The sequence below is a fragment of the Hypanus sabinus genome, chromosome 5 (assembly GCF_030144855.1).
Source record: "Hypanus sabinus isolate sHypSab1 chromosome 5, sHypSab1.hap1, whole genome shotgun sequence".
Lineage (NCBI taxonomy): Eukaryota > Metazoa > Chordata > Chondrichthyes > Myliobatiformes > Dasyatidae > Hypanus > Hypanus sabinus.
In genome coordinates this window covers 62,529,033-62,816,417 of record NC_082710.1, presented here as the reverse complement: position 1 = coordinate 62,816,417, position 287,385 = coordinate 62,529,033, and the positions used below count along the sequence as shown (strand labels likewise).

Sequence of the window (287,385 nt, the reverse complement as noted above, 5' to 3'; positions counted from 1 at the left end):
CACAACAAATACCGTTATGAAATACACTTTAAAGAGTTTACTAAAATTAAAAAGAGTAGTAAGCAATACAATATATATACACAAGGAAAAAAACAAAAGGCGCCACTTATCAAAGTTCAGTCTGTTTAGTGCACTCGTTGGAGCTCAATCAACGAACCAATCGACCCATCCGGCCGTCGCACCTGGGACCACCCCGGTGGTCTTACGAGCAGTCCAGCACACGTCCACCTTCTTCCGTGTCTTCCTCGGCCTCTCCCAAAAAACCCGCGAAAACCCCTCCCCCAAGTTCCCAGCATCACAAGACACAATGACATTCCCCACTGATTAACAAATGAATACAATTACCATATCAGCCATTCTAAAGTGAAACAATGGCTAGAGAAACACTTATCCGACAAAGAAACATTCCTACTTGTAACAAACCAAAGAGGCCATTTTGAGTAACATACCCAGGACATTGTACACTCGTTACACGCTTGGGCGATCACAGATTTCCACATTGAACGATCCCACGCAGTGTCAATGATATCTCGCACACTTGGATCTGTTAGTTCTTTCACACTCTCCATATATGATCTTCTTTCCCTTCCCCTTCCGCGTTTCCCAGGCATTCGGCCTCATAAAATAAGACATTCTATTTCTCCCTTTCTGATGACATGGCCCAGGAAAAAGTTTCTTCTCATTTAATGTTCTCATTAAAGATCTCTTTGTAGGAGCACATTGGGGTATTGCCTCATTAGTTACCTTATCTCTGTATGAGATTTTCAGCATTCTTCTAAGAAACCACATTTCTGTTGCTTCTAGAGTTTCTTTGGAGTTCTGGTGTTATAGTCCACGTTCTGGAAGCATACAGCAAGATTGACCAGAGACTTTCAGTAGCCTAAGCCTTGATGTCATAGAAATGTGTCTGTTGGTAAAAGTGGGTTTCATTTTTTGGAAGTTGGTTTTGGCAATGGCAATTCTTCTTTTTATTTCTACTTTACTTCTAGCATCTTGTGTTATAAAGCTACCAAGGGAATTAAAGCTGGTCTTTTGATCAATCGCTTGGTTACCGATGCACAATTGGCACTTGAGAATATCCTGCAGTTTTGATATTAACATACATTTGGATTTCTAACAGTTGATGGTTAGACCAAAATCTGCACTTGTTTGTACTACTTTGTCTACGAGAATGTGTAGGTCTTCTGTAGCACTTCCTATTACGGTGGTATCGTCTGCATATCTTATATTGTTGATGTTAACACCTCCAATTTTTATCCCATCTAGGTCTATTTCTCTGAGAATCATTTCACTATAGATATTAAATAATTCCAATGAGGCAACGCATCCCTGTCTAACACCACTTTGAATTTTAGTCCAATTGCTTATATTATCATCAAATTTTACCATCGTCGTTTGGTTCCAACATCAATTTTGAAGTAGTTGTTTGTCCCTTCCAACAAAGTTTAGTTTAGCGAGAATTTGAAATAATTTTTCATGTTGCATTTTTTCGTATACTTTAGTGAACCCAATGAAAGATTAAAAAAAACATCATTTTGATATTCAATTGCCCTTTCTGAAAGAACTTGTAGTATGAAAATTGCTTTCCTAGTTCCTCTATCCTCAATAAACCCATATTGCAGTATAGAAGTTTCTGGCCCTAACATGTTATTAATTTGACTCAGAACAATTCTCAACAAAGTCTTTATTATACCGAGTGCAAGACAGACAGACAAGACAATTGTGGAGTATTGCAAAGGAAGAATGGCTGAATCAAAAATGCAATGAAATAGAAGGCCATATTAACAACAGCAAAGAAATGCACAAGAAAATTAAGGAAATTACTGGAAGAAACACCCCATAGAATTTCCCAAATGGTAAACAGAGAAGAATTATGCTCAGATTGCCAGAGGCCTTGAATCTAGTTTGGGGTGTAAAACATTTCAGCCAGTATCTGTATGGAGAGTTTACCCTCGTTACTGTTCAGCAACCAGTCGTGTCCATGTTCAGTCCACAGAAGGGGTTCCACCAACAGCAGCAGCACAAATGCAGAGATGGGCTCTGTTTCTTGGAGGGCACAATTACAGGACTGAATTCAAAGAGGATGACTAATCATGGAAATGCTGATGGATTGACCCAATTACAGAAAATTTACAGAAGAGAACACTCAGGTCTATAAGGCCACTCTCAATGGCTGAACGTGCAACTGAAACAAGGAAGTTTAATGTTTCACTCCTAGACAAACAGTCCTAGTGAGGGATTACAGTGGTGATCAGAAATAGGTGCTTGGAAAGATTAAGGACAGATCTGCACCACTCTCCTACACAGTAGAGACTGCATCTGATATCATCCAGAGATGACACATAGATCAATTGAAGAGAATAGAGTCAATTTTTAAAGAAGAAAGGGGGTCACAGCTTTAGAACCACTTCCTGCAGTCCCAGAGTCAACTCCTATGATCATCACGAAGAGGTCTCAGAACCTGAGGTTGTTGCACAACCACAAGTCTCACTTGCCAGGCAGAGTGAGCCCCCTTGTCAGGAAAGATGCTCTCCCACAAGAATGAAAATCCCTCACTGTGAACAAATCTTCAGGCCTGAATGGGACAATCTAAAAATTTTGTGGATGTCTGTATATGGTAGTTGTATTATATAGCATACTGGGTATATAGTTGAGATTCATTCTCTATTGAGTTGGAGTTTATAGCCAAGCAGGGCTATAAACTGTGTATTTAATATTTCGGTAATGTTTGAGTGATCTTGTACATACTATTGTTGGATTAAGCATTCATGTTCATTTAAATAATTAATTATGGTTAATATGTAAAAATATATTAATTTCACTCGTCCTCACACTACCACGTAATACGTACAAACCTCGCTTAAAGTAAACTCGAAATTACATCCATACGTCGGACTCTCTTGTCTTCCTTTGAACTAGTTAAATGTTTTGCAGTTACAAAACATGGCAGTGAGGTTCCACGCTTGCCGATGATACAGGAATAAGTGGAATGGCATGCGGTGATGAGGACATTCTGAGTCAGCAAGGAATAAATAGGATAGATTGCAGAAGAAATTGCATGCAGATTTGTAGCACCAAATTTAAAAAATGAGTGGGGCCTATCCGGACTTCCAGTGCTCTGCAGATCATTTGGGTTACTAGAAAGTTGTCAAGGGACAATAAAAACAAGTTAGATTTAAGCAGAGCAACCACTTAGGGAGCAGCCAATGTGATAGTGGGCCAGGGTTAGAGTAGGGAGCTGAGGCTTTGGTTCAGATGCTTTGCCAAGGAGAGGTGGAGGCCGAGAGAAGTTTTTGGTAAGCTTCTTTCTTTATTTCTTACTTATTGCACAGCTAGAGCAGTAGAAATGACAGAACGGGACAGTCGAGTGATCCTCTAATGGGATGTGGTAGGACAAGGAGACTTCCAGTCTTCCTGACAACTACATCTGCAAGAACTGCATCAAGCTGAAGCTTTTTACAGACAGCATTAGGAAACTGGAGTTGGAGCTGGATGACCTTTGGCTTATTCAGGCTGAGCATTGACTGACAGGAGACACAGGGATGTAGTTACACCTAAGGTGAAGACATATTGAACAGGGGAACCATCAGGAGAAGGAATGGGAACAATGCAGGTTACCCCGTGGCCATTCCCTTCAATAGCAAGTATATTGTTTTGGATTCTATAGCGGGGGATGACCTGCAGAGGAAAGCCATCAGCACTGTCAGTTCCCCAGCACTGAATCTGGCGGTGTGACTCAGAGGGGATGGGGCAGAATCGGCAAACTGTCATGTTTGGGGGTGGGTGTTAATTGTTTAGGTGAACAGACAAAAGGTTCTGTGGACAAGAATGAGATTCCTGAATGTAATGTTTCCTCCCATGTGCCCGGATCAGGGACTTCTCAGATCAAGTCCATAGCGTTCTAAAGGAGGAGGGTGAGCTGTCACAGGTCATTGTCCATGTCAGTACCAAAGACATAGGTAGGAAGGGTGATGAGTTCCTGCAAAGCAAGTTCAGGGACTTAGGTGCTCAGTTAAAGGACAGGACCTCCAAGGTTGTGATCTCAGGATTGCTAACTGTGCCATGTAATAGTGAGGCCAGAGATATGAAGAGAATACAGTTTAGCTTGTGTCTAATGAGATGGAGGAAGAGTGAGTGTTTTAGATTTTGTGGATCATTGGGTTCTCTTCCAGGGAGGGCGGGACCAGTACAAATGGGACAGATTGTACTTAATCTGGAGGGGGAGTCAGTATCTTTGCCAGACAGTTTAAAGTGTTCCTCCAGGGAGTTTAAACGAGAGTTACAGAGGGATGGGAACCAGCATACCAGCACAGCTAATGTAGTGGGTGTGGGGAAAGTAGACGTTAAACAGACGTTCAAAGACAGGAATGAAAGGTTGAGCATGGCGTTGCATCTATTTCAATGTAATGAGTTTAGTCGGTGTAGTGCCCTAGTTCACATCTTTACTGTCATGCTGTAGGTATTTCTTTTAGCAGCTCTGTTCTGCTTTCAGCCTGTTTGGCTTACTGTTGAAGATAAGGGATGATGTGGAATGTGTGCCATCCAGTTAGCGGGAGGTTTTCTTGCTGAGGGCCAATGAGGTTGGGCTTGAGGATTTTTTTGTTCACGAGGAGATAGAGAGAGAAGACTTTGGGGAGAACCGGTCGTAGCGTATGATCCGGTGGGAGATGGATTGTGAGTGATGTTTGGAAGATGCTGTGTGCTTTCACATTGACCGAGGGCCCAGAGCGTCAGTGACAGAGAAGTTCAAGATGAGCTCCAACTTGTGCACTTCTGACTGTTTAATTAGAATGGGACCTTTCCTTTTTGTTATTATTTACTGACCCTTCAGATTCATAAATATTAATTGTATGCAGTGTACTGTCAGTTATTTTGTGGCATTAATTTGTAACAGGGTGGTGAATTACGCAGCATCCACACAAACAGGGGGTTTCTGGGGGGGGTCTCACACCTGAATCTCACACGTATTGGGGGGGGGGGGTGAAGATTGTGTTCCCTAGACTTACACAGTCAAGGAAAGCAAGAGAGTTTCACAGGTAAGAAAATGAGCTTAGAGCATGGATCAGCATGTGAAGTTAAAATGTTGTAGCTATTAATGAAACTGGGTTGCAACAGGGGAGAACTGGCAGCTGGATGGGATAAAGTTTGTCAAATATATTTAGGGTAGTTTCCTTAATCAATATATAGAGTTATAGAGTTACTAACTAGAGAGAGTGTGATACTATATCTCCTATTAGGAAATGAGACAGAGCAGGTGACAGAAGAGTATGAAGGGGAACACTTTGGTTTCAAGATAATTATGGCGAAGGATAGGACTGGTCCTTAGGTCGAGATTCTAAATCAGAAAAATGCATGATAACACGTAAGAGAGAAATCAGAAGGGCTAAGTGAAGGCATGATGTTGCTCTGGCAGACAAGGTGAAGAAGTCCACTTCTAATTTTTTCTAAATTTAAACATAACATAGTTTGAGAGAACCAATTAAATACAGTGGGAGGATTAATTTCCTTCCAATTCAACAATATAGATCTTCTAGCCATCAGAGTTAGAAATGCGATCATTCGGCAGGCGGAAGAAGATAAATGCAGTGAGTCCATCATTGGTAAACCAAAAATTGCGGTAATAGGATGAGGTTGTAAATCGATATTCAATACTGCAGAGATAATATCAAAAATATCTTTCCAATATTTTTTCAAAAGTGGACATGACCAAAACATATGAGTTAAAGACGCAGTTTCAAATTGACATCTATCACAAATAGGATTTATATAAGTATAAAAATGAGCTAATTTATCCTCGGACATATGGGCCCTATGTACGACCTTAAATTGTATTAATGAATGTTTGGCACATATCGAAGATGTATTAACTAATTGAAGAATTCTATCCCAATTCTCAATAGGAATAATGAGATTAAGCTCTCTTTCCCAATCATTTTTGGTCTTATAAAGGGGCTCTGAACGTATCTTCATAATTATATTATAAAGTTTTGATATAAACCCTTTTTGAAAAGGGTTTAATTCAAACAAACTCTCCAAAATATCTGAAGGCACAAAATTTGGAAACGTAGGAAGTACAGTACTTAAAAAATGCCTAATCTGTAAATATCTAAAAAAATGAAATCTAGGCAAATTATATTTATTAGATAATTGCTCAAAAGACATAAAACAATTGTCCAAAAATAAATCAGAAAATCTTATTAATCCCTTACTTCTCCAAGCCGAATAAGCTTGATCTATAATGGAAGGGTGGAAAAAGCAATTAGATACAATAGGAATATTTAAAATGAATTGAGTCAACCTGAAAATTTCCAAAAATTAGAAGTGGTGTATTCGATACTCCTATTAAATTTGAAAAGATATGGAGACCATTTATTCAATATTTTCATATGATGTAATATGACCCTGTTCCAAGTTCATTTGATTTTCCAGCTTTAATCTTATTTATGTTGAGAGGATTGGAGTTGACGACATTGATGATTATGTATTCTTGTGAGATATTATAAACAGCCCTTTTTTTTCTTTTTCTAGTTCTTTTTTTCTTCTTTTTTTGCTTCTTTTTTCTTCTTTATTAGTTATTAGATTAGTAGGTTAGTTAATTTTGCATAACATTTTTTTTTCTTTTTTCTGTTTTTTATATCATATATTATGAAATATCTAGATTTACCATGTTCATACATATACTGTATGGTTCATGTTTTGGTTAACTCATTTATACTGTAACCATTGCTTATGTATTTTTTCATGTGTAATGGGAATTTGTATGTTTGTAATCCCTTTATTAATATATCATTTGTATTTTGTTCATATTGTTAATAATAATAAAAAGATTGAGAAAGCTGAAGGAGAAGTCCAAGGGCTTCTACAGATTTATTGGTCATCTATGTACGGAGATGAAAGAGATGAGGGAGAGCTGAGAGGGAGTTTTTGTATCTGTATTTACTCAGAAGAAGTGCAGAGAGTTTATAGACGTGAAACAGAACAGTAGTGAGGTGATGGACCATATCTGGATTGCAAAAGAGAAGATGCTTGCTGTCTTGAGGCAAATTGGGGTTGTTAAGTTCCCATGGATAGACAATGTGTACCCTCAGAGCTTGTGGGACACTCTGGAAATTGCAGGGTCCCTGGCCGAGGTATTGAAAATATCATTAGGCATAGATGAGGTGCTGGAGGACTGAAGGATAGCTATTTATGGACCTTAGCAAAACCCTTTGACAAAGTCCCATATGGGAGGCTGGACCAGATGGTTCAGTCACTTGGCATTCAGGATGAGGTAGTAAATTGGATTCAACATTGGCTTAATGGCAGAAGCCAGAGAGTGGTAGTGGTTGGTTCTCTCTCTGACTGGCAGTCTGTGATTAGCAATGTGCTGCAGGGGTTGGTGCTGGGCCCATTGTTGTTTGTCATCTGAAATAATGACTTGGATGCTAATGTGTTAAACTCAATCAGCAAGTTTACAGTTGACACTAAGATTGAGGGATTGGGCTGTAGACCATTCATCAAGGCAGCGAGAAAGGCTCTCAAAGTTTACCGTGGGATCTGGACCAGTTGGAAAAATAGACTGAAAAATGGCCGATGGAATTTAATGCAGACCAAGTGTGAGGTGTTGCACTTTGGGAGAACAAACAGGCTAGGACTTGTAGAGTAAACGGTAGGGCACTGAAGAGTGCAGGAAAACAGAAGGATCTGGGAATACAGATCTATAATTTCTTTAAAGTGGCATTACAAACAGGCTTGTAAAGAAAGCTTTTGGCACATCGGCTTTTGGAGCCAGAAGGCTGCGAGTGAACAGCTGATTTTCAGAGCCAAGACTGCGCGGGCACGTGATGTCAGGTAGTAGCGCATGAAAGGTTTAAAAAGGCAAGGAATCTTCAATGGTTTTTGATTCGGAGCAAGAAGGCTGTGAGTAAGCAGCTGCGTTTTGGAGCGAAGTAGTCTTTTTTACTACTTGGATGGGTGGAGGTTAGGAACAGGAAGGGGCTAATATCTTCACTTTGTGTTTTTGATAGGCCACCCAATAGTAACAGGGATATCGAGGAGTAGGTAGGGAAACAGATCTTGGAAAGGTATAATAATAACAGAGTTGTGTTGATGGGAGATCTTAATTTCCCAAATATTGACTGGCTGCTCCATAGAGCAAATGGTTTAGATGGGGAGGTGTTTGTTAGGTGTGTTCAGAAGGTTTCTTGACACAATATGTAGATCAGCCTACAAGAGGAGAGGCTGTACTTGATCTAGTCTTTGGAAATTAACCTGGTCAAGTGTCAGATCTCTCGGTGGGAGAGCATTTTGGAGATAGTGATTATAATTCTACCTCCTTTACAATAGCATTGGAGAGAGATAGGCACAGACAAATTAGAAAAGCGTTAAATTTGAGTAAGGGAATTATGAGGCTATCAGGCAGGAAATTGGAAACAGATGTTTTCTGGAAAAGTACGGAAGAAATGTGGCAAACGTTCAGGGGATATTTGTATGGAGTTCTGCATAGGTACATTCCAATGAGACATATAATTTATGGTAGGGTACAAGAACCTTGGTGTACGAAGACTGTAATAAATTTAGTCAAGAAGAAAAGAAAAACTTACAAAAGGTTCAGAGAGATAGGTAATGTTAGAGATCTAGAAGATTATAAGGCTAATAGGAAGGAGCTTAAGAAGGAAATTAGAGAGCCAGAAGGGGCCATGAGACGGCCTTGGTGGGCAGGATTAAGTAAAACTCCAAGGCATTCTACGTATGTGAAGAGCAAGAGGATAAGACGTGAAAGAATAGGACCCATCAAGTGTGAAAGTGGAAAAGTACGTATGGAACGGGAGGAAATAGCACTTAATGAAAACTTTAATTCAGTATTCACTATGGAAAAGGATCTTGGTGATTGCAGTGATGACTTGCAGCAGACTGAAAAGCTTGAGCATGTAGATGTAAGAAAGAGGATGTGCTGGAGCTTTTGGAAAACGTGAAGTTAGATAAGTCGCAGGGATCAGATAAGACGTACCCCAGGCTTCTGTGGGAGGCGAGGGAGGAGTTTGCTGAGCCTCTGGCGATTATCTTTGCATCATCAATGGGGACTCGAGAGGTTCTGGAGGACTGGAGGGTTGCAATTGATAGTTGCAAAGAGATAGGCCAGGAAATTATAGAGAAGATCCTGAGAGGCCAGGATTTATGAACATCTGAATAGGTAAAATATGATTAAGAATAGTCAGCATGGTATTGTCAAGGGCAGGTCGTGCCTGATGAGCCTGATTGAATTTTTTTCAGGATGTGACTAAACACATTGATAAAGGAAGAGTAGTAGATGTAGTGTATATGGATTTCAGCAAGGCATTTGATAAGGTACCCCATGCAAGGCTTATTGAGAAAGTAAAGAGGCATGGGATCCAAGGGGACATTGCTTTGTGGATCCAGAACTGGCTTGCACACAGAAGGCAAAGAGTGGTTGTACATGGAACATATTCTGCATGGAGGTCGATCACCAGTGGAGTGCCTCAGGGATCTGTTCTGGGACCCTTACTCTTCATGATTTTTATGAATGACCTGGATGAGGAAGTGGAGGGATGGGTTAGTAAGTTTGCTGATGACACAAAGGTTGGGGGTGTTGTGGATAGTGTGGAGGGCTGTCAGAGGTTACAGTAGTATATTGATAGGATGCAAAACTGTGCTGAGAAGTGGCAGATGGAGTTCAACCCAGATAAGTGTGAAGTGGTTCATTTTAGTAGGTTAAATATGATGGCAGAATATAGTATTAATGGTATGACTCTTGGCAGTGTGGAGGATCAGAGGGATCTTGGGGTCCATGTCCATAGGACACTCAAAGCTGCTATGCAGGTTGACTCTGTGGTGAAGAAGGTGTATGGTGTATTGGCCTTCATCAATCATGGAATTGAATTATGGAGCCGAGAGGTAATGTTGCAGCTATATAGGACCTTGGTCAGACCCCACTTGAAGTACTGTGATCAGTTCTGGTCGCCTCACTACAGGAAGGATGTGGAAGCTATAGAAAAGGTGCAGAGGAGAATGACAAGGATGTTGCTTGGATTGGGGAGCATGCCTCTTGAAAATAGGTTGAAATTGGAGAGATGGAGGATGAAATTTGACCTGATGGAGGTGTATAAGATGATGAGAGGCATTGATCGTGTGGATAGTCAGAGGCTTTTTCCCAGGGCTGAAGTGATTGCCACAAAAGGACACAGGTTTAAGGTGCAGGGGAGTAGGTACAGAAGAGCTGTCAGGGTAAGTTTTTTACTCAAAGTGGTGAGTGTGTGGAATGGGCTGCCAGCAATGGTGGTGGAGGCGAATACGATAAGGTCTTTTAAGTGACTTTTCAATAGGTACATGGAGCTTAGTAAAATAGAGGACTATAGGTAAGCCTAGAAATTTCTAATATAGGGACATATTTGGCACAATTTTGTGGGCCAAGGAGCCTGTATTGTGCTTTAGGTTTTCTATGTTTCTAGATATGGTGTTGAATGGAAGGGAAATGTGAAATTCTTTATTTCAGTAGAATAAATAACAAACATGGTCTATGTGGTGAGAGTCTCGATCATAACACAGCAGGAGCATGAAACTTCAAAGCAAAAGATTTTTTAATTTTGAGAGGCTTAGATAAAGTAGATTGGTCAATGTCTGCTCCCCATGGTAGGGGTGTCAAACTCCACAGGGCACAGGTTGAAGGTGAGCAGGAGGGGAGGATCTGAAGGGTAAATTTTTCACACAAAGAGTAGCTGCAATGAGCTGCCAGAGAGGGTAGTGGCGGCAGGAGTGGTAACAACATTTAAAAGGATCTTGAAAGGTACTTGGATAAGCAGGATATAGCAGGGTATAGAATTAACACAGCCAAGTGAGTTTAGTGTAGATATGCATAAAGGTTGATATAGAAGCAGTGGGTCAAAGGACCTGTTTCTATGCAGTACAACTCTGCCTGTTGTCCATTCTATAAATAATTGGAATTTTCTGTGGCAAGTCTTGGCCAATGAGGTGAAGGATGACAGCAATAAAGATAGCTAATAGTGTGGGTGCAATGATGCATCCCTGTTTAACCCGTGTTGCAATGATGCATTCAGATTCAGCTCCACTATGCTGAGCCCTGTGGCTAACATGCCTCAGTATTCATCAGTACTTTTCAGGACAGCCATGTTTTGATCGTATACACCAGAGTGCTTGGTGTTATACTGTATCAAATGCCTTTGTCATGTGTATGAAAACAAAGTACAAGGGTTGTCTTTGTTCACAGCTTATTTCCTGGAATTGGCGTGTTGTGAAATCTGTGGTACCTCTAGCTGGGCAGAAACAACACTGATTCAGGGAGTACTTTTTCAGACAGAGGAAGAAGCCGGTTGACAAGGATATGTACAAGCACTTAGCCTGTTGTTGAAGGAGGGAGATGCCTCTGTAATTGCCATGAGCTGCCTCATCTCCCTTCTTGAGTATGGTCACTATTAGAGCATCCCTGTCGTCTGAGGGCAGTTGCTCCTTTTGCTCAGACCATCAGGGGCAAGATGCAGGAGTGCGGTTCACCTTCATTAGGGATCTCTGCTGGGATCCTGTCAGAACCAGTGGCGTTGTTGCATTTCAGTCTCCCATTAGCATTTCGGTCCTCTTTCACACTGGCAGGTTCCCCCGTATCTTCTCCACAGGTCTCTGGTGGACTTGGTTAGTAACCCTTGGTTCAGCAGTGCAGCCACAGTTCCTGAAAGTGCCCTCTCCATCGATCATTGATATCCTGCCGATCCTTTAGCAATTTCTTCCAGTCCTTTCTGCAGGGGGTTTAATCTGCAGTAACTTTGATGGCAGTCTGATTTGGTGGCACTGAAGAAGCCTCTCATATTACCAGAATCTGCCAGGCTCTGGATTTCCAGTCCATGAAGAGTTCTTTAGCTCTTTCACTGAGTTGGATGTTTGCCTCAGCCCGGGAGTAAGCCTCTCTTTTGGCCTTGCTGCCAATGTCATTGTGCCAGGTACAAAAGGCTTTCCTTTTCTTGGAGACAGAACAAACCAATCTCAGTGTCATTATTATCAGACCAATCCTGATGTATTCTGGACTTGTACCCAAAGATGTTTTTGAAGATTTAAACAGACCCCAGTAGTCTCCAATACCCTCTGGATATTCCTGTTGAAAGTTTTATCCAAACGAGGATGGAAGGAGCTGTTAGGTGGCAGAGTTAGTCGCCCAGTTCAAGGCCAAGAACAAGGTCAGTACCACCACTGTCATGGAGCATCAGTCTGCCTATGACATCTCCATCACAGCACCCTGTGAGGAGGTCCTCCAATGTATCTGAATGCCATTTCCAAGGCAAACAGGGGTCCTGGTCTGAGCTCTGAACAGGCTCAGAACGCCGGTTTTACTGAATTCTGTGGTAGGCCCATGTAGCGTAACATATCTGGTGGAAACGTACGTAATTCACACCACTGACACTGAGTTTTGGGGTTCAGTTTATGTGGCTGGTCTGACATTATGCAGTAATTATGTAAAGGGTCTTAGTGCTTGAGTGTTCAGTAAAATGTGTTATGTTTTGTCTGAAACATAAATCACCTCAATTTGTTCTTTTTCAAAAGTCTACACTCTTCCTTTTCGCTCCTGATGAAGGGTCTCGGCCTGAAACTTTGAATATTTGTTTTCCTTCTGTGGATGCTGCCTGACCTGCCGGGTTCTCCAGAGTTTTATGTGCGTGTTGTAACGTAAATTATTCGCAATGAAGGCGGCGCACCAAAGGAGGAAATGAATCTTTGCAAACAGGTAAACAGCAGCATCTATTTCTTGCAAATGGATCTTCTTGGAATTCACAGTTCAGTGAATTTCTAGCAAACAATTCAGTCTCGGAGAGGAGTGCTGTTGGCAGAAGCAGTCGGACAACTTGAATCCGGGGCGGTGACGGTGGGGGTGGGGGGTGGATCGGTGGTCTCACTAATGAGAGGGATTTGCACTGGTATTTGCTCTGGTGGTGACTGTACTTTTCAGTGGCTGAGACGGGCGGCAGCGTTTTGGATCCGGGGACAGTTACCGACCCGGGGTAAGTGGCCGACGGTCAGAGATGGGGTGAATCGTGCAACTCCTCCTGTTCCCTCCGGAGACAGTGAGAGCGAATCCGGAGCTGGCCGGTGAACCGAGGGGTCGAATACCCTGTCCCATCCTCGTCTCTGTCAGTGGAGCCCCGCCGCTTCTGAGGTGCCCGCGACCAGCGGTTCTCCGGCTCAGCCTTAGCGACCCCCGTCTCTCAGAGCACAAAACGGCACCAGTCTGTTCTCCCAGCCCAATACCCTGGGCACTTCCTGTCGCTTTCCCTCTTCCTAACTCTACTTTCTGCACAAATCCCAACCAATTGTTTCAACTGCCAGTGATCCTTCACTTTCGTTCGTCCGGAAGGAAGGGTGCCTGTGAATGGGAGAAGCACTGAAGAGGAACTGGCAGACTGGACAAGAGGCATCGGGACTTTTGCTGAATGTTGTGTATCTGATGCGATGCCGGGGTCTTACTGGTTTATATAAAGTTATATTTACAGTAGGTAAGCCCCAAGTTACTGGAGGAAGTGTGTTAGTGTGGATAGTACAGGCTGGAAGGACCGAGCCAATTGAGTACCCCTGGGATCGCTTCTTTCCCCTCAGTTGATTACTACAGTATTCAGATTAATGACCTGGAGGATGGAACAGAATGTGAAGTTCCAAGCTTGCCAATGACCTGGAAATAAATGGAGACGCCATTTGGTGAAGAGGAATTTGTGGATCTGCAAAAGGTTAGATTGAGTGGCTGGGAGAAAAGAGGTGGCATGGATAAATGTGGGAAGTGTGAACAATCAAACTGTTGATTATCATCAAAATGCAGAGGAATTTCAGATGAGTGAAGTTGAGAGCCGGGGTGTTTCAGTACATTAATCACACGGAATCCAGGCGTGAACTCTGGAAAGTCATTAAGGGCAACAAGAGGCAATATTGAGCCAAGTTGGAAGCCCAGGCTAACCAGAGGGTGCCAGTAGACTATGGCAAGGTCTAAATGAGATCACTGGGCGCAAAGAAAAGGCTGGAAATATCAATAACTTTAGCACTTCTCTTCCTGATGAACTTAACATAGTCTACGCAAGATTCGAAGAGAAGCGGAGCATCCCGCCCCCTCTGGATGAATGGGACCTGGTAGCATCAAGATTCATCATCACCGAGGAAGACATTAGAACAGCCTTCCTGAAGATAAATCCAAGGAAGGCGACGGGCCCAGATGGTGTCCCGGGACGGGTTCTCCGAGCCTGTGCAAGCCAGCTAGCTGGAGTGTTTGTTGACATCTTCAATTGCTCCCTGCTACAGTCTAAGATCCCCACGTGTTTTAAGAAGGCAACGATAATCCCGGTGCCGAAGAAAAGCAAGGTGGAATGCCTAAATTACTATCGACCTGTGGCTCTAACATCAATTGCTATGAAGTGCTTTGAACGATTGGTTATGGCACACATCAACGATAGCCTACCGGTCAACCTCGACACTTTGCAATTCACCTACCACAGGAACAGGTCAACAGCAGATGCCATCTCTCTGGCACTACATTCCTCCTTAGAACACCTGGAGAATAAAGACGCATATGTAAGGCTCCTTTTCACTGACTACAGCTCTGCCTTTAATACCATCATTCCAAATAAACTGATTCCTAAGCTCCGGAACCTGGGTATTAGCACTGGGATCTGCAGATGGATCTTCAACTTCCTCACAGACAGGACCCGGGCTGTAAAAATAGGGAACAAGCTCTCCTCTACAATCACTCTGAGCACCGGCACCCCACAAGGCTGTGTACTCAGCCCCCTGCTGTACTCACTGTAAACCCATGATTGTGTAGCCAAGTTTCCATCGAACTCAATATATAAGTTTGCTGATGACACCACGATTGTAGGCCGTATCTTGGGTAATGATGAGTCGGAGTACAGAGAAGAAATTAAGAACCTGGTGGCATGGTGTAAAGACAGTAACCTATCCCTCAACGTCAGCAAGACGAAGGAATTGGTTGATGACTTCAGAAAGAGTAGCGAATCGCACGCCCCATCTACATTGGTGGTGCACAGGTGGAACAGGTCAAAAGCTTCAGATTTCTCGGTGTTAATATCACAAATGACCTGACTTGGTCTAACCAAGCAAAGTCCACTGCCAAGAAGGCCCACCAGTACCTTTACTTCCTGAGAAAGCTGAAGAAATTTGGCCTGTCCCCTAAAACCCTTACTAATTTTTATAGATGCACCGTAGAAAGCATTCTTCTAGGGTGCATCACAACCTGGTATGGAAGTTGTCCTGTCCAAGACCAGAAGAAACTGCAGAAGATCATGAACACAGCCCAGCACATCACATAAACCGATCTTCCATCCTTGGACTCACTTTACACCACACACTGTCGGAGCAGTGCTGCCAGGATAATCAAGGACACGACCCACCCAGCCAACACACTTTTTGCCCCTCTTCCTTCCGGGAGAAGGTTCAGGAGCTTGAAGATTCGTACGGCCAGATTTGGGAACAGCTTCTTTCCAACTGTGATAAGACTGCTGAAAAGATCCTAACCCGGATCTGGGCCGTACCTTCCAAATATCTGGACCTGACTTGCACTACCTTACTTTCCCTTTTCTATTTTCTAATTATGATTTATAATTTAAATTTTTATTATATTTACTTTGATTCATACTCCAGGGAGCACGAAGCGCAGAATCAAATATCACTGTGATGATTGTATGTTCTAGTATCAATTGTATGGTAACAATAAAGTTAAGTAAAATCTAACAGGAAAGTCCAAAAGGTAGCTCAGAAGGCTAATTATATTTTTGGCCGATGTCGTAAAGGGATTGTGGTTCAAGAAGCAGGCTGTTTATTTTTCATAGTTGTACTGGATGAGGCCATGCATGTAAACAGTTTTAGTCGCCTTACTTAAAAAGCATTCAGTAGCAATACAAGTATTCCAAAGCAGGTTCAACAGGCGAATTTCTGGGAGGAGAAGATGTATACAGCTGCCCTTGCTTTTTCTAGATCTCCTTGATAAGCCTCTTGCAGTTCTGCCGAGGGTGACATTGAAGAGGGTGAGTCATTTGAAGATGACCAGAGTCTTGGTCATTATTATTAAGAATGTGGAAGATTCTGCATCACCTTCTTTATTGTCATCTCCTAAGACATTAATATTCAGCAGATCACAAGCAAGGAGAGAGCACCTCTGACACTGTAGCATTCCCTCAGAGGTGTGAACCTTCAACCCACAGGCTCTTATTTAGAAATATGAATGCACAAACTAATACGATGACTGCTAATCATTAAACAAAAAACTCAGTGTTGATCCAATAGAAGTTATTTATTGGTTTGACATTAAATCAATACTCTTCATTACAATTGGCTCTTTGAGAGAAAAGATTAAAAGTTCATATCCTCTGGTCAGATTTGACATAGTTATTTGGACATGGAAAAAGACAAGGAAAATTCAAACTATTCAATAACTGAAAGGGAAGAATTCCTTAGTGTGTGGAGGAGGGCAGGGCAGGGACAAGCTGAATTGCTCTTAATAGCGCTGCTATGATCTAGAGAGGCCAAATGCCTGGGCTCCTCACTTATTCAATGTGTACAGTTTAAAACCAAGATTCAGAAGTAATGTTGAGGAACTTCCTCCTTGAGCAGAGAAGTTGGTATCTTTTATATAACTACAAAATGTTCTACCTTTCTACCAAGATGGCTTCTTCAGATTCTTTGCACCAAAACAATCTGTTCAAGAAACAGGGTGGATTTCAAATTCCCCCACTGCTTCACATTCCAGGCTCAAGCATATTTCTGGCCTTCGCGGAGAGCAGACGTGGCTCCAAAGGTGAAAGTGCTGACCTGTAGTACAGACAATGTGGCGAATATAATAAATCTTCAAACGATTTCCAGGTAAACTAGAAGTATAAATCCGAGCAAGTAAGCAAATACTGATGAAGCAAATGTGACTATACTTAAAATTACAACCAAACTGATCCACCTGTTGACACCAGTATGGTTTCATCCAGCATCTTGTGTACGTTGATTCGGTTACAGTGAATTACTCTACAACTCACTCAAAATTTCTTTCTTTGTAAAGTTTTGACATGTACCACATGTCAATTTTAAACATAGCTTGTGAATTGTCCTCACTGCAGAGGATATGCAGAGGAATGTACTTTTCCTTATTTTGGGAGTGATAAACCTTTACAATTGATTTCATTTGCCCTGTCTTTCGTCCACTTGCAGGAGGCAGCTTCCTTCCTCTCAACTTTGGACTTGGAAGCTGCTGGCACTACAATACTAAGAAAAAAATCTCAGCTTTTCCCAGTTAGCATTAACTCGCACTTAGTGTGTCTTCACTGTTCGAATGTGGGTGTAACTGGCAAGGTCTTCCTTTTGTTTCTCTCCACAATTACTCACTGGAACACGCTGGGAATTATTTTCATGAGGTATAGCAACCTCTTTGGTGAAGGTTCTCCACAGAAGTTTCCAGATATTAGCCACTAATGAAGGAATGACAATATATTCCCACCTCCGGTGGTCTGGGACCTGGGGTGGAGGGGGGGAGGGGAAGAATTGATGGCATTTTCTTCAGCCACAGCCTTTGTAATTTTAGTTGATGTTGGGTTTGGGAGTTGCTGACAAAACAGGGAAATGATAGGCTGGATACAGAGAGTTAGGGAAGCAGCTTTGCACTGAATGATGTTCTAATGCTGTTCAAACTATAGTAAGAGTACGTAATCACTTTCTTGACCTGTGATTTAGGGAATCAAGAGGTGAGTTGACATAATATCAGTCAGACCAGCAGCAGTATTTGAGTGGCTGGTCTGAATGAAGTGTTCCCCATTATTTTATTTAATGGCGGGGCGGGCTTGATGGGCCGGATGGCCTACTCCTGCTCCTATATCTTATGCTCTCTCTTGGTAATGTTCTTTAGCCATCATTGTTACTCAAGTGGCATTAACTTTACTTAGTGTTTATTAGCTGACACCTAGCTTTTATCCAGCTCTTGCTGCATGCTGGGATAAAATGTTTCCTTTTCTGCATTGTTGTGAATGAATTTAACTATAGTGAAAACATCAATTCATATCTCCACTTATGACCATATGGAGCAAGGGATGGATGGGAAAACAAGCATCTAAAATTACTATTCTGAATTAACTAGTACATTTTAAGGTTTGATATTAATTAATCTATGGAAAAAGAAGTAGTTTCAGGTGGAAGATGTTATTATTTAATGAGAAAGTCATCTGTAGAAGATGTACTTCCAGGAAAGATCCCTACATTTGCGGATAAATGTGGAATAACCACAGATTCCTTAACGGTGCTTCCTTTCATCTTGCATTTCACCCCTTTTGTCAGTTACTGTCTTCAGTCTTCCATCTGCTACAGACTTTCCGCTTTATTCACAATTTGTTTCATCCCAAAAGACACTCCATCTCCAGTTATTCCCAGTTTTGTTCAACGGTCATCTTATGAGTTGTTAATTGGGAGGGATGTCAGATATAGATTTTTTACACAGAGGGCTGGGTGTGTGGAATGCACTGCAATGAGTCGTGATAGAGGCTGAAACATTAGGAACATTTAAGAGACACTTAACTAGGCACATGGATGACAGAAAAATGTAGAAATTAAATTGATTTTTCAGTATGTTAAAAGGGCCTGTACTGTTCTATGTTCTATGTGTGACAAATCTCATGGTATTCTTGAGGATACAAAGAGAACTGACCAGACACACACATTACTGTTACAAGGGCAGGTCAGAGTCCGGGTTCTCTGTCATAGGGCATTTGCTTTGTATTTCCCCAAAGCCTTGCCACCGTCTAGAAGGCAGGTCTGATGTCTGATGGGAAATTCTCCAATTCTTTGGATGGGAGAAGATCCAATAATATTTACGAAACCTGATTTTATTTCAGAGGAGACACCTTTTTGTACTGGGTTTACCATCTCTACGGTGGCTGTAGTACATGCTGTCTATTTAATCTCAGTAACTGGTCGTGTCAACTGAGAAAATGAATGCCATACTCTTACTCCTCAGTACTACTTCCAAAAGTATCTGAAAGCTTATTAAAGCTAAACATTATAACAATATTATGGGAAATCTTCAACCTCTGTCATCCTCTCCAGAGCAATTAAGGAAGGGGCAGCGAATGTTGGTTTGGTTATCAGGACTGAAGGAATGTGAGAAAGCTGGTGCTTGGACACAGAGCCGGAAACTGGAGTACGATGATAACTGGGTGCATGTTTAGACTTTGATGCTTGTTTGTCCTGGGACGCTGAGAAAGTTCCCAGGCACTGAACAAAATACAGGAAAAGGATTAAACATGACTTAGGTTCAGGACGTTTGAAACTTGGGGATGGGTTAAAATAAAGAATATAAAGTAATTAATTTGCTCTTAAGAGCAGATAGATCATGCAGATCTAAACAGCTGGAATGGGGAATGTCAATGCAAAAGATTGAAGTTAAACTATCACTGCAGATTGATCATGGTGGTTATAAATTGTTAAAAGGTAATTTCCTTTCTGAAGTCAGAGCTGTCTTTTTGTCAAGTGATTAACATCTGCAGTGGATTGTAGGTAGTGCTACAAACAAGAACTGCAGTCATTCTAAAGTCAGTTCATTTAAAGGGGGATCCTTGTCCCATCTATGAGAAAGGAAAGAACACAGTCTTTCTCTTCTTCATTGCAGTCGATCAATCCAAGTCAGAGCAAGATCAAATCGACAGTAGAAAAAACGCTGCACATCTTTGTTATGTTACTAGTGTTGACAATGTACAGAATTGGGGTAAACCTATAAATCTAACAGAGCCTTGCATAGGTGACACCATCAATAATATATGTGCAACAGACAATTGCAACAGTCCCAAACCAGAGCCTTGTATAGGGGACACCATCAATAAAATGTGCGCAACATTTGCTCTGGGTGCAGGCCACGGTATTCAGCTAAACAGTGGACATCTTGTTATCCCTGTCAATGCTCATGATAGAGTCCAATGAAATCAGGGTATGGGCTTTCACTTTCTACAGTGATGATGGTAGGAAGTGCTGGGAAATTGGCAAATTTATATCTGGGGAGGAGTGTGGGGAATGTCAGGTGGTGTCATTGGATCAAGCCAATGGATCCAGTGGGCAGGCTTTAATATATTGCAATGCTCGGAACAATAAAGCAGATAAGAATCAGTATCGGGTGGAAGCCTTCAGTAATGATGGTGGGAAAACCTTCACAGAAGGGAAACTGGTGAAACAGCTGGTTGAATATTCAGCAGGTTGCCATGGCAGTATCATCAGTTTTCCTGCCTCAGACATTTCACATATCCAAAACTATCCTGACCTTGTAACGTACCACACTCAAAAGTGAGGTGATGCTTCAAATTTTGACATTATATTGTTCTCACACATAACAAAGTGCAACCAACAGAACAATTTAGGAATTTACCTTAGTACTTATTCTGGTGGCCGTCTTACCTGGACAAACCCTTGGGTCTTTTTCCCTGATGGAAGTGCCTACTCAGAACTGGCATTTGTTAAACCTCCAGAGGAAAGAAATCCTATTGTTTCTTGTTTGTTTGAATCTGGGGATAAAACCGATATGATCTCATTTTGTGTTTTGTAAATTGATGATATTATTGAGAAAACTGTCCAGAAAAAGAAATGTGATATTCCAGAAGCAGGCAAATGTGCAATTAGCAGATGCTTTTGTTGTTGTTGCTGCTAGCAGCTGGAATACATTGTGTTTGGGATGCTTGGGTCCCAGGTACTTTTTTTTTACACAACTTTACACAGATCATAGCTACTTTTCTTGAGCTCTACTGATCACTGGCAATGTAAGCTCGATGTCGCGCTGTAAGTGCTGCTCACACGGAATTATTGATCCAGGGTTTCTGGTTTGGGAAGACCCAGAATTGTATATTAATCATATGAAATAACCTTCTGGCAGGTTAACTAAATCAAAGGAATATTGTAATACTTGTTAGCTTTGAAATGAAAATGCAGATATAACCACAAAAGCACTTTTATTCAATGCAAACAATCACTGCACAACAGGTCTGCTCACAACAGGTTGTCAGATTCCACCTGCTGATACCAGAGAACACATGGGAAATTTCCACATTCTGTATTAATGCCAGAGGTAGAGAACATAAATACGTTTGGTTTCACACCAGTTCTGTAAAATGTTGCTTATCTATCATATAAATAAGTTTGGTTTTGCCCCAGTTTTTAAATAAATGAATATCTTCAGCACTCTGTAGGTAAAAAATGGTTTTATCTATGCATATTGTTCTAGTTATTGTAATGACTTGCAAGGGATTTCAATCTGGCTGGCTTGAAGAAATCTCTGCCCAACTACCTCAGCACATCACCTGCAGCACCAGAGGACCCAATGCACTTGATCACTTCTACACTACCATCAAAAATGTCTACTGTCCTAACCCTTGACCACATTCTGGGAAATCTGAGCATCTGGTTGTCCTCATCCTACCTGAATATATGTAGAGAATAAAGAGCCAAAATATTCACAATATTCACAATAGATTGGTGTCGTCCAGGAATGGTGACCAATGAAATCACACGAGCTGCAGGTATGACTCCACAAAGCCATCTGAAATACAAACTGGCAATTCCAGACCAACAGAGTAACAGAAGGATGCTTAACAGCTATAGCAGAGCTTGAATGCCATCACCACCAACAAAGAAAAACCAAGCAACATAAATCTCATCAAGGTTTCACTCCGCAATGAGCTCAATGCCTTTTGTGCTCGCTTTGACTGGCAGAAATTAGAGGCACCTTTATGAGCCCCCATGGCCCCATTGACCCTATGATTACAGTCTCTGAAGCCAAAGTGAGAGCATCTTTCAGAAGGGTGAATCAATTTTAAGCACCTGGTCCAGACAGCCTACCTCGCTGAGTGTTAAAGACCTGTGCAGAGGAACTGGCTGGCATGTTTACTGACATCGTCAACCTCTTGCTTTGGCAGTCTGAGGTATCCACCTGCTTAAAGCAGGCTTCAATCACACCGGTACCCAAAAAGAACATGGGAACCTGCCTCAGTGACTAACACCCAGTATGACTTACATCCACTGTGATGAAGTGCTTCAAGAGATTGGTCAATAAGGATATCAACTCCTACCTGATGAGTGACTTGGATCCACTCCAATTTGCCTACCATCACAACAGGTCAACAGCAGATGCCAATTCATTGGGTTTTAACTCAATTCTGGAACATCTGAACAATGAGGAGGCGTACATCAGGATGCTCTTCATTGCCTCCAATTCAGCATTCAACATTATTAACCTCTCAGAACTAATCACTAAGATCCTAGACCTCGATATCTCCCTGTGCAACTGGATCCTTGATTTCCTCACTTGTAGAGTCAGTATGGATTAGCAACAACATCTCCTCTACAATCACCATCAACACAGGGTGTGTGTTTAACCCCCTTCTCTACTCACTTTATACCTTTGATTGTGTAGCTAAGTACAACTCTCATGCCATAGTTAAGTTTACTGATGCTACCACTGTTGTTGGTCAAATCAAAGGTGGATATGAATCAGCAAATACATAAGAGGGAGATCAGAAATCTTCTTAGACACCCTTCTCTGGGCTTCTACCCGCTCTGGGATATTTTCATCTCTAGCTGCCGATGAGGCAACAGCAATCTCCACTTCAGCACTCCTCTCTCCTGTTTGAATCTCACACCAGCTGAACACACTGCTCTCCATTCTCTCCACACCAATCCCAAAACTCACCATCCAACCTGCAGACAAAGGTGAGGGGGTTACTGTGCTGTCTAGTGGACCGACCTTTACCTTGCTGAGGCCAGGCTGCTACTCTCAGCCTCTTCCTTTTACTTACCCATTCAGCAGGGCTCCATTAGGGAACTTCAGACGATTGTCTCCAACACCATCACTAATGCCATAAACTCTTGAGGTCTTCCAACCACTGCTACCCATCTCATAGTTCACTTACCTCACGCTGCTCATTTTTACCTTTTCCCTAAGATACAGAAACATGACTGTCTGGGTAAGCCCATTGTTTCACCCTGCCAACCTACGGAAGGCTGCTGGACTAGACAACATCCCTGGTAGAGTGCTCAGAGGATGAGCAGACCGGCTAGCAGTTGTTCTCAGAGACATCTTCAACATCTCCCTGAGCAGCACCACCATTCCAACGTGCTTCAAGGCCGCCACCATCGTCCCCGTGCCAAAGAAGTCTTCAGTGTCCTGCCTAAATGACTACCATCCCGTTGCACTTACATCCCTCATCATGAAGTGTTTTGAGAGGCTCGTCATGAGGCATATCAAGACCCTGCTGCCCCCTCACTGGACCCCCTGCAGTTTGCGTACCATCCCAACCATTCAACAGATGACGCCATTGCCAACACCCTCCACCTGGCCCTAACCCACCTGGACAAAAAAGACACATACATTCGGATGCTGTTCACAGACTTTAGTTCAGCATTCAACACACTCATCCCTCAGGAACTGATTGGAAAGCTGAGCCTACTGGGCCTGAACACCTCCCTCTCCAACGGGATAATAGACTTCCTGACTGGGAGATCTCAGTCAGTCTGGATCAGGAGCAGCATCTCCAACACCATCACACTGAGCACGGGGGCTCCCCAGGGTTGCGTGCTCAGTCCATTGCTGTTCACTCTGCTGACCCACGACTGTGCTGCAACACACAGCTCGAACGATATCATCAAGTTCGCCAATGACACCACTGTGGTGGGTCTCATCAGCAAGAATGACAAGTCAGTTTACAGAGAGGAGGTGCAGCGGCTAACGGACTGGTGCAGAGCCAACAACCTGTCTCTTAATGTGAACAAAACAAAGAGATGGTTGTTGACTTCAGCAGGGCACGGAGCGACCACTCCCCGCTGAACATCGACAGCTCCTCGGTAGAAATCGTAAAGAGCACCAAATTTCTTGGTGTTCACCTGACAGAGAATCTCACCTGATCCCTCAACACCAGCTCCATAGCAAAGAAAGCCCAGCAGTGTCTCTACTCTTTGCGAAGGCTGAGGAAAGTCCATCTCCCACCCCCCCCCCCCCATACTCATCACAATCTACAGGGGTTGTATTGAGAGCATCCTGAGCAACTGCATCACTGCCTGGTTCGGAAATTGCACCATCTCAGATCGCAAGACCCCTGCAACGGATAGTGAGGTCAGCTGAGAAGATCATCGGGGTCTCTCTTCCTGCCATCACGGACATTTACACTACATGCTGCATCCGCAAAGGAAACAACATTATGAAGGACCCCATGTACCCCTCATATAATCTCTTCTCCCTCCTGCCGTCTGGGAAAAGGCTCCTAAGCATTCGGGCTTTTACAATCAGACTATATAACAGATTCTTCCCCCAAGCTATCAGACTCCTCAATACCCAAAGCCTGGACTGACACCTTGCCCTACTGTCCTGTTTATTATTTATTGTAATGCCGGTACTGTTTTTGTGCACTTTATGCAGTCCAGTGTAGGTCTGTAGTCTAGTATAGCTTTCTCTGTGTTTTTTTTTATTACGTAGTTCAGTCTAGTTTTTTGTACTGTGTCATGTAAACAATGGTCCTGAAAAACGCTGTCTCATTTTTACTATGTACTGTACCAGCAGTTATGGTCGAAATGACAATAAAAGTTGACTTGACTTGACTTGCTCTTCCTCCACAGCACTTGTGTCATCATAACTAGACTGAGTTTGTCTACCTTGTTTCAATATCTTCCCACCTACATCCATGACACTTCGTACACTCTTGATCACTTCAATCATTTTAGTTTCAATTTATTTTACTTAGCAATACAATGCGGAACAGGGCTTTCTGGCCCACACAGCAACCCACCTAGCCTAATCACAGGACAATTTACAATAACCAAGTTGTGTATTAGTATTTCAGCAATATTTGAGTAATATTACAAATATATTATTTGATTAAGCAGTCTTTTATGCTTATATAATGCATTACGGATTATATGTAAAAGTACATAATTGGCATACAGTATGTCATTACGCTGCCACATCATACATGTGTGCCTCATTTAAAGTAAAAACAAAGTTCAACTCACATTCCAGGCCCTTTTGTTTTCCTTTCAATTAATTTTTATGTTTGGAGTAACAAAATATAACCACCTAACCATGTGGCCAAGTGGTTAAGACTTTGGGCTGGTGATCTGAAGGTCATTAGTTCAAGCCTCACACAAGGCATTGTGTGTATCGCAAGGCACTTAACCACACACTGCATGTGTATAGCCCACTGGCGGTGGATGATGCAGAATGGACAAGACAGAACATAACAGTGGCGATTAAGTAGTTTTAAATAAACTCACAATGTCTACCTACCTGTTGAAGCCCAACAAGCTATTCAATGTTTTTTTAAACGTGGAGCAAGAAACGGTTGAGCAAAAAAAAATCACAGCATGTGTTCTTTGGATGGGGGAGAAGACATTTTGAGTTTTAAAAAGGGTGAAAATGGACATATTCATGGGTTCATGAGCAGTGGGTGATAATAATCATAAATTTTAAAAGATGAAAATGACTGGCCAGATCAGAAAGACTGACACATTTAATTGCTTAATGGATAACTGGCTCATGAATACTGAGCAAACTGAGAGGTATTTTGAAGCTAATGGAATAGTCAACTGAGTGCCAGTTTTGCTGAGTGCATTGGGTTTAAAGGCATACAGCTTGCTTAGAAGTTTAACTGCACCAACCAAACCTGCCAAAATGAGCCTTGCTGAAATCTTTAAAGTACTGCAGGAACATAGTTGATTGCAGAAAGCTTTAAGTGGAATCAAACGGAGAACAGGAGTCCATTTCATCATACGTGGCTGAAATGAAGAGATTGAGCATTGAAATTTAATGATGGGCTTAATGATGCACTCATTTTGTTTAGTTTTAGTTTAGTTTGTGGAATCTTACAAGAAAGCATTCAAAAATGATTCCTAACTGAAGCACAACTCACATTTAAAAGAGCAGCTGAAACCACTGTATCAATGGAAACAGCAGACACAAACACAATTGAATTGCAGTTAGGAATGCAAGCGAGTGTGAACAAAATTGCAATGTCTAAATAGAAACTGGTCTGGCTGAACAAATTGTGTAACCTTCGAGGCAGGAGCTCACATACACCAGAGCAATGCAGGCTTGAGGGTGAAACTTACAGAAAATGCAACAAAGTAGGACACAAAGAGCATGTCAGGCAGCCAGAAATAAATGGTTTGCATAGGGGAGAGAAAACACGGTGATAAGAGTGATATAGCCTTGAAATTTACAACATGAAAGTTATCAACAGACAAGCAATATGGCTTACACCAAAAGTGAACTCAAATTAATTTAAATGGAATTGGACACTGGTTCAGATGTTGCAGTCATTCCACAAAATGAGTTTGAATAGCATTTCAAAGATTATGAACTGAAGCAAGCAGATATTCAGCTAAGAATCTATAATGGAGAAGAGATAACTCCTGTGGAAATCACACTCGTAATAGTGAAATAAAATAACCAAAAAGTCATATTTAGCTTGTATGTGGTAAAAACAGGAGGACCAGCATTGTGGGAATGTGAGTGGCTGAAACAACAACTTGGTTGGAGATCCATCCACCATTTGCATTCCACATCCCCAGCAATAGAGTCCACTGAATACAAATTAAGAAAGGTACTGGATGATGTCAAAAGGACATTGGACCATTCTGCTTACAGGGATCATGAAAGTGATGAAAGCAGTGGTTCAACTATAACAATTTTTGTAGGCAACATATCTGAGAAAGTTTCTGATATTTTAATCAGGTAGTTACTTGTGAAATGTGGCTTGGTTTTCAGAATTCAAGGAGTTTTGGGAATGTTGCAAGCATTCAGCTTTTGTGATTATAAAGAACCAGAATCCACTATGCAAGCATTAAGGTTATTGCATAAACTTCAAGTGGGAGACAAAAAGCTGCTTGTAAAAGTAGATCCAAAGAACAAAGCCCAGCTGGATGAACGGAAGGTCAAAAAGAAAGGAGTCAACAGAGATACAGAAACAGAGGATTTATCAGATGATGACAAAACCACGAGAAATCAGATCATAAAGGGAGCAATAGAAAGATTAATAGTCCAGTGAACTAAATGCACCTTCCCAAGATCAAGATATACATCCTAGAAAGAAGAAAAAGGAAAAGAAAGAGATTATATAAATACTGTGGAAATGGAAGAGAATAAATGAGATCTAATTTCTCAAGAAATTAGCAAATTCAGAAATACTGGCAAGAAAATAAAAGGAAAAGCAGGCAAGAAAAAGACAGATGAGATATTGAAAAGGAGAGAAGAGATAGAAAGAATGTAAGCGATAAAAAGAGAAAGAAAAAGAGTGGGATAAAGAGAGAGAATGAAACCGGGGCTGGGAGAGAAGCAAAGATCAAAGTAGATCAAAGAGAATAGCTGAGAAAAGTAGAAGAAAGAAGTCAGAGCTGTCAGAACCACTTCATGCAGTCTAAGAGTCAACTCCTGTATCCACCATGGAGGAAGACCCAGAAACTGAGATGGTTTTCACAGTCACAAGTCTCACCTGCCAAGCAGAGTGATCTCTCTTGAGAGGAAAGACAGAATCCCAAAAGAGTAAGAAATCCCCTAAAGCAATTAATTCTTCAGACCTGAATGGAACAATTTAAAATTTACTATGCTATATATCTATATAGTAGTTTTATTATACAGTATACATATACAGTACATGTTGAGAAAATGAGATCAAGACATAGTCAGACAGAATAGAATTATAGCAATTTTAACATTCAAAAATTCATGGGGATTTTCCATTCATTTAAATGACATAAATACTGAACAATGAGAGCCAGTTGATCCATTTAACTCAGCCATGTGTGTCCCTCTGATCCCCCTTTGTTGAGAGTCAAAGACACATTCTCTATTGAACTGGAATTGATGGCTAAGCAAGGAGGAGTGTTGCATATTTAATGTTTCACTGATGTTTGAGTAAGCATTCTTTGTTGTTTATATAATGCATTGCAGGTTATATATAAAAGTACGTAAATGGCATACATCATTACGACACCGTGTCATATGTGCGCACCTCGCTTAAAGTAAAAACAAAGTTTCCAACATTCCCAGCTCTCTTGTTTTCCCTCCAATTAGTTTTTATGTTTTGGAGTTACAAAACATAACACAAAAAACGTACAAACCAGCATGTCTTTGGAATGTGGGAAAAAACTACAGCACCTGCAGGAAGCCCACACACTTAGAGGGAGGATATACAGATCGTGTTGGAATTGAACTATGAACTCCAACATTATGCTACCGTAAGCTCCCTGGCTTTGATCGCCTCATTTTCACTATGGATGTCCAGTCCCTATACACTACTGCCCCCATCAGGAAGGCCTTAAAGCTCTCCACTTCTTCTTTGGCAACAGGCTCATTCATTTTTTTTCCATCACCACTCTCCTCCCTCTGGTGCAGGGGTCAGCAACCTTTACCACTGAAAGAGCCACTTGGACCCGTTTCCCACAGAAAAGAAAACACTGGGAGCCGCAAAACCCGCTTGACATTTAAAATGAAATAACACTGCATACAACGTTTTGTTTTGCCTTTATGCTATGTATAAACAAACTATAATGTGTTGCATTTATGAAATTGATGAACTCCTGCAGAGAAAATGAAATTACATTTCTGTATGCAACAAAAACATTTTGAACTCCGAAAAAAAGACGTTGGGTTGAAGGTTACTTTTAAGTAAAATACTCAACGTCTATTTGAGTCCTTCTTGTATTTATGAAAAACGCCAAACTTAAATTTGCCGCCAGCAGCAAACCAAAAATAACGTCAGCCAGCTGTCAACCTGAAAAATAAAAGGACTATTTCACTGAACAATGAAAACATATGAATATACGTAAAATAATAGGCAATTAAAATATTTATCATACTTGTTCAGGTTGACTCACACCTGACAATGCAGTCGTATTTAGTAGGGATGGATCGATGCTTAGGGGAGTGACCGGGAAGGATAATGTGTTTTTTACCTCTCTGAACTCACAGAAGCGTTTCCCAAACGATGTTTGCATTGCGATGATTGCAGAATGTAAATACTCCGAATTTATCATGTCGTGACCTTGTTTGAACTCTCTCAAATTGGGGAAGTGAGACAATGTGCCTTTCTGTAAATCTCTGGCAAGCAACGTCAACTTGCGCTCGAATGCCAAAACATCCTCCAACATGTGCAGGGCTGTACGTCCTTACCCCGTTGAAGAGCTGTGTTCAGCGTGTTCAGGTGCGCTGTCATGTCTACCATGAAGTGTAGCTTTTCCAGCCACTCTGGCTGTTCCAGCTCAGGAAAGTTGAGCCCTTTGCTGCCCAGGAAAGTTTTCACTTCTTCCAGACACGCGACAAAGCGTTTCAGCACCTCCCCTCTGGACAACCATCAGACTTTGTTGTGCAGCAGGAGATCAGAATATGCAATTTCCAGCTCGTCCAGTAACAAACGGAATTGACGGTGATTTAAACTTTTTGCCATTATTTTATTGACAATCTGAATGACAACATCCATTACTTCTGTGCATTCCGGAGGAAATGTTTGAGCGCACAGTGCCTCTTGGTGCAAGATGCAGTGAAAAGTCAGCAGCTTTCTGTCCAGCGACTTCTGCAGTAAAGCCACAATTCCCTTGTGCGTTCCCGTCATATTCGGTGCCCCCATCAGTAGCTACTGACACCAGATGGGTGGTCTTTATTCCTTTGGCTCTTAAACAATTCAAGACAGCCTCACAGATGTCCTCCCCCCGTGTTTGGTCTTTTAGAGGTATCAACTCAATCAGTTCTTCCTGTGGCCCGGCAGAGTTTACATACCGGCAGAACAACGCTATTTGTTCAATATCACCTTTGTCTTTAGACTCGTCACAGGCAATCGAGTAGGCCACAGCTGAATTGATGTCTTTAATTTGCTGTCTTGTGATGTCTTCTGCCATTTTTATGGTTCTGTCTTTGACAGTCTTTGCAGAGAGGGGCATATCCCTGATTTTCTGCACAATTTCACTCTTGTTTTTAAAGTCCGTGAATAGATGTTCTGAAATCTTAATGAAAGATTCTTTTATATATTCACCATCTGTAAACTGCTTCCCGTGCCTGACTATTTCCTGAGCGGCAATATAACTGGCGTATGTCGTTGATTTTCCAGACTTCATCCATTTCTGGAAATGATTTTTGCTCAGATCAACCTTCCGCATCAGTTCCGAAACGGCTTTTTTTCTCTCATCTCCATCCGGATATTTTTGAGCAAAGGCTGCGTGTTTATTCTGGAAATGCCTTGCGACATTTGACTTTTTGTTGTTTGCTAGTTTCTCATTGCATATTAAGCATACCGGTAAACCAGTCTCGTCAACAGTGAAAGCAAATGAATCTGTCCACGTATCATTAAACGTTCTGTTTTCTTCAGTCACTTTTCTTTTTTTAGAATTCTCCATAGTTGGCTTACCTTGGATCGAAAAATTAAAGAAATCACGCACTGGCGGGTGTCAGGTATTGGCAGTGGTGACGTATATTAATAGCGATAAAAACACGTTGTAGCGGTGTGCTCACGCAGTCAGTAAACTGCAGTCGAATAACTTTATTCGAACTAAACAGCCTTGCTTTTAAGCCTCCCTCAACCCAGCCCCCATGGACGCAGATGCTGCAAAAGACGCGTACTCACAAACCCCCGTAGGCTATCTCCCTTAGCCGGAATGCTGGCTAATTGTGAGGAAATGTGTCGCCACACTTAGATTGTACAAGATCATCATAATCTTCAAATTTAGAATTACATTTCAAAAGCTAACAAACTAACATAAAATACATTTTAATTAAATACTGACCAATTATTTCCCAAAGCCACAGGGAGCCGCAGCACAGAGGTGAAAGAGCCACAAATGGCTCGGGAGCCGCAGGTTGCCGACCCCCGCTCTGGTGGAACTAGTTCTCACCTCAACAATTCCTCTTACAGCTCCTCCCACTTTCTCCAATTCCAACGTGAAGCCACGGTGTCTGCAGAGGCCCCAGCTAAGCCTGCCTTTTCATCAGCTACATGGAACAGTCAAGATTCCAAGCCTACTCCCCAACCTTTTCTGTACTACAGTTTTGCTTGATTCCTTAAATATACTTGGTCTATTTTGGACACCTCTCCCCTTTCTCAATCTCTCTGTCTCCATCTCTGGAGACAGACTGTCTACTGATATTTTTCTTTCATAGGTAGCTTGGCTATAGCTCTTCCCATCCTGTCACATGTAAAAACCCTATCCCTTTTCTCAGTTCATCCATCTCTTCCACATCTGTTCTGAGGCTGAAGCTTTCCATCCCAGAACATTAGAAGTACCTTCCTTTTTCAAAGAACGTGGTTTACCTTCCACTACCATTGATGCTCCCCTCACCCACATCTCCTTGACTACCCACACATCTGCTCTCACACCATCCTCCCGCTGTTACACGAGGAGAGGGATCTTCTTATCCTAACCTATTACCCCCAGAGCCTCTTTATCCAGCATATCAGAGTACCAAATAAATTCATTATTCAAGTACATATGTCGTCACATACTACCCTGAGACTAATTTTCTACAGGCAATCACAGGAAATACAATAGAATCAATGAAAAATTACACCCAACAAAGACAGGGGAATCAGAGATACAGAGGTATCTTTAAATTCTTTAAATTCCTTTAAATTTCTTGGCGTTATCATTTCAGAGGATCCATTCTGGGCCCAGCACATAACCACCATTACAGAGCAGGCACAACAGTGCCTCTATTTCTTACAAGTTTGTGAAGGTTCAGCAGGTCATTTAAAACATTGACAAACTTTTATATATGTGTAGTGGAGGGTATACTGACTAGCTGTGTCACAGCCAAGTACAGAAACACCAATATCCTTGAACAGAAATGCCTCCAAAAGGTAGTGGATACAGCCTGATCCATCATGGGTGTAGTGTTCTCGCTTGGGTGTAACGGAATGACGAGCTAAACACCGAGATAAACCTTTATCAATAACGACAGGATCACAGTAAGATTAACCGTTTACTGTTCACTCTTCCACATTGACATATGGTGAAAACTGTTGATAAAACAATACAAGATTTGTACAGCATTTGTTTCCTTCTTGATATTACAATTACATCGTAAATACTTGCAAAAGTAAAACTACAACAACTACATTCCATTAAAGTGCAGCATACAGTCAGAATCTACCTACGCCATTGACTGCTTTAAATACACTTCAACGCAAACTATCCGCAACTCTTTAACTAACAAAAACATAAACATTATCGGCCGTCATTACTTTTAACAGGATCGGCGTTAACATTTTAATTCAACATATCAATTATCTCATAACTCACAGCATTGCTTTCACAATGTTTCTGGTGCGTAGAGAGAAAACTTTGCTGGCGCTTGCTCACACATGTCTCTTCCCCCACCTTTCCGTTTTTCCAAACCGGTATTTTCCCACAGGACGCGGCGAAACCGGATGTGACGTCACTGCTTGCCGCGATATCTCACAGACAACTTAAACAATCCTAACTTTAACTAGAATGCTAACAATTGAATTACTAAGTGAAAATATTATAAACTAAATAACTGCCATAAAGGCAGCACAATGGGTAAAGCCCTCCCCAGTGTAAACAGACAAACCAATGAGCAAAATACAACAAACTGCAAATACAAAAACAAAAAAATCCAATACATAAGCAATAAATATTGACATCAGTTGTAGGGACTTTAAAAGGGAGGCCAATATGCACTGAGTCACATAAAATCATTTTAAGTATAATAGAAATATAGAAACGTAGAAAACCTACAGCACAATACAGGCCCTTCGGCCCACAAAGCTGTGCCAAACAGGTCCTTACCTTAGAACTACCTAGGCTTACCCATAGCCCTCTATTTTTCTAAGCTCCATGTATCCATCTGGGAGTCTCTTAAAAGACCATATCGTTTCCACCTCCACCACTGCCGCTGGCAGCCCATTCCTTGCACTCACCACTCTCTGTGTAAAAAACTTACCCCGACATCTGCTCTGTACCTACTTCCAAGCATCTTAAAAATAAGCCCTCTCGTGCTAGCCATTTCAGCCCTGGGAAAAAGCCTCTGACTATCCACACGTTCAATGCCTCTCATTATCTTGTACACCTCTATCAGGTCACCTCTCATCCTCCATTGCTCCAAGGAGAAAAGTCAAGTTCACTCAACCTATTCTCATTCGGCATGCTCCCCAATCCAGGCAACATCCTTGTAAATGTCATCTGCATCCTTTCTAGTTTCCACGTTCTTCCTGAGGTGACTATAATTGAGCACAGTACTCCAAGTGGGGTCTGACCAGGGTACTATATAGCTGCACATTATCTCTCGGCTCTTAATCTCAATCCCACGATTGATGAAGACCAATGCACCGTATGCCTTCTTAACCACACAGTCAACCTGCATAGCAGCTTTGAGTGTCCTATGGACTCGGACCCCAAGATCCCACTGATCCTCCACACTGCCAAGAATCTTACCATTAATACTATATTCTGCCATCATACTTGACCTGCCAAAATTAACCACCTCTGAGTTGAATTCCATCTGCCACTCCTCAGCCCAGTTTTGCATCCTATTAATGTCCCGTTGTAACCTCTGACAGCCCTCCACACTTTCCACAACACCCCCAACATTTGTGTCATCAGTATATTTACTAACCTATCCCTCCAGTTCCTCATCCAGGTCATTTATAAAAATCACAAAGAGAAGGGGTCCTAGAACAGATCCCTGAGGCACACCACTGGTCACCGGCCTCCATGCAGAATATGACCCATCTACAACCACTCTTTGCCTTCCGTGGGCAAGCCAGTTCTGGATCCACAAAGCAATGTCCCCTTGTTGGATCCAAAGCCTCCTTACTTTCTCAATAAGCCTTGCATGGTGTACTTTAACAAATGCCTTGCTATAATCCATATACACTACATCTACTGCTCTATCTTCATCAACGTGATTAGTCACATCCTCAAAAATTCAGTCAGGTTCATAAGGCACAACCTGCCTTTGACAAAGCCATGCTGACTATTTCTAATCATATTATGCCTCTCCAAATCCTGCCTCTCAGGATCTTCTCCATCAACTTACCAACCACTGAAGTAATACTCACTGGTCTATAATTTCCTGGGCTATCGCTACTCCCTTTCTTGAATAAGGGAACAACATCTGCAACCCTCCAATCCTCCAGAAACTCTCCCGTCCTCATTGATGATGCAAAGATCATTGCCAGAAGCTCAGCAATCTCCCTTAATTCCATAGGCTGGGGTACATCCTGTCCGGTCCTGGTGACTTATCCAACTTGATGCTTTCCAAATGCTCCAGCACATAGTCTTCCTACATGTTCAAGCTTTTCAGTATGCTGCAAGTCATCCCTACAATCGCCAAGATCCTTTTCCGTAGTGAATACTAAAGCAAAGTATTCATTAAGTACCTCCGGTTCCATACACACTTTTCCACTGCCGCACTTCATTGGTCCTATTCTCTCACGTCTTATCCTCTTGCCCTTCACACACTTGTAGAATGCCTTGGGGTTTTCCTTAATCCTGTCCGCCAAGGCCTTCTCATGGCCCCTTCTGGCTCCTAATTACATTCTTAAGGTCCTTCCTGGAAGCCTTATAACCTTCTAGTTCTCTTTCATTACCTAGTTTTTTGAACCTTTCACAAGCTCTTCTTTTCTTCTTGATCAGATTTACAACAGCCTTTGTACACCATGGTTCTTGTACCCTACCATCCTTTCCCTGTCTCATTGGAACATATCTAAGCAGAACCCCACGCAAATATCCCCTGAACATTTGCCACATTTCTTCCGCACATTTCCCTGAGAACATGTTTCCAATTTATCCTTCCAAGTTCCTGCCTGATAGCTTCATATTTCCCCTTACTCAGATTAAACGATTCCCTAACTTTTCTGTTCCTATCCCTCTCCAATGCTATGGTAAAGGAGATAGAATTGTGATCACTATCTCCAAAATGGTCTCCCACTGAGAGATCGGACACCTGACCAGGTTCATTTCCCAACACCAGATCAAGTCCAGCCTCTCCTCTTGTAGGCTTATCTACATATTGTGTCGAGAAAGCTTCCTGAACACACCTAACAAACTCCAGCCCTTCTAAAACCCTCACTCGAAGGAAATGCCAATCAGTGACTTCGCCTCCCGCTTACGGACATGTGATTTAGTTGCTTATTGTCCGCCTTTAATCCCTCCCTTTTCCGATTTAAACTTTGAAATTTTAACTTTATTCAGTCGAATTTGTAACACAATAGTTATAATTATGGCTACTTCAAAGAGCACCAGACGAAATCCCGACCCCTCTAATGGAAAATCTAAAAAAGCTGACGACTTTTCAGAAGAACACCTTTGGGTCAAGAGATTGGAATCTCAAATCACCGGTATCTGCACTGAAATAACTAAAAGAGAAATTTGAAGAAAAAATAACTCAACTAAAAGAGAAATTTGAAGAAAAACTTGACTCTTTGAGCCTCGATCTTAAAGAAGTTAGTCGAAATGCAGCTGACCTTTTCTCTCGTTTGGATAAGGCTCAACAATAAATCATGGATTTGGAAGCTCGATTGTGGCAGAATAATATTCGAATTGTTGGATTAAAAGAGAAGTCAGAATCTGCCAACATACTGGATTATTTAGCTAAATTTATTTCCGGAGATTTGTTTGCAAACCCCGGAGCATGAATCGGCTCACAGAACCGGTGCTTTAAAATCTTTGGATGAAGGTAAAAACAGGCATATTGTTGTGCATTTTCTCTGCCTTAGAGACAAGGACAGCATTATTAAGCTTGCAAGAAAACAAAGATTGTTTCAATTACAAGATTCAGAAGTTCATTTTTTTCACGATTTTCCACATGAAATTGTTCCGAAAGGTGCTGCATTTCCTTTTTCTATGAAATTAGCTTTTCAAAAAAAGCTCTTTCCAATATTACAATACCCAGCCAAATTAAGGCTTTTTGTTAAAAATTCTGGAGCTCGTATTTCTGATGATCCAGCCAAAGCACTATGTTTTATTAACTCTTTGTCTGACGAGTCTGATGGCAAATCTGAAGTCTGAAGTTTGAATGATTTATAATAATTTGACTGTCTTGTGGTGTAAAGTAGTGAAATTGGAAGATTTGATTGTTATAGAAAGTTTTTACCTTAAACTGTATTCTTAGCTTCAAAAAAGACTGGTTTGGATGGTTTTAACCTTCGATGATATAGCGGGAGAACTGTTGAAAGACTAGATAATTCTGAACCATCTAGTCTTCTTTTCTGCAGTATTTAAATGAACCAACTTTTTTTTTTGCTCTGTATGCTTTTTTAAAGTTTTTTTGTTAAGTAATTGCTTGGATTTCTTTACGTTTTAAAGAAAGACTGGATAATTTAAAGATGGCGATTGTTTTTCCTTTGTGCAAATATTTCAATGTCAACGAATCTGAAGCTTGAAGTTTGAATGACTTATAATGGCTTAAGTGCCTCGTGGTGTAAGGACTGATAAGACTTGAAGATCTGGTGGTCACATAAAGTTTTTACCTTAAAATTCATTTTTATTTTTGAAAAAGACTGGTTTGGACGGTTTTAACTTCAGAAGATATAGTGGGAGAACTGTTGATAGGCTGTAGTTAAGTTTGAACTATCTAGAACTTTTTTCTTTCTGCAGCATTTAGATGAATTAATTGTTTTCTTTTATTCTGTATGCTTTATTGAAGATCTAAGTAATTACTTGGTTTTTCTTATGTTTTAAAGATAGATTGGACAATTTAAAGATGGCAATTGTTTTTCTTTTGTGCAAATATTTCAAGAATTGTTTTGGATGTGTTTTTCTTCCCTTATCCAATATTATGAAGGTTACTTTCAAATTGAAGGTTATTTTGTTTTATAAGAAAAACACTATACTTTCAAGTTAACTATATTGAGATATATATCGACTGTATTGAGACTTAAGTCTGGGAGAGGGAGACAGAGATTACTTTTTTATTCAAGTAGGCGGAGCTATATCAGCATCTATGCTTTTCTTGGGGCTTGCATCATTAGATATCAACTTTTTTCTGGGCTTTGTAGTTTGGGTGGGTTTTTTTTTTACCCCCATTATGGAATCCCGGAGCATACGTTAATTATTTTTATTGTTGTTCATCTCTGCCATTTTCAATCACCTTATCCTGACATGCGTCTAACTACTCTTTTTAGATACAAAGTTTCATGATGATATCTAAACAGCTAAATGTTTTAACTTGGAATGTTCACAGTTGGAATCATCCTATTAAGCATAAGAAAACATTTAAAGTTATAAATCGATTCCAGACTGATATAATCTTTGCTCAAGAGACACATATCAGGTTACGTGATAAAAATCGATTCTTTAAATTTTGGAAGGGCCCTCAGTTTCACGCAAACTCCCAGAGTAAAACTAGAGGTGTCTCTATTTTTATTGATTCCAATATTCCTTTTAATCAGGAGGATATTATAGACAATATTAATGGTAGATTTTTAATTGTTAAAGGAACAGTTTGTAATAAGAAAATGGTTTTGGTTAATATTTATGGACCAAATGTTGATGAACCCTCATTTTTTAAAGCCATTTTTGCTATATTACCTGATCTAAATGAATATATGTTATTAATGGGTGGTGATTTTAATACTTGTTTAAATCCTTTAATAGATAAGTCATCATCCAAACATTAACTCCCTAATCGTTCTGCATTACTTATTAATTCCTTTTTAACTGATTATGGTTTAATTGAGGTCTGGAGGCACATACATCTTTGTGATAGAGAATATTCTTTTTTCTCACATGTTCATAATAAATATTCAAGAATTGACTATTTAATAATCGACCCTCGACTTTTACATAATGTTCAGAAATGTGAGTATGATGCGATTGCTATCTCTGATCATGCTCCTTTAATCTTAATATTTGAATTGAAAGGTTTTTTTACCAGACCATTTTGGTTCTTTCCAGAACATTTATTACAAAGTTCAGAATTCGTTGAGTTTATTGAAACTCAGATAAAAGAGTTTTTTCTCTTTAACAATATAGGAAACATCTCCAAGTTAGTAATTTGGGATACTTTAAAAGCTTATTTATGAGGCCAAATTATATTGTATATAGCTAAATTGAAGAAACAAACAAGAATGGAATTAGATAAAATTTCTAAACAAATTAAAGAATTAGATAACATTAATGCAATCTCTCCAAATCTTGCTTCATTTAAAAGAAGAGTAGAATTACAATCACAGTATAACTTATTACTAACATATCCTATTGAAGGATATTTGCTTAAATTGAAAAGTCAACTTTATATTTTTGGGGATAAAAATAATAAGCTTAGCTTCCCAAATAACAGCAGCTGGAGCTGAAAGACAAATTTTAAAGATTCATAAAAATAATGGAGATATAGTAAGTAACTGAGGATATTAATAATACTTTTCAAGATTTTTATTCTGATCTTTATAGATCTCAATTTCCTGTCAGATTCCTCCAAAATGGAGGCTTTTTTCCACAAATTAATTAAATTTCCACAAATCTCTGATGAAGATCAAAAGATGCTTGATGCTCCAATTACCGAGCATGAAATTCAGAAAGCTATTTTATCAATGCAATCAGGTAAAGCTCCTGGATTTGACGGTTATTCGGTGGGATTTTTGAAAATTTTTTAAAAATTACTATCTCCGTATCTTTTGGAGATATTCCATGAATCCTTTGAGAAGGGTAATTTACCTTCTTTTTATGAAGCATCTATCTCCTTAATTCTTAAAAAAGATAAAGATCCTGTTGAATGCTCATCATATAGACCTATTTAGCAAATGTGGATGCAAAAATTCTTTCTAAAATAATGGCTAATCGCTTGGAAAATATTTTAACTAAAATCATCTCTATAGATCAAACGGGCTTTATTATAGGCCATTATTCTTTCTCTAATGTTCGGAGATTGATGAACATTATTTATTCACCATTATCTAAGCAACCTCAATGTGTTAACTCTCTTGATGCAGAAAAGGCATTTGACAGAGTCAAGTGGCCATATTTGTTTAAAGTATTAGAAAAATTTGGTTTTGGTAATAATTTTAACAGACGGATTCAAACGATTTATAAGAACCCTATTGCCACAGTCATTACTAATAATTATAGGTCTTTTTTTTCACTTTCTCGTGGTACGAGACAGGGATGTCCATTAAGCCCTTTATTATTTTTTAATGTTGTATTGGAGCCTTTTGCTATAACATTGCGTGAAGCTAAAAATGTTCATGGTATTTCTATAAATGGAACCATACATAAGATTTCTCTTTATGCTGATGATCTTTTGATTTTTATTTCGAATCTTGAAGAATCAATTCCTAATCTTTTGGAAACACTTAAAGATTTTGGTAAATTTTCAGGCTATAAACTTAATTTGAATAAAAAATGAATTGCTTCCATTAAATGCTCCTGTTAGTATATATAATGATATTCCTTTTAGAATTGTTGATACATTTAGACGTTTAGGTATTATAATTACTAAAAAATATAAAGATCTTTACAAAGCTAATATAGTTCCTTTAATAGACTCCATGAAACTATTATTTTCTAGATGGAATCCACTTACTCTTACTTTAATAGGTTGTATTCATGCTGTGAAAATGATAACCTTCCCTAGATTTTTATATATTTTCCAAAATATACCTAACTTTCTAACTAAAAAATGTTTTGATCAAATTGACTCTCTTATTTCTTCCTTTATTTGGAACAAGAGTCCAAGAATTATCAAGTATCATTTACAAAAATCCAAAAAAAGATGATGGACTCACACTTCCTAATTTAAGACTGTATTATTGGGCTGTGAATATTAGACAATTATGTTTTTGGTTATATTGGCTCGATAAGAGCCAAAAACCATTATGGGTTGATTTGGAATTAAAAGCTGTTAAACAATTTCATTTAACTTCAATATTAGGAGCTCCATTACCTTTACAGCTCTCTAAAATTCCAAATTTAAATCTTTACCCAGTTATTAAACAATCTCTACGGATTTGGGTGCAGTTTCATAATTTTTAAAATTTTAAACAATTTAAATTGTCTAGTCTTTTATATCGAAACTTTTCATTTAAACCTTCAATTACAAACCCCATTTTTCTCCTATGGAGAAATAAAGGGATCCATTCTTTTACAGATTTATTTTGTGATGATCGATTGATGACTTTTCAAGAGTTAATTAACAAGTACTCTCTCGCTCACACACATCTTTTGTAATATTTTCAGGTTAGACATTTTTACAGTATTTACCTAAGTTTCCATATTTACAAGAATCTGATTTGTTGGATACCATTTTGAAGTTGAATCCTTCAGTGAGCGGTTCCATTAGTAGAATTTATAATTTATTTTTGTTACAAAAAGAGAACCTATCACTAATGATTAAACAAGATTGGGAGAGAGAACTTAATATGACCTTTGTTAATGAAGATTGGGTTTGAATTTTGAAAAATGTACATTCTTCCTCTATACGTGCTAACCACTGTTTAATTCAATTTAAAATTGTTCATTGTTAGTATTTAACAAAGGAGAGACTATGTAAAATATTTCCTAGTATAGATAACTACTGCGATAGATGTAAAACTGAAGTAGCCACTTTGTCACATATGTTCTGGTCATGTTCTTCATTAGAATTGTTTTGGAAATCTTTATTTTCTACAATTTCAAAAGTTCTGAAAATTAATTTACAACCTAATAGACTGACTGTTCTATTTGGAATAGTTCCGCATCATATTCAGGGTATTTCATCTTCAGATCAACATGTAATTGCATTTGTTACATTGCTGGCAAGAAGGGCTATTCTATTAAAATGGTAAGATATCTCCTGCCCTAAATTAATTGAATGGTTTTCTCAAATAATATTATGTCTCAGTTTGGAAAAAATTAGACGTAGAACTTTTGAACCCCGATTTGACTTTGAGAGAAGATGGGGTTCTTTTGCTAAATATTACCATTTAATTTGAATTATTCTATATGGTTTCCTTCCAATTTTATTTTTTAAAAAAAACATGAATTGGCAGTTGATGACTCTTTTTCTTTATATTTTTAGATAATGGTTAAACATATTGCTTCCAGGGGTTGATTCCTAATTTTTTTTTCTTTTTTTTTGTAGTTAGTGGGGTTTTTTTAGTTAGATGGGATTCTTTTTTCCCCCTTCTTTTTCCTATATAAAAAAATTTCATTTTTACATATTATGATCAGCTTTTTTTTCTTCAGCTCTATTAATTGTATACATATTAATTTGTTGAAGTTTTGTATTGTTCTATAGCTGTAGAAGATTATGTACCAATAAAAAGATTTTTAAAATGAAAATGGAAATGCCAATCAGTATTTGAACATCTGGTTCAACCTAATCAATATCACAACCACATACATTTTGCATGCATCCGTACTCATATCTCTTCCTTGAGGTAAAAGAGTGTAGGATCTCCTGTTCTGTCGATATCACTGGACAACAAATTTTTTCTAAAGTGTTGCTTCCTCAGAATTTGTTTTTGTTTATGATGGACCACTTGAAGCTGAACATAAATACAATTTCAGAATACTTGTATCACATAGGAGTTTGGAGAAACAAGAAATTTACTTTTATTGAATATGTGGTTAATTGCATAATAGTACTGAAGCTTTGCAATAGTTCAACTAAGCTAAAAATGTTTTGTTGATGATTTTCATTTGTACTCTGTGTCTTGAGGCTTCTCGCTTGTGTCCAACAATAATCAACCAGCATTACTGGATTCCAGTTGCCCTGATACAGTTTCTGATTGACCGCAATGTCCTTGTGAAACCTTTCACCATGCTCGTCACTGACGGCACCAAGATTTGCAAGGAAGAAGTCACACAGGGAATGCAGGAAATGATTCTTTACTGACATGTTGCACTTTATGGTTTTGTATACTTGAAGTATGTTGTCAACCAGCTGCACATAGTTTGATGCTCCGTAGTTGCCGAGAAAATTTTCAACAACATCCTTGAATGCCTTCCATGTGATTTTCTCTGGTCCCACTAGAAATTATTCAAATTGCTTGTCATTGATGATCTGTTTGATTTATGGACCAACAAAAATGCCTTCCTTAATCTTGGCATCAGTTATTTTGACTTGAATTATGAAATGGAATAACTGATATAGGCAATTTCAATAAAATGGTGCCTGATAGGGAAAGTTCATGGTGATTTTCATGATCAGCAGCGCAAAATCCGTAAGATACACCCACATAACATAAAAATTTTTACTCCTCATGTATATGAAGGTTGTAAGTAATAAAGTCAATTCAATTCAAATATTATTCAGGAAGCAAAATCTTTGTTGTCCAGTTCACTGAAAGAATATGTTCAAATCCTTTAGCCAAAACAGAGCTTGCTGCTCTCATTAATTTTTTCCTAACATAAATGTACAAAAGCAAATGGCAGAGACATAACAAAATAGAAATTGTTAATGAATTGAAATCTTTATCTTTTAGTGAGCAATTTCTGAAACTCATACGTATTCTACCCCTAAGACAAAAACAAATGAGTTTGACTGTAACCCATCAAGAACAAACTCTGATTTTCATTGTGGAAAAAAAATCTTAATACGGAAGAGGGTGGTTCCCATAATGAGGTGGTTACGTCATTGACTGTTCTATTATTATAAATCACTATGATTGCACATTTAGACAGAGATGTAAAGATTTTTACTCCTCATATATGTGAAGGATGTAAGAAATAAAGGCAATTCAAGCCATTTCCCAAATAACAAATCGATTTTGTTCATTTTAAGTATATAGGGGTCACATATAAGTAGAAATTCTCAAAATAGATGCCATTCGCTGGAACTGTATTGTGCATTGCGAAATTTAGGTTCTTTCTTCCCCCCCACCCGAATTGATTGCCTTCTCCATGGTTACCACAACTCTCGTAGCGTCTACTGCAGGCAATCGCTTTCCCTTCTCTGCAGGTTGACTGACGGTTTATACAAGGAGGTAGTTTTCACGAGTACACGGACAGTAAAGTAGAAGCTGTTGTTATATGGCTGGGTGCCCGGTCATACCTCACGTACCGGTGGTTCCCAGGCAGTCGAACGGCGACCGGAACACAGCGTCGTCCCGGCAACATCCGGTCGCGCCTGCGCAGTCGCCTCCCCGCCCGTCCCAGCTCGGCGGGTGACTCGATCTCCCGGCGGTCGAGGCCACTGTGGGCGGTTTTGGACCCGGAGACGGACTCTGTGGGGCGGGTGGTCCCGGGTGAGTGACCCTGGGTCAGAGACGGAGTGGGTCTTACAACTCCTCCTGCTCCCGCCGGAGAAAGTGAGGGATGGCAGGTGGTGGTGGGGGGGGGCGAATGTTGCCCTCCACCTCGAGGGACTGGCGGCACAGTGCAGTGGTTTTCGGGTTGAGCCTTGGCGACCCCCGCCCCTCTGAGCACACAACCCCAGTCTCCTCCCGTCTCCACACTTACGTAAAACCGGACGTGGATGCCAGAGACAGTCTTGAGCTCCTGATTGCATTTCAACTCCGCTGTCCACTGCTGCGGTGAGGACAGATACAAATCAGGAGAACACCACCTCCGATTGTGCCTAGATTGTATGAACATTGATTTTTTTCCAATTTCAGATAACCCGCACTCCTTGTGTTCACTTAGTCCTACCAGTGCGCCGAGACTTTCTCCATTTGTTCATCTTTCCCATCATCTTTTCTTCCCCACCCCCACTCCCCTTTCTGCTACCTCATCTGGTTCTATCTGCCCAACTCCCACGTCTGTCCACTACTAAGGCATGTCCTTCTGTATAGTATCTACAGCACCCCTCCCCCCCCCCCCTTCCTGGTTCTGCTTGTCATCTTCCAGCACTTTTTCCTCTACCTTCCATCTCCTCACCCTCCTAGCTCCATGTGCCCAACCTGTTTTCATTTATCACCCAATAGTATCTGTATCAAAATTAGGGAGACAGGCTGATAACATTCAGGCAGCAGAGTCAATACAGTTAGATCCAGATGTGGGCAGATAAATGGCAGATGAAATTGAGTGTAAATAAATGTGAGATATTACAGATAGGAAGTAGAAACATTAGATATAAATATGCACAGGAGGGGTCTTGAATTAGAAAGTGCACTGTATGAGAAGGATTTGGGCGTATTGGTAGACTCATTAACAACATCTATACGATGCACAGAAGCGATTAGGAAGGCTAATAGAATGTTGCACTATATAATGCACTCAGTGGAGTTCAAGTCTAGAGATGTTCTCCTTAAGCTGTATAACACGCTTGTGAGGCCACACCCTTGAGTACTGTGTACAATTGTGGTCTCATATTTTGTGAGGGATGTGAAGGCACTGGAGAGGGTTCAGAGAAGGGCAACTAGACTCATTCCAGATCTGCAGGGTATGAGCTATGAAGAAGGACTGAAGAATTAAATAGTTTTAGTCTGAGGAAACATGATAGAAGTGTTCAAAATCATTAAGGGTGTAAGTAAGTCGGATGCCAGATGCTGCTTCAAAGTTAATCCATCATCAAGGACATGGAGCCATAGGTGGAGACTAGTTAAGAGGAGATTTCAGACTAATATTGGGAAGCATTTCCTTATACAGCAAGTTGTGGACTCATGGAACAAACTACCTAGTTGTGTAGTTGAGAGCAATACCTTTGAGTCTTTCAAACCTAAACTTGCTAGTTATTTCAACACACTATGTGAATAGGAATTTGGCAAGCTTTGTTGGGCTGAATGGCCTGTTCTTGTCAAAACATTTCTAATGTTCTAATGTATCAACTCTCGCCAGTTCCACCTATCACCTGCTAGCCTCTGTCTCACCTCCTCCCTCATACTTGTGTATACTAGCTACACAGGGTTGTGCATTCCTAGACAGTACGGAAGCCATGCATGAACTGTGTTTTTAACATCAATAAAGGCTTTTATTTCAACCTAAGTGGGGTACCTGAAAAATTGTCCCTTCTAATTCAATTCACACAAACAGAAAAAGTCTGGCAACATTAACTTTCATTATGCGATGAAAGTTCATAGATATAGGAGTACTGTTTTGGTGAGAGTAGAAAATTGGTTATCTTAAAGCAGCGAGTGGCCATAAATGGGTTGTTTTTCCTTTGGCAAGGTGTAATGCGTGGCATGCTAGCAGGTTTATGCTGGAGACTTGCATTTTATATCAAGGTACCAAAGGTATGATTACTAAATTGGCTTATGACACAAACTTGGTTAGAAAATAAATTGTGGAGGTTAGGGGCTAGAGAGGAATTATAGTGGGTGTTATGATTGGCAGGTGTTTAACAAATAATGTATAATGTGGAGAAAGTGGAATATTCTCTTTGGCAGAAAAAATAAAAAGTACATTGTCAGTGAGGTGAGAGATAGTCGTTTGAGGAGAGGTTAGACAGGCCAGCTTGTATCCGCTGGAGTTTAAAAGAATGAGGAGCATCGTGATGGAAACATAAGTTTCAAAGTGGTCTTCACAGATTGAATGTGCAGCAGAGATTTCCTCATGGGAGATTGTAGAACAAGGGTCTTAAAAGTGCTTGTCTACTTAAGATAGAGGTAAAGCAAAATATTTCAGAGTGAGAGTGTAACTCTTCCTCAAAAGGTTGTGTAAATGAAGTCCCAATGTTTTAATGGCAGAAGTAGATTCTTGATAAACAATGATAGAAAGATACTGGAGTTGAGGTTTTGATCAGCTCAGGTAGAAATTTATTCAATGGAGGAGCAGGCAGTATGGATCATCTGGTCTGATGCTGTTACTCATTTGTCTATTCATACCACATGCTGACTTTCTTGCATTTTCCAAACTTTTTCAACACTAGGAGGCCCTTACAGAAGAGCAGAACTTGGAGATGGATAGCTCTCTTTAGCATGTGCCAGTACATTTCCACCACTTCCAAATACCTCGCTAAAACGTTGATATTCTGCTGAAGGTATGTCCTCTTCCAATATGGTGAGTTATTTGAAAGGTGGTTAAAGGTCTTGGTGCTATTATTAAAAATATGGAAGAGCTTGCAATAATCGTATTATTGCCTTTTTTATGGCATTAATATGCAACAGGCATTCAAGCAGGAAGAGAACAAGTCTTACACTGTAGAACTCCCTGTGTAGTGTAAAGATTTAAAATCTTAAAGATAGCTTTATTTGTCAAACATACATAAAACACCTGATTTGCGTCAGTGACTGTCACAGTCCAAGGATGTGATGGGGGCAGGCAGCAGATGTCATGCTTTCCAAAGCCAACATAGCGTATACAAAACCAACGAACCCTAACCCTAATCTGTATGTCTTTAGAACATGGGAGGAAACCTTTGTGGTTACAGGAAGAATGTATAAACTCCTTGCAGACGGGTGGGAATCGAACTGCAATCACTGATCAATGGCATTTTAAAGCATTGTGCTAGCCAGTATGCTACTATGCTGCTGACTGAACTTTTGTAGCAGTCAAATTTAAGCCTATAGCTTCTGATTGAGGAATACTGTAAGTGTATTATCATCTGAGCTGTGGTTGTTAATTTTCAAATACAAACCGAACTAATCTAATTAAAGCTATTTATTGCATTTGGCAATTAAAGTCAGTAGATTTCAGCATGATCACAGCTTCAGTCTTAATTATTGGTAAATGGAAAATAAAGAGAAAAGATACGAAGTAAAGTCCTTTGGCCAGATTGGAGAAGATTAGTTTTGGATAAAGACTGTTGTGCTCAATATTGAGGGAGAATGCAGAGCACACACCAGGATGCCAGCATGCAGGATACCCTTCTGAACCTTATTGATAACAGTTTGTAGAGTATGTGAACTCCTCCCATGAGGGAGCGGCTAACTGAGTGACTTAGAAATAACAATAACTACCACCACATCTCCCCTTGGGGAAAAAAGAAATTATGAAAGAATTTGAAATTATGATCACTGAAATTGAGCGATTCAGTTCACTTTACCCATAGCACGTAACCTATGCTCCCTACATAAGCTTAAAAAATTGCCAACGTTATAACTGTCTTTCTTCGTTTTTCTCCTTTTTTTTTCCACCAATTCCTTTTTGTTTAGAAATATTTTCAACATTAGAATTCTTTTTTAAAAAAAAACACTAAACTGACTACCCGAACACTCCGGAAAAGTGAGAGGGTTACTTTGCCTCTTTAGTCACTTGCCCTAAGATGTTAGGCTATGGAGTATATATCCGTGGTGGGACAGGTAAAAGGCCATATCTGATACAGGTTCTTGGAAGTGTTGGAGCAGATTGAGATTCTTGAACAGGTGTGTCCACCTCAGGTGAGTTGTCCTCGTTATAATAATCAGGCCACTCGATTTCTTTCTCTACCTTCGTGGACTTTGAAGGTGCATAAATGCATGCTTGTTCTGCTTGATTTCACCTTGTGATGTTCTGATTACAAACAATTGTGGTGCATGCTGCCAGACTATTGTTCCTTTGGTGGATTAGTCTGAAACCCAAACAATTTCAAACCCAAACTCCTGGGTGGTGACAAAGATTTTGTTTTGAGTCTGAAATCATGCATGCTTTTTGTTTTCTCACACTTTGTTGTCTCAAAATTTCTCACTGTGTCTAGGTCAAGGGTCGGTAACCCACGGCTCCGGAGCCGCATGCGGCTCTTTGATCTCTGTGCTGCGGCTCCCCGTAGTTTGCTAGTTTTTGAAATGTAATTCGAAATTTGAAGATTATGGTGATCTTGTACAATCTAAAAACGTAGTGGCGACCCATTTCCTGGCACATCCGAACCGGCTCACAATTAGCCACCGTTCCGGCTAAGGGAGATAGCCTACGGGGGTTTGTGAGTACGTGTCTTTTGGAGCATCCGCGCCCACGTGGACGGGTTGAGGGAGGCTTTAAAGCAAGGCTGTTTAGTTCGAATAAAGTTACCTTTGACTGCAGTGTCTTTATTTTAGCGCTGCGTGTAGCGCTATACCGCTACAATGTGTTTTTGATCGCTATTAATATACATCACCACTGCCAATGCCTGACACCCGCCAGTGCGCGCTTTCTTTTTAATTCTTTGATCCAAGGTAGGCTACCTATGGAGTAACCTTCAACCCAACGTCTTTTTTTCGGAGTTCAAAATGTTTTTGTTGCATGCAGAAATGTAATTTCGTTTTCTCTGCAGGAGTTCATCAATTTCATAAATGCAACATATTATAGTTTGTTTATACATAGCATAAAGGCAAAAAAAAACCGTTGTATGCAGTGTTATTTCATTTTAAATGTCAAACGGGTTTTGTGGCTCCCAGTGTTTTCTTTTCTGTGGGAAATGGGTCCATATTGGCTCTTTCAGTGGTAAATGTTGCCGACCCCTGGTCTAGGTCCAGTAAGTGAGGTTGAAGAAGGGAAGGAAGGACAGGTAGGCTTGTTGTCAGTCTCCAGCCCATTGACAGCTCTGATGGACTGTAGCCATTTGTAAGAGGTGTGGAGTGATAAGCTAGCAGTGCTTTGTAGGGCTTTTTTTCCTTTCAGTGACTCTGAACACTGTTCTTTCTGCTTTTTTGTTTCCTGTGGGTACAGTGGACTGCTTGTCTGGTGTTTGAACTCATTGTCCCTAACAAAGGCTTTGAATTCTGAGCATCTGAATTGTGGACTGCTATCTGACACAAGTGTCTCTGGTATTCCATGGCAAATGAATACAGCTTTCAGGTGCTGTTTGAGAATTCAGAGGACCACTTGGACAGCTCGAAGTTCCTTGAGTAATAATCCAGTGAGAGTATATTTGTCTCTTTGCAACTTGTAAATGTCTATGTCTGCAACCTGTCATAGGAAGTCTGGGAATTATGTGGGACAGAGAGGTTTAGCATGATTTTCTGTATGCTTCACATTGCTTTACACAATCTCCCACATGTTTGCTCAGACCAGGCCACCACATGGATTTTTCAAACCCTGGGTGGATTTGACTCATTTTGGCAAGCATAGACGCAGGAATAATGTTTGGAGCCCTTTAGCAGCAAACCATCAAGAATGGTGTGTGTCTCTCTTTTAAGCCAGTAAGGCCTGAGTTTGGGAACTCCCTTTAGAACAGTTGGCCATCCATCCATCCACGGTATTGCATAATCTTGCTGTAGATCTGGTCCTTTCTCAACCTAGTGTGAACTCCATCCAGTTTCCTGATGCAGGAAAGCTTTCACCTACCTGAGCTGAGTAGATGTTGGTTTCTTCCAACATTTCTTGCATGGCATCCTTGACAGTGTCCAGTGGTGGGAAATATTTGCCTGGGAGATGTTCAATGTCATAAGCTTCATTCTGAATCTTTGCAAATGTGGAGTTAAGTCTTTGAAGTGTTTCGAGCTGAGGAGTCTGATAAGTGACTTGATGTCTGTTTCAAGTAGTGCCTATCAAGTAGCAGCTGAAGCCCACATGAGAGTCTGTCTTCCTCTCGACTTGGGCATTACACTGTTCAGAAGGAGTCAGTGTTTTTGATGCATGTGCGACCGGTTTCCATACACCCCTGCAATTTTGCATGTGCGCTCCCCTAGGCCAAAGGAAGAGGCATCTGCTAAGACCTTGGTTGCTTTGTTCAGATCAAAGAACAACAATGTTGGTGGAAAGATAAGTTCCGCTTTAAGTGATGAGACTTCTCCTCTGGTGCAACCCAGGTCCAAATGTCTTCTCTGGGAGAGGATATCACATAGTGGCTTTGTTTTCTTTGCCAAGTCTGGAATGAACTTTCCCAGCTGGTTTACCATGCCAAGGAAACTGCAGATCTCTGATACATTTGTAGATTGTTCCATGTTCTGAACTCCTGCCAGTTTATCTGAATGTGGTTGAAAGAAGATTATAGCTGGGAGCTTAATGCCCAAGGATGCACATTGTATCAAAAAGACAGACAGGAAGGCAGAGGGGGTGGTGTTGCTATGTGGTAAAAGATGAAATCAAATTATTAGAAAGAGGTGACATAGGGTTGGAAGGTGTTTAATCATTGTGGATAGAGCTAAGGAACTGCAAGGGTAAAAAGACCCTGATCAGAGTTGTTTACAGACCCCAAGCAGTAGTAAAAAAGTGGTCTACAAATTACAACAGGAGATAGAAAATGCTTGCCAAAAGAGCAATGTTACAATAGTCATGGGGGATTTCAATATGCTGGTAGATTGGGAAAATCAGGTTGGTACTGGGTTCCAAGAAGACGAATTTCTAGAATGCCCACGAAATGGCTTTTTAGAGCAGCTCATGGTTCAGCCTAGTTGGGGATCAGCTATTCTGGATTTAGTGTTGTGCAATGAACTGGAATTGATTAGAGAGCTTGTAGTGAAAGAACCCTTAGGGGTCATGTGATCAGAATATTATCAAATCCACCCTAAATTTTAAGAAGTTAGAGTCAGGTGTATCAGTATTACAGTGGAGTAATGGGAATTATAGAAGCATGAGAGAGGAGTTGGCCAGAATTAATTGGAAAACAGCATTGACAGAGATGATAGCAAAGCAGCAATGGCTGGAATTTTTGGAAGGCACAGGATATATACATCCCAAAGTGGAGGAAGTGGTCTAAAGGCAAGATGACACAACCGTGGCTAATAAGGGAAGTCAAAGCCAACATAAAACCCAGAAGCGCATATAGTAAAACAAAAATTAGTGCGAAATTAGAGAATTGGGAAGCTTTCAAATAACAATAGAAGGCATCTAAAAAGTAATTACAAAGGTAAAGATGGAATGCAAAAGTAAGCTAGCATTCTTACTTTAGAATAGAGGGGCGTCCTGTTCGAATGAAGATGTGGAATTACTTTAGCCAGAGAGTGGTGAATCTGGGCAACTGCGGAGGCCAAGTCTGTATGTATTTAAGGCAGAGGTTGATAAATTCTTGATTGATCAGGGCATGAAGGAACATGGAGAGAAGGCAGGAGATTGGGGCTGAGAGGAAAATTGGATCAGCCATGGTGATAATGACCACCGATATTGCATTGGTGCCATTTCACTTATTTTGTTGGACAGAGCTCTTTGACATAGAATGGAGACTTGCCACATCTTCTGCAGTTGGACATTTTACCTGCTCTGTTTCGCTGCCTGTTTTGTTTGAGCTGAGCTCTACTGTCCCCTCTCTCTGTAGTCTTTCTGTCTGCACATTTCATTTTCCTGTGAAATATTTTGTTGAATTTGTCTTGCACAATTTTGTACTCCTTTTCCTGAGCATCTGTCAGTCCTAATCCATCCATGATGTCATCTGCTTTGTCACCATGGAGTAAATCAGTGTACTGACTTGATGCCCTTCTGAAATCAAATGTTTCGGGACTTTATTAGGTAAGTAAATATAGATAATGGAGGTGTTTGCTCCATTTTCCTGTTTGTTTGTTTGTTTATTTATTTGGACAACAAAATTTGTCTTTTCACTCCGAGAGTTTGACTGACTTCTCTGCTATATTTGTGTCTCTGTGCACATACCCAGGCTAGTGGCCCACAGATCATTACACTGTGTCCACTTTTGGTTGTAGCCTGAAGATGTTGCTTAGCAACACTGGCCAGTTCTCGGCTCAGTTAGCAAACTAGCATAGGCAGATTAGGTTGATGTCTGAGGATATTTTTCACAGATATATACAGTGTACTACAAAAACACATTTACTGTAAAGTCTTTCTTGTGGGGGATCTCACTTGGTCAGTAGCAAGAATTCATCAACGATCAACCACTTCTGACACCATATTGTGTTCGATATTGTGGGATTGTGTAGAGCAAACACAAAGAGGCCAGCAGACTACAGTTCAGCATTCAGCACCATAATTCTCTCCTGACTTGACAAGAAGCTCAGAGACCTCAGCCTTGTGTAACAGGATCCTGGCCTTCCTGGCAGATCACCAGCAGGTGGTAAGACTGGGCTCCCTCACCTCTGACCCTCTGACCCTCAACACAGGTGCCCCTCAGGGCTGTGTACTTAGCCCCTTCCTTTAACTCTCTGTATACCCATGACTGTTGCCACCCACAGCTCCAATCTGCTAATTAAATTTGCTGACAACGCTATGTTGTTTAGCCTAATCTCAAATAATAATGAGACAACCTACAGAGATGAAGTCATCACCCTGACACAGTGGTGTCAAGAAAACAACCTCTCCCTTGACGTTGCAAAAACAAAGGAGCTGGTTATGGACTACAGGAGGAGTGGAAGCAGGCTAGCCCCTATAGACATCAGTGGATCTGGGGCTTGGGGTTGAACAGCTTGAAGTTCCTCGGCATAAACATCACCAAGGATCTCACATGGTTTGTACATACCAGCTTTGTGGTGAAAAAGGCACAACAGTGCCTCTTTCATCTCAGACAGTTGAAGAAGTTTGGTATGGCCCCCTAAATTCTAAGTACCTTCTATAGGGGCATGATTGATAGCATCTTGACTGGCTGCATCACTACCTGGTATGGGAACTGTACCTCTCAATCACAGGACTCTGCAGAGAGTGGTGCAGACAGCTTAGCACACCTATAGATGTGAACTTCCCAATATTCAGGACATTTATGGAGAGGGGTGTGTAAAAAGGGCCTGGAGGATCATTGGAAACCCAAGTCACCGCAACCACAAACTACTACCATCCAGGAAATGGTACCTCAACATAAAAGCTGGGACTCTGGGACAGCTTCTTCCACAAGGCCATCAGATTGCTTAATTCATGCTGACGCTACTGTATTTTTATGTTATATTGACTATCCTGTCGTACATAATATTTATTATAAATTACTATAATTGCACATTTGAATGGAGACATAACAAAGATTTTTACACATGTATATGAAGGATGTAAGTAATAAAGTCAATTCATTGCAGGATATTCCTTTGAATTTAATTGATAACATTGCTTATACAGTATGTCAACTCTTCCCATGTGGGAGTGACTAACTGAGTGTCATAGGAACTACTCTATTAACTACCATAACAAGGACAAGTAAAATTCAAAATTAAAGTATTTGACTATCCAGAAGGAAAGAATTTATTGGGATATGAGCAGAGAGCAGGGAAGTGGGACAAGCAGGATTGTTTTACAGGTTTCTGATGAGGGGTTTCAACCTCAAGTATCAACTTGAGGTTTATTCATTTCCGTAGATGCTGCCTGACCTGCCAAGCTCCTCCAAAGTTTTTTGTGTGTTACGAGGGGTGATTGGTAAGTTTGTGGCCTAAGGTAGAGGGAGATGAGTTATTAACTTCAAACTTATTGCAGAACCATTCAGAGCTGAACTGCACGTGCATGTAACAAGAGCAGTATAATTCACCTCCTTCTACCTTAGGCCACAAACTTATCAATCACCCCTGCTTCGAACCGCTTTCTGGAGGTCCAAGACGCCGACTTCTACAAAGAAGGGATCCGTATGCTCCACAACCGCTGGACTAAGTGTGTAGATGTAGGAGGGGACTATGCTGAAAAATAAATGTGCTAGTTTTTCTAAAATTGACAACGCCTACCTTAGTCCATGAACTTATCAATCACCCCTCGTATTACATTGAGTTGGTGTGCCAAATGGCCTTTTGGAATTCTATGTCTGTTGCATTAGTCATATGTGTTTCATTGATTCTCTTTGTTTTAAAAACAAAATGCAAAAGATATTGAACGGATGTAGGTATTAAGTGCTTTTGGGACCTGTTTATCTCAGGATCTCTTGCTTCAGTTGACTAATTGTCAAATAAATTTGCATTCCCAAAATCACATTTTTACAGATACCTTCAAATTAGAGATTTTCTACGTTTCCAATTAGCTACTTTTCCTATAGGTCCTGATAAAAATTTACTGGACGATCTTTTAAATTTAAAACCTTTTGTTAATGGTTCTATTACCGGTATCTATAACTTGTTGATTGATTCTAGACAAGACTTCTTAGATAAAATAAAAAAAGCTTGGGAGGATGACCTAAATTGTCAGATTTCTGATGATAGATGGAATAAAATTCTTAAACGGGTTAATGAATCATCTTTCTGTGCTCGTCATTCTCTTCTACAATTTAAAGTGGTTCATAGAGCTTACATTTCTAAACAGAAGTTCTCTAGTTTTTCCCCGAATGTTTCTCCACATTGTAATAAATGCAACTCTGCTGATGCCTCTTTAATTCACATGTTTTGGTTTTGCCCTACAATTGAAAAGTTTTAGCGGAAAGTATTTCATACCTTCTCTCAACTTTTTAGGGTCCAATTTGACCCAAATCCCCTTACTGCCTTGTTTGGTATTATTGCAAATGAAGATATAACTTTAAATACTCCTAACCTACAGGTTTTAGTTTTTACCTCTCTTTTAGCAAGAAGAGCAATCTTGCTTAAATGGAAGGAGTCTACCCCTCCTACACATCTTCAATGGCTACGTGATATTATGTCGTATTTAAATTTAGAAAAGATCTGCTGCTCAGTCTTAAATTCAAAACAATCTTTTTATGATATTTAGGGACCTTTCCTAAATTACTTTTCCAATTTATAAAGTTTAACAGTGCACAGACTTTTATGTATATTTTTATCTTCTCTTCTTAAGTGAATATGTTTTTTTTCTAATTATCCATTGTCATCCATCAGCTTTTTTCTTTGGTAGTTGGTAGGGGTTGACTTTTTTTATATATAAAAAAATTTCTTTTATGATGTATGACCTATCTTTAAATTTTTGATTATAGAGTGGTATACCTTTATGTGTTATGCAATAACATTTTGATCAATTTTATTACAATATATGAATGTACACAAGTTATGTTGAGATGTATCTATGTGTTGCACTCTGTAAATCTTTTTTCTTATGAATTAAAAATATTGTAAAAAGAAAGAAAGAAAGAACGGATCAGGTGGCGTCTGTGTAGAGAGAAATGATGGTTAGTTGTTCAGCTCAAAGATCTTAAAAGATGGTGCTGGCAATGTACGGGGATCATAAGACATAGGAGCAGAATTAGGCCATTCAGCCCATCGAGTCTGCTCCACCATTCTATCATGGTTGATCCCGGATCCCACTCAACCCCATACACCTGCCTTCTCACCATATCCTTTGATTCCCTGACTCATCAGGGAATCATCAACTTCCACCTTAAGTATACGTACAGACTTGTCCTCCACCACAGTCTGTGCCAGAGCATTCCAAAGATTCTCTACTCTGGCTTAAAAAAAATTCCCCTTACTCTGTTCTAAAAGGTTATCCCTCAATTTTGAGGTTGTGTTGTCTAGTTCTGGATACCTCCACCAGAGAAAATATCCTCTCCACATCCACCTTATCTAGTTCTTTCAACATCCGGTAGATTTCAATGAGATCCCCATGCATTCCTTTAAATTCCAATAAGTACAGGCCCAAAGCTGCCAAACTCTCCTCATATGTTAACCCCTTCATTCCTGGAATAATCCTCGTGAACCACCTCTGGATTCTGTCCAATGCCCACACATCCCTTCTGAGTTATGGGGCCCAAAACTGTCGACAATACTCCAGTGTAGCCTGACTAGTCTCTCATAAAGATTCAGCATTATCTCCTTGTTTTTATAGTCTATTCCCCTTGAAAGAAATACCAGCGACCATCCTGTTGTACATAATCTTTATTATAAATTGCACATTTAGTCAGAGATGTAACAAAGATTTTTACTCATATATATGAAGGATGTAAGTAATAAAGTCAATTCAATTCACTCATTGGTTTCCTTCACTCACCTCAACACTGAACTGACTACATAACCTGTAGACTCACTTTCAGGAACTCTGCTTTTGTTGTGTATGGTTTTTCATGTATTCTGTTGTATTTCTTTGTTTTCCTGTGGGTGGCTGCAAGAAAATAAATCTCATGGTGGTATATGGTATACATACTTTGATAATAAATTTACTTTGAATTTTTTGTCGAAACTGGTGGAATGACAAAAGCATGCTGTGAATTGTAGAGGGAGGAAGGAGTGGAGGGAACTGGTCGGATAAGACTGGTTTTCTGAAATTACTGACTTCAGTATTCTGTCCTGAGGTGTGTAATTTGTCTAGACAGAAGATAAGGTGGTGTTTCTGAAGCTAACTTTGGGCAACAGTCTGGAGCAACAAACAAATCTGCTGAAGGAGTTCTGCACCTTGGGCAGTGTCTGTGGATAGAATTTAATCCAAAAAGGCGCTAGGAGTGAAACTTCTCTAGTCAAAGAGTTGACTGGGTACGTTAATGTAGGTAAGATTTCTTGTGTAGAGTCTCCTTATACTTGTGTATCTCGCACTTGGTCATATATCTATGAATAAAATTCCATTCAGAGGCTATTTGGTCTATCAGTTGAGACATGGTGTGCAGGCCCTTCTCCCATCCTTTAGCGCACCTGATATTCCACCCTGGGTAGCCTCCAACCGATAGCAAGAATGTCAATTTCTCTCACATGATAAATGCCCTCCCTCCCACCTTCACCGTTCCCTGTTCCTGTTTCCCTTTCTCACATCTGCCCATCACTTCCCTCTGGTGCTCCTCCCGCTTACTTTTTACTTAACACCTACCATCTTGTACATCTTCCTCCACTCCCCACCACCTTCTTACTCTGACTTCCTGATGAAGGGTCTTGGCCTGAAACGTCAACTGTTTATTCATTTCCATAGATGCTGCCTGACCTGCTGAGTTTCTCCAGCATCTTGGAATTCCAGGATCTGCAGATTTTCTTGTGTTTTTGAGTTTGAATATTCAGACTTTGGGCTATGAGAAACATGGAGTAACTTTGAATAATCTGTGCAGATGTACCTTGTCTGTTTAACTGATGGACTGTAAAACTAAGAGATTCACTCATGTTTAGTAGAGATGATAGGGGAAGAAGTTGGAAAAACATACTTATCTGGAAATAAGAATGAATTTGTAGTCTTAAAATACAATGTATGGAAAACAGGAGGCATCTGGAGAGTATGTGAAAGAATGTATCCTTGGATCAGTAATTGCAAGGAAAAGACAGTCAGCCTGAGACAGAGTTGAGAAAACAGCTTGTCATGAAGCAGGCCAGTTTGCAAGTGTGTGGGTAATAACCCAGTTAGTAACAGAAAGTAAATGTAACAGTGCATGTTAACTAATTGGTATATGCAAATATTAATTAAGTCATTTAATGGAACTCTTGAGTGTGATTATTTGTCTGGAAGCGTCAGGATTACAGATGTCAGAAGGCTATTGTGATACACTCGTGACGGCGAATTTCTTCAGTGATTCCTTCACTTGTTGAGAAATGACAGATTTTGAAATGACTCATTGTTCTTGATTTCGACATTGGTTCCATTTAATGGTTGGGGGAGAATCTGAATGTTTAATACAGGACCAATCTTTTCGTCTGTTTCATTAAAGGCATCAGTGTCATTTGGAACTCTGCCTTTGCATGTGCACATATGTAGAAACCATCTTGCCCTGGTCTCAGGATAATTTTGCTTCAGGATTGCAGCTGAAGGTCAAGATGAAGGGCCTTGACCTGAAATGTCAAATGTTCATTTGTCTTGAGAAACGATTTATTTATTTATTTATTTATTGGGATACACCTTAGAATAGCCCTTTATGGCCCTTCAAGCCACACTGCCCGGCAACCCCAGACTTAACCACAGGACAATTCACAATGACCAATTAACCTACTAACTGGTATGTCTTTGGAATGTGGGAGGAAACTGGAGCTCCTGGAGAAAACCCATGCATTCCACAGTGTGGACTACAGATGATGCCAGAATTGAACACCGAATTCGGACACCCTAAGCTATAATACTATCTTGCTAACTGCTGTGCTACTTCCAGCATCTTGTGTGCTGCAGAAACCATATGTCCTATCAGCTAACTCCTTTCTAAGAGGAAACCTGTTGGAGATGAGGTGCAATATTACGATAAGGAAGATTGAGAAAAAGATTGGTATAATTACTTGCTGCCCATAGGTTGTACAAGATAAGGCCTATGGTAGATCTCCTGCTTAGAATTAATGTGTGTTCTTGCCTGAGCAGACAGAATGGTGGTGAATTTCTGAGAACATTCAAACTTGGGAAAAATTCTGTACAATCTCTTGATTGATGAAGGTTTTGCCAGGTGGAAAAAACATGTACAATGTATAGTGCAGATCCATTTTCTTCTAAGATGTGCCACAAGGTATGAATATCATGTTCATTTTATCTCTTGATGGATTGAATTTTCATTGTGACTCAGGGAGGATTGACAACCCTGATGTTCCAGCTGGTGAATTTTATGCTGTAGAAAATGACTGTACAGTTTATTTTAATGCAAGGTGACTGTTGCACTTGATCTACTACATGACCTTGACAGAGAAAACTCTTGGTGCAGTGGCAGGGAAGTGCAAGATAACTGGAGATTGTAGTAGCTATATTCAAGCTATGTTATTACTGTGCCACCTAGTCTGTATCATTCTGCCATCGAAGTAGTTCTCTGTTATTCATGTTTGCTGCACACACATCTGCAATCCTTTCCTGTTCCTCTTCTATTATCACACTGCATTTGGAGTAAACAAGTTCTTTATGCTTCCTGGAATTGCTAGTGGGTCCACAGTATCACTATATGTCATTGATTTTGATTGTCCCCTTGTAGAATGCCCAGTATTCCTGCACCCATTCAGTAAAAATGATAGTTCCAGTATTGGGAGGCAATAAATCTTACAAGTTTCAGTTACTTAAAACTGCAGACACCTTCCTCTGACTTTCAAATACCCTACAATAAATATTTCTCAACTTTCACATTCAATCAAGTCCCTGGCTCCTGTGGACTTTTTCCTTTTTCTTTTTGGAGCAAAGCACAAGACCTCAATATGTACAATTCACTCCTGACTGTTAGCATCTGAAAGCACTGTATTCCTGGGGGGTGGGGGTGGGGAAGGCTGTCTTCCTTGCTCCTCAAACTCATTGACCACTAACTCCTCTTTGGATATCTTCCGCACGTATGAATTTTTCATTTGGAGTCTCTACATGGATGAGGATTCCTATGTAGTAGATCTCAAATATAAATATTTACATTTAATGGCTTGTTTCAGTAATAATTCACTAGTCTATGGATATTACATGCTATATACTAAATGTATGTAGAAAAGGTTTTAGATATGGAAAACAACCTTTCTCAATTAGGTTTGCTCATAATTTCTGTTGTATTTTTCCTTTTATCACCCTTTTGCATAGAACAGTACAGTGCAGGAACAGGCCCTTGGCTAACAATACTGTGCAAAATCAATTTAATGAATATTTAAATGGAAAACTAAACTCCTCTCTTCTGCCTACACAATGTTGACATCCTTCCATTTTCCTTATATTCATGTGCCTAACTAAACACTCCCAAAAATCTGAGCACCTAAAACTCTCTGTGCGAAGAGGAAAAACAGAACTTGCCTCTCACATCTCCTTTAAAATGACCTCCTCTCACCTTAAATGCATGCCTTCTGGTATTAGATATTTCAAACCTGGCAAAAAAAATAGTCTGCCTACTCTATGCCACTCATAATCTTATAAACCTGTCAGATCTTCAGATCTCTCCTCAGCTTCTGCTGCTATAGAGAAAACAACCCAATTTTCTTCCTCGTTTCATAGGTAGTATGTCTTGTCCATTGTCATTTATTATCCTTTCCACTTTCCACCTTCTCAGATCTTGATGAGATCAGAACTTTGGCCTGAACATCTTGCATATTCAATTCACCTGATGAGAGGCTAATGAACTGATGTGACTGCCACAGAAAGTGGACCATGTCAGAAAACTAAACTAAATCTACTGTTCAAAAATAGTTATCAACAGGAATCTTAGTATAGCTTGCCTTTGTTTTTGTTGCGATAAATCACTCCTTCCTTTTCTGTGTTTCCTGTGGATGGTTTTGGGGGATTTTTTCTGGCCTTGGTTGAAAACAACCACAGCAATTGTATCCCCCTCCAACTATGCTAGTTCTGAACTGTTACACAAACAACACAGTGCCTTTGGTGTTTCCAGGCATCGTTTTAAAAATGAACGTTTTGCTTATCAATTAAATGAGCTTTGTTGTAAGCTTTGCTCTTGTAAATGTCATAAGTGTTGATTTTTCTCATCATTTGACCTTTATTTCAAAATACTCTTTTCAGCTGGTTACAGTATTAAGACAAAATAAGGCTTCCATTTACAAGGCATGGATTTGGAGGGGAAAGGTGGATCATCAGTCTCTCCAGAAGGGGAAGGAGAGGCAAAGGCAAACCAGAAAAGACACTTGGCTCCCTATATGCTGGCCAAGATTGAGCGGAACCGGCAGCGAGCACTGCTTCTGAGGCAAGCCAGACTGGCAAGCAGGCCTTACACTCCTGTTGGCACAAGTGAGTACACCATTGGTTTGCAAGCCTTATTGTGCAGAAATGCTGATGTTTCAGTATCTGTCTCAGTGTAAGCTCTTTTTAGCAGACTGGAGCACTGGTTCCCACAGTCCCTGAAGCTTACCTAGTACTACTTTTTGAGGTCCTTTCACTTAGTAGGGGCTTGTTTCTAATCTCAAAACTTACTAGGTTAACTGGAAAATGGATTATATCACTATATAACACCCAAAAATAAGTGAACTAAAATGTATTGGTGTGTTACCTGGAAAAGGAAAATCCAGCAGACCGTAGTCCAAATGATGTTAGATTTACAAAGCTTTCTGTATCTTTTCCCAGATATTGCCATCTTATTTGCAATATCTTGGCTAGACAAGATGGTCCTGAGTCTGTTCCATGTTTATAATCAGAATTGAGACAAAAACAGAGAGATTTCCTGCCATTTGGGAATTGCAGTATGCTCGTTATGTGTTGCTAAGTTACTTATCTGCATTTGCACCATTTTTTTACAGTTCCTGATCTTTACAGTTACTGTATAGATTTGCTAAGTATGCCTACAGAAAACGTATCTCAGTTGTGTGTGATGACATGTATGATAATAAAATTGAAGTTTGAGTGATCTGCATGTGTGAGCAGATATTGTCCAATACAGTGTTCAATATTATGATTTGTCCTATAGGTTGTTATATTTGTCTTTCTCATTTACAGGTAGCAACATTCTAAAGCCCGAATCCAAAATAGTAGATACAGGAGGAGGATTCTTTTTGGAAGAGGAGCAGGAAGAGATACAGGAAGTAAATAAAGTTGTACATCAACCAGGTATATTTAGCTCTAATGTTCTAAAATGCTATTAGAGATTATTTAAATGAAATGTTACATTACCTCATGAAGTACTGAGGTTTGCACAGTATTATCTCTATATTGGAGCAAGTATTCCATTTTATACCTCAGGATTTAGGATATCCTAAACCCATTTCCTTGGCTGATGTGGCCAGTGGCTAGTGTGACTGTACCAAGGATGGGGCAAGAGGTGTCTGTTGAAGCATGTGAGAGAGTTGTTTGAGAAGCAATACACTCTTTCTGTTGTGCTGGTGTACTCCCAATAAAACAAACCTGAATTCTCCACGCAATCCTAAATATTTCTTTGCCATTGTGAGAAGTCACTGGCCAGGAACCCCTGTGTTGGTGGGGATATTGTAAATTGAAGTCAAGTCCTCATGTTTGCACCCAAAAGACACATATTCTCAGTACCTTTTTATTGCCCAGGTACAGGCTACCATTTCAGAATACCATCGTGTCTCGCTCAAAATGTGAATCTGTCTCACAGGACCTGTTATGGAATTTGATTACTTATTCTGTGAAGAATGTGGCAAAGAGTTCATGGATTCATTTCTCAGCAGTCACTTTGATCTTCCTGTCTGTGACAACTGCAGGTATTATTGGTTTATCACTGGGGTGTGGGAATGCTATGTTTTTGTGGGAGGAAGTATTCATATATAACATGAAAATTGAGTATTTTGATGCACGGAAACTGTAGAGGACTGACTGCAGGAACAAATAGAAGAATATAATGGCTTCTGTAGATTTGAAGGGGTGTGTTACCCCACAGAGTAAATTTAATATAATCAGAAATACTCTGGCTATTAACTAATTTATTATTTATATTCCAAAGATGGGAAGTTTATATATTTTTTTGGCTGTGAACTTCACTGGCAAGACTACTATTTATTGCCAATCTGCAATAGCCTGAGAAAAGCTGAACCATGGATAGTAGCTTACTATTGAATTTCTTACTAGGTCAATTAAAAGCCAATCACTTGGACATGAGGAAGTAACAGTTTAAAAACAAGGGACAGAAAGGCACTCTATTAAACACTACATGTACTCAGATAAATGGGTAGACTTATTCATGGTCCAAGTATAAATAAATAGGTATTAAAAGATAGACATATAATTGCAAATTAACCAATGTCTGAAGAGTAAAAAGGAAGAGTAGGACCTCTAATAATAAAGGGTGGGATAAATATGGTAGAGATAGAAGATCTTGGCCCAGCAAATCAAGAAGGGGAGTCAGTTTTGGTGGAGTTAAGAAACAGAGTGGTAGAAACGTTGGTAGGTGCAGATCAAAAAGTTGAAGCACTTTTGTTGAGTTCTATCAAAAATAAACCTGTAAACAAAGGCTATTACAGATATAGAGAAAGCAAAAGCTAAGGTGGGTCCCTTACAGACAGAAGGAAAAATAAGATTGAGGAATAAGATTTTTATTTAATTTTCCGCTGTTTCCTTCCTTCAAGAGAAAAATTGCAAAAAGTCAGCTGCAAGTAGTAAACAATAACATTCTAGATCATTGAGCAACTGCAGGAATTTGTATTAGTTTAAAAAAGGTTTTGGAAAAATTAATGTTGATATTAACCTATAAATTAGTAATATTTGGGCAGGGTCAACATGAAATCATGAAATGACAGTATTAATCAAAGGTCTTTTACAGATTTTTTACATTATAACTAGCAGAACAGATAAAAGGGGATCAGTGCACGTGGTGTATTTGAACTTGCAGAAGGTCTTTGATAAAGTGTCACGCATAGTTATCAAACAAAATTAAAGTACATGGAATTAGGATCAATATAGTCATACAGCACGAAAACAGACCCTTCAGCCCATCTAGTCCAGGCCAAACTATTTAATCTGCCTTGTCCCATCAACCTGCACCTGGTACATAGCCTTCCATACCCCTCCCATTAATGTGCTGTACTGTTGCTGCAGAAAGCTAATTTTCATGGCATTTATAACCTGTCTACACTCCATGTAATATACGGGGAAAGATTATTGATTGATTAATATATGAATAAACACTCCTTTTCTGGTTGGGTGGTTTATGACTTCTGGTGCTAGACCCCCAGCAGTTCACAGTATCTTTCACAAATTCAGATTGAGGGGGCCAAGTATATTCTAACACAATTGCTGTTGATAAAATTGTTTGGTCATATGGCCATGGCAGAGGCTTCGAGGAGATTTCAGATAGTGAATAGGTGAGATCATGGAATATAATGAAAAAAAATTGTTACATATCCACTTTGGTAGAAAGATTTTAAAAAATGGTAAGATGCTGTTCAGTGTCTCTATATATGGATCACGGAAAGTTAACAATCAGGAACAGAGCAAATAGGAAAACAATTGTGATGTTGGTCTTTATTGCAAGATTTGAACACAAAAGCAATAGTGCTAGACTACAATTTTATTGGGAACGTGTGCCTGAAAGTTAGAAGAATGAGAAATGATCTCATTAAAACAGACAATTCTTATGGAGCTTATCAGTGGTAGATTGAGGATGTTTCAACTGGCTGAGATGCATGGAATCAGGGTCTAAGTTCCAAAAAAAGTGTTTGGGAGAAAAGCCCGATTCATGATTTTATTGAACAGGCATTTTATTCCTATATTCGGATCCTAAATTGGCCTCTGAAAGATTTGGCAGCCAGTAGGTGGATCTCCATCCTGATTTAGTGACTGTAAAAGCCGTGAAGGATTTTAATAATTTAACTCTCTTTGACATTGAGATACTTAAAAAATTAAGTAAAATGAACCTTTTAGAATGAAAAGGTTGGTAAAATGTTATATGAATTAGTATTTTACAGAAATAACAAAATGCAATGCCTTTTTTAAAAAATATATTCACCCCTTCCCTCCCCCCAGAAGTTTTCATGTTTTATTGTTTTACAACATTGAATCACAGTGGATTTAATTTGGCTTTTTGACACAGATCAACAGAAAGTGACCATTCCATGTCAATGTGAAAACAGGTTTCTACAAAGTGATCTAAATTAATTACAAGTGAGACACAAAATAATTGATTGCTTAAGTATTCATCCCACTTTAATATGACACACCAAGTCATCCCTGGTGCAGCCAATTGATTTTAGAAGTCAGATAATTTGTTAAATGGACATCACCTTGTGTGCAGTCAAGGTGTTTCACCTGTATCTGGAAGGTCCAACTGCTGGTGAGTCAGTATCCCGGCAAAAACTATACCATGAAGACAAAAGATCACTTTAAGCAACTCTGCAAAAAGGTTGTTGAAAAGCACAACTTAGGAGATGGATACAACAAAAGTTCCAAGTCACTGAATATTCCTTCGGAGTATAGTTAAGTCAATCATCAAGAAGTGGAAAGAATATGGCACAGCTGTAAATCTGCCTGGAGCAGGCCATCCTCAAAAACTGAGTGACTGAGCAAGAAGGGGACTAGTAAGGGAGGCCACCAAGAGACCCGTGACATCTCTGGAGGAATTACAAGTTTCAGTGGCTGAAATGGGAGAGACTGTGTATACAACAACTGTGGCCAGGGCTCTTCACCAGTCACAGCTTTATGGGACAGTGGCAAAGAGAAAGCCATTAATGGAGGGAAAAAAACATAAAGTTTTGGCAGCAAACACAAGGAAATCTGCAGATGCTGGAAATTCAAACAACTCGCACAAAATGCTGGTGGAACACAGCAGGCCAGACAGCATCTATAGGAAGAAGCACTGTTGACGTTTCGGGCTGAGACCCTTCGTCAGGACTCACTGAAAGGAAAGATACTAAGAGATTTGAAAGTAGTTGGGGGGGGGGGGGGGATATGCAAAATGATAGAAGAAGACCAGAGGGGGTGGGATGAAGCCAAGAGTTGGATAGGTGATTGGCTAAAGTGATACAGAGCTGGAGAAGGGAAAGGATCATAGATCGGGAGGCCTCGGGAAGGGGAGGAGCACCAGAGAGAAATGGAGAACAAGCAGGGTGATGGGCAGAGAGTGAAAGAAAACAAACAACTAAATATGTCAGGGATGGGGTAAGAAGGGGAGGAGGGGCATTAACGGAAGTTAGAGAAGTCAGTGTTAATGCCATCAGGTTGGAGGCTACCCAGCAGGTATATAAGGTGTTCCTCCAAACTGAATGTGGCTTCATCTTGACTGTAGAGGAGGCCATGGATAGACATATCAGAATGGGAATGGGACGTGGAATTAAAATGTATGGCCACTGGGAGATCCTGCTTTCTCTGGCAGACCGAGCGTAGGTGTTCAGCGAAATGGTCTCCCAGACTGCGTAGGCTCTCGCCAGTATATAAAAGGCCACACCAGGAGCACCAGAGAGAAATGGAGAACAAGCAGGGTGATGGGCAGAGAGTGAAAAAAAAACAAACAACTAAATATGTCAGGGATGGGGTAAGAAGGGGAGGAGGGGCATTAATGGAAGTTAGAGAAGTCAATGTTCATGCCATCAGGTTGGAGGCTACCCAGCAGGTATATAAGGTGTTCCTCCAAACTGAATGTGGCTTCACCTTGACAGTAGAGGATGCCATGGATAGACATATCAGAATGGGAATGGGACGTGGAATTAAAATGTGTTGCCACTGGGAGATCCTGCTTTTTCTGGCAGGCCGAGCGTAGGCGTTCAGTGAAACGGTCTCCTAGTCTGCGTCGGGTCTCACCAATATATAAAAAGCCACACCGGGAGCACCAGACGTAGTATACCACACCAGCCGACTCACAGGTGAAGTGTCGCCCCACCTGGAAGGATTGTCTGGGGCCCTGGGAATTGTCTGGGTGAGGGAGCAAGTGTAAGGGCAGGTGTAACACTTGTTCCGCTTACAAGGATAAGTGCCAGGAGGGAGATCGGTGGGAAGGGATGGGGGAGGGACACGAGTGGACAAGGGACTCCAGCACCATCACCACGTGTTCCAATGACCATGGACAGCTTCAAAGCGATTGCGCAACCACTGACTGCGACTCCAGCTTTGAACGCCAGGCTGGGTCTTCACATGCTGCGATTGTGTCTCCTGTCTCTCCCCCTTCCCCCACCACCGTTCTGCAATCCCCTCTCCCTCAGATCCCATTGTCAGCTCCTGGGCCCTCAGAGGCTCCATTTCCTCTCACCCCAACCCTTCTCTCTCCACCGACACTACCAGCCTCCCTCCCCCCTCTGATCCTATCTCTCATCCGTGCTGGGTCTTTACCATTCCCTTTGACCTTCAACTCTCTGAGGCAGAGCGCTGTCCTCAGTAAGGGCCTCAGCTTTGTTCCCCTTAGCCCACACCTCAGCGAGTTCAGCGTACGCCATGACACTGAATTCTTCTTCTGCCGGCTCTGTCTCCGAGCATACTTCTTTGGCAAGGACTCTCCCACCCCCACTGATGACCCTTTCTCCCTTCTTCAACACTCCTCTTCATGGACACCCTACTCTGGTCTTCTGCCTGCTCTGGATCTTTTTATTGCTAATTGCCAACGGGACATCAACCGTCTCGACTTCACCACACCCTGTTCCAATTCCAACCTCACACCTTCCGAACTCTCTGCTCTCTGCTCCCTCCGCACCAATCCCAACCTCACTATAAAACCTGCTGATAAGGGGGGGAGCTGTTGTTGTCTGGAGTACTAACCTCTACCTGGCCAAGGCACAGCGACAACTCTGATACCTCCTCTTGTTTACCCCTTGATCATGACCCCACTAAGGAGCACCAGGCCACTGTCTCCTATACCATCACCAACCTTATCAGCTCTGGGGATCTCCCATCCACTGCCACCAACCTCAGTTCCCAGACCCTGCACTTCCTGTTTCTACCTCCTACCCAAGATCCACAAACCTGCCTGTCCAGGTAGACCTATTGTCTCAGCTTGCTCCTGCCCCACCAAACTCATTTCTGCACACCTTGACACTGTCTTATCCCTTGTTCAATCTCTTCCCACCTATCTTCATGTCACTTCTCACACTTTGAATTTTTTCAAAGATTTTAAGTTCTCTGGCCCCCACTGCCTTATTTTCACCATGGACGTCCAGTCCCTATATACCTCCTTCCCCCACCCAGTCTCAAAGCTCTTCACTTCTTTTTGGATTTCAGACCTAACCAATTCCCTTCTACCACCACTCTCCTCTGTCTAGCAGAATTAGTTCTTACTCTCAATAATCTCTCCTTTGGCTCCTCCCACTTCCTCTAAACCAAGGGTGTAGCCATGGGTATGGGTATGGGTTCCAGTTATGCCTGCCTTTTTGTTGGCTTTGTGGAACAGTCCATGTTCCAAGTCTATACGGGTATCCATCCCCCTCTTTTCCCTCGCTACATTGATGACTGCATTGGCGCTGCCTCCTGCACGCATGCTGAGCTCGTCAACTTTATTAACTTTGCCTCCAATTTTCACCCTGCCCTCAAATTTACCTGGTCCATTCCCGACACCTCCCTCCCCTTTCTTGATCTTTCTGTCTCCATCTCTGGAGATGGCCTATCTACTGATATCTACTGTAAGCCTACAGACTCTCACAGCTACCTGGACTATTCCTCTTCCCACCCTTGCAAAAATGCTATCCCCTTCTCACAATTCCTCCGTCTCCGCCGCATCTGTTCTCAGGATGAGGTTTTTCATTCCAGGATGAAGGAGATGTCTTCCTTTTTTTCTCAGGATGAGGCTTTTCATTCCAGGACGAAGGAGATGTCTTCCTTTTTTAAACAAAGGGGCTTCCCTTCTTCCACCATCAACTCTGCTCTCAAATGCATCTCTCCCATTTCCCGCAAATCTGCCCACCACCCCACTTGGGATAGGGTTCCCCTTGTCCTCACCTACCACCCCACCAGCCTCCAGGTCCAACATATAATTCTCTGTAACTTCCGTCACCTCCAACAGGATCCCACCACCAAGCACATCTTTCCCTCCCACCTTTTTCTGCTTTCTGCAGGGATCGCTCCCTATGCAACTCCCTTGTCCACTTATCCCCTCCCCCCCCATCCCTGTAAGTGGAACAAGTGCTACACCTGCCCTTACACTTTTTTCCTCACCACCATTCAGGGCCCCAGACAGTCCTTCCAGGTGAGGCGACACGTCACCTGTGAGTCGGCTGGTGTGGTCTACTGCATCCGGTGCTCCTGGTGTGGCCTTTTATATACTGGCGAGAGCCTACGCAGACTAGGAGACCGTTTCGCTGAACACCTACGCTCGGTCCGCCAGGGAAAGCAGGATCTCCCAGTGGCCATACATTTTAATTCCACGTCCCATTCCCATTCTGATATGTCTATCCATGGCCTCCTCTACAGTCAAGATGAAGCCACATTCAGTTTGGAGGAACACCTTATATACCTGCTGGGTAGCCTCCAACCTGATGGCATTAACATTGACTTCTCTAACTTCCGTTAATGCCCCTCCTCCCTTCTTACCCCATCCCTGACATATTTAGTTTGTTTTTTTTTCACTCTCTGCTCATCACCCTGCTTGTTCTCCATTTCTCTCTGGTGCTCCTCCCCTTCCCGAGGCCTCCCGATCTATGATCCTTTCCCTTCTCCAGCTCTGTATCACTTTAGCCAATCACCTATCCAATTCTTGGCTTCATCCCACCCCCTCTGGTCTTCTTCTATCATTTTGCATATCCCCCCCCCCCACCAACTACTTTCAAATCTCTTAGTATCTTTCCTTTCAGTGAGTCCTGACGAAGGGTCTCAGCCCGAAACGTCGACAGTGCTTCTCCCTATAGATGCTGCCTGGCCTGCTGTGTTCCACCAGCATTTTGTGTGTGTTGTATGAAATTTTGGCTAAAGTTTGTCAGAAGGCATGGAGACTCTGAATTCAGTTGGAAGAAGATTGTATGGTCTGATTAAACCAAAGTTGATTGTTTGGCCATCAGATTAAATGCTATGTTTGGGGTAAGCCATACACTGCACATCAACAAAAACACAGCACCCCTACTGTGAAGCATGTTGGTGGTTGCATCATGCTGTGGTGATGCTTCACCACAGGCCCTGGTAGACTTGTGAAGGTAGAGGGTAAAATGAATGCAGCAAAATATGGGGCAATCCTGGAGGAAAACCTGATGCAGTCATTCATACTCATTTATTCTTGGGGCTTTGGTTTGATCTGTTGCAAAAGGGTAAACTTTAGATACTTCCACCACCAACCAAAACCACCATTAACAACTTTTCTGATTTAATCACAGAGATAATGAAGAGAAACACAAACTAATTACCCGAACAGATGCAAAGCAGGAATTTCTGCTTAAGGACTGTGACTTTGACCAGAGAGCTCCTCCCCTCAGATATATTTTAAGGAAAAACCCACACAATACTCAATGGGGTGAAATGAAACTTTATCTGAGGCTCCAGGTCAGTATATTATATATTGTTTACTCTGCAAAGAAACACAATGCACAAAACCCATTTTCTGGATATGGTGGAGGGGCCCCAAGCTGCTAATTTCCAAAGAGAACAAATTTATGCTTGTCATATAAAAAATTCTAATTTGAGCTGAAGCTGTGCTTGATCATAGCTATCGTATTAAAATCAGTTCAGGTAAATGGATGTTTACCTTGTCTTATTCATGTAAGATTTGCTAATTTAATTAAATATTTCTGAGATTCACAGCAGTGCTCAGTCAAGACAGACTAGAGAACTCATCTAGTGAGACCTTATGGATGGAACTGAGGAATAAGCAATGTAGGACCACGTTAATGGGACTATATTATAAACTACCCAATAGTCTGCGGGATTTAGAGGAACAAATCTGTAAAGAGATCGCAGACGGTTGCAAGAAACATAAGGTTGTGATAGTAGGTGATTTTAACCTTCCACATGTTGGCTGGGACTCCCATACTGTAAAAGGATTAGATGAGATAGTTTGTCAAATATTTTCAGGTAAGTTTCCTTAATTATTACACAGAAGTCCCAAAAAGAGAGAGTGTGCAAAGCTTGATCTCCTATTAGGGAATGAGACAGGGCAGATGACAGAAGTTTGTGTAAGGGAATATTTTGCATCTAGTGATCATGCTATTAGTTTCAAGGTAATAATGGAAAAGGATTTGACTGGTCCTCTGGTTGAGATTCTAGATTGCCAAAAGATGGTATCAGAAAGGATTGGGCATGTGTGATTGGGACAAGCAGCTTTCTAGCAAAGATGTACTTGATAAGTGGGAGGCCTTCAAAAGTGAATTTTTGAGAGTACAAAGCTTGTATGTGCCTGTCAGAATAAAAGCCAAGGATAACAAGTTTAGGGAACCTTGGTTTGAGAGGTATTGAGGCCCTGATTAAGAAAGAAAAATGAGGTGCATAGCAGGTATAGGCAGGTAAGAACAAATGAGGTACCTGAGTATAATAAATGCAAGATAATACAAGAGTTAAGTCTGGAGGGCTAAAAGAAGGCACGAGGTTGCTATACCAGGAATAGGTGAAAGAGAGTCCCAAGAGCTTCTATAGATGTGTTGGAACAAAAGGATTGCAAGGGTCAAAATTGGTCTATGCGTGGAGCCTAAACAGATGGGGGGGAGATCTTAAATGGATTTTTGTATACGTATTTATGTAGATGGACGTGGTCTATAGAAGTGACGCAAAGCAGCAGTGCGGTCATAGACCCTAGACGGATTAGAGGAGGAGGTATTTGCTGTCTTGAGGCAAATCAGGGGAGACAAATCTCCAGGTCCTGAAAAAGTGTTCCCTTGAACCCTGTAAGAGGCAAATGCAGAAATTGTTGGGGCCCTAGAAGAGATATTTAAATCATCCTTAGTGACAGGTGAGGTCCCAGAGGATTGGAAGATAGCTAAATGTTCTGTGTTTAAGAAAGGTCATAAGAATAAACCAGGAAATTATCGGCCAATGAGCCTGACATCAAAGGTGGGCAAGTTATTGGAAGATATTCTGAGAGACCAGTTATTTAGACAGACAGCAATTGATTAGGGATAGTCAGCCAGCGTGACTTTGTGCATGGTAGGTCATGTCTAATCAGTTTTATGGAGTTTTTCCAAGGATATTACCAGGAAAGTTGATGAAGGCAAGGCAGTGGACGTCTACTGGGACTTTAGACAAGGTCCTGCATGGGGGGCTGGTCAAGAAGGTTTAGTTACTTGGCATTCAAGATGAGATACTAAGTTGGATTAGACATTGGCTTTGTAGAAGCCAGAGAGTGGTAGCAATGGTTGCCTCTCCGACTGGAGTCCTGTGATTAGTGGAGAGTCGCAGGGATCGGTACTTGGTCTGTTGTTGTTTGTCATCTGTATCAACGAACTGGATGTTGATGTAGTCCACTGAGGTTGGGAGCACCAAACTTAGATGACCCCCATCAAATTCGCAGGTGAAATGTTCAAGGACTGTTTAGGGCCATAAATGGAGGTGAATGGGCAGGTGTAGCATTTCTGTCATTTGCAGGGATATATGCCAGAGAAGGGAGGAGGGAGGAGGGATGAATGGACAAGAGAATCACTGAGGGAGTGATCCCTGTGGAAAGTGGTATACTTTCCACAAGGACTGTTAATAAATTACCTTAGATGTGTCATTACAACTACACCCATGTAAATGAATAGAATTCGGCACCTTTTGCTATAGAAACCTTATCCATACCCCTCTCCTCAAACTATTCATTCTTTAAAATGCTGCCACAACTTTAATATCCTAATATCTTCATTAAACAAGCAGGAGAGCAATTGCTCATCATTCTGCTTCTGTTTCCAGGTAATAAGACGGTCCCTAGAAGTGTGGGGTAGTGAAGAAGCTTTGCAACAGGCCAAAGAAACACGGCAAGAGAACAGAGAGAAGATGAAGCAAAAGAAGTTTGATAAAAAAGTGAAAGGTGAGTGAGCTTAGATTAACCTCCATATCCCACAGTAGTAATGAAATCTGTACCTAGGCACCAGGTCATCAGAAGCTTGTGAATATAGTGTGGAATGCTGCATGCTAGTTAACTGCAATTTTATCTAAGAAAAGGAATTCTAGCAAATAAATCAAGTTAATAAAATCAAGTTTCCCATCACTACTTTGTTACAGTTTTAATATGGATGATATTAGAACAAATAATGCCCTCAACATTTAAAACTTGCTTTGCTCTTCATTTTGGAAATAATAGCAGAAATTCCATAATAGTTGGCAATTCATGATTTATTTACAGTTCATAAAGCATCAGCAGTTTGCATCTTTCCTACAGTTATGAGGCTTTTAAGCCTGTGTAATTAGGTCTTACCTGTCTGTAGAGCTTCGCCGAGCTGTGAGGAGTAGTCTGTGGAAAAAGGAATCAGCTGCACACCAACACGAATATGGCCCTGAAGCTTATGTTGAAGAGGAGGATGTGTACAAGAAGACCTGTACAACTTGTGGCCACCTTCTAATATATGAAAAAATGTAACCTGATCTAATAACTCGTGTATAAAATATACAGCTTTGTCACTTCAATTATTTTGTTTTTTTTTATTTTCAATAAATCATGAATTTGTGTGGAGTTGACACTTGTTTAATTTTTTTTTAGCATTATAATTGTCTATTGCAGTATTTCAAATTATTTTGTCACATCCACAGATTTTGAAACATTGAACTGGTCCTGTTATTAAATTAGTAGAAAACCACATGATGGGTTAACAAATCCCACCATAACACTTATAATGCATATGAATACACTTTAGTTGTGAAATTAGATGGCATCAGTAAGTGATCATGAAGCTATCAATTTATTCATATGGCTGATAATTGAATGAATTGGTGACACTCTTCACTGTTCCAGAATTGCAGATAAACTTTGTAAGTCTATTGTAACTCTAGAAAGGCCTCGTCAACCAGGAAGCAAGTGATCTAAGAAGTTGAGAGCAAATAGCAAATATTGTTGGTGACTGTGTCTAGTTCAATCCCTGCAGAAGAGGCAAGCATTCAGATGGAGTTTTTGATTGGGTTGGGTAATAATTGGAAATACAAGTGGCTGTTTTGAAACAGCTGTTAGCAATGTTGACAAATACTAGAGTAGAATTTGTGCTAGAGCAGTACCAGTGTTCAGGTAATATTATATCAAGGAAAGAAGACAGGTCTTGGCTAGAAAAGAAAGACAAATATTACTGACACACAAACATGTTCTTGAGTCAATACACCTGAATGACCAAGCAAGGTGACAGCAACACAACAGGAAGTTATTCAATCAATTGTGTTTACAGAGCAATGCCAATCTCATCTTTTACTATGGCCCTGCATAACATTCTCTGTCACATGCCCAACAATTACACTGCAAAGGCACTGATCGATTCCATTCCTAGTTCTCACTACTGCCACAAAAGGCGAATTTCAGGGAAAAGAGACTGCCCCTTGTATGTATTGCCTCTTTTGCCCCAAGTTTAAAATGTGTCCCTGATCATAACTGATCTCCTCTACCATCTAGGAAGCAGAATGGTAAATGTTATAGGGGAGAGGAGCACTACCTAACTCAATATAAGGTGAATTGATTGTGTGCGCTTGGGGGTGTAGACATCTTAATGTTTAAAAAATGCAATAGATATTAACTATTTCAAGACTACACCAAATAACTGCCTACCAGTAGTGTAAAGGACAAATGTGAGTGGTAGAAAAAGATGGAATTGCAAAGGAACAGGTTAGAAGAAACAAAACTACAATTAAGTTTGAGGGGAACATAATTTATGGGTTTGAAAATGTTCTGTCACCCCCCCACAACATTATATCCATTGCAGAACTGAAAGAGTAGGACTATGGTAATAAAATTGCAGGATAGTTAATTCAATATGTATATTAATTTCCATATATTACCATACAAAAATATGAAGTTAATTATATTACTAAGCCTTCTTTACTTCCTGCAAATTGGCTGTTACCATCGAGTCTTTTTGATAGCCAATAACTAGATTGTTTGGGGCAGTGCACGGGGTCTTATCCTGGAGAAGATTTACTAATTTAAAAAAGATGCCAAGAGTATAAACAGCTGGCCAATCAAATTAATTTCAGTTCATTTATACAACTTTGCAATTTAACCCTCTGATCAGCATCTGGGTAATCTGAAGAAGCAAAGAAACATTAAAAACCTAAATAAAAATGCCAGCAGTACAGGTGGTCAGAGAAACCCTCAAAGCTTATGTCATTCAATAAGCATGGACAGTGTTTCTCTCATGTCTATGATTCCACTCGGTCCTCTCATCTCCTGATTCTTTCTATCTAAGTCTGGAAGTTACATTTATTTTGACTGACCATCGAAGCCTTCAGCAAGAGGAGTCTTTCCCTTTCTGAATCTGTCCCTCCATGTCTCCTCTGAATCTCACATTTCAATGAGGTTTCCAGTCCAACAAGTTTACACTTATCCTACTCAAATTTCTCATCAATGATCAACTCTGTCTCCCTAAGAAACATGCAAATCTACACTGCACAGACTTCAAGGCAGGTATAATCTTTCTTGGATGAGACCAAAACTGCAAATGAAATAAAAAGCAGCAAATCCTGGAAGTACTCAGTATGTCAGACAGCATCTGAGAGATGTAGAATATTTAAGGTTAATGAACTGGTACTGATAATAAACTGCATTATGATTTATCAGATAATATTCACCACTTTGACTCCAACTGTTGTAAGTTCTTCTGCAACTTCCTCACATTTTCCACATTATTGTTCACTCATGTTAGTTGTCCTTATCACACATCTTCATACAGCCCTTTAGGGTTATATGTTTGCACTCTTTCTGCAGTGGCTGAAGTGTCCTATGCTTTTCAAAAACAATGTACAGGTGCATTGCCAACGCCTTATAGCAAGATTTCTTTTGCACCAATCTCTTTCCAATATAAAAAATAACATTCTACTTGCCTTCTTCATTGCTCACTCTATGTGCCATGACCTATTTTTCATACACTGGTGCACTAATATTCACCAGTTTCTTGACATTTACAGGATTTTTGATCCTTCCTGTTAAAATGAGCAACCTAACCTTTTCCCACATTATTACAAACTCCCTTCTCTACTTCCCTTTGCAATTCTGCTCAGGTAATCCCTTGGACTCATGATCACACCAGTTCTAAGATGGTTGGGGAGTCCTCTGCAGGATCCACAATCTCTGTCACAGGTTAATGTTTGGAAGGTTGTGTACAGATCTTATCAAGTCTCCTTTTGTAAATATTGCATGTGTTCAGTGCCTACTCAGATGCAATTTTCCTGGAAATCTCAGTCTAATGAACTCAGGGTAGAATGCTCACTTCAGGAACCTTGTATATGATCCATCCACCAGCACAGGTCGAGCATGTTCACAGCCTCAATGCTGGGAATATTGGCCTGCAAGAAGTTGCTGCCAATGATTTGGAGGGTTCGATAAGACAGCTTTGGCAGCTCCATTGATCAGTTTTGGTGTTAAAACATTTTTACTCAGTTAGCTGAATGCCTTATTGGTTTCTGGAGTGAGAAGCAGTTGCTGACAAGTGGTTCTTGACATATGGAAAATGATCTGCACTTTCCAGGGTCTCTCAGTGAGGGCAGACCTTTGCCTTCTGGCTGTCCTGTCTAGCACCAGTCTCTTAAATTCTTCCGTGAAGGCAAGAAAAACTTGCAATGCAAAAATCTCCAGATAATTACCACCTTGAATGAGCAGCAATGGCAAATAATTGTAATGTATTTTGTAAACTGTACAGACTGCTAAGGGAGAGAAAGAATGTCTTGAGTGGTAGTAGGTTCAGTCAAATTGTGCTAATCTAAGCCAATGGATCTATATTCAATAGCATTACCAACACTGACAAACTAATCATCAATATTCTGGATTTCACCATTGATCCTCAACCATAATACTGTAGCTTCAAGAGCAGCTGGGTGTTCTGTAGTGAACTCATCTCTTGCATCTGAAACAGTCTTCATCTATAAGACAAAAACATACATACCCCATAGGAATTGCCCCCATTTGCTTAGGTGAGCACAACTTGACTGGACCCATCACCACTCTAAAACATTTTCTGTTATTGGTACACATTGCCTCTCAAAGTCCAACCCTATGCCCCCAACATAAGAGGTGGAAATAGGCAAGGCCAGCTGACAGGGCTCTGATGAAGCTGTGTAGGCCAGCCCCTATACAATGGATTACAGAAACATTGATGAACTCCAACCATACCAGCAACTTTGGATTATAAAGAATGGAGGTCATCAATGGCCAATGCTCCACCGGGAAGAAGAGCCCAAGAAGGAGACTGCACACATTGACCATTGAAACATGGAGGAACCGTCTGGAACTCCCAACAGCCCCAGTGATCCTGTAATTTTAGTCCCTGAGGCTGGCATGCGAGCAGCCTTGAGGCTTTACCTACAAAAAGCAACTGGGCCAGATGCTGTACCTGGCCAAGTACTAAAGACCTCTGCTGATCAACTGGCTAGAGTGTTCACTGAGATCTTTAACTTCTCACTTCGGCAGTCTGCTTCGAGCAGGCTTGAATTATACTGGTGCCGAAGAAGAACGTAATACTCTCCCCTCCATGACTATTGTCCAGTAGCACTTCCATCCACAATGATGAAGTGTTTTGAGAGGTTGCTGACGAAACATATAAACTCCTGCCTGAGAAGCAACTTGGATCTGCTCCAATTTGCCTACTATCACAAAAGGTCCACAGCATTTGCTCTTCACTCAACTCTGGAACATCTGGACAGCAAAAGTACATACATCAGGATACTCTTTATTGACTACACCTCAGCATTCAATACCATCATCCCCTCAAAGCTATCGATAAGCTTCAAGAACCATGGCATCAATACCTCCTTCTGCAGTTGGATCCTTGATTTCCACATTTGCAAACCCCAGTCACTTTGGATTGGCAATACCTCCTTTACAATCTCCATCAGAACAGATGCAAATGTCTGTGTACTTTGTCCCTGTTCTACTCAATTTATTCTATGACTGTGTAGCTAAGTACAACTCCAATATCATATTCAAGTTTGCCAACACCACTGCCATAGACCAAATCAAAATATAGGAGAGAGATTGAAAATCTGTCTCAGTGGTGCCATAACAACCTCTTACTCAATGTCTGCAAGACCAAAGAGCTGACTATAGACGTCAGGAGGAGGAAACTGGAGGCCATGAACCAGTCCTCACCAGGGGATCAGAAGTGGAGAGGGTCAGCAACTTTAAATTCCTCAGTGTTTATTGTTTCAGAGGACCTGTCCTGTGCCCAGCACACTGGTGCAATCACACAGAAAGCATGCAACCTCCTTACTTTCTTAGGAGTTTGTAAAGATTTAGCATTACATCTAAAACTTAAACAAACTTATACAGATGTGTAGTGCAGAGTATATTGACTGGCTGGATCACAGCCAGGTATGGAAACACCAATGCCCTCGAATGGAAAATCCTACAAGAAGTAGTGGATAAGGCCCACTATTGCAAACGTCTACATGAAATGTTGTCACAGGAAAGCAGCATCCATCAAGGACCCCCACCACTCAGGACATGTTCTCTTCCTGCTGCTGCCATCAGGAAGATGGTACAGGAGGCTCAGGACTCATATCACCAGGTTCATGGATAGTTATTTCCCCTCAACCATTAGGCTCTTCAACCAAAGGGGATAACTCCATTCCATTTCACTTACCCATCATTGAAATGATCCCACAACTCACAGACTCTCACTTTCGAGGACTCTTCATCTCATGTTCTTATTTATTGCTTATTTATTTGGACTTACAGTTTGTCATCTTTTGCATGCTGAACACCCAAATTGATGCAGTCTTTCACTGTTTCTATTATGGATTTTATTGAGTATGCCTGCCAGAGAATGAATCTCAGGGCTGTATATGTTGACGTATGTGTACCTTTGATAATAAATTTACTCTGAATACTGACTGCAGTCTGTAATTTACAAAATACTAGGGGCAATTGATAAGTTTGTGGCCTAAGGAGTCAATTTTAGAAAACCAAGCACATTTGTTTTTCAACATACTCCCCTCCTACATTTACACACTTAGTCCAGCGGTCGTGGAGCATACAGATCTTGGACCTCCAGAAAGCGTCCACAGCAGGGTTGATTGTTAAGTTTGTGACCTAAGGTAGAAGGAGATGAGTTATACAGCTCTTGTACATGCACATTCAGTTCTTTGAATGATTATGCATAAAGTTTGAATAACATCTGTTTCTACCTTACCACAAACTTATCAATCATCCCTGATGAGTTATTAACTTCAAACTTTATGCATAATCACTCAGAGTTTAACTGCACGTGCATGCTTCTACCTTAGGCCACAAACTTAACAATCACCCCTGCTGTGGATACTTTCTGGAGGTCCAAGATCTGAATACTCCATGACCGCTGGACTAAGTGTATAAATGTAGGAGGGGACTATGTTGAAAAGTAAATGTGCTAGGTTTTCTAAAACTGACTCCCTCTACCTTAGGCCACAAGCTTATCAATCGCCCCTCGTACATTCTAATTATGTCATAGCATCATTCAAACCAAGGAGAATCTAGAGCATGGATGGCAGCGTTCACCAGGGAATTCAAGGAGGTGGCTCACCATCATTGTAACAACAATTAAGGTAGGTAATAAACGCTGACTTGCAGGTGACATCAAGACCACAAAATAAGAGCTCCGAGTTTTACAGCATGGAAAAAGGCTCATGTCCATGCTGACTCAAATGTATATTCAAGCTAATCCCATTTCACAGCACTTGGACCATGCACTTCTAAATTTGTCATAGGAAGCAACTTGGTTATATAGAAGTTACATAACTAAAGATGAGAAAACCCTAACTCATCCAATAGCATAAACAATAAAGTTCATTACACACTGCTGTAGGTGCTGGTTACCCAAGACTTCTAGATATAAGATAATGAAACAATAGTGGACAAGCTTGGAGTAGCTTACAAGTAGCTGCAACAGTGTACTAGATTATATCCCGAGGATCAGTCAAGTACTGAATCCTGATTTAGACCCTCCTCCCTACTCCACCCATGAAACAGCACGTTCTCATACAGTAACTGGACAAAATTTAAGCAAATGAATTATTTGGACAGGAATTTTATTCTACACAATCATTTCCTGCAAACTTCTGACATGTTAACATACCAATTGATACAATTCATTACAATTTGCTCAATCTATTCCTTAAGACATCTGGATCAGTAGTGCCAGCTGTACTGGGAACCAATGCAACAGCATTTTTTTGATGGATGATGCTAAGTTTTGTATTCTTTAATCCTTTACAGTAAAAAGTAAATCTTGTTTTTGGGGGCCTAGCTATATCCTGGCTAGCATATTCAATTGACCACACTTTTAAGACTCAACTCATAGTCCTCACTACAGACTAAAACATGCCTTGCTTTACATCCAGAATTGTACATGAACCAGCATTATATTTATTTAGGATTTCCACCTGAGTAGAAGGTAGAGATAGTACCTTCCACAGCATTTTCAAGATACCCCAGTGCTTCACAATGATGCACTTTCCATGTGGTAACGCAGGGAACAGCAGCTAATTTGTCCACAGCAAATTACCAAAATAGAGATGTGATACTGACTAGGTTACCTATTTGAACTTTTTTAAAATCTCTTGATCTTTGTTAATCATTATTCATGGCTAACAAGTCATCAGTGAACTGTTAAGGGAAGCAGATTTTATGTTTGCACTTTCTAACAAAGGAGTCACTCTGATGTGTGAAGATAATTAAAGGCCTCATTTGATTTTGTAATTTGATACAATTAGATACACTTAAGTTCATTCAGAAATAAAGTTAACTTTGTGAGCTAGAACACAGAGTACAAGCCAGCAACAACCATAGCTGCATTTGTTCCAGAGGCTATTGATGGGGAATTGATAAAGGCTTAAATGTTCCACTCAAACCATGTACTGTACCTCCAAGTTTTAGATTCCACATGTTTGTCCATACAGGTAAGCACAAATGTCACAGATTATTGAAGCCAACTGAAATTACTATTGTAAAAATGAAGGTTATTGTAACTATTGTTTTATTTACTAAATATTTAAAAATTTAAATTAATTTTTAAAGTAATCTTTGAACATCAGATATTCACATTCAATTCTGAGTTTCCACAGTCAGTACACCTGGAGTTGGATGCCAGTGCATATCATCGGTTTTATTGATTTATTCTTTTTTGAAATGTGGTTGTGCTAACAAGCATTTACTGTGCATTCCTATCTCCATCTATTCAGCAAATAGGCATCAACTACTTGAGCAACAAATAAGCTAATCCAAGGCAGGATGACTAATTGTTTTTCCTCAATGTCTGAGTGAAGTAGATGGATTGTTTTCTGGGTCATTACCAGTACTAAATTTGCATCTAAATTCCCCAGCTGCTATCCCAAGATTCAAATTGGCATCTCCAACTTTAATCTTGCAGCATAACCATTCTGCCAAAGACTTCAAGGGTATTTATAATCAGAATGACTTGGCCTGTTATGCTGGAACATCTTCCAGACAGAAGAGATGGTTCATGGGCTGATCAGTATGCATATACAGCCTACCTGTAGAACATTTGGCCTATTATGTTCAATGTTATATAAATGTAAGTTATAAACTGAACTGTTTCATTTAACCTTCAAGACTAAACTAATAAAGAAAATTTGGTACAAAGCACTAGCCTGAACAGAATGGTCTCTCTAGCAAAAGAAATCACCGCTGCTTAATGACTTCTCAAAAAAAAATGTTACTGTAGCTATAGCCAGTCTGATAGAAAAAGCTGAATTTTATGAGCAAACACAGTCCAACACAAGAACCTGTAAAGTATGAGAGAATGGTTGAATACAGCAACTCAGAACTGCCTCCATATGGTAACATTAGGTATTTAACAGTTTCATGCATCCTCTTACTTTATGCCCACAATAGACAAGCTACCTGTACTATAATATGGTTCTCTAACTCAACTAAGCCCAATCACATTGTAAAGAATTGGACAATGTCACAACTCCTAGACCATAGACTTTGAAATCAGAAGTACACATTCCTGGTCAGTTACAGAAAATCATTTGAATGACTTGCTGTTGCTTACTATCTGAACAGTAAAGTTCCCACTTTTCTTTGTTTCTGTCAAACTAGCCACATGCAAAATGACAGGGACATAATAGATGGGCTGAAAGAAGTTGCACAGAAAACTGAAAGCAGGAGTTAGAGATCACATATGAATTAGTAGATACTGGTGGTAAGGAATCAAACCATAAGCAGAAGGGTGGAATTTGGGCGAAATGTACACAGAATGACTTTGTGTCTATAGACACGTTAAAAGACAATGGTGAAAAGGAATAAGAAAGAAGAAAAATGTTTGAACTTGATAGAAATAAAAAGCAACTGGAAAAGGGTCAAACTAACTCAAGAGTGACATTTTTGACATAGAATGCTGTGTCACAAAGTCCCATGGCCACCAGAGGTAAATGAAGATGGAAAATTGAGTATTCCCTAGAAAGGCCACATCACCCACCATCTGATTTGAAACAAACTAGGTTTAAAAAGTGTCATTGTCATGCCAGATAGCTGTCAAGAAAAGAAGATTGTCAAAAGATGGGCTTATGTACACCATAATGCTTTCATGAAAAGAACAATTTGACTGCTCCCATCTATAATTTGCAAAGACAGGAGTACAGGGAAAAACTTGCAATAACACTGTTTAATGGCAGGTGTTAATAACAGATGGAAAAGAGTTGCTACTTCATGGATGATATGAAATTCAAGATACAATTTCCTGGAGGTTAAAGGAGGTTGGCACTTATAGAAAAGATATATCAATGGAGATAGAATGGATTCAGATGACAAAGTAGTAAATCAAATCAGTCATCAGCACCTGAGAGAGAACATGGCGAGTTTAAGATTCTGTAAAATATTTTAAAAATTTAATCAAAATTATAGCATCATCTATAACTTGGCAGTATTCAAACATTACTAATCTAAAATGTCTCTGAATACAGATATTGCCAGTATTTCTCAATGTAGAATAATACACGTCAAGTTTTCTTTAAAAAAACAGACCTTAGAATGCTGTCCTCTTTTATATACGATCTGATGGATGGGATAAAGTGGTTTGGAAAGAGTTGCATAACAAAGCTGTGATCGCACAAATGCTTTCCCCATTTGCTTCTGTTAAGTAGATTTTTTTTTACTGAAGTTGCACAACTCAAAAATCCAAATGCCATATATCAATGGAGGTTGTATCAGTTGGGAACCTCTGGGTTTAGAGATGGTGCAGCATTAGGGCTGGATCACAATGAATGCAATCACGAACTTTGGCACTCTGCTACTGTAGACAGCGTGGTTGTTTCAGACTCATTGCTCTCCCTCTCACGTGCATGTGCACAAACACACACACACACACACACACACCCATATATATACACAAACATACACATAACAGTCAGGCAGCCCCCTAGGTCCAAAAAAACACGTCTTGAAATGTTTTTGTAAATAGGTTTGAAAGTGAGTGGGCCCAGTAACTACTAAGATTGCTATTATCCTAGAATCAATTCATTAAATCTGTAAAAAAATATTACTTTTCCATTAGTGATAAATTCATCTCTTCATTTCCCACTTTCTGTATGAGGCTTGAATGGACGTGTAAAGTTTAAAAATAACACACCTTTCTCTTTTTATAAAAAGTGGCAGTATTCCCACTGATATCAGTAAGAATGCACATTTGCCATTACTAGGATCAAAAGAACACAATACAACATCTAAATTCAAAATGTTGGTCTACTAATAAGGAGCACAATTTCAGACAAGTTACAACATGCAGCTTAATTTACAAACTGTAAGAGCAATCATGAGGATAAGAACAGGTATTAGATGCAGAGAACACTGTATCAAACCACCAAACCAAGCAAATTTAAAATTTAGGTGAATCCCAAAATTTGAATCAAACTATATATCTGTCTATCTCTCCAGCCTCTAAGTTTTTAACTATACCATAACATCTAATCTTTTAGAGAAAAATCTTTTCTAATGTAAATGGCAGCTTTCTTCATGCTCCATGGTTTCACAAATTATTAGGCAAAAGGATATTATTAATACAAGAATGTTGCTTGTTTGAGTCAGCTTTCACCAATGCAGGATTAAAGTAACACTGAGAATCTGAAAGAGTTCTTTTAACTGTAACCTAATCGCCATTACTGAAGGGCACAGAACTGTTGGAAAACAGCCAATATGTGGTGGTCCAGCTCAGCCGTGAAGAGCAGGTTCTCCAGAGTCACCATATACTGCTGAATGATCTGGTGATGCTGTAACACAGAAACATGCCAAACTTGAGTACAGTCAATAAAACTTACTTACAAAAGCTTCTACTTACAAATATCTAAAACTTACAATTTTTTGACCATTTTCTGATCAAACATGCACTTTATTAGGTACACCTGCTTGTTAAGCAAATATCTAATCAGCCAATCATGTAGCAGCAACTCAATGCATTAGAGCATGCAGACATGATCAAGAGGCTCAGTTGTTGTTCAGACCATACATCAGAATGGGGAAGAGATGTGATCTAAGAAACTGACCATGGAACGAATGTTGGTGCTATTTGGGGTGGTTTGAATTTCTTAGAAACTGCCGATTTCCTGGAACTTTCATGCACAACAGTCTCTGGTTTACAGAGAATGGTGTAAAAAAAAAACACATCCAGTGAGCAAAAAGACCTTGTTGATGAGAGGTCAGCATAGAATGGCCAAACTAGTTCAGGCTCACAGGAAGGTGACAGCACCTAAATAATAATGTGTTACAACAATGATGTGCAGAAGAGCATCTCAAAATGCACATGGCAAATCTTGAAGTGAATGGCTACAGCAGCAGAAGACTACACTGAGCTCTACTCCTGTGAAGTGGCCAGGGAGTGCATCTTCTTTTCTTGTCAGAACATAAAGCTGCCTGGCAATTTAAATTGATTAATTTTTGCCATTAACTGTATAGAATTTCTCAGAAAAACCACCTCCCAGCTGAAGAACTAGCATCTCCTATTAAAGTTTGAGAGACTACATAAAAATATTGCCCGAATTAAACCATATATTTAGCAAGCTTTGTGACTAGTGAGAAGGATAAGAAGCAGAACACTGAACAAAATTAAATGAACAAATGCTATTCCTCTAGTAATGGAGCACCAAATGCAGTTTGCACAAATGTGGAAACAGTCCACCATATTCAGAGTGCTTAAATACAACTAGCAGACGTCGTCTGTAGTCCTAATTTTGATCCCTGAAGTCTAACATTCGAGTACAATTAGTGTTGTGCCGAGTGTCAGAATGTTGAATTTTTCCTTTTGTTGAGATGCTGGATTGAATCATGCTGATTTTGTGCCAGTGAATTTGTGGAAGACCCATCAATTAACTCAATGCATATATTAGCAAGTTCCTCACTTCCAGGTCAGCACATTCTAACATGGAAATACAAAACACAATGGAAATCAGATGAAGGTACCATGAGTCCATATTGAGCTGAATTGAGGGGACTTACTCATTGGAATGCTGATCTGCCGGAAACACTTAAGTAAAGTGAAATACTTCAGTGGGAAACCAACTTGGTCAGGAGTCAGATCTCTCAGTGGGAGAGCATTTTGGAGATGGTGATCATAATTCTATCTCCTTTACAACAGCATTGGAGAGAGGTAGGAACAGACAAGTTAGAAAAGCGATTAACTGGAGTGAGGGGAATTATGCTATCAAGCAGGAAAAAGATATTCTCAGGGAAAAGTATGGAAGAAATGTGACAAATGTTCAGGAGATATTTGTGTGGAGTTCTGCATAGGTATATTCCAATGAGACAGGGGAGTTATGGTAGGGTACATGAACCGTGCTGTACAAAGGTTGTAATAAATCTAGTCAAGAAGAAAAGAAAACCTTACAAAAGGTTCAAAGAGCTAGGTAATGTTAGAGATCTAGAAGATTATAAGGCTAATACGAAGGAGCTTAAGAAGGAAATTAGGAGAGTCAGAAGGGGCCATGAGAAGGCCTTGGCGGGCAGGATTAAGGAAAACTCCAAGGCATTCTACAAGTATGTGAAGAGCAAGAGGATAAGACATAATAGTACCTAACAAGTGTGACAGTGGGAAAGTGTGTATGGAACCAGAGGAAATAGCAGAGGTACTTAATGAGTACTTCAATATTCACTATTGAAAAGGATCTTGGTGATTGTGGTGATGACTTGCAGCAGACTGAAAAGCTTCAGCGTGTAGATATTAAGAAAGAGGATGTGCTGGAGCTTTTGAAAAGCATCAAGTTGGATAGGTCACCGGGACCGGATGAGATGTACCCTAGGCTACTGTGGGAGGCGAGGGAGGAGATTGTGGAGCCACTGGCGATGATCTTTGCATCACCAATGGGGATGGAAGAGGTTCCAGAGGATGGGAGGGTTGTGGATGTTGTTCCTTTATTCAAGAAAGGGAGTAGAGATAGCCCAGGAAATTATAGACCAGTGAGTCTTACCTCAGTGGTTGGTAAATTGATGGAGAAGATCCTGAGAGGCAGGATTTATGAACATTTGGAGAGGTATAATATGATTAGGAATAGTCAGCATGGCTTTGTCAAGTGCAGGTCGTGCCTTACGAGCGTGAATGAATTTTTCAAGGATGTGACAAAACACATTGATGAAGGAAGAGCAGTGGATGTAGTGTATATAGATTTTAGCAAGGCATTTGATAAGGTACCCCATGTATGGCTTATTGAGAAAGTAAGGAGGCATGGGACCCAAGGGGATGTTGCTTTGTGGATCCAGAACTCACTTGCCCACAGAAGGCAAAGAGTGGTTGTAGACAAGTCATGTTCTGCATGGATGTCCGTCATCAGTGGAGTGCCTCAGGGATCTGTTCTGGGACCCCTACTCTTCATGATTTTTATAAATGACCTGGATGAGGAAGTGGAGGGATGGGTTAGTAAGTTTGCTGGTTTGCTGATGACACAAAGGTTGGATGTGTTGTGGACAGTGTGGAGGGCTGTCAGAGGTTACAGTGGGACATTGATAGGATGCAAAACTGGGCTGAGAAGTGGCAGGTGGAGTTCAACCCATATAAGTGTGAAGCGGTTCATTTTGGTAGGTCAAATATGATGGCCAATTATAGTATTAATGGTAAGACTCTTGGCAGTGTGGAGGATCAGAGGGATCTTGGGGTCCGAGTCCATAGGACGTTCAAAGCAGCTGCACAGGTTGACTTTGCGGTTAAGAAGGCGTACAGTGTATTGGCCTTCATCAATCGTGAAATTGAATTTAGGAGCCGAGAGGTAATGTTGCAGCTATATAGAACCCTGGTCAGACCCCACTTGGAGTACTGTGCTCAGTTCTGGTTGCCTCACTACAGGAAGAATGTGGAAGCTATAGAAAGGGTGCAGAGGAGATTTACAAGGATGTTGCCCGGATTGGGGAGCATTCCTTATGAGAATAAGTTGAGTGCACTCGGCCTTTTCTCCTTGGAGCGACAGAGGATGAGATGGGACCTGATAGAGGTGTATAAGATGATAGAGGCATTGATCGTGTGGATCGTCAGAGGTTTTTTCCCCAGGGCTGAAATGGTTGCCACAAGAGGACACAGGTTTAAGGTGCTGGGGAGTAGGTACAGCGGAGATGTCAGAGGTAAGTTTTTTACTCAGAGAATGGTGAGTGCGTGGAATTTGCTGCCAGCAACGGTGGTGGAAGCAGATACAATAGGGTCTTTTAAGAGATTTTTAGATAGGTACATGGAGCTTAGAAAATAGAGGGCTATAGGTAAGCCTAGTGATTTCTAAGGTAGGGACATGTTCGACACAACTTTGTGGGCCGAAGGGCCTGTATTGTGCTGCAGGTTTTCTATGTTTCTATGAAGTAATATGTTTTTTTTTAATGTATAATTACCTTTAATTCTAACATTTTATATTATTTTATACATTTTTAATCATTTGTTTTTAGAAATTTTTGGTTACCATGGCAATTCTGTAACAGGTGAATGCAAAGTTTAGGATGGTTAAGCACAATCACCATTAAATTAAGACCCTTTGAGTTTGGACAAATGACTTCATGGCACTATAATCGTCCTGGCCAAAATTCATTATTCATTCAAACAAGACAGATTAGCATTTAACGAATGTTTTGTATGGGATTTTGTAGGTTACTTCAGGGCTGCTTCATTCACCCCCACTTGAAAATCAAAGACTAATACTTTAGGTGCTTTAATACTTAAGAACTTAAACCAAAAACTTATTGATCCCTCATGGTTTGAATAAGAAACTTTTTGTTTTGCATTTAAACAAGCAGTAATTCAAAACACGTACATCAATATTATTGATCCTGTTTAGGTTTGACTTTACTGTTGGTGTCTCCTGGAAATAAAATGTACAAAGGTCTGTTTCATGTGATATTACTAACCTGGAGGAAAATCTGCTGCAACCGTTCAATACAGTTCTTGTACCAGGGCGTGTTAAAATCAATCCCACCAGTTTCACACCTTGCAAGATGTTCCGTCAATATCATTATAAAACGCTATAAAGAATAAAGAATCTTGAGTATATAAATAGAAAATGGCTTGGAACAATTAATAAAAAGACTTAGATAAATGCAACTTATAACCTTACCTGGAAAATTACTAGAAACAGGTTTTTCTGTTCACTTTGAGCAGACTCAACTTTCTCCTGAAGACGTTCAATTTGTTCTTCCAAAGGACCGTCCTCATCATCATCATCACTATTCTGGTCATAGTCATCATCACTGTCTCGCTTTAGAAAAAAACACATCAAAACCACTGTGTAGTCAGAAATCTCATACTTGGGCAAAATTACTGTCCCAATACTTTTTTTAAGTTTATGGCCTCCCCCACCCTCTCAGATCCAGGACAAAGCTTTCATTACCATGCAACATGGCTGCAGTGCTCACCATCGTCTAAATGCTCTATTACTCAGATCCTCCTCCATTACACTAAGCAACAGCAGAAGGCTTCCCCTCATGTTGTCAGATGGCTCTGACATTCATCATCATCATGAAGTACTTGGATGGGATGGACATGGCTTACATTAACTCCAGCTTACAGCCAACCTCAGTCCACTGCAACCTGCCTACCTCTGGAACAGGTCTATGGCAGACGCCATCTCCCTGAACCTATACTCATTTCTGCAGCATCTGGAAAATAAAGACAGCTACATCAGACTAATGTTTATTGACCACAGCTCAGTTAACAATACTATAAGCAGATCCTTGACTTCCTGACCAACAGACTGCATCAATAAGAATAGGCAGCAACAGCTCTGCCATGATTATTCTGAACACTGGTACTCCACAAGGTTACGTCCTCAGTCCCCTACTCTACTCCCTGTACATTTATGACTGCATAGCTAGAATCTGCACCAACACCATCTACAGGTTTGCTGATCATACCATCACAAATAACGATGAGTCAGAGAACAGGAAGAGCTCAGAGACAAGATGCTATGACAACAACTTCTCTCAATGTCTACAAAAGGGCTGGTCACTGACTTCAGGAAGGAAGGTTGGGGGAAAACAATGCACATGCTCCTGACTACATCAATGGTGTTGAGGTTGAGAGGGTTAACAGCTTCAAGTTCTGAGGAGAGAACATAATAAGCAGCTTGTCCTGATCTGAATACATTGATGTTATGGTCAAGAAAGCTCACCAGCGGCTCTATTTTCTCAGGGGGCTAAAGAAATTTGGAATGCCCCTGTCTATCCAAACCAATTTTTATCCATGCATCATTGAAAGTATTTGTTCTGGAGGCATACTGGCTTGGAATTGCACTTGCTCTACACATAACCGCAAGGAACTGCAGAGCTATGCTCACAGCTCAGTACAAGCCCCCTTGGACTCTGTCTATACTTCTCACTGCGTCAGTAAAGCGGTCAGCATAATCAAAGACCCCACCCATGCCAGACATACTCTCTTGCCTATCGGGCAGAAGATACAGAAGTCTGAAAGCACCTACTACCATCTTCAATCCTGCCTGTTATCAGACATTTGAACAGATAGACCTCCTGTACGATAAAATGGACTCTTGATCTCACAATCTACCTTGTTATGATCTTGCACTTTGTTTTTCTTCACTGCACCTTCTCTGTAACTTGCACACTGTATTCTGCATTGTTATTGTTTTAACTTGTACTACATTTATGCACCGTGTATGGATCTGATCCGTATGAACAGCATGCAAGTCAAGCTTTTCACTGTATCTCAGTACATATGTCAATAATTACCCAATAATTACATCATCCTGACCTGGAAATAGATCACCATTCCTTCTTTGTTAGGCTGAAATTTTAGATCTCCTGATAAAATAGCAGCAGGTGTGGTTTGTGGCAGTTCCTGAAGGTGGATTATCACTTCAAGGAAAACTTAAAAGTGGGTAATCAATTATATATAGAAGTCCTTACATTTAGACTTCTATCCTAATTGAAGTCTTACCACAGACAAAAACTTACTCCTATTCACTGTTCTGCTTCTACAGTGTTGCTACAGGATTCTAGTTCTACTTGGAATTCATTGTAGAGAAAATACTAACAATATCCATCAAGGAAGAATCTCTCAAGATGCCCCGTTAAAAATAAAGCCATGATTTTTAAAATTTGTTTTGGTTTTGATAAGGATGTTGTAAGCTATTCAAGTATTCAAGTATTCTCCCCAGGTTACACTCACACAAGGTCTTTTGAAAGATGTCACTAGATTAACCAAAAGGGTCATGTCATTCACCTCACACATAATAAAAGGTACAGTGATTAACTTTACTGCCAAATTAAGCAGTGGGTGATTTTCTAAAGCCTGAGAACAGCGAGTTATTTTCACAGGAAACATCTCACGCCACTTAGGCACTTGTCAGTTTTACAAAACCACGTGACAATGGATAATACATTTGAAATCCTCACAGACCTGGTGTACTATATTTGAATAGTAAACTGTTACAATAACAATACTTTTTAGAAATGAAGTTAATTTTTAAATTATTAACATTAATAATTTTTGGATAAGGTTTATGGATTTATTTATTTCAAATTGTCACTGTTCCACTTTGATTGATGGTAAAACAATGAATACATATAAATAAACTGGAATAATTTTTTCAAAAAAATGGCCATAATTATTGATTAATGAATTAGTAACAACAATAACTGCTAAAAATAACCAAGGCACCTGAGATAAATTTTAAAAAGGTTATTGCCAATGTGGGCATATTCGCCACCTCTGAATACAAACATGGAACAATAGACACAAGAAAAGGTTGCTAAGTTAAAGGACAAAACTCAAATGCAGTTGAAAAACAATGAAGATCATATCTACCAGTAATGAATGTTCAATAAACTTAATTTCACGGTTCAATCACCAAAAATATTAAACCTAAAAGGCTAAAGCACTAAAAAAAATTGGTATACTGTATCTTGTTATAAGGATTTTAAGAATATCTGTGCTATGTTGTGTTTGTGATGATTTGGTTGCTCTAATCTCTACTCTCTACATCAAATACAATTTCAGTTAGATACGTGTCAATTATAGCAATCAGCGGCATAGTGACATTCGCATTGGACTTCGAAGCAAGTGGTCCCAGGCCCTCCTTGCACACTTTCCATTGAGCGTTGAGCTAGAGATCTGACCTCATAAAAAAAAATGATTAAAAAATGGCAAGGTTGGTGCCTGATGTGCCACAAGGTGCGGAAGGGAACAACGTGCCCAATTACAGAACAGAACCTGAAACCATCATGCAATTATATCAGGATGGAGCTCCTCCTGAACCTTTACAAGAAAAATAGAGAACGAGATACTTCCGCCATTTCGGTGTCTTTATTTTAGTTCGTAGTAAGGAAACGTGGCAGAGATGAATGCTTACGTTAGGATTTCTCATGACACTTTACCCTGCTAGAATTTTAGGGAGAAAGCTCGAGTAATCTCATCTTTGATTTATCTAAATACAGTTCATTCAAGATAGTTGAACAAACAGAGCATAACTATGTAAATATGTAAAACAGAAACAGATATTAACAACGATAAAGGAGCCACATGCTGAAATTGCTGTTTTTGACAAATTACGCTCAAATTCCAAATAGATTTGACAAACTGTTCAAGCAGTCACCAAACTTGCACACTTGCACATTTCTACAGATGTACTGTGGAGAGCATTCTAACTGGCTGCATCACTGTCTGATATGGGGGGCGGGGGAGGTTGTGGAAGGCTACTTGATAAGATCAGAAGAAGCGGCAGATGATGGAGTTGAGAAGGGAAAGGATAAGACAGCAACCAGACACGAAATGGAAAAAGAGCTGAGGGGGATGTGGTGGTCCCCGAGTCTCAGCAACTTCCTTGTAAATTTCCTCTATACTCTTTCCAACTTAATATTTCCTAAAGTAGGGTGACCAAACTGAATAAACTTATGAGACGCAATCTCAAGCACAAAGCTGTTCTAATCCGTTAGCTCAATTAACACAAAAATAGCTTACCCTTTTGTGCTGTTTATCCAGTTTCTCTTTAGTTTCTTCAAGTTCTTTCTGTACCTTTTGTACATGTTTGTTCATCTTTCGGATGGTTGAGTGTAAAATCTCCCAGACATACAACCTAAAATATTAGAGTTAATTTATCCCCATACAATTCCATTGACAGAAGAACAATGTACTAGAATTTTATCTGATTAATATCCAGAATATTACCTGGTGAAATCATGTGCCATCTCTGAAGAGAAGATCCAGTTTGCCACTGCTGCACAGTCTACAATCTGTGTTCGGATCATTTTATCAACCAACATGGCCATCATCTGCAACACAATAGGAAAAATTAAGCCAAATAGACTAAATTAAATGTCTTACTACATTGCAGAGTTAATTCCTTGCACTCAATTGAGGAACTGAACAAACACATATACTATTCCATTATTTGCACTTTGTTAGGGATTATTTTGGAGTTATGAAATTATGGATAGTATAAATTAAATAAGAACCAGGCTTCGGGAAAAAAATGAATGCAACTTTAGCTGATGCTTTGGGGACATCAAAAATTAGATCAAAGAGGAATTAACTGGCTATCTCCTGTACAAATGTAGCATTAAAGGTGCAACCCAGCTAATTATTGCACAATTCAAGACAGGTAGCTTGTAACTTTATATTCTAGTTGGTTGCATATTCAGGAAGCCATCCCTCAACACTGACAAAACAGGTAAATTTTGGGTGTCTGTGGTTTGTACTGAGACATTTTTAGAGCAGACACCAGTACTGAATATTCAAATATTCAAGTCTGGATGTACTCCTATCATAAATATGTAATTTTATGAATGTACTAGTCTATATTCTAAATGTTAAAGTTAAGTGGATGTTTATAGCCATTTAAACTACAGTAAAACATATATTGTTCTCTTTCACTTTATACAGTATTGGACACTGAGTGAGGAATTAAGATTGTCTCCAGAAGATTCTCCTGTTTTTAATAAAAAATTTGTATCTCCCAATTCCGTTTCCACGTTAGTCAGTCACAACACATCTTTCCTACCAGCAGCAACACTCAAAATGCAGGAGGAACTCAACAGGTCAGGAAGCATTATTGGAAGGAAATTACCTATTTGATGTTTCAGCTCAAGAGCCTTCCTCAGTACTCAGAGAATTTAAAACGAAATCTTTTGAAAAGGACAAAACAGCCGAAATCATAATCCATTTGGTCCTAATGACACGGACAAGGAAAGAGGAGGTCCGGCAAAGAGAATTTAGGCAGAAATTTGAAAAGCAGGATCCCTAGCATTGCAAACTCTAGATTCCACCCTATGCCACAAATAATGAATAAAGGAACAGGAAGGTAGGGCAGATGAACGTCTATCTAAGGAACTGACGCAGGGGAGAGGAGGGCTTCAGATACTTCAGTCATTTGGATCTCTTCTTTGGCAGGGCTGTACAAGAATGACAGGTCATCTAAACTGGCAGGGAATCAAGATCCTTGCAAGGAGTTTTGCCAGTGCTCTCAAGTAGGTTTAAACTAGTCAGAATAGAATAGGCAAGTCCAGTGGACAAGCAGACAGAGCCAGAAAACTGAAGCGTTCATCAAAAATCAGAACAAAATATACAGTTGACAAGAAAATGTTTGTGAATCCACAAATACCTGGTTTTCTGCATTAATTACTCATAAATATGTGGTCTGACAGACTCTTGACTAGTCAGACATAGAATATGGGGAGAAGGCAGGAGTTTGGGGCTGAGAGGGAAAATGCATCAATCTTGATAAAATGGTGGAGTAGACTCGACGGGCCAAATGGCCTAATTCTGCTCCTATATCTTATGGGCTATCCCAAAATGTGACTAAAAGCAAAAAAGGAGATTGTTGGCACTCCAGAGATGCTAATGTTTTTCATTCAAAAGGGCAGTATGAATACAGTAGGAAAATGATGAGCCTTCTCTCAGCAACAGGGAAATTATATCAAAGGACTGATTGGGAGCCAACATGCTTTTGTTAAGGTGAGGTCCGTATCACAAATCTGACCAAGTTTCATTTGAAAAGGTACCTAAGAAAACTGGTGAAGATAGCGTGGCAGACATTGTGTAGCTGGACTTTACCAAGGCTTTTGACAAAGACCTCCATTGTAGGATGGTCTAGTCCGGGGGTCGGCAACCCGCGGCTCCGGAGCCACATGTGGCTCTTTTACGTCTGTGCTGCGACTCCGTTGCTTTGGGAAATAATTGGTTGTGGCGACCCTTTTCCTGGCACATCCGAACTGACTCACAATTAGATAGCCTACGGGGGTTTGCGAGCACAGAGCTTTGGAGCCTCTGTGCCATGGGGGGGGGGGGGGCAGGTTGAGGGAGGCTTAAAAGTGAGGCTGAAGATTTCGAATAAAGTTTTTTCCTTCGACTGCAGTTACCGACTCCATGTCGTAATTTTAGCGCTGCGTGTAGCACACCGCTACATGGTCAGTATTTAATTAAAATGTATTTTATGTTAGTTTGTTAGTTTTTGAAATGTAAATCTAAATTTGAAGATTATGGTGATCTTGTACAATCTAAATAAGACGTTGTGGCGACCCATTTCCTGACACATCCGAACCGGCTCACAATTAGCCAGCGTTCAGGCTAAGGGAGATAGCCTACGGGGGTTTGTGAGTACGTGTCTTTTGCAGCATCCGCGCCCATGGGGGGCGGGTTGAGGGAGGCTTAAAAGCAAGGCTGTTTAGTTCGAATAAAGCTATCTTTGACTGCAGTTTACTGACTGCGTGTAGCACACCGCTACAACGTGTTTTTATCGCTGGCTGTCCAGAGGGGAGGTGCTGAAACGCTTTGTCGCGTGTCTGGAAGAAGTGAAAACTTTCCTGGGCAGCAAAGGGCTCAACTTTCCTGAGCTGGAACAGCCAGAGTGGCTGGAAAAGCTACACTTCATGGTAGACATGACAGCGCACCTGAACACGCTGAACACAGCTCTTCAACGGGGTAAGGACGTACAGCCCTGCACATGTTGGAGGATGTTTTGGCATTCGAGCGCAAGTTGACGTTGCTTGCCAGAGATTTACAGAAAGGCACATTGTCTCACTTCCCCAATTTGAGAGAGTTCAAACAAGGTCACGACATGATAAATTCGGAGTATTTACATTCTGCAATCATCGCAATGCAAACATCGTTTGGGAAACGCTTCTGTGAGTTCAGAGAGGAAAAAAACACATTATCCTTCCCGGGTCACTCCCCTAAGCATCGATCCATCCCTACTGAATACGACTGCATTGTCAGGTGTGAGTCAACCTGAACAAGTATGATAAATATTTTAATTGCCTATTATTTTACGTATATTCATATGTTTTCATTGTTCAGTGAAATAGTCCTTTTATTTTTCAGGTTGACAGCTGGCTGAGGTTATTTTTGGTTTGCTGCTGGCGGCAAATTTAAGTTTGGCGTTTTTCATAAATACAAGAAGGACTCAAATAGACGTTGAGTATTTTACTTAAAAGTAACCTTCAACCCAACGTCTTTTTTTCGGAGTTCAAAATGTTTTTGTTGCATGCAGAAATGTAATTTCGTTTTCTCTGCAGGAGTTCATCAATTTCATAAATGCAACACATTATAGTTTGTTTATACATAGCATAAAGGCAAAACAAAACGTTGTATGCAGTGTTATTTCATTTTAAATGTCAAACGGGTTTTGCGGCTCCCAGTGTTTTCTTTTCTGTGGGAAACGGGTCCAAGTGGCTCTTTCAGTGGTAAAGGTTGCTGACCCCTGGTCTAGTCATTAGGGCACATGGGATCGAAGGTTTATTCACAAACTGGATCCAAATTAGCTTGAAGGCAAAGGGTGGTGGTTGAGAGTTGATTTTCTGACTAAGTCTGTAACCGGCGCTATACCGCAGGAATTGGCACTAGGACCATATAATGATGAGGATGAGAATGTAATTAGCAAGTTTGCTGATGACATAAGAATCAGTGATAGCGATAAAGATTGTGAAGAGAGACACTGTGTTGTAAAATTAGATGGAGTGGTAGCAGATGTATTTCATTTCAGCCAAGCATGACCTCAAAGGTAGTAATCTCCGGATTACTGCATGTGCCACATGACAGTGAATATAGGAATAGAATGAGGTGGAGGATAAATGCGTTGCTGAGGGATTGGAGCAGGAAACAGGGATTCAGATTTCAGGATCATTGGGACCTCTTTTGGGGCGGGTGTGACCTGTACAAAAAGGACAGGTTGCCCTTGAATCCCAGGGGGACCAATATCCTGGCGGGAAGGTTTGATAAGGCTACTGGGGAGAGTTTAAACTAGAATTGCTGGGGGATGGGAACTGAACTGAAGTGACAGAGGAAAGGGAGGTTGGCTCACAAATAGAGAAAGTCTGGAGACAGTGCAAAAGGGAGGAAAGGCAGGTGATAGAGAAGGGATGCGCTCAGTCTGATGGTTTGAGATGTGTTTATTTTAATGCAAAGTGCATCATGAATAAAGCAGATGAGCTTAGAGCGTGGATTGGCACTTGGAGCTATGATGTTGTGGCCATTACAGAGACTTGGATGGTGCAGGGGCAGGAATGGCTATTTCAAGTGCCAGGCTTTAGATGTTTCAGAAAGGATAGGGAGGGAGGCAAAAGAGGTGGGGGCATGGCACTGTTGATCAGAGATAGTGTCACGGCTGCAGAAAAGGACGAAGTCATGGAGAGGTTGTTTTTTTAAAAAACCACCCAATAGTAACAGGAACATCGAGAAGCAGATAGGGAGACAGATTCTGGAAAGAAGTATTAATAACAGGGTTGTTGTGGTGGGAGATTTTAACTTCCCAAATATTGATTGGCATCTCCCTAGAGTGAGGGGTTTATATGGGGTGGAGTTTGTTAGGTGTGTTCAGGAAGGTTTCCTGATACAATATGTAGATAAGCCTACAAGAGGAGAGGCTGTACTTGATCTGGTATTGGGAAATGAACCTGATCAGGTGTGTGGGAAAGCATTTTGGAGATAGTGATCACAATTCTATCTCCTTTACTATAGCATTGGAGGGGAATAGAAACAGACAAGTTAGGGAAATATTTAATTGGAGTAAGGGAAAATACGAGGCTATCAGGCAGGAACTTGGAAGCATAAATTGGAAACAGATGCTCTCAGGGAAACGCACCGAAGAAATGTGGCAAATGTTCAGGGGATATTTGAGTGGGGTTCTAAGTAGGTGCGTTCCAATGAGGCATGGAAAGGATGGTAGGGTACAAGGTCCGTGGTGCACAGAGGCTGTTGTAAATCTAGTCAAGAAGGAAAGAGGTTCTGGAGGATTGGAGGGTTGCAGATGTTGTTCCCGTAAAGAAATGGAGTAGGGATAGTCCAGGAAATTATAGGCCAGTGAGTCTTACTTCAATGGTTGGTAAGTTGATGAATAAGATCCTGAAAAGCAGGATTTATGAACATTTGGAGAGGTATAATATGATTAGGAATAGTCAGCATGGTTTTGTCAAGCGCAGGTCATGCTTTACAAGCCTGATTGAATTTTTTGAGGTTATGACTAAACATATTGACGAAGGAAGAGCAGAAGATGTAGCGTATATGGATTTTAGCAAGCCATTTGAAAGGTACCCCATGCAAGACTTATTGAGAAAGTAAGGAGGCATGGGATCCGAGGGGACATTGCTTTGTGGATCCAGAACTGACTTGCCCACAGAAGACAAAGAGTGGTTGTAGACAGGTCATATTCTGCATGGAGACTGGTGACCAGTGGTGTGCCTCAGGGATCTGTTCTGGGACCCCTACTCTTTGTGAGTTTTCTAAATGACCTAGATAAGGAAATGAAGGAATGGGTTAGTAAATTTGCTGATGACACAAAGGTTGGGGGTGTTGTGGATAGTGTGGAGGGCTGTCAGAGGTTACAGTAGGACATTGATAGGATGCAAAACTGGGCTGAAAAGTGGCAGACAGAGTTCACCCCAGGTAAGTGTGAAGTGGTTCATTTTGGTAGTTCAAATATGATGGTCAATTATAGTATTAATGGCAAGACTCTTGGCAGTGTGGAGGATCAGAGGGATCTTGGGGTCCGAGTCCATAGTTCGCTCAAAGCAGCTGTGCAGTTTAACTCTGTGGTTAAGAAGGCGTACGGTGTATTGGCCTTCATCAATCGTGAAATTGAATTTAGGAGCCGAGAGGTAACGTTGCAGCTATATAGGACCCTGGTCAGACCCCTCTTGGGAGTACTGTGCTCAGTTCTGGTTGCCTCACTACAGGAAGGATGTGGAAGCCATAGAAAGAGTGCAGAGATTATTTACATGGTCGTTGCCTGAATTGGGGAGCATGCCTTATGAGAATAGGTTGAGTGAACTCGACCTTTTCTCTGTGGAGCGACGGAGGATGAGAAGTGACCTCATAGAGGTGTACAAGATGACGAGAGGCACTGATCGTGTGGATAGTCAGAGGCTTTTTCCCCAGGGCTGAAATGGCTAGCACAAGAAGGCATAGTTTCTAGGTGCTTGGAAGTAGGTACAGAGGAGATGTCAGCGCTAAGTTTTTTTTTAATGCTGAGAGTGGCGAGTACATTGAATGGGCTGCTGGCAGCGGTGGTGGAGGCAGAAATGATAGGGTCTTTTAAAAGACTCCTGGATGGCTACATGGAGCTTAGGAAAATAGGGGGCTATGGGTAAAGCCTAGGTAGTTCTAAGGTCGGAACATGTTCAGCACAGCCTGTGGGCTGAAGGGCCTGTATTGTGCTGTATGTTTTCTATGTTTCTAATACCATCTTGGGAGATCAATTAACAGTACACATAAATTGGAAAACACTTCAAAAGTGCTATGGCACAGAGACCTCGGGGGTGCACACTGACAGCTCCCAGAAAGCAGTGACAGATGGACAGGGTAGTAAAGACAGATTTTGGAGTTTTTGTCTTCGTAGGTCAAGGAACTGAACACAAGAGTTGCCTGTAATATTGTAGTTATTCAAAACACTGGTCAGGCTGCACATTGTGTACAATTCTCATCGTTACACTATAGGATGGGGTAGCATTTGAAAGAGTGCAAAAGAGATTCACAAGGTTCTTCGCTAGATGGACCGTTTTACTAATAACAGATTAGACAGGTTGGTTTACTCTGCTGGAAATTAAGAAGCTGAGGGATGACCATATAATGTTTATAAAATGATGAGGGGCATGGATAAGGTTGATAATCAGTATTTTTCCTAAGGAGGGGAGGCTAAGACTACAGGGCACAATTTTAAGATGAGAAGGGAGAAGTTTAAAAATGTGAGGGACAGGTTTTTCCACACAGAAGGTGGAGGTTATATGTAACGAGCTGCCAGAGCAGGTGGTAGAGATATTTGGACGGCTACTTGGATAGGAAAGGGGTAAAGTGATAAGGGATGAATGCAGACTAATGGAATTGGCAAGAAAGGCATCACAGCGTACATGGACAAGTTGGGCTGAAGGGTCCATGTTTGTGCTCTACAACTAGGATTCCAAAAGTGATCAAGTTTTGAATTTAGTTGAGTCATTGCATATACATCTTTGAATAACAAAAATACTTTTTGTTGAATGAATAGCACAGTACTCTGTGCACGGGACTCTATTATGCCACATGTCCCATAAAGAGCTTCATCTATTCTCTTCAATTTACAGCATTTCAATTTCCTTTTGTAAACTGAAGTACAGTTGTAATGAGAGTATGGATCAGACAAGATATCTTACAAAGTCACAATTCGACACTATATCATATTTCCCTTTCCATTATGAACCTATATTTAAATACTAGAAAATATTTCAGGCAGAGAAAATGCGTCGAAAAAGTCAAATTTAAAAAGGACACCGTTGATAAACCTGACACAAGACATATTTTCCCTTTAAACTGGGACTGAAATCTATATTTTATTTTGTTTGAAGTCAAGAGGTTCGGCGAAGGGGGTGGAACAATCATTACCTGAGGATGGCACTTCCACACGTCATACATGACTCTAAGTACGTGCAACTTGCCCTCATCACCTTCAGCCAGAGTCTTAAAAATCTCATGAAATCTACAAAAAGAATATCACTTTGTGAAAACATGCAAGCAAATACAGAGGATGTGTCACCAAGATGCAGATTTAAAGATGGGAAGCCCGAAAACACTCCCTTTATCTCAGGCTAAATATACACAGTTTCTGTAAAAACTATTCGCCTCCACCCCCCTGGTAGATTTCCTGTTCTATTGTTTTACAACACTAAATTACAGTAGATTTAATTTGGGGGTTTTTGAGACTGATCAACAGAAAAAAGACTCTTTCGTATCTAAGTGACAACAGATCTCTACAAAGACATACCAAAACATCACTGGTGCAGCCAACTGGTTTTAGAAGTCACAGAATTAGTTAAATGTAAATCTGTTTTTGAAGACCTGTGTGCATGCAGTTAAGGTGTTTTAATTGACTAGTAAAACTACATCTACACCTGTATCTGGAAGGTCCAACTGCTGGTGAGTCAGTTGCCTGGCAAAAACTACACATGAAGACAAAAGAACACTCCAGGCAAATCTGCGAAAAGGTTATTGAAAAGCCCAAGTCAGGAGATAGATACAAGAAAATTTCTAAGTCACTGAATATCCCTTGGAGTACAATTAAGTCAATCAGCAAGAAATGGAAAGAATATGGCACAACTGTACATCTGTCTAGAGCAGACTGTTCTTAAAAATTGAGTGATCATGCAAGATGGGAACTAGTGAGGGAGGCCAACTGTTGCCCGGGTGCTTCATCGATCACAGCTTTATGGGAGAACAGCAAATAGAAAGCCGCTGTTGAAAACAACTCACATGAAATTTCAGCTAGAGTTTGCCTCTGGGGTCTCTGAGGAGACTCTGAGGTCAGCTGGAAGAAGGTTCTATGGTCTGATGAAACCAAAATTCCCAGTTACATGGTGAAGATCTTGGAACTTGTCTCTGCTGATATTGTCTTGTTATAGCTATAGCTTCAATACATTTTTTTTTTAATCAATATTGTCTCCTCTCTCGGGGTTTCACTCAGAGGTTTTCAAGTAACTACTAATTCCACTTTTAACAGTTTATATCTTTAGTTTATAATAGTTTGCTGCGTTTTTCCTCACTTGCCTGCACCTGCATCAGCCACACCTCATTCTCACATCGCTTTTTTCTCCCCCCAAGTTCTTTTTTCAAAAGAAAAATGGGTAAACATCATTTTTGTTCCTCCACAGGTGCAGCTTTCTAATGTTATACCTTTGGGTTTAATTAACCTGGGTTACACAAAGCCTCTTCATCCTTTGACTATCTAATTACATTTACTCACGTTACCCCGTGTTTTTAGGGCCACCACATCGCTTTGTACTGCAACATTCTATAGTCTTACTCCATTTAAATAATCATTTGCTTTATCATTCTTCTCTCCTAATTAAATACCCTCTATTTTCCTGTATTTTAAGCCATCACCAGCTTCTTGCCCAATGAATTAAACTATCTACAGCCTTTGCAGAGTCTTTGTGACACAGCTTGGTAATCCACTAATTTCTTTGGCAGCTGCTTCATAATAGACTGAAAGTAACTGATGCCCCTGCTCTGCCACCCCAATGTGTAAGTGACTGCAGCTCTGCAAGTGACCAATTTAACCTGTTACTTTTCTCTCAGTCAATTCCCAACACGCGATGAGTAGAAATCAATCAGTTTACTGAAAGAAAAGGAAAATATCTAAGGTGGGGTGCATGCAAGCAGTTGCAGAATGTCATTCAGAGAAACCTTTTCAGCTCTTGAAAGAATACTGCCCCAACCCCATGCACTTTTATTTTCTGCAATCTATTTTAGTGCTAATTTTATTGAATGCCTGCTGGAAATCCAAACACATCATCTTTGCTGGTTCGCACAGTAACCTGTTTCTTCACATCTTCAAACAATTCTCGCACATTTAAAGCAATTCCTCTCACACTGATTCTGCCAATTAGTTGATAATATTTTTAAGAATTCTGCTGTAGCCTCCTTAATAACAGATTTCAGTCTATTTGGTGTATTGCTTCCTGCTTTTGGACTCCTTCCTTCCTTTGAATTGTGGCATTACATTTGCTCCTGTGCTTTTCCATTTACCTGCAGGAAAGAGTGCCAATATATCCGCCCACATTCATGTGCAAGGGGAAGGTGTCCAAAACTGGTGAATGAGTAGTTTGAAAAAGAATATGCTTAAGATCATAAATGGGTAGATGCTAAGCTATTCCCACTAGGAGAAGAGTCTCAAACAACAGAACATGTTTATAAAATGGGGCTGGGGGTCATTTAAAAGATACAAGGATTACTCCTCGCAGAAAGTGGGTGAATCTTTGGAATTCTCTATGGAGAGGCTAGATCACAGGAGATATTTAAAGAGCAGATAAATAGATCTTTGAAATAAATATTGAGGAATTGAGAGTTGTGGAGAACTAGCAGAGATAATTGAACTATGCAACAGATCAGCCATGATCACTTTGAAAGGCCGGGCAAGCATGAGAGGCAAAGTGACCTACTACTTCTGCATTCTTGAATGTGCTAATGCTTCAACTGTTCAATTTATGATATGTTACCATATTTACAGAACTGTGTATCCATTTCTCAATTAACAAACTTTCAATTTACAAATTTTGCTTAAAGAGCATTTTTTTTCAGGATACATGACTTAAGAAAACTATCCCCTACAAAAAAATAGTGCAGTACTCTCCACATTTAAGGGCAGTATGTTAAGTTACCCTGTCATTTCAATATAGAAATTTTTTGCTTTACAGATATTTTCCAAGATATTTCCCTTTCAGAGAAGTAACAGTACAAACAACATTTTAGTTGCATTGGTTAATTAAGTTCAGTAACCAGAAAAACTAAATTTTATTCATAAGTACACCTAATATGTGGAATTTATATATTTGCTGAGTTAATCCCTTACCAATGAACAAACCATCAATATGTTATCATATGTTTCCAATATTCATTACTATAAAAGAGATGCACTTACTTTGCTAAAGCACTGAAGGAATGGCTAAAGGACTTGGATGCCAGGTAAAGCAAGGTCTGTACAAAAACTTCAATCTTCAGAGGATTAAAGCTGAAACCTTCATCTGAAAGAGTGAATCTGAAATAAGTCAGTTGTTTGATCATAGTAAAATTCTTTCCCGTTAAAGGTGAGAGAATAAATGATTTCTGATATTCATGGAAGGACTCATAACTGTATAATTGCATTTTAAGGGGAAAATAAACATGAACTAAATACATTAAAAACAAACATGTTGTTCCAAAACAGGTAACAAAATTAAGATTCACAGTGACTCTAATATAAACATAACCTCAACAAATCCCACTCTAGCTTACAGAATGTACAGCATTAGAGATAATCATTTGACTGATAACCTGGCTGCACATTCCACCTACCATTATTTTTTCCCCTATATCCTTCAGTAAGCATTCCTTTTCAGGTATTTACCCAATTCCCTTCTTATAAACCATATAACAATTACAGCACAGAAACAGGCCATCTCGGCCCTTCTAGTCCGTGCCGAACGCTTATTCTCACCTAGTCCCACTGACCCGCACGTTCCACACAGCTACCACTCTCTGAGCAAAGAAATTGCCCCTCGTGCTACCCTTAAACTTTTGCCCCCTAACTCTCAAATTATGTCTTGTTTGAATCTCCCCTACTCTCAATGGAAAAAGCCTATCCACGTCAACTCTATCTATCCCTCTCATAATTTTAAATACCTCTATCAAGTCCCCCCTCAACCTTCTACGCTCCAAAGAATAAAGACCTAACTTGTTTAACCTTTCTCTGTAACTTAGGTGCTGAAACCCAGGTAACATGCTAGTAAATCTTCTTTGTGCTCTCTCCATTTTGTTGACATCTTTCCCATAATTCGGTGACCAGAACTGTACACAAAATTCCAAATTCGGCCTTACCAATGCCTTGTACAATTTTAACATTACATCCCAACTCCTATACTCAATACTCTGATTTATAAAGGCCAACATACCAAAAGCTTTGTTCACCACCCTATCCACGTAAGATTCCACCTTCAGGGAACTATGCACCATTATTCCTAGATCACTCTGTTCTACTGCATTCTTCAATGCCCTACCATTTACCATGTATGTCCTATTTGGATTATTCCTACCAAAATGTAGCACCTCACACTTATCGGCATTAAACTCCATCTGCCATTGTTCAGCCCACTCTTCTAACTGGGCTAAATCTCTCTGCAAACTTTGAAAAACTACTTCATTATCCACAACGCCACCTACCTTAGTATCTTATATCACAATCACTAATCATAGATTAGTGACTTGTATTGACTAACTGGCTCTCATTGTTAGGGCCTAATGAATAGCTGAATAGTACATTCCATGACATTTACTGATGAACGCAATTAGCAAAATTGTTCAGCTTTAATGCTAATTCTCTGAATATTAAGAAGAGGCAAATCCTTCCAAATCTTGGAGCAGGAGCAGTGAAGAACCTTACCCAACAACCTCTCAATATGATTTTTTTTAAATTAGAATTTGTCCATCCTCGAACCGGGTCTATGCCATTCTAAAGGGGGAGGGTGAGCAGCCAGAAGTCTTGGCATATACGAGCACCAATGGCTTAGGTAGGAAAAAGGAGAAGGTCCAGAAGACAAATTTTAGGGAGCTAGGTAGAAAGATGAAAAGCAGGACTTCCAGGGTAGTACTGGTGAGAGTAAGAATAGGATAATGTGGCAGAAATACGTGTGGCTGAGGAACTGATGCAGGAGGCAGGGTTTCAGATTTCTGGATCATTGGGATCCCTTCTGGAGAAGATATGACCTGTACAAAAGGGATGGTTACATTGAACGCAAGGAGGACTAATATCTTTGTGGGCAGCTTTGCTAGAATTGTTGCTTGAACAGGGAAAATCTTGCTTAACGAATCTTTTGGAATTCTTTGAAAAAATAACAAACAGGATGACCAAAGGATGGACGTGGACCAGTGGATGGTGTGTACTTGGTTTTTCAGAAGGCCTCTGAAAGGTGCCACACAGGAAGCTGCTTATCAAGATAAGAGTCCATGCTATTACAGGAAAGATACTAGCATGGATAGAGCACTGGCTGATTAGCAGGAGGCAAAGAATGGGAATAAAGAGAGCCTTTTCTGATTGGCTGCTGGTGACTAGTAGTGTCAATGTTTTAGATTATATGTCAATTATATGGATGACAGAATTAATATCTTAGTGACCAAGTCATGAAGATAGGTGGAGGGGTAGGTGGTGTTGAGGAAACAGAGAGGCTGCAGAAGAACTTAAGACCATTTAGGAGAATGGGCAAAGAAGTGACAGATGGAACACAGTATTGGGAAGTGCAAGGCGATGCACATTGGTAGAAGGGATGAAAGCATAGACTATTTTCTAAACAGGGAAAAAATGCAGAAGTCTGAGGTGCAAAGGGACTTGGAAGTCCACGCACAGGGTTCCCTAAAGCTTAGTTTGCAGATCAGGTTGGTGGTGAGAGAGATAAATGCAATGTTAGCATTTATTTTGAGATGGCTAGAATATAAAAATAAGGATATAATGATGAGGCTTTATAAGGCACAGGAGAGGCCTCACTTGGGTTTATTGTGAGCAGTTTTGGGCCCGTTATCTAAGGAGTGAGTGTTCAAAGCAGGTTCATGAAAATCATGAAAATCATTCTGAGAATAAAAGGGTATCACACGAGTCTTTAATGGGTCTGGGCCTGCATTTACTGGAACGAGGGGGAGATTTCATTGAATCCTATCAAACGTTGCAAAGCCTTGATAAAGTCGATGTAGAGAGGATGCTTCCAATGGGGGTGGGAGATGGAGTCAAGGACTAGAGGGCAGAACCTGAAAATTCAGGGATGTCCATTTAGAATAGAGATTAGGAGGAATTTCTTTAACCAGAGGGTGGAGAATCTGAAATTTGTTGCCACATACAGCTGCGGAGGCCAGGTCATTAGATGCATTTAAGGAGGGGGTTGATATATCAGGGATGAAATTATGGGGAGAAGGCAGGAGAATCAAGTTGAAAGGGAAATAGATCAGCCATGGTCAAGTGGTGGAGCAGACTCGACGGGCTGAATGGCCTGCTCCTATGTTTTATAATTCTCACTAGTAAGTAAATAGCCTTTACTACTTCTGTATGCTTCTTTCCAATTTACACATTTAACCTGTGTCACTCTAATGCTGCATTTTCTTTGTTTTGTGCATTTATGTTCTCTTATAAGAACAAGAAAAAGTGGAAATAAGTAATTCATCTGCTGCCACCAACTTTCAGTAAGATCAAAGATGATCTTTTATTTTAGCTCCATCTTCCAGCACTAATTCTACATCCTGTTTTCTTACTATCCAAAGATATATCCACCTCTACCTTAAATACGCTCAGCAAGTCTCCAGAGCTCTTTTAAGCAGAGAATTCCAAATATCCCCTGACTTCTGGGTGAAGAAATTGCTTCTCATCGCCACCTAGATTGGCTGATTCTTTATTTTGAGATTGTTGTAGCCCTTAGTTCCAGATTCTCAAGCCAGGGCAAACATTTACAATAATTTATCAAATGTTTGTTGACTGTTCCCTTGTACTGTTAATACATTTCCTCCTCCTCCTCCAAAGTTTCATGAAAGAACTCAAATCAGATTAGACAGCACTTTTAACGTCTGTTTTTCAGGTGGATGCAATTATGACTTTGAAAGTGGCCTCAAATAGTTTCTACATCAAAATTAAGACGATTCCTTACCATCATCATCATCCTCTTGATTAGGATTTGGGAGATCTTTTAGTATGCTCAGAATTTCATCATTATTTGCTTTGCTTTTAATAGCATTGCATAAACTGACAGCCACAGCATAGCCAGGCAGAGAACCTAAAACAGTAATGAAAAATAATCTGAATGGCCTCAAAATTCATCACATTTTGAAATTTCAACTGGCTACTTTATGAATCTGTTACAACTAACAGTATTTATCCTTTCAGCAACATTACCTTGCTTATAGTACACAGTAATTTTAACTCATTGACATTCAAATGGAAGGCATATTGAAATGTACGTGCATGACATGAGTGAGATGCCACAGATGTACATATGAATTAGAATAAGTGTGTACCAAGAGGGTTAAGGAATGCACTTCCAAAATACATGTTGCATGTAAGAACACAAGGAAGTGTTAAACAGCAAGAATTAAACACACCATAAAGTTGTGATATTTCAACCTGGTTTTAAGGAAGTGCTACAATGTACAAGTAAAATTAACAGATCATGCAGGTTGAAACCAGTACACAACATTAACTTTGCCCTTTGTGTCGATTTTCAACTCCTCCTACATCAAAATTCAGTTTCAATTTGAATTGCAGAGTTAAGACAAAATTTCACAACTTGCTAAATAAATATGCCAATATAACAAAGCCTCCAAATCAGCCTATCCCCTTCAAACTTGTTTTCTAGACACCATCATCAAACAACTTTAATAATAATTAGAATTATGTGTTTTTTTTACAAGTAGTAAAAGGTGAATGGCTGATTCAATTTCTAATATTTCTGTATGACACAAGAATCAGTGAAATCATGAACTATATTCCTAGTTCATACAGTAAAATTTACAATCTACTAATCCAAATAAAAGCTCATTACTTACTGTTGCTCTCATCACCATACTTGTAAACAGATAATGGATTTGCTGGCAACAAGGCAGCAAAGTTCTCTGGCACAATATCCACTATTCTTTGATAATAGGAAAGCCTATGTGCAAAATGACAGTTCATTTACATAGTTGTTAAATATAACCAAAAACATATTTAAATACATATAGCTGCTTAAACTATAAAATCAATAAACAATGAAAATAGATCTTAGTGAAATCTAGTGGCATGCTGGATTCTTCCTCATTAACTTGTGGTGGGAAAGCTGTAAGTATACACTGCAGATTAGAATATCTGTGTACAAAGATGAACGCTGGAGAATATCTGTACTTCAAGATTTAGCTTTCACTGATCAGTTTAAGGTCAACAGGTTTCAAGGGAAATTGTTCACTATTTTAACAGAACTATTTAAAATTACAATCCAAGTCTCTGCATACCCTACTGAAAAACCTTGTTTCCTTACAGGTGATAAAATAAGAACTACGAGGGAGCAAAAGGATTTGTGCCTGCGCATTCAGCTCACAAGTAATCAAAAGGGCATGAGGATGCTAGCCTTTAACTCAAGGGAAATAGATTACAAAGGAGTAGAAGTCATGCCTTGTATGCAAACAGCGAAACATAGAAAATAAGTGCAGGAGTAGGCTATCTGGCCCTTTGAGCCTGCACCGCCATTCAGTATGATCATGGCTAATCATCCAACTCAGAACCCTGTACCTGCTTTCTCTCCATACCCCCTGATCCCTTTAGCCACAAGGGCCATATCTAACTTCCTCTTAAATATAGCCAATGAACCGACCTCAACTAGTTGTTTCCTGTGGCAGCGAATTCCACAGATTCACCACTCTCTGTGTGAAGAAGTTTTTCCTCATCTCGGTCCTAAAAGGCTTCCCCTTTATCTTTAAACTGTGACCCCTCGTTCTGGATTTCCCCAACATCAGAAACAATCTTCCTGCATCTAGCCTGTCCAATCCCTTTAGAATTTTATACATTTCAATAAGATCCCCCCTCAATCTTCTAAATTCCACTGAGTATAAGCCTAGTCGATCCAGTCTTTCTTCATATGAAAGTCCTGCCATCCCAGGAATCAATCTGGTGAACCTTCTCTGTACTCCCTATATGGCAAGAATGTCTTTCCTCAGATTAGGGGACCAAAACTGCACACAATATTCTAGGTGCGGTCTCACCAAGGCCTTGTACAACTGCAGTAGAACCTCCCTGCTCCTGTACTCAAATCCTTTTGCTATGAATGCAAACATACCATTTGCCTTTTTCACCGCCTGCTGTACCTTCAATGACTCGTGTACAATGACACTCAGGTCTCGTTGCATCTCCCCTTTTCCTAATCGGCCACTGTTCAGATAATCTGTTTTCCTGTTCTTGCAACCAAAGTGGATAACCTCACATTTATCCACATTAAATTGCATCTGCCATGAATTTGCCCACTCACCTAACCTATCCAAGTCACCCTGCATCCTCTTAGCATCCTCTTCACAGCTAACACCGCCGCCCAGCTTCGCGTCATCTGCAAACTTGGAGATGCTACATTTAATTCCCTCGTCTAAATCATTTATATTGTAAACAACTGGGGTCCCAGCACTGAGCCTAATTCCACCATATTATGGTCACTCTTACCCAAGGGGCCTCACACGACAAGACTGCTAACTAACCCTTCCTCATTGCTCAATACCCAATCTAGAATGGCCTGCTCTCTAGTTGGTTCCTCGACATGCTGGTTCAGAAAACCATCCCGCATACATTCCAAGAAATCCTCTTCCTCAGCACCCTTATCAATTTGGTGCACCCAATCTATATGTAGATTGAAGTCACCCATTATAACTACTGTTCTTTTATTGCATGCATTTCTAATTTCCTGTTTAATACCATCCCCAACCTCACTGCTACTGTTAGGTGGCCTGTACACAACTCCCACCAGCGTTTTCTGCCCCTTAGTGTTATGCAGCTCTACCCATTTTGATTCCACATCCTCCAGGCTAATGTCTTTCCTTTCTATTTTGTTAATCTCCTCTCTAACCAGCAACGCTACCCCACCTCCTTTTGTTTCCTGTCTAGCCCTCCTGAATATTGAATATCCCTGGATGTTGAGCTCCCATCCTTGGTCACCCTGGAGCCATGATTCTGTGATCCCAACTATATCATATTCATTAATAACTATCTGCACATACAATTCATCCACCTTGTTAAGAATGCTCCTCGCATTAACACACAAAGCCTTCAGGCTTGTTTTTACAACACTCTTAGCCCTTATACAATTATGTTGAAAAGTGGCTCTTTTTGCTTTTTGCGCTGGATTTGCCTACCTGCCACTTTTACTTTTCACCTTACTATTTTTTGCTTCTACCCTCATTTTACACCCCTCTGTCTCTCTGCACTTGTTCCCATCCCCCTGCCACATTAGTTTAAAGCCTCCTGAACAGCAGTAGCAAACGCTCCCCCTAGGACATTGGTTCCAGTCCAGGCCAGGTGCAGACCATCCTGTTTATACCAGTCCCACCTCCCCCAGAACTGGTTCCAATGCCCCAGAAATTTGAATCCCTCCTCCTTGCACCATTTTTCAAGCCACATATTCATCTGAAATATCCTCCTATTTCTACTCTGACTAGCACATGGCACTGGTAGTAATCCAGAGATTATTACCTTTGTGGTCCTGTAGCGGTGTGCTACAAACAGCGCTAAAATTACGACACGGAGTCGGTAACTGCAGTCGAAGGAAAAACTTTATTCGAAAACTTCAGCCTCACTTTTAAGCCTCTGTCAACCGGCCCCCCATGGCGAAGAGGCTCCAAAGCTCTGTGCTCGCAAACCCCCGTAGGCTATCTAATTGTGAGTCGGTTCGCATACGCTAGGAAATGAGCCGCCACATAACCCCCCCCCAGAACCGGCGATACACCCCCCAATGTCCACAGCCTGGGCCAGAACCTGCTTGGGAGGTCGGCCTCTGCGCCGAGGCGCCGGAAACTCGGCCGGTTGCGCCAGGTCCACATGGGCCGGCTTGAGGCGGTCCACCGTGAAAACCTCCTCCTTCCCCCCAACGTCCAGCACGAACGTGGACCCGTTGTTCCGGAGCACCGTAAACGGCCCCCCGTATGGCCGCTGCAGCGGTGGCCGATGCCCGCCCCTTCGTACAAACACAAACTTACAGTTCCGTAGGTCTTTGGGTACGCAGGTCGGGTGCCGCCCATGCTGTGAAGTGGGTATGGGGGCCAGGTTACCGAGCTTCTCGCGAAGTCTGCCCAGGACTGCAGCGGGTTCTTCCTCTTGCCCCCTCGGGGCTGGTAGGAACTCCCCGGGGACGGCCAGGGGCGCGCCGTATACCAACTCGGCCGACGAGGCGTGCAGGTCGTCCTTGGGCGCTGTGCGGATGCCGAGAAGGACCCAGGGAAGCTCGTCCGCCCAGTTGGCTCCTCGCAGGCGGGCCATGAGGGCCGACTTCAGGTGACGGTGGAAACGCTCCACTAGCCCGTTCGACTGTGGGTGGTAGGCAGTGGTGTGGTGCAGCTGAGTCCCCAAAAGGCTGGCCATAGCTGACCACAGGCTGGAGGTGAACTGGGCGCCTCTGTCGGAGGTAATGTGGGCTGGTACACCAAAGCGGGATATCCAGGTGGCGATCAGGGCTCGGGCGCAAGATTCGGAGGTGGTGTCGGTGAGCGGGACCGCCTCTGGCCATCTTGTGAACCGGTCCACGATAGTCAGGAGGTAACGCGCTCCGCGCGACACTGGCAGGGGCCCACGATATCCACATGAATGTGGTCGAAACGCCGGTGGGCGGGATGGAACTGCTGCGGTGGGGCTTTGGTGTGCCGCTGAACCTTGGCCGTCTGGCAGTGCATGCACGTCCTGGCCCATTCACTGACCTGTTTGCGGAGTCCGTGCCAAACGAACCTGCTGGAAACCATCCGGACAGTTGTCCGGATGGAGGGATGCGCCAAGTTATGAATGGAGTTGAAAACACGTCGCCGCCAGGCTGCGGGGACGACCGGACGGGGCTGGTTGGTGGCGACGTCACAGAGTAGGGTCCTCTCACCTGGGCCCACGGGGAAGTCCTGGAGCTGCAAACCAGAGACTGCAGTCCTGTAACTCGGAATCTCCTCATCTACCTGCTGTGCCTCTGCCAGTGCCTCAAAGTCTACCCCTTGGGAAAGGGCATGAACGGTAGGGCGAGAGAGCGCATCCGCCACGACATTGTCCTTACCCGAGACGTGCCGGACATCCGTTGTGTATTCAGAGATGTAGGACAGGTGGCGTTGCTGGCGGGATGACCAGGGGTCGGATGCTTTCGTAAACGCAAAGGTAAGCGGTTTGTGGTCCGTGAACGCGGTGAAGGGCCGACCTTCTAGGAAGTACCTGAAATGCCGGATTGCCAGGTAGAGCGCCAACAGTTCCCGGTCAAAAGCACTGTACTTGAGCTCGGGTGGCCGCAGGTGTTTGCTGAAAAACGCCAGGGGTTGCCAGCGACCTGCGATGAGCTGCTCCAGCACCCCACCGACTGCCGTGTTTGATGCGTCCACTGTGAGGGCGGTAGGGGTGTCCATTCTGGGATGTACTAGCATTGCGGCGTCAGCCAAAGCTTCCTTCGTTTGAACGAAAGCGGCGGCGGACTCCTCGTCCCAGGTAATGTCCTTGCTCGGACCCGACATCAGGGCGAACAGGGGGCGCATGATCCGGGCAGCTGAAGGGAGGAAGCGGCGGTAGAAATTGACCATACCTACGAATTCCTGAAGGCCTTTGACCGTGGTGGGTCGGGGGAAGTGGCGGACCGCATCTACCTTAGCGGGCAGAGGGGTTGCCCCGTCTTTAGTAATCCTGTGGCCCAGGAAGTCAATGGTATCAAGTCCGAACTGGCATTTGGCAGGGTTAATTGTAAGACCGTACTCACTCAGTCGGGCGCAGAGTTGACGGAGGTGGGACAGATGCTCCTGACGACTGCCGCTGGCTATGAGGATGTCATCCAAATAGATGAACGCGAAGTCCAGGTCCCGTCCCACCGCGTCCATTAACCGCTGGAACGTCTGTGCGGCATTCTTCAGGCCGAACGGCATGCGGAGGAACTCGAAGAGGCCAAACGGGGTGATGAGAGCCGTCTTGGGGACGTCGTCAGGATGCATCGGGATTTGATGGTACCCTCGGACAAGGTCGACCTTGGAGAAGATCCGGGCGCCGTGCAGGTTTGCCGCAAAGTCCTGAATGTGCGGCACAGGGTAGCGGTCCGGTGTGGTAGCCTCGTTCAGCCTGCGGTAGTCGCCGCACGGTCTCCAGCCCCCCGTCGCTTTGGGCACCATGTGCAGGGGGGAAGCCCAGGGGCTGTCGGACCGCCGGATGATCCCCAATTCCTCCATCCTCTGGAACTCCTCCTTCGCCAGTCGGAGCTTGTCCGGGGGAAGCCGCCGAGCACGGGCATGGAGGGGTGGTCCCTGTGTCGGGATGTGGTGCTGTACGCCGTGCCTGGGCATGGCTGCTGTGAACTGCGGTGCCAGAACCGATGGGAACTCCGCCAGGACCCTGGTGAAGTCGTTGTCGGACAGCGTGATGGAGCCGAGGTGAGGGGCTGGCAACTGGGCCGCGCCCAGGGAGAACGTCTGAAAGGTCTCGGCGTGTACCAGTCTCTTCCTGGGCAGGTCAACCAGCAGGCTGTGAGCTCGCAAAAAATCCGCACCCAGAAGCGGTTGGGCTACGGCGGCCAGTGTGAAGTCCCACGTGAACTGGCTGGGGCCGAACTGTAGCTGCACCTGACGGGTGCCATAGGTCCTTACTGTGCTGCCATTCACGGCCCTCAGGGGGGGACCCGGTGCCCTGCTGCGAGTGTCGTAACTTGTCGGAGGTAAAACGCTGACCTCAGCCCCAGTATCGACCAAAAAGCGGCGTCCCGACCTGCTATCCCACACATACAGGAGGCTATCCCGATGGCCAGCCGCCGTAGCCATCAGCGGCGGCTGGCCCTGGCGTTTCCCGGGAACTTGCAGGGCGGGCGGCAACGGCGGGCTTCTGCGCCCCACCGCTGGTGGTAGAAGCACCAGTGGTCATTGGGCCGGGGGTTAGTGGGCTCTGCGGCCGGGCCTGGACTGGTTTGCTGCCGGGAGCGTGGCTGGGTGATCTGTGCGATGGACGCCCCGCTCACCTTTCTGGCGTTCCACAGCAAGTCCGCCCGGGCTGCCACCTTCCGGGGGTCACTGAAATCCGCGTCGGACAGCAGCAGGCGTATGTCCTCGGGCAGCTGCTCCAGGAATGCCTGCTCAAACATGAGGCCTGTGTGTCCCTCGGCCAGAGACAACATCTCGTTCATTAAAGCCGATGGAGGTCTGTCGCCCAAGCCATCCAGGTGCAGTAAACGGGCAGCCCGCTCGCGCCGTGAGAGTCCGAAAGTCCTGAGGAGCAGGGCTTTGAATTCCGTGTACTTGCTGTCTGCCGGGGGCGACTGTACGAACTCCGCGACCTGGGCAGCTGTGTCCTGGTCGAGGGAGCCCACCACGTAGTAGTAGCGGGTGTCTTCTGAGGTGATCCGGCGAACGTGGAATTGGGCTTCGGCTTGCTGGAACCATAGGTCCGGGCGCTGTGTCCAGAAACCCGGCAGTTTCAACGAAACCGCATGAACAGAGGCGGCGTCGGTCATTTCTGGTCCAAAAATCGTTTGGACCGTCGGGGTCACCAATTGTAGCGGTGTGCTACAAACAGCGCTAAAATTACGACACGGAGTCGGTAACTGCAGTCGAAGGAAAAACTTTATTCGAAAACTTCAGCCTCACTTTTAAGCCTCTGTCAACCGGCCCCCCATGGCGAAGAGGCTCCAAAGCTCTGTGCTCGCAAACCCCCGTAGGCTATCTAATTGTGAGTCGGTTCGCATACGCTAGGAAATGAGCCGCCACAGTCCTACTTTTTGGTTCATCTCCCAACTCCCTATAATTCACCTTGTAGGACCTCATCCCGTTTTTTACCTATATCGTTGGTACCTATGAGCACCACGACCACTGGCTGTTCACCCTCCCATTCCAGAATGTCCTGCAGCCGCTCAGAGACATCCTTGACCCTTGCACCAGGGAGGCAACATACCATCCTGGAGTCTCGTTTGCGGCTGCAGAAACACCTATCTATTCCTCTTACAAGCAAATTCCCTATCACTATAGCACTCCCACTCCTTATCCTTTCCTCCTGTGCCGCAGAGCCACCCATGGTGCAATGAACTCAGCTGCTGCTGCCTTCCCCTGATGAGACATCTTCCCCAACAGTATCCAAAACAGTATATCTGTTTAGGAGAGAGATGACCCAGGGGACTCCTGCACTACCTGCCTACTGCTACGTTGTCTAGTGGCCACCCCTTCCCTTTCTGCCCGTGTAGCCTTTACCTGCGGTGCGGCCAACTCACTGAACGTGCTACTCATGACTTTCTCAGCATCGCGGATGCTCCAGCATGAATCCAATTGCAGCTCCAGACGCTCAATGCGGTCTCCCAGAAGCTGCAGTTGGACACACTTCCTGCACATATAGTCGTCAGGGACACTGGAAGTATCCCTGATTTCCCATATGCTGCAGGATGAACAAACCACGGGGCTGATCTCAGCTGACATGACCTACCCAATACTTGCCTCAACTTTTGAAACTTTCTCCTTTGAAAGGAACTTACCCGGCCTTACCTCACTTGGAGTGAAGCTCATCCTCAGCCTCTTCTCATCAAAGCCTCAAATCTGCACTCCTTCACTGGCCCACTCACTCACTGGCCACTTTCCACAGGCAGTTCCGCTTGAGGTAACCCTCTATTTATTTGTTTGAGCTTTTCAAACTACTTGGTCACCTGACTTCGATTGCCCAATCAGCTGCTTTCTGCTGAGTCTGAGCTATTCAAATCTTGATGGTCTAATCAACGGCTTTCTGCTAAGCTATTCAAATCTTGATTGACTTGATTGCACAGTCCAACTGCCAAAACTGCCAGAATCTGTCGAGTCAAAGCCTCAAATCTCCACTCCTTCACTGCAATGAAGGGAGCATCTTTATAGTAGGAGGCAGGTGAGGAGGTCCTGCGCAATGACCTTTCCCACAGAAGAAGCAGCGAGACCCCTCTGCAGTTACCACAACTGGGTTGTTTACTGGTCAAATTACCAAATTATTTCTGGACTCTAAATTACACTGCACTGTTCTTGACATCACCTCAAAGGCTTTGGTGAGAGTAAAATACAGATAGCTAAGAATGAGTGTTACTCAAAGGATTAAATTAGTAAAGATATATCACATTAACTTGGGTTGCTTCATTTAAAATTAATTCAATTGAGCTAAAGGACCAAGATTAAAAAATGACTGTTGAAATGAAAAACAAGTTCTTGATTGATGTTTCATTCTACTCTAGAGGAGCTAGCACATTGTCGAAGCAATTGCAATAACTACAGAGAGGTCTCCCTGTTCTCTGCTTCAGAGAAGGCCACTGTACAAGTCTCCCTCAACTGCCTTCTATCAAAAAACTGCAGTATGGATTCAATCTATCTAGTGGCACAATGAATTTGATCTTTCCCACAAAACTAAAGCAAAGAGCAGTTCCCATGTAAGCTCTTCCCCACCCTCACAAATATCTTGGACTTTGTCAATCAATAGGAACTGTGAAGTATCCATCCAAATTTGTCTGCTTTTGGAAATTTGTCTAAATGCTCTATATACTTCATCTCAGATACTTCCAGACAGACTGAAAGGCAGGGTGTCAGGTTCGGAAGTTTCACTCATTCTTCCACAAAATTCACTTCTCTCTCCGTGACACTGAGACTGCCCTGACTGCCGAGCTTCAGGGTAATCTGTCCTGCTAACATGATGAACTGATACTGAGGCTTTGGGCCTACTCTGGGGAGTTAAATTGGTTTGGAATGCTGCTGTACACTTCTATTGTTGGCATGATTTGTGGATTTTTTTCTCTTTCTCTATGCATCGGGGTTTAGTCTTTATTTTTTAATTGGATTCTTTCAGGTTTCTTGCTTTGTGGCTGCCTATGAGCAGACAAATCTCAAGATCGTATATTTATATATTCTTCAATAATAAATGTAATTTGAATCTTTAAATGTTGGCTTGTAACCTGCAAGTTTAAACAATGAGTCCATACAGACACAATACAGACTGGCATCAAGCAGGGCCGTGTTATCACCCTAACTTTATTCTTGCTGCAACACTACATCTCATTTCCAATAAATATTCTGCTCAAATGGAGCCATCCTTTAGGATAAATGGGTCATCTGCCTTCAGTCAGTATCTGAAGTACATAGACAACATGTTTGGAAGTTCACCTCCAAGTGATTCTCCATTAATTAAATGACAAGCAAATTGGTCTAGCACTGAACATCTACAAATCAAAGCTCCCCTACCAATATGCCCAAATGTACAAATCAGCCCTTGGCAAGAAAAATCTACGATGAGATCCTACAAAACATAGGCCACTTCCTCTCTCAGGAGTTCACTCAGAGTGAAGGTGGATATTATTGAAAGAATTCATCAACACATTCACTAATCTAGTACAGCCTTCTGGCAAAATAGTAAGAGAATATTTGAAAATCAATAACCTAAACCCTGTAGTGCTCCAGACCTTCCTGTTTGCCTCTGAGATATGGACTACCCACACCTTAAAGCACCAAGAGGCACTGACAAAGCTGCTCCAGCAACAAACTCTTCCTAATCCACTAGCATGAAAGTGAAGTCTGCATTTTCAGCTGAACCGTACCCTCTAGCATTGGGGTTCTATTTACATTCATCCATCTCCAGTTAATACACCATGGTGTTTACACGCCAAGACCCAAATTCCCAGTTGGTCATTTCAAGAGGATAGAGAAAGATTCAAGAATATCTTTAAAGTCTCCTTGAAAAGTACAACTTCCATTTTCTCAGATGAGAATTAACATTTTTATTTTCAAACTTTGTGATGCAAGGCACAAAACAAACATTTGGACAATCCAATTCCTTTTATGGTAAATTGGGCATTGCCATTTTTGACAAAAACATCCACCATACAAAAATAGCAGCAGGGATCATAAACCAAAGTTTACTTACCTCATACATTTCTCCAACACTTCACGCAAAAACTTTGGTTTGGCTTTGTCAGGATCCAGAGCCAGGCAGTCAGACCTGTGTGCATATTGAGAGAAGAGGGTGTGTAAGCATTTTGGTGGGGTTGGGGAGATTGGGAAGAAGGGATAACATGGGGACAATTGGTGGAAGAGTTTCACATTGACATGTTAGTAAAGGAGCACATTGGCAGGGAGGGGATATGTGAATGTGTGTTTGCAGTAGAGAAAAAAACTCATTATTTATGCAACAAAAGATAAAGTACAGAAATATGCACTTATTGCATGGCCTGCCTATCTATTGGAATGCTTATGAGAAAACATGCAGTCCCTTAAACTCTAATAAAATGAACCTCAGTAAAAATCATAATCACACTGTACATTACAGTCACTGGCATGTGTGCCCAAAGGCTGTGTGTATTGCCACAATACCAACACAGTTTATCAACGCCAGTATCAATATTGCAAACAACTTCAGACTCAGAAGTGTGCATGTGATGTCCAATGTATGATCCATTATTGTAGAAAGCTCCTTCCTGTTCCTCCAAGCTTTGATCTACCCCACTTGCTTATTCAGAAATCTTAATTCCTTCAACAAATAGTTAATTTCAATGTCTGCGAATAAAATTTCTGACTGAACAGTGTCAACATGGCCTGAAAAACCATTCTTCAAAGTTGCTCAGCATGCCCACAGATAAGGACGCCACTGATTTAAAAAAAACACTAAATTTCAATGCCAGAATGCAGTCTCAGCACACAATTCTAGTAGCTAATTCATGGTCACATACATAAATAATAAATATCATAGAGCTATACACAGAGACACGTTGAAACTGCTACACATTGCCATCGCATACAGCACCCAAAGATGATGGAACTTTGATATACCACCAACCCCAGAACACATGTCCTGCAATGTAACAGCACATTTGCATGGGACATAGGAACTTTCATCAACTGCTGTATAATCTAACACAGATATATAGGAATACACACTATAGCACAAGATCCAGAGACAAATGAATTTGTGTCCTTGACTGAATCAATACATTATTCAGAAACAGAAACCCAGATTCTATACTGGCATGATAAATTTCCAAGAGATACGTGAACCCATATCCCAGAGCCTCAGAGCACAACACCCAAAATTGCAGGAACTCACATTCTATACAGTACCTGTTTTAATCCAGACACTAGACAAGATTTAAGTTTCTCTTTTGATATACTACTCACTAAGACAAAAAAAAATTACAGGCTTTTCTCACAAGGCTGATGTTTGCTTTTCCAAAACTGGGGTATGGCACTGTTACAACATTTTATAAAGATTTGTCCATCTATACATTGTAACCCACATTCAGGTTGTGCAATCTTATTTGTATTTCCTTTATGTAAAATAATATCATATTGCATGCTTTTTATGTATAAAGTGTTGTTATTAACCAAGTCAATGAAAATTCACAAATAGTGCTGATGCACATCAAATACAAAGCAACATTACCAAAGAGTTACAGCCACTGGTACAGCTGACCAGGTTTTAGTAGCGAGCTTTGTCTTTAAGCCATTAATGTTTACCTTGTGACTGTATTCATGGCTGCAATATTCAAATGCTGAAATAAATAAAATTCTGTCCTCTAACCCCTGCCACCTTTAATCAATACCATTGTCACTGGTCTGCAAAGGAACTGAACCACCAATTTTGGATATAAAGTTTCCCTTCTTCTCACTAGAGAAGGGAGCATTGATGATTTCAAATGAAGCTCACTTGAAGTATGCCTAAACTGCAGGAAAATTTCCAAGCAGATAATCAAAATTGCAGATTCTGTCATTTGCTGATCTGCCACTTGGTGGTGCAGAAGAACTGTTCAGCAATGGTTTACTACAGATCTCTAGCTCCTATTCTTCTAACCAATATGAAAAGGCCTGAGATGTCAGAGCAATACAGTCATACCTGCCTCTACCTACCCTCCCGCACCAATTGCTTTGACTAGCTCACTTATGTTGCCCTTTTACAGCAAGTTAAAATATGCAAAGGATTCAAATTATAGTTCTACTTGAGGGCTAATTTAAACAGACTCCAAATTCATATTTGTAATTCAAAATAAGCAATACCTACCAGTCATCCCAACTCCATCTGAATTGAAAATTACTTAAATGATGAGAAAACCAGTTGATAAATCTGAAAATGCAAGAAATATAAAATTTGAAGGAATCAATTTAACAACATCAAGTCAGTGAGGTGGGGGATTAAGCAGAAACAGGAAGTTGGAGGGTGGAAGAAACATTTTCTACCTAGAGAATTTCACTCTGAGTTGAAATGACTTAAACTTGCATAGAATAATACTGATTTCTGATCACTCTCTGCACAGACTATTCAAGCTTTGAAATGTCACAAACACAACCACTTTGTTAGGGAGAAGGCAGTCATTGAATCCAGACTCTTAATATTGCAAGGTTGATTTTAAATTTCTCTGGTCTGCTAAGAATTAATTCAGCAATCCAGTTATGGGTCCATCCACATTGGCAGAAATGGGTATTTTTATTGTGAAAGCCCAATAGTTATTCAGCGACAGGCTATCTGAAACTTCACATAGAACTTTAATTCTACTGAACTACTAAAGAATCATACATAATTTCTTTCTCTTTAACCCAAGCATACCCAAGACCCACTAACCCACTAAGACTAGTATGAGAACAGTCAACCCAACACAGAAGATGCAGTTGTAATTAAGAAACTCCAAGTTAAGTGTGGTACTACAACAGATCACACAGTTGGCATTTACCATTGCACATCTAAATAATTCCTTGAGGGAGGGGTGGAGGGAGGCAGGGAAGGCAGAGGAGCAGGGGGAGGCCGAGGGGTGGGGGGACAGATGGAGAAAGTAATCTTATCTCTGTAAAGCAATTATGCCAAATGGGAGAAAATATTAATTGTGTTAATTCTGTACTATGACATTCTCACTAACTACTCTTCGATCTTGTCCTAGATCACATTTATATTAAAATTCTAAAATTTAAAGCAAGAATATTTATACCATACAAAGCTACTTTTAAAACAATGCAAAGTCACCTGTCTACGCAAATTGTATTCATTGCATCAATCCGCATGTATAACATCTCAGTGGCTTGTGCAAGCTGATTGATTAGTTAAGTAAAATATGCCATGAAATGTTGCTTTGAAAATAAAAGGGAGGATGTTAACAGTTACCAATTTCTGAAGAGCAAAACAAAACCTCAATAGCATATCAAGTCCACCAAAATGCAACTTACAATACTTTAAAAATATCTTGAGTTTGCTTCATAGCCCCTAATTTGAAGTGTATGAATCCAAAAGGCGTAATACTAGAAATTATGAAAAACAGAATCTCAAACAACTTACACTATAGTTGTTGGATAAGACAGCCAAGATTTAACTTCAAATTATTTAAGGTGCGCTTCTTAATAGAGTCGACATATTCATGTGTTGCACGTATACAGTAAAGACAAATATATAAAATATAAGTATGAACTATTCTTCTCAAATCAATTATCTAGAGAACTCAAATGTCAACATCAAATTTTCTCTTACAATGACTTCCCAACACGGAGGTATGTAGTAACTAAGGGCTTTTGTTGCAAGTAAAGTGAGAATAAGTGCAAAAACAAAGAAACACACACAAAATGCTGTAAGGCTCAGAGGGTCAGGCAGCATCTATAGAGAGGAATACACAATCGACATTTGGACGAAGAAAGTTATGTATGATTATGAAAATTATTACACCACATAACATTCAGAGTTTCTTTTACGCTATCTCCTGACTTTTTACCACGGAGATTACCTTAATGGAATATTTCTAAAAGGATACAACTTGTGGCAAAGAGCCAGGCTGCAGTTTGCAGAGTTCAATCAATAATGTTGTATACATGACTTCAATATGAGGGGGTTGGGGCAACCGGAAAAGTTCTCCAAAGACAACCTATGAAACAATTGGCATTATTACAAAGCACTTCTTATAGGTTACTGGAGGCAAACAGAAATACTAGTACATTAACATGTTTATAGTACAATAACGACCATACTTTAATGAGCATCCTAAAACCTCCAAACTTTAGCTAAAACAAGTGCAGATATGTGAAACAAAATGTCAAAATGTCAAGTTCCCTTTTTTTGATTTGCTCACATGCACATTGAACTTGAACTATATACTCTGAAATTATCTACTTTTATTGTTGTTTACCTCTAAGCATCTCTTTTTTATCATTCCTTTTTCCTTTTTATTAAAGGCTATAGGACATATAGCATTTCAGCAGATTATGACTTCTCATTCATGTAGCATACATGTTTTCGAGATGGTGTTTATAAGCCACTTTTGTAAGCCTCTAATTATTTGGTGATGTTGTACCCATGGTATTACTGTGTAGTGTCTCAGGATTTAGACCAAGTGATAAAAAGAGGGAATGGTAATATACCTCTCTATTTATTGAATGGTGTGTGACTTGCAGGATAACTTGAGTGAAATTTCAATGCATGTGCTACCCTTGACTTTCTGGAAGAAGTCATGAGGAATTCCCCTCTGTTCAAACTACTCATCTGCACATTCCATCAGGCACTTCCTGCCCTATTGTGGGAAGAATCTCAGTCATCTAGAGTCACAGAATTAAATCTAAGCAAGCCATCCTCAATCCATAGGAACCGTCTGAGAAAATTCAAGGGTTCGAAAGGAACTAATGGAATAATCTGGGTGAGTAATTGCATTAGATTGCAAATAGTAGATACCAGTCATACTTCATTGATAGTGAAGCTAATAAACATGTAAGGTAACAGATGAAGCAAATAAAATTTTGGTATTATCTCTGGGTCTCTTGCTAATTACTTTGTACGTAAAGGACACCAAATTTTTGCTGTGTATTAGATCCCCATCATGACCTTCTATAAATTTGAACATTAACTTGCCTCTTAAACCATTTTTACTCCTAACTCCTCTGCATAATTGAACTCTTATCCTCAAATCTTTCCAATAAATCTCTTCTGCATCCTCCCCATAATCTTAATACTATTACTAGTAATAAGATTATGGGGACTGTTTGGAGGTTAGAGTTTAATAATACTCCCAATTACTAATAAGCTCAGCTTCTTTGCCATTAAGCCAAACGATCATACAATTTTTTTTGAAAGAAAGAGCTTCCTGATTTGTCCTGTCAGCGTGACTACTCCCAAAAGTCAATTTAAAATTGTATAATTTATATTGCTTCACCTTGCCCTTTTTATCAAAACACATCATCTCACACTGGTCTGCATTAAATTTTGAATGCTATAACATCTGCCTATATCATCAGTCCACGTCCACAGGTTTACTACAATTTTGTTCATTATGAAACTGTATTTCTTAGTTTATGCTAATAACAAAATAATGCTCTGTATAATTGATCTGGACTTCAAACCACATCAGAAAATGAGGTGCTTTGAAAGCCATTCCCACTGATTGCCTTCTTTCAGTCTAAACAAGCATTCACTTCTGCTCTCTTATTTTCAATATAAGTTAAACTTATACTCTCACTTTAATAAAGCAAATTTTTATACAATCCAAGATTTTATAAACTATACAAAATACCAGTGTCCGGAGAATTTTATAATTTGATCTAGCTTTTCTTCAGTTTCTTCATTAGATAAGCAAAATTTCTGGTAAATAAAAATCAAGTCACCAAGTTCCATTATAAAAGGTACATACCTCTACTATATGGTAATTCAGAGGAATTTTGTTTTTCCCTGGATAACTAAGCAGCTGTGCAGCACTGTCAGTGAAAAAACATCAGGCACAATAAATTAAACTACTGAAATAAAAATTCCCAAGTCACCCAGAAAATAGATTATCTTCTTGTGCAATGTTCAAATCTGTCTCATTAAATCTAATCCATATTTTTACTGGCAAAATCAATTACTAGATACTGAAAAACTGACTTAAAATAACTTTAGCACCACCATCAATAACTACCCCATTAATTGGCGTTCTGCATATTGCTGAGCGCACCAATATGTTTTAACTTTTCTTTCCATTTTTCTTTAGTTTTTTAATATTGCATATTAATATTTAATACAGCATTAAAACACAGCAAAACTCCAATAATCAATTAAGACATTTAGAAATCCAAGTGGTTCAGCAACAGACCGTGGTCACTTCCCCACCACGCTCCCTCAAAACTCACCAAATTTGTTGAAAAATATACTAGAGTGTAACATCTAAAGTAAATTAAAGTTGTGCTGGAGTCTCAATTAGAATGACGTCTAATGGTCTAGAAAAACTGCCAGTCCCAGCGCTACACAAATCCCGAGTGTCAGATTAATGGAGTTTTACCATTATCAGACATTCTCCTCAACAATAAAAAAAGTTACTACAGGAATATAGAAAGATGTTCAAATTTTACCATGTTTTTCTTTCTCTCCAATGAGATTTGATAATACAACGGAGATTCTCTTCAATTACAAATCTCTCAACAGAGTGGCTGCCAGGCATGACTGGACCCTAAAAGCAAGAGATTACAATAAAAATGTGATTTTTTTTTAAAGCTGGTATTCTCAATTTAGCCATTTTTGACAGTATACAGGTAACCATATAAATTAAATGCAACTGAACATCAAACAAAATATCATGCTCGGAACAATTAACTCAGAAAACTGAAGTCTAACAAAACTGCAGTTCAAGATCTGAGCATCTCCTAGATTGCCAAAGATTAACTATCAATAAAGGTTTCAAAACAAATCTGTTTCAATGATGGAAACAATCCAAATAACTGAGCTGATTAGCAAACCATAATACTTCATGTATCCAAAACTAGTTTAAAAAAACTAAGAAAAGGGATAAAGAGATAAAAGAATGTTTGAGTGGGGTGAAGGCCAAGAAGAGTGCATCATTAGCAGATAGACAATTTATGGTGGTTGCACACCCAAAGGAACATGTTACTATTCAGTTTAAGTAACAATAGATAAATTGAGAATATGTATCTAGTCTTAGGCAATGTTAAAATAATAACAAGTAAACTGCCTGCTGTGATAAAATATCCTGACCAACAGTTACACATCAGTTGTCATATTACCACTGCCTACATTGTGCACATTATCTCACATGCTCACTAATCAACATCAGCTCCCACTTCACCATTGTCCCAGTTTAAAGTTTAATACTTATTGTCCCTTGTATGCCTCAGCCCTATCAAGCCTCCTCCTGTAATTCTCTAACCCTCCAAGAACTTTCTGTTCTGAACTCCTGCACAACTCCCACAAAATTGCTGTAATTTTTATCATGCTGTATGATTCTTTTTATAGATGAACCTCTAGAATTCTCTCTCTCTCCCCCCAGATTTCTCTACTTCAAGCATACCTCTCTATGACCAAACCTTTAGTTAACCTTCTTATGTGTTTGGTTCTATCTAGTTTTCCAAAGTACAATTCTGTGAAGTACCTATGTGACATTTACTACATTAAAAACATGATATAAATGCAAGTTGTTGTTATAACAGTGTATTTAAAAAAAACAATAAAGCACTTAAAAACACTCTTGCTGATACACCATTTATATTTAGACTGAATTTCTGGTTCAGAGTATTGCTAAGAAATTTTCATTCCTCTCCCATACATCAGCCTCTTAGCCATTCTTCATAGAAAGCTAGAAGGCAAATGTCAGTGAGGCTTTTGGGTCACTGAAAGTTAGCAAATAATTAGCAAAGACTTTCTGATTTCACTCCTGAACCAAAGACTATCTTCAGGATAAGCAGACTTGACATAGAATGAAGACAGAACTGTTGTTTGCACTACATCACAGAACTAACAAACACAAAAATGTTGAAAACAAATTTGTTCCCCTAATGATAAATAGAAAATATCCAAATAGGTCTTTAAATTGTGAAACAACAATCAAGTCAGTACCCACGACATTCTTTGCTCCAACTAAATTTCCCTTCATTGTGCCCAGGCATTATCTATGACACTGGCTCTGTTTATAACAGGAAAACCTTTCTTTCAAAGAAGATGTTTTATGGAGATAAAGTAATATTCCTAAAATACATTGTGAACTATCAAGAGGCAGGTAGGTGAGTGCGAGAGACAATCACAATCAGGTTGGAGAAGCAATACCCTATATTCCATATGGATATCCCCCAACTTGACGGCACGAACATTGATTATTCTGAACTCGGTAATTACTACAACCCCCCCCCCCCCCAACCATTCTTTTTCCATTCCTATTTTGGTTAACCTCTCAGCTCTTCTGCTCTTCTTCCTGCTTATCAAATCCTTCTACTCCTCCTCTTTCCTTTCATTCCATGGTCCAGTCCTCTTCTAATAGATTCCTTCTTCTTCAGTCCTTTAGCTCTTTCACTTATCACTTCCCAGTTTCTTGCCACATTCCCCCCTTCCCCCTCACCTGGTCTCACCTATCACCTGCCAGCTTGTACCCTTCCTCACCCTACACCTTATTCTGGCTTCTGCCACTCCCTTTCCAGATACGATGAAAGGTATCGTCCAAAGACATTGACTGATGATACCTCCCTAAATGCTGCCTGGCCTGCTGTATTCCTTTAGCATTTTGTGGATTGCTCAGCATTTACAACATCTGAAGAAGATATGTAATGGCCCATTCCACTGGCAACAAAGTGTCAAAAGTTGTTGTGATCTTTAATATGTACAATCCAGTAATTTAGTAGCACATCTGACAGAACTCAATGGGGAGAGCTCATTTCCATCTCCACAATATCCCAGGAGTTATGGCAACGTGCTTTATTACTTTCGTTCAAAATGTCTATTATGCAAGTGATCCATGTTTGATTCTAAAGATGTCAGCCTATTAGGTTTCAAAAATTAACAAATGATTTAACCATTAAAATATCTGAACAATTATCACCATCCTACATTAAACAAATTTAATAAGTGATGCACATACACGAACAAAGGCCAAGAATTTGCAGTCAGCAGTGAATCAATGCTGAACTTCAGAAAAAGCTGCCCTGAAAATTTAGCTGCCTTTTGTTGTTAAGCATTAATTCAAATGAACCTCTGATATCCTGCAATTGTGATGTTATTAAGCTGGCTACACAGCCAATCACATTAAAGATTTCTCACGGATAGCATAAAGCACAGTTTTTAATTAACTTTTTAAGCATCATACAAATTGCTAAATAAAAAAAATTGGAACATACACGTAAAAGAAAGAAAGACTTGCATTTATATAGCATCTTTCATGTCTCTTTCATAACGTCCCAAATCGTTTTACAGCCAATGATGTACGTTTGAAGTGTAGTCACTGTTCTAATGTAAGAAATATGTAACATGTGATTAAAGTAACAACTGAAATACTTTTTTATTTTAAAATCCATATTTTGAAATATTTATTTAAGGGAACGACAAGATATTTACATAATTGCTTAGGGCCCAGTAACTGGTTAAGAAATAATTGTTGCTTAATATGCCATTATAAACTCTTAAATCTCACACAACATAAGAGTTCAGAGTATTTTTCAGGGGGATTATTGCGTATATTGGTTAAATTTTCTCAAACGTGAAGGCTGCAACAGCACAACCCATTGAGAATGTCTGTATCACTAACAGCAACTTCAGGCTTTCCAGACTGAAGTACTTTTGTAATCTAGTTACTGTGAATATCTGAGTTACGACTGTAAAATCTGGGCATAAATATTCATTTATTCAACTTAATTTTTAGCAGTTGATCATGCATTAAATTTTGAAATCATTAATATTCTGTGTTTACCCCAGTATTTACATAACCAACAACTTGCATCTGTATCACAATTTTAATGCTGAAAAGCATTTCAGGCATTGCACAGAAGTACAGTCATATTAAGAATCTGCCACTATTCAGCAAATGATTCTAACTGTAGTTCATGTACTAGCGACCAACAACTGTGCAAAAATAAGCTGCTACATACCTCAGGGGCATCTGTGTAGTCGAACATTCTGAAAATGACTTGTGGAACAGGGTATACAGAGTCTTTTGTGTGAGGAGGTGGAGTAAAAGGTGGCAGGTTGTGCTGCAAGGCTTCACAGAGTACGCTGTCAAAAGCCAAATATGGTCTCAAGATATGTTTCTCCTGCCAACGATCCTTTTTCAACTTCTGAATTTGTGCCCAAAGACAGTCCAAGTACTGCAGAAAAATAAATACTTTTCAATGCTTAATCAGCCAGTCAAAGGCTGTAATGTAGCGTGTGCAAGAATTACTTCAATTTAACCTAAACTTTATTTTACTAGTAAATGCTATACCAAAATCTTAATCAATGCTGGGAAAGGTACTACTAACAAGCTATCCAAATTAGAAAGCTGCAGTTGGTAAAGAAAAGATATGTTTGGGCAGGATTTAAAAGAAAGTCTAGGAGGGCAAAATTAGAGTAGATGAGCAAATGTTCACCATGGATGTGATTAAGTCTATTCTATGTGGCATGATTCTGACTCTACTTATCCATAGGCTGAGTTCTTAATAGCTTCGTTGTACCACAATTCAATAGAAGCCAATGACAAGGAAAGATGGTGAATATGGATGTGCAGATTAAGAAGCAGCATAATTTTTATGTATATTGTGCAGGAGGCAACATATGGCTATTAATTATGTTATTTTATCATGTTTCCCTTACCAAAGGAAAGCAGAGTAAACCTGATTAGCTACTGTGACAAATTAATGATCATTTCCAAAATTTGACTGGTCTGTGATCAATATTTCTAAAGTAAAAAGTGTGAATAAAATTTAATGAAAAAACATAGAACAATATGTGAACTTAGAATTTCTGTTAAGAAGAGGATTACATTCTGGAGTGTAGAGATTGCTGTTTATAAGTCAGGCAATCAAAGTTCTGATATGTAACTAACTTTAGAAATGCATGTACTTAAAGAATGCAGCTATCAACTAAATTATACAAATATTAATCAAAATTTCTAAAACTTCTCAATGCACTCATAAATAAACAGAGCAAAAATACTGTAAAGTAGTAACCTAGGAAAGAAACATGCATAATTTGTATGCAATTATCTGAAAATCTCATTTAAATAACTGTAAGCAAATGCCCAAAGCAATGCACACCTAAATAAATTACTAAGCTATTTCTGATTAATTTCAAGACATCCATGTTGAATTGCTACTACTTTCAGTTCTTCTAATCCAGCCATTTTCTCACATCATTGGGTTAATTACAAAAATTATTTTGCACATTAGAATGAATACAAGATCTCTATCTGTGTTGTTGATAGGTGGGAAGGGAAAAATTCACAGTTCCTTTCCTAAAGCTTTTTCAAATCACTTGATCTCCCTGATGTAATTTGTCAATTTTTATCTATGCTTGTGATTGAGAAGTATACACGGCATAATTAAACTCAGATTTAAATATTTTTGCTACGAATAACCTGATTATCTCTTATACTTAAATTCATGCTGGGACTGAAGACTCATTATACAGAGAGCTCTGATTTAAACATCTAGCCTCCATGGTGCACTACAAGATCTGCCAAACATAGTGTCTTCATAATCTAGACATTACTGCGTTGTCAAGCTACAAAACAGATTTATTTATCAACAGATATTTTGGCCTATATATAAAATCATGTTCCACATCTCTTCTTCTCCTCAACACTCTGCATCTTGCCTAATTTCTAGATACCATTTCCTTTTTCCTTTGCGGAGTCTCACTTCCACTTGTCCATAGGCCTTCAGTCAGGATAGAACAAATAAAAAGTAGAAACCTTTACCAATTTTGCAGAAATGGGCATAGTTAAGTAATCAGGAGCAGAAGAATCACGAGCATTGCTTAACAATTAAAGTTTGCATTAAATTAGTTGTGAATCAAGGTATAAATAGCCTTGATATTAAGCAATATCATACTAACAGCCAATTTCCTCACAGCATGTTTTACTCTATTAGCTTTTGCACTGGACCTTCAAATACTACATCGGATTTATGGATTCACTCATGTATTCAATTTAAAGCCAGCATGTTAATTCTTATCCAGTGAGGAAAAAAAAAGTTCAAATCATATGATGAATCCAAAAGTTGGTGCACTAATATGGGAATGAGTATTTGTCAAAGCATATCCAACAGGAAAACCTTTCCTAAGTGAGACTGACATTGAATTACAGCTCAGCGAAAACGTGCAAAAAACTTCCGGCCTATCTGAAATGAAATGCATTAGTTTTCTATTAGGTTTCTCACCTCCTCCTGTAAATGTGGCTGTTCAGCATTCCAGGACTGTAGCATTGGGACATGATGTTTTTGTCGTCTCCTACAAACAGTTAAGAGTAAATATCAAATATAACCTTGATTCCATGCACAGAAGACTAGTGTTAGAGGGAAAAATTATGCATCAAATTTGAAAATCTATATTAACTCTAACATTATTGAGTCATTTCCACCAAGGTACATCAAAGTACTTTGAACTAAGCTTTAAAAAACTTAGAAACATGATCAAACACTGCGTAATTCAAAACAACACAGAAAAAGCCAGTTTTTTGACCAGCCCCAGTCAGCACACTACTTCACCTAATTAATCTAGACAAAAGCCAGGATTTGAAAGTGTTTCTGGAAATTAGCAGAGTTCCCGCTTTTATCTATTAGAAAAGTTATGAATGCTTCCAGAATTATATCCCACATCCTAAAAAAAGGATATCAAAATAAAATTCCATGGATATGGCATAGGTTCCATTTAAGTGGAAAATAGCAAGACTAATTCCTTTGATCAAAAAGGCAGAATACATGGAATTACAAACCAGTTAACTCAACATCTGCATTGGGAAAGTGTAGGAAAGCACTGAATAATGAAAGGGAACTAGTTCATGAAATAAGATTTCCAGAAGGTATTCGATAAAGATTCTGAATCATCGGCTATTGTAGAAAACTAAAGTTTATAGTATAGGAGTAACACATTGAGAGTGATACATTACAGGAAATGGATCTTTTTCAAGTTGGCATTGATGCTGTATCCTCAACTTTTTTTTTTACAATTTATCCAAATGATCTAGATAAGAAGCAAAACGTACAGTACAAGTTGCTAAATCTGCTGATGATTCAAAGATGGTAGGAAAAATAAGCTGTAAACAGGACATAAAGCAGTTACTAAGGGATATAGCTGAACTGACACAAATCTGGCAAATGGGGCATAACTTTGGAAAATGTGAAATTACTTATTTTAGGTGGAAGGCTAAAAATTATCACCTAAATGGTGAGGCAATATAGAGGTTTAAAAGATAAAGGCATCTGAGTGCTTGGTAGATATTCACAGGTTAACACTTCAAGTGATTAAAGATAAAACAATAAAGATTAAAAATTAGCTTTATTTGTCACACATACATCAAAACATAGTGAAATCCATCATTTTCCACCTGATCAAATCAGTGAGGATTGTGCTGGACAGCCCACAAATATTGCAACACTTCCGGTGACAACATAACATGCCCACAACTTACTAACCCTAACCTGTACACCTTCGGAATGTGGGAGGAACACTCAGAGGAAACCCACACGGTCACAAGGAGAGCATACAAACCTCAGTCAGCGGCAGAGATTGAACCCCATTCAGTCATTGGTGACACTGTAATAGTACTAGCAAACTACTCCAGTATCATGTCCCTAAGTTTCAGCTAGGAAACCAACAATGTTATTATTTACCTTTAGGGAAAAAATGAAAATTAAGTTTCTGGAGTACTGTATACAGTGTCAGTTTCCTTATTAATCAAAGGGTGCACATGTATTTGAAGCAGTTGAAAAAAGTTAGACAGGCTAGGCTTGTAGCTATTAAGAGTTTAAAACAAAGAGAAGTGACTTAATTGATAATATAAGGTTATGAAAGATATTGACACTGTGAATGTGGAAAGGTTGTTTCCTATTGTGTGGAAATCTAGAATTTGGGGTCACAATTCAAACACAAAGGAGCTTTACGTTTAAGGCAGATGATGAGAATTTTTTTCACTCAAAGCTATGACGTAAATGCTTAAAATAAAATCAAATAATAAATTGCATATTTTACTATCTTAAGCACTTAATTCACAATTGTAAGAGGAATTGATAGTTACTTACTTCAGATAACTTTCGATCTGCAAAAGAATTCGATCCATCTCAACATCTTTTTTCTCATAGAGCTCCTTTCCAACCCAAGGAAGAGAAGAAAGCACCGAATACACGTACCAGTCAGAGCGCACCTACAGCAAAGTGAAACAAACATGACAAATATTTAAAAGGTTTTACAATACAGAAGCTTTTTACTACCTAAAATACCTGTTTACCTAAATACCTAAAATACACATTTCCTTAATATGCAAAAATAGATAACAAAGTCATGCAATTTCCATTGAAATAACCACAGCAATTACTATGAAAAATAAAAGGAAATTGTGAGTTTCCCTTGGTTACGTATTCTAATTTAGGATCATTATAAACAAAAACTTGAATTTATACACTTTAATTAAAGTTCCAAGGTACATCTCAAATAGTGTTAAAGGAATTGACTACAATGGCTAAGAGGAATAAGTGAAACTTAATGAATAGACTGGGCTTACATTTTTTTTAAGAATGGTGAGAGCAGGTTCATTACGGCAAGACTGAAGCAGCAATAGGATTGTTATCAATGGCCAGACAAGGAATAGTATAAGCAATAGGTTTCCTATTTCACAAAAATCTTACAATATTTTGACCTCACTACTTAGATATCTATCCACAAACTAATAAAGTATACCGATAAAGCAACATGAGGTATTTTAAAAGGATTCCCAAATGAAGAAACCCCTGAAGGGTTTATGGGTTTTAAAAGCAACGTCACAAAGCAGTGAATCCTCAGAGCACAGAGAAAACTTCCAAACATCCACATCAAGTCACACAGGGAAAGTATCCCACCCCGACAACCCCATTTGATCACTTTATTTTTTAATGCCTATAGTGTATCCTCCTCATTTTTTCTTACCTGTGGTATGTCCTCTTCTTGTGTTACACTGATAAAGTTTTCAAACATTGCCACCATTGATGGAGCAGCAATCACATGACAATTCACGAGATCAGACAAAAAACGAACCTACACAAGGAGCACAACTTAATTCCAAACTGAATATTCCTTTTACAAGTAGCACATTATCTATATAACTTTAAAATATTAGACAGTATTTCATAGAAATTGTAAGCATTTAATTTCTGACCAAAATATAATTAATGCTGTCAGTTTTGAAAATGGAAAACAACTTTCACACTTCCACCAATATCAATGTTATTCTTTATTCCAGTGTTTTCAATCTTATTTTTATCTTCTGTCAAAATATTTCCGAATGTTTAAAGGAATGTAATAATGCTCTCCCATTCAACACCAACGCACTCTGCTTGGGACAAGCATGGTTTGCATATTTTTTTCAAGTTACATGCCACCATAATAATTGTACTTAAATGGCAACATCAACATATTACAGATTGCAAGCTTTTTAGAGAGTACTAGTGCAAAATCTTTGGAAAAGGCTTCTAAAAATGATGTGACATCAATATTTAAGCAAAATTAAAAGAAACCTAGACCAATCAGAGAAAGAAGGAAACAGTTGTTCAATAGGGACATGAAGAACAATATAACCCTATATAATGGGACATCAAGGTACAAATTGGGGTGTTATGAAATTACAGAATGCCGCAGTGACTATCAATAGACAATAGGTGCAGGTGTAGGCCATTCGGCCCTTCGAGCCAGCACTGCCATTCACTGTGATCATGGCTGATCATCCACAATCAGTACCCCGTTCCTGCCTTCTCCCCATATCCCTTGACTCCGCTATCTTTAGTATCATGATCTTTGGCACCATTATAATCATCACATTGTCAACAGCAATGCCTCCCACTGATGGTAGAGTTTATTAAAATAAAAGACGAAAAGGTTTCAGAGCTTTATATTTTACTTCAAACCAAACTTAATTCAATTGTGGACATGGCAATGCTGTCCAGAGCAGATCACTCTACCCATTACAACACAAAAAAAGAGAGACTTACAGCAAAAACTGCCTCATTGTATAAATTGGCTTTCAAAATTTCTTTAAGCTGTCTGATCATAGCTTCGACGAATTCACCACCAAAGTTGTAATTCCTGGCATTTAGTAGGCCGACGAGTGTTGTGTATACAGGTAATTTTTCTGGAAGCTGCCTTGCTCTAAGGAAAATATCATGTCAAATAATGCACTAAGTATTTTGTTATGGTTATAGAAAATTAAGTATTTCCAGTGTAGCAAGAATTGTTAAGCATTAACATTGAGGACACTCAACACATGAATAGCTTCAGTAATTGGAATAACTCCACAATGTTAAACAAATGGCTTTAAAAATTCCTTTGAAAAGGAGAGTTCAATGCCAGCAAATGCACTTTGTTCACAATTTTCGCACTTTAAAATGACACCTCGTATGGTCCAGATTATACTTCAGCCTCCTCGGCTCCAATATTCTTCAGCCGCAATCTCTGAAGAGAACAATTATTGTCCAAAGTGAAGGGTGAACCCCTGATATAAAACATATAAGTAAAGGTTCTATATGCAGTGATTACCTGCCCAGCTGGTCTCATTGCCAGTAGTGTCTTATAGCCGTATACTTATCATTAAAAAAACTTTGGGAAGCTAGAACCAAAATATCATGGCACAAATTGATGTTAAGATACTTGCAGTCATCTTTACTAGACCTTATGCTATTAGGCTATATCTTTCTAGTCAGAGGTACTTCCTTCCATTAAATTATTTATTTTTCTGGTGATTCTTCCATGCTCTAACCCTGTCTCAAATAAAACAAAAGCTATTTATTTATATATTGCAATCCAGAAACTGGATATTTGGCATATCACAATAAACAATTTATTTCCTCCAACACTATTTTGTTTTATCGAACCCTATTGTTCAAAAACAGAAAATGATAGAAGCACTCAACGGCATCCATGAAAAGAGAAGTTAATATTTCCGAGTTAATTTTTCAGAACCTCAACCCATTGTGTGAAATGGGAAATTAAAATATGTAATTTTAAACTACAGACAAGGTGGCAGAAGAGATGTACAGGACAAAGTGAATGTATCTCCCATACAAAGAAATATACTTCCTTCCAACTGCCCTAGTTACACATATAATGTGACTTTATCCTATCAGATGAATTCTGATTTGAAATCAGATTTCCAGCATGTCCAGTTCTTCTTAATCTCTATTTCCCACTTTTGTAGCCAGTTAACAGCAGCAGCTTATGGAGACAATACATGTAATTGAGAGGCCTAGTAGCAGAAAGGGCAAATCAATATACTCTAATCCAGAGGCCTGGGCTAATGATCTGCATGCATGCTCAAAACAGATGGGAAATTTAAATTCAGTTGATTAAATAAGTTATGTTAATGATGATAATAGTGAATATAAAATGACCAGATTGTCACTAAAAAGGATACTCTAATTCACTAATCTCCTTTAACAGAAAATCTAGCAGTCCTTAATTGATTCATTCACCATTACAATTAATTGATTTATTCTATACACAATTGTGCAGCAATGAAGCTAATGTTTAATGGCCACTGAAATACCTTAGCAAGCCCTTAGTTCAAAGGTAATTGTACATAAGCATGAACTGCTAGCCTTGCCATTAATGTCCACATGCTGTGGACAACTATAAATAATAATAATTTCCAAATCTGCAAAGCCAGAATTTCAAATTAGTTAGTTAAGCAGAAACTAATGTACAATAATTAATAACTGATTTTACAAATTGCCTCAAAATTCTTCATATCATCCAACTTACACTGCACAAAGTATTCTCAAGATTTTACTTTTATAGTTTGGCAGATCTGCTTCCAAAACACCTGCTAGTCCTTCCAGATTGCTCTCTAATGAAGACGTGCTCTGTAAAACACAACATTTATGTTGATGATACAGTGAGACAGTCTGGAATGAATAATATATCCAAATTACTACTAACAAAGTATTAAAAGAAGATAATTATAACAAAAGAACAGAACTTGCATTTGTTTAAAGGTTGACTTATATTTGTGCATACGGGCTATGCCACAGCCTATGCCATAACCCTGATTTTCACTTCTGCGTCACTCTACACCGTAATGAGCATGCGTTGGTGTACACCAAAACGCTAGTTGGCGATGGGGTTTCTACGCCACTGTGTTAAGTTTCTTCGTGAGAGATATGGACGAGGAAATGCATTTCAAACATTTTCGCATGTTGGCAGGTAGATTTGACAATTTGGTTCATCTATTTCGCATTGGTGTACGCTCAGCTTACAGACATGGCAGAGAAGAAGCAACTGGAAATGCGATGCTACCAAGCGGACCAATCACAGTTGTTGCAGCCTGCATCACCGTGACATGTGAGTAACTTTTCTGGAGAGGTGCACATCACCCTACAGAGCAAGAAATGGCACAGGTACGGCGTAGGGTACATGTTACCTACAGCGTAGATGCCACACATGTATAAACCAGCCTTAATATCTATCATAAGGCATACAAAGTAACTATCTCGATGACACATGCAAGGTACTAAATCACTTATAAGATTTTAGAGATATTGTAGGCAGTAATAATGTTTCCTTTCTATTATCCACCTTACATTGTTTGTGATTCAACCAGGTAGTGTAAAAGTCACAAATGAGAAAATCTGCAGATGGTGCAATGAAAAAGATGTCTGTAAATGTTAAATGTATAGCAGGTACTGCTAATTTGATATTTTTTCCATTTTTACAAGGTTTTAATTATGCAATAATTAGAATGATTCCATCATCTTTAGAGAATATTTTTAAATGATTTAAATGAACGACACCTTTTCTCCTACACGACATATCAGAGACTCCAATCGATCTTCAATTTCAATTGGTTCAGATGTTCTCCTCCTCTTGTGAGGTTGCCCTATTGCAAAACAAAAGATCCATCATTAATTCAATTCAGTCATTTAACTGACAGTCGTGCTAAATGCGCAACATGTATATTTCAAATTTTACATGTCCTATGACCTTCATAGATGTCATGATCCTCATCTTTGTCTAAAATCAACTTCATTTGTCACAGTGATGACCTTGGGCAGTGATTCTGGGCACGATGACTGAGTCAGCAAGATCTGGCCTACTGTATTTATTCATCACATGATTACTGTTAGATAAATAATCAATTGCTAGGTAAAGTGATCTAATATGGAATGTCCTCTTTTTGATTCTAGGATATTGTTGCAGTGTTTTTAAATATACTAATAAATTTAACACCTTTCTAACTTGAACTACTCTGCTCCTCCAAACCTTTAGACAAATTGGTTTACAATTTTGCTACAAGTTTCCTTCATGATTGAATTACCACATTCATAGTTCAAATTAAATTTATTATCAAATAAATTTCAGTGTAGTTATGTCACCATATACTACCCTGAGATTCATTTTCCTTTGGGCATTCCCACTAGATTCAAAGAAATCAATGAAAACCTATACACGAGAGGACAAACCACCAAAGTACAAAAAGACAAACTATGTAAATACAAAGAAATCTAATAATATAATTAAATAAATAACAAATAATATAGAGAACACAAGTTGTAAGAGTCCTTGAAAGTGAGCCCATTGATTATGGAATCAGTAAGTGTTGAGCTGAGTGAAGTTATCCTTGCTGATTCAGAAGTCTGATCGTTTAACTGTTCCTGAGCCTGGTGATGTGGGAATTAAGGTTCAACTACCTACTTCCCAACGGCAGCAGAGAGAAGGGAACATGGTCTGGATGGGTGGAGTCATTTATGATGAATGCTGCTTTCTTGTGGCAGTGCTCCAATGGGCCATGTCCACCACTTTTTTAGGCTTTTCTGTTCATGGGCATTGGTGTTCCATGCCAGACGGTGATGCAACAAGACAGGATATTCTCCACTGTGGATCTATAGAAGTTTGTAAAGTTTTAGATGTCCTGCTGAATGATATGACAAACTTCTAAGAAGGTAGAGGGGCTGCTGTGCCTTCTTTGTAATGGCAATTATATGTCAAAGCCAGAACAGATCCTCTGAAAAGGAGTCTAAAGATGCTGACCCTCTCCATCTCCGATCCCCTGATGAGGACTGGCTCATGGACCTCTGGCTTCCTCTTCCTGTAGTTAATAATCACTTCTTTGGTTCTGCTGATGTTGAGTGGGAGGCTGTTGCTGTGGCACCATTAAACCAGATTTTCAATCCCTTCCTATATGCTAATTCATCACCACCTTTGATCCTGAGACTTCTTTACTGCTAACACAAGGTCTAATTCTATGTTTCTCCTCAATTTTCAATGCATGATTCTTTTAATAGATCATGATGTTATCCTCAACTTTCAGTAGTTAAAGAGTGACTACATCTATATCTGCATGCAGTGGATTCCCGTTAATTGGGACACTTCCAGGCCAGTACATTTTGGCCCAATTAAGTGGCTGCTGCAATTAGCTGAAGTTTCATGGAAATATTTTAAAACATTAAAAAGACAAACCACCTTTTAACTGAGTAACAAATTATGTATTTAAATGAAATACAGACCAATTTAAACACTAACAATATATGGCGGTTCTCCAAGCAGATCTCATCCGCCCAGTCTGCCAGAGCTGACTTTGCAAGCTAGGACAGACTTGTCCCATCTTACCAGGGTACAAGAACTGCCAGCTATCCTCACCTGGATTAGCCCGCCTGTTGAAGTGGTGTACCAGGGTAAAACTTGTTGTATGCAATCAGTTACTTGGAACCACGGTGAGAGCACAGTGTCTACTGGGAATCAAAGTTGAGTGAGCTGTCCCAGACTGGACATGACAAGGCTCTTCACCAGAGGTGCCACCCCTCCCTTGACACTCTACCAATTTTACTATTGTACTATAAAACTGTAGTTCTTGATAGCTATATATGGAGGAATTCATCCGCTGTATGCTGCTGTGTTCTTTTGATTGATTGTAAATGAATAAATCAACACAGACACCGAGTGCAGATAATGACTGCCTTCATATAATGCTTTCAATGATTGCATCCTCCAAATGTTCATTGTAACATTCAAGACAATTATTAATACCTTCAAATTCTTCACAGTTCTTAACTTGTTGAATTATTTAATTTTCACTTCTGGCCATCTCTGGCATCTCCAAGCCTAAATGCTTGAAACCACAGTGAGCAAAACAATTCTGAATTGTCTTACTGCTTATTAATCACCAACTATCAGTGACAAAAATCACTGTTTTTTGAACAAACACATGCAGCTGACACTATCTAAAACCAGTTTGCTCTAAGCACAGTGTAGTGTTTAACAGCCAGACAAATGCACGTGATTGACACTAGCTAGAAACTTTGGCAACAGTCTCCTGTCCCGATTTAGTGACATTGTGTCCCAAATAAACAAAGAGAATTCCGTCTATTTTCTTAATTTTTGCTCTTTTAAGCATTGTCCCAAATAAATGGCTGCACTGATGAACCAATGGTCCAGTTAACCAGAATCCTCTGTTTAACTAATTTCTATTTGAAATATAGGATTTTACTTAACTACCTTTTCTGTAATATTCAGCAAATACATTGGATTTTTAGCTTTTAAGGTGCACAGATCACATACTAAAATTACTTTGCAAATATTCCAGCTGTTAATAAAAGTAATTTCATCATTTTTTTCATTTCAATCATGCGAAATCTACAAGTTTGCTTACATTAAAATTTTGAAAATTTAGTTTCCAAAACAGAATGAGAAATAATGTTTGCATGAACACCTTTTTAAACTGGACAAATAAAATTTGACATAAGTATGTGAAAAATATTCAGGGGAGCTTAATGAGACCAAAATGCTGTTTGCTGTTTTGAAAGGCAGGGAACATGCAATATGGGCACAATGAGAAGGTTGGGGCGGGCACGGTAGCGTAATGGTTAGCACAATGCTTTACAGTACCAGTGACAAAGGTTCAATTCCCAACATTGGCCTGCAAGGATGTTCTCCCTGTGACCGCGTGGGTTTTCTCTGAGTGCTCTGGTTTCCTCCCACAATCCAACGACGTACAAGTTGGTAGGTTAATTGTCGCATGATCTTGCTCGGGTCAAATAGGGGGTAGCCGGGCAGCACGGCTCGAAGGACTGTAAGGGCCTATTCCACACTGTATCCCAGTAAATAAATAAATAAATATGGTGCATCAGAGATGCATCAGATAGGACGTTAATACTGCAGCAGGAAAGGCTAGACAAAAATGTAAAAAAAAAGTGGAAAAAGAAAACCACAAACATTGAAATTAGATTGGATTGATACAGTATTGAGGAAATATGACAAAGTAGCAGTATTGGTTTAGGCATTTTGCAGGGCTACAGGGAGAGCAGAACACTGGAATTATTTTTGGATTGATACCAGGCTAATGGAACAAGAATGAGTTGGTGGAAGCATTACGGTAAAAGAGCAAAGCAATAGAATTAACTTGGGAACATACAGCATGAGCACAATTAGATCTACAGTATGAAATTGAAGGATTACTACTGCATTACAGAAAGAGATCAGAAACAAGATTAGTTTGTAATTGAAACAGAATTATGATACAAGTCAGTAGAATTGCTGTTATGATATGGCATAGTGAATTACTTATGGTTTGACCAGTGTCTAATGGCCCATAAAGACAGCAGTGCAGCAATGGTATTACATAACTAAACAAAAAAAGTAATAGAAGCAGGATTAGGCCTTTCAATCCCTTGAGCCAGATCTGCAACTCAATATCATCATGGCTGACCTACCTCAAAATTATTGTCCAATACTACCCTCTTTAAATGTTGATTCATTCACTATCCAGATGGAACGGTGGAGTATACTCAATGGGCTAGGTCTTATGGTCGGAAATCAATTAGTCTCTATTTGGAATGCAATCAAAGAATGAACCTGCAGAGTTTTTTGGTGCAACAAATTATTGTACTCCACATGAAGCAATGTTTCTTCTTTTCAGTTCCGAATACCCTCTTATTGTGTAACCCTGACTGTTAGTTTTAGATTCCAGTCAGTGGAATTCTCCCTATATCTACTTTGTTATGTCCTCTCATTCTTCTAAACCGTAGCTAATAAAACGCCTAATCTACTCAATCTCTCCTCATATCTACCCTGCAGCATGACTCTTTGACGCATATTTAATTGTTCAGGTGAGGAAACTCCTAATGTTCATAAAAACCCAAGAATCTTAAATTAGCTTGATAATGACAAAATAGATGAAATTTTGTATTAATATGCAGTATATTTTATATATTAAAATTGTTAGTAGGATTAGTACAGAGAGGAGTTGCATGCTGAGTACAGCAGGGCAGCGGAACTTGAAACAGCACACCAGTCATAACCTAATTGTATGTTATTACAACCTTGAAGGACCGCATGGACTCCTTCTACTAACTCTAATGGGGCCAGAGCAGTTACAGCAGCCTGTTATTCTCGAGACGGGAAAAAGCAAATCAATTGAAAAATTTCAAATTAAGTACACTAGGTAAAGAACACAACCACCCAAACCAGTGTCGTCACGGAAACCGGCCGAGAGGCACCAGTCCTAACCGCGCAAATATCGTGTGCTTCTACCATTCCGATTTTACCCACCATCATTATCGTCACTGTGCCGTCTTCTCGACATTTCTGGCCAGTCGCCGGATTAATAGGAAGGACACGCAAAGTGCTGGCCGATTTAGCTCAACTACCCCCCTCACTCTCTCCGGCCAGAAAGAGCCTGCAGACGCAGCCTCCCACCTAATGGCCGCCTCTCCTCACAAGCTCTTCCGGGGGCGCGAAAATTCCTTCCGGCCGTGCCGGCTCCGGCGTGTCCTCGGGCTGTGCGGTTCCTGCCCGGCCTGTTGGTTCGCTGCGAGCTCTCATGGAGACTTTGTTCCACGCCGGCATGTCGGAACTAGACATTGAGGGCTCCGACAAGGGACGCGAATCCGCCTGTCAGCCGGCGCGCGGGAGCGGGCACCTGGGCCATAAGCACCGAGGACCGGCGAGGAAACGGGTGAGGCAGGCCCACCGAAATTGGGTTCTCTGCCCAGTTCACTTTGCATCGAAACACTTTCTGGGCGTTTTGCCTCTGTCTTGCTTTATCATCCGAGTTCTTGAAAGCTTAGCTTGAATTTACTTCCAACTCCAATACTTTGTTTCTGAATTATTAACAAATCCATACTGAACATTTCCCCGGAGTTTTGTTTGAGAGATTCATTATCCAGTGTTGGTGCCTTTTCTTTTTGCTATTCAGTGAGTATTAAACATGGAATCAAGTCTGAGGGAAACCTGAATGAGAACGCAGAATTACTAGGGGCGTGTGATAGATAGTGAGAAACCTTTCTCCTCTGCAAAGATGACCTTTTCCACGCTGTTTGATTTTGACTCTAAATTGGGTAAACTTAAAACAATTTGATCTCCGTCACCTTTGCCTGTTCCTGAGGAAAGTGAGCCAATCACTAACCTTGATTGGTACTTTGAAATGAAAACAGAAAATGCTGGAAACACTCGGTAAATCTGGCAGCATCAGGGAAAAGTTTTAATGTTTTGCGTTGAAGACAAACGGTTTATGACCAGAAATATTAACTCTATTCACTTCTCCAGATACTCTCTGACTTGTTTCTGCAGTTTTCTGTTTTTGTTTCAGACTTTCAGTGTTTTTGTTTCATTGTCTGGTATACATTTACCTGGCTCAAGTAAGGCTCTGAAAGATCATCGGCATAAAAATTTGATTCTCTACTCATAAATCTTCAGCATTAAAAGTTTTCAAAAAATATCTTTATTGAAAGTTGGAGAGAGATTCTTTCTGAACTGCTGCTTGGAGTCATTTAAGTCTTATAGAAAAATGTTGATTATTTATTGGATAACTGTCAAAGGACATAAAACTATTATCTAAAAATAGATCATGAAAACATGTTATGCCTTTTGTTTTCCACAACACAAAGGCTTGGTCTATAAGAGAGAGCTGAAGAAAAATGTTAGATATAACAGGGCTTGATAAGATAAACTTAAGCCAAGAAATTTACAGAATTGAAACCAAATTCATAGTGCATTTTTAACTATAGGATTAGTTATTTGTTTATTCAATTTAGATAAGACAAAGGGAAGCAAAGATCCTAAAATAGAAATCAATGGGAAGTCTTGTACAGATTTGCACTCCAGGTTTATCCACTGTGGGCTTAATAATGTAACCAATTCTTGTGTCCAAAATATTAAATTTCGAATGTTAGCTGCCCAATAGTAAAATCTTCGGTTAGGCAAAGCCAAACCACCTTCCTTCTTAGGCTTCTGAAGATATTTTTTGCTTAATCTGGGATTTTTATTCTGCCATATATACGAAGATATTTCTGAATCAATAATGTCAAAAAAGGATTTAGGAATAAAAATTGGTAATGCTTGGAATAGGTATAAAAATTTAGGTAAAACCATCATCTTAATAGCATTAATTCGACCAACCAATGACAAAGACAATGGGGACCATCTATTAATAAGTTGCTTGATTTGGTCAATTAAAGATAAGGTTAACTTTAAATAAGTCCTTATGTTTTTTAGTGATTTTAATACCCAAATAAGTAGTTATCTGTGACAACTTTAAATGGTAAGTGTTTATAGATTGGGATTTGCATATTTATTGGGAATAATTCACTCTTATTAAGATTTAGTTTATAACCAGAAAAGCTGCTAAACTGAGCAATGCTAAAACCCATTTTTTTAGATGCTTACAAATTAGAAATTTTTTAAATAATGTGCTATCATCCTTTCCGAATTTATGTCCAATGGACATTACGGAAAAAATTTTAGTTCTGAATCCCTGTCAGAAGGGTTTAGTAGCTGTCATATATAATATGATTACGAAAACACAACCAGAGATATCAGACAAAATTAAAGAATGGGAAAAGGAACTTCACTGTCTCTTATCTGCAGAGCAGTTGGAGAAAATTCTAGTTAGTTAATTCCTGTTCTATTTGTGCCAAACGTGCCCTATTACAATTTAAGGTCATAGGGCTCATATGTCTAAGGACAAACTTGCTCGATTTTACTCTCATGTTAACCCTATCTGTGACAGATGACACTCTGAAATTGCCTCATTGACTCACAAGTTTTGGTCTTGCCCCTGCTTGCAAAATTATTGGAAAGATATTTTTGGTATTACTCAACAGTTTTGATTATCAAGGTGCAACCTCACCCTATTACTGCAATTTTCAGCTTGCCAGTGGTGCACAGTGGTCAATTGTCCCCTGCAGCCAGGCGGATGATTGCATTTGCTACATTGATGGCTAGAAGATCTATCCTATTGAAATGGAAAGAAGTTAATCCTCCTACCACATCTCAGTGGTTTTCTCAAACCATTTCTTGCTTGAGTTTAGAAAAAATTAGAAGTGTCATTTTTGATCCATCAGTTAAATTCGAAGAAACCTGGAGTCCATTTATTCAACATTTTCATTTGAGTTAGACTGACCTTTCCCAAACCTGATGTCTTATTTGGATAGAGGTGCGGAGTTATAGACACTACTGTGTATATTTGATATATTAGCCCATGATGGTTAGGTTTTTTTTCCATTTTTTTGTAACTTACTATGAGTTTGGGAGGCTACCATATATCGATTATTAATTGTTTGTATTTGTACTTTAACCTATCAATTATGTACTCTCAAGCTCTCTGTATTTGATGTTTTCTGACAATGATTATTTGAAAATTAATAAAAAGATATAAAAAGAAAAGGACAATGTTAATTATGTAATTTAAGACATAAAGGTGCATTGAAAAAAAAACATGTCTGGATCTTAGACTGGCAGAGATAAGTAAAAGCAGCTTTTAAAATGGCCCTGGTGAAGCACGGTGACAACGTACTGGCAGCAAACAGAACTATTAACTAATCACACTTTTTCTCAGAAACTATCACTGCAATCAATAGCCTATAACTTCCCCTTCAGAGTTGAACTTTTGAACCGCCTGTACGACCTGGCATTTTTGTGGTGTGAACTGAAGTCTCAAAAGATGCAGGACAGTACCGCCCCAAGAGCAAGGAATAAGCCAGCATTTGGTAATTACTGGAGTGGACTTCGAGCCAATTCGAAGCAGCAGAACTAAGTTGAGGCAGAGGGGCCCAGGCCCGAGAGTGAGGAAAAGCTCACTGTTTGACTGATTTAAGCCCCAGGCCGTATTGGAAAGATTGGGTACAGAGCAAACTGAGGTGGCAGGACCCAGGCCTGAGAGTAAGGAGTGACCTGAGGTTTGGCTGATTGAAGTGCCAGGCTAAATTGAAAAGGTCAAGGTGTCGGAGGGCAGAGGAAAAGGACGGTCTCATTTTCAGCTCGCTGCTCTGTGAGGTTTATTCATTTCTGCGCTGAACTGAGGCTGTGGCCTGCAATTAACAGGCTCCTGATCAGCTGCAGTGATGATCGGCTTCATGGCTGTGAATTCACTTTCATGAACTTCAGTTCTGAATGTTATTTGCTCTTATTGTTTACATTATTAATTTTTTTCTGCCCATTGGGTGTACAGTGGTCTTTTAATGGATTCTATCAATTTTCTTTTGTGGCTGCCTGTAATCTCAAGGTTGCATAGAAATATGCATACTTTGATAATAAATGTATGATGGTTTTATACAGCCTCAAGGTGATAAAAAGCAAGTCCAGTTTTATGGCACTTGCAGACTTTTGCTACCTTGTACTTTTGTCTCTGTGGCCTTCTGCCCCATTGCATTCTCTTTGAAATTTCCTCCTCTTTTTCTATTCATTTTGCAACAATTTATCTCATCAGCATTTCCAGACATGATGAAAGGTAGTTGTCATGAAACTACATACAGACATGCCTTACCTGAGTTTTTCAATGAGGTTCTGTTTGTATCTGGATCTTGGCTCCTTTGTTTTTTGTGTTGTATCTCCAATGTTCATGCGTAATGTTATAGATATGTTAGTGCCTGCCTTAATCATATTTGTGGAACCTGTAGAACCTCTGTCTGTGATCAAATTTTACTGGATGATACTGGTTTTTACTGTAATCTATTAGGTTACATGATATTTTAAGAAATGTAATTGTGTAATTTTTGTTGTGTGTTAAGTGGCTTGAAAATAGTGCTTACTCAAAAACAGGGTTCTCATTGGAAGATTTTTATATCTTATTTTGGTGATGGATGTCATTTGCTGCATGCAGTTAAACAAACTGAAATCTTGATTGTCATTGATTGTCATATTCATTAACATAAACCCAGTTGCAATAATCTATTCCTAGGAAATGTCTGCTGATGTAGAATTCTTGCAGCCTGATACTTTTGATATTGTGCAAACTGCTATCACAGATCGACTGATATCCCACAGTAGCAGTAGATTTTATAACTTTTAATAAGAAAAGAAATAAATGTTTTTTTAATTGCAAAGATTATCTTCCAAGAAAACAAGAGTGTAGATTTTGTGGCAATGAAATGAGTAATCTCCTAACTTAGTGGACCATAAAACTTATACTTTTCACTTGTAATTTTGTTATGATAATACTTTACATTATTGTTTCCTTGTCACATACACTTATACTTTCTTTGTTTTAGGCATTTGCACTTTTTATCAAATCAAGACGAGTATCTAAAAGCAGTAACCCAGAATTGGATGAGGAAAATGTACATTGGGAATGCTGTGGACAGCGGTTTGATAACGAAGTGTGCATTCACAAGCATGTGGGAAATGAACATATGCCTGAGGTCCTACAACAAACTGAAGCTATTTTCAATTTGTTAGGACAAAAGAAATCCAAGCTAACAAGAAAGCATGATTCTGCATCACAACACAATAAAACAAAGGAAGAATTTGACATATCTGCATGGTTACCTGGTACAAGTGATATTAACTTTGATCTAGCATGGTAAGAACTTTATTTTCTCTTCATTTTTCTTTGCAGCAATGAAATGGTCCTAGGAAAACTTATTTTACCTTGACTTTTTATTCTCAGACTTGTCACTTAAAGAAAATCTGTGGCTTTAAACTCAGAAAAGTCCAGATTTATACGACTCTGCGGGGGTGGGGGGGGAACAATTATCTTTTCTCTCCGCTTCTCAATTTTGTAAACATCAGCTAGGTCCCAATCAGCCTTCTAACTCCAAGGAAAACAATCTCAGCTATTTAAGTTCTCCTCATAGCTGAAACACTTCATCAAGGTTAACATTCTGTTGAACTTTCTCTGTATTCTCTTCAGTAATCACATCTTTCTTGGGACTGTGACAGGAAATTCACTCAGTACTAGACTGTAATCTAACTAATGTTTAATGTGGTCACTCAAGTAACCTTGCATTTGTTTTCAATACCTCAACTAATGAAGACTGCCTTAACCTTGTCTGCTGCCTTCTGGGACCTTAGGACATTTATGGCAATGTCCTCTTTTCCTCAATCCTTTTTAGGTTCCTTCATTCACCGTACATAATGCAGTTTTATTAATTACCCCAATATGCTTATTCTCATTTATTTCTGGATTAAGTTCCATCTGCCATTGCTCTGCTCATCTTGCCAACAAATCAGTATCATTCTGTAGTCAAAGAATACCCTCCATAAGACATAGTCTATTCAGCCCTTTGAGCCTATTCTACCATTCCATCAAGGCTGATTTATTATCCCTCTCAACCCCATTCTCCTATCTTCAGGTAACCTTTGATGCTTCTTGCTATCAGCATTAACAATTTCATACCATCAGTGTTTGGATTCAAATTACTTTAAACAATTTTTAAAAACAAAAGTACTAACACTTTACCTTAACCCCTTGAGTCCATTCTCCTGTGTTGAAATTTTTGCCCTGTGAAGTTGATTTTGCATTTTAGTTGAGCTTAATGAGCTGGGAAAAAATTAGGGATGACCAAGTTATAAGATGCAGATAAGGGAAGGCTTTAACATAGTGGTCACCAAACTTTTGAAGCCCAAGATCCCCTACCTCGGCTTTAGTGAAAGGTAAGATCAACTCCAAATCGATTAGTTACACGCATGCGCACCGGGGCAGATGTAAAACCCTGCAACCCGGAAGTAGAAATAATGTATGATCAGCAGGGGTCACCCTTTTTTTGCACCGCAGACCGGTTTAGTCTTGACAATATGCTTGCGGACTGGCCGACGGGATGGGGGGGGGGGGGGGGTGTGAATGTTAAACACAACCGGAATACAGCGATACTTGAAGCAGGTTCCTTATGTCCAGTCTATTCCGCAATTTAGTTTTCGTGGCTCTCGGCACTTAGCTGCTGTCCCACTTGCTCACATTTTTTTCCGCTGGAAAAAACTCAACGGGTTTGTCTTTAAGTGCAGGGTGCTTGGACTCAGGGTACCGAAGCAGTTTTGAGTGCTTCAGTACCTCATCAGACAGCCTCCCGCCCGCCAGATACCTTGGCCAGGTGCGGCTGTTCCCGTACCGGGGCCGTGGCGATCACAGTCTGGAGAGACCGAGACCGAGAAAGGAGTGCGATAGGGTGTGAGTTCGTCCCCTCCCCCCCCCCCCGTAGGATCTATCGGCCAACAGAAGTTTGGCTAGAGGGATGACTTCCAGTAGATCGCAGTGAGGTAGCTGCTGTGCTACTTATGAAACCCTGAGCCCGAATTAGTTCGTCTGCGAATATTTTAGCACCGGGTTCCCCATGAACATTAAGTATGGTAAACCGGTTTAGAGGCGGCACCCATCTGTCCGTGCTCCAGGCCGCTAGCAATGGCACTTCTCGCTGGCCGCATGAAGCAGCCGGTTACACGAGACCAACCAATGATCCTTGACGCGCTTCGGTAATGACCTCACGTGTATTCAGATTCAACAATGGGCATGACGGAATGAGGAAAGGTGCAGCTGACTCGTATCGTTTCCTTACGGCCCGGTGGTTGGGGACCACTGAAATACACTGTAGTGCGTGGCAGGGGAGCTACACACATGCGCACTAGGCAGAAAGAACAGAACTAAAACCCCGCCACCCGGAAACAATCTCTCAACAGTATTTGTGCATTTATTTTTCTTTTCTTTTTTCGGGATCTACTGGGAAAGTCTCAAAGATTGACCAGTCGATCGCGATCGACGGGTTGGTGACCACTACTGTAACAGAAAGATAATAGGTTCTAATGCAAGAGTAGTTAAATGGCCGGAAGACCAATGTAAAGAGATAAAGGTTGTAGTGGAACAAGTCGAGAAGCCAAACCAGCCCAGCAGAGGTTTAAATAAGAGCAACAGAATCATCCTCTGATACTGCTGAACTTCACATACAGTGAATCATTGTTCAGTTTGTGTTTTAACACTATTTATTCTCACAGCTAACTTGATTATGCCTCCTCCTGTCCTGCTTCCTTGAAGGAATTAGTCAATTGCATTGGTTCTGTCTCCATTGGATGTTATTGTACTGCCTGTTCTGTTTTTCCACAACTAAGGATTCCCTTGCAGTTTGTATAAGGGTGCCAAATAATATCTTTTTCATTTCCCTGAGTTTTCTTGCCCTTCGCTCTACAAATCATGGTAAGGTTCCTTTTACCTTTTGCTTTCAGTTGTCTAAGCCTCCACATTTAACAGACTACTCTTTGCCATTAGTGCTAGCTGTAATCTGATACTTTCACCAAAACATCTTTCCCTTCCTTTTTCAGCTCAGAAAGCAATAAACTGAAAACAGAAAATGATGGAAACACTCAGCAGGTAAGGTAACATCTGTGGAAAGAGAAACAGTTTAGTGGTCCCTTTCTTGACTTCATCCAGTCCTTTGGCATGTCTGTACCTTTCTCCCCCATTTTCCATGACACCTTTCTATACAACCATAGGAGTTTTAACACCTTTTTTACCTCTGCCCTTCCCACCATCCATTACTTCAAATTCTGTTATTCCACTAATAGAGACATTTACATATGCTTGTTTTTTCCCCAGTTTGACTTAATGTATTCATTGCTCATGCAGCGAATCCTTGTTAATTTGCCAGACCAGGCATTGATGAATGAATGTATTCTAGAATACCTCAATTCAATCCCTTAAAATGACCCATGTCACTTTAATTTCTCTGCCCTAAGAACATTGTTCTTGGATTCTTGCACTGTTTGGTAATGTTCAACAAGAATTAGAAGGATAGCATTTTGGTCTGTAACTTTATAGTTTTCTGGACTTAAAGAGTTAAACCTATTTTCACTTTCCTTCCCCTGAATCTTCCTGTTTCTTTACTTGTCCCATTTCTGTCCCCTTTTTGTCTTATGCCAACATTTTTTTTTAAATCATTTAATCTTTTCTATCACAGTAATGCTTTCCTCTCCTCCCCTCGATTTCCACAGCCCAAAGCTGTTTATTTTGTTTCTCCAACATTTTGTAGTTGTGATGAAAGGTCATCAGTTTGAAATATTTACCTTTTGCCTCTCCATAGATGTTGCCTGAACTGAGTATTCTCATCAATTTCTTTTTTTCCCCTGATAATGTAATTTTGCTTATTGCATTTAGAAGTTTTATTGTGCTTGTTCCTAGTGCAGAAGGCGAAGTGCTGTTATATTATTCCTATTGTGACATTGAGGACCCGCAAATAATCTGCAAATGGCAGAAAGCCTTGTGTCTTCAGCTGCATCTTACAGGCAAGGTAAATGATAAATATCTTTTACATCTAGCTTTTGTATGCCTAACCTGCCAGATGTGATCTTGTGAAAGTTGACCTCATAAGAATTATTGATAGATTGGCTGGTCAAAAATAAGTCTCTGCGGAGACACAGGGAGATTGGCAAATTGGATCCAAAGTTGGGTGTGGTTGGCTGGAAGCAAAAGGTAAGCAGGTGTTTTCATGACTGAAGGGGTATTGTCAATAGGTTTCCACAGCATTCACTATTCTTGCAATTGTACAATTCCCACAATGTGGCAATTGTGACGATAGAGATTGTAGGTGGTAAAAAAGTTAGACATGTTGTTGACGGTGAGGAGCAAAGCTTAGACTGCAGGAAGATGAAGATTGCTTAGCAAATCAGGAAAACCCGAGGAAATCTGCAGATGCTGGAAATTCAAGCAACACACACAAAATGCTGGTGGAACGCAACAGGTCAGGCAGCATCTGTAGGGAGAAGCTCTGTCGATGTTTTGGGCCGAGACCCTTCGTCAGGACTGTAATTTCCGCTGGGTACTTTGCTTTCTTACCAACATCCCAAACATTGGCCACTGTAAACTGCTTGGAGCATTTAGATGAGCAGTATCAGAACAAATGTTTGGGCTTTGTTGAAGATGTGCGGAGAAATATACTAAGGTGGGATTAGTCTAAGATGGGTGCTTGATGGTTGGCATGACACATTCTCTAAAACAACACAGGGAATATGCAATAAATGAGAATATATTGCATTTGTGAGGAGCAGAAAGACCTTGGATTATCTCCACTAAGGCTCTAAAATATAGCAGGGCTGTTCAATAAAGTAGTTGAAAAGGCACATGAGTGGCATTGTTTGTTGCAGCAGCCCAGGGAAGGAGCGATGTAGGGGAGAGCAGAGGCATGGCAGGCATGCTGGAGTTTGTGCTTGGTTAGGAGCTGGCCCCTCCTGCAGACTCCTCTCCAGTGTCTGTTTGGTGGAAGACGAGCTGGATTGCACTCATCTGTGGCTGCACTAGCACAAAATGAGGATCAGCTGGAGTTGCCGAAAAGTAGTTCCAGGACATATGCCATGCACTGTCAATCTTCAGGCCATCCCCAGGGACTTAGGCTAATATTATTAGTATTTCATAATAATAAAAAGACCATCTGTGCTCTGTGTTGTATGCTTGTGACCGTATGTACCTGGAAGAACACTGTCTCATTTAACATGGGTATGTTTGAAGACAATTAAACTTGAACTTTCCTTCGTTAGCTGAGGCTTTGTATGTAAATGCAAGGAGATTGTGTTGAACCAAACACAACACTAATTAGATCACAGCTTGAAGTACTAGGTACGTCCATCATATTGCAGGAAAGATGTGATTGCAAAGGAGGTTTATAAAGATATTGCCAGCACTGGAATATTTTAGTTTTATGGGGACAAACGGGAAAAGCTAGAGTTGTTCGCATTGGAACACAGGAATCTTAGGGAGGACTTAATTGAACTGTATAAAATTGAGTGACTGGGCAATCAAACTGGAAGTATCCATTTCCCCTAGTAAATAAGTCATAAAATCAGTGCCAATTTAAAATGATTGTTACAAGGAATGGGGGAGACAAGGTACTGGAATCTGGAAATCATTACCTTAAGGCAGGGGTGTCAAACTCAAATACACAGTGGGCCAAAATTTAAAAATCGGTACAAGTCAAGGGCCAGACTGGTTCAGCATTTATTGTAAAACTTATTGAAATGAATTTATTACACATATTAACCTGGAACTAACAAAGCTTAGGTTATTGCCTACAAAAACAACATTGAACATTAAATAAATAAAAAATCAGTTGCATTTATTTCTTATGGCTTTATCTGCAGCTTTTCCGGAGTAATTTCTAATGAAAACATTTTTCCACAGGCCAACACTCTGTGATTCACACTAGTCTAAGCCAGATACTTGGCATCTCATCTTGGATGCAAGTTCATCAATGTTTGGAGTCAGGCTCTGAGCTGAGGAAATCCTCAGAATTGAGTGAAGGTGTTCATCAGAAAGACGACTCCTGTGTGATGTTTTGTTTATCTTCATCAAAGAGAACAGTTGTTCACACAGATATGTGCTGCCAAACATAGAGAGTATTTGAGCAGCTTGGGTACGCAGCTGGGGCATTGTGTCGGGAATGAAACGTAGAAACTGTGCAGCGCCCACCGAGTCATACTTCGCCTTAAGTGTGTCACTACATTGGAGTTCAATCAGCTCCATTTGTATGTTGGTTGGTGCGCTTTCCACGTCAGCTGCAAATGGATTACTGAACAGTTCAAACCTGCTTTTTTGGGCTTCAAAGTCAGCAAATTGCCGTGTGAGGTCGGCACCAAGTATGCTAAGTTTTTCAACAAACTTTGCATGTGGGAACACTGCGGTAGAAACCTGCTCTTTCATAATTTGGCAACATGGAAAATGGCTCAAGTTTTCTTGCTGCATCTGCGTCTCCCACTGGCGCAGCTTGGTTTTAAAAGTCCTCACTGCAGCGTACATGTCTGTGATCACACGACCCCGCCCCTGAAGCTGCAGGTTGAGCGCATTGAGATGGCTCGTGATGTCACACAGAAACGCCATTTCACAAAGCAACTTTTTATCCCGGAGCTCTGTTGTGTCTTTCCCTTTGCTTTCCATGAACTGACAGATCTCCTCACGCAACTCAAAACATCTTTTCAGCACTTTTCCTTGGCTTAACCATCGCACCTCTGTGTGATAGGACAAATCATTATATTCTGAACCCAACTCCTCCAGAAATGACTTGAACTCACGGTGATTTAAACCTTTGGCTCTTATGAAGTTAACTGCTCGTGTTATGGTGCTCATTATATGTTCCATTTTCAAGGCTTTGCCACACAACGATTCCTGGTGTATGATGCAGTGATAAGCTGTCAGCTCACCTGCGCCATTTTCCTGCCGCATCTTCTCCCGGATCCTGCCCACCAATCCACTCTTTTGACCGCACATCGCAGGCTTCTGTTTCTTGTCCAGATGCTTGTATTTGTCGTGGTGTTTCGTTTCATAGTGTCGTCTTACGTTATATTCTTTAATTACAGCCACACCGTCTCCACACACAAAACAAACAGGTTTGCCCTTTATTTCTGCGAACATATACTCTGCCTCCCACCTGCCTTGAAAACCCCTGTTTTCAAAGTCCACCTTTCGTTCAGCCATTTTTGGGGTGAGGGATAGCTGAAAGTTGACCACACGTGACTAGCGCCATAAGAATGCTGATGAGAGAGTAAGGCAAGCGCGAGCAATGCACTGGCAGTGCATTGTGGGATTTGTAGTATTGGTGGTGCATGCAATATACCGGCGGGCCAGCTCTAATAGAAAAAAAATTTATTCATTAATGATATTCAGGAAATAAACCAGGGAAACCGAATAAACACTAAAAACCCTGAAAACCTGGTACCTGAATAAACTCAGCATTAGCCATATCATACGCCATAGGCGCTTCGATTACTGGGGCCAGCTTTAATAGTAATTAGATATTATCTCGCGGGCCAAAGATAATTCCACCGCGGGCCTTGAGCTTGACATATATGCCTTAAGGGATGGTGGAGGCAGAAGCTAATTATATTGAACATTATATCATGTGCAGTTGGAAGATTCATAACCTGAAGGCTCATAACCATATATAGAAAGGCAGGATTAGGGGTTCCAGTGATGTCATCATCCAGAATGGCAGCTTAAGTCAATATCTCCTCCAGAAAAAGGCATATTTTGCCCTGTTAACCCATCGTATAAGGTCTTTTGAAAATATATGAATTGATAAGGGGGGCAAGAATGGCGATTTAAAAAAAGCATCACTGAGGAGCCTGTGGACGAGAGGCGTGCAGCGAGCGGCTCTCCTACCCGAACGTGGTATTGAGGCTGACGGTGGGCCTCGTTCAGGCGAAGCGGCAAATATGATCAAAATTCTGGAAAAGATACGAGGATTCCAAAAAGATATAAAACACAACTAAATGATATCAAGTCAGAGTTTGCCAATAGCAATCAAAAAATAGCGGTGGCAGAGACACAAATTGAGAAGGTGTAAGATCGCGTGCAAAACATGGAACAAATACTAAGTAAGACGATAAAAATATTAAATCAACAAGAAAGTAACTGCTTGACCTGGACGGAAGATCAGGATATACAATGTTCCCAAAGGATCGGAGAGTTTGTCTATGACGGAGTTTGTACGAAAGTTGCTGCGGGACGCGCTGGAGCTTCCCTCCACTATGGAGCTTGAAATTGAGAGGGCACATTGTGCGCTCGCCCCGCAGCTTACTGGAGACAGAGAAGATATTAATCAGATTCCTTCAAAACAATGCCAAGGCAGAGATTCTTCAAAGGGTCTGGGGTAAGAAGAGGGTGTTTTTGGACGGGAAATTAGCGTATTTCAATCAAGATTGCCCCCGGTGGTCCTGCAGAAGCATGAGGAATACTCTGAAGTAAAGTGAATATTAAAGCAAGGAAAGATCAGATTCCAAACTCCGTACTCTGCTAAACTGTGAGTGTTTTATGAAGATGGGATGCAACTGTATCAGACAGTGTAAGTGGTGACCGGACATGAAGGTCAGCGTGATCAAACCGAGGGAAAGACTGGCTGAGCAGTTATCCCACTCTGCAGGGGAAATAGTGAGAGAATCGAGAAAGCATGGGACAGGAGCAGGACAAGAGAAGTATATCAGGAAGAGACTGTGAGTTCCCCGAAGACCGCCCCACCCCCTCCAGAAGAGCCATAAGATTTGGCTAACTTTAAAAATGTTGATAAGCTAAACGGAAGCAAAAATAGATGGTGCTATGCCTATCTGAAGAAATACTTATTATAATGTGGATTTTATATTACTCAATTATTTTTTTTTACTCATTCATTCACTCCTTTTTCCCCACCTAAATGAGAATATTTATGAGAGGAATACACAGGGAAATCTTTTCTGTGTAATGGACATAGATTTGTTCACTTACTTTTATGAATACTGCAATGGGGGCCAACGACTCACAGGTAGGAGGGGCTATCCCCCACAGCTTTACGTTTCCTCTCGCTCAACCCAGGGTCATCTACTGGAGACCTCAGCCTTGGAAAAACACCTTCGTTGCCTTTTTTTTTAATTATTTGCGTTTCTTGTTCTTATTTGTTCTGAGAGTAGATCGATTAAGTTTTATTCTGCTAATTTCAATGATATGTTGACAGATATACATGGCTAAGGACAAAGTAAAAAAAAAATTTAAATGTTAATAGGCTGTTAAATCCAATCAAACGTAGTAGAATTCTATCTAAAATGAAATAAGAGCATCCCTGGTAGTATATTTACTCACTTAAGTGATAATGAGCATAGATAACTAAAGAGAATGGGCTTCACTAATTTGTTTTTCTCCTCATATAAATCAGGACATAGGAGATGAGTTGTTATTCTTACCTCAGACAAGCTAAATTTTGAAAAAGTATTTGAAATGGAAGATAAGGAAGGCAGATATATTCTGGTAAGGGGGAATACAGACTGAAATTCAGTTACTCTATTGAATATATACGCACCCCAAGGAAGTGATATTTGTTTCTTTCAGAAAATTACTAATATTATGGTAACGAAAACAGAACGTCTCCTGAAATGTAGGGGAGACTTAAATTTACAATTACAACCAAAGTTAGACTCTTCTGATGGAAAAAAACCTATGAAACAAAACTCTTACATAAGAAAGTTAATACACTTTTTGAAGATGTTGGTCTAACTGATATATGCAGGGACCTTTTCCCTAACAGGAGGGATTACACTCATTATTCTGCCCCCCATTCTATATATACAAGAATAGACTATTTCATAACATTTGGAAAAGACAAAGACAAAATAAATGCCTGTGGAATTGGGACAATAGATGTAAGTGACCATGCACCTATATATTTATCTGTTGATCTTGACCTACAACCAAAGAATACTATTTGGAAACTAAATTCAAGTCTGCTCAATGATCCGTATTTTAAGGAACAGATTAAAAAAGAAATTGGTCTTTACTTCGAATTCAATGATAATGGAGAGGTTTCACCTCCCATTCTATGGGATACTCTGAAGGCTGGGTAGCCTTCCACAAGCTTCTCACAATAAGTTGCTGGAATTTTGTTTACAGACAGATTATTTCACTTCTAATTTGCTGTATCACAATTCCAGTGGGTCAGAGGTTTACAAACAAAATCAAAAGAAATCAACCAAGACCTCAGGGAAAAAAATTTTGGACCTCCACAAGTCTGGTTCACCCTTGGGAGCAATTTCCAAACACCTGAAGGTACTACGTTCATCTGTACAAACAATAGTACACAAGTATAAACAGCATGGGTCCATGCAGCCGTCATACTGCTCAGAAAGGAGACGCATTCTGTCTCCTAGAGATGAATGTACTTTGGCACAGAAAGTGCAAGTCAATCCCAGAACAACAGCAAAGGACCTTGTGAAGATGCTGGAGGAAACCGGTAGACAAGTATCTATATCCACAGTAAAACGAGGTCGATATCGACATAACCTGAAAGGCTGCTCAGCAAGGAAGAAGCCACTGCTCCAAAACCACCATAAAAAAGCCAGTCTACAGTTTGCAAGTGCACATGGGGACAAAGATCTTACTTTTTGGAGAAATGTCCTCTGGTCTGATGAAACAAAAGATGTCTGGCCATAATGACCATCATTATGTTTGGAAGGAAAAGGGTGAGGCTTGCAAGCTGAAGAACACCATCCCAACCATGAAGCATGAGGGTGGCAGCATCATGTTGTGGGGGTGTTTTGCTGCAGGAGGGACTGTTACACTTCACAAAATAGATGGCATCATGAGGAAGGAAAATTATGTGGATACATTGAAGCAACATCTCAAGACATCAGCCATGAAGTTAAACCTCGGTCGCAAATGGGTCTTCCAAATGGACAATAACCCCAAGCATACCTTGAAAATTTAAGGACAACAAAGTTTGTTGTCCTTAAATTTTCAAGGTATGCTTGGGGTTATTGTCCATTTGGAAGACCCATTTGCGACCAACAAAGCTCTGACTTCAATCTGAAGATTTGTGGGCACAACTGAAAAAGCGTGTGCGAGCAAGGAGGATGCCTACAAACCTGACTCAGTTACACCAGTTCTGTCTGGAGGAATGAAACAAAATTCCAGCAACTTACTGTGAGAAGCTTGTGGAAGGCTACCCAAAACATATGATCCAAGTTAAACAATTTAAAGGCAATGTTACCAAATACTAACAAGGTGTATGTAAACTTCTAACCCACTGGCAATGTGATGAAAGGAATAAAAGCTGAAACAAATTGTTCTCGCTACTATTATTCTGACATTTCACATTCTTAAAATAAGGTTGTGATCCTAACTGACCTAAGATGGGGAATGTTTTCTAAGATTAAATGTCAGGAATTTTGGAAAAACTTGAGTTTAAATGTATTTGGCTAAGGTGTATGTGAACTTCTGACTTCAAATATAGTAATTTAAGGAATGATTTCAAATTTCACTTTCCAAGATGTAACATTAAAAATAAATTGATTAGGTTGAGCAAAAGATAAGCTGGGAAGGTAAAATACCTTGACTGGACTTGAGACAGAGTGAACATACAGTTAAGAGTTCTAACTAATTCTTACAACCCAGATAAGTGTGAAGTGGTGCATTTTGGTAGGGCAGATATGATGGTGAGACTCTTGGCAGTGTGGAGGATCAGAGGGATCTTGGGATCCGAGTCCATAGGATGCTCAAAGCAGCTGCGCAGGTTGACTCTGGTTAAGAAGGCATATGTGATAAAGGTATTTTCTTTTATAACTCTTCTTGTTATGTTGTGTTATAGAAAGTGAATTGAAAAACGTTCCCTAATTGCTACATATAGTAACAAAAAAATTGTAACTGAGTTTATTTTCAATTTTGTAAATGTTGTGAACCAGAAAAAGCCTTTAAAGGTGTTCTAAATTAGTTGGTTATAAATAATTTATTTAACATGCATGTCTCAGGAGAAGCATGAATTAAGAGTGGTGTCTGTTTGAACAGGTGGTCTTTCAGTTTGTCACTGAAAGGTGGTAATTCTGACAATACTAAAATGTCAGCCTAAAATTTCTGAGAATGACACAGTGTTAAGACTGGCACTGACAATCAAATGATTAATTCTTCTCTCCACTGACGCTATCTTATTAGCTGATACATAAAAACAAAATGGTACAGAAACACATATTTTGTTAACAGATTTCTGGTTGTAATGTGACCCTGTTCCAAGCCTATTTGTTTTTCCAGTTTTGATTTTACATATGTTGAGAGGATCGGAGTTGACGACACTGATGATTTTGTATTTTTGTTAGATATTATAAACAGCCCTTTTTTTCATTTTTTTTCTCCTTTTTTCTTTTTTCGATTTTTTTCCTTATTAGTTATTAGATTGTTAGATTAGTTTTTCTAGCATAATTTTTTTTCTTTTTCTCTTTTCTGTTTTTTTAAATATATATTATGATATACCTAGGTTTGCTTTGTTTATATGTTACTTGTATCGTCCATGATTTGGGAAGACTCATTTATATTGTAACTATTGCTTATGTATCCTTTCACGTTCAGTTGAAATTTGTATGTTTGTAATCCCATTATCTATGTATTAATCTTATTATGTTGAAATTAATAATAATAATAAAAAGATTGAAAAAGAAAGAAAGAAAAGATTTCTGGTAATGGAAGTGCATCAGTAGTTTCGCTATAAATGTGAGCAAAGTTAGGACAAGATTGATCAATAGTTTACACTGAGTATAAAATGAGTTATTCAACTAGCAACTTTTCTTTCAGGTGCGCATCTCTAAAGAAGGAATTAATGGAACAGTTGGTGGATGCAAAATGGCTACTGAGCTGTATATTCAGACTATGCTTTCCCACCCACTCTTTCAGAGTATGTCAATTGAAGACTTTAAGGTAAAAGAGAAACTGGTTTTCTACCATATTAAATAGTAATTAACTGTAAATATAACAAAGAAATTCTATTAGTGGTTAAAATTAGATTTGTAAAAAATCTACTCATTGAACTCAGAAAACATCAGATCAGTCCAAAGCATTGTTTTATAAAGATTCAACGCAACTTCTCTGCTTTAATGCTCTCCACCTTTATAGATGAAGTTCAGAGTTGTGTATGCCAGTTTCTCAGTCTGCCTTGTCACTTGCAGTCAGTTCTGCACCCAGACTCCACCCCTCAATTTCTGCATCATTATCAGAACAGCATTCTTCCTGCCAAAATGCATTGGCATGCATTTCTCCACATTGAACTTCATTTGCAGCATAGTTGCCTGTTTCTCACTTTTTATATCTCACCGCAATTTATCCCTATTTATAGCCCACAGTACTGCCAAGTTTTGTGTCATCTTCAAAGTTAGAAATGGTCTTGCACCCAAATCAAAGTTGTTAGATCAGATAAGCCATAGCTCTTAACGCTGATCCATAGGAGCAGAAATGGACATTTGACCCATCAAATCTGCTCCACCATCTGATCATTGCTGATTTATTTTCCATCTCAAGCACATTCTCCTGCTTCTCCCCATAACCTTTTATGCCCTAACTAATCAAAAACGTATCAATCTCTGCTTTAAAAATACCCAATGACTTGGCCTCCACATCTATCTGTAACAAATAATTCCACAGAATCACCAACCTCCGGCTAAAGGAATTCGTCCTCATCTGCATTCTGAAGGACGTCCTTGTATTCTCATTCTGTGCCCTCTGGTCCTAGGCCCACTCCACATCCACTCTATTTATGCCTTTCAATATTCAATATTTTCCCTCATTCTTCTAAACTGCAGCGAATTCAGACCCAGAGCCATCAAGTGTTCCTCATATGTTAACCCTTTCATTCCTGGGATGATTCTTGTAAACCTCTGGACCCTCTCCAATGCCATCGTATTCTTCCTTGGATGAGGGACCCAAAACTGCTCACAGTACTCCAAATGTGGTCTAACCAATGGCTTAAAGCTGCAACATTACTTTCTTGTTTTTATATTCTAGTGCATGAAATGAATGCCATGAATGAAATGTGCATTCCTTACTACCAACTTAACCTATAGGGAATTCTGCTGTTGGATTCCCAAGTCCTTTTCACGGATCTCTGAATTTGCTCCACATTTAGAAAATAGTGTACACTTTTATTCCTTCTACCCAAGTGCATGACCATACACTTCCCTACACTGTATGCCATTCTCCTTATCTGTCCAAATCCTTCTGCTTCCTCAGTACTACCTGTCTTTTCACCTGTCTTCTGCAAACTTTGCCACAAAGCCTTCAATTCTGTCATCCAGATCATTAACATATAACATGAAAAGTAGGGGACCCAACACAGAACTCTTCAGAATACCACTAGCTTCCAGTAGCCAATTTGAAAGGCCCCCTTTTTTCCCCACTCTTTGCCTTCTGCCAGTCAGCTAATCTTCTATTTGTTAATTTTCCTTGTAGGAAAAGTTATTTTTCTTATATTTAGTGTATTTTCTTTTGAAAGTATTAATGAATTTACTTTCTCATCAGTATTGAACTTGCCCTGACATGAATTGGGACCACTGCACCTAAAAGCCACTGCCCCTTTAGTTACATGATCTTTAGTTTTCCTGACTTATACAGTATACTTAATATCATTTACATTACAGTACATGATTTAGATAACTTCTTTGAAATGTTCTTCATATTTCCATTTTGTTCTGTGGTATTTTAATTAATTCTAGTCAATTTAAAGTGCTACATGCATGCAGCACATTGGTATATAAAACTATTCACACTTGTGAACTACAAAATAATTCTTATGATAAATATTTCTGGCTAAGCGGAGTGCTGGAGGTGCTCACTGTTTTCAAGACCTGCGAGTTGGAGTTTATAAAGAAGTTGTTCCCATGGGAGTGGATCCCGAAAAGATATCTTACAAGGATGCAGGTAAGCAAAGGAGTATGTGGGGCCGGGTACTACTACCTTGGAGTAACTAAAAGTCTATTCATAAATGGCCTGACTGTTTATTGACAAGTTGTGAACTAATTAATATCAATATCAATAATTAATATCAATAATTTATAAGGATAACTTGAATTACATTTTTTGTGTTTCAACAGGATCCTGAATAAACATAGGTTTAATTTAGCAGAGGATTAGATTTTCCTGGCATAATTACCAACACTATATAATTGAAAGCACATTTGCTTGAATGATGTAGTGGCAACATAACTGTGTGTGCATCTACAATTTAATTTGTTTTATTCTATATATATATTCTAGGAATTCATTTAACTCCGGAAGAATTTCACAGAAAAGTGGAAGCGTTGTCCAACAATGCCCAAGTTCGAAAGGACACCATTTTGCTAGATTGTAGAAACTTCTATGAGAGTAAAATAGTGAGTTTTTATTCAGACATTTTTGTTTTTCCAATTAGCTAATAAATTAGAAACTATATGAACAGATGCTTTTAAATATTTAATAATTGATAAACCATGATGCCACAAATAGTGAAAAATTTCTATGAAATTTTGATGCTGATATTCTATATAAACTTTTTACTAATAAATAACTGAGGAGCAGTTGATTTGTTCTCAGCATGGCAAGAGCACGTGGAGGTCTTGTACATGTCTACTCTGCATTTCTTTACATGACTTAAAAATGATTGAGAAATGGCAACAATTGTTTTGAACCCCATTCGGAAAATTGTTAGTGAACTGAAAAATGAAATGTTTATTAAACTTTAATGTTAGTTACTTTGGTGCAATTGCTATGTAACTGTGCTAAACTTACTAAAGGGCCTAAATTTGTGCTCTATTCTTTTGTTAATCGCAAACATGATGTTGTGAATATTGTAGTTGGATTTGATGAAGGTGGTCTGAAGTATATATTGTGATCCCCTACCTGAACATATGGGGAGAAGAAAATGAAAACCTACATTGTCTGTAAAGGTACCACAATGAATAGCCAAAGATAAATTGGTCTCCAGAGCTGCACATGCAAACTTCACAAAATCAGCACCCAAGGTCAGGTCTTTGCTGTTGTGTGGCAGCAACTGTACTAACTGTGCTACTATGAAAATCCTATTGTTAGAATACCATTTTCACCTGAAGCAAGAGGAATAAATCAATTAGCAGTTGTGTTTAAAGTTTAAGCAATAGCTTTCTCCTGTACTCTTCATCTGATAATATTTTGCAATCTAACATTCCAAGTAAAGCTTGTCATGTCATTACAAAAGCAACAAGAATCTGAAGTATATTAGCCACAGAGATTTGGGGATTGAGACTAAAATAAGAATGACTAGGAAAAGAGGGTGAATTAAAAAGTCAGATCAGGTACAGGAACAGAGAGAAGGTTTGGATTTGAAAGGAAAAGTAGCAACAAATTTAGAACCTTTGAAATGTGGAGTTTATTGCAAGCAATTGGCCGTTGCATAAATATTAATCAAATCATAACAAAGGAGATCTACGGTATCATATTCATCATTATGTGCTGTGGGCGATCATGGTCTGTCCATGACAATGAATGTTCTTGGCAAATTTTCTTAAGAAGTGATTTGTTTTTGCCTTCGTCCAGACCATAAACAATGCTCTTCAGAGATTGTCTGCCAGGTGTCAATGGTTTCATAACCACAACTTGTGATATGCACCAGCTGCTCATACAACCATCCACCACCAGCTTCCATGGCTTCATGTGACCCTGATCCAGGGTAGGGGGGAGATGCTAAACAGGGAAGCAGATGCTACATCTTATCCAAGTGTGTCCTGCAGGCTAGTGGAGGGAAGGAGCATTTTACATTTTTGGTAGAGATATATCCCACCACCCAAATATACAGTATATACTTTTACTTTACAACCCTACCCCTACTGTGACATATTTAAATAATTAAGGAGAAAATCTTGTCATAGAAATATTAGGCAGAATATTAGTGAGATGTAGCCTGTGGAAATATATAACAGAACAGGATAAATCATTCAACAAGTTCATATTTATATTATTTCAAATTTAGTTGATAACAGGCTATTTGGCTTATCAAGTCTTTGCTGACTTTCAGAGCATCCTATTTCGCAACCTTTTTCCCCCGTAATTTATCCTGTCTCAAATAACCAATCACATACACAAACTTCCACATACAGGAGATTTAAAGATCATTGGTTATTTTTCATTGTTCTACATTATGCTAATAAATTTGCATGTTAATAACATTAACATTCTGACACTTTTCAAGTGAGAAGTGCAACATCTCATGGAGATGGTATTGCTGCAGGTGCTTTGGTGGGATCCAGTTGCAGTGGTGGGAAATCAGTTCCATCAGAGGGTATATTTCAGATTAATGATCCTTCATCAAAATTAGAACTGTGAGAAAATGAGCATCTTTAAGTTGTTGCCTGAGTCAGAAAAGATCATGAGAACAAAAGTTACGTATGGTATGATGGAAACCAAGATACTGTGGGTGATGTTAAAGGTGTTGGTGCTATCTCTTGGCACTGTGAGATACAGAAATCTGCTGGAAATCTGAAACAAAAGTCTGTTCTGAAAGCCAATAATAAAGGACAACAAAGTGGGAGGAGGACGAAGAATTAAAGTGATAGGGTAGCATAAGGTATTTTCTCCAATTTAGCATATTTTGTTTGGTATTATGTGGTGTCCTCTACATTCAAGAAACCAAATGCGAACTGTATTGCAGAACAGTACCTACTCTTGTTCCAATAAAATACAAAGCAATTTTGTGAACATCTAACAATTAGGTAGATTACAATCATTGGATTGAAAAATGAATTGATTAATTTTATGTACCAGCCTTTCCTCTGTGTTCATTTCTGATTTAAAGTTATTCACCTGTAATATTAACTCAGCTTTTCCTCTCTCCCTGAATGCTATCTGATCTGCTGATCATTTTCAGTATTTTATTTCAGCTTTCTTCCAGATGATGTGTTCTGCAATTTACAGTCCAGTGTTGTTCTTTTACATATATTACATGTATTTTACATTTACATTTTATCTAGAAAGATCAGCTATAATTAACAACCATCATGGCCCTCTTGAATGGCACCAACAGATGTGCTGCAATCTTGGTGTCCACCCTATCACACCATTTATTCTCCCAATCATTCCCTTTACTGCAACTTAAAATGGGCGTTTCTTCTTTTACTCTTCTGAAGAAAGGTTACCAATTTGAAATGTTAACTTTGTTTCTGTCTCTATAGTTGCTACTGATTTCTTCAGCATTTTAACTACTTTCTGCTTTTAGCTCAAGATTTCCAGATTTTTTTAAACTTGGAGATAATTTATTTTGCATTAAAGTGTTGGAACATCCTATCTTAACTAAAATTTAAAAAAAAAGATTTCTGTCACATTTCTCTCACAGGTAGCATAGAGACTTTCACTAACTTCATATTCTCAGGATATCATTGTTCCACAACTATTAAAACCAAAAGCAAACTTTAAACTGGACAGGCTTTCAGATTTATAGGGATTCATCCTTACAGATTTGGATTCATTTATTTATCCCAGACACATTGAAATATACAGTGAAATGGGGTGTTTGAGTTAACAACCAACACAGCCTAAAGAAGTGCATACAGAAATCACGACTCAAAAATGTGAGGGTGGGGGGTGGGTGCTTGCATTCTTAACACGTGCACACATTGCACATCTTTGTGTTGTGAAACATCACAGTGCCAACTTTTTTTTGGAATGCAAACCCATCTTCCCCCATAATGCAGGGGTTTCCAGTATGAAGATGGCAAAGGAATGCGGTTGAGAAGGAAAATAAATCAGCAATGGTCAGATTACAGAGCAGGCTAATTCTGGCCCTGTTTCTCAGGGTCATGCAGTGCCCATGTCTACACCTTTGGTTTGGGGAAAGTGGGAAGACCTGAAAGAAGAGTTAATGAGAGTGAGAACAAGCTCCACCAGATGGAGGAGCGTGGTGGCCGAGGGGAACTGGTCAGATTGTCGTCCAGAAAGAAGTGGAGAACTTTAAGGCCTTCCTGATGGTGGATGGAAGTGCATAGGGACTGGATGTTCATAATGAAAGTAAGTCAATCAGTTACAGGGAGCTGAAAGTGATTGAAGTATAGAGTACAGATGGAGAAGGTGCTGAACCAAGGGGGACAAAATGGAGTTGAGTATGCAGACACAGGTTCAGTAGGGCAGGAATAGGCAGTGACAGTGGGCCTACCAGGGCATTAGGTTTGTGGATCTTGGGAGGTAGAAATGAGCAGTGCAGGTTACAGAAACTATGAGTTTGGTGGCAGTTGATGTGAGATCTCCAAAGTCAAAGAGATTGGTGACAATAGCCTGGTGGTCCCTAGTGGGGTCCTGTTCAATAGATAAGAAAAAGCTGCCATCTGGCCTCAGCAAGATAAAGGTCAGTGCACCAAACTACAACAGTGCCCCTCTTGTCTGCAGCTTTGATGGTGAGGTTAGAATTGGTGCGGAGAGCAGTGCCTTCAGAGATTATTCAGAAATGATCAAGCTAAACATTGTGCTTTGAATATGCAGTACCTTCAGCTTGTTGATTGATTTGCCAAATATAATTTATGAATGCTCAAACCAATTCTCATACCAATCTTTTAATATTAAATATACTGCTTTGTAATTCTTGTACTCTTTTTAAGAGTCATTTGCTGAATTATAGTTTGTGTTTAGGGAAGTTTTCAACACTGTCTTGCTCCCAATATCCGGAAATTCAGCTACTTTCCAGATTACATTGATACGAATTTGGATTGCTTTAAAGGCAAACAGGTCCTTATGTATTGCACAGGAGGAATCCGCTGTGAACGAGGCTCAGCCTATCTGAGGTCAAAGGTGAGAAGCTTAGTGGAACATGAAACCTATCTGAATAATTTCATTGCATACTGTCAAAATTCAAAAATATCCTATCAATATGAAATTCAGTTATTGATATATGGGGGAATTTCACAAATAATCTGTTAAGAGTTAGTGTAAATCTGTAAGAATTTAAAGTTGCTCCCTTGGCATTCAGGAGCATGCAATTTTTATAGAGTTTTAAATTTTCAGTATTCCCTCATGGATAATTTTATATGAAATGCCTCATTAAAACTGTTAATCCAATGCATACAAAGTTGTGATTTATTGGTAAAAGTAACTAAAGCTGTGAAAGTAATTTCCATGTATTTGTCCATTTGGCCCATCCATGGATAATGGTGTTACTATTTAAATATTATTGACTTGTATGTAACAACCAGAGCCAAAAACAAATTTCTAAACACTGTCTAAATTATGCCCTGTAGGTTTTGCGCTGCCGTGTTCCAACCTCTGAAAATGAAACAGTTTTGATTCTCTTTGTACTTGGATTTCTTTTCCTTTGAATTATCCAATTTCTGACTACTATAGTCCTGTTGGTATGAAAGGGCTATTTTTCATGTTGCTGCCTCATTGGTGAGCAAATCCTATAAAGTATTCAAGAATATCTTGACATCTTCTGCTCACACTGTTTTCAGATTATTAGAAGCATTGATTTCAACACAGTATTCAGCATTCTTAAATACTCCTTGGGAAATGTTGCACTCAGAGAAGCACTCACATTGCCCTTGACCTAGTCTCTTTTGGCATATCCTCTATTTTGTGATGAAGGAGCTTACATGCTAACTGCATTTACCAAAACGACTCACAAAGACAAAACTCCAAATACTCCTGCTTTGGAGAGCACATCCCTTACTAATATGTAACATTGGGTATGTCCTTGGTTTATTTGTTGAACACTGTATCATGTTTGCTTTCAGGATGTATGTAAGGAAGTTTACCAACTGAAAGGTGGAATTCATAAATATCTTGAACAATTCCCAAGAGGTTTTTACAGGGGAAAACTGTTTGTGTTTGACAATCGCTATGCTATCTCTGTAAATGATGACATCATTTCAGGCAAGTATCTCTGCAGCAACTAATGGTGAATGGACTGTTTTACCTCGTTTTTATGGCAGTTTAGAACAAAGAACCACAATTGTAAAATAAGGAATATTATTCTGAACTTGCCTTCACTACACACAAGATAGTGAAGCTCCAGAACTTTTTCCCCAAGTGTCTAAAATCTTAGATGAATTGAGACTTGAAAGTGATCCAGATTTCTTGGGTATAATATCCATAGAGATGTGAAATGGTGGAATGTCTTTCATTTTGAGTCATACAGAATGGAAATGCAAATCACAGTTCCCATCTAAACTAGTACTATTTACCTGGGTTTGGCCCATATCTCTTTAAATCTTTTTATCCATGTACTTGTCCAATTGCCTTTTAAATGTTGTTAATGCCTCTGACAGCTCATTCCATATACTTAACACCACCTAGTTGGAAAAAGTTGCCTCTCCCCCCCCCCCCCCCCATTCCCGGGTTCCTATTAAAGTCTCTTTCTTCTCATCCTAAATCTATGTCTGTTCTTTATTCCCTGACCCTGTGAAAGAAATTAAGTAAATACACAATCTGTGCATCTTAGGACTTTGTACACCTGTGTAGTGTCACCCTTCAATCTCCTTTGCTCTAGTGAATAAAATCCTATCATTGCTCACTTTTCTCCTTAACTCAAACTATTATGTTCTGTCAACAACCTTGTAAATCTTCTTTGTATTCTTTCTAGCTTAATGGTATCTTTCTTATAGCAGGTGACCAAACTGAAAACAATATTCCAAATGCGACCTCAACAACCTCTGATGCAACTATAACATCCCAACTTCTATACTCAGTGCCCTGGCTGATGGATACCAACATGCCAAAAGCTGTCTTTGCCATCCTGTCCACCTGTAACACCACTCTCAGGGAGCCATGTACTTATACTCTCCAGTCCCTCTGTTCTACAACACTCCTCAGGACCCTGCCATTGACTACATGAGTGTCCTGCCCTAATTTGTCCTCCCAAAAATACAACATACCCACTTTTTTGTTTATTGAGATACAGTGTGGAATAGGCCCTTCAAACCGCACTGCCCAGCAACCCTCAACTTAACCCTAGCCTAATCATGGGTCAATTTACAAGATCCAATTAACCTACCAAAATCCCTCTCAAGCCAGGTTTTGAGGGAGAGGATTAAATTGGAGCAGGGCAAATTATGAGAGTATTAAAAGATAGAAAAAAAGATATTTTAAGATTAGCTTTGTCACATGTACATCAAAACATACCATTAATAGTCTTACTAACTGTTGAGTTTCTCAAATAGGTGACAAAGATTATTTGTGAATGTTAGCTGTGATGTTGTCTGTAAATCCTAGTAAAGCATTTGAAAAGTTCCCTCTTGGGACTTTAATCTAGAAGATTAAGATACATGAATCCATGGTAAATTAGCTGTTTGGATTCGGAGTTGGCTAGTCCATGGAAGAAAAAGGGTAGTAGTTGGTGGGATCTATTCTAGCTGGAGGTCCATAACTAAGTATTATTTCACAGGGATCTATACTGGGACCTTTGTTGTTTGCAATATGTATGAATGATTTAGATGAAAATGTGGGTGTGGGTTAGTAAATTTGCAGGCAATAGAAAGTTTGATGGCATTGTGGATAGTGTAGAAGATTTCCAAAGGATTCAGTTGGATACAATCAGTTGCAAATATGGGTGGAGATTGGAAATGTTGATGTATTGAGGGATCTTGGGGTCCAAGTTCATTTATCTCTGAAAGTGGTTGCATTGGTTGATAAGGATGCTAAAGAAGGTATCATTCAAGGCATTGAGTTCAAGAGTGAGGAAGCTATGTTACAGCTTTATCTGGAGTATTGCATTCAATTCTGGTTGCCCTGTTATAGGAAAGAAATGGAGATTTGGTGTGGGTGCTGAAAAGATTTACCTGGATGCTGCCTGATTAAGTGTGCCTGTGCTACAAGGAGAGGTGGACAAACTTGAGTAGTTTTCTCTGAGAGATGGAGGCTAAGGGAAAATCCGATAGAAGTTTTGAAGATTATGAGAGGCTTAGATAGTTTAGAAATTCATTATTTTTCCCTCAGAGTCAAAATGTCTAATACTAGAAAGGATGCATTTAAGGTAAGAGGGATAAATTCAAAGGAGATGTGCAGGGCATATTTTTACACAAAGTGGTGGATGCCTGGAGTGCACTGCCATGGGTGGTAGTGAAGACATAATTTTTATAAATTTGGAGGCAGAATTGTGTAAGATATGCATGTAGATATGCAGAGAATGGAGGGATATGTGCATTGTGTAGGCAGAAGGGATTAGTTTAGTTCAGCATTTAATTACTGGTTGGATGAGTTCAGCAAAATATCATGGATCAAAGGATCAGTGCCTGTGCTGTACTGTACTAACTTTTGTTTTAAAAGTTTTCTTCTTGGCAGATGTCACTGCCCGCAAACAACCTACTCCAGTCAGGTTTTTCAAATTCCTGTCTAACATTGCCAAAATTTAGTACTTCAGTTTGTGGGCTGATGCCTCATTCACGTATCCTGCCCTATTTTTTAAGAGTAGGTCAAAATTTGCTCTGTCTCCAGTAGGGCAAACTTTGTTCTGTGTCTAGTAGGGCCTTCTATATATTGCCTAAGGAAATTTTCCAGAACTCACTTAACAAATTCCATGCCATCTAAGTCCATAGCACTATGGCAGTCCCAGTCCACATTAGGAAAGTTAAAATCCTCACTGCCACATTGAATCTGAATGTTGCTTTGCGTATGAAATCTCCTTCCTATCTAAGAAAATAAATTGAAAGATTCTGGTGTTTATTAGTGTTAACGTTTATGCTCTGGCATAAAATGTGCATGTGTTTTTGTACTTCATATAATATTTTGCAGAGCTATGGAACAATATTTTCTCTTCATTGGGCTGGTTATCAGCATAGAAAATACTCTTCAATTTAGTAATTTAACTCAAAACAGAATAAAAACTTGCCTACTGAGCATGCTCATTTTCCAACTTCACATTGGTCTTGTAGTTTGTCTGGACACTAACCCTGAGACTAGTTGTGGTCTAAATTTTGTTTTCTCTTGCAGTGGAAAATAAGTTATTTGTACAAAGTGAAAGGATCTTAATTATTTTTATTGTGTATTGTAAAATAGAATATTTGCAATCCAAGCAATCTGTTACAATCTTATAAGCTGGTTTAAGTGGCCAAATTTGTTTACCCTCAGCCTACAGTTAAATGCCATTTCCAGGTTTAATGTTCAGATTAAAAGATTTTTATTGGCATTCAATAATTAGCTCCTATGATGCATTTTAGAAGTATGGTGCCTAACATGCACAAAACTTCCAGTACTGATGTGAATGTTCCAGTCCAACAAAAGGAATCATTTGCAACTAGACGGACCTCCAGAATTCATTTCACTAGAAATTACCTAAGATATAATCTACTCAAATCAAAAGAAAGGCAGTTTGGTTTCAGCAGCAAAAAATGAAATCTTGTATTTCTGTACGCCAGGCAATTCAAACATTACAGCCAAAGTCATTGCTTTGTAATGTTAAAATGATAACTGATTTGTGAACAGTCAGGCTTCACAAGAGTAATCAAAAGGATTAGCTAGACTGCAATGTATTTGTTTTTTTTTTGGAAGAGGTGTAATATTGGCTCGGATGTGCCTGTCCTACAGGCCCACATTTCCCACTCCTCTTCTCACAAATTACAATGGTTATGGTACCACAGAAGATCATTTCACCCATTGTGACCTTACTGGTCTTGCGCAAAAGCAATCCAGCTAATTTCAGTCCTTGCCAGCTCCATTTTGAACACTGCAGTTGTATTTGCCTTCATAACCACACCTGGCACTGCATTCTAGATTGTAAAAACTGGCTATGTTAATGTTACTTTGGCTGCTTTGTAAGTCTTTATATTCTCTTGTTCTTGATCTCTGCCAACATACACACAATGCGTACATACACACAACATTCCGTGTAGCCTCACTTAAATGAAAAGAAATGCTTTCATCCTCTGGACTTACATAGCCTTCTTCAGCATTACTTTCTGAGTTATTCAATCTGAATCACAACATTTAATAATAAAGATATGCAGATGATACACAAATGCTTGTGCCACAGACTTCATCACATTGGTTACTTGTATTGAGTATGTTGTCACTGTGTTTTATATCATTCTACCTTTGTGCCCTAATGCTAATGAAACTAATCTGGTGTTTCTCCTTCCAGAATGCAGATATTGTGGTGCTCCTTGGGATGAATACAAACTCTGCAGTACTGCTTCTTGCTGTCAGCTTGTTTTGTCCTGTCTTCACTGTAGAGATAAAGGTCTCATGGCCTGTTGTGCTGTGTGCCAAGAAAAAGGAAAAACATCATCTGACACTCAATCACGACTTCTAAGGAAAGAGCAATGTGAATGTACTGAGAAACGGGTACGAATCCCTGTTGTGATTCCACATTAGATCATCAGATAATTCGTTGAAGCTATCTAACATCTCAAACCAGACAGAGAATAAATCAGATCAAATAAAGGACAAATTTCTATAGAAACCTACACAAGTTCAGCATGTCCCAAAATTCTTGACAGTTAATTAAGTTCTTTTGACATTTAATTGTCTATGTCCTATTATTGGAAACACTGCAACCAGTTTGTACAGAAAGTTCCCACATTTAATAACGAGATAAATGGTTTGATCATATTTTAAAAATCTGTTCCATTACACAGAATAGGTTGATTTTATATTAATACTTTAAAAGAGCTTATTAAAACTTGTAGGTTTTCATCAATATGCTACTATAAATTTCATTTGAGAATGGTCATGTTTTAAATCAATTGAATTAAAATGCATTCAGTCAAAAACATTTTTGGTTTTCATACCCATTTTATTTTGAATCGTGTATCCTAAATTGAGATATTGATTGTGCCCACATTAGCTATACAAAAGCCTGTGTATAGATCACCTTATTCCACATGCCATTTCCCATGGAAAAGATCCGTCTGGCAGGAATTGAGTCTTTCATAAGTTATGATTCACATGAGCTCACTTCAGATCAATCTTGAGTGATAGTTGCTAAGACTTCAGTCCAAATCCACAGTTAACATCAGGACCACAACTGTATTACAAATTACTACATAATCTGTCTTACTCCTAATGTCTAAGATGAAGACCTTTTCAATTTATGGTGGTGTTCTGATGTTTAAGAGAAAAAGTGAGCTAGAAATGCTGTGCAATCTGCAATAAATCACTACATTTTAAAGAAAAGTTGAACAATTCAAGTTAGACGATTTCCAATTTTTGAGGAAAAATAGGAATTCAAATTGTGGTTCAACTCATTTTCCATTCATACTAGATAATCAGAATGTTATTCTTTAATATTCTCTAGGATGTTATTCTGGTTCTGTGGTTTTTAAGAAGCTACATATGTGTTCTTGGAACTGAAAGATGAGTTTTTTTGTGACTTAATGTATTTCTGATCCAAATATTCCATTTCACAGTAGTAAAGGGAAAATACATGTGGAGTGAAATTGTTTTTTATAGGAAACTTTAGAGTCTCCTTGAAACAATTTCAAATATGTGTATACTTCATTCACAGCCTCCACATGCACAAGCAGGTACAGTTCTTTGCAGGAATTAATACTTTATGGAACAACAACCATGTGAGATGTCTCAGTTTAGTTGGCTTGTACTAGTCCAAGAATTCTGAAAAGTAGTAAGTTTTCAACAAAAAAGAAATCCAGAAGAGGTTACAATTTCAAAGACATCTTAATAGGGTCTATCTCTGCCCGTTGAAGCTACTATCAAGGAAATTAAATTTTGTTTGAAAACCTGTTTTCTCCTCATCCTGGTCCTCCCAGCCCAGGAATCAATCTGTTGAACCTTTAGTGTATTCAATCTATTGTTAGTACAAATGACTTGTTCCAGTATATTGGTACAGGTCTAGTCTCCTTACCCCTGGAAGGATATACCTGCAATAGAGGAAGTAAAGCCAGATGTAACATATAGAGAGGCTTTGATGAAAAAGAAGCAGAATAAAGGGTGTAAAGGTAGTAAGGTGGAAGGGCTAAAGTGTGTGTACTTCAGTGCAAGAAGCATCAGGGACAAAGGTGATGCACTGAGAGCTTCAATACATACATGGAATTATGATGTAGTGGCCATTACGGAGACTTGGCTGGCACCAGGGCAGGAATGGATTCTCAATATTCCTGGATTTCAGTGCTTTAAAAGGGATGGGGGGGAGGGGAGGAGGGGTGGCATTACTGGTCAGGGATACTATTACAGCTGCAGAAAGGGTGTATAATGTACCAGGATCCTCTTTTGAGTCAGTGTGGGTGGAAGTCAGGAACAGGAAGGGAGCAGTTACTCTACTGGTGGTATTCTATAGGCCCCCAGTAGCAGCAGAGATGCCGAGGAGCAGATTGGGAGGCATTTGGAAAGGTGTAAAAATAACAGGGTTGTTATCATGGGTGACTTTAACTTCCCTAACATTGATTGACCACTTGTTTAGTTCCAAGGGTTTAGATGGGGCAGAGTTTAAGTGTGTCCAGGATGGATTCCTGTCACAGTATGTTGACAGGCCGACTAGGGGGAATGCCATACTAGATCTAGTATTAGGTAACGAACCAGGTCAGGTCACAGATCTGTCAGTGGGTGAGCATCTGGGGGACAGTGATCACCGCTCCCTGGCTTTTTAGCATTATCATGGAAAAGGATAGAATCAGAGACGACAGGAAAATTTTTAATTGGGGAAGGGCAAATTATGAGGCTATAAGGCTGGAACTTGCGGGTGTGAATTAGGATGATGTTTTCACAGGGAAATGTTCAATGGACATGTGGATGTTTAAGGATCTTTTGCAGGATGTTAGGGATAAATTTGTCCCGGTGAGGAAGATAAAGAATGGTAGGATGAAGGAACTATGGGTGACAAGTGAAAATCTAGTCAGATGGGTCTATTGAGGAATATAGGGTAGCAAGAAAGGAGCTTAAGAAGAGGCTGAGAAGAGCAAGAAGGGGGCATGAGAAGGCCTTGGCGAGTAGGGTAAAGGAAAACCCCAAGGCATTCTTCAGTTATGTGAAGAACAAAAGGATGACAGGAGCGAAGGTAGGACTGATTAAAGATAAAAGTGGGAAGATGTGCCTGGAGGCTGTGGAAGTGAGCAAGGTCCTCAAGGAATACTTCTCTTAGGTATTCACCAATGAGAGGGAACTTAATGACGGTGAGGACAATATGAGTGAGGTAGATGTCCTGGAGCATGTTGATATTAAGGGAGAGGAGGTGTTGGAGTTGTTAAAATACATTAGGATGGGTAAGTCCTCAGGGCCTGACGGAATATTCCCCAGGCTGCTCCATGAGACGAGGGAAGAGATTGCTGAGCCTCTGGCTAGGATCTTTATGTCCTCATTATCCACAGAAATGGTACCGGAGGATTGGAGGGAGGCGAATGTTGTCCCCCTGTTCAAAAAAGGTAGTAGGGATAGTCTGGGTAATTATAGACCAGAGGAGGTGACCAGGCATATAGATGAGGGTAGTGCAGTGGATGTGATCTACATGGATTTTAGTAAGGCATTTGACAAGGTTCCGCATGGTAGGCTTATTCAGAAAGAAGGCATGGGATCCAGGGAAGTTTGGCCAGGTGGATTCAGCATTGGCTTGCCTGCAGAAGGCAGAGGGTTGTGGTGGAGGGAGTACATTCAGATTGGATTGGTGTCCCACAAGGATCTGTTCTGGGACCTCTACTTTTCGTGATTTTTATTAACAACCTAGATGTGGGGGTAGAAGGGTGGGTTGGCAAGTTTACAGACGACACAAAGGTTGGTGGTGTTGTAGATAGTGTAGAGGATTGTCGAAGATTGCAGAGAGACATTGATAGGATGCTGAAGTGGGCTGAGAAGTGGCAGATGGAGTTCAACCCGGAGAAGTGTGAGGCGGAACACTTTGGAAGGACAAACTCCAAGGCAGAGTACAAAGTAAATGGCAGGATATTTGGTAGTGTGGAGAAGCAGAGGGATCTGGGGGTACATGTCCACAGATCCCTGAAGGTTGCCTCACAGATAGATAGGGTAGTTAAGAAAGCTTATAGGGTGTTAACTTTCATAAGTCGAGGGATAGAGTTTAAGAGATGCGATGTAATGATGCAGCTCTATAAAACTCTAGTTAGGCCACACTTGGAGTGCTGTGTCCAGTTGTTCTGGTCGCCTCTCTATAGGAAGCATTGGAAAGGGTATAGAGGAGATTTATCAGGATGCTGCCTGGTTTAGAGAGTATGGATTATGATCAGAGATTAAGAGAGCTAGGGCTTTACTCTTTGGAGAGAAGGAGGATGAGAGGAGACACGTTAGAGGTGTACAAGATATTAAGAGGAATAGACAGAGTAGACAGCCAGCGCCTCTTCCCCAGGGCACCACTGCTCAGTACAAGAGGACATGGCTTTAAGTTAAGGGGAGGGAAGTTCAAGGGGGATATTAGAGGAAGGTTTTTCACTCAGAGAGTGGTTGGTGCATGGAATACAGTGCCCGAGTCGGTGGAGGCAGACACACTAGTGAAGTTTAAGAGACGACTAGACAGGTATATGGAGGAATTTAAGGTAGGGGTTTATATGTGAGGCAGGGTTTGAGGGTCAGCATAACATTGTGGGCCGAAAGGCCTGTAATGTGCTGTACACTATTCTATGTTCTATGTATAATGAAGGTCTACCAGATGTATTTCTGTTTGGCAAATCAGTGGTATGAGGATAAGCAGACTGGACCTCTACTGTTGAGTTAAGGAGAATAAAGTGATCTTACAAAAATGCTTATGTGGCTTTACAAGTGAATGCAAAAGGAAAAGGGTTGGGTTGTCATTGAGAAGGCTTGGTCTTAAAATAAGGGATTAGCCTTTCAGATCAGACTACATTTCTTCACTTCAAAGTAACCATTCTCCTTTTACCTTTCTATTTCACAATAAATGTAGATTTCATTCTTCCCATTTAATTAGGTATCTCTTAGTGAATTCACATCCATAACCATAGATTAGGTTAAGAGAATCCTCTGCACCATATTTGATCTAGAATTAATTGTGTGGATGTGGCACATTCTAGTTGAATCTGAAAAGTTTCACAATTCTCATGCCTTACCTCATTCCATTAATTTTTACCACAATAAATGAGTTCAGTGTTACTACAAGGCCAGAACAGCATCTTACTCAATCAGTTACAACTACTTCAAGATGAGCAAAATGTCACAACTTTTATTGTACAAATGGTACATCATGAGGTTTTACTGACTTTCTCAAAGCATGTGAGGCTACAGAATGCAAAAAAACTGTAATGCTTTATTCATCATGAGGTGCAACAGTCAAACACATCCTTTTTTTGGAAGCCACAACAGTGTAGATTTGACACCAAGTTTTTTTTTTAACCTGTTTTGTTTAGAGCATGCTCTGTTAAGATTCACAATTGTGTTCCTCAAACCCAAAAGTTTTCAGTATTCATTTTTTCTTGGCTAATCCTTTGGCTGAAGAAATAAAATTAGTTCATGGTAAAAGGAATTCTGATGTCTGCGGATAAGTGTATAAGACATAGTAGAATGAGGTCATCAGCCCATTGAGTCTTCTCTGCCATTCAATCATGGCTGATTTACTATTATCCCTCTCAACCCCATTCGCCTGCCTTCTCCCCATAACTGTTGACACCCTTAATTAATCAAGGACCTATCATCCTCCACTTTAAATAATGATTTGGCCTCCATGGCAATGAAGTCCACAGATTCAACCCTCTCTGTCTCTAGAGAAATTACTCCTCATCTTTTCTAAAAAGACATCCTTGTATTCTGAGGCTCTGCCCTCTGGTCTTAGACTCCCCCACTATTGGAAGCATCCACTCTATCTAGGGCCTTCAATGTTCGATGGGTTTCAATGAGATATCCCCTCATTCTTCTGAAACCCAGGCTCATCAAACACTCCTCATACTTAACTCTTTCATTCCCCCAGAATCCTGTCCTGATGCTCTGTTGCAGCTTTCCCCTTCCCTCCACAGATGCTGCCCACCCTACTGAATTCCTCCAGCAGTTTCCTTCTCCAATGACCAGCTCCCTAAATCACTCAAAACGGGTTAAAATGCTGATTTCCAAAGGGGAGGTGAGAGTGACTTAACATTAAGTCAGCGTTTGACGATTTGGCATCATGGTAAAGTGAGTGGACATCAAGGGGAAACCATTCCAGTGATCAAAGTCTGCCCTCACACCTCACAGAAGGTGCAGCTAGCTTGGGAGATCACAGCAGGAGGTGCTCAGGGCAGTGGCTTGGGCCCAACCACTTACAGCTGCTTCATCAGTGACCCTCCGTCCACCATGAGGTCCAAAGTGGGAACAGTCGCGATTGTCTGCACACTGTTCAGTTCTGTTCACAGTTCTATAGCCAATGCAACAGCCTTCCAACAAAATTTGGACCACATTCAGACATGGGCTGAGAAGTGGCAAAAGACATTGGTGCTACAGAAGTACCAGGCAGATCCTCTTCTCTGAGGATTGTCACCAGCTGCAGTGAAGAGGCTTATGAGCTGGTAGGGTCACTCATGGCAGTAAGCTCAAAAGGGAGGTTCGAGACAAAGTGATCCAATCAAGACGTCAATATTGGAATTGGCAGAAGGTGATCACACATCATAATGACAGTGAAGGAGGTATACAGCTCAGTGATGCAAGTTGTCTAGATGGAATTTGTCAATTAAAACAACATAACTTGACATCTTTTTGTGGTTGAAAAGCTTTAGAACAGATACTGCACAATTAAAATAAAGTTATTTTGAATTGTTAAAAATACTCGGTTTCAAGAAAAAAAGGTAAAAATAGCCAAAAATATAAATAATTGTAAATTTACTGCCTGCTCCATAATTGATGCAAGGCAAGGACATATGCAGTAAAATGAATGATATCTGGAGGTTCTCAATGATAATTCAAGCAATAAACAACTGTTTATGTAAATTTCCATCATTTTAAACGGACTTAAGTATTTTGATTGAAACTCAAAACTATTTGGCATCTTTTGTGTAGTAAGTAACAAATCAGTGGAAATTCTGGATTACATGAAAGTTCTGTAAATCAGTAAACACAAAGCTGATACAATTCTCAAGCAGTACTTTTGTCACAAAATGAAGAATGATTTCCTCCAAGAAAAGAACAGCTTACCCGAGGTAATTTTCTGGCATCAAATAATATAAATAAAATGAGTACTTATGCTTCTGCAGTAAATGTCATAACAGCAGGTTCTTTCATGCACTGTATAGCTATAGTTTCACTGAACAATCCATTCAGGGATATATTCACCAACTAGTGAATGGATTTAGAATTGATGATTTATTTGCACACAGCACTAATTGGTTTGAAAAATTAATCAGTAGTACAGAGTGTTATTAGTAGATCAAAGTACACCACAATCTGTTATTGAACTTCATTATCCCATTATACAACACTAAAAAGAAAATGGAAGTACAACAGAACTGAGAAGGCACTTCTGGCTGTATGTAAAAATCATCAGCATAGAGTGTGCTCAGTAGAGGCTTGAAGTCTTCACAAACAGATTAGACAGTTGTTCGGTTCCTGGGGATGATGGGGCCATCGATGCCCAGAAGTCGGCTTTTCCTCACTAAAATAGATCAACAACCCAACACAGTTAACTTTTGATAGAAAATTGGATTGCAAAAATGAGAGGTATTTGACTTGTATTTCCTTTAATTTAGACCATTTCTAAGCTTAGTAAAGTAGTATTATAAACTGTAGTCTTCGTTAATGAATGTGTAGCATTATAGGGAAATATACTAATTGCATCACTTCATTTTCTTCCATTTTAAAAGTCGGTCTTGCTCTGTTTTCTCAACTAACACTTCTTCACCTCATACTCTTAAACATCAGCTTTCCAGTACGGCTCTATTACTAACTCAAAGTACTTTTTGCCTAAACATAATCAATAGTAAATAGTTCTTGAACCTATCCACAGCATGAATTATTTGATTGACAGATCAGGAACATGGTTATGGAATCTTCCTGCATTGGTGAGAATTGTCCTTTTGATAATACAATTGGCTCCTTCACAAACCTGAGTTTCCAAGAGAACGATTTACCTTCTACCTTCTTCTTGAGTCCAGATGAAAAGACTAAGCAACCTTTCTTCATTATACAATCTCTCTAACCTGCACTGGGTCTTAGTACATCCTTCCCTAAATAAGGTAATGGTGTGGCCAATATCGTGGTGCTGCTCATAGTTCCAGCAAGCTATGTCTGCTTCCAGTCTCTGGTGCTGTCTGTGTGAAGTTTGCATGTTCTGCTTCCAACTGGTATTCTGGTTTCCTCCCACTGAAGATGAAATGTTTGTTAATTTGGTAAATTTCTACCAGTGTCCTACAATAAGGGTATGGGAACAGTAGTAAATTGATGTGTAAAAAAGTAGGTTACTGCAAAGTTAGTGGAGATTCGGGAATACTCTGAGAATAGGTACAGACTTAATGGTTTCTGATGTATGAAAACATAAATTTTAAACAATACTACAGGGTACACTGTTGTCTCACCAAAGCCTTGTGTAATTTTAGTAAAACTTCCTGGCCTTGGTACTTCAGCTTTATTGCAAGAAAGCTCAATAACTCATTTGCTTTCTTAATTACTTAAAGTACCTATTATCAGAACCATGTGTCACACATAAAAAACACTGGCAGTCATTAATCTCACACTAGTTAAATTCTTTGTTAGATAACCATAGCTCTCCCTATATTCAAAGTACATTTGTTATCAAAGAATGGATAAATTATACAACCTTGAGATTATAGGTAGTCATAAAACAAGGAACAGAAAGAACACAATTTTAAAAAATTAAAAGACCAATCCCAATGCACATAGAAAAAGATTTTAAAAACAAATTATGCAAACAGTAGAAGCCAGCAACAGCAGGATTTCAAACCAAATTGTGTCCTGAGATCTAAGTTCCCAGAGTAGGCCCAAAGCCTCAGTATTCCATTCATCATACTGGCGGGGCAAATTGCCGCAAAGTTCACAGACATGAAGCACAGCAGCCAGAGGGGTGTCACAGCCTTAGCGTTGTGAGGAGAGACACCCCCAGTCTATCCAGGTAGGTGTTTAAACTGTTCTCAACTTCTCCAAATCAGCTGAGGCGCCCAGAGTGATCTAACCTCTCCCGACACACGACACCCTACCCTTCCACACCAAAGTTTAGTTGTCCGAACAGTGGATTGTACCACACAATGGAGAGTATTATACTCCAGCTGTCTTCTGTTTGACCACTCAAAACTTAGTAGAAACATAGAAAACCTACAGCACAATACGGGCACTTCGGCCCACAAAGATGTGTCAAACATGCCTCTACCTTAGAAATTACTAGGGTTACCCATAGCCCTCTATTATTCTAAGCTCCATGTACCTATCTAAAAGTCCCTTAAAAGACCCTATTGTATTCGCCTCCACCACCGTCACCGGCAGCCCATTCCACGCATTCACCACTCTTTGTGTAAAAAATTTACCCCTGACATCTCCTCCAACCTACTCCCAAGCACCTTAAACCTGTGCCCTCTTGTGGCAACTATTTCAGCCCTGGGAAAAAGCCTCTGACTATCCACATGATCAATGCTTATCATCTTATACATCTCTATCAGGTCCCATCTCATCCTCCATCTCTTCAAGGAGAAAAGGCCGAGTTCATTCAACCTATTCTCATAAGTCATGCATCCAACTCCAGGCAACATCTTTGTCAGTCTCCTCTGTGCCCTTTTTATGGTTTCCACATCCTTCCTATAGTGAGACGACCAGAACTGAGCACAGTACTCCAAGTGGGGTCTGACCAGGGTACTATATAGCTGCAAAGTTACCTCTTGGCTCCTAAAATCAATCCCACAATTGATGAAGGCCAATGCACCATATGCCTTCTTAACCACAGGGTCAACCAGAGTCATCTCCTCAAAAAGAAACAGAATTTGTACCATAGATATGCAAAAGAGTTTCTCATGTTCTAAAGTTCAGTCATAAAAGGCTTAAGAAATTCTTTCTCCTAGTGTAAAAACCAGTGAACATTTGAACTATCAGCATTCTGAAGTGCCAGTTTTGAAGCAATCTTTAAAAGTGACCAAGAGCACTTTCAGCCTTCTGATCATGTCCATTTCTTGTCTGACTATATAAATCGCACTTTTAAACTGCTATTTTTCACTCATTTTGCATTTTCTTTCGTTAAATCTATCTCAAGATAAATTACTATTTACGCTTAAAGTTCAGTTCTGCTGTACAAAGCATTCCATGCAACATTTTTGCATCTGGTATCACTGCCAATTGCTCTTAGGTCAGAAATTACAGTTACTAAATCTCACCCATTCTCTTCTCTTCCTCTCTATGAAAGATTCAATGTGCACTACACAAGCCACTCTCCTATTATGGTCTCTTTTTGTTTTTGCTGTACATCTTTTCTTACTAAAACAACATCTATTTTGGCCTTACTGTGATTAGATTCCAGATGGTTGGCATGGTGAACCAGCACCTGACTCATACACTTGAATGTGTTCTACCATTAGACTATAAAATGTGTTTAACCACTTGATGCTAGTTACCGAACTCCAAATTAGAACACAGAACGGTAAAGCACCAGACAGGCCGATCTGCCCATGATTTGTAGCTGATCTTGATGCCAATTTATACAAAATGTCCTCATTGCATTTATTATCCATATCCCTTTTTTCCCTTCATATCCATGTTTCTATCTAAAGCTTCTTAGACTCAGACAAAGGGCCTGTTTCCACTAGTACCCCTGGTAACCAGTTCCAGATACCTGCCATTCTCCTCACTTCACCCTCTAATCGTTAAAGGTGCTTGACCCTGGGAAAAGACTCTATCTGCTCAATTCACGCTTCTCATAAATTTCAAAGCCTCCATCAGCCTCCAAAATTTTAGGGAGAATAACCCAAGCCTGTACAACCTTTTCTAATAGCTCATACCTTCTAATCTGGGCAGAATCCAAGTAAACCTCTTCTTCACCTTATCCTATAATGGGGTGACTAGAATACGCTTGCAAATCTCCAAGTATGGTCTGACTATAGCTGCAACATGAATTCTTCACCCTATACGCCTCTACCTCTATTAATAAAACAATACAAATGATTTTTTAAAATCATATTTGCACAAACCAATTTCACCTGGGCCCAGCGTAGTATTGACACTTTCCATCAACTAGGTTTGGAACACCAAAAAAGTCGATATCCAAAAACTATTATAATTTATCTACAGTTGAAAACTAATTTAGTCAATCATTTTTTTGTGTAAAATACGAAGTGCTTTCTTGCGCTACAAAAATATTCTCCATTGCAAAGATGTCTGTTTGCAATATTCGGTTGCGTGGCATTGTATACTCTTAACTTTGTTCTGTTGGTTCTTCATCCTTTGTCCAACAACACACAGAACTGTTTACTGTTGCTTGCTGATTAGGGGATTTGTGGCAAGAAGCTGAGAGGTACGATTTGTATCCCCCAGTGAAAGCACAGTATCTCTATTCCAAATGTCAGCAATATTATCAAAAGATGAAGCAAAGTTATTAGATCTTAGCCTTACTAAGTAATAAGGAGTAGACACACATGCAAAGTGGCTGTGGTGATAGCAAATCATTTCTTTTCAAACATGCTGATGCCCAATAAAACTGAACACTACTTCAGATATTATGAAATAGATGGTAAGGTGTCATTATAATCTTGCAGTGCTGAAAATGCAATTGCCAATTTCTGTTTGAAAATTTGTAAAGTATTGACTTCTGTGCTTGAAAAGTTATATCACAACACTAACTTTGTATACAATGACAACAGGATGGCAGAAAGAATGTTAGCCGCTGGGACACGTGCAGCCCAATTCGAACTGTCTCTAATATCAGATTCTGAGCTCAACCCTTTCCAATGACAGTCAATCATAGAGTCAGAAATTAGCCCCAAAGTGAAATAATGCACACCTTGGAAAGCAGAGCTCCAGTAAAAACAGCACTTTGAGATAGGACTTATAATTAAAATGATTATTACTAAATGAAGGTTATTGCAACATTCTTTGTTTCTGCCTCATGCTGTATGTGAAAAATTGCTTCCAAGTGGCATTTTGCAGTTCTTTTAAAAAGGTGATAATACACAGAATTTTTTTAAAATCCCAGCTAAGAGAAAGGTATAACAGAAGAAATATCACTGCTGCAGACACAGATTTGCTAATTAATGCAAATTATATCTATATATAAAAAGGATATCCAGAATTATTAATCATAAAGAATAATTGTGTAGCAAGAAAAACAGGAAAAGCAGTGGAGGAAAGGGGAAGGGAATAAATCTGCAGTCAGAGAAAGGGAAGTTGGTGTAGTCCAGCAGAAAGGCAGTGTAAAGCTCTGCCAATTCAATAAGGGAGACTATGACCAAAAAATACTATATACTTATATCTCCTCCAGTTCCAAAGCTGAGAATCTAGGCCAGGAACCATCTGCTCTGTTAATGCGAGCTGCAACAAAAATTGGATTGTTAAGAACTCCTGCAAAACAAGACAACTAGGGATTCTAAAAAGAAAAGTCATTAATGTATAAAATCCACTGGTATTGGGAAGTTGAAATAAAAAAAAGAAAAAGCTGGATTGTCAGAAGTCAAGCGGCATCTGTGAAAGTTCTGATGAAAGATCACAAGTTGAAACCTTAACTCTGTGTCTCTCTCCACAGATGCTGCCCATCCTGCTGAGTATTCTCAGCATTTTCTGTTTTTACTTCAAACTCACTAAGAATGTTTTATCACAACTTTTGAAAATCCCTCTTATGGTAGTCATTAATATAAGATTAGTAGCAACTTCAGATTCTGTTTCCTTCAAGGATGATGGACTTAAGTTGCCTTTATTATATTTTACCATTAACCCAATTTACTACCATTTTGAATTTGATGCAGTTTTAAATTTTTGACCAAACCAGTTTATTGACGGTACTGAGAATCATATATAGTCCCAGGCAGCAGAGTTGTGGATCCCACTGCAATAATGACATAACTAGTGGATGTTTTATTATCATAAGCATTTAAACAGTAATTACCTCTGATGCTGTAGATCTGATTAGCAAGTTAACTCTCACTTCAACCTTAAACTGAATTGAATTCAGTGAAATAATTCCACCTCCTTCAACTCCTTAGGCCTATAAACATTTTCACAAATCTATACTATGGACTTTTCTTCAAATTTTCCAATTAGTTTGAGTCACTTCTCTCCTCTGTGTAACATTCCCAAGTGCAGGTTGCTACATACGTGCAAGTTCTTTTGTTCTTTGTAAAGATTTCCCATGCTATGCATAACTCAGTTTCTCAGTAGAAGCTGGAAGATGTACTGCTCAATACAAGTTCAACTTCTTAGCAATTATATAGAAATATGAGAATGTATCATGAAATGAACATTTCAGTTTTGTCTCCCTAATGTGAAATAACTTCTCTACCCAGTGATTTCTAAAACAGCACAGTTGGAAGTGGAAACTCAACAGATGGGAAACCAGAGCTGGAATTTTGAACTCAACAACTGGGAAACCATAATAAACAAGTGTTTATATAAGTTAAATGGCAATCATATGTTAACAATAATGGAGTTTTATTTGTTAAAAAAACAATAGGCACAAAGAATTGGAACTGCTATATCAATCAGGCAATTTATAATGAGAGCCTAGAGCTTAAATATAGCAAAATGTATTTGAACTTTTCACAATGAAATTAAACAAAAATGTTGGTGCATAACAATTATATCATTACATTAGATGTTATAGCTGTTCCAATACTCCAATTTATAAATGGCAAATATAAAGTTTTCTTGGTATTTTATATTAGTCTGAATACTAAAATTAATTAAAACCAAAGTTAAATGCAATATCTGAACACATTGTACAACATTGTGGCAACAAAGGAAATCTTCTTACCAAGGTCATTGTTGTTCATAACAGCATTAGAAGCTCGAAGCCTTGGACCTTGCTGGGTGAAATGATAGCCAAACTTCAGAAGAGCTCGATTTTGTTCCAGCATACTTGCAATTTCCATTTCCACTTTATTACCCAGCTGCTGACACTATGAATAAAGGAAGGGGATATACTTTGACAAACTGCATTTACATGACAAACCTAACATAAGAAACATCCTAAGGCACTTATACAGAACATGATAAACAAGCAGTAGCTAACAGAATCCTATCTTCCTTTTGCAACATACAAAATGTTGGAGGAACTCAAATGGTCAGGCAGCGTTTTTGGAGGGAAATAGTTGATGTTTGGGTTTGGGATCCTTCATCAGATAGGAAAGAAAGGTGGGGGGAGGGGGCAAGAGCTGGCAGGCGAAGGGAAGGGAAAGTGGGAATGAGGTAAGAAACCAGGAGGTGATAGGTGAAAGTGAGAAAGAGCCAAAGAAGATGGAATCTGATACACTAGAGAAAGAACAAAAGTAAAGAGGTATGGAGAGAACCAGAGGGAAGAATGTGTGGGGAGGTTCAGATCAGGGGGAGGGGGAAAGGTAAGAGATGAGTGACAGGGCTGGTGGGATAAGGGAAAACCAAGGCGGGAATAGAGGGGAGCGGCTACCGAAAGGAATCAAAGTTGGAGTGTCACAACCACGGACATGTGCATATCCACGAATTGTGCTCGTGGATTTGCACGTGTCAACTAATTATTATTTCATTGTGATAGTATTTAGCTCCATTCATTCCGTCGTAGTATTTGGACACAGAAACACTTTGCTGCCTGCTTGCATTCCGCCTTGCCTGTGTAGGATTTGTTTTCCATTTGAGAGTTTTTGTTAACAGCCCTGCTTGGACTGGTGTTTATTGCTTTCTTTTCCCTCTAACTCTGTTCGCATTAAAGTCTGTGAACTATCGACCTGCTTCAGTGTCTCTCACTCCGCACTTGGGCCATGTCTGCACCAGGTGACATGGAGACTACCAAGATGGAATATGACATGCTCTTCCTCCAATGTGCATTTGGCCTCAGCTTGGCAGTGGACGAGGCCGTGGACAGACATGTTGGTGTGGGAATGGGAAGGAGAGTTAAAATGTCTGGACACAAGGAGATGTATACAGAACGAAAGAGCTCAATGAAGCAGTTCCCCAATCTGTGTCGATTCTCACCTATGTACAAAAGGCCACACTGGGAACACCAGATGCAATAAATAACATTGACATCCCTTATACTGGCCAAAATCTAAATATAACTACTGTTTAATTTGGGATTTACCCACAAAAGAATTCACATTGCATTTTCAAACCATGTAAAATTTACAATTGAAATGAGTTAAAAACATTTTGAAGGAAAACTGAACATGTCTGACCTGATTGTCAATCTTAAGTTCAACCAAAGATTTATTGTATTGGAGGGCTTTCACTAGAGCCAGGATCCCATTACCAGTGATAAAGTTGGACTCAACGTTCAAACTCTTCAATGTTTTGTTAACTTTCAGCATCTCTGCAAAAGACTTGAGAGACGGTAGAGCATTTGTAAAGATAATAAATATCAAAGATGATATTTTTGAATACCTTGCATTGAACAAAATCTATTTTAAATATCAATTGTTAATTTCCATGACTAGAACTGTTTGCAAATACTTGCTACATCAAAGTGTTGTACATTCATTTTGAAATTTAATATATCTGTTGTCACACTGCCAATCTAAAATTCTTGGTTCTAAGAAGTATTGTTTCCTCTAATGTTTATGTGACATTTTTATTTCTGCAATAACATTTAATAATTTTCAATGTGAAGAGTGGCTTTCAGCCTGCAATATTATTATATACTGTAATCCCATAAAATCCTAGTGATCTTGGAATTGGGCAAGAATTCCCAGGAACAGTTTGGTTGGATATAAGTTTTCACCAGTATAGACCATGAAGAAAATCTGAAAAATGTCCTAGTTAGAGATGAACTTTGGTTGATTTCCTATAACACTTGTATAAGATCATAAAAACAAAAGAGATAGGAGCAGAACTAGGCCATTCATCCCATCAAGTCTGTTCCAACATTTCATCATGGCTGATCCATTTTCCTTCTCCTGCCTTCTCTCCATGCTGACTTCGGCCTATTTTGTTATGTGCTCTAAGTACCCTGAGACCTCATCCTTAACAATTGACTCCAACATCTTTCCAACCACTGAATCAGGTTAACTGGCTTATAAATTTCTTCCTTCTTAATGAGTGGAGTGACATTTGCAATTTCCCAGTCCTCCAGACCCATACCAGAATCTAGTGATTCTTGAAAGATCATTACTAATGCCTTCACAATCTATTCAGCTAACTCACACAGAACCCTGGGGTGTAGTCCATCTGGTTCTGATTACTAATCTACCTTCAGACCTTCCAGCTTCCCTAGTACCTTCTCCCTAGAAAAAGTAACTGCCTTCACTTCTACCCCTGACACTTCCAGCATGCTCCTGGTATCTTCCACCATTTCTGGTCTCCATTACTACCATTCCAGTGTCATTTTCCAGTGGTCCGATATCTACTCTCACTCCTCTTTTACTCTTTATTCTCTGAAAAACCTTTGGTATTCTAGGGTATTATTGGCTAGCTTACCTTCATATTTCATCTTTTCCCTTCTTATAGCATTTTTAGTTGTCTTCTGTTGGTTTTTAAAAGCTTCCCAATCCTCTACCTTCCCACTAATATTTGCTGTAATATATTACCTCTCTTTTGCTTTTAGGTTGCTTTTGACTTCTCTTGTCAACCACGATTTGCATCATCCTGCCTTTATAATATTTCTTCCTTGGGATGTATCTAATCTGTGCCTTTGGAATTGCTTCCAGAAATTGCAACATTGCTGCTCTGCTGTCATCCCTGCTAGTGTCCCCTTCCAATCAATTTTGGCCAGCTCCTCACTCATGCCTCTTTACTTCCCTTTACTCCATTGTAATAATGGTACATCTGACTTTATCTTCTTCTCAAATTGCAGGGTGAAACCTATCACATTATAATCACTGCCTCCTAAAAGTTCCTTTAACTTAAGATCACTAATCAAATCCAGTTCATTACACACCTGTCAGTAATATTTGAGTAATATTGTAAATATAATGTTTGATTAAGCGTTGTCTGTTTTTTACATAATGCATTGCGAGTTAACTATAAAAGTTCGTGAAAGGCATACATCATCATGTCACAAAGTCATACGTACACGCTTCACAAAGTTGGACTCTCATCCTGGACTCTCTGTGTTTTCCTTCCAGTCAGTTTAATGTTTTGGAGTCACAACACATAAAAATAGCAATGAGAATGTTTTAAACAAAGCAGAGACAAACTAGGTGTTGAAGCAGTGAAAGGTTCAAGTATAAAAAATGCACAGCAAGAAATGATCAGGTAAAACAAAGAGCACAGGATTCTGGAATGGACAGAGACTGCTGAATTTTTTAAAAGGCAGAATACGGAAGAATTAACAGGTTCTTAAACCTTGGGTGTGATAGAGTGATTTTTGGGTTTAGCACATTCATATTTAGCAAATGACTTCAACCACCAGTCTTTGGGTCTGAGTCTAAATTTTGGATTTAATCTGGAGTGCAGCTCTGAACAATGGGTTCCTAAAAGTCATGAATCCCAGACCTGACAATGCTTATTAAAATTTATCTGAATGTCTGTGGTATGGGTGCAGATCAAGAGGTTTGAAGTTTGTGTGTAGTTTCAAAGAAAACATTGTAGATACATTGTAACTATGGAATTATCCTTTCATGTTTAACACATAAAATATTAAGCCCCACATTAGGCTAGCCAGACCTTTCCAATGAAAGCACCTCCATATGATGTCTGCTGTACCTTGTTTTGTTGAATAATGGAATAATTCATGGGTTCATAAACAGTGAGAATTGGGTGATAATCATAAAAAGAGCATAAGTTGCTGGCTACATTGGAAAGATTGATGAGTTTGATTACACAGTGGATAACTGGCTCATGTACATTGAGCTAATAAATTAAGTAGTCAATGGGAAGCCAGTGGAAATGTTCCTGAATGTGTTAGATTTAAAGGCATACAGTTTGCTTAGAAGTCTAACTGCTCCAGCCAAACCAGCCAAAATGAGCTTTAATGCTATTGTGAAAGTAATACATTTAAAACCAAAACCAGTTGATTGCAGAACTCTTTAGGTTTCATAAGTGGAGCCAAAAGGAAGGGGAGTCCATTTCAGCATATATGGCTGAATTGAAGAAGCTGTCTGAGCATTGTTAGTTAAGTAATGGGTTAATGATGAGAGATTGTTTCGTTTGTAGAATTTTACAAGAAAGCTTTCAAAATTGGCTCCTAACGGACACACAAGTTATATTTAAAAGAGCAGTGAAATTCCTACCACTAACATACCTTTACTTCACCCCAGCCCCGCTTTCTGTGGGCATCACTCTCTCTGCAATTCCCTTGTCCATTCATTACTCCCTGCAAGTGGCCTAAGTGCTACACCTACCCATTCACCTCCTCCCTCACCTCCATTCAGGGCCTGAAACAGTCCTTTCAGCTGAGGCAACGCTTCACCAGCAAATCTGCTGGGGTCGTCCATTGTGTCCGATGCTCTCGATGCAGCTTCCTCTACAATGATGAGACCAATTACAAATTGAGAGACTATTTTGTCGAACTCCTCCATTCCATCTGTCAAAACCAGAACTAATCAGTGGCAATTCCCTTTCCTATTCCCATTCCAACATGTTGGTCCATGTCTTCATCTTATGCCATGATGAGGCCACACTCAGGTTGGAGGAGCAACATCTTATATTCTGTCTGGGTAGCCTGCAACCTGATGGCATGATCATTGATTTCTCCTTCCAATAATTTTTTTTCTCTATCTGCCTCCCTTCTTCTTGTATTCCCCACTCTCCCACTCTAGCCTTTTACCTCTTCTCACTTGCTAATCACTTCCCCCAGGTCCCCTCCATCTTCCCTTTTTCATATGGTCCACTCTCCTCTCCTATCAGTTTTCTTCTTCTCTAACCCACCTTTCCCACCCATCTGGCTTCACCTATCACTTTCTAGCTATCCTCCTTCCCCTCCCTCCACTCTGTCCACATTCTTATTCTGGTGTCTTACCCCTTCCTTTTCAGTCCTGAAGAAGGATCTCGGCATGAAATGTCAACAGTTACTTCATTCACATTTCCAGAGATGCTGCCCGACCTGCTGCGTGGCTCCAGCACTTTGTGTGCTTTGAGTTGACATAGCTGTATCAATGGAAACAGCAGCCACAGAAGCAACCGAGTTGCCATTAGGAATGAAAGTAATCATGAACAAAACAAAGCGTCTAAATAGAATCCAGCCTGGACAAGCAAATTGTGTCACCATTGTGGCTGGGGCTCACATACACCAGACCAATGCAGATTTAGATGTGAAACTTGCAGAAAAAGCAACAAAGTAGAACACATATAAATAACATGTTAGGCAGACGAAAATAAATGGACTGCACAGGAAAGAGAAAAAGATTTTAAAAAGTCAAGTTGTAGTTTCAAAAAGAACACTAATCTGCACGTTGTTGATGAAAAATCTGGTAACGATGAGAGTGGCTCAGGACTGGGTAGCCTTGAGATTTACCACATGGAATAGACAAGCAATATGGCTTACACCAAAGGTGAACAGCAAATTAATTAAAATCGAATTGGACACTGACTCAGCTGTTTGAATCCTTACACAAAATGAGTTTGAATGGAATTTCAAAGATACTGAACTGAAGCCTGCATGCAGATATTGCAGATTCAAAGAAAAAGTAATACTGGAGAAAAGATGACTCCTGTGGGAGCGACATTTGGAACATTGAAATACAACAACCAACAAACCACATTGGGTTTGTATGTGGTAAATAAGAACAGAGGCCCAACATTGTGGGGTCATGAGTGGCTGAGACAACTACAACTTGGTTGGAAATCCGTCCACCATTTGCATTTCATATCCCCTGCAGTACAGTCAACTGAATGCGATTTAAGAAAGTTACTGGATGATGCCACAGCAGTGTTCAAGGATGGCATTGGAAAACTCAAGCATATCCAAGGATGAAATATTGTTAAAGAAAGATCATACATCAAGTTTTGCAAAGCCTGTCTGGTTCCTTATGCCATCGGTGATAAGGTAGCCAGTGAGCCAGATTGCATGGAAGTCCAAGGAATTCGACCCATGGTTGAGTGGAGCCCGTGGGCAAAGCCAGTGGTCCCAGTAGCCAAAGAGAATCTGATGTGATTTTAAGGTCACCATCATCCCAGTACTGAAAGTAAATCAATATCCTCTGCCCAGGGTAGTGGATATCTTTGCAAACCTTTCCGGAGGGAAATATTTCAGTGAAGTGGACCTGGCTGAGACCAGTTTACAGATGGAGATGGAAGAAGAGTCCAAAGTGTTTCTCAACATAAAAACTCACAAGGGGTCTATTGCTATAATAGGCTTATTTTTGGATTCGCATTTGCACCTGTGCTCTGGCAGAAAACTATGCATCAGGTACTGCAAGACATCCCAGGCACTCAATGTTACCTGGATGACAAGGAACATCTCGAAAATCTCAAAACAGTGTTAAATTATGGGCTCGGAGCGTAATGCCACAAGTGTGAATTCTTTCAACCAAGCATCACTTACTGTGGTCACACCATTGATGCACAAGAAGGTCCCAAGGCCTAAGGATGTGTCACCGTTGCTGTCTTCATTAGGATTTGTTAATTACCCTTGCAGTTCCTGCCAAACCTGACTACTGTGCTCAAACACTTGAACTCATTACTGCAGATCAGGAAAAATTGGCAATGGACAAAGCATTATGAGGTGCTTTACCTTTCCAAAAGGTAAAGGAAACGTTGACATCGGACACTGTACTCTCACATTATGATCCACATCGTCCAGTGAAGCTTGCCTGTGACACCTCATCCTATGGAATAGGTGGAGTCATGTCAGATGGTATGAGTGATGGAAGTGAGCACCCATAGTCTTTGCAACGCGTTCCCTTACTGCTACAGGGAAAACGTATGCACAGATTACAGGCCTTGAGTCAGGTTTGGAATGTAAAATGTTTTAACCACTACTTGTATAGGAGAGAGGTTATCACCATGACTGATCATCAACCACTAGTGTCAATTGGCAATCGACAGAAAGGTATTCCACCAACAGCAATAGCATGACTGCAAAGATGGGCTCCATGTTGTGGAGGACACAACTACAAGACTGAATTCAAGAGAACAAACAATCTTGGAAATGCTGATGAATTGTCCTGTTTACCCTTGCAAAAGGAAATAATGAAAAAAATCACAAAAAGCAGAACTCCTGGTGTACTTTCCCTAATGCCAATCAAAAATTTATCTGTGACAGCAGAGATGATCCAAAGAGTGTTGCAAAAAGACCCCCACACTGTCTCAGGTCTATTTGGCCACCCAAAGTGGCTGTAATGTGCAGCAGAAACTCCAGCTCCCCCATTTTTACCAGCACCAGATTGTACTTACTCCTGATGCAGTTTGCCTTATGTGAGGATTGAGAATTGTTGTATCATCCAAGCTGAGAGATAAAGTGTTGGAGGAGCTACATGTTGGTTTAGGCGTGGTTGAAGTGAAAGCTTTGGCTCAAAGCTTTGTTTGGTGGCCTGGGGTTGTTCAGCAGGTTAAGCGACTTGTGATGCAGTGATTGGGATGCCAACACATCCAGAAGATGCCAAGGACAGAGCTTCTCCATCTCTGGAATGGCCTGCATTGCCCTGGCAGAGGATTCCTGTGGGTTTTGTCAGACCAATCAGTGGCACAGATTTCTTGGTAGTAGTGGAAGCAGCTACACAGTGGCCGGAAGTGTTGCCAGTAGCCCCCACTGCAGCCTCGCACACTGCTGATATGTTGAGAAGCTTCTTCTCAGGGACTGGTGTTCCAGAACACTTCGTCAGGGACAATGGACCAGTTTGTGACAGAACAGTTTCAGTCATCTCTGAAAATGGATGAAATAAAACATATTACATCTGCACTGTACCACCCAGCTACAAATGGCTTGGCAGAAAGTTTTGTCCAGAGTATAAAGAACGCACTGTGAGCAGAACACACTACTCTGACACTGAAACAGAAGCTCCCCGATTTCCTCCTTGCACATCGCAATACAGCACACACCACAACTCATCAGCTATGCTGTTCCTGGGTTGTCCCTTGCACTCATGCTTGGATCTCCTCAAACCCAATCCCAGAAGTTGTATGTATGCAGGACAAGCACCTGAGACAAATTGAAGACTCCTCAAACAAGCAAGTTAGATGTTTCACTCCTGGACAAACAGTCCTGGTGAGGGACTACAGTGGAGATCAAAAGTGGGTACTTGGAAAGATTGAGGACAGATCTGCACCACTCTCCTACACGGTGGCAATTGCATCTGATATCATCCAGAGATGACATATCGATCAATTGAGAAGAATAGTTTTTTAAAGAAAGGGGGGTCACAGCTTTAGAACCACTTCCTGCAGTTCCAGAGTCAACTCCTATGATCATCACGAAGAGGTCTCAGAACCTGAGGTTGTTGCACAACCACAAGTCTCACTTGCCAAGCAGAGTGAGCCCCCTTGTCAGGAAAGATGCTCTCCCACAAGAGTAAAAATCCCCCACAGTGAACAAATGTTTAGACCTAAATGGGACGATTTAAAAACTATGCCATGGATATCTACAGTAATAGTTGTATTATATAGCGCACATCTTGGATAGGAAGGACAGGTGGTTTGAAAGAGGGGTTAAAGAAGCCATCTTCGTCAAACTGGAAAACCCATCCCCGAACAGACAGACAGACAGACAGACATACTTTATTAATCCCGAGGGAAATTGGGTTTCGTTACAGTCGCACCAACCAAGAATAGTGAAGAAATACAGCAATATAAAACCATAAATAATTAAATAATAATAAGTAAATTACGCCAAGTGGAAATAAGTCCAGGACCAGCCTAAGGGAGGAGTTGTAAAGTTTGATGGCCACAGGCAGGAATGACTTCCTATGACACTCAGTGTTGCATCTCGGTGGAATGAGTCTCTGGTTGAATGTACTCCTGTGCCTAACCAGTACATTATGGAGTGGATGGGAGACATTGTCCAAGATGGCATGCAACTTGGACAGAGGGGGTGGGGTACAATAGACAATAGACAATAGGTGCAGGAGTAGGCCATTCGGCCCTTCAAGCCAGCACCACCATTTACTGTGATCATGGCTGATCATACACAATCAGTACCCCGTTCCTGCCCTCTCCCCATATCCCTTGAACCCGCTATCTATAAGAGCTCTATCTAACTCTCTCTTGAATGCATCTAGAGACTTGGCCTCCACTGCCTTCTGGGGCAGAGCATTCCACATATCCACCACTCTCTGGGTGAAAAAGTTTTTAAGCATCTCAGTTCTAAAAGGCCTACCCCTTATTCTTAAACTGTGGCCTCTAGTTCTGGAACATGCTTCCTGCCTTCAGCGTGTCCAATCCCTTAATAATCTTATATGTCTCAATCAGATCCCCTCTCATCCTTCTAAATTCCAGTGTATACAAGCCCAGTCGCTCCAATCTTTCAACATATGACAGTCCCGCCATTCCGGGAATTAACCTTGTGAACCTACACTGCACTCCCTCAATAGCAAGAATGTCCTTCCTCAAATTTGGAGACCAAAACTGCACACAATACTCCAGGTGGGGTCTCACCAGGGCCCTGTACAGCTGCAGAAGGATCCCTTTACTCCTATACTCAATTCCTCTTGTTATAAAGGCCAGCATGCCATTAGCTTTCTTCACTGCCTGCTGTACCTGCATGCTTGCTTTCATTGACTGATGTACAAGAACACCTAGATCTCGTTGTACTTCCCCTTTTCCTAACTTGACTCCATTTAGATAGTAATCTGCCTTCCTGTTCTTGCCACCAAAGTGGATAACCTCACATTTATCCACATTAAACTGCATCTGCCATACATTTGCCCACTCACCCATCCTGTCCAAGTCACCCTGCATTCTCATAACATCTTCCTGACATTTCACACTGCCACCCAGCTTTGTGTCATCAGCAACTTTGCTAATGTTAACTTTAATCCCTTCATCTAAATCATTAATGTATATTGTAAACAGCTGCAGTCCCAGCACCGAACCTTGCGGTACCCCACTGGTCACAGCTTGCCACTCCAAAAGGGACCCGTTAATCGCTACTCTTTGTTTCCTGTCAGCCAGCCAATTTTCAATCCATGTCAGTATTCTGCCCCCAATACTATGTGCCCTAATTTTGCCCACTAATCTCCTATGTGGGACTTTATCAAAAGCTTTCTGGAAGTCCAGGTACACTACATCCACTGGCTCTCCCTTGTCCATTTTCATAGTTATATCCTCAAAAAACTCCAGAAGATTAGTCAAGCATGATTTTCCCTTCATAAATCCATGCTGACTCGGACTGTTCCTTCTACCGCTATCGAAATGTGTCATAATTTCATCTTTTATAATTGATTCCAGCATCTTTCCCACCAATGACGTCAGGCTAACCGGTCTATAATTCCCTGTTTCCCCCTCCCTCCTTTCTTGAAAAGTGGGACAACATTAGCCACCCTCCAGTCAGCAGGAACTGTTCCTGAATCTATAGAACATTGGAAAATGATTACCAATGTGTCCACGATTTCTAGAGCCACCTCTTTAAGTACCCTGGGATGCAGACCATCAGGTCCCGGGGACTTAACAGCCTTCAGACTCAACAGTCTATCCAACACCGTTTCTTGCCTAATATAAGTTTCCTTCAGTTCATCCTCTACCCTAGTTCCTTTGACCACTATTACATCTGGGAGATTGTTTGTGTCTTCCCTAGTGAAGACAAATCCAAAGTACCTGTTCAACTCATCTGCCATTTCCTTGTTCCCCATAATAAATTCACCCATTTCTGTCTTCAATGGTCCAATTTTGGTACGACACCACCTATCAGCTACTTACAAGTCAGTCCTACCCCAGCATCTCCACAACAGTTCACACTTCCATACCTGCAAAGGTAAGACTAATGACCCTCTCATTACCTCTACAACTCTTAACGACCCTCGATTGCTATACCTTTAAACAACTCACAGAGTTTATAAGCTGGAAAACTACCCACCATGGATAAGAACTGAAGAAGCCTCTCAGTTGAGTGGAGAAATGGCTTCTAGACAACACAGCAAGTTAATTTGCCTTGATTTATTATTGCTTGATATCCTCCTAGTAAAGTTATTTTACCTTATATTGTCTGTTTTAATGTATTTACAATTTCACATTCTGCAAGTTTTTAACAGTTTTTTTCTATTTTGTCATTTCATCATAAGCATCACTCATCACTCAAGCAATTTCATGTTGAATCTTAGTGTTTTAGTATTATGAAAAATGAATATTTACTAAGCATGAACAGTCATTAACCTTTAATTATTAATCATACTTACAATTGCAACGGGATCATTACTTCGGGTTCCTACAATGCTGAACTTCTTTACGTGTGTGTTATCCTTCAAAGCTTCAGCATAGGCTTTCAGCGTGGCAAGGGGAATGTTCTAGGAATAAAATTAGCTCAGCATAATGACAAGTATGATCAAAATATCAAATCTGATCATTTTTGCACCTTATCTGATCCATTCTGTTGTTTCAAAACATTTACCACCTATTTGCCAGGATTCTGTATTCATCAAAAAATACACACCTTGAGGGTTTTTCAGCTGAGCAATTTGATGCTCCTTGGCATCTCAACTTGTATTCAGTGTATATCTTTCTAGTTTCCATGTACCTGTCTACTACCCCCTCCTCTCCTTCAGCAACTACTCCACCACATACACAAAGAGGTAGTGTAACTACCACCTAAGCTACCATCCAGACCATGCACTCTTCTCACTGTTCCCATCAGGAAAGAAGTACAAAAGCTTCAAGTCCCACACTGCCAGGTGCAGGAATAGCTGTTGCCCCTCATCCATCAGGCACTTGAACCTGAGGGGATAACTTCACTTGCCCCATCACTGAGCTGTTCCCACAACCTATGGACTCACTTTCAAGGACTCATTCCATGTGCTCAATATTATTTATTTATTTTTTATTATTATTTCTTTTTTTCTTTGGTATTTGCCGTAAAGTAGAACTTCTTTAGCTAATGAACGTTATTACAGATGTGGAATCTTCTTAAACTTGTCTAAATCTATCTGTGACAGTGAACATGAAACACTATTCCTTTAAAATCCTTCTTGACCTGTCTGTAGCCTCTGACATTTACTTCCTCCTCCAATGTCTCTGCTCCATTCCCTGTCTGAGTGCCACTGTCCTTGCCTAACTTCAAATTTACTAATCCACCAGCAACTAAAACAGTGACCTCATTGTCTTCATGCAGTTAGTTCTGGAATACTCCAATCACCCTTTGATGACTCTCTTATAACTTTTATGCTGCTCAAGTGAATTGAAAAGTTGAAGGAAGACTCCACACATACTCTTACAGAGCTCAGCTCGACCTTTCTTGGCTTTTTCACTAGCTCTGTACTTTCAGTCAGCCTCTCCAACATACAGGCTTACATGAAACAGAATTCCTCCAGTTAAATACACTGCCTTCCCTTGCTACCACAAACACTCACCCGTCTCGCTGTTACCAGGTATGAAACTTTCTCACACTGTTAGACCTCATGCTCACCTTTCTATCGCATATCCTCCCAACAGCAAAGAATTCGAAATTCCGCCTTTGTAACATTACACCCACTGCCTCAACGACTATCATGCAGTCATACCTACATCCACTGCGATGAAGTGCTTTGAGAGGTTGGTCATGAAACATATCAATTCTCGCCTGAGAAGCGATTTGGAACTGTCTAACTGCATAGCAGGTCCACATGTAGATGCCATTTCACTGGCTCGTCATTTATCCTTGGAACTTCTGGACAGCAAAGATGCCTACATCGGGATGCTCTTTTTTGACTGCAACTAGGCATTCAATACTATCACCCCCTCAAAACAAAACCAAAAGCTTCAAGACCTTGGCCTCAATACTTTCTTGTGTAATTGGATTCTCGATTTCCTTACTTGCAGACCCCAGTCAGTTTGGTTTGGCAACATCTCCTCCACGATCTCTATCAGCACAGATGCACCACAAGGCTGAGTGCTTAGCCCCCCTGCTGTACTTGATTTAAAACTGTGAGGACAAGAACAGCTCCAATGCCAAGTTTAAGTTTGCTGACAACACCACTACCTTTGGCCAAATCAAAGGGAGATTGAAATCTGGCTACACACACAAAATGCTGGTGGAGCGCAGCAGGCCAGGCAGCATCTATAGGAAGAAGCACAGTCAGATTAGTGCAATTCTGAAGATAGCACAGCAGCACCTCTACTTCCTTAGAAGTTTGCGAGGATTTGATATGTTATCTAAAACTTTGATAAACCTCTATAGATGTGTGATGAAAGTATATTGACTGGCTGCATCACAGCCTGGTATGGAAACACCAATGCCCTTAAACAGAAAATCCTACAAAATGTAGTGGATACAGGACAGTCCTTCACGGGTAAAGCCCTCCCCACAATTGAGCACATCTACATGGCATGCTGTAGCAGGAAGGCAACATCCATCACCAAGGCCCCCCAGCAGCCAGACATGCTGTCTTCCTGCTACTGCCAACAGGAAGAAGGTCCAGGAACCTCAGGGCCCACACCACTAGGTTTAGGAACAGTTATTACCCCTCGCCCACCAGGCTCTTGAACCAGAAGGGATGACTTCACTCGACCCCATCACTGAACAGTTCCCACAACCTATGGACTCACTTTCAGGAACTCTTCATCTCATGTTCTCGATATTTATTATTCATTTATTTATTAGTATTGTATCTTTTTTTCTTTTGTATTTGCAGAGTTTGTTGTTTTTTGCACATTGTTTGTTTGTCTATCCTGTTGGGTGTGGGTCTTTCATTGATTCTACTATGTTCCTTGGATTTATTGAGTAAGCTCACAACAAAATGAATCTCAGGGTTGTATATGGAGACGTATATATACCTTGATAATAAATTGGCTCATTCCTTACCTTCGGTCTGAGATCAAGGAACAAGTCAATTTATGGTAATTGCTGGAGTGGACTTGGAGCCAATTTGAAGTGGTAGATCGGAGTTAAGACAGTGAGACCCGTGCCCGAGAGCGAGGAACAAGATGAGGTTTGGTTGATTAAGCATCAGGCCAGATTGAAAAGGTCAGGGTGTTGAGGCCAAAGGCAAGGGATGGGTTGGTGTTCAGCTCACTGCTCAGTGAATTTTACTCGTTTCTGCGCTGAACTGAGGTTGTGGCCTGCAACTACCACTAATAACTTAGAAAATCCGATCACCTATCTGTACGTCTACTCCCAGCACATAGGCTGAGACTAAAGACTACAGCGCCAGTAATGAGGGCTAAGAAGGTATATTCAAGAAAGGCAGAGGGGGTTTACAGGATTGCCTTGAGTCCGTGCATTCGAACTGGTTGCATCGCCGTCTGGTGTGGAGGGGCCGCTGCACAGGACTGGAAAGAGCTGCAGAATGTTGTAAACCCAGCCAGCTCCATCATGGCCACTAGCCTCCCCAGCATCCACGATATCTTCAAAAGGCAATGCCTCAGAAAAGCGGCATCCATCATTAAGGACCCCCATCACCCAGGACCATGCCCACTTCTCATTGCCACTATCAAGGGGGAGGTACAGGAGCCTGAAGACACACTCTCAACATTTCAGTAACAGCTTCTTCCCCTCTGCCATTTAGATTTCTGAATGGACAATGAATCCATGAATACTTTCTCAGTATTTTCCCCTCTTTTTTTACACCAATGACTGTAAATTATAGTTTTCATAACTATGTATTGCAATGTCCTGCCTACACAAAACTACACATTTCACGACATATGCCAGTGATATTAAACCTGATTCTGATTCTGAAATCCAGCCGAAAGGAATATAAAAGATTTTCTCCCTATTAATCACGTATCTCAGTAATAGATCCTTCAGCCACCAAATCTGTTCTATTAAGCACCCCTTACAATAATCATAGAGTAACTCCATTTTATTTTCCATATGTTCCCAACAATTCTCCTCAGAGTCTGTGCCACTGAAGTACAGTCACCTACGTACCATGGACAATTGGCCGTGGCCAAGTAATCTACCAGCCTGCAATCTTTGGCATGTGGAAGGAAACTAGAGCACCCTGTGGAAACCCATGCAGTGGCAGGAAACAAACACCATGGTGATGCCACTCTCAGGTTAGAAGAGCAACATCTCATATTCCGTCTGGGTAGCCTCTAACCTGACGGAATGAGGTTAGATGTCTCAAACTTCCAGTAATTTTCCCCTCTCCCCCTTCTCTCTTTTTCCATTCCCCATTCTGCCTGTTTCTCTTCTCCTCATCTACCTATCAGCTTCCTCTGGTGCCCCTCCTAACTCCCCGTTCTTCCATGGTCCAGTCTCCTCTCCTACCAGACTCCTTCTTCTTCAGCACTTTACCTTTTCTACCTATCACCTCCCAGCTTCTCACTTCACCCCTCCCCGACCTTCCCCCTCACCTGGCTTCACCCAGCTTGTTCTCCTTCCCCTTCCCCACCTTCGTAGTCTGCCTCCTTCCCTGATGAAGGGCCTTGGCTCAAAACGTCAAACTTAGCATTCTGCAGGTGCTACAGACTTGCTCTTCAAGATGACTACATCTCAGTGGTTATTCAAAGTGTGCTTTTACAAAATAACTCCCAAAAGTAAGTGGGCTAACATGGCAATTGTTAGGGATTATTCTGGAATTATTATAATTATGTTTTAACTAAAATGAAAAGCAGTCTTCAGGCAATTAACCCTGTTCACAATTTAACTTAAAATCCAACCCTCTTGAATAACCTTTAGTCGGAGAGTTAGAATTGGCTCAAATAACTCAGTTTGTTTCAAGTTCAAGTTTAAATTATCATTCAGCCATGCATGAATACAGCCAAGTGAAACAGCGTTACTCCCAGCCAAGAATGATCAGACCTTAGCTTGTGTCCCAGCAGCATTGGCCTAGGGGTGGGGGTGGGGGGTCACTCCTCTTGATTAATAGGCTCACTGAGCAGCCACTGTGACAGTCCTGATGGCTCTTTATTTTGGAGCCCTTGTAATGCTAAGGAGAGAGTAGGTTCTAAACATTAAACAGCCAGCAAAACCGCTCCGCTCCACCTCTGTAGGCTCACATCGTGCTCTCTACCCTTGCCTCTGGCACTGCCCTATCAGCTCCTGGTAACTGGCTCTCTTGCATTCAAGCGCCTCCTCAATCCATTCTTCCCAAGGAACTGTCGGTTCCACCACGTCCACCTGCTTCGAGGTTCCTGACAGAAAGACCATGTCAGGCCTTAGAGATGATGGTGGGACGAAGTCAGGGAATTTTAATTGCTTGAACATAAGTGTTTCAAATACATGAAATAAAAAAATTCTCTTAATGTCTCCCGTATCAGATTTCTTTTTTCTCAATGATATTGAAGATAGTAACCCAGACTGAAACATAAATCACAGCACCAGAACACTATGCTTGTGCCAATCATAATTCCAACCCAAACTAGTCTCATCTACCTGTACAATGTCTCTGCCTGCTCTGCATACCTGCTTCCACTACTTTTCTTGGAGGTGAATTTCAGACACCAACGATTCTCGTGTAAAACAAATCCTTTAAACATTCTCCTCTCACCTTAAAGCTACATCACTTTTCTATGACTTTTCTATCCTGAGGAAAAGACTCTGCGAATCCTATCTACGCCCTTCATAATTGTATATACTTCTATCAAGTCTCCCCTCAGCCTCCATTTCTCCAGAGAAAACAATCCAAGTTTACCCAGCCTCTCCTTAGAGGTAAGAACCTCTGATATAGGTAACGTTCAGGTGAGCCTCTGATACAGGTAACATCGAGGTGAACCTTTGTAACAGGCAACGTCCAGGTGAACTTCTGGTACAGGTAACGTCCAGGTGACCTCTATTACACCCTTTCCAAAGCCTCCCCATTCTTTCTGCAAGATGATAACCAGGACTTCCGACATGGCCCAATCAAAACTGATCACCTGGAGCATGTCAGTATTCAGAAGGTGGGGGTGTTAGTTGCCTTGGAGCACACAAGTGTGGCCAGATACCCAGAGACAGAGGAAAACTATCCCAGAATATTATGGAGGATATACCTAGGGCTTGGACAGAGATTTTTGCATCTTCATTGGCTACAGCCAAGGTACCAGAAGACTAGAGGATAGCAAATGGACAAGGACAATAAACCATCTGCAGTCACCTTTATATTATTGAGGTTAACCTCCTCAAGCTCAGGGTTATTTCTCATAACTTGCTTCAGTGTTTCTTCAACATCTGTAGAGTTTGGCAGTTCATCAGGGACTGGCTTATACTGAGTGGGTTGTATGACACCTGCACAAAAGAGACAAAGTTAGACTTGATGTGAATCATTTGGCAATACTATTCTCAAAATGGAAGTAAAGGTACTCTCTATGGCACAAAACCGAACCTTTGTCTTAATGGGAAATGTCAACTAGAATTGACTAGTTCACTTAAATACCTAATACAATTCTGAAAACAAAACCTGAGGTATTGCTTAGGTGACAATCGTTCATAAACTATTCAAATTTTCCCTTCCAGTTGTGGGCAGTTCCCTTTCAAAACCAGCTGTGAAAGGGATTTAGAAATGGTTTCCTCCTGCAATCCCAAAGTTATGTGGTTTAAGTAATGGCTAACCCCAATCCATGTATTGAATTTGTAACATGTCAATAATTAACAGACAAAAAGAGTTAAAAGCCTAGTACCAGCATTGCACTGAAAAAATAGTAGGTCACATTTATTATATACATTTAAATTTATACCAGGCTACAGCCCAGTCCGTCACAGATAAAGCCCTCCCCACCATTGAGCACATTTCCAAGGAGTGCTCTGTCAGGAAAGCACCATCCATCATCAAGGACACCCACCATCCAGGCCATGCTCCCTCTCTCGCAGCTGCCATCAGGAAAGAGGTACAACAGCCTCAAGTCCCACACCACCAGGTTCAAAAACAGTTACTAACCCTCAACCATCAGGCTCTTGAACCAGAGCAGATAATTTCACTCAGCCCAACAATGAACTGCGCCAAAAGCTATGGATTCTACAACTCATGTTCTCGATACTTATTACTTATTTATATGTCTATTTATTTATTTTTTATTAAACAATATTTTTATTAAATTTTACATATATTTCACATATACAAATAAACAATATTTATTTATTTATCTGTCTAGCTATCTATTTATTATTCTCTTCACGTTTGCAAGTTGGTTGTTTGTCCATCTCTGTCATGTGCGATTTCTCACTGTTTTTTTAAGAAGTTTGATTTATTTAGCGATACAGCATGGAACGGGCCCTTCTGGCCCTCCAAGCTGTGCAGCCCAGCAGCCCACCAATTTAACCCTAGCCTGACCACTGGACAATTTACAATAACCAATTAATCTACTAACCGGTATACCTTTGTCCTGTGGGAGGAAGCTGGAGCACCCGGAGAAAGCACGCACAGACAGAAAGCGCCGTACAAAGTTGCTGACAGAGGATGCCGTGCTTCTTTCTATTTACTGAGAATGCCTGCAAATTTACTGTTCATCAGTCACTGAAGGTGAATGAGCAAGTGCAGCAGGCAGTGAGGAAGGCTAATGAAATGTTGGCCTTTATTACAAAGGGAATTGAGTACAAGAGCAAGGAAATCCTCTTGCATTTGTACAGAGCCCTGGTGAGACCACACCTGGAGTATTGTGTACAGTTTTGGTCTCCAGGGTTAAGGAAGGACATCCTGGCTGTAGAGGAAGTGCAGCGTAGATTAACAAGGTTAATTCCTGGGATGTCTGGACTGTCTTACGCAGAGAGGTTAGAGGGCTTGTACACGCTGGAATTAAGGAGATTGAGAGGGGATCTGATTGAAACATATAAGATTATTAAGGGATTGGACAAGATAGAGGCAGGAAATATGTTCCAGATGCTGGGAGAGTCCAGTACCAGAGGGCATGGTTTGAGAATAAGGGGCAGGTCATTTAGGACAGATTTAAGGAAAAACCTTCTCCCAGAGAGTTGTGGGGGTCTGGAATGCACTGCCTCGGAAGGTAGTGGAGGCCAATTCTCTGGATGCTTTCAAGAAGGAGCTAGATAGGTATCTTATGGATAGGGGAATCAAGGGATATGGGGACAAGGTAGGAACCGGGTATTGATAGTAGTTGATCAGCCATGATCTCAAAATAGTGGTGCAGGCTCAAAGGGCTGAATGGTCTACTTCTGCACCTATTGTTTATTGTCTATAAAAAATGAATCTCAGGGTTGTATACATTGACATATATGTACTTTGACAATAAATTTACTTTGCATTTTGAATTTATTAGTTTTACCCCACACTCAACAAATAGAGACTGGCACAGATTAGTCCAGCCCTTACAATGGACATGTTAACATGTCAACGGTACTTACTGTTAAGGCCTTCTTTGTTCACTATGGTACTACTGGCAAGGGCTTCATAATATTGTTGGTTGCTCATCAGTGTGTGCATGCCAAGGATGGCTGAAAAAAAAGCACAATATTCATGGGACCCGAAGCTGCAGTATTCCAGTAGCAGACACTTGCATTTGACGCAGGCAATTTGGAACTTCACTGCCATTCAAAAAGCAACGTAGCCAGAGTGCTGAGCCTCGCATGCCATCGTCCCCAAATAATCTACCCAAAGTGCAGGTTGTTAGCCTCAACCCTTCCAGCCAGCTCACAAATACATATTTCAAGTGGTTAATTCTCAGCTGGCCAGGCCAGCCTTTAAACGTCATGTCACAGAGAAACAGCACAGAAAAAACCGTGCAGCCCACCGAATCTCTGCTGACCGCCAGCCACCTATTTACCACAGCGAAAGGTAGCAACAGCACATTTCCAGAGCACATGGCAGTCAGCGCAGAACATAGAACACCACAGCTTGCAGTAATCTCCTGCTACAGGCTCACATTCACACTAAAGTATACAGTCTCAATTGTGACAGCTACCATCGTTTCACATTAAACAGCAAATGTAAACAGTTTCTCTGGATGAAGGTGACCTTACGCTCCATGGAACACTGCGAATGAAATGAATGATGATATGGATTTGTGAAAAAAACAGAACAAACGCTGAAAAAATAAACAGTGAAGTGAAATGAAATTTCAGTGAAGTGTAATTAACTTTTATTGCTAATTAAGGTAACTGAAAAATGTGTGGATTTGGCCATGCAGAAAATCTTATTTAATTAATAGCAGAATAGCAAATAGCAATACAATTTTTTCCAAGTATGACAAGTACATAGAATCATAGTATACCACAGCATGGAAACTGGATCTTCGGCCCATCTAATCCACGTTGACCCAATCTTCTTCCTTGTCACATTTACTTGCACCCTTACCATATCCCTCCAAACCACTCCCATCCACATACTTATCCAAACTTCCTCTTAAGTGCTACAACTGAACTCACATCCACAACTTCCACTGGCAGCCCGTCCACATTCACACCACCCTCTGAGTGAAAAAGTTTCCCCTAAGATTCCCCTTAAACGTTTCACCTTTCACTCTTAAACCAGAACCTCTAGTTCTAGTCCCATCCGACCCCAGTGGAAAAACCCTATCTATACCCCTCATAATTTTGTAAATACCTATAAGATTTTCCCTCATTCTTCTGCATTCCTGGGAATGAGGTCTTCGAATCTATTCAACATTTTCCCATAACTCATCTCCCAGCAACACCCTTGTCTATTTTCTCTGTGCTCCTTCAAGCTTATTGAAAGATTAACTGGAACTACATATGGAAAAATTAAACAGAACTCAGCAGGGGAAGGGAATTCCTGTAGAATGACTGGGTCAACTGAAGTGCATTACCAGAGAAACTGAATGGCAAAGAGACCCTGTCAACACTGAAGGACAGGGTTCAAGAAAAGTAGAGGAATAGCTGTGGAAGTGGAATGGGCTCATGTGATTCATACTAGAGCTTCAATGGTGTACAGAAACCAACACAGTCTGATTGGGCATAAACCAGTCTTCATAGTGTAATTTCCATTTAATCTAACATGTGCACTTACAAATTCTCAACATAAACAATTTTTACACCTGGCCTCACAGGTGGAGGAACAAAATCATTTGGGAAGGCTATAAGAGGCTAATCTGGCACATTGAAATTGAGAACAACACAAAATAATCGCATGCAACTGAATTGCAATTGAAACTTTGGAGCAGTAACCGATTCTGCTGTTTGTGTTAAATACATGGCATAATTTCAGATACTGACTGAACTCTGCCACTAAGATTTCAACCCTTTATCTGAACAAAAACATAGGTCACTAGCTATACGTCCCATTTGGTACGGATGAATTGTTATCTCTACTGTAATGAGTAATGGTGTAAAATGAATTGTTGCTGTATTCTGACTTCCCCTTACCTGCAATATCACAAAGTTCAGCATCAGTAGCGTTGACCAAAGCCTCCTCCAGTTCCGGCTCCAGGGTAACACTATCTATTACAGTCTGGACAGGCTTCTCTTTGGGGATAAAAGGCTTCCCTGCAACAATAAATTCAAAACAGAGCAGGATATCAATTTAAGAAAAAAATAATCAAAGGCAACATCTGTTCCCTCCCCAACGTCGTCACGAGAGCTCCAGTAACGAAAAAATTCAATAGCAGAGGAGCAAACAATGGCCACTGAACCATGACACTATCAAAAATTAACACATCCATAAGCTGATAAAGAAAATAGTTCATTTCATAGACATTTTTAAAACTTTAATCATTCCTTTCTTGTGGAATATTGTGTGCTGAGTTGTCGTAGATTCAAACATGGAAGCAAATCTCACAAAAAGTGACAAAGTTTTTTCAGCAGTTCTCGCCTTTAAAGTTTTCTAAAGATAGAAGCTCCTCAACTTACTTGATTATATTGGATGTTTATTAAATCTAATCCTATGGTGCTAATCTCTTCCACTGCCTTGGCATGCTTGTAGGGTGATGTAACATTTTCCCACGTTTAATACCCTGTCCTTTGAACAATCACTAAGGCTAATTATTGTAAATAGGTTTATGAGTTCAGCTGCTGCTGAAGACGAATTTCAAAGTTGAGTTTATTATCAAATGCACAAGCACGTGTATGCACAGGTGCAATGAGGCACTTGACTGACAGCGGCATTGCAGGCCATACTGTCATATAAGCAGCAGGCACAGGAAAAATATCAATTCTACAATTTTTGCAAACAATAGAAATAAAAGAAAACAAGTCAATTTTAGTGCAATGCAGTCATGATGTCACTATACTGTAATGATTTGCATCACTAAGGGAGGCACAGTAGTGCAGTGGTTAGCACCACACCTTACAGTAGAAGCCACCCAGGTTCAATTCCCGCTGTTTCCTGCAGAGAGTTTACATGTTAGTCCTGTGACCGCATGGGTTTCCACCAGATCTCTGGTCTCCTCCCACAGTCCGGAGGTTGGTAGGTTAATTGGTCATTGTAGATTGTCCCGTGGTTAGGCTAGAACTAAGTCGGGGGATTGCTGGGCTGCGCGGATCGAATAGCTGGAAGCTCCTATTCCACAATGTATCTCAACAAATCAGTAAGAATGAGAGTTGTACTGATTGGTTCAAGAACTCAAACTTTGAAGGAAGCAGCTGTTCTTGAACCTGGTGGTGTGCAAGTTCAGACTTCAGTATCTCCTGCCACACAGTAGCTGCTAAAAGATGGTGTGGACCGGATGGTGGAGATCTTTGATGAGAAATGTTGTCTTTTTGATACTGAGGCACAGATGTCCCTGTGATGTGTTGGACAAAGACAACTACGCAGCTTTTTATATCCCTGCGCATTCAAGTTGCCATAAATCAGAGCATAACACAACCATTCAGGACACTTTCCACAGAGACTTTGTAGATTGGCAATCTTCTCCGGTCTGAAATCCCCAGATTCTCTTCCCACTTTTCTTGTTATTTTTACAATTTAACAGTTAATTTCAGAGAGTCAAAATACAAGATTGCATTTCACTAGAACTTAGAGAGTGGGAATGGCGGCACAGTAACGTAGTGGTTAGCACAATGCTTTACAGTACCAGTAACTTGGGTTCAATTCCCACTGCTGCCTGTAAAGTGTTTGTACACTCTCCCCGTGACCGTGTGGGTTTTCTCCGGGTGCTCCGGTTTCCTCCCACAGTCCAAAGACGTACCAGTTGGTAGGTTAATTGGTTATTGTAAATTATCCTGTGATTAAGCTAGGATTAAATTAGGGGATTGCTGGGCAGTGAGACTTGAAGGGCAAGCCGTATCTCAATCAGAAAATCAATCATCAATAAACACATAAATAAATAAATCTTAATCTTAATTCCCTCATGTATTTACGATATAATTCCACTATAAACTCCTACTTGCCACTTTAACAATGGCACCCTATCGTAAACATGTTGTGCGGTAATACAGCCTTCTGCCAATGAAGTTTCGAGATTCAGAATTCAAGTTTATTTATCATCTGTACAGTGAAACGCATTGTTTACATTAACAACCAACACACCCAAGGATGTGCTGGGGGCAGCCTGCAAGTGCTGCCACAATTCCAGCGTCAACACAGTGTACCCACAATGCTCAGCAGAACAACAAAAGAGAACATATCAAGCAACAAAACAATAACACCAAAACAAGTTTTCGTTCCTCCCTCCCACCTGTGCAGATACACAGTCCTCTAACGTCAAGACAGTCCGTACTCTTCCGCCTCCAGCGGACCCGGATTCAGTCACGGGCACACAGGCATTGGGCCCTCAAATACCCCAGCGGACTTGCAGAGGGTACCAGACACAATGCTCCGGCCAAAGAGCCTCGGCCCACCAGATTTCCGATTCGACCCTCGGACCTCATTTCTCAGCATCGAGCACAGGACTAGCCAATCACTGAACACCGGGCCCCAAAATCCAGTGTCACTGACTAATGAACCCAGGTGGACCATTAGACCTTGTTACACCTGCCCGTGTGGAAGTCCAACACAGGAACCATTTCACTGACCCTGGGGGAGCCACCAGCCTTCATCCATGTTGGTGCGTCGGCCATACATCCAGGACTGGTCCGTAGATGTCCCATGTCCACATCACTGTCCTTTGAACACAGTGCAGAGACTTACGACTTAGGCCTCAAGCCTATCCTCTCATTCCTGTAGTTCCCGCACATCACTGTCCCTAAAACCCTAACTCCCCTCGCTGTCCACAAAACCTTCCCCACAAACCCCAAAAAATCACTAAAGAAAACAACAAAGTCTGAGCTATGATGTGGCAGCTGAATAATGACAAATGTAGCTAAAATTATAAGGTTGGGTATCTTAATTAGAAAATTAAAAAGGAACGACTGGTGCAAGATTCTTATGGCAAGAGAGTTAAGATTTCCATCGGCTTTGTTACTGTGAAAGCACAGTTTAGAGCACATGGCCTGCTGCAGTCCTCGGAACAGACAGAGCCTGGGATCATTCCAAGCAATATCGGAAGGTGTTTCATAAACAAAAAAGAATCTGCAAATGCTGGAAGTCCAAGCAGCACACACAAAATGCTGGATGAACTCAGCAGGTCAGGCAGCCTCTATGGAAATGAATAAACAGCAAACGTTTTGGGCCAAGACCCTTCTTCAGTTCTGAAAAGTAAGAGGGAAGATGCCAGAATAAAATATGGGAGAAGGGGAAGAAGGAAGAAGGTGTTAATACTGAATTCATTTATTTGTCAGGATTTAGGCATCAGTAGCAAGGTCAGTTTTTAATGCCCTTGAAAAGATGGTGGAGAGTTGGTTTTTGGAACCACTGCAGCCTGCCACTACTACCTAGTGAGCTACTCCTACAGCGATGATGGGGTGGGCTGTTAGGGATCTAGACCAAACAGTGATAGATGAATAGGAATATATTTCCCTTCCTTTCCTTCATCGTGAATTTAAGTACTGATACCGGTTATGGTGAAGGAGATTGGGTGGAGCAGCCGAGCCAGGATACTGTGGTGAACTTTAGAGACGGGTCACACTGTAACCACAGGCTGTTGGGAGAAGAGGTGACAGTTTCCAGTGCTGGTTGGGGTTTTAATTCAGCAGGTGACATAGTTCTGTCTGTGTGGAGTTCTTAATGTTTCCTCTGTGACCATGCAAGTTTTCTTCAAGGAGTGGTGTCTCGGAAAGGCACTGTCCATTATTAAGGACCTCAAGCACCCAGGCCGTGCCCTTTTCTCACTGTTACCATCAGGGAGGAGGTACAGAAACCTGAAGGCACACACTCAGCAATTCAGGAACAGCTTCTTCCCCTCTGCCACCCATTTCCTAAATGGACATTGATCCCGTAAACACTACCTCACTTTTTTAATATACAATTACTTCTGGTTTTTTGCACAATTTTAATCTGTTCAATATACATGTAACATGTTGTGAGGTTTCACTGCTAGTGTAATAGCATCTCTGTAATGTTCCACTGCTAATGTAATGGTTTCTCTGTAGCGGAAATGTTTGGGTTATGACTAGAGATAATGGGGCATGTTAACCGATGAGCAAGATGTTCTTTCTCGTGTGTCTGGGAGCTGGGAATTCGCAGCCTTTTGCCAGTGAGAGATGAGGAGAGAAGACACAAATGGAGGGAGTTGGTAGACCGCCAGATGGAGTGGACTTGGAGCGAGGGTCTGAAGGTCAGCGATGATCGGAGGAGGTCAATGGTGGACAAACGGCTTATCAGTGAGCTCCACCCTTGCACAATAGACTGTTTCATGAGAATGGACCCTTTTTCTTTTCTTTACTAAACATATAGTCAAATTAAGAATTACAAAGCTCAATCGTTTAATTGCATATTGTGTACTATTTGTTATTTCATGGCACTGAACAGGGGACACATCGCACAGCATCCACCCAAACGAGATTTCTTAAGTTTGGCCGGGCCAGGAGGCTATTATCCCCTATATTCAGCTGCTAGCTGAAGTGAGAGTTACATACATGTACTGTAAATTGATTGATTGATTGATTGATTGACTGATTTTTCCCTTCTTCTATACTATGTGTTGCATTGAACTGCTGCTGTTAGAAAGCATTACCTTGTAAGAATAGTAAGAATGGTGAACATCAATTTAGAATAAACTTGTGTTGCGATAAACCAAGATAATCCGAATCAGAATCAGGATTACTATCACAGACATCTGCCGTGAAATTTGTTGTTTTGTGGCAGCAGTACCGTGTGAAACTAACAAAAATTACTATAATAACAACATAAAAAGCAGTGCAAAAAAGGGAGAGTTAGGTAGTATTCACAGACTGTTCAGAAATCTGATGGCAGAGGGGAAGAAGCTGTTCCTAAAGCATTGAATGTGTGTTGTCAGGCTCCTGTACCTCCTCCCTGATGGTAGTAATGAGGAGAAGGCTTGTCCCAAGCGATGGGGGTCCTTAATGAAGGATTCCATGTCCATGAGGCCCTACATTTGACAAAAATCTGCCTGAAGATGGCAGAGAGAGAATAGTTATAATGTCATAGAACACTACAACACAGAAACTGGCCATTCAGTCCATCTAGTCTGTGCTAAACCATTAATCTGAGTGGTCCTCCCTAAGTGTAACACCTCACACTTGTCTGCAATAAATTCCATCTGACATTTTTCAGCCCATTTTCCTAGCTGGTCCAGATCCCATTGTAAGCTTTAATAGCCTTCCTTGCTGTCTACAGCACTCCCAATCTTGGTGATATCTGCAAATTTGCTCCCTTTCAGGGACTCTTCATTTCATGTTGTCCATAATTATTGCTTATTTATTTACTATTTTTATTTCTTCTTTTGCAAAGGAAGATAGTTGTGGTGGTTGGAATTTGATCATCTCCTCCACAGTACATTGCTACAGGAGTTCCTCAGGGAAGTGTCCTGGGACCAACCATCTTCAGCTGCTTCATCAGAGACCTTCCTTCCATCATAAGGTCAGAAGTGGGGATGTTTGCAGATGACTGCACAATGTTCTGCACCATTCATGACTCCTCAGATAGTGCAGCAGGACCTGGACAACATCCAGGCTTGGGCTGGCAACTGGCAAGTAACGCTCGAGCCACACAAGTGCCAGGCAATGACCAGTTGGAACAAGAGAGGCTCTAGCCATCGTCCCTTGACATTCAGTGGCATCACCATCACTGAGTCCCCTACTATCAACATCCTGGGGGTTACCATTGACATGAAACTGAACTGGTCTCACCACATAAACACCGTGGCTGCCAGAGCAGGTCAAAGGCTAGGAATCCTGTGGCGTGTAACTCACCTCCTGACTCCCCAAAGCCTGTCCACCATCTTCAAGGCTCAGGTCAGGAGTGTAATGGAACACTCGCCACTCACCTGGATGAGTGCAGATCCATCAACACTCAAGAAGCTTGACACCATCCGGTACAAGGCAGCCCACTTGACTGGTATCCCTTCCCCAAGCATCCAATCCCTCCACCATCGAATAGTTGCAGCAGTGTGTACCACCTACAAGGTGCACTGCAACAACACAGCAAAGTTCCTAAGGCAGCACCTTCCAGACCCACGACCACTACCATCTAGAAAGACGAGAGCAGCAGATATCTGGGAACACCACCACTTGGAAGTCCTCCTCCAAGTCACTCACCACCCTGACTTGGAAACACATAACCGTTCCTTCCTTGTCACTGGGTCAAAGTCATGGAATTCCCTCCCTTACAGCACTGTGGGTGTCTCTACACCTCAGGGACTGCAGCGGTTCAAGAAGGCAGCTCATCTCCACCTTCTCAAGGGCAACTGGGGATGGACAATAAATGCTGGCTTAGCTGCCGTTGCCCACATCCCGTAAATGAATAAATAAATATTTGCACAGCTTGTTGCCTTCTGCACTTTGGTCTTTTATTGATTCTGTTGCAGTTATGGTTCTATAGATTTGCTGAGTATGCCCACAAGAAAATGATCTCCAGGGTTGTACATGGTGACGTATATGTACTTTGGCAACAAAAACTACTTTGAACTTTGATCCATATTATCATCCAGATCATTGATAAAGATGACGAACAACAATGGACCCAGCACTGATCCCTGCACCACACCACTGGTCACAGGCCTCCCGTCGGAGGGGCAACCGTCTACAACCATGAACTCAATGTCTCATCCAAATTAGCATCTCATCTTGAATGCCAAGCGACTGAACCTTCTTGACCAAACTCCCATGTAAGACCTGTCAAAGTTGATCTAATGAAGCTGCTTTGTACTTCAAAGAGCATAAAGTGCAATAAATTCAATAAGGAGTTGAGGAATTCTTTCCCAGCATGTGGTTATAATTTGGAAGTTGCAAAGGATTGTAGTTTCTATAGTACAGGTGCTTCAAGAAGGAAGATATATGATGGAGAAAGACATAGAAGGATGCTGATGGGCTGAGAAATAAGCTGTATTCCTCTACATATTAGATATTTGCAAATGTGTGAAATAGATGTATTATAAATGTAGTGCGATTGCTTTGCCATGACAGTGACCACCGATTGGGGTTGGATTCCCACCGCTGACTGTAAGGTTGCTCACCCTATGACTGTGCGAGTTTCCTGCCACATTCCAGAAAGATGTAGGGTTGGGGCTCGAGAGATGTGGGAATGCTGTGTTAGCACCGGGAGTGTGGCAACACTGTCTCCAGCACAAACTTCGGACTGTGTTGGTTGTTGGTGCAAAATGACGCATTCCACTGAACGTTCTGAAGTTTCAGAATCAGGGTTATTATCGCTGGAATGTGTTGTGAAATCAGTTAACTTAGCAGCAGCAGTTCAATGCCATACATAATATCAAAGAAAAAACAAAATAAATTAACAATAATAAATAAATAAACTGCAGTGTGTGTATATTGAATAGATTTAAAATTGTGCAAAAAACAGAAATGATACACATTTAGAAGGTGAGGTAATGTACATGTGACAAATAAAGCTCATCTTCATCTTTGATCTTCACGTATTTATAGACACATCCCACTGTGTTAGATACATGGGTTATGATCAAAGGAGTCACTTAGTCATCAGTGCAAGGGTGCGGCAAAACTCAAACTTACCAAAATTATCAAAATAATGAAAAGAAAACTGGTAATATTTACAAACAGATATCTACCAGAAAACGCAATAACAGCTCCATACAACTTTCATCCAGTGTGAACTTCTGTCACCCCTGATCTCTCTCTCAGTGAGGGCAAAGAGCCTCATTTTATTCAGCATCAAGCCATACCATCCTTAATTACCAACAAAGTCAACTTACGAATTAGAATGAGATGCACCCCACAATGTAGCTACAATCATATTACAAAATAAACAGAAATATCGACCTTAAATACAGTATACGAGCAACATACACTTATTTACATATCCCCATTACTAAAGAAATGGAATATTCCACCATGTCAGGCGGGAAAGGTGCCATAAAGCCAATCCAAATGCATCAGCTTGGTTTAGGGCCCATTATGAGAATATACTGGGGCAGGTATTAAAGTGCGTACACTCAACATAACGCCAGCAGAATGACTAGGCAGTGTTTGTGTGAATGTGCTTGTGTAAGGCTTGCGTTCTCCGACTGCTTTCTGTCACACACTGCCTTGCCTTCATCAACTTTCCCGGTAACTTCCTCGAAAAAAATCTATAAAATGGCTAGACAAAACCAACTACACTCAAAGCCATGCTGACTATTCCTAATCTGTCCCTCTCTATCCAAGTATTTACATATATACTTACGGTTTAAGATGGCACTACTGAAGTTGGGCAACAGCTTACTGTTGGTTCAAGAAATTTGGCTAAAATCATCATTAATAACATTTTTTCTGAGGTACATTGTAGCAAACTATCACTGCAAACAATAAAGAGGAGAGCGAGGGTGAAGCAGACTCGAGGGATAAACTATGCTGGAGCGTTGCAAAGCCGGAGCGTAGCATGTTCAAGACGATGTTGGAGTCTTCAGGGGTGATGTTGCTGTCGAAGATGGAGTTGGAATGAGCAGTTTGGAGAGGTGTCAAGGCGGAGGAGTTTCGCAGCTCATCCACCTAAACCGTGAACGAGGTTAGATCAGTGCTAAGCCGATCTGGAAAGGTCGAGAATGGCTTTGGGCTGGGCGGTGAGGTCTAGGCCCAGAGCATACCACTGCGGCAGGGCCTGGGTCTCACTGTGCAGCATGATCCAGTATTAGGATGACTTAAATGCTGGCCCAGATAGACTGGAGAGGCAGAATGTTGGGACCAGGGGCAAGGGTCGGGCCGATTCCACTTGCTCTTCTGCGATGTCCACACCTTTCTCTGTGGCACTGAGGCTGTGAGACTCTCCAGCTGCTATGCACTTTGTGTCGAGCTTCACGGAGATTTTCCCCACTACACGATGAACTGAGACCGAGGCTCTGGGCCTACTCCAGCTGTTCCAGGATTCGGGTCTCTGGACTCAGTTTTGTTTGGAATGCTGTTGTTTGCATGATCCGTGTTTTTTTTCTTTCTCTGCACATTGGGTGTTGGTCTTTTTTTAATTGGGTTCTTTTGGGCTTCTCGCTTTGTGGCTGCCTGTAAGCAGACAAATCTCAAGGTTGCATAATTTATACATATTTTGATAATAATGTACTTTGAATTTTGAATATATCCTGCCCCTTAGAATACATTCCAATAACTTTCCCACTACTGATGTCAAGCCCATGGGCTTATGACTTCCTGACTTATTCTTGGAGCCTTTCTTAAACAATGGAACAACATTAGCACCCCAGCTGTGGCTAAGGTTGTTTCAAATATCTCTGCTAGAGAACCTGCAATTTCTATACTAGCCTCCCACAAGGTCCAAAGGAACACCTGTCAGGCCCTGGGGATTTGTCCATGCTAAATTACCTCAAAACCTCCTCCTCTGTAATCTGTATATGACCCATGACCTCACTGCTGTATTCCCTCACATCGATAGGCTCTGTGTCCACTTCCTGAGTAAGTACAGATGCAAACATTCCCCCTCTCCTTTGACTCCATGCATCTTTCAATGGAACAATTTTGTCCCTTTCTTTCCTATCCTATCCTATCCTTTTGCTCTTAACATGTCAGTAGAAACTCTGAGGATGCTCCTTCACCTTGTCTGCTAGATCAATCTCTTGTCTTCTTTCAGCCTCTCCTATTTCCTCTTAAGTGTTGTCTTTCATTTCATATACTTCTCAAGTACCTCATTTATACCTGCCTGCCTATACCTGCTATGCGCCTCCTTTTTCTTAACCAGGACCTGAATATCTCTTGAAAACCAAGATTCCCTAAGCCTGTTAACCTTGCCTTTTAAACTGATAGGAACATACAAACTCTGCTTTCAAAACGTCACTTTTGAACTTTTGAACAGCTCCCACATACCAAGTCCACCTCTGCCAGAAAGCAACCAGTTTGAATCCACCCTTTGCCAAATCCTTCTTGATACCATCAAAATTGGCCTTTCTCCAACATTGAATCTCAATCCAAGGACCAGAACTATCCTTCTCCATAATTACCTTGAAAGTAATGACTTTATGATCACTAGATGCAAAGTGTTCCCCTACACAAACTTCTGTTGCCTGCCCTGCCTCTTTCCCTGACAGGAAATCTAGTTACGCACTAGATCCAAATCGCATTAATATGGCACAAAATGAGGGCTTAGGATTACGCAGCAGGGTTAGGGTTTGTTTTCTCACAACAGAAACATGCAGCGGAGGCAGCTGAGTAGATGCTCTCAATTCTAAATCAATGGGCTCCATACACTCCTATTCACCTGTCAGAATGCTCTCCACAGTACGTCTATAGAAGTTTTTGAGCGTATTTGTTGACATATCAAATCTCTTCAAACTCCTAATATAGGTATAGCCACTGTTTTGTCTTCTTTAAAACTGCATTGATATGTTGGGACCAGGTTAGATCCTCAGAGATCTTGACACTCAGGAACTTGAAGCTGCTCACTCTCTCCACTTCTGATCCCTCTATGAGGATTGGTATGTCCTCCTTTGCCTTACCATTCCTGAAGTCCACAATCAGCTCTTTTGTCTTACTGACGTTAAGTGCCAGGTTGCTGCTGTGGCACCACTCCACTAGTTGGCAGATCTCACTCCTGTACGCCCTCTCGTCACCACCTGAGATTCTATCAACAATGGTTGTATCATCAGCAAATTTATAGATGGTATTTGAGCTATGCCTAGCCACACAGTCATGTGTATACAGAGAACAGAGCAGTGGGCTAAGCACACACCACTGATGTGCGCCAGTGTTGATCGTCAGCGAGGAGGAGATATTATCACCAATCTGCACAGATTGTGGTTTTCTGGTTAGGAAGTTGAGGATCTAATTGCAAGCGAGGTACAGAGGCCCAGGTTCTGTAACTTCTCAATCAGGATTGTGGGAATGATCGTACTAAATGCTGAGCTGTAGTCAATGAACAGCATCCTGACGTAGGTGTTTGTGATGTCCAGGGTAAAGCCTTGTGGAGAGCCATTGAAATTGCATCTGCTGATGACCTATTGTGGCAATAGGCAAATTGCAATGGGTCCAGGTCCTTGCTGAGGCAGGAGTTCAATCTAGTCATAACCAACCTCTCAAAGCATTTCATCAGTGTCGATGTGAGTGCTACCGGGCGATAGTCATTTAAGCAGCTCACATTATTCTTCTTCGGCACTGGTATAATTGTTGCCTTTTTGAAGCGAGTGGGAACTTCCGCCCGTAGCAGTGAGAGTGTAAACATTTTCAGAGCAGCAACTTGAATTTGCGGCGGCAGTCGCTTGTGGAGTTCTGCACCAGATTTAAAAAGCGAGCATGGCCTGTCGAGACTTTCAGCAGAGCTTGAAATTGTTTGGACTATTAGGCACTTGCTAAGCACCAATAAAAAGAAGTTAGGTTTAAGCTGAGAGGCCATTGTGTAAGTGGGACAGAGTCCGAGTGGGGGACTGAGGCTTTGGTGAGGAGAGATTCTATTAAATTTACCAGCAGCCAGGTCTCTGGCTCTGTGACTCAGAGGGGAATGCAACAGAAGAGATTGAGGATTTATTCATTATGGGAACAGACAGGAAGCTCTGGGGGAAAGAATGAGATTCCTGGGTGCCTCCCAGGTGCCAGGGTCAGGGACATCTCAGACCAAGTCTCTAACATTTCAAAGGGAGAGGTGAGCATCCAGAGGTTATCACCCACATCAGTACCAATGACATAGGCAACAATTGTGAGTTCAGTAAGCTAGGTGCTAAGTCAAAGGACGGGACCTCGAGAGAGGTGATCTCAGGTTTGTTAACTGTGCCAGTGAGGCGAGAAGTAGAAGGATAATGCAGTTTAATACATGGTAAGGAGATGGTGCAGGAGAAAAGGCTTCAGATGTTTGGATCATTGGGATCTCTTCCGGGGAAGGTGGGGCCTGTACCAATGGAATGATTTGCACCTGAACTGGAGAGGGACTAATAGCTGCACAAGGGGGTTTAATCTAGAGTTGCAGGAGAATGGGAAGCAGAGTGAAGTGCAGATACTGGACTGGCTGTGGGGAAAGTAGATGTTAAGCCTAGGAACCCTGAGTTGAGCATGATGGGACTAAAGTTCGGAGTTGCATCTATTTCAATGCAATGATATTGTAGGTATGGCAGATGAGCTTAATGCATGGACCAGCATGTAGAGTATGAAATTGGAGCCATTACTGAGACATGGTTGCAGGAAGGACAGGACTAGTGTCTCATTGTTCCGGATTTCTATGGTTTTCTGCATGATAGAGGTGGAAGTACTAAAGGGGGATGGATGACATTACTCACCAGGGACATGTCACAGCAGTACTCAGAAAGAACAGATTGGCGGTCTTGTCTACTGAGGCTACATGGGTGGAGTGGAGGAACGAAAAAGGCGTAACTATATTAATGGTCATATTATATTGGTTTCTGTATATTATTGACCTCCCAATAGTTGATGAGATTTTGATGAGCAAATTCCTAGAGAGATAGCAGACAGTTGCAAGAAAAATAAGATTGTGATGAAATGTGATTTTACCTTTCCATATATTGATTGGGGCATCCATACTGCAAAGAACTCGATGTTCATTAGTTTCAAGATAATTATGGAGAAGGATAGGACTAGCCCTTGGGTTGGCATTCTAAATCAGAGAAAGACCATTTTTCATGGCATCAGAAAGAATCTGGTAGCGTAGATTGGAATGCATTTTTCCAGCAAAGATGTGCTTGGTAAGTGAGAAGCTATTCAAAAGTGAAGTATTAAGAGCAATAAGTTTGTACGTTCCTGTCGGAATAAAAGGTAAGGATAATAGGTTCAGGGAATCGTGGTTCTCAAGGGATATGGAAGCCGTTACAAAAAGGAATGAGGTGCACAACAGGTATAGGAAGCAAGGAACTAATGAGGTGCTTGAGGAGTACAAGAAATGCAAGAGGACACTTAAAAGGGACATCGGGAGAGATGCAAGAAGGCATGAGGTTGCTCTGGCAGAAAAGATAGAAGAGAATCCCAAGGGCTTCTACAGATATATTCAGAGTAAAAGAATAACAAAGGACAGAATTGGTCCCCTTGTCAAGATCATCCAAAGAGATGGGGTAGATCATAAATGGATTTGTGCACCTGTACTTACTTTGAAGATGGACACAGATTCTATAAAACTGAGGCAAAACAGAGGTGGAGTCATGGATCGCACCCACATTACAGAGGAGTTCTGCTTGTTGTCTTGAGTCATATTAGGATGGATAAGTCCCCAAGGCCTGACAAGGTGTCCCCTTCCATCTTGTAGGAGGTTAGTGCAGAAATTACAGGGGCCCTGGCAGAGGTATTTAAAACGTCCTTAGCCACTGGTGAGGTGCCAGAAGATTGGGGGGACAGCTAATATTGTTCCATTGTTCAAGAAAAGCTCTTAGAATAAGCCAGGAAATTATAGGCCAGTAAGTCTGTCGTCAGTAGGGGGTAAATTATTGGAAAGTATTCTAAGAGACAAGATATATAAATATTTGCTTAGACAGAGCCTGGTTCAGGATAATCAATACAGCTTTATGTATGGTAGGTCATGTCTAATCAATGTTATAGAGTTTTTCAAGAAGGTTAAAAAAGTTGATGAAACAAGGCAGTGGATGGTGTCTACATGGACTTTAGCAAGGCCTTTGACAAAGTCCCACTTGGGAGGCTTGTCCAGAAGGTTCAGCCCTTTGGCATTCAGGATGAGGTAGTAAATTGGGTTCAACATTGGCTTAGCAAGACAAGCCAGACAATAGTAGCAGATAGTTTACCTCTCTGACTGGAGGTCTGTAACTAGTGTTATGCCACAGGGATTAATGCTGATTCCTTTGTTGTTTGTCATCTATATCAATGATTATCTATATTAGATTATAATATGGTCAACTGGATCAGCAAATTTGCAGATGACACCACGAATGGGGGCATAGTGAAAAGAAGAAAGGCTATCAAAACTTGCAGAGTACCCTGGACCAACTGAGGAGATAGGCTGAAAATAGCAAATGGAATTCAATGTAAACAGGTGTGAGGTGTTGCACTTTGGGAGGACCAACCAGGGTAGGTCTTCCACAGGTAGGGCACTGAGAAGTATGGTAGAACAAAGGGATCTGGGAATACAGATCCATTATTCCTTGGAGGTGTCATCACAGGTGGATAGGTTCATAAAGAGAGCTTTACGCACATTGGCCTTCATAAACCAGAGTATTGAGTGCAGGAGTTGGAAATGTTATTTCAAAGTTATACAAGACATTGTTGAGGTCAAAGTAGAAGAATAGTGTGAAATTAAGGTCACCTACTTATAGGAAATATATCAATAAGATTGAAAGAATACAGAGAAAATTTACAAAGATATTGCTGGGACTTGAGGAACTGAGTTATAGGGAAAGGTTAAATAGGTTAGAACTTTGTTCCCTGAAGTATGGGAGAATGAGGGGAGATTTGCTAGAGGTATATAAGTATAGATAGGGTAAATTCAAGCAGGTTTTTTCCAATGAGGTTAGCTGAGGCTAGAAGTAGAGGGCATTGGTTAAGGGTGAAAGGTGAAATACTTAAGGGGAACCTGAGGGGGATCTTCCTCACTCAGTGGGTGGTGTGAGTGCGGAACGAGCTGCCAGTGGAAGTGTGAATTGCAACGTTTAAGAGTAGTTTGGATAAGTATATGGATGCGAGGGTTATGGAGGGATGGCTCAGGTATCGGTCAATAGGACCAGGCAAAATAACAATTCAGACCAGTGTGGGGTGTTCAGCATAGACTGCTGGGTCAAAGGACCTATTTCTGTGCTATAGTGCTCTACGACTCTAAAACAAATGTGAAAATTCAACTGTAATCAGGCAGGCATTCCATGCTCAAACTAAATTTAGCAACATGATCTGTCAATTACTGTGAAATAGTGAGTAATTTGAGAATAGGAGCAAAGTGGTTGGTTGGGGCTGGAGATTGCAATGGAACAGAGGCTCTCCTGGAGCAATGTGCAATGTAACACCTCCTGACAACTGGCTGGCAGATCTCCTCAAGAAATAAATACACAGCTGAAATTGGAATGCAGTCACTGCTATTTTTGTCCAGGCAGTGGAGCTGCTGTTAGTTGACTGGAGAACAATTAGAAGATAAATTATCCCTTCTAATGTCAACAGAGCACAAGGTGACTGAAGGTGAAAGTTCTTCATTTCAAGTTTCAAAAAAAATCTGCACTCTTATATATTTTTCCAAAAAATATCCCAGACTTCACAACACTCCCAAAGCTGTAATTTCCAGTCATACTAAACAAGCTAATTGTCTAACTCCAATGAAACATTGGTATGAGATTACCAACAGCTCACTAAGCAATTGAAAAACCTATATTAGTAGAGAATCTCTTTCGCAGATAAACATCTCAAGAGGCTTCAGAGAAAGAAAGGAACTGAAGTAAATCCTCAAGTGGGAGAGATGAGAGAGGTTCCTAAAGTTAAGACATAGAGATGCTTTCTACAGAGCTTCTACAAGCAGAAAGGAGACAGACAGCCAAAGGCAGTTAAGAGATGTGTCTGAGAGCAAAACAAGATAGCTTGCACATTATAAAAACAATTATGTGGTATCTGATGGAAATCACATTTACTTATTTGTATGGAAAAGCTACAGAATACTACTTAGAGGCGACAACCGATTGCACTTTGGAGAAGTTAATAAAAATGTTTAGTTTTCTCCTGCAAGCCCTCATACCTTTCTAAGAGTGGAATTTTATGGCTGCTTTCAGAGTCACTATGTAAATAAATAGCATTGCCATCAATGGTCACGGTTAATCGGCAAAGGATCCAGATTACATTCAGTGACTGACAGACACTCAATTTTACGAGAAACTGTAAGCTATTCATACAGCATAGGTTTGTATAAAGGCAAAATAACTACTTTTGCAGAATCAATAAAAACAAAATATAAATCTGTATGATATTTTTTCGGGGATAACAAAAAAAACTAAAATGTCAAGGAAAACATTTTTCAAAAAAAACTTCAGATCTAATCTTTGACAGATGAACTTTCAGACTTTGCTTGCTGCAGTTTTTGTTTCTTTATTCTTCGCATGCAGAGTCTGACAGCAAGGCTGGCAGTTTTTTATTGTTAGATGAAAAAAAGGCCCTTTGGGTTAGTCAACGCCACCCAGATTCTACGATACACTTTCTCATGAAGGGCAATTTTACAGCGGCCAATTATCCTACCAACCAATCACAAACAAGAGAAAATCTGCAGATGCTGGAAATCCAAGCAACACACACAAAATGCTGGAGGAACTCAGCAGGCCAGGCAGCATCTGTGGAAAAAGGTACAGTCAATGTTTCAGGCCGAGACCTTTGAGCAGGACAAGGAGGAAAAAAGCTGAGGAATAGACTCAAAAGCTCCCCCCACCTTTTAAATCTACTCCTCAGTATTTTTCTCCAGTCCTGCTGAAGGGTTTCGGCTCAAAATGTCAACTGTACCTTTTCCATAGATGCTGTCTGGCCTGCTGAGTTCCTCCAGCATTTTGTGTGTGATCCTGCCAACCAATACATGTTTGGGGGGAAATTGTGCACCCAGAGGAAGCTACATGACTGTTGGAAGAATTTGCAAACTCCACACAGACAACACAAAGGGTCAGGATTGAATTTACAATCTCTAAGGCTTTGACACAGCAACTTTATTTTTTCTCCGAGTCACAGTGGTGAACAGTTAATAGTCAACTACAGTGTGGGGCTTGACTTGCCTGTTGAGGAAGCTGTTTTCTCTCTTTCAATCATAATTTGGTGAAAGAACAAGATAGTTTATCTGAATGCAATAACTTCATGGACACTTTTACAAATAAAAAGCAACTACCTTCAAGTATCAATTTAGACATCTGTTATCTGGTAGCATAATTATTACATTTTAGAATAAAAATAGAGAATAAATTTAAATTCCACAATTGGCAATACAAATAGCTGAAAAAATCATGTTTTTTCTTTGTTTTATTGTAAATATTACAATGAAATTAAAAGGATTAATGGTTTAGTTTAGACATAGAAAATCTTACTCTCTTATATTGAAGTGTAAAGGCTCATATAAAAATATTTGACAGTTGATGCAATTATGCTGTTTTACCTTCTGGCTTCACATTGTCTATACAGACTGCTAAAAGCCATTTGATTTTAGTGATTATTTAGAACTGCAAGAGCTAGACATGTTGTGCTGAACAAAAGGTAATTGAAATGCAGTTAGATAATACCACTAGGTCAAAGCAACAGACCCAATGGTTTCATCTCTAATTATAGTCTCTCCAGGAGTTCTTTGTCTGTACCCTTCACTGACTGAAGACTCAAACTGACAGTTCATCTTTCCCTTGCAATTAAGTGACTACGTTCATGGCAGGAAAGAGAAAGAATATCTTCAAAGAAAATATCTACACAAACAATGGGGAAACTTATCAGGAATCTATACTGAAGGTTTTTCCCTCATACTTTCATGCAGTCCTGATGCTCAACTCAACCAAGTTTCACATACATCCCCTAGACCTGAGTTGCTTCTACAGAGAGAGGAAATGGCAGAGTCAAAAAAATAGATCAAGAGCCTGTGCACCTAATGCGAGTAAAAACTTCACAATTTTACACTTGACTCAGGAAGTAACAGTGGTGCAAATCAGTCCATGTTAATTTATGACATGAGCCATTAAACAGAACATGATGGACTCAAAGAAAAACTTAGTGAGATAGATTATGCAGCCTTTATAACGGAATAAAAAAATTACATACCTCGCTTTTCTCCTGTGTACGGAACCAAGTCTTCTCTGTCCTTACATTCTTTTGCTTGCTTCTCCAAGTGTTCCAGAAGTTGATCTCTATTTAATGGACCTGTTGGCGCCTTTTTTGTCTGATCCTTTTGTCTTAATCCTGCAGGTAGAAGGTCATTCTGAAATGGGAATTAAAATAACTAATCAGCAATGTAAACTGCAGGATAAGAGCTCCTTTTAAATGCTTCAGTCAGAGAAGACGCATACATTTGCAGAGATTAATGGCACAAACCTGAATGACGCTGTATCAATGCAAAGTAAACCAATCAGGAAATGTATCAGTGCTCCGAGCAGAGGATGAGACTTCACAAAACCAGAATTTTATCTTTTCCCTTTAGGCATCAACTTAGTTAGAACTTCACTCTGAAGCTTCTTGATATTGTATCAAGAAACTATATAGCTTGATTCAGAGAAGGTCATCATCTGGAGCATTTTGTTTCCATCATCGCACATTCATTTGTAATAGTCATAGAAAAGTACAGCACAGAAACAGGCCTTTTGGCCCATCTAGTTCAAGCCTAACTATTTACACAATCTACTCCCATTGACTAGCACCAGGACCAATAGAGTCATAGAGAAGTATAAACCCTTTGTCTCATAAATTAGTGAGAATTTGTGTTAAAGTTCAAAAGAGCTCTGAATATTGTCCAGTCCACAGACTTAAAGCAGTCCTGTTGTCACTCCCCCACCTCCCTGGACCACACCATCTTAGACCTCATCACTGGTGCAGCAGTCTTTAGTCTCTACTTACACACTAGAATAGAAGTAGAAGTACAGCCAGGTGATTGGACTTCCCAAAGTGTGGCCACAGTAAGTATTCTTGATGGTGGTATAACAGTGTGTTGGCTCTGGTTCCACGGCTGATATGTGGGTGGGTAGTTGTTCAGAGTTGGCCTGGTGGAATGATAGGGAAGACAATGGACTGACGATTACAGTGCTCAGCTCCTCTGGTGCCTGCCTGATGTTGGCCAGGGGTGGAATGTACACCACTACCAGGATGATGGCGGAAGACTCCCTCAGCGTATAAAATGAATGCCACTTGATCACTAGATGCTCCAGGCTGGATGAGCAGGATTGAGACAGAACCACCGCTACTGTGCACCGTGATGAGTTATTGCCAGTGCTGATGGCAGATGGGAGTTGTCAGGTCTAGGAAGGGGTAGTCTGGCATGGAAACTTGCAAAGTGACAATTTGTGGGGCTCAATTGAACTGGCCCTTGAAATGAATAATGTAAAATACAGGATTAGAATACAGTAACCAGCGCCAACAACACAAGATCACCAGCACCTTCCTGTGATCAAGGCAGTGACTTAACACAAGTTGCAATAGATGTCACTCTACGGAAATTCATCTTGGACTTGTTCCTGAGTTTTTAGTGTAGAGCATTTCACCTTTGGAGATCTATGAAGGAGATGGATTATATCATTATTTAAAGGATTTGATTTTTGATTATAATCATAACAAACACCATTCTGAGAAAAAACATGACTAATTCAGTTTGTGTTCTCTGTGCTAGCACAACATATGACCGCCTTAAAAAAAGAGCATTTTGAAAACCGCAGTCTGAACCTTGGCCCAATGCCATGGTCTATCAGTGCCCCAGAGTCATAGTTTATCTACAGCAATTGCTCTGGAGCACTGGAGAGATTCCTTCAATATTCTGAACAATACAAGATACAGTACCTACCACCCTCAGCACCAAGCCTCTACGTACATTCAGTATGCTCACTTAAGCGAGCCATGTTATTCTTAAGCAGACTCCGAAAGGACATTTTGCATTCTGCTATAACCTGAGGTCTCTATGAGAGCAGAAGCAACAGTTTAGGGATCTCCTCACTGTATCCTTCCCCAGCAATTTGTGGAGATCCTCAATCCACGACTACTTAAGGAGCAGCTGGGATGGCGTAGGGAACAGCAGAAATGACAAATGAAATGCACTGTCACTAAGATCTTCAGATCTGTCCTGGACCCAACATATTGATGCAATGGTAAAGAGAGAGTGTCAGCACTCTATTTCATTAGGAGTCTGAGCACACTTGGTACGTCACCAAAGGGTCTCGCAGATTATTTACTTACTTACTGAGATACAGTGCAGAATTGGCCCTTCCAGCCCTTTGAGCCACATTGTCCAACAATGCCCCGATTTAATCCCAGCCTGATCACGGGACAATTTACAATGACCAGTTAACCTAGCAACTGGAACGTGGACGGAAGTGGGAGCACCTGGAAGAAACCCATGCGGTCACTACAGATGTACCATGGAGAGTTTTCTTACTGGCATGAAGGGGCCACTGCACAGGATCAGAATAAGCTGCAGAAAGTTGTGAAGTCAGTCAGCTCCATCATGGGCACCAGCCTCCCCAGCATCCAGGACACCTTCCAAAGGCAATGCGTGAAAAGATAGGTATCCATCATTAAGGATTCCCATCACCTAGGACATCCCTCTTCTCATTCCTCGCTTTCTGCACTACTTATTTAATTAATTTTTAAATACATGTTTCTTGTTATAAATTACAGTGATTTTATTGTTATGTATGACAATGTACTGCTGCCGCAAATCAGCAAACTTCATGACATATGCCAGTGATATTAAACCTGATTCTGGTTCCGGATCCTTAATAACAGGACCTCATATACGTGGAATGCTACTCTGACTTGACTACCAGCTGTGCTGATCTCAGCCTAGTGGGTGGATTCGAAAGTTTGCTTTATTTTTCACATACACATCAAAACAGTGAAATATACAGTGAAACGTATCACGTGCATCATCAATGGCAACATGCTGGGGGTAGCCTGTAAGTATCACCATGCTTCCAGCACCAACACAGCATGCCCACACTTTACTAATCCTAAACTGTATGTCTTTTTTGGCGTGTGGGAGGACACTGGAGTGCCCAGAGAAAACGTACTGATTGTGGAGAGGGCGTACAAACTCCTGGATTAAACCCAATCTTCTGATCACTGGCACTGTAAAGTGTTACACTAATCATTATTCAGATTCTACCATGCTGTACAAGAGAGAGATCAACTTCTGCACCTAGTTAAGGAAAGGGCAGTGCTAAGATCAGAGGACAGTGTGGGGTTGGTATGGAGTCAGATTACGTAGCCTGGTTTAAAAGAGGCTACCTTGTGAGATCAGAGAGACTTCTTGCTCCTCCTGGCCCATGAGGAAAGGTCGGTACCAACCCGAGGAATTGGCTCCATTTCTATATCTTTCTGTCCTGGAAATCTGGATCAATGCCCACAAAATGAGGAACTTTGCATTTTGACAGCATCTGTGAAGCCAGTGCTTCAGGCTGAGACCCTTCATTAGAACTGGAAAGGAATCTGGCAGAAGCCAGAACTGAAGGGTGTGGGAGGGCAAGGGCACAAGTGGGCAGATGACAGGTGAATTCAGGTGAGAGAGGTGGGGGAGGGGGGGGAAGGGTATGATGGGGGAAGCAAGGAAATGATTGGTGGAAGAGGCAAAGGGCTGAAGAAGATGGAATCTGATTGGAGAGGACAGTAGAGCAGGGAAGAAAGGGGAGTGTATGGAAGCAAAGGGAAGGGGGTGTAGCTGACGGACAGGTTGTGAAGGCGGGGAGAAGGAAGAATAAGGGAAAACAAATAGGGGGATAGAGGGGAGTGTCAACTAGAAGTTAGAGAAATCATTTTTGATGCCTTCATGCTCTTTCATTCTGTGTCTGGCCTCAACGTAGCAGTAGAGGAGGTAGTGGACAGGCATGTCAACATGGGAATGGGAAGTGGAATTAAAATGGCTGTCTTTCAGCATATCCTGACTGTTGCAGTGGATTGAGAGAAGGTGCTTGGTGATATGATCCCTGATTCCCCAATCTGTGTTCCGGTCTCACTGATGTAGGTGAGGCTGCACTTCAAGCATTGGATGCAATAAATGACAGCGATGGGTTTCCATGTGAAGTGCTGCCTTACCTGGAAGGACTGTTCAGGGCCCTGAATGGAAATGAGGGAGGAGGTGTAGCAGGATAAGTGTCTGGAGGGGGGTTGGAGGGCAGAGGTGAGCAGGCAAGGAAGTCATGGACACAGCAATATTAATTGATCTGGTAATTTTTAACTATATGTGTTACCAAATCTGGCTGTTTTGGTCAATTCCTGGTGTGCTTGATTCCTTCCTGCAGGTAAACTGACTCTGTCTTGTGTGGGAGAAAAATAATTAATATCAAACAGGGCCTGTAGTGAAGCCTTTGTAGCCCTGCTGATCATAACTGCAAATGGCGAGGGAGAGCTGTAATAAAGAACGTTCTCTACAAGCTGCAGGGGATGAATTTTGAAACATCGTGGGTCACACACCGTTGCTGGCCAAGAGTTAAAGCTTTCATTGAAAGAAACACCACAGGAGGGGAGAGGGAGAACAGGAGGGAAATGCACTTGTTATTCTAAACTACCAACCTCACACAGACTCAGATACTATCAGTTTGGATTAGTTAAAATCAAGGCTTGATTCTCTTCACTGAACTACCAAATAAATGGGAAATCACTGACAGAACTTCACCCATGGTAATGTTTATACTACTATGTGGAATATGCGTCTTTAATCATGAAGAATAATATTTATGCAATTATATGCATTTGTCCACTAATAAATTGCCTTAACTTGCAAGGAATGTCAGGAGCAGGAATAAGCATCAATCTTATCCCACTTATGCAAAATATTCATCACAAATATGGGGCCAAAGGGTTCAACTTGTAGAGAATCAATACTGAAATACTGTGTTTCCTCTTTTTGTGCAAATTCTTTCCCCCAATGCTCAGTACATAGTCCAAAAGCAACAACATACTTGTCTTTTTATGTTTTGTTCAACTGTAAATCACGCACTCATAGCCACTGAATTACCAATATGTAATATATTAGATTTTCTTCTGGTTGTACAGTATGTTACATGAGATAGCCACAGTAAATCAGCAGTACATTTACTGTTTGCCTGACGTTAAATTATGAAGACTCTTTTACTTCTTTCCAAACAGTGCTCATGTAGTGGCGATGATCACTTCAGCAACTGCATTCGACTCAGCTTGGAGATGTGTAGCTCAGTCAGAGTTATTCTGCCGTTGCAGGTGCGTCTGGTTTCTACTGCTTACTGACATTGACGACTGCCAGCAGAGTAGCTTAATGAAATGGCGGAAGAAGTAGACTGCTCTTGTGAAAAATAGTTGCAGCCAAAGTAAATCGAAGAAAATATCAAAGGTGCTGAGATACATCCTGGGGTGTGCTGGGACACATCCTGGGGTCATCAGGCGTTTCAACATCAGACACTCTCGTCCAGTCAGCTCAGCCAGGGTTGAGCTGTCCCTGGCTTGTGTCCCGGCAGCATTGCTCAACAGGTCACACCTCTTGATCCATAGCCATCTGGAGGCTTGTTCTGTGATGGTCCTGATGGCACTGTTCTTTGCAGCTCCTGTAATGCCAAGGAGAGAGTAGGTTTGTATAGCAAGCGGCCAGCAAAGCCTCTACACTCCACCTCTATAGGCACCCCTGTCTCTGGCATTCGTTTACAAGACAGCATTACTGGAAACCTGAAAAACACTGTGGAGAGTCAACATTTCAGGTGTGGGACCCTTCATCAGGATTGGAAAACAAGCTAGTTTGCAGTAGCAGAGAAGATGAGAGAAGAATGGGTGGATCAAAGAGAATATCTCTGATAAATTGAGAGCAAATGAACTAATAGCAATGAGAATTGGATTGTGCTTCCTTGTCCATGAAATGTGCTGCTAATTGCAAGGCTGTGAGACTTGCCCAGGAAGGCAGAATATACAAGTAGGAAACATAAACTAAGCCAAAGAACGAAAGGCTCAAATGGCTCATTCTGAAAGAAAGAATGGGAGAATTCAACATCAAGTCCTGCAGGCTGCAAAACGCCCAGATGGAAGACATGACTTTGTTCCTCACAGGCAAGTGTAGGTATTTATGTTGTAACCAAACATTTCCAGTGCAATGTCTCCAGACAATATATATTTAAATGCCAGAACGTTAACGGTTTGCTAGCATTACGAAAATTTTCTTGAGGCACATTTGTCAGTCACTGAGCATTCTACAGACTCAGAGTATTATCAGTGATAACTTCACCACAGTGCTGTCTTTCTAATCTGTCTCAAGGCACTTACATCATACAACTGTTGGACTTCTAAATATGGGTGTTTTAATGATAACGACAAGATAGTGGATAGTTGGATAGAGCAGTGAGTCATGGAAAGGGTTAACTTTGGGAAAGATTCCACACATAAATGGGGCTAGAATTTTAAGCACCTGATATTACCATTCTGTGAAAGCTCATTCAATAACAAACTCCTAGTTTGATAAGACTCTGAATGGGGTTAATTGTGAATGGCATGATATTTATATTTCCAGTACTGCACAATGGGGGATAAAGAAATGAAGCAGACGCATTTGCAGTTTTCCCAAGAGCCCGAGACACAATGTCCAAGAACATCACTGCACAACTATCACACGTCCACATTCATTGATTTCACGGCTTTTCCTTGAAATTTTAATAAAGAACAATACTTAGAACTTTGCAATTTAACCTGCTTCCTGCACCCAACAGACTGGACAGTAAGGAGACAAAAAATAAGGCATGTTGGCTCCCTTTTCATCCAGTTATTCTTAGTTTGAAATAAATCTTTTCTAAGAAGGAGAACCACTCAATATGACTTCAACAACACCATGCTGGGAGACAATGTTTACATGAGGGTTTTTTAAACTTAGCAGAACATATACAAAATATGAAATAATTGTGGAACATCTGCATCTGGGAAAATAATTCTCAACTATAAGCAAGTACTAGAAATAGCACTAAAAATTTGTGTGCTGCTATAAATCAGTTCCTGACACGGACCTAGATCTGAGCAGTAAGCTCAATGCCACTTCTGTTATCAGAGTCCATCTTCTGGAGACCAGACACTGACAGGTAAACGTGGAAATCAGCAAGTTATTCTTCAGGTTGCTCCGGGACTACACCTTGCTAATGGCGATGACTTGAAACTGGCAGCTCAAGTCAAACGAGGCAATGTAACTCTTCTTTGGTGTCTTCTTCTGCAATATGCAAAGTCATGGTTTGGCATCTGCATCACTCCAACACTTATGTCAAGCCAGGAGGTGAATCACGGTCAATGAGGAACACAGAGAGCAGCACCAGGAACATCTACACATGAGATTCCAGCCTGTGAAGCTACGGTACACCAATACAACAGCAAAAGCATGATTAGACCTCAGAAGTAAATTCCACAAGAGGAAGGAGAGCGACTGCCCTTGATATCAAAGTAGTGCTGACAATGTGGGGCATCAAGGAGCCCAGGTGAAACTGGTGAGAGTAAAAAGTGAAAGTACTCCATTAGCTGAAATCAGAGCTTGCTAAATGGAAGCAGGTATTAAAGGCCACTTACTCTAGACCTGGCAATTACTGCAGGTGCTCCTCAGGAAGTATCTGGTAGCAACAACCTTGTACTCAACATCAGTATGACCAAAGAGCTGATTGTAGACTTCAGGAACGGTAAGACAAGGGAACGCATACCAATCCTCATAAGAGGGATCAGAAGTAGAGAGCGCAAGCAATTTCAAGTTCCTGGGTGTCGATATCTCTGAGGACCTAACCTGGACACAACATATTGATCCAGCTATAAAGAAGGCAAGACAACGGGTATATTTCATTTAGAGTTTGAGGAGAATTGGTTTGTCAACTAAAACACATGAAAACTTCTACAGATGTACCATGGAGCGTATTCTGACTGGCTGCATCACCCTGTAATGGGATGGGGGGGGGGGGTTGCTAGAGCACAAGATTCAGATTCAGATTCAGTTTATTGTCATTTAGAAACCACAAATGCAATGCAGTTAAAAAATGAGACAACGTTCCTCCAGAATGATATCACAAAAGCATATGACAAAACAGACTACACCAGAAAATCCACGTGACATTTGGCAATCCCCAATCCAGAGACCGGAGAGGCTGCTGCATATTAATATCGCGCTACCGTCTTAGCGCGTTCCCCGGAAAGGAGCTCCAAATCCACCAGACAAAAACAAGACCAAAAACTAAAGCTACAAGACCTGCACAAAACCACATAGTTACAACATATAGTTACAACAGTGCAAACAATAGCATAATTGATAAAAAAAAACAGCAGCGGACTCCGAGTCCGTTAAACCTCCGAGCCAACGACCATCCCCTCCGGCACAGCTTCTCCGAGCACCATCCTCTGCTGAGCGTATTAAGACGGCCCCGCCAACGGCCATCGGCAACGCAACCCTGAGGCCTGTTCTTCCCAGCAGAGTCCCAGACCTCACAGCAGCAGCAGCAACGAAGAAGGTCTTCCTGGAGATTTCCTGATGTTCCTCTGTGCTCCCGCGTCCATTTTCAATCGATTATGATTGCGCACGGCACCCCACTTCACAAATAACAGATAGTCAGCTCCTGAGTGGCCACTGCAATCTGCGTTGCGCTGCCATCTTGGAAATCTTGGAAAGATCGAAGTAAATTGCCGAAACTTGCAAAATTAGTCAGCTCCATCATGGGTAGCAGCCTCTGTAGTATCCAAGACATCTTCAAGGAACGGGGCCTTAGGAAGGTAGCGTCCTTCATCAAGGTCCCCCACCACTCAGGATGTGCCAGCCACTCATTTGTTATAGCTATAGAAATACAGCAAACTTTTCAACCAAGCTCGTCTGCTTCGGCTTTTAAAATATTACAGCTTCAAATGTGTCAATATTCCATTTATGGGCAAGAAGGTCAACTCAAAAGTCAGCCATGTCCCTGCATCTGATAAGATATACCTCAGAATTTTCAGAAAATGGAGTAAAGATAGAACAATTCTTCATTTTGTACTTGAAGAAAGCTACAGAAATAGCAGACTCAAAGTTGTGTACAACTTTGTCTAATAATTATTCAAAGTAACATTTAAATTAAGACTTCAGGCCTGTTATTCCGGTATCTATTCAGGAATGACTAATACAAGACAATCCTGGTTGCTTATACTGGGAGTGCAGGGGTCATGCATAATCAACAATGATCTCGAGACAATACATCATGAATTTCAATTTGTTTCACTTCCAACTGAATTCATGAAGCAGCGCTTTACAGATTGAGGCTAAAATTCATAAAAGTAACAGATGTTTAGTTGAAGAGATGTTTGGAAAAGAAGAAAGTGAAATGAGAATTGGCCTAGGTGGGCAGACAGTTGAGTTGCAAGGCTTTGCGACAATTTGTACTGTAAGCAGCAAATTATTTTAAGGAAATTATAAGCAATAACAATACATACATCAGGATCTAATTCGTCCAACTCATCTTCCAACTGTTGTATTTCCTCGACTGACAACTGTCGGAGGAGATCATCTTCATCAATATCTCTATACTTTTCTAGTTCTTTTTTAAACGGTGTAGACATGTTAAATCAACCTTTTCTTGCACTCCTTTGCAATACCTCAGTGTACCTGTAATCTGAACAAACAAAAGGATCATTAGAATCAAGATGTCACTTAAAATGATGGGGTATTTTATTAGGAAGTACAATTTGTAACATCAGCATAAAACAAGATAGATTTCTTTACTTGAATATTAACATACAGATTCCAGTTCATATTTTATTTCAATTAAACATATCTATCTGCTTAACTTTCACATAAGCCCAGGGGGAAATTAGATAAACATCAGACAGAGCCAGGCACAGCAATCTGGCACACGGTTTGTTTGGCTTTATTTTGTGCTATTCAGTTTAAAAAACATATTCTGTGCTGTACATTGCTGGAAGGGGAGCTAATGTCACCAATGCCAAGGCAACAGGCACTTGGTCCTTGGGGAATATTAAGACTGATTGCAAAAGCATGAGAGTTAAGGAGTGAAGAAACAGGAGTGACGTAGTGAGATAAGAAGATGAGTGAGAGAAACTTGGCATTGACAGAGAAAGAGGGAAAAAATGGAATTAAAATGTTAAATGAAAACATGACCTTTTAGAAGTCTCTAATAAGTTGACAAATGCTTGGAATGCTATGTTCATCCCATTCTGGGCCAGAAAGAAAGAAAGGCATGACATTAAAAAATCATTATGAAAGGAGACTTAAAGAGCTAATCACTATGCTTAAATTCCTTTGACATTCAATAAGGAAGTTAACACAAAATATAATTTCAAGCAACCTCTGGAATTTTGCAATTTACTGCACATCTCTTTATCCTCTGAAGCTGTTGACAATTTACATGTTAATAAATACTGTGAATTACCAACACCCCATTGGGCCAGCTTTCCAGGAATAGCCATTGGCTGGCCGTGTCATATTTATAGCCGCATTACTGTTGTCCCCACAACCATTGTCCTTGCCGAGTTCCCGTCGGATCTAAGCAGCTGGCTCAAGTGGCAACCATGGGGGAGGGGGAGAGGGTGTCACTGGCCTTACTGGTACTGAAAACCATGTGACCAGGCTTAGCACATGTTGGTGTCAATTTTGAAAGCATCCTCCCAAGTTATCCAATTTTATTGGGTTAAACTACTATTGTTAGCAGTTTGATATATTAGGTTTAACCCAAACACTGACAAGCAGCTGTAGAAGAGAAAGATAGCAAATGTGTAACAGTGAGCAGATAGCGGAGCAACAGGTCGTGCTGCTGTCCTGTGGCTCCTATGACCCAAGCTGGATCCTGATCCCCAGTGATGTCTTCGTGGTTTGCACGTTCTCCATGTGACTGCATGGGTTTCCCCAGCCCCTTCCATTACCTCCTGAATATATGAGAGCTGGTAATTGACGACTGCCATTAATCATCAAAGGGAAGACACTGTTGCCACACAATGTTCCATTCAGTTAACCTTTACCATATTAGCTGCCCTGATAGAAAGATTTATGCACAGAAACACCTTTGACCACCACATGGAATGTCCTTCAGGCTCTGCAAGGGTTGGAGAACTGTCTGCCTCTGTGTGTGATGGGGTGGGAAAGGGCCTGTTTTGACGATGTTTTGATGTTGTTGCTTGTACTGTTTTAATGAACATTATGGGCATGCTATCCTGGTGCCAGAATGTTTGTGGCCTGCCCCCAGCACATCCTTAGGTACTTTGGTCGTTAACACAAATGATGTGTTTCACTGTATACAATAACTGATTCTAAATCTGAATATAATGACACAAAAATCAAATCAATTCAACCATACAGGGACATAGCCAAACAAAACAGCATTCCTCTGGGGCAAAAGAGCAAAACATGCATAGCACATTCAAAATAGCAAATTAAAAAATAACTACACCAAAAAAAAACATATACCTGTATAGTCCAAGACCTTGAGCAACATGTCCTGCAAATTGATGCTATACTTCCCAGCAATTTGACCTTCCATTCTACCAATCAAATACTGGAGGCCAGCCCCCAACTGAGCACATGTGCCATGCTACAATGCCGCTAGTGTCTCCTCACCTGGACTAATGCAGCAGGCAAGCCCATGGCTTAAGGCCTAGTACTAGCAGCACCCATGCCACCTGTCTCGCTGCCAAGCAAGGGAGACCGGCCTGCAGCACCCTACATTATTAATATCCAACAGTGTCTCGTGGTCACAAGAGAAAAGAAGACAATCATCCATAGTTACTCTGCACGCCACATTCGTGCACCACCTCTGATGCCTTTGAGTAGCAGGCAGCAACACGGTCTGCTCCTCCCAACCCAAATTGGCTTCTCCAACCCACTGCCCAGCTCCTTCGACACCCCAGCTGGCTACTCCAGTCAACGAGCTGCTTACTAATGCGGTAGACCTGCTGTACCCAAAGTTCTTGGAGTCCAGTATCGTCTGAGATGGTTTCCTGAGCAGACAGTTAAAACCAGGGTGCCTCATCTCAGAACTAACCAGCAAACACCAAGAGCTCATTTAGCTAGCGGTGAGAGTGATCTACCCTAGGAGGTCCTTCCTGCATGGGCAGAGTCTCATTCCCAGTGTGTACTGCACTGAGCACATGCTGGTCTTCCATTTCCTGCACTGGAGTGTGCAGGAGGGGCTGGGGAAGAATGCAAGGGTCCTTTTCAAAGCTCACTCTGAGTAACAGAGCACTGTTTAATCCATGCACAGTTCCAAGATCCAGACTGGGACAAACATCACCAACTGTTGAAATATCATCAGCTTGAGGAAAGACATACATTGGTATACACAAAACCTGCCTGTCTTCCAGCATAATGGGATATTCATAAGTAAATGCTGCTGCCTAGTGCATTTCAGAATGCAGGAGTACATGCTAAGGGATGCAGAATGCAGCCAACACAAAGGTTTAGGAGGAAGGATTGCAAGTCACCATTGATCTCTGAGGGATTGGGTCCCATGCAACAGCCTCTCAAAGATTTGATGGGTGTCTTGGAGCTTTATACTGATCTGATGACTCTATGAATGTTTTGATTTGATAATACTATGAATGTAAAGGAAGACATATGCACATTATATGTTTGCTGTATATATTTTTAGAAATGAAATTTATTTTTGAAATAAAGAATATATTTGGCAGGCTCAATTACTTTCTTCTATGCGGTAAATCTCAGAGTTGAGCCAATATACTTTAAAAAGTAGTATTTAACTGCTTCCAGCAAAGATTTGCCAGGGTAATAACTTTAAGATATAAACATGTACTCATTATGTAGTTCAGGCTACTGCAAAGCAGTAACAAATAGTTCTAACAACTTCAAGGACAAGAGGTCCTCTGGAGATAAACTCAAAAACAAGAGAACGGCAAATCAAGTGGCAGTGTTTAGTGTTCTGAAAATGCTGCAGTTGCTGAAATTTCTGTCATGTTGAACATTATAAAATCAATACACAATTTAATGATACACAAATGGTGAAAAGTTGTTCTGGATTGCGGACAGCAATTCTCTCTGGCAGTGATGATTCACTCCAACGATAAAATGTCATTTCTTAATGACAAAATTTCAGTGATCACAACATCACTATAGGTAGTGAGAATCTAAAAAATATACTATTGGGGAAAGAGAAGAGATTAATTCTGTATTAAACAAAAAAAAAACTGGGGTCAATTATTCCAAGAAGTTGGAGTTTTTTGGTGGGCAAAATATTCAAAACAAAATAGGAGTGTTGCAAGCATTACTAAAAATGGAATAGTTTGATGTGGCAACTATAAAAGTCGGATTTGAATTGATCTTAGCACTTAATATTTGCAGCTGCAAAGTTTTCAAAAGAGGAATGCAGCAAAGATAGTGCCAGTAATGTTCAGAGAAATTCTATTCAATGCTAGAATAAAATCATTGCATTTTAGGTTTATTAAAACTGAAATCACATTAGCAGACTAAAGAAACTGAAAGCAAAGTGACACAATACTTGAACCTGGATTCATAACAACAAGGAAATGCAACAGAGCAGGTCAGCATGTACGTCCCAACTGCTCAACAGATGACGCCATTGCCACCACCCTCCACCTGGCCCTAACCCACCTGGACAAAAAAGACACATACGTTCAGATGCTGTTCATAGACTTCAGTTCAGCATTCAACACAATCATCCCTCAGAAACTGATTGGAAAGCTGAGCCTACTGGGCCTGAATACCTCCCTCTGCAACTGGATCCTAGGCTTCCTGACTGGGAGACCTCAGTCAGTCCGGATCGAGAGCAGCATCTCCAACACCATCACACTGAGCACGGGGGCTTCCCAGGGTTGTGTGCTCAGTCCACTGCTGTTCACTCTGCTGACCCACGACTGTGCTGCAACACACAGCTCGAACCATATCATCAAGTTCGCCGATGACACGACCGTGGTGGGTCTCATCAGCAAGAACGACGAGTCAGCTTACAGAGAGGAGGTGCAGCGGCTAACGGACTGGTGCAGAGCCCACAACCTGTCTCTCAATGTGAACAAAACAAAAGAGATGGTTGTTGACTTCAGGAGGGCACGGACCGACCACTCCCTGCTGAACATCGACGGTTCCTCAGTAGAGATCGTAAAGAGCACCAAATTTCTTGGTGTTCACCTGACGGAGAATCTCACCTGGTCCCTCAACACCAGCTCCATAGCAAAGAAAGCCCAGCAGCTTCTCTGCTTCCTGCGAAGGCTGAGGAAAGTCCATCCCCACCCACCATCCTCATCACAATCTACAGGGGTTGTATTGAGAGCATCCTGAGCAACTGCATCACTGCCTGGTTCGGAAATTGCACCATCTCGGATCACAAGACCCTGCAGCGGATAGTGAGGTCAGCTGAGAAGATCATCGGGGTCAGTCTTCCCGCCATCACGGACATTTACACTACATGCTGCATCCGCAAAGGAAACAGCATTATGGAAGGACCCCATGCGACCCTCATATAATCTCTTCTCCCTTCTGCCGTCTGGGAAGAGGCTCCGAAGCATTCAGGCTCTCACGACCAGACTATCTAACAGTTTCTTCCCTCAAGCTATCAGACTCCTCAATACCCGAAGCCCTACTGTCCTGTTTATTATTTATTGTAATGCCTGCACTGTTTTTGTGCACTTTATGCAGTCCTGTGTAGGTCTGTAGTTTAGTGTAGCTTTCTCTGTGTTTTTTTTTATTACGTAGTTCAGCCTAGTTTTTGTACTGTATCATGTAACACCATGGTCCTGAAAAACGTTGTCTCATTTTTACTATGTACTGTACCAGCAGTTATGGTCGAAATGACAATAAAAGTGACTTGACTTTGAGTAGTGGTTAATGCAACACTATTACAGATCAGAGCACCAAAATTCAGAGTTCAATCCCAACCTACCCTTGAATGCATGGGTTTTCTCTGGGGGGGGGGGGTGCTCAGGTTTCCTCACACTGCCCAAAGATGTACCGGTCAATAAGTTAGTCATTGTAAATTTCCGGGTGATTAGGCTAGGGTTAAATCAGGGGTTGCTGGGCAATGAGACTCAAGGGGCCAGAAGGGTCTGCTCCGTGCTGTATCGCTGAATAACTAAAAACAAAAGCTTGTAAGAGAGCACTGGTCTTCAAGTGTAGAACAATAAAGGGTTGCTCTAATCCTTCAGAAAAGTTGTCTGGAATAAAGGAATAGCTCTGCAACATACCTGCACTATTTTCATTAAAAGTCAATGAGCCCTGAGTCAATGGTGGAAATCCTGACAAAAATAATATGGTTGCAGCCTTACACCCATTTCCAGGACTTGCACAAAAACTTACTTCTGACATGCAGGTATAGTAGTGAAGAGGTGTGGCAACTTTAGAGTATAGGGTATTACAACACTATTAAGTTTCTTGGGTGAGTGTAAACAATTTCATCTACTTGTCGAAGAAGAGGAGAGCTATTCTCCGTGAGGTCTTACAATGTTTATCCCCCAGTCATCATCATTAAAAACAGATTAGCTGATTTTCATCACATTGTTGATCATGGACCTTTATGTACATTTGCCACCACATTTCTTAATTTACATCAATAACAATGCTTCCAAGGTGAATCAATGACTCAAAGATCATCGCAAAAATCACATTTGTGATTGCTTCCTCCAAACCGAAAGCAGCCTCACTAATTTAGTTCTTTTAAATGAAATGGACTAATGACCTGATGTGAAAATAGAAAAACAATCAAAAACAATAAAAAATCGCTCAAGCAAAAACAGAAGACAATGAACAGTTTACGATTAAAGGTGAAGGATGGATTAAAGGGATTTGGGTACAATGTGAGTGAGTCGATGGCTAATGGAGCAAGACACACGAAGTGCTGGAGGAACTCAGCAAGTCAGGCAGCATCTATGGACAGCAATAAATAAGCTATTAGTGCATTTTTGGGGTTAGCGCTTATCACAAATAACTTCAGCAACTAACTTCAGCCATCAAACTTTATATCTGAATATGGGCTGTAGATTAAATTTAGAATGCAGCTCTGAACATTGGGTTCCTAAGCGCCATGAATCAGTTAATGGAAAGTCCAGACAATGCTGATGCATTGTAAATATGGAATTGTCCTTTGATCTTTAGCACATAAAATGCCATGTAGTGTTGGGTTGAGCAGGATTCTTCTTCTGAAAGGGGTCTCAGCATGATGCCTACTGTGTCTCATTTTGTCAAATAAAGAAACTACTTCATGTACTTCTCTCTAGTGATTTTGTTCATGCAACACCATAAACAATCTTTCAAGCTGAGACCCTATTGAACATCAAAAAGGAAGGGGGAAGAAACCAGAGTAAGAAAGTGGGCAGAAGGGAAGGTGTTACGAGTTGTAAGTCCAGAAACCAATTTATAGAAAACATACAGGAGACGGGCTACTTGTCTACTTAGCCTTATTTTCTTTTTTTTTTGTGAGGCAATCACATATGACATGGAGGCATAATAGCATATGCCATTCACATACTTCCTACATATGACCCACATCGAACTGTGTGGAAAAAACAAAAAATGATGAATCAAACAATGATATTACTGAAATATTACTGGTATATTAAACACACTACACTCCTCCCTGCTTAGCTATAAACTCCAACTCAAAATGAAATGCAACTCAACTCAAACATGTAGCATATTGCTCTCTATCCAATATGTGTGTATATATATGTATACACACAATAATCTATATAATACAACTACTATATAGACATCCCCAGCATAGTAAATATTAAATTGTCTCAATCAAGCCTAAAGATTTAATCACCGTGCAGAATTTCCTAACTCTTGTGGGATAATGTCTTTCCTGACCGGGAAGTCACTCTGCTTGGCAGGTGAGACTTGTGGCTGTGAAACAATCTCAGGTTCTGGAGCCTCCCCCGTGGAGTTTCTAGAAGTTGACTCTGGGACTACGGGAAGTGGTTCTGACAGCTCCAGGCACCTTTCTTCTCTAACAATTGACTCTGGTCTCCTCAACTGACCAGTGTGTCATCTCCAGATGACATCAGACACAATCTCCACTGTCTAGGAGAGTGGTCTAGTTCTGTCTTTAATCTTTCCAAGTACCCACTTTTGATCATTTCTGTAGTCCTTCATCAGGACTGCTTGTCCAGGAGTGAAACATCAAACCTCCTTGTTTGAGGAGCCCTCAATTTTTCTCAGCTGTTTGTCCTGCATAGTCCGTCTGGAATTGGGTTTGAGGAGATCCAAGCACGAGTGCAAGGGACAACCCAGGAACAGCATAGTTGGTGAGTTGTTGGTTGCAGAGTGTGCTGCATTGCAATTTACAAGGAGGCAATTGGTGAGCTTCTGATTCAGTGTCGGTGTAGTGTTTTCTGCTGATATTGCTTGCAATGTGTTCTTTGGACTCTGAACAAACCTTTCTGCCAAGCTATCTGTAGCTGGATGGTACAGTGAAGATGTAATATGTCTTATTCCATCCATTTTCAGGAATAGCAGAAACTGTTCTGCCACAAGCTGTGGTCCACTGTCCCTGACGAAGTGTTCTGGAACACCAGTCCTTGAGAAGAGGCTTCACAACACATCAACAGTGAGCGAGGCTGTAGTGGAGGATATTGGAAAAACCTCCAGCCACTCTGTATTTCATCCACTAATACAAAAGAATTTGTATCTATGAAAGGTCTGACAAAATCCACATGAATCCTCTGCCAGGGCAAAGCAGGCCATTCCCAGGGATGGAGAGGCACTGCTCTTGGCATCTTCTGGACACGTTGGCATCCCGTACGGTGCATGGCGAGTTGCTCAATCTGTTGATCTATCCCAGGCCACCAGACAAAGCTTCAAGCCAACACTTTAATTTTAACTACACTTAGATAACTGGCTTGTAGCACCTCCAGCTCTTCTGTCATCATCTGGAATAGGATCCCGTTGCCACCTCCAACGGGATCTCACTACCAAGCACATCTTTCCCTCCCCCTCCCTTTCTGCTTTCCGCAGGGATCGCTCTTTATACGAATCCCTTGTCCACTCGACCCCCTATCCCTTCCCACCGATCTCCCTCCTGGCACTTATCCTTGTAAGCAGAACAAGTGCTACACCTGCCCTTACACTTCCTCCCTCACCACCATTCAGGGCCCCAGACAGTCCTTCCAGGTGAGGCAACATTTCACCTGTGAGTCGGCTGGTGTGGTATACTGGGTCCGGCGCTCCTGTTGCGGCCGTTTATATATTGGTGAGACCCAACGCAGACTGGGAGACCATTTCGCTGAACAGCTACGCTCGGTCCGCCAGAAAAAGCAGGATCTCCCAGTGGCCACACATTTTAATTCCACATCCCATTCCCATTCTGATATGTCTATCTATGGCCTCCTCTACTGTCAAAATGAAGCCACACTCAGGTTGGAGGAGCAACACCTTAAATACCATCTGGGTAGCCTCCAACCTGATGGTATAAACATTGATTTCTCTAACTTCCGTTAATGCCCCTCTTTCCCTTCTTACCCCATCCCTTATTTATTTATTTATTTATTTATTTATTTATTTATTTGTCTATTTATCTATTTATTTATTTATTTATCTATTTGTTTGTCTGTTTATTTATTTATTTATTTATTTGTTCCCCCTCCTTTTTTTTCTTTCTCTGCCCCTCTCTGCCCATCACTCTGCCTGTTCTCCATCTCCCTCTGGTGCTCCCCTCCCCCTTTTTTTCTCCCTAGGCTTCCTGTCCCATGATCCTTTTCCTTCTCCAGCTCTGTATCCCGTTTGCCAATCACCTTTCCAGCTCTTAGGTTCACCCCACCCCCTCCAGTCTTCTCCTATCATTTAGGATTTCCCTCTCTCCCTCCTACTTTCAAATCTCTTACTATCTTTTCTTTCAGTTGGTCCTGACGAAGGGTCTCGGCCCGAAACGTCGACTATGTTTCTTCTTATAGATCAGGCATGGGCAAACTACGGCCCGGGGGCCATATGCGGCCCGTTAAGCTTTTTAATCCGGCCCGCAGAACTTGATGAAATTATATTAATAAACCTTGTTAACGTTTTTCTCCTGCAATTCTGACATTTTCCCAATAGATAACGCACTCTATATACATTTGTGGCGACCCATTTCCTGGCACATCCGAACCGGCTCACAATTAGCCAGCATTCCGGCTAAGGGAGATAGCCTGCGGGGATTTGTGAGCACAGAGCTTTGGAGCCTCTGCGCCACGGGGGGCAGGTTGAGAGAGGCTTAAAAGTGAGGCTGGGGATTTCGAATAAAGTTTTTTTCTTTGACTGCAGTTACCGACTCCGTGTCGTAATTTTAGCGCTGCATGTAGCACACCGCTACACATTGACCTTTGTTGAGGTGCAGCGTATTATTCCACATTTGCGCTTTACTCTTTGTTCGGCTCGACCTATTTGTGTGAACAGGCGTTCAGCGTCATGAACATCAACAAAGCCAGCCACAGATCCAAGTTAACTGACCAACACCTCAGATCCATCCTGAGAATCGCCACAACAAAACTAAATCCAGACTTTGATGCGCTGGCTAAAAAGGGAGACCAACAACACTGTTCCCACTGAAATTAAAAATAAGTTTCTTCGTTGTGTTATGTAAAAAATGCATTTGAAAATATTTTTTTCAATAAGCCTTACATGTTACATGTCATTTCTGTTAAATGATGGACATGGGTAGTGCGCAGGTGCACGTACGTTCTCAAAATAAAAAATGCGCTCCAAATCAAATAACGCGCTCCGCATACTGGCGCGCTGTCACTGTTCTCTCCTTGTGCGGGTCGTTGTTGAGTTTTGGCGCAGGGGACAATTGAATAAGAAGGAGCAGGACAAGTAGACCTGCATCTCCTACCGTTTTTGAAATAAAGACAGGCAGGAGGAGAGTGATGATGATAATATCTTGAAGGATAACAGAATTTTCAGTGCTTTAAAATAATAACTGTTACTATTAAAAAAAGCTGTATTTTATTCATTTAATTTTCAGTGTTTTAAGTCATTTCAATAAATAGCTAAATACCATGGGACTTCAAAGACAGATATTTTGTTGTAATGCATTTGTTCATTTTCAATTGAAATTAAAGCACATGTTTTCTACATATCCCATGATATTTTATTTTCTCTTATGAGGTGTATTACCAAAACACTCCGTCCATCTGCTCCTGGTCCTGCCCCCCTGTCAAATTTTAGAACCCTTTGTGGCCCACAAGTCAAAAAGTTTGCCCACCCCTGTTATAGATGCTACCTGGCCTGCTGCATTCCACCAGCATTCTGTGTGTGTAGCTTGAATTTCCAGCATCTGCACATTTCCTGGTGTTTGCTCTATCCTGGACAGAGGGATTGATCTACTTTCAGTACTGGGTTGATGGTGACCTTAAAATCTCCACAGATCCTACAGACCCATCTTTCTTGACTGGTGTTGTCCATGGGCTCCACTCAACTTTGGAAAGAATTTCTTCAGCCTCCATGTGATCTAGCTCACTGGCCTTTTTATCACGGATGGCATATGGAATCAGACTGGCTTTGTAGCTTCATCCACTTGGATGTTGCATTTTCATTTAACACTATTTTACCTTTGAAATGTTTGAATCTTACAATGCCATCCTAGAACACCGCTATGGCATCATCCAGTACCTTCCTTAATTCACTTTCAGCTGACTCTATTATAGGTGATTAGGCATGCAAATGGTGGATGGATCTCCAATCAAATTGTACTTGCCTCAGCCAGTCATGGCCCCACAATGCTGGGGCTCCTGTTTTTACCACATAACAGCCCAATGTGGCTTGTTGGTTGTTGTATTCCACTGTTTTCCCACAGGAGCTATCTTTCCTCCAGTATAAGCTCTTGGTTGGATATCTACAAGCTTCAGTTTACTATCTTTGAAATGCCATTCAAACTCAGTTTGTGGAATGACTGAAACAACTGTCCAGTATCCAATTCCATTTTAATTAATTTGCCTTTCATTTCTGGTGTAGGTCATATTGCTTGTCTCTTGCTAGTTTTCACATTCTACATCCCAAGGTTACCCAGTCCTGTGCCATTCTCATCATTATCACATTTTTCATCAACAGCGTGCAGATTAGTGTTGTTTTTGAAACTGCAACCTGATTTTTTATCCTTCTTTCTCCCTTGTGCAATCTATTTATTTTTGTCCATCTGACATGATCTTTGTATATGTCCTACTTGGCAGCATTTTCTGCAAGTTCCACCCTTAAATCTGCATTGGTCTGGTGTATTTGAGCCCCTGGCACAATGGTGACTCAATGTGTGCTTCCATCTGGACAACTCTCTTGCTTCTCTGGCTGCTGTTTCCATTGATACAGCAATTTCAACTGCTCTTTTAAATGTAACTTGTGCTTCAGTCAGGAGTCATTTTTGAACACTTTCTTGTAAGATTCCACAGACTAAACAATCTCTCAGACCATCTGAAGCCCATCATTGAACTGTCAATGGTCAAACGATTTCTTCAGTTCAACCACACAAGCTGAAATGAACTCCCCTTCCACTTGATTCTGCTTATGAAACTTATTCCACAACCAACAACATTTTGAGTACTACATGTTCCTGCATTACGTTCAGGGCGTCACCAAAGCTCAATTCGTCTGATTTGTTTGGAGCAGCTAAACTTCGAAGCAAATTGTATGCTTTTCCACCCATTGCACTCAGCAACACTGGCACTAATTTTTCATCCACTATTTCATTTGCTTCAAAACGTTGTTCAATTCATTCAGTATACATCATCCAGTTATCTATTGTGCAGATGACCACGTCTATCTTTCCAAACTAACAGCCATTTCTGCTTTTTAATTTTTTTTATTATTAACACTCAGTACTCACTGTTTATGAACCCATAGCTGTACTCATTGTTTGTTAATTTAATCCATTTCTGCCTTTTTAAACTTGAATATCTCTTTCCCCTTCCAAAGAAAAAAGTGATGTGCTTCAATAGGTAGGTAGTTGTATTGGGTTAATTTTAAAACTCCCTTATTGTTAATGTGATGTTGTGTAACTCCAGAAACTAATTGAAAGAAAAACACAGGAGCCAAGATACTTGTCTACTTAGTTTTATTTTCCTTCATTTTAGTAAAGCTAAAACTCCATATGACATGGTGGCATAATGACATATATCATTCGTGTACTTATAATAAAACCCATAATGAATTACATGAGCAACCAAGAATGATTAATCAAACAATAGGTTTACAATATTATTTAAATATTAAATATATTTTAAAGGGAGTACAAGCTGGAAGGTGATAGTTGAAACCAGGTGAGAGGGAAGATGAGTTGGTGGGAAAGGGGGTTAAAGTGAGAAGCAGGGAGATAATAAGTGGAAGAGGTAAAGGATGAAGAAGAAGAAATATGTTTGGACTGAACAGCGAACCATGGAGGAAAGGGAAGGAGGAGGAGCATCAGAGGATGTTGATGGTCAGGTGGGGAGAAGAGAAGAGGTGAGAGAGGAACTAGAATGGAGAATGGAGAAGGGGAGGGGGGAAGAAATTATCAGCACTTACCGAAAATTGATGTTCTTGCCATCAGGTTGGAGGCTACCTATGGTGTTGCTCCTCCAACCTGCGTGTGGCCTCATTATGACTGCAGAGGAGGCCATGGACTGACATGTCAGAATAGGGATGAGAAGTCAAATTAAAATGGATGGCCACTGAGAAATCCCGTCTTTTGTGGCGGAAGGTGATCAACAGAGCTAAACCCAATCAGCATTGAATCTCACCAATGTACCATAGAGCCATAGAACATTACAGCAAAGAAACAGACCTTTTGGCCCTTCCTGGTTGTGCCAAACCATTTTTCTGCCTAGTCCCACTGACCCGCACCTGGACCATATCCCTCCATACACCTCTCATCCATGTACCTCTCCAAGTTTTTCTTAAATGTTAAAAGTGAGCTCACACTTACCACTTCATCTGGCAGTTTATTCCACACTCCCACCACTCTCTGTGTGAAGAAGCCCCCTCCAATGTTCCCTTTAAATTTTTCCCCTTTCACCCTTAACCCATGTGCTCTGCTTTTTTTCTCCCCTAGCCTCAGTGGAAAAAGCCTGCTTGCATTCACTCTATCTATACCCATCATAATTTTATATATCAAATCTCCCCTCATTCTTCTACACTCCAGGGAATAAAGTCCTAACCTATTCAACCTTTCTCTGTAACTCAGTTTCTCAAGTCCCAGCAACATCCTTGTAAACCTTCTCTGCATTCTTTCAATCTTATTAATATCCTTCCTGTAATTTGGTGACCAAAACTGCACACAATGCTCCAAATTCAGCCTCACCAATGCCTTATGCAACCCCACCATAACATTCCAACTCTTATACTCAATACATTGATTTATAAAGGACAATGTACCAAAAGCTCTCTTTACAACCCTATCTACCTGTGACGCCACTTTTAGGGAATTTTGTATCTGTATTCCTAGATCCCTCTGTTCTACTGCACTCCTCAGTGTCCTACCATTTACCTTGTATGTTCTAACTTGGTTTTTCCTTCCAAAGTGCAATACCTCACACTTGTAGAGGAAGCACTTGATATCGTAGACAACCCCGACAGATTCACAGGAGAAGGGTTGTCTGAGCTGGAAGAACTGTCTGAGGCTCTGAATGGTGGTGAGGGAGGAGGTGAATGGGCAGGTGCAACACTTGTTCCACTTGCAGTGTGAAGTGTCAGGAGTGGACGAGGGAGTCACGTAGTGAGTGACATTACAGAAGGCAGACTGTAGGAGAGGGAAAGATGTCCTTAGTAGATGGCAGAAGTTATGGAGAATGATGTGCTGGATAGGAGGCCTGTGAAGCGCGAAGTAAGGACAAGGGTGACTGCCCTGTTATGACAGCAGGAGGATGCGGTGAGGGCAGATGTGCGGGAAATGGAAGAGATGAGAGTGAGGGCAGCATTAGTGGTGAAGAAGGCAAATACTCCTTTCTTTGAAGAAAGAGAACATCTTAAATGTTCTAGAATGGAAAGCCTCATCCTGAGAGTGGATGTGGTGGAGACAGAAGAACTGAGAAAAGGGAATAGGATTTTCACAAGTGACAAGGTAGGAAGAGGTATAGTCAAGATAGCTATGAGAATCAGGAGGTTTAAAAAATATATCAGTAAATCTGGAGACTGAGAGATCGAGAAAGGGAAGGGCAGAGTCAGCTTCTACTCCTTTTCCTCCTCCCACCTTTTGATTTTGGCTTCTTCCCTCTTCCTTTCCAGTCCTGATGAAGGGGCTTGGTCCATATCATCAACTGTTTATTCCCTCTGTAGATGCTGCCTGACTTGTTGACTTCCTCCAGCACTTGGTGTGTTTTGCTCAAGATTTCCACCATCTGTAGAACCTTTCGAGTCTATGGTTAATGGAATTTCCAGAAAAAAAAAATGCACCAAATAAAAGAAGTTACTTCCCAGGTAGAAGATAATCACTGAGCAGAGAGTGTAAAAGGCATCAGGACAGCATTTCACCAGCCTGGCACAAATAAAGTCAATGGACATCAAAAAAAAATAATTTAGTTGGAGTTCATCTCGCAAACAGAAAGGTGGCCTCTCAAAGGTCAATCATTCCAATCAAGAATGTCACTGCAGAACAATGCCCCAGGCCCAACCATCTTGGCTTCCTTTCATCATAGGTATCAACCATTATAAACACCAGGTGATCACTGCAGCATTATGTCTTAGGACCAACCATCTTCAGCATTTATTAATTCAAAAGGTCAAAAGTAGAATATTCACTGAGGATTGCACAATATTCAATTCCATTTTCAGTTCCTCGGTGAATGATACAGTCCATGCTTCAATGTGATCTACACAACGTTCAACACATCCAATAAGTGCCAGATAATTACCATCTCCAATACAAGAGGGCCAAACCAGCTGTTCAACACCGTTGCTGAGTCCTCATTCCTGGCATAATCATCGATCTGAAACTCAACTGAATGTATCAGTGTTCCTTCAAAGTCAACTGCCTAAATCCTGGAACTCTGCTCAGAAGATCCATGGAACCATCTCACCAGAAGGAGTGCAGCAGTTCAAGGTGGTAGCTCACCAACACATTCTACAGGGTCTTGCCAGTGATGCCCAGATCCCAGAATATTAAAACTAACACATTTAAAAGAGTGTGAGACAAATTTAAGACTAACCATGCAAAACAAAAAAAGAAGGGTAATGCTGATAACAATTTTTTAAAGTATATATTTTTTTCTGGCCCTTCGAACCACAACACCCAATCCCCCAATCTAAGCCTAGTCTAATCACGGGATAATTTACAATGACCAATTAACCTACCATCGGTATGTCTTTGGACTGTGGGGGGAAACCAGAGCACCTGGAAGAAACCCATCCATAATGGGGAGAATGTACAAATTCCTTAAAGGCAGTGGTAAACCATTTACCTCACAATGTCCCAGCTCATTCTTTCTAAATTTCTTCCCAATATGAATCATATTAGATTTTTACATATTAAATTTTGTCTGTCCCAAATCTGCCAAATTCATGAGCACCTGGTGCTATTACCTCACTATATTTCTGAGGTTTATTGCACCTGGAGACTGAGACAATACTCTACATATTGAAATCCAGGACATTAACATGTCAAAAAAGGCAATGATCCCAACATTGGTCCCTGGATCTACCATTACAACAAATTAATGTGCTCTGACGATAGGTTATTGCTCAAAACCATCTCATTTCAATCTTGTTAGAAGTATGTTTTGCAATACTTCACTCAATCTCTTCAGGAATTTCATGTGCTTAGCATCAACCCCATTATCCTTATCCTTCTATCAATCAAATTAGTCAATGTCATAAACATAAGAGATTCTGCAGATGCTGGAAGTCCAGAGCAACACACACAAAATCCTGGAAAACTCAGCAAGTCAGGCAGCAACTATGGAAATGAACAAATAGTCAATGTTTTGGGCCGAGTCTTTTCTTCAGGACTGTCATCTTTGCCATCATTTATTTGACAATGGTTTTTCCCATATAATTTTGATCGTCATTATTTCTTAATCATTTCTACCATTGATTTTGGTTCATTTTCTTTATTTGCTGGGTATATGCAGTTTCTCTTTCTGAAGGTGGTGGAACCCTCCAGACCTTCAGGATTACAAGGCAGATTGTAAGATTGTGACCAGAGCCTCCATAATTTTGATCTTTATATTGATCACCAAGGTGCATCTCCTCAAGCCTGCATGGCAATTTTATTTTGCAAACCTTCACATACTTGATTTTAGTTTTATTAATTAATGAGTTTTGTGTGACTTCAAGGTGCTTTAATCAATCGAATCCATGCAGCCAAGATACTCCTATTGTTCCAATGGTTTATCACACATTGCAACCTCAGGGCAGAGGTAAGAGAAAGAGTGTTGTTGTGTATTTAATATTTCAATAATATTCATTCTTCTAGTGAAGAGAGGCAAAGATCCAACAGAGTGCTCCTCATACAGGCTAATCTCTCTGTTAAATGTTGATGTCAAAATCTTCGCTAAAGTTTTGGCCTGTAGATTGGAGAACATCCTAACCTTTATTATTTCTGAAAACAAAACTGGTTTTGTCAAAAACCGCCTCCCATTTTTTAACATCGCTGTCTTTTAAATATCTTATACTCACCTTCAATTGGAATTCCTGAATGTGTTATCTCCTCAGACGCAGAGAAAGCATTCGACCATGTGGAATGGAATTACCTCTTTGTTGCTTTAGAAAAATTTGATTTTGGACCAAGTTTCATCACGTGGATTAAAATGTCATATTCATGTCCTACTGCCTCTGTTTTGACCAACCCTCAGCAATCCCAACCTTTCAATCTCAAACATGGAACCCACCAAGGGTGCCTTAAACTTGTTACTTTTTGATTTGGCCATAGAGCCACTGGCGACTGCATTCCACAGTTGTGCGGATCTGACAGGGATTTGGAGGGAGGGTGATGAGCACAGAGTCTCCCTTTATGCTGATGATCTATTATTTTTTATATCAATCCAATCACCTCCTTATCCCCCATGTTCTCACTCCTTAACAAGTTTAGCCTGTTTTCAGGATATAAACTTAATTTACACAAGAGTGAACTTTTTCCAATAAATGGAGAAGCACAAGCATCAGTGTTCCATAACCTCCCTTTTAAGGGAATGAATGACCAATTTACTTACCTTGGTATCACAGTAACAAGTAACAAGTAAGCATCTTTTTGGAGAAAATTTCACTAATTTGTTAAATCATACAAAACAGGGCCTAGCACAGTGGTCACCCCTGTCTATGTCCCTGATGGGCCAAATTAATGTTGTCAAAATGAACGTCCTTCCTAAATTCTTATACCTTTTTCAATCCATACCACCTTTCATTCCTAAAGTCTTCTTTGACTCGCTAGGCTGAGTCATATCATCCTATTTATGGAAGGGCAAGCATCTCCAACTGAATAAAGTTCAAAAGTCTAAAAGTGTTGGGGGCATGGCTCCGCCCAATTTCCACTTATATTACTGGGCAGATAACATACACTATCTCATCTTTTGGACTCATTTCCACAACCAATCTGACTATACAATAAGGGTGGAAATGGAGCTGAATCTATTAAGAATTTCTCCATTTCCACACTTCTTTGATCTGCACACCCTTTACTTACCCTAAGCCAATTGCTAATCCTGTTATCAGGCACACCCTGAGAGTATGGGTTCAGTTCAGAAAGTATAGTGGTCTCCATGGCTTCTCTCTTTCAAGCCCTATTCTACATAATCACCTCTTCCAGCCTTCTATACATGATCCGACATTTCCAGACTGGTGCAGAAAGGCCATCAGACGCTTTAAAGATCTTTTTATAGACAACTGCTTTGCATCATTTGAACAATTGTCTGCAATGTTTAACTTACCCAACACTCATTTCTTCAGATAATTGCAAATTAGACATTTTATCAGCCCTTTGTTATCAAACTTCCCTGAGGCACCCGACACAAACGTCATTGATATGTTTCTCTGCATGAATCCATTGCGCAAATGTCTAATAACTACTATTTGTGACAAGCTAGCGATTCTGAGGCAAGCCCCCCTTGACAAAATTAAAACTGCCTGGGAGCAAGATTTAAAATTTTCACTGTCAGATGATGTATGGGATTCCGTTCTCAAGTTAGTTAACTCAATCTCTTTATGTGCCCGCCACTGCCTGTTACAGTTCAAGGTCGTACACAGTATGTCTAATACTAAATTATCTTGCATTTACCCAGATGTTAATCCTTGTTGCGACAGATGCAAAAGGGACGAGGCTTCCCTTATTCATATGTACTGAACATGCCCTAGCTTGGAAAAATACTGGAGAGATGTTTTCCAAACTCTATCCCAAATACTTAATTACAATGTGGAACCAAACCCTTTGATTGCTCTGATCCATGATATATTTAACTTTTCTCCCCCCTCTTTTTTTTCTCTCTTTCTGCCCATTACTCTGCCTGTTCTGCATCTCCCTAGGCCTCCTGTCCCATGATCCTTTCCCTTCTCCAGTTCTGTATCACTTTTGTCAATCACCTTTCCGGCTCTTAGCTTCACCCCACCCCCTCCGGTCTTCTCCTATCATTTTGCATTTTCCCCTCCCCCTCCTACTTTCAAATCTCTTACTATCTTTCCTTTCAGTTAGTCCTGACGAAGGGTCTCGGACCGAAACATCGACAGCACTTCTCCCTATAGATGCTGCCTGGCCTGCTGTGTTCCGCCAGCATTTTGTGTGTGTTGCCTGAATTTCCTCGTGTTTGCCTTTGATTGCTCTTTTTGGCACCTCCGGAGGGGGGGACAAGCACCTAAGTCCAACCAAACGTCGCGCATCGTCTTTTGCCTCTCTTTTGGCCAGGTGCACAGTCTTGCTCAGGTGGAGAAGATGCTGCCCCGCACACCCATGCTCAGTGATTTAGGGACATCATGTCCAGTCTATACCTTGAGAAGATCCATTATTCAACTCTCAATTTGGACCTAAAGTTCCAAAATGTGTGGAAACCCTTTCTAGAATAATTTCAGAATTCCCAGCCAAACTAAAGGTTCATCCCTTCTTCCTTTCCTCTGCACATAATTCCCTGACTTTCTGCATTCTCCGTAAAATTCTACGAACTCAGACGTGTAAACATACAACAGTTTATGTGTTAGAAAAATACACCTTCTCTATACCAATGCAGCTCTGTGGCGATAAAGGTTCTGTTTAACCCTTTTTGCAAATGCAATGATGGCTTGGAGATGGGAATGGGGAGAGGTAGGTCAGGGCAGGGAGGCAACCAAAGCATGATTGTTCTATTGGTGCATCTCTTTCATAGATGTGAATTGTACATTTATTACATTTGTTATGTACTGCACAAACCTCCTTTGTACTATGCTTTCTTGATTTAAAAAGCAATAAAAATATTGCTGAGAAAAAAATATTTCAGTAATATTTGAGTATTCTTGTAAATATATTGGTTGATTAAGAATTCTTTGATTTTTATATAATTTATTATGCTTTATATGTAAAAATACATGAATTGCATACATCATTACACTACCACATGATACATGCACTTACAGACAGACAGACATACTTTATTGATCCCGAGGGAAATTCTTAAAGTAAAGAACAAACTAAGACTAGCATCTGTCACCATTCTCAGTTCCCTTTGAATTAATTTAATATTCTGGAGTTACAAAACATAACAGTGGTGATGAGGTATCTTTAAAATGAACCTGAGATGGCTACCAACCTGCTGAAATGCTGTGAGACGTTCGAGTTAAAAACAGCAGTACATCATGTACTGCTTCAGAAGGGAAGTTACAATCAAGTTTAAATTCATGGGTTCGTAATCAGTGAGTATTCAGTCATAATAATCATAAAAAGAGCAGAAATAGCTGGCTACATCAGAAAGAGAGACATTTTCAATTGCTCAGCAGGTAACTGGCTCATGTATAATGAGTTAATTGAACAGCATTTTGAAGGAAATAAAATAAAAAATAAGCAAAAGTACCAATTTTGTTGAGTGTATTGTGTTTAAAAGCAAAATGTTCCAAGCAAACCAGCTGAAATTAGCTTTGCCTATATCATGAAAATGCTGGAACATTTAGAAGTGAAGCCATTGCTGATTGCAGAACATTTTACGTTTCATAAGTGGAATCAAAAAGAAGGGGAGACTATTTCAGCGTACGTACCTGAATTGAAGAAACTGATCATTGTTAGCTCAGAAATAAGCTTACTGATCACTGATAGATTGTTTAGCTTGTGGAATCTTACAAGAAAGCTTTCAAAAATGGCTCCTATCTGAAGCACAAGTTACACTTAAAAGAGCAGTTGAAATAGCTGTGTCAATGGAAACAGCAGACAGAGACGCAATTGAGTTGCAGTCAGAATGAAAAAGTGAGTGTGAGCAAAACTGTAGCATCTAGATGGAGGCATGCCAGGCAAAACAAATTATATTACTGTTGTGGGAGAGGTTCACATACACCAGACAAATGCAGATTTAAAAGCAAAACTTGCAGAAAATGCAACGAAGTAAGTCACATACAAAGAGCATGTCAGGCAGACAAAAATAAATGAACAGCACAGGGAAGAGAAAAAGCTAAAACATCAAGTTGCAGTTTCAAAACTTCTGGTCAAGGTGGCGCCTGGGTACAACACTCCTTCGGTCAACATCTCCTGGATCAGGGTTCGGCAACGTTTACCACTGAAAGAGCCAATATGGACCCATTTCCCACAGAAAAGAAAACACTGGGAGCCACAAAACCTGTTTGACATTTAAAATGAAATAACACTGCATACAACGTTTTTTTTTTGCCTTTATGCTATGTATAAACAAACTATAATGTGTTGCATTTATGAAATTGATGAACTCCTGCAGAGAAAATGAAATTACATTTCTGCATGCAACAAAAACATTTTGAACTCCGAAAAAAAGACGTTGGGTTGAAGGTTACTCCATAGTTAGCCTACCTTGGATCGAAGAATTAAAAGAAAGCACGCACTGGTGGGTGTCAGGCATTGGTAGTGGTGATGTATATTAATAGCGATAAAAAACACGTTGTAGCGGTGTGCTACATGCAGCGCTAAAATAAAGACACTGCAGTCAAAGGTAACTTTATTCGAACTAAACAGCCTTGCTTTAAAGCCTCCCTCAACCCGTCCCCATGGGCGCGGATGCTCCAAAAGACACGTACTCACAAACCCCCGTAGGCTATCTCCCTTAGCCGGAACAGTGGCTAATTGTGAGCCGGTTCGGATGTGCCAGGAAATGGGGTCTCCACAACGTTTTTAGATTGTACAAGATCACCATAATCTTCAAATTTCGAATTACATTTCAAAAACTAACAAACCACGGGGAGCCGCAGCACAGAGATGAAAGAGCCACAAGCGGCTCCGGAGCCGCGGGTTGCCGACCCCTGTCCTGGATAGATCATGAAACCATATTCTTCACTTCTTTCATGTCTTTTATGTTTGTTTTTCATCCTGGATGCGATTCTGGAACTGTTAGAACCTGTGCTTTGCTGTTTGGGGGTCCTGGTGCTCTGCAGTCTCTGAGAGGATTCCAGGAGGCAGAGGCAGTGTGCTGGAACCTCATGGCGGGCAGGCTACGATCCGATGTTCAGCTCTATTTCACCGATTAAATCCTCCACTGTTCGCCGATTAAAGTGACGAGGAAGATTGAACCATTGATGCAAATGCAGAAGCCTGGAGATCATTTGGGTGCTCTAGCGTACTCCTATCTCCAAGAAGATTCCATGAGACAGAGACAGCGTGCAGGAGCCTTGTGGTGAGAAGCCTGTGGGACAGGACAAGCCATATTTTGACTTCATTTCGCTGATTAAAGCTTCCATTGTTTGTCAATTAAAGCGACAAGATCAAAGCATCAAGGTGAGTGCGGGAGTAAGCGCCGTCTGCCTGTCTTTTGATGGCTGTGCTACAGAGAGGGAAAAGCCTGGCACTGGGCCAGAAGGTTAGAAGAGTATGGGCTCCGAGCACAATGTGACAAGCGTGAGTTCTTTCAAACCAGCATTACTTACTGTGCTCACTCTAGTGACGCACAAGGATTGCACAAGTGTATTGAGAAAATTCAAGCAGTGGTGTATACTCCAAAGCCAAAGGACATGTCAGAGTTGTGGTACTTCTTAGGATTTGTCAATTACTATAACAGGTTGATGTGAAACCTGGCTCCAGCGCTCCACTCCTCGGACTCATTACTACAGATCAGGAAGAAATAACAAAGCAGTGTGATTGGCTTTCCAAATGACAAAGGACATGGTGACAGCAGATACTGTCCTCACACATTATGATCCACATCGTTCAGTGAAGCTTGCCTTATGGTCACGTCACATGTTCTGAGTGATGGAAGTGAATGCCCCCTAGCCTTTGCATGACATTCCCTTACTGCTGCAGAGAAAAATTACACACAGTTTCACCAAGAGGCCTGGAGTCTGGTTTGGGATGTAAAATATTTTAACCATTATTTGTGTGGGAGAGAGTTTATCCTCATTACTTAACGTCCAGTGCATTCCCGGTGAATATGACAAATAAACTCATCTCAAGCTTTCAGCCAGGCCTCAGATATCGATCCAAACTGATGTTTCAATGAGAAACTCTGCCGTCTTCATCAGGGATGATGCCTGAGCATGTCTAGTCAGTGGTAGTTATACCTTTGCCATCCGTCCCTCCTGATTGGTTCGTCCTCATCCAATCAGGTTTCTGCTGTCCCACCTTGTTTACAATTGGAATCCAGTTCTTACACAGAGGGAGATGGGACAGAGGAAACCTGATTGGAAAACTAATCATCTTACTTCCTCCTGGAGTCTCTCCGGGTCTGAAATACATGGACTTATACCTCAACAATAACAGCCACCATCACACCTCCCAACACTGAGCGCTTCCTTCTACCTTGATTAACTGAGCAAAAACTATTTCAAACCTGGAGAGTCTCCCTGAAGAAATAAGATGATTATGCATGAGGTTCTTGCAGAATCGCTACAAGATGAAGGAAATCAATCGGGCCCTTAAAAGTGCTGACGGACAAAACAGGAAACCTAACAACAAAGAGAAAGCCGTTCCTACCTCCTGGCTTCCTTACGTTCCCACGGTTTCTGGAAAGATCACCAGGATCCTGAAGAAATACCAGATTAACACCATCCATAATCCCATAAAGAAGCTCAAAGCACAGCTTATGCGGGTCAAAGATGACCTGGGACTCAGATTGACTGGTGTTTACAGGATTCCCTGTGAATGCAGAGCAGCAAGTATCGACCAGACAGGACGCACAGTGGAATCCTGCATCAAGGAGCACAGGAGGTGTATCCATTTGGGTTACCTGGAGAAATCAGTGGCAGCAGAACACTGCATTTGCAATGGCCACAGGATTGGCTTTGACTGCATAAAACTACTGTGCTGTGCTTTTGGTGAAGGAAGCCATTGAAATAAAGCTAAAGGAAAAGAATGTTAACAAGAATGAAGGTCTCACTCTAAGTAAGAACTGGAATTCAATTGTAAACAAGGTGGGATAGCGGAAACCTGATTGGTTGGGGACTAACCAATCAGGAGGGCTGAACAACAGGGTATATGTACCACAGGACTAGAAATGGCCTGGCATCAACCCTGATGAAGATTGCAATTTGTCATTGAAACACTGGTTAAATTTGATACCTGTACCCGGCTGGAAGCCTGAGGAGAGTTTATTCATCAACCACTAGTTTCCATGTTCAGTCCACGGAAGGGGTTCCACCAACAGCAGCAGCACGAATGTAGAGACGGGCTCTGTTTCTTGGAGGACACAATTACAGGACTGAATTCAAGAGAATGACTAATCATGAAAATGCCAATGGATTTTCCTTTGGAAAAGGAAGTACCTAAAACATTTACAAAAGAGAACACTGCTCTTGATGTCAAATCAGAGTTCTTCCCTATAATGACAGAGATGATCCAAAGGGAAACCAGCAAAGGCTCCACATTCTCAGGTCTACATGATGAACCAAAATGGCTGGAATGTGCAGCAGAAGCTTCAGTTCCCCCATTTTTATCAGCACCAGAATGAGTTTGTCCTGGACAGAGCTTTCCTTGAGAGTTGTTCTACCATCTCAGCTGAGAGCTAAAGTGTTGGAGGAGCTACAAGCCAGTCATCCAGATGTGGTTACAATTAAATCATTGGCTCAAAGCTTTGTCTGGGGTAGATCTGCAGATCGCCATGCACTGTGCAGGATGTCATCTCATACAGAAGATGCCAAGAGCAGCGTGTCTCCATCCCTGGGAATGGCCTGCATTGCCCGGGCAGAGGATTCACCTGGATTCTGCTGGATCATTCAGGGGCACAAGTTTCTTGATTGACATGGATGCAGCTATAAAATGAACAGAAATGTTCCCAATAGCCTCCACTACAGCCTCACTCACTGTTGGTGTATTGTGAAGCCTCTTCTCAAGGACTGGTGTTCCAGAACACTTCGTCAGGGACAGTGGACCAGTTTCAGTCATTCCTGAAAATGGACGGAATATGACGTATTACATCTGCACCGTACCACCCAGCTACAAATGGCTTAGTGGAAAGGTTTGTCCAGAGTCTAAAGAACACATTGTCAGAACACACTACACTATCACTGAATCAGAAGCTCGCCAATTCCTCCCTACATATCACAATGCAGCGCACTTCACGACCAACAATTCACCAGCTATCCTGTCCCTTGAGCTCACACTTGGATCTCCTCAAACCCAATCTCAGCAGGACAAACAGCTGAGACAAATTGAAGGCTCCTCAAACAAGAAGGCTCGATGTTTCACTCCTGGACAAGCAGTCCTGATGAGGCACTACAGAAATGATCAAAAGTGGGTACTTGAAAAAGTTAAGGACAGAACTGGACCACTCTGGAGACGACACATCAATCAGCTGAGGAGAGTAGAGTCAATTGTTAGATAAGAAAGGTGTCCAGAGCCCTCAGAGCACTTCCTGCAGTCCCAGAGTCAACTTCTACAAACTCCACGGAGGAGGCCCCAGACCCTGAGATTGTTTCTCAGCTGCAAGTCCCACCTGCCAAATAGCGTGACCCTCACCCCCCCCATCAGGAAAGACATTTTAAGACCAAGAGGCCATAAGTTATAAGCACAGAATTGGGCTATCTGGCTCATCGAGTCTGCTCCGTTATTTCATCGTGACTGATTGAATCTCCTGCCTTCCTCCCGTAACCCTAACCATCCAAGAATCTACCAACCTCTGCCTTAAATGCACATAAAGACTTGGCCTCCACAGCTGCCTGTGGCAAAAAATTCCACAGATTCACCACTCACTGGCTAAAGAAATTCCTCCTCATCTCTGTTCTAAAGGGATGTTCCTCTGTTCTGAGGCTGTGTCCTCTGGTCTTAGACACTACCACCTTAGGAAACGTCCTCTCCACACCCAGTGCCTTTCATCATTCAATAGGTTTCAATGAGGTCTCCTGCCATTCTTCTTAATTCTAGTAAATACAGCCATCAAATGTTCTTTCATTCTTTCAGTCTTTCATTCCTGGAATTGAATCATTTTTGTGAATCTCCTTTGAACCCTCTCCAGTTTCAGCACTTCCTTTCTAAGATAAGGGGCCCAAAACTGCTCACAATACTCCAAGTGAGGCCTCACCAGTGCTTTATAAAGCCTCAACATTACATCCTTGCTTTTCTATTCTAGTCCTCTTGAAATGAATGCTAACATCACATTTGCCTGCCTCACCACAGACTCAACCTGCAGATTAACCTTCAGGGATTCCTGTACACAGGCTCACAAGTCCCTTTGCACCTCAGACTTCTGCATTTTCTCACACAATATGTTACCCCACAAGAGTAAGAAATCCTCCATAGAAATTAACTTTCTTAAATTGATCCATGGGGCAATTTAAAATTTACTTTGCTGTGGATATCTATATATGATGGTTGTATAATATAGCATACTGTGTATATAGTGGAGATGCATCCTCTATTGAGTTGGAGTTTAAAGCTAAGCAGGGAGGAGTGTTGTGTATTTAATATTTTGGTAATATTTGGATAGACTTATGAATATATTGTTTAGTTAAGCATTCTTTGTTGTTTACATAATTCATATGCATATGTCATGACACTACCACAAGAGACATGCGCGCCTTGCTTAGAGTAAAGATCAAACTAAGATTCACATCTCTTGGCTCTCTTGCTTTCCCTTGAATTAGTTTTATGTTTTGGAGTTACAAAACAAAACAAGGAGAAATGGCAGCAATTAAATTTGTTGCTTCCTTCGTGACACAGAAGCAATTATTCACCTGGGCCCAGATGTATATTGTAACACACTTATTTAACATGTTTGTGGAAAGGATTGGGATTAACAGTTGAAAACCCAGCCTCTGATCTGTTCCAGTGCTTGTGTGGCTGATCCAATTGAATTGAGAGAGGAGGGAAAATGAATGGCTGCTTATGTCAAAGGTGGGGTTCTAAATAGAAGTAAGAAACAGGCTGAGTACACAACAAATCAGAAGTGAAGTGAAAATTAAATAAAAAAGACATGAAGAGTGTATGATAAAATTACAACATAAATGGGAACCTATACGTGTTTTAAAGACATGTAAATAACAAAGTGATCATACATTGAGATGGTCTCTGTGGTTAAAAGGTCTTTCCTTGCCTTTTAGCAACATTTGAAGTCTATGTCCCGCCATTAATGGAAACAGCTCACCTCTATGCCAATCATTGGAGAGAATTTCTCACTAGATAAGCAAATGTTGTCCCTTATTCCAGAAGGATCACAAGGAAAGTGCAGGAAACCACAGGCTGATGAGCCTGTTGTAACAAAACTAACAATTGTAACAAACTTCTGTTGAAGATTCTAAAGGACAAAAGTTATGTCTATCTTTGTCTGCCTATCTACTTACTGATTGATTGAGATGCAGTGCAGAACATGTCCTTCTGCCCTTCAAGCTGTGCCATTCAGCAATCCCCGATTTAACCCTAGCCTAATCACAGGAGAATTTACAATGACCAATTAATCAACTAACTGGTACATCTTTGGACTATGGGAGGAAACTGGAGCACCCGGAGGAAACCCATGCGGTCACGGGGAGAGCATACAAACTCCTTACAGACGGTGGTGGGAATTGAACCAGGGTCACTGGCACTGTATGGCATGTAGCCAAGTGGTTAAGGCATTGGACTAGCAATCTGAAGGTCGTGAGTTCGAGCCCCAGACAAGTGTTGTATCCTTGAACAAGGCACTTGACCACACATTGCTCCAGTCTACCCAGCTGAAAATGGGTACCAGCAAAATGCTGGAGTTAACCTCACGATAGACTGGCATCCTTTCTGGGGGGGGTGGGGGGGCAGAATCTCGTACTCTCAGCCACTTCACACCATGGAAGCCACTTCACACCATGGAAACCAGCATAAGCACTGGCCTGATGAGCCAATAAGGCTCAGGAAAACTTTAACACTAGTACTGTAAGGCATTGTGCTAACCACTACCCTGAATAGAGAAGTCAGCATGGTTCATTGCAGGGGAAATTCTGTCTCTCAAATTTGAGTAGTTGGAGGAGGTAATAAGAGAATTGATGGTGTAACACACATTGTGCATGGACTTTAACGAGGCTTTTAACCGAGGTGGACTGATCCAGAAGGTTAAAGCACAGGGGATACAAGGCACATTGACAAACTGGATATAAAAGTGGTTCAATGGTAGGAGGCAGAGGGTCGATTTTCTAACTGGGAAGTTTGTGACAAGTGGAGTACAGCCAAACTCAGTACTGGAACTATGTCACACATAAAAATGTAGCTAGTAATTTACTGACAACACAACAACTGGGGTGAAATAGAACACAGAAGAGTACAGCACAGGCACAGGCCCTTCAGCTGTGCTGAACCAGCTAAAAAGAAAATTTAAAACAGTCAAAAATTAATCCCTCCTACCTACACCATGTCCACATCCCTCCATCTTCCTCACATCCATATGCCCATCTAAACGTCTTTTAAGAGCCTCTAATGTATTTGCCTTTACCACCAAATCATGCATCCACCACTCTCTGAGAAAAAAGCTTACCCCTCACGTCCCCTTTGAACCCACCCCCTCTCACATTTGGTATTAGGTACTTCCACCCTGGGAAGAAGATACTCACGATCTACTCTATCTACGCCTCTCATAACTTTATATAGTAAATTTCTATCAGATCTCCCTTCTGCCTCTACTGCTCCAGAGAAAACAACCCAAGTTTATCCAGCCTCTCCTGATAGCACATGACCTCTAAACCAGACAACATCCTGGTAAACCTCTTCTGCTCCCTCTCCAAAGCCTCACCATCCTTCTGATAGTGGGCAACCAGAACTGAATGCAATACTCCAGATGTGGCCCAATCAGCGTTTTATAAAGCTGCAACATAACCTCCTGACTTTTGAACTCAATGCCTCGCTAATAAAATCAAGCATCCCATGAGTGTCTTAAACACCTTATCGACCTGTGTAGTCACATTCATGGAGTTATGAACTTGGATCCTAAGATCTCTCTGCTCAGCAACACTGCTAAAGATCTTGTCCTTCACAATGTATTGTCTCCTTGCATTTGCGCCACCAATGTGAATCATCTCAGGGTTAAACTCCATCTGCCATTTCTCTGCCCATATCCACATCTGATCTGCATCGCACTGTATCTTTAGCGGGTCTTCTACACTATCCACAACTCCACCAATCTCGGTATCAAAAGCAAACTTACTAACCCAACCATCTATGTTTTCATCCAGGTCATTTATAGACATCACAGACAGCTGAGGTCCCAGCACAGATCACCACTAACAATAAACCTCCAGCTCAAATAAGTCTCTTCAACCACTACCCTCTGCCTTCTATGTGCAAACCAGTTTTGAATCCAAACAGTCGATCTTCTGGATTAGCCTCACATGAAGGACTTTGTCAAACGCCTTACCAAAATCCTTGTAAACAACATCCGCTACCCTATTTTCATCAATCTCTCTGAAGGGGTGTATGGGGAAGCTATAAATTCTGCAGAGGTTTGACTAAGGGTTTAGGGAACCATAGTTCTGCTAGAAAGTTCAATGGAACAATTGCAGATCCAGACCAGTGAGAGGTGATGCTTTTTGGGACATCAAATACTGACAGGACAATTATAGTCAAATGACGGGACCTTAGGAGAGTTGATATACAGAGACACCCTGGGCTGCAAGTTTATAAATGCCTGAAAATGAGGGCACAGGAAGATAGAGCACTGAAGGAAGCACTTGGCATATTTGCCCCCATAGGCCGGGCTTATTCTCATTGAAGCACAGGAGGATAAAAAGTGATTTTACAGGGGCTTATAAAACTGTGAATTGTGAGGGATAGATAAGGTAAATAGTTTGTCTTTTCTCCAGGGTAGGGGAGTCTAAAACTAGACGATATAGGTATAAAAGAAGAAAGTTAAAGTTGGTCTGGAGGACATGTTTTTTGCCTGTTGAGGGTAGTGGTTATCTGAAATGTTGCCGTTGGATTCTGCCTCTGTGATGTTTAAAAGACATCTGGATTTGGTACTTGGACAGGAAAGATGTTGAGGGATACGGCCCTAATAGAGACACATGGGATTAGTGTACATAGGCATTATCCCATTGCCTATCAATGACCCATTCCAGTTGGACCATTGATTTTGTATGAGTCTACTGGTTTTGAACCACATCACTTGTACTAATGAAAATCCCTTTGGAAAGTGCTCTCTCTCCAGTGCTATGAGAATTAATTTCTTGGCCCAGGGATTTAAAACTGAACAAATTAGTTATCTCTATTGAGAAAAAGATATGTTTACAGATAGTCTAATGAAACTTATTTCAGGTTATCAATCAGCTTGATGGGGTAGAGTTGGGTAAATTTTAAAAATCAGCCATTATTAAAATAATGACCAACAGAAACTGTATTATGTAGTAATTGCAACTACAGAGACGCTGGCCAAATTGTTTTTCCTTCAATAAAATTAATACCTCAGAACTAAACTGATCCAAAATTGAACTGTGTATTCAAATATTAACCTACCAGAAATGTAATGCACCAGGATATATCAGTAAGGTGCCAAACCTCACCCTCAAAAACAATAGGGCAGCTTCAGGCCACTTACAAGCTCCAGGGCTTTGTGAAGGTCACTGACACTAACAGCTCTTGGCCCTTCTCTGGAGTTCACTACCAATCAATAAACACATAGTCGGTTAACTGGCAGCCAAGTGCATTCTGGTTGTGGTAAGATTGGTCCGCACAACTGCTGTTAGTAAGCCTGTACTCTGTATGATCCTGAACAGGTCAAGCCACCACCTAGGAAAATAACCTGCACTTCCGCAGCGCGTTAGCCAGCTCCTGGCGATCGCAGATGGGCAGTAGGGAAGCATTTGGCAGCGCAGTCATTACAGAAACGGAGATACTGCACGGTTAGGTCTCACACAGAGCGCTACGATTTTATTTCGTTACGTTGGCTGCTAAAGAAGAACCAAGTAAGTCATGTCCAGCTCGTTTCAGAGTTCTCATCTGGGTTAGTCTGGTGGAGAGCGGTTCAGCCCACATTTTGTACTCCGGAGTCTCTTGTGGGATTTGAACTTTTCCCCTTCAGTCTCAGCACTGACGAAACTACAGTGAGTCACTCTAAAACTGCTATGACCGAGCGAAATCCCGGAGAATTTAGCACTCACCTTCATTTTTGCTTTAAGACACTTTGTTGGCTGTGTGTGTTTAATAAGAAATCAGTAGTGACTTTGTGGGAAATAAACGTTGTGTATTTCTTTTCATTAACGACAGTATCTCAACAAACCATGAGCAACAAACAGAACTCTCTAGGCGGTTTCCAAGCAGGTAGGGCAACTGGATCAGGACAAGGTGTAACGGGAGCCAGGTCAGCCCACAGGGGGTACCTGTGAAGCTCACTCAGCACCCAGCCGCCCACCGCACGCTTCACTACAACTTTCCCCGCGTTAAACGCTTCATTTGAATCCACTCAGTTTTTAAGATTATCCACACAGGAGTGTCGTCTCTTACCGGTCAAACAAAAGCCCGATCTGGAGTCATTTAATGCGAACCCAGCCTCGGCGCTCTGCTGCCTGCGTCTATCTGCCGGGGGAGACACCGGTTTGTTCAGGCACACGCAGCGGGGTGGTGTGAGAGAGAGAGAGAGAGAGAAGCCAGGCTGCCGTGGTTTGGTTCCCAATCCGATTCACGGCATCAGATTTTTGGCCATTTAAAGCAAGTGACGCGCGGCGCCGCCTTTCTAAGGCTATTTTTAAACTCGTAACAAAATTAATGTTTCCAGACCAATTACTTCGGCCACAGGCGTGGATCTGGTTTGATGTGGCAAAGCTGGTAGAAATTTCGGTCGCCCAGCTTCTGATGTGCTTTGGTGCCCGATGAATATTTTGACCAGATATGGTGAGGCGAGAGAGAGTGAAAGTCCATACCGGTCTGGACAAGTCTTGGGCTCCTCCTCGGAATATCCCCATCCCTCAGAACAACCTACCCTACCCCCGTAACATCTACACCCTCCTCATCCCTCCCAAAACAATCCCAGCCCACGCCCCCAACATCGTTATCCACTCTCTTATCTCTGTCATCCACTTTAAATGGGCGAGTTTAATCCCGTTGAACAACCCCTCTTGTAAACACAAACCCACTCCTGTGAACACCCCGGCTAAAGATTAATCCCAGTGCCTTGCTCTGCAGGTGTTAAAACGAACATTTTGTTTTTGTGTTTGTTTATGGAGTGAGGTTAGGCACAGTACGAGAGCTCTGCACCTTGTTGAGTCTATAAACTGCAATATCAACAATTCATTAAATAATATTTACGGGACCAAAGAAGTGTGAAGTAAGTGGCAAGTATATCAAACAGAATTTAGAGATAATGGGAGGGGTTTTGATTCCCAGATCTTGACTTTGAGTCAGCCAGAAACATTGAACTCAAACGCAACACATAAGTTTCTGGTGAGACAGGCTGCCCAGTCTAATCACCTCCACCCTGAATCAGTAGGACCAAATGGTCTGTTGGGTCACTTTACAGAACAACTGACATTGATATGCGAGACTGGAATCAGACTTGGGTTTGCCTGCATATGGGCAGCAATTTTCCTTCCTCAAAGGCAAATAGAGAACCAGAGATGTTTTTTTGTAAGTGATAACCATTGTTTTTACAATATGTTTAAAGATTGCAGATTATTGGCTCTGAATCACAGCGGGTCTCTGAATTACTGGTCCAGTAACTAAGCAATTCCTTTAACTGGAGGTTACAAGGGTGAAAGGTCGACCACTCCTGGTAGGTCAGATGTTTACACACTTCAACAAGTTGTGTTTCAAGCTTTTTTCTTCCTTTTCAAATTTTACACCAGCCAGTGAATTTTCTGACTCCCAGAAGGAGAGAACAGCTGGACTTCCCTCCTTCTCTGACTTAAAAACTGGCGTCTGAATCAGTGACCCACGATGCTTACCTACAAATCACTCAGGCAGCTGGGTGGATTTGCGGACCAATTTGGCCCCTGTCATCACTTTCCACCTCTGATCCATATCTTCCAATTCCTAAATCACACCCCCAATATTTTAATCGCCCTGCCCAACCGCAAACCCGGGTTTCCAGGTACAACCCCGAGTCTTTCAACATACAGTACCTGTCCCGATCTCTCATACCTTCTACCAGGAGTTCAAACTAAAAGATGCGTGTAGCCTAAAATACTTAAAATCGTAAGAGTAGCAGTGTTTGACAAAGCTTTTGGTTTTAAATGAATATGATCCTCGTGAGTATTTTCTGGAATTATCAAATCCCAGGGAATCACAAAAATAAAAGAAATTAATTCCTCTCTTCAAAAAAAGACAACAGGCCTATCAGATTGCTGTTTTGACAACTCTGGTAATGAAAATTATTTTAGAATTCATTCTGTGAGCTTTTCTCATTCAGCTCAGGCATTTGCAAACAAAAGAAACACTGCACGCGTTCATGGCCACAAGCAAAGACTTTATTAAAATCCGCAGAAATGCAATCCAGAAAGAAAAACAAATAACTACAGTCGTAGCAGTACAGAAATCAAAATAATACTCATCATCCACTAAAGAGCTGATCTGCAGAATGTTGACAAATTTCATGCAGCCTTTTTTTTCTCTCTCCCTCTCCCTCCCTTCTCTCTTTCCACCCCCTCTCTCTTCCCCTTCCCTTCTCAATCCCCCTCTTTCCCTCTCCCTCTCTCCCCTCCCCCCTCTCTCCCTCTCTCTGATTCGATATACTGTAAATCCCTTGACCTACTTGTCCCTGTCTTCTCCAACTCCTAGTGCTAGCATTGGTCATGACCTAGACTAAGACAAAACGCTCTCCCCTGCACCAAGAAAGTGCTCCGTTTTATACCCTTCAAAACCGCTTACCCTGGTATTTTCCATCCCTTGATAGTGCCAGCTGTACCCCCATCTCTTACGACCTCCAGCCCAGACAAACATGTTTTTTATCATCATCCACTATTATGGCTGCTGATGTGCTCCCTTGACTTTCTCAAAACATTGCTGTGGACTGGTACTGTGGACTGTGCTCTTGTACCTTCTCAAAACAATCCCAATCCAAGCTAACACCACTTTGTCTTATACCCTTCCATTTTGTTTTAGCATACACCAAGGAGGGATCACATTTAACTCTTTCCTTACAACATTATTTAAAACTACGTCTGAGAGTATTCTGGAGACCAAAAGTTAATCTTAAGTAGTCAACATTGTTTTATTGACTTATTGCCCATGTTCAAATAGCTAGAAAGTGTGTGCAATGAGTGACCAGGACTGATGGTGAAATGGGGAACTTTAACAGGTCTTATTAAGGAACCTTCCGGCAAATCTGAGTCAAGGTTGCACATTTAAGGAAAAACAAATGGCAATTTCATTTTTGAAAATTACTTTCAGATGATGGTTGTTACCTGGGAAGTGTACTTCTATCTGTTGATATGTATAGATTACAGTAAATTCTGTGCCATAACACATCAGAAAGGTATATTTTAATAAAACTTCCATTGTACACTGTTTCAGAAAGGAGTATAGCAAAATGGTAAACCATTGCCAACACATTCACAATTTCAGATTCAGTTAATATTTCAGTCTGTTCCTGTGCAATTATGATAATTAAGACCATAAATTCATAAATAACCTAAAATATTTAAAGGCAATTAATTAATTTGATTACGAGCAAAACACTTAAAGAGGTCTAAATGCATAAAGAATCTGGACATACTATTCTTTAGAAATATTATCCCTGACTGCAGTTTTATTAGTTCAATATTTTGTGTTCCAATGGAAATGGTAGCCCAGGCCTCTTAACCAGGGCAACCAAAGAGCCAAATCCAAGAGTACAAAATGTGTAAGGAGCAAATGCATAAGGAGCAAGAGTACAAAATGTGTAAGGAGCAAAAAAGGAGCAAATGTAAAGAGCAAATGTGTAAGGAGATAGCAGATATTTGTAGTAAACACAAGGTGGTGATTGTGGGAGATTTTAATTTTCCACATGTAGACTGGAAAGCTCATTCTGTAAAAGGGCTGGATGGTTTAGTTTGTGAAATGTGTGCAGGATAGTTTTTTGCAACAATACATAGAAGTACCGACTAGAGATGGGGCAGTGTTGGATCTCCTGTTAGGGAATGCGATAAGTCAGCTGACAGATGTATGTGTTGGGGAGCACTTCGGGTCCAGTGATCACAATAGCATTAGCTTCAATATAATTATGGAGAAGGACAGGACTGGACCTAGAGTTGAGATTTTTGATTGGAGAAAGGTTAACTTTGAGGGGATGCGAAGGGATTTAGAGAGAGTGGATTGGGTCAAGTTGTTTTATGGGAAGGATGTAATAGAGAAATGGAGGTCATTTAAGGGTGAAATTATGAGGGTACAGAATCTTTATGTTCCTGTTAGGGTGAAAGGAAAGGTTAAAGGTTTGAGAGCACCATGGTTTTCAAGGGATATTAGAAATTTGGTTCAGAAAAAGAGGGATGTCTATAATAGATATAGGCAGCATGGAGTAAAGGAATTGCTCGAGGAATATAAAGAATGTAAAAGGAATCTTCAGAAAGAGATTAGAAAAGCTAAAAGAAGATACGAGGTTGGTTTGGCAAATAAGGTGAAAGTAAATCCGAAAGGTTTCTACAGTTATATTAAAAGCAAGAGGATAGTGAGGGATAAAATTGGCCCCTTAGAGAATCAGAGTGGTCAGCTATGTGTGGAACCGAAGGAGATGGGAGAGATTTTGAATGATTTCTTCTCTAAGGAGAAGAATTCACTAAGGAGAAGGATATTGAATTGTGTAAGGTGTGGGAAACAAGTAAGGAAGTTATGGAACCTATGACAATTAAAGAGGTGGAGGTACTGGCGCTTTTAAGAAATTTAAAAGTGGATAAATCTCCGGGTCCTGACAGGATATTCCCCAGGACCTTGAGGGAAGTTTGTGTAGAAATAGCAGGAGCTCTGACGGAGATCCTTCAGATGTCATTAGAAACGGGGATTGTGCCGGAGGATTGGCATATTGCTCATGTGGTTCCATTGTTTAAAAAGGGTTCTAGAAGGAAGCCTAGCAATTATAGACCTGTCAGTTTGACATCAGTGGTGGGTAAATTAATGGAAAGTAATCTTAGAGATAGTATTTATAATTATCTGGATAGACTGGATCTGATTAGAAGTAGTCAGCATGGATTTGTGCGTGGAAGGTCATGTTTGACAAACCTTATTGAATTTTTTGAAGAAGTTACGAGGAATGTTGACGAGGGTAAGGCAGTGGATATAGTCTATATGGACTTCAGCAAAGCCTTTGACAAAGTTCCACATGGAAGGTTAGTTAAGAAGGTTCAGTTGTTAGGTATTAATGCTAGAGTAATAAAATGGATTCAACATTGGCTAGATGCGAGATGCCAGAGAGTAGTGGTGGATGGAGGCCGGTGACTAGCGGGGTGCCTCAGGGATCTGTTTTGGGCCCAATGTTGTTTGTAATATACATAAATGATCTGGATGATGGGGTGGTAAATTGGATTAGTAAGTATGCCGATGATACTAAGGTAGGAGGTGTTGTGGATAATGAGGTGGATTTTCAAAGCTTGCAGGGAGATTTATGCCGGTTAGAAGAACGTTGGCAGATGGAGTTTAATGCTGAGAAGTGTGAGGTTCTACATTTTGGCAGGAATAATCCAAATAGAACATACAGAGTAAATGGTAGGGAATTGAGGAATGCAGAGGAACAGAGAGATCTAGGAATAACTGTGCATAGTTCCCTGAAAGTGGAGTCTCATGTAAATAGGGTGGTGAAGAGGGCTTTTGGAACGCTGGCCTTTATAAATCAAAGCATTGAGTACAGAAGTTGGGATGTAATGCTAAAGTTGTACAAGGCATTGGTAAGGCCAAATTTGGAATATTGTGTGCAGTTCTGGTCACTGAATTATAGGAAAGATATCAATAAATTAGAGAGAGTGCAGAGACGATTTACTAGGATGTTACCTGGGTTTCAGCAATTAAGTTACAGAGAAAGGTTGAACAAGTTAGGTCTCTATTCATTGGATCGTAGAAGGTTGAGGGGGGATTTGATCGAGGTATTTAAAATTTTGAGTGGGATAGATAGAGTTGACGTGAACAGGCAGTTTCCATTGAGAGTAGGGGAGATTCAAACTAGAGGACATGATTTGAGAGTTAGGGGGCAGAAGTTTAAGGGAAACACGAGGGGGTATTTCTTTACTCAAAGAGTGATAGCTGTGTGGAATGAGCTTCCTGTAGAAGTAGTAGAGGCCAGTTCAGTTGTGTCATTTAAGGTAAAATTGGATAGGTATATGGACAGGAAAGGAGTGGAGGGTTATGGGCTGAGTGTGGGTAGGTGGGACTAGGTGAGATTAAGGGTTCGGCACGGACTAGGAGGGCCAAGATGGCCTGTTTCCGTGCTGTGATTGTTATATGGTTATATGGTTATATGGTTATAAAATAAAGGCCAAATCACTTTCACTGAAAATAATTGCAAGTAGTTTGGCTTTGATTTTGTTCTCTTGCATTGAGCTCGGTGATTACAAAGGATGGGGAATGCCTGGATATAGCAAGTCGACAGAGATTTCAGGCCATCTGTTAGTTGTGAGTTTTCTCTACAACACGCTACATCTTTTGTTCTGCACACACATGGTCTGTAATCAGATGGCATTTCATTTTTCCATCTCAAAAGCTGTTCCAGGATTGCTTTCCCATGCTTTACATTGAGCATTTATGGGCACCTGACTTGATACTCATGAGAGACCGAGCACTGCAGCAGGCTGTTAGGAATCTTTATTTTGAGTTACTAAATCAACTTTACATTTCTTGTTACTTGCTACTTTGATGGTATCAAAGATCTTAATGGAGTGTGTGGGAAAAAGTTTGTCACTTTTGAAGATCAGCCTACAAGACATAAACTCTTTGGTTTGGCATTCTGTGGTCTGACAACTCCCATGGGCGGAATGTTCTGAATTTGTGATACAGATTTATAGAAATTAAACCGTTATAACTGAAGTCTAAAATTAACTGAGATCAGTACTAATGGACAGATGTCTGTGACAGAGCACAGAGCTAACAAGGAATTAAAGCCACAGAGAGAAGGAATGGAGAGGCTAAATTATTAAATTTTGTGCTAAGTGGTGTCACATATTCAGTCAGAATATTCATAAGAACATAAGACCAGAAGATCTAGGAGCAGCATTAGGCCATTTGGCCCATCGAGTTGGTTCCACCTTTCATCACGACTGATCCATTTTTCTTCTCAGCCTCAATTTCCTGCCTTCTCCCCATATCCCTTCATGCCCTGACCAATCAAGAATCTATCCACCTCTGCCTTAAATATACATAAAGATTTGGCCTCCACTGCGGCCTGTGGCAACTAATTCCCCAGATTCACCCCTCCCTGGTTAAAGAAATTCCACCTCCATTCTGAAAAAATGCCCTTCTAATCTAAGGCTGTGTCCTCTGGTCTTAGACACTCCCACTATAGGACACATCCTCTCCACTTCCACTCTGTCAAGGCCTTTCACCATTCAATAGGTTTCAATGAGGTCACCCCTCATTCTCCTGAATTCTAATGAATACAAGCCCAGAGCCATCTAACACTCTTGATATGACAAGCCTGGTATCATTTTCATGAACCTCCTTTGAATCGTCTCCAGTTTCAGCACATCCCTTTTGAGATAAGGGGCCCAAACTGCTCACAATACCCCAAACGAGGCCTCATTAAGTCTCAACATTACATCCTTGCTTTTATATTCCAGTGTTCTTGAAATGAATGCTAACATTGCATTTGCCTTCTTCACCACCGACTCAACCTGCAAGTTAAACTTTAGAGAATCCTGCACAAGGACTCTCAAGTCCCTTTGCACCTCAGATTTTTGTGTTTTCTCTCCATTTAGAAAATAGTCAACTCTTTCATTATTCTACGCAACTGCATGAAAATACACTTCATGACGCTGTATTCTATCTGCCACTTTTTTGCACATCCTCCTAATCTATCTGTCCTTCTGTAGCCTCTCTATTTCCTCAAAACTACCTGCCTTCCACCTATCTTAGCATCATCTGCAAACTTTGCAACAAAACCTTCATCATCCAAATCATTAACATATAATATAAAAAGTATCAGTCCCAACACAGCCCCCTGTGGAACACCACAAGTCACCAGCAGCCAGTCAGAAAAGGCTCCCTTTCTTCCCACTCTTTGTCTCCTCCAATCAGCTACAGCTTTGTCCATGCTAGAATCTTTCCTGTAATACCATGGGCTTGAAGCTTGTCAAGCAGCCTCATGTGTGGAACCTTGTGAAAGGCCTTTTGAAAATCCAAGTACACAATATCAACAGAATCTCTTTTGCCTACCCTGCTTATTATTTATTCAAAGAATTCCAACAACTTTGTCAAGCATGATTTTCTCTTGAGGAAACCATGCTGACTTTGGCCTATTTCATCATGTGCTTCCAAGAACCCTGAGACCTCATCCTTAATTAACTACTCTCACAGGTAGATAGGGTAGTTAAGAAAGCTTATGGGGTGTTAGCTTTCATAGGTCGAGGGATGGAGTTTAAGATTCACTGCGTAATGATGCAGCTCTATAAAACTCCGGTTAGGCCACACTTGGAGTACTGTGTCCAGTTCTGGTCGCCTCACTATAGGAAGGATGTGGAAGCATTGGAAAGGGTATAGAGGAGATTTACCAGGATGTTGCCTGGTTTAGAGAGTATGCATTATGATCAGAGATTAAGGGAGCTAGAGCTTTACTCTTTGGAGAGAAGGAGAATGATAGAGTTGTACAAGATATTAAGAGGAATAGACAGAGTGGACAGCCAGCGTCTCTTCCCCAGGGCACCACTGCTCAGTACAAGAGGACGTGGCTTTAAGGTAAGGGGTGGGAAGTTCAAGGGGGATATTAGAGGAAGGTTTTTTACTCAGAGAGTGGTTGGTGCGTGGAATGCACTGCCTGAGTCAGTGGTGGAGGCAGATACACTAGTGAAATTTAAGAAACTACTAGACAGGTATATGGAGGAATTTAAGGTGGAGGGTTATATGGGAGGCAGGGTTTAAGTGTTGGCACAACATTTTGGGCCAAAGGGCCTGTACTGTGCTGTACTATTCTATGTTCTATTAATAATTGACTCCAACATCTTCCCAACCACTGAGGTCAGACTAACTGGCTTATAGTTTCTTTTCTTCTGCCCCATTCCCTCTCGAAGAGTGGAGTGGCATTTGCAATTTTCCAGTCTTTCAGTACCGTTCCAGAATCTGGTGATTCTTTAAAGATCATTACTAATGCCCCCATAATCTCTTCAGCCTCCTCTTTCAGAACCCTGGGTGTACACCGTCTGGTGCAGGTAGCTTATCTGCCTTCAGATCTTTCTGTTTCCCAAGAACCTTCTCCCTAGTAATGGCAACTTCACACTCTTCATGACCCCTGACACCTGGAACTTCTACCATACTGCTAGTGTCTTCCATTAGGATGCAAAATACTTATTCAGTTCATCTGCCATTTTCTTGTCCCTATTACTACCTCTCCAGTGTTGTTTTCCAGCAGTCTGATATCCACTCTCGCCTTGCTTTTACACGATGTATCTGAAGAAATGTTTGGTATCCTCTTTAATATTATTGGCTAGCTTAATTTCATATTCTATCTTTACCTTCTTAATGACTTTTTAGTTGTTTTCTGTTGGTTTTGAAAAGCTTCCTAATCCTCTGACTTCCCACTAATTTTTGCTCTATTATATGCCCTCTCTTTGGCTTTTATGTTGCCTTGGACTTTGTTAACCATGGTTGTCTCACCTTGCCTTTAGAAAACTTCTTCCTCTTTGGGATATTTATATCCTGTGCTTTCCAAACTGCTTCCTGAAATTCCAGCCATTGTTGCTCTGCCATCATCCCTGCCAGTGTTCTTTTCCAATCAATTCTGGCCAACTCCTCTCTCATGCCTCTGTAATTCCCTTTACTCCACTGCAATACTGATACATCAGACTTCAGCTTCTCCCTCTCAAATTGCAGGGTGAATTTGATCATATTATGATCACTTTCTTCTAGGTTCTTCTACCTTAAGCTCTCTGATCAATTCTGGTTCATTGGACAAAACCCAATCCAGAAAGACTGATCCCCTAATGAACTCAACCATGAGCTGCTCTGAAACACCATCTCATTGGCATTCTAGAAATTCCCCCTTTTGGAATCCCACACCAACCTGTATTTCCCAGTCTACTTGCATGTTGAATCTCCCCCATGACTATTGTAACATTGACCTTGTAGCATGCATTTTCTATCTCCCACTGTGATTTGTAGACCACATCTTTACTATTGTTTGGGCATCTGTATGTAACTCCCATGAGGGTCTTTTTACCCTTGCAGTTTCTTAGCTCTATCCACAATGATTCAACAGCTTCCAACCAAATGTCACTTCTTTCTAATGATTTAATTACATTTTTTACCATCAGAGCCATGCCATCTCCTCTGTCTTCCTGCCTATCCATTTGATACAATGTGTATCCTTGGACGTTAAGCTCCCATCTATAATCTTCTTTCAGCCATGATTCAGTGATGCCTGCAACATCATACCTGCCAGTCTGCAACAATGTTGCAAGTCCATCTGCCTTATTCAATATACTGCACGCAATCAGATATAACGCCTTCAGTTCTGTATTCACCCTTTTCGATTTTGTCTGCTTTTCACTTTTTAACTCATCCTGTTGACTGCAGTTTTGCCGTGTCAACAGCCTCTTCTTGCTAGGAGTCTCACTACACATTGCCTCTGTTTGTAACCCAACTACCTCATCTTCAGCATTATCACTCCAGTTCCCATCCCCCTGCCAAATCAGCTTAAGCTCTAGCCAACCAGCCCTCAAAGATATTGGACCCCCTCCAGTTCATTATGGCTCCCCCCAGTAGGTCTTCCCCCTCAATAGTGTATAAAGTTATATATTTGTTATTGAGGGGAATGGCCTCAGGTGTACTCTGCTCTGGCCGTGCCTTTCCCTTCCTTTTGACAGTCACCTATTTACCTATCTCCTGCAACGCAGGGGCGACTACCTCCCTGTAGTTCCTGTCTATCATCTCCTTATTGTATGAGTCAAAGGCCATCGAGCTTCAGCCCCATTTCCTTAATATGTTCTCTCAGGACCTGTAGCTCAGTACACCTGGTGCAGATGTGTTTATCTGGGAGACTGGAGGTCTCCCAGACTTTCCACTTCCCACGTGCAGTACAAAGTACTGCCCCTAGAGCCATTCTCACAGGCACAAACAGATGAGGAATGGACGAACAAGAACATCGAGAGTGCAACTTACAAGACAATCTACCTCACCCAAGCTTGATGAGCCAAAGCCCCTCTATAGACTGCAACACTCAATAAGAATGGCCACACTGCTTGCTCCTGTGTTATTTGTGTTCCCCCTTTCTAATGAATCCCGCTTGCTGATTGGTCACTCCTCAACTCGAAGAAACTCTGCCTTCGAAATCTCAGTCGCCACCCTGATTAAAGAGTAGCTCTCCTCATGCTTCCCTGGTGTGGCTTGTCCAACCCAGAGAGAACTGGCTCGAAGCTCTGCTTTTTGAACCCTGAATGCTTCCCTGGTGTGGCTTGTCCAACCCAGAGAGAACTGGCTCGAAGCTCTGCTTTTTGAACCCTGAATGCTTCCCTGGTGTGGCTTGTCCAACCCAGAGAGAACTGGCTCGAAGCTCTGCTTTTTGAACCCTGAATGCTTCCCTGGTGTGGCTTGTCCAACCCAGAGAGAACTGGCTTGAAGCTCTGCTTTTTGAACCCTGAATGCTTCCCTGGTGTGGCTTGTCCAACCCAGAGAGGACTGGCTTGAAGCTCTGCTTTTTGAACCCTGAATGCTTCCCTGGTGTGGCTTGTCCAACCCAGAGAGAACTGGCTCGAAGCTCTGCTTTTTGAACCCTGAACTCAGACCTGACCAAAATACTCTGATGTTCTTTGGGCATCATTGTAAGCAGCTGAAGACTGAGGCTCAGAATGAATTTATCACTTCTGAAAGAACTTCCAGCATTTTCTGTTTTGTTTTATATCAGCAGCAGCTACAGTTCTTTGTTCCAATGGACCTTCAGAATTAAGTTGATTTGAAGAAAAATTATGAAGAAAACAAAGATTTATTTTCAATTGAGGACTCTCAGATTAAGGTCATTATTATATTGGAGTATTCCTTTTCTGCCCTTTGTTCTTTAAGTGCTTGATAATGTGCAGTATCATTCCATTCTGAGATAGGCAAAATATTTTAACTATGTAGCCTATGCTCTGCACAGCTGAGTATTTCCAGCATTTGCTCCTTTCCTTTATGGTGGCCTTTAAACATTGTGGGAAATGGGAAGAGGAAAAAATAGCCTCCAAGAGATTTTTTTTTTGGCTTATTCTGACTGCCTCATTTTCTTCACGGAATTATTTCTCTTTTGGAATTAAATCTAATTAAAAATAAATTGATAACAAAACTGACTGGTATGGAAACATAACATTTGGCTAATTTTAGCTTTCGAAATTGAAGCTTTCTCTTTTAAGCCAGTTTATAATTTATTGGTTTTATCCTTGCGGGGGAAAAATAACAGCCTTTTCAGGCAGCCATTGTTTAATATGATACTTCAATAGTTTAATAGTTCAATTTATTATAAGAGAACTGTATACAATATATATCCTGAAATTCTTTTTCTTCGCAGATATCCAACAAAAACAGAAGAATGCCCCAAAGAATGAATGACAGTTAAATGTTAGAACCCCAAAGCACCCCCCAGTTCCCCCTCCCACGCACAAACAGCAGCAAAGCAACAACCCTCCCCCACCCCCACCAAAGAACTGGCTTAGAAGATTCAGCAAATGACTTGAATATGCTTTTCATTCCAGAAACAAGGACTATATCAGTTTGGCAGCTGACTTTCCGTCACTTTGCTCCTAAAAGGAATGATGTCTGTAATGCTGATTATTAGTGTAGTTCAATAAGATGATTTAACCTTTGTCCTGTTCACCTGAACGTTTGAGATAATTGTGACTGCTGCCTTCTTAGTCAATGCGTGGGCCAGCGTTTCTCAACCTTTTTGCCCTAAAGGAACCCTTGAAATAATTTTCAGGTCTCCACGACCCCATGAGTAAAATTACATCTACAGCTCACAGTGCATTAGTGTGATCAGTAAGGTGTAGATATAATAATCCAAGAATAATTGTCAATGCTCTTTTTAGTAGAGAATGAATTTTTAGACAACCTTTCTTGAAAAAAAAGTTAAGCTTAGTTGATCTTTTAAAAATTAAGCTTTCTTTCTCTTTCATCTATTTTAAAAACTCAACGGCAAACATAATAAATTTCTCAATCCTGGGTCGAGCTTGAGATAAGCACACTCGGATTTCACCTTCAACTGAAATGAGATGATTTCTATCCTTGCTCTCAATGCTTGTTAAACAGAAAAAGCTTGCTCACACATGTAAGAAGTTGAAAACTGCAGCAAAATATTCACTGCTTTCTTATGAATGGCAAGATACTCTTTGTTCACAGAAATCCAGAACTTGTCCAGGGGCAGGTCAGTAAATCTCATCTTGGGTGCATAATCAAGAGCATCTCACAAATTTCGTCCTCTTCTCACAAAGTCAAGTTCACAGGCTGAACAGAAGATTCAGAGAAAGGGTCCCTCGCCCAGTCATACACTTGTGTTGAAAGGGAGGAAAACTACTGTCCAATTTTGTTCTGCAGTTCTTCCAGGTGGTTTTCAATAAGTCTCAAGACCTCCTGATATCCTTCCTCACTCTGAAGCCCGAGCATCAGTGGAAACATTTCCAGATTTACTTTTGCAGCATTATTTTTCCAAAGATACATTTCCCTTTTAAATCCAAGGATCTTGTCACTTGACATCAAAATTTTATCTCCAGGGCCTTGCAGAGACTTGTTCAGCTGGTTCATATGATGAAAAATGTCTGTTCAGTAGGCTGGTTTCTGCAGCCATTCTTCATCTTCAGAGCACTTAGCAAAATCTCACCTACTGTTTTCCTGGAAGCACTCCTGCAATTCACCTGTCAGCTCAAACACCCTTTGAGAACTCTTCCTCTGAAAAGCCGTCAGATTTCTGTATGTAGCAGGAGACTGGTGTGTTCTTTGTTCCGGTTTTCACATAATTTTTTAAAACATTCTCAAGTGAACTGGTCTTGAAGCTATTAAATAACTTGTGTAACCCAGCAGGCTGGTACATGTCTAGGGGAAAAGGAGATCCAGCCACTCACCAACCCCACCTCCTGTACACGCAGGGGCTGTGAGAATCAAGTTTATGCCACGTGTACACACACAATATCAAACTCACACTAGATACCATTATGGAATACACTTTAAAGATTTTACTAAAACTAAAAGAGTACTGTGCAATACAGTATATATGAAGGAAAAGAAAATAAAGTAAAAGGTGCCAACTTATCAAAGTTCAGTCAGTTTAGTGCACATTGTTGCTCAACCATCGAACCATTCGACCCCTCGTCACTTTCCTCCGACCTCCACGTCCTCGCACCTGGGAACACCCTGGTGGTCGACCAGGCAGTGCAGCGCACGTCCACCTTCCTTGGCATCTCCTTCCCACCTCCCCTGAAAAGATCGCAAAACCCCCCCAAGCTCCCAGCCTCACAGGACAAAATAACATTCCCCATTGGTTAACAAATGAATACAATCCCCATATCAGCAAGTCCAAAGCTTAAACAACTGCGAGAGAAAACACTTATCAAACATAAAAGCATTCCTACTCTAGCAAACCAAAGAAGCCATTTTGATTAACATACACAGTACATTGTACACTTGTTTTCTGAATCTTTTTACTGACTGACTTTATTTTTAAAAGCTTTAAACTGTTTGTTTTGAGATTCTAATGGTTGTTTAAAATAATCAGCTGTCATATAACTGATTTGTAGTTCAGTGTCTTTTCAATTTTGCTGGAACCTTTGCTCCAATTAGTAAGCTGTTTGCCACAGACTAGACACAATGGAATAGGACAACTTGGATCACCATTAATAAGTGTCCTTCATTGTAAGGATATGGTATCGGCTGATTACATTAGTCCCATCCACCGATTTTGACTCCAGGTCCCAGAAGAGGCTGGTGGATGACAACAGGAAGCACTGGGTCTTTGCTGCAGTCCTCAGTCCTCCGACTGTGGGAGGCAGTCAGTCATTGATGTGTGCGCGCACCTAGCTGGTGTCTCTTCACCTCAGGACCCTGCAGAGATGCCTGTGTAGCGATCACCCCCAAGATGGCATGCACTGGCGACACACTTTCTCCACTGGGGACATTGCCTGCAGGAGGATGTGCAGCTTCCAATAGACAGCATCAGTTGTGCTGCCTCACTTTTACCAAGAGCTGTTGAGGGTATGGGGTTAGTCTTATCCAGACAGAGTGCTTCTGGTGATCTAGTTGCGAGGGGACTGGTCCCCATCCTATCACCCTAAGTGACGATGGGGCTCAGGGAAGTGGAAGGGTTCCAGCTGCACCACCACCCGATGGGATGGATATACTCATCAGACCCAGGCCTCTGGATAGCACGCGAGGCAGATCTCCGGGTGGTCTTGCTGTGGGCCTGGCCAAGATGGCCATTCAGGAGTCCAGGTGGCGGAAAGTCGAGGATTCTGCCCTGGCCTGACTGCCTGCCCCTCTTCCGAAGAAATGTTCATGTCCGGCTGTCCTTGGAGAGGGAGTATGCGGTCACAGTGGGTACCGTGGGGGATCTCCGAGAGTGGTGGCCACCCCTCAAGAGAATTGACTGTTTATATAGACAGTAATAATCACATTTTAATTTGAATGTATTCACTGTCTTGAAATGCTTAATGTTTGTACTTCGTGCATTTGTATGAATAAACAAAAAAAAATTTTAATGTCCGTTGTTGTACTAGTGCAGTGAAATGACTCAGAAGATTCTAATTCTTCATCATTAACCTCACCAGAATTGTCCATTGGCCTAGAATCCTCCTCTTCAAAAATCACCACACTGGACTGACTTTAGAATGAAAATTTCCCTCCAATTTTCTTCTACACCAATTGATTGTTCGGGTAAGGGTATTGTTCGGGGTAGGTAATCCAGGAGGGAGAGGCTGAATGTCACAGTCGAAGTTGGGTGAGTTCATTCAATGCTTGGAAAATGCACTTCACACTCATCAGCCTACCGTCCTCCCCTCTGTGCAATACAGCACTACCCATTATCAGTCTACCGTCCTCACCTCTGTGCAATACAGCACTACCCATTATCAGTCTACCGTCCTCCCCTCTGTGCAATACAGCACTACCCATTATCAGTCTACCGTCCTCCCCTCTGTGCAATACAGCACTACCCATTATCAGTCTACCGTCCTCCCCTCTGTGCAATACAGCACTACCATTATCAGTCTACCGTCCTCCCCTCTGTGCAATACAGCACTACCCATTATCAGTCTACCGTCCTCCCCTCTGTGCAATACAGCACTACCCATTATCAGCCTACCGTCCTCCCCTCTGTGCAATACAGCACTACCCATTATCAGCCTACCGTCCTCCCCTCTGTGCAATACAGCACTACCCATTATCAGTCTACCGTCCTCCCCTCTGTGCAATACAGCACTACCCATTATCAGTCTACCGTCCTCCCCTCTGTGCAATACAGCGCTACCCATTATCAGTCTACCGTCCTCCCCTCTGTGCAATACAGCACTACCCATTATCAGCCTACCGTCCTCCCCTCTGTGCAATACAGCACTACCCATTATCAGCCGACCGTCCTCCCCTCTGTGCAATACAGCACTACCCATTATCAGTCTACCGTCCTCCCCTCTGTGCAATACAGCACTACCCATTATCAGCCTACCGTCCTCCCCTCTGTGCAATACAGCACTACCCATTATCAGTCTACCGTCCTCCCCTCTGTGCAATACAGCACTACCCATTATCAGTCTACCGTCCTCCACTGTGCAATACAGCACTACCCATTATCAGTCTACCGTCCTCCCCTCTGTGCAATACAGCACTACCCATTATCAGTCTACCGTCCTCCACTGTGCAATACAGCACTACCCATTATCAGTCTACCGTCCTCCCCTCTGTGCAATACAGCACTACCCATTATCAGTCTACCGTCCTCCACCCTGTGCAATACAGCACTACCCATTATCAGTCTACCGTCCTCCACTCTGTGCAATACAGCACTACCCATTATCAGTCTACCGTCCTCCCCTCTGTGCAATACAGCACTACCCATTATCAGTCTACCGTCCTCCACTGTGCAATACAGCACTACCCATTATCAGTCTACCGTCCTCCACTGTGCAATACAGCACTACCCATTATCAGTCTACTGTCCTCCACTCTGTGCAATACAGCACTACCCATTATCAGTCTACCGTCCTCCACTGTGCAATACAGCACTACCCATTATCAGTCTACCGTCCTCCACTCTGTGCAATTCAGCACTACCCATTATCAGTCTACCGTCCTCCACTGTGCAATACAGCACTACTCATTATCAGCCTACCGTCCTCCACTGTGCAATACAGCACTACCCATTATCAGTCTACCGTCCTCCACTGTGCAATACAGCACTACCCATTATCAGCCTACCATCCTCCCCTCTGTGCAATACAGCACTACCCATTATCAGCCTACCGTCCTCCAATGTGCAATACAGCACTACCCATTATCAGCCTACCATCCTCCCCTCTGTGCAATACAGCACTACCCATTATCAGTCTACCGTCCTCCACTGTGCAATACAGCACTACCAATTATCAGCCTACCATCCTCCCCTCTGTACAATACAGCACTACCCATTATCAGTCTACCGTCCTCCACTGTGCAATACAGCACTACCCATTATCAGCCTACCATCCTCCCCTCTGTGCAATACAGCACTACCCATTATCAGCCTACCATCCTCCCCTCTGTGCAATACAGCACTACCCATTATCAGCCTACCATCCTCCACTGTGCAATACAGCACTACCTATTATCAGTCTACCGTCCTCCACTGTGCAATACAGCACTACCCATTATCAGCCTACCATCCTCCCCTCTGTGCAATACAGCACTACCCATTATCAGTAAACCGTCCTCCACTATGCAATACAGCACTACCCATTATCAGTCTACCGTCCTCCACTGTGCAATACAGCACTACCCATTATCAGTCTACCGTCCTCCACTGTGCAATACAGCACTACCCATTATCAGTCTACCGTCCTCCACTGTGCAATACAGCACTACCCATTATCAGTCTACCGTCCTCCACTGTGCAACACAGCACTACCCATTATCAGCCTACCATCCTCCCCTCTGTGCAATACAGCACTACCCATTATCAGTCTACCGTCCTCCACCGTGCAATACAGCACTACCCATTATCAGCCTACCATCCTCCCCACTGTGCAATACAGCACTACCCATTATCAGCCTACCATCCTCCCCTCTGTGCAATACAGCACTACCCATTATCAGCCTACCGTCCTCCACTCTGTACAATACAGCACTACCCATTATCAGTCTACCGTCCTCCACTGTGCAATACAGCACTACCCATTATCAGCCTACCATCCTCCCCTCTGTGCAATACAGCACTACCCATTATCAGTCTACCGTCCTCCACTGTGCAATACAGCACTACCCATTATCAGCCTACCATCCTCCCCTCTGTGCAATACAGCACTACCCATTATCAGCCTACCATCCTCCCCTCTGTGCAATACAGCACTACCCATTATCAGCCTACCATCCTCCCCTCTGTGCAATACAGCACTACCTATTATCAGTCTACCGTCCACCACTGTGCAATGCAGCACTACCCATTATCAGCCTACCATCCTCCCCTCTGTGCAATACAGCACTACCCATTATCAGTCTACCGTCCTCCACTGTGCAATACAGCACTACCCATTATCAGTCTACCGTCCTCCACTGTGCAATACAGCACTACCCATGATCAGTCTACCGTCCTCCACTGTGCAATACAGCACTACCCATTATCAGCCTACCGTCCTCCACTCTGTGCAATACAGCACTACCCATTATCAGCCTACCGTCCTCCCCTCTGTGCAATACAGCACTACCCATTATCAGTCTACCGTCCTCCACTGTGCAATACAGCACTACCCATTATCAGCCTACCATCCTCCCCTCTGTGCAATACAGCACTACCCATAATCAGCCTACCATCCTCCCCTCTGTGCAATACAGCACTACCCATTATCAGCCTACCATCCTCCCCTCTGTGCAATACAGCACTACCCATTATCAGCCTACCATCCTCCCCTCTGTGCAATAAAGCACTACCCATTATCAGCCTACCATCCTCCCCTCTGTGCAATACAGCACTACGCATTATCAGTCTACCGTCCTCCACTGTGCAATACAGCACTACCCATTATCAGTCTACCGTCCTCCACTGTGCAATACAGCACTACCCATTATCAGTCTACCGTCCTCCACTGTGCAATACAGCACTACCCATTATCAGTCTACCGTCCTCCACTGTGCAATACAGCACTACCCATTATCAGCCTACCATCCTCCCCTCTGTGCAATACAGCACTACCCATTATCAGCCTACCGTCCTCCACTCTGGGCAATACAGCACTACCCATTATCAGTCTACCGTCCTCCACTCTGTGCAATACAGCACTACCCATTATCAGTCTACCGTCCTCCACTCTGTGCAATACTGCACTACCCATTATCAGTCTACCGTCCTCCACTGTGCAATACAGCACTACCCATTATCAGTCTACTGTCCTCCCCTCTGTGCAATACAGCACTACCCATTATCAGTCTACCATCCTCCCCTCTGTGCAATACAGCACTACCCATTATCAGTCTACCGTCCTCCCCTCTGTGCAATACAGCACTACCCATTATCAGTCTACCGTCCTCCCCTCTGTGCAATACAGCACTACCCATTATCAGTCTACCGTCCTCCACTGTGCAATACAGCACTACCCATTATCAGTCTACCATCCTCCCCTCTGTGCAATACAGCACTACTCATTATCAGCCTACCGTCCTCCACTCTGTGCAATACAGCACTACCCATTATCAGCCTACCGTCCTCCCCTCTGTGCAATACAGCACTACCCATTATCAGTCTACCGTCCTCCACTGTGCAATACAGCACTACCCATCATCAGCCTACCATCCTCCCCTCTGTGCAATACAGCACTACCCATTATCAGCCTACCATCCTCCCCTCTGTGCAATACAGCACTACCCATTATCAGCCTACCGTCCTCCCCTCTGTGCAATACAGCACTACCCATTATCAGCCTACCATCCTCCCCTCTGTGCAATACAGCACTACCCATTATCAGCCTACCATCCTCCCCTCTGTGCAATACAGCACTACCCATTATCAGCCTACCATCCTCCCCTCTGTGCAATACAGCACTACCCATTATCAGTCTACCGTCCTCCACTGTGCAATACAGCACTACCCATTATCAGCCTACCATCCTCCCCTCTGTGCAATACAGCACTACCCATTATCAGTCTACCGTCCTCCACTGTGCAATACAGCACTACCCATTATCAGCCTACCATCCTCCCCTCTGTGCAATACAGCACTACCCATTATCAGCCTACCGTCCTCCAATGTGCAATACAGCACTACCCATTATCAGCCTACCATCCTCCCCTCTGTGCAATACAGCACTACCCATTATCAGTCTACCGTCCTCCACTGTGCAATACAGCACTACCCATTATCAGCCTACCATCCTCTCCTCTGTACAATACAGCACTACCCATTATCAGTCTACCGTCCTCCACTGTGCAATACAGCACTACCCATTATCAGCCTACCATCCTCCCCTCTGTGCAATACAGCACTACCCATTATCAGCCTACCATCCTCCCCTCTGTGCAATACAGCACTACCCATTATCAGCCTACCATCCTCCCCTCTGTGCAATACAGCACTACCCATTATCAGCCTACCATCCTCCCCTCTGTGCAATACAGCACTACCCATTATCAGTCTACCGTCCTCCACTGTGCAATACAGCACTACCCATTATCAGCCTACCATCCTCCCCTCTGTGCAATACAGCACTACCCATTATCAGTCTACCGTCCTCCACTGTGCAATACAGCACTACCCATTATCAGCCTACCATCCTCCCCTCTGTGCAATACAGCACTACCCATTATCAGCCTACCGTCCTCCAATGTGCAATACAGCACTACCCATTATCAGCCTACCATCCTCCCCTCTGTGCAATACAGCACTACCCATTATCAGTCTACCGTCCTCCACTGTGCAATACAGCACTACCCATTATCAGCCTACCATCCTCCCCTCTGTACAATACAGCACTACCCATTATCAGTCTACCGTCCTCCACTGTGCAATACAGCACTACCCATTATCAGCCTACCATCCTCCCCTCTGTGCAATACAGCACTACCCATTATCAGCCTACCATCCTCCCCTCTGTGCAATACAGCACTACCCATTATCAGCCTACCATCCTCCACTGTGCAATACAGCACTACCTATTATCAGTCAACCGTCCTCCACTGTGCAATACAGCACTACCCATTATCAGCCTACCATCCTCCCCTCTGTGCAATACAGCACTACCCATTATCAGTAAACCGTCCTCCACTATGCAATACAGCACTACCCATTATCAGTCTACCGTCCTCCACTGTGCAATACAGCACTACCCATTATCAGTCTACCGTCCTCCACTGTGCAATACAGCACTACCCATTATCAGTCTACCGTCCTCCACTGTGCAATACAGCACTACCCATTATCAGTCTACCGTCCTCCACTGTGCAATACAGCACTACCCATTATCAGCCTACCATCCTCCCCTCTGTGCAATACAGCACTACCCATTATCAGCCTACCATCCTCCCCTCTGTGCAATACAGCACTACCCATTATCAGCCTACCATCCTCCCCTCTGTGCAATACAGCACTACCTATTATCAGTCTACCGTCCACCACTGTGCAATACAGCACTACCCATTATCAGCCTACCATCCTCCCCTCTGTGCAATACAGCACTACCCATTATCAGTCTACCGTCCTCCACTGTGCAATACAGCACTACCCATTATCAGTCTACCGTCCTCCACTGTGCAATACAGCACTACCCATTATCAGTCTACCGTCCTCCACTGTGCAATACAGCACTACCCATTATCAGACTACCGTCCTCCACTCTGTGCAATACAGCACTACCCATTATCAGCCTACCGTCCTCCCCTCTGTGCAATACAGCACTACCCATTATCAGTCTACCGTCCTCCACTGTGCAATACAGCACTACCCATTATCAGCCTACCATCCTCCCCTCTGTGCAATACAGCACTACCCATTATCAGCCTACCATCCTCCCCTCTGTGCAATACAGCACTACCCATTATCAGCCTACCATCCTCCCCTCTGTGCAATACAGCACTACCCATTATCAGCCTACCATCCTCCCCTCTGTGCAATACAGCACTACCCATTATCAGCCTACCATCCTCCCCTCTGTGCAATACAGCACTACGCATTATCAGTCTACCGTCCTCCACTGTGCAATACAGCACTACCCATTATCAGTCTACCGTCCTCCACTGTGCAATACAGCACTACCCATTATCAGTCTACCGTCCTCCACTGTGCAATACAGCACTACCCATTATCAGTCTACCGTCCTCCACTGTGCAATACAGCACTACCCATTATCAGCCTACCATCCTCCCCTCTGTGCAATACAGCACTACCCATTATCAGCCTACCGTCCTCCACTCTGTGCAATACAGCACTACCCATTATCAGTCTACCGTCCTCCACTCTGTGCAATACAGCACTACCCATTATCAGTCTACCGTCCTCCACTCTGTGCAATACTGCACTACCCATTATCAGTCTACCGTCCTCCACTGTGCAATACAGCACTACCCATTATCAGTCTACTGTCCTCCCCTCTGTGCAATACAGCACTACCCATTATCAGTCTACCATCCTCCCCTCTGTGCAATACAGCACTACCCATTATCAGTCTACCGTCCTCCCCTCTGTGCAATACAGCTCTACCCATTATCAGTCTACCGTCCTCCCCTCTGTGCAATACAGCACTACCCATTATCAGTCTACCGTCCTCCACTGTGCAATACAGCACTACCCATTATCAGTCTACCATCCTCCCCTCTGTGCAATACAGCACTACTCATTATCAGCCTACCGTCCTCCACTCTGTGCAATACAGCACTACCCATTATCAGCCTACCGTCCTCCCCTCTGTGCAATACAGCACTACCCATTATCAGCCTACCGTCCTCCACTGTGCAATACAGCACTACGCATCATCAGCCTACCATCCTCCCCTCTGTGCAATACAGCACTACCCATTATCAGCCTACCATCCTCCCCTCTGTGCAATACAGCACTACCCATTATCAGCCTACCGTCCTCCCCTCTGTGCAATACAGCACTACCCATTATCAGCCTACCATCCTCCCCTCTGTGCAATACAGCACTACCCATTATCAGCCTACCATCCTCCCCTCTGTGCAATACAGCACTACCCATTATCAGCCTACCATCCTCCCCTCTGTGCAATACAGCACTACCCATTATCAGTCTACCGTCCTCCACTGTGCAATACAGCACTACCCATTATCAGCCTACCATCCTCCCCTCTGTGCAATACAGCACTACCCATTATCAGTCTACCGTCCTCCACTGTGCAATACAGCACTACCCATTATCAGTCTACCGTCCTCCACTGTGCAATGCAGCACTACCCATTATCAGTCTACCGTCCTCCACTGTGCAATACAGCACTACCCATTATCAGTCTACCGTCCTCCACTGTGCAATACAGCACTACCCATTATCAGCCTACCATCCTCCCCTCTGTGCAATACAGCACTACCCATTATCAGTCTACTGTCCTCCACTGTGCAATACAGCACTACCCATTATCAGCCTACCATCCTCCCCTCTGTGCAATACAGCACTACCCATTATCAGCCTACCGTCCTCCACTCTGTGCAATACAGCACTACCCATTATCAGTCTACCGTCCTCCACTCTGTGCAATACAGCACTACCCATTATCAGTCTACCGTCCTCCACTGTGCAATACAGCACTACCCATTATCAGTCTACTGTCCTCCCCTCTGTGCAATACAGCACTACCCATTATCAGTCTACC

General features: G+C 41.0%; 5 protein-coding genes across 8 annotated transcripts; 3 read left to right on the top strand and 2 right to left on the bottom strand.

Annotated features, from left to right (window-relative positions):
* The first annotated feature begins 41,523 nt into the window (after positions 1–41,523).
* Positions 41,524–72,262, top strand: xpa (xeroderma pigmentosum, complementation group A). 3 transcript variants are annotated; one of them, XM_059970029.1, is made up of 8 exons: positions 41,524–43,166; positions 45,728–45,858; positions 59,839–60,063; positions 60,766–60,876; positions 61,385–61,490; positions 69,003–69,168; positions 71,503–71,620; positions 72,018–72,262. In XM_059970029.1, exons 3-8 carry the CDS (start codon positions 59,883–59,885, stop codon positions 72,167–72,169), a joined length of 834 nt encoding a protein of 277 aa, XP_059826012.1. In that variant the 5' UTR covers positions 41,524–43,166; positions 45,728–45,858; positions 59,839–59,882; the 3' UTR covers positions 72,170–72,262. The 3 variants fall into 3 exon arrangements, with proteins under 3 accessions (XP_059826012.1, XP_059826011.1, XP_059826013.1); XM_059970028.1 differs by having other exon boundaries at positions 41,525–43,166; positions 45,728–45,838; XM_059970030.1 differs by lacking the exon at positions 41,524–43,166 and adding an exon at positions 43,309–43,454 and having other exon boundaries at positions 45,728–45,838.
* LOC132393706 (uncharacterized) lies at positions 64,900–68,368 on the top strand. Its single transcript, XM_059969110.1, has 2 exons — positions 64,900–67,435; positions 67,487–68,368. Exons 1-2 carry the CDS (start codon positions 67,037–67,039, stop codon positions 68,207–68,209), a joined length of 1,122 nt encoding a protein of 373 aa, XP_059825093.1. The 5' UTR covers positions 64,900–67,036; the 3' UTR covers positions 68,210–68,368.
* Positions 72,263–82,441: 10,179 nt separating the features above from the next.
* LOC132394187 (nuclear cap-binding protein subunit 1) lies at positions 82,442–140,428 on the bottom strand. Of its 2 annotated transcripts, XM_059970024.1 has the most exons (23): positions 140,260–140,428; positions 135,507–135,592; positions 134,479–134,579; positions 132,714–132,870; positions 131,656–131,763; positions 130,776–130,897; positions 128,916–128,985; positions 126,651–126,866; positions 123,138–123,235; positions 122,444–122,507; positions 120,581–120,691; positions 119,806–119,870; positions 118,852–118,914; positions 116,725–116,799; positions 106,695–106,798; positions 105,800–105,925; positions 102,061–102,163; positions 99,030–99,123; positions 91,353–91,456; positions 91,146–91,260; positions 87,289–87,429; positions 87,083–87,196; positions 82,442–82,983 (listed from the first exon to the last, which is right to left on the bottom strand). In XM_059970024.1, exons 1-23 carry the CDS (start codon positions 140,291–140,293, stop codon positions 82,873–82,875), a joined length of 2,382 nt encoding a protein of 793 aa, XP_059826007.1. In that variant the 5' UTR covers positions 140,294–140,428; the 3' UTR covers positions 82,442–82,872. The 2 variants fall into 2 exon arrangements, with proteins under 2 accessions (XP_059826007.1, XP_059826008.1); XM_059970025.1 differs by lacking the exons at positions 128,916–128,985; positions 130,776–130,897; positions 131,656–131,763; ... (2 more) ...; positions 135,507–135,592; positions 140,260–140,428 and adding an exon at positions 125,904–126,012 and having other exon boundaries at positions 126,651–126,789.
* Positions 140,429–140,438: 10 nt separating this feature from the next.
* On the top strand, positions 140,439–172,211 carry LOC132394188 (thiosulfate sulfurtransferase/rhodanese-like domain-containing protein 2). Its single transcript, XM_059970026.1, has 9 exons — positions 140,439–140,665; positions 145,197–145,507; positions 149,090–149,198; positions 157,976–158,098; positions 159,985–160,090; positions 160,427–160,542; positions 164,798–164,956; positions 165,895–166,033; positions 170,235–172,211. Exons 1-9 carry the CDS (start codon positions 140,531–140,533, stop codon positions 170,465–170,467), a joined length of 1,431 nt encoding a protein of 476 aa, XP_059826009.1. The 5' UTR covers positions 140,439–140,530; the 3' UTR covers positions 170,468–172,211.
* A 2,998-nt stretch (positions 172,212–175,209) lies between these two features.
* tmod1 (tropomodulin 1) lies at positions 175,210–264,228 on the bottom strand. Its single transcript, XM_059970027.1, has 11 exons — positions 263,780–264,228; positions 232,356–232,534; positions 223,047–223,203; positions 205,332–205,451; positions 203,355–203,444; positions 201,154–201,284; positions 195,340–195,447; positions 185,314–185,457; positions 183,921–184,065; positions 182,421–182,485; positions 175,210–177,620 (listed from the first exon to the last, which is right to left on the bottom strand). The coding sequence occupies exons 2-10, from the start codon at positions 232,479–232,481 to the stop codon at positions 182,421–182,423; spliced, it is 1,086 nt and encodes a 361-aa protein (XP_059826010.1). The 5' UTR covers positions 232,482–232,534; positions 263,780–264,228; the 3' UTR covers positions 175,210–177,620.
* Between the last annotated feature and the right edge of the window lie 23,157 nt (positions 264,229–287,385).

What these genes read in the sequence shown, in the direction of transcription:
- xpa (XM_059970029.1), top strand. Translation starts at nt 59,883, where the DNA reads ATGGATTTGGAGGGGAAAGGTGGATCATCAGTCTCTCCAGAAGGGGAA. An exon ending in TAAAGTTGTACATCAACCAG is followed by an intron (nt 60,877 to 61,384) that starts GTATATTTAGCT and finishes TCTGTCTCACAG; the next exon opens with GACCTGTTATGGAATTTGAT. An exon ending in CCTGTCTGTGACAACTGCAG is followed by an intron (nt 61,491 to 69,002) that starts GTATTATTGGTT and finishes ATTTAATCACAG; the next exon opens with AGATAATGAAGAGAAACACA.
- LOC132393706 (XM_059969110.1), top strand. Translation starts at nt 67,037, where the DNA reads ATGGGTATGGGTATGGGTTCCAGTTATGCCTGCCTTTTTGTTGGCTTT. An exon ending in GCATCTGTTCTCAGGATGAG is followed by an intron (nt 67,436 to 67,486) that starts GTTTTTCATTCC and finishes TCTCAGGATGAG; the next exon opens with GCTTTTCATTCCAGGACGAA.
- LOC132394187 (XM_059970024.1), bottom strand. Translation starts at nt 140,293, where the DNA reads ATGTCGAGAAGACGGCACAGTGACGATAATGATG. An exon ending in ACTACACAGATGCCCCTGAG is followed by an intron (nt 123,236 to 126,650) that starts GTATGTAGCAGC and finishes TCTTGCTTTTAG; the next exon opens with GGTCCAGTCATGCCTGGCAG. An exon ending in ATGGCACATGATTTCACCAG is followed by an intron (nt 91,261 to 91,352) that starts GTAATATTCTGG and finishes CTAATATTTTAG; the next exon opens with GTTGTATGTCTGGGAGATTT.
- LOC132394188 (XM_059970026.1), top strand. Translation starts at nt 140,531, where the DNA reads ATGGAGACTTTGTTCCACGCCGGCATGTCGGAACTAGACATTGAGGGC. An exon ending in GAGGACCGGCGAGGAAACGG is followed by an intron (nt 140,666 to 145,196) that starts GTGAGGCAGGCC and finishes TCTTTGTTTTAG; the next exon opens with GCATTTGCACTTTTTATCAA. An exon ending in GATATCTTACAAGGATGCAG is followed by an intron (nt 160,091 to 160,426) that starts GTAAGCAAAGGA and finishes TATATATTCTAG; the next exon opens with GAATTCATTTAACTCCGGAA.
- tmod1 (XM_059970027.1), bottom strand. Translation starts at nt 232,481, where the DNA reads ATGTCTACACCGTTTAAAAAAGAACTAGAAAAGTATAGAGATATTGAT. An exon ending in GTACACAGGAGAAAAGCGAG is followed by an intron (nt 205,452 to 223,046) that starts GTATGTAATTTT and finishes TTATTGTTGCAG; the next exon opens with GGAAGCCTTTTATCCCCAAA. An exon ending in TTAACCTCAATAATATAAAG is followed by an intron (nt 195,448 to 201,153) that starts GTGACTGCAGAT and finishes TTTTATTCCTAG; the next exon opens with AACATTCCCCTTGCCACGCT.